General features: G+C 44.4%; 5 protein-coding genes and 1 pseudogene across 25 annotated transcripts; 4 read left to right on the forward strand and 2 right to left on the reverse strand.

The window, feature by feature from the left end:
- The first annotated feature begins 31,581 nt into the window (after positions 1–31,581).
- Positions 31,582–33,862, forward strand: LOC308638743 (E3 ubiquitin-protein ligase TRAF7-like; annotated as a pseudogene). The gene has a single exon. The product of its transcript is annotated as an E3 ubiquitin-protein ligase TRAF7-like (transcript).
- A 700-nt stretch (positions 33,863–34,562) lies between these two features.
- UTP14A (UTP14A small subunit processome component) lies at positions 34,563–55,558 on the forward strand. The gene is made up of 15 exons (XM_081276495.1): positions 34,563–34,694; positions 35,886–35,958; positions 36,536–36,606; positions 36,989–37,059; positions 39,220–39,362; positions 39,860–40,015; positions 45,395–45,514; positions 45,612–45,706; positions 46,422–46,545; positions 46,632–46,709; positions 47,161–47,548; positions 50,127–50,530; positions 51,281–51,474; positions 51,710–51,809; positions 55,160–55,558. The coding sequence occupies exons 1-15, from the start codon at positions 34,669–34,671 to the stop codon at positions 55,430–55,432; spliced, it is 2,316 nt and encodes a 771-aa protein (XP_081132621.1). The 5' UTR covers positions 34,563–34,668; the 3' UTR covers positions 55,433–55,558.
- Positions 55,559–95,899: 40,341 nt separating this feature from the next.
- Positions 95,900–164,995, forward strand: BCORL1 (BCL6 corepressor like 1). Of its 11 annotated transcripts, none has more exons than XM_081276435.1 (16): positions 96,432–96,774; positions 97,316–97,395; positions 104,686–104,826; positions 118,073–118,202; positions 123,626–123,716; positions 124,002–127,262; positions 132,402–132,567; positions 133,685–133,765; positions 135,702–136,091; positions 139,972–140,195; positions 144,781–145,002; positions 147,903–148,069; positions 149,374–149,519; positions 157,175–157,252; positions 158,329–158,482; positions 162,926–164,995. In XM_081276435.1, the coding sequence occupies exons 4-16, from the start codon at positions 118,117–118,119 to the stop codon at positions 163,206–163,208; spliced, it is 5,349 nt and encodes a 1,782-aa protein (XP_081132561.1). In that variant the 5' UTR covers positions 96,432–96,774; positions 97,316–97,395; positions 104,686–104,826; positions 118,073–118,116; the 3' UTR covers positions 163,209–164,995. The 11 variants fall into 11 exon arrangements, with proteins under 11 accessions (XP_081132562.1, XP_081132558.1, XP_081132563.1 ...); XM_081276433.1 differs by lacking the exon at positions 104,686–104,826 and adding an exon at positions 117,634–117,717; XM_081276436.1 differs by lacking the exons at positions 96,432–96,774; positions 104,686–104,826 and adding an exon at positions 95,900–96,039.
- Positions 164,996–168,499: 3,504 nt separating this feature from the next.
- ELF4 (E74 like ETS transcription factor 4) lies at positions 168,500–210,021 on the reverse strand. 7 transcript variants are annotated; one of them, XM_081278076.1, is made up of 11 exons: positions 209,309–210,020; positions 184,611–185,139; positions 184,291–184,386; positions 182,961–183,238; positions 178,513–178,684; positions 178,054–178,146; positions 176,470–176,652; positions 175,387–175,470; positions 175,103–175,295; positions 174,096–174,473; positions 168,500–173,068 (listed from the first exon to the last, which is right to left on the reverse strand). In XM_081278076.1, the coding sequence occupies exons 4-11, from the start codon at positions 183,030–183,032 to the stop codon at positions 172,264–172,266; spliced, it is 1,980 nt and encodes a 659-aa protein (XP_081134202.1). In that variant the 5' UTR covers positions 183,033–183,238; positions 184,291–184,386; positions 184,611–185,139; positions 209,309–210,020; the 3' UTR covers positions 168,500–172,263. The 7 variants fall into 7 exon arrangements, with proteins under 7 accessions (XP_081134202.1, XP_081134200.1, XP_081134201.1 ...); XM_081278074.1 differs by having other exon boundaries at positions 184,601–185,139; XM_081278075.1 differs by lacking the exon at positions 209,309–210,020 and adding an exon at positions 209,001–209,276 and having other exon boundaries at positions 184,601–185,139.
- A 15,616-nt stretch (positions 210,022–225,637) lies between these two features.
- On the reverse strand, positions 225,638–267,831 carry AIFM1 (apoptosis inducing factor mitochondria associated 1). Of its 2 annotated transcripts, none has more exons than XM_081278081.1 (16): positions 267,624–267,831; positions 256,290–256,420; positions 251,730–251,829; positions 250,056–250,180; positions 249,790–249,920; positions 249,092–249,182; positions 237,710–237,794; positions 236,949–237,025; positions 235,326–235,434; positions 234,424–234,531; positions 233,992–234,080; positions 233,124–233,264; positions 230,100–230,242; positions 228,015–228,139; positions 226,244–226,440; positions 225,638–225,906 (listed from the first exon to the last, which is right to left on the reverse strand). In XM_081278081.1, exons 1-16 carry the CDS (start codon positions 267,727–267,729, stop codon positions 225,835–225,837), a joined length of 1,830 nt encoding a protein of 609 aa, XP_081134207.1. In that variant the 5' UTR covers positions 267,730–267,831; the 3' UTR covers positions 225,638–225,834. The 2 variants fall into 2 exon arrangements, with proteins under 2 accessions (XP_081134207.1, XP_081134206.1); XM_081278080.1 differs by lacking the exon at positions 256,290–256,420 and adding an exon at positions 257,811–257,953 and having other exon boundaries at positions 225,642–225,906; positions 267,624–267,830.
- Positions 267,832–272,143: 4,312 nt separating this feature from the next.
- RAB33A (RAB33A, member RAS oncogene family) lies at positions 272,144–283,778 on the forward strand. 3 transcript variants are annotated; one of them, XM_081278082.1, is made up of 3 exons: positions 272,144–272,227; positions 272,866–273,155; positions 283,257–283,778. In XM_081278082.1, the coding sequence occupies exons 2-3, from the start codon at positions 272,898–272,900 to the stop codon at positions 283,710–283,712; spliced, it is 714 nt and encodes a 237-aa protein (XP_081134208.1). In that variant the 5' UTR covers positions 272,144–272,227; positions 272,866–272,897; the 3' UTR covers positions 283,713–283,778. The 3 variants fall into 3 exon arrangements, with proteins under 3 accessions (XP_081134208.1, XP_081134209.1, XP_081134210.1); XM_081278083.1 differs by having other exon boundaries at positions 272,195–272,218; XM_081278084.1 differs by lacking the exon at positions 272,144–272,227 and having other exon boundaries at positions 272,250–273,172; positions 283,257–283,514.
- Positions 283,779–287,608: the final 3,830 nt, after the last annotated feature.

Here is a 287,608-nt window from a genome sequence, read left to right on the forward strand (position 1 = left end):
TATAAGAGGCATATGGAATGTAGAGAGACTGACTTCTGTCCATAGATACTTAAACAAGCCTTCACTATCCATAAATGCAAGTGAATGGTTCATGCCATATCACCTCACTCTCACTTCATAGCCTCTTTCTACTAATCTAACCCATCCCCTTTGCTCTTCACAAATCAACACCAAACACTGCCTTCTTTCTTTTATCCCAAATCCCAAATACAGGCTTTCTCCCAGACCACAAACTCAGGCTGGCAAGCATTTTCTGCATCTTTGAGCCAAGGGTTCACCCTTCTGTCATTTACACGGTACCTCCATGATGAAATCTACTCTAATTCCTTTGAAAAGAGTGAATGATTTCTTAACTGATTTCATTTTATTTATTTACTTATTTGGCAGTGCTGGGATCAAACCCAGGGCCTCATACATGGTGAGTAAGTGATCTACCACTAAGACATATCCTCCATCCCTTACTGATTTCCAACCTGCTAAAAACACAACCACCTCCTTGTCCAACAACCTATCAAAAGCAATTACTTTTTTCCTCATACAATTTTTTCTCTTTTAATTAGTTCTTTTTAGTTATACATGACAGTAGAATTCATTTTGACATAAAAGCATGGAATATATCTTGTTCTAATTCAGTCCCCCAGTACCTCTCCTTCCCCTCTCCTCCTCCCACTCTCTCCTCCTTTCCCTCAATTGATATTTCTGCCATTTACCCATAGTTATTTTTTTAATTAATTTCTTGTGGATGGGGCTGGGGTTGTGGTTCAGTGGTAGACCACTTGCCTAGCATGTGTTAGGCACTGCTATAAATAAATAAAATGAAGGTTCATTGACAACTAAAAAATATATATTTAAAAAAATCTCTTGTGGGGCTGGGGATGTGGCTCAAGTGGTAGCACACTCACCTGGCATGTGTGCAGCCCGGGTTCGATCCTCAGCACCACATACAAACAAAGATGTTGTGTCCGCCGATAACTAAAAAATAAATATTAAAATTCTCTCTCTCTCTCTCTCTCTCTCTCTCTCTCTCTCTCTCTCTCTCTCTCTCTCAAAAAATTCTTGTGGATGTACACAATGGTGCTTTCATATATGAACATAGGAAAGTTAGGTCTGATTCATTCTACTATCTTTCCTATTCCCATCCCTTCTCCCTTCCTTTCATTCCTCTTTGTCTCATCCAATGAACTTCTGTTCTTCCCCTCCCCCTTGTTGTGGATTAGCTTCCAGATATCAGAGAGAACATTCTACATTTGGTTTTTTTAGAATTGGCTTATTTCACTTAGCATGATAGCCTCAAAATCCACTCATTTACCAGCAAATGTCATAAAACATCTACTTTTTCATATATACACTAAGGAAATATTAAATGTCAGGATCTGATAGGTGTATTAGTTGCTGTGTGTTCATGATAAATGGCCATGTTAATGTTTTGCGCAGCTAGAAATGTTTTATACAAATGTCTGGTGACCTGGTCTAGAAATACAGTTTCCAAGGAGGGAATTGAGAAGGATCAAGGGCAGTTACTACTCCACACTACTACTCAGAGCATTCATTTTCACCATGAAGAGCAGCATTTTTACACTCTCAGGTATGGAGGGCTTGCTAGGGAAGGGGAAATATCCTGTTTCAGAACCAGTGCATTGTGGAATATCTGTAAAAGAAGATACATGGAAATAATAACTGTAGTCAACTTCAAGGGAAGAAAATTTGGAGATAAGGAAGAAAGAGAGACATAATTTTCATTGTATATCCTCTCATAATTTTAGGATTTTGTTCCACATGGATACATTAGCTACACAAAAATACTTAATTTTATATCAATATACTGCACAAAACTACAATATTTAGAATATTATGCAAAACCACAATATTTGGATCTTAAACCAAATCTCTATCCACTTACAATTGGATGTAAGAAAATCATTTCTGGCCCTGTGCAGTAGCACACACCTCCGATCCCAGCTACTCCTTACACTGAGGCAAGAAAATCACTTTGAGCTTAGGAGTTCAAGGCAAGTCTTTGGACAACATAGTAAGACCCTATTTCTTAAAAAAAATTTAAAAATATAAAATAATCCTGTTTGTTATAAGATGTATTCAATATATATTTTAGCAATCTATTACATTCTGAATCACACACTGAGAAAAAAGTGAAACGAAATTAATGTCTGCAATGATATGTTCTTTGTTGATAAGATTTTCTTAAAATTACATGAGTATGGGGCTGGGGTGGTAGCTCAGTAGTTGAGTGCTTGCCTCACATGTGTGAGACACTGGGTTCTGTCCTCAGCACCACATGCATACATACATACATACATAAATAAATAAATAAATAAATAAATAAATAAATAAATAAAACAAAGATGTTGCGTCCATCTACAACTTAAAAAATGTTTAAAAATTACATGGATATGGGCAATAAAACAAAGATGTTGTGTCCATCTACAACTTAAAAAATGTTTAAAAAATTACATGGATATGGGCAGAAGAAAATTGACCTAAATGATAATGTCTATATATTTCATTAATGCATCAATTTTAAGGATAATTGGTAGGCCTGAAAAAATTCAATGACAAAATTTTAACTACACCTTAACGTATAATTTTTAATTGATTGAGCAGAAGTTTGTAAACACTCTGTGTTATAGATGATAAGGCCATTCTACCCAAGAATAAATATTTCCCTTCCTTATTTTAATTTGGATAAATAATTATAGAGCTAAATTCCTTAAAGTGAAAGAATGCTTTATTAAGAATTAGTAATTGTACATTTCAAAAAGTTAGAAGAAAGAATTTTGAAAATTTTTGCCATGAGGAAATGATAAAATGTTTGAAGACACAGCTATGTTTAAGTTGATTTAAATATTACATAATGTCAATCCATTAATATGTACAATCTTATGTTTTGATGTATCCATTAGAAATAAATTTAATTTAAAAATTTTTAAAAAATATTTCTTCTTCCTCAAAATTCCCATCTTTCCCCAGTGACTGTAATATTGAATGTCATAATTTTTTTTTAAAAATGGGAATTACTCAGAGCTAAGCATGGTGGTGCATGCCTATAATCCCAGCAACTCAGGAGGCTAAGGCAGGAGAATTGCAAGTTCAAGGACAGCCTCAGCAATTTAGTGAGGCCCTAAGCAATTTAGTGAGACCCTGTCTCAAAATGAAAAATAAAAAGGGCTGGGGATATGGCTCAGTAGTTAAGTGCCTCTGGGTTCAATCCCCAGGAGGAGGATGAGGAAGAGGACTAGGAAGGGGAGAAAAAGAAAAGAAAAATGTAAATTTCTCTTATCCAAACATAGCCTCTAACATGAAGATACAACTCTTCTTCATCTAACCTCTAAGGATATATACCAGACCTCTGGCCATTCAAGGGAAATGGTCCTCACTTTGATGTATCTTCTACAGCAACTCCAGGAAGTTGATTTTCATTCTCATTGATTAGTCTCAGCCTACTGACACCTTCCATCATATCTTGCTCCTAATCTCTGAATTCATTTGCACAAAAGCTAAACCAAAGACTAATTTTCTTTTTTCTTTTTTGGTACTGGGAATTAAACCCATGGGTGATTTACCACTGAGCAACATCCCCAGTCCTATTTATTTATTTATTTATTTAGAGACACAATCTTGCTAAATTGCCCAGGCTGGCCTTGAATTTGCAATCTTCCTTCTTCAACCTCCTGAGAACAGTATTTGGGGTTACAGGCACATGCTACCACCCCAAGCAGGAATATGCACCTTAATCCCTCACTTTTAAAAGGAAAAGGAATCAGGCTAAACTAAATTCCATACAGGGTACCTTCCTACTGGAGCTATTCAGTATTCTGTCTCTGCTCTCTGTGTTTCTCTTCTGGGTTGAATAGATATTCTGGTAGTTATTATACTTATCTGTAGAGATTTAATCTCTGTTATTATAAAATTAAAAACTCATCTCTTCACCCTTACAAAGTCTATCCCTGTCTAACGACAGCTTAATTGGTCGTGCATGTACACTGGCACATTATTCAACTCAGACTACCATAACAAAATACCATAGAATGGGCAGCTAACAACTGAAACTTATTTTCTCACAGTTCTAGAAGGTAGAAATCCCAGATCAAGGTGCCAGACTATTCAGTTCCTGATGAGAGTTCTCTTCCTGACTTGCAGATAGCCACCTTACTGAGTCCTCACATGGCCTTTGTTTTGTGGTGTTCTGAAAGAGAGATCTCAGTGTCTCTTCTTTTTCTTATCAGTGCTATCAGATTAGGATCCCACCCTTATGACCTCACATAACCTTTATTACCTCTTTATAGGCTCAATCCCAAAATATGGTTACATTGTGAGTTAGGACTTCAACATATAAAGGGGGCATAATTCAGTCCATAACAATTGGTTTGACAGTAAAGCAGAACTTTTCATTTGTTCAGTAAATTAGCAGGTTATCTGAAATCTATATGGTGGAGCATGTATCTATCTACATATATACAAATGCTTAGAGCTGGCCAAGAGAAAAAAAAATGAGCAGGTCATTTTGAAATTGGTGGAAATGGTGAATAGATTGCATTTGGGGAAGGAGGAGGAAGGGTGCTAGGAAGGAACAAGAAAAATCATCTGGTGGAACAGGCAAGAAGAAGCAACACTATCGTATACTCATGGTCTTTGAGGCAGTAGGGAGACAATAGAAAGTCTCTCACCAAAATAAACACTTTACACAGGATTGAGTAGGTTTCCTTGAATCCCCACTCCTCATTATATCCACCGGGTCAAAGCTCCGTTTGGCATACTAGAATGTGAACATTCCTTAACCTGTCCCATCATGATTGCAGGCTCACAGGAAAATGGCAACTATGTCCATTTAACTCACTCTCTGCAGTACTGTGGAGCAAAGAAGCATTTAAATACTTTTGATGGTGATGATTATAGAGAAAAATGGAATATAAATGGCTGCTGACAAGTTTCATTGTAACAAGTTTTATAACCCCATTATTAAGGAGATGAATATCTTCATATTCCTAAACAAGAGGTAATCACATGTCTAAAGCCTCTTTGCCCCTCACTTATTTTGTTAAAATTCTATTCTCATTTATTCTCCATCTTTTCCCCCTTGGTGTGCATTAGTTACTATGGAAACACCAGGATACCATAGTTTGAGCATATCAATGTTCTCAAGTTCTGTATGAAGGCAATTTTTATCAAGGTATTGGGGGAGGGAGTTGGTACTGGAGACTACAAATGAATGAAAAAAAATGCATGGCCCTGACAGACAAATGTAGACCTTATTCAGACAGCAGTTAGGGTTCATTTCACATGCCCAATCTATGTACCGAGATTACTACCGTAGTTACCAATGGGATCCACCAAGTAAAGATTATTTCTCTATAACAACACCAGCATGAGTTCTTTCAACTCATAACTTTAGAAGAACAGTTTTAAAAATTAGTCAAGGGTTAACTAATGATACTATGGAATCAGTTACATGCACATTACTGAACAATTGAGTTTATTATGAACAAACACAACACACATGCACACACACACACATCAAATAGTAAGTCCACATTCCAAATACAAAATTGACCAACCTACATGTATCTGTACCTTCTCTTTCTGCCTTTTTTCCTGTTAGAATGCATGAGAATCTCAGAAGAGTTCAACCATCTTCATGATCTCAATTATCAACTATATGATGAAGATTCCCAAATATATATTTTGATCCTTTGCCCACTTGTCTGCAAGAACCTACTATTCAACTTTACTACCAGGTCTCACATAAAATTAAAACTGAACTTACTATCTATATTAATAAAGGTTCTCCAGGGCTCCCTAGAGAAATTATATATGTATATATGTGTATGAAAATTTATTATAAGGATTTGGCTCACATAATTATAGAGGCTGAGAAGTCCCATGGTGCGCCATCTATAAGCTAGAGACTCAGGAGTGCCTGTAATATCATTTTAGTTGAAGTCCAAAAGCCTGAGAACCAGGAGAACCAAATGTATAATTTCCAGTCCAAGTGTAGAAGACCAGTGTTCCAGGTTCAAAATAAGAAGAGAAAAAACAAGTCTCTCTTGTCCTGCCTTTTGTTTTATTAAGGCCTCCAATAAATTGGAAGCAACCCACCCTCACTGATGAAGGCAATCTCTTTTACTCAATCTATCATTTCAAATGTTAATCTCACTCAGAATAATGTTCAGTCAAACATCTGGGCACCTCTGTTCCAGCCAAGTTGACACATGAAATTAACCATCATATCATCTTCCCTCCTGAACTGGATACCATTCCATGTTCTTTATCTCAGTTGTGATACCACATCCACCCACTTACTCAAACTAGAAACCTAAAAATCACCTCTGCCTTCTCCCCCTCTTATTCACTATATTAAATCAATAACAAAGCCCTGCAAATTTTACCTCCAAATAAATTCCTCAAATTTGTTCCCTCTCCTATATTTCTTTTTTACATTATCTATTAAATAATGCTATGAAATATGATGATTAAGCCCTCTTCTACTACTCTTGACCCCCAATGCAGTTATATAGTTATAACATTATTTTTATTTCCTTAATTATCTTTTTACTTTAAATAATATGCATAAACTTATATTTTCTGTTTGATTGACCATAACTTGTATCTCTTAACTGCCTATTTTCAAAATATAGTAATTAGTGTCCTATGTTTCCCTACATCTCTTCTCACTCCATCTTCCAACCTATATCCATTTCTCCAATCTTTGTTTCACCCTTTTCTAAGCCATCATCTTAATAAGTCTCATAGCTGGTCTGCCTCTATTTTTCCCCCTTTTAAATCTACACACAATAGCCAGAGTGATCTTTCATGAACATAAATCAATTTCTTCTCCAATCAATGGTAGACTAATTTGTTTCAGATTAACCATCGCAAGGAGAATAATTATAAAAACTGAATGGCACGTAAAAATTGTTTGGTCAACTTTTTCAATAAAAAATTACATTTGAGGGCTGGGGATGTGGCTCAAGCGGTAGCGCGCTCGCCTGGCATGCGTGCGGCCCAGGCTCGATCCTCAGCACCACATACCAACAAAGATGTTGTGTCCGCCAACTAAAAAAAAATAATAAATAAATAAATATTAAAAATTCTCTCTCTCTCTCTCCTCTCTCACTCTCTCTTTAAAAAAAAATACATTTGAGGGGCTGGGGATGTGGCTCAAGTGGTAGCGCGCTCGCCTGGCATGCATGTGGCCCGGGTTCGACTCTCTCTCTCTCTCTCTCTCTCTCTCTCTCTCACATTTCATCTCTCTCTTTTTAAAAAAAAGTTACATTTGATACGTTGCAGGGCAACCAAGATAGCAAGGAATTGAGACGTCAAGATTCTGGCAAGGAGGAAACCTAGAGAAGAGAGATTAATGAGATATCTGGTTGCATTTTTGCTTTTAAGTAATTTGCCAATTTATAATCTGTGGGTGAAAAGTTAAGAATCTGAGCAAAAGGGTAGGAAGTTATGAGTCCATACTGCTGATATGAATGTATTAATGAGAAGGCTGATGAATATGAGAAGTCTGATGAGTTTGATGATTATTTTATACAACACATATATATATGTGTTGTGTGTGTGTGTGTATGTGTGTATATATATATATTCCAGATCCTCATCAGATATAGGCAAATAGAGATAGAAAAATAAATGACAGGGCTGGGATTGTGGCTCAGTGGTTGAGCGCTTGACTAGCACAGATGGGACCTGGGTTCAATTCTCAGCACCACATAAAAAATAAAAAAATAAAGGCATTGTGTTGTGTCCATCTACAAAAAAGATTGATTCTCTCTTTGTCTCTCTCTCTCTCTCTTTCCCTCTTTAAAAAAAATAGATGACAGACAGATAAATACAAAGTTTCTCTCCACAACATACTTAATAACTATAAAAACAAAAAGAATAACATATCAGGCATAATCACACATACCTGTAATCCCAGCTACTCAGGAGACTGAGGCAGGAAAATTGCACAAATTTGAGGCCAATTTGAGAAACATAGCAAAACCTGATTCAAATTAAAAGTTAAAAGGGCTGGGGATATAACTCAGTGAAGAGCACTTACCTAGAATTTTTGAGGCCCTGAGTTTAATCCCTAGTCCTGGGGATGGGGGGGGCGGGAGACAGAGATAGAAAAAAATAACTTTCTAGTAGAGAATTTCAGAAGACATCCGTTAATCCAATGAACAAAGAGAACATCATCAATAATAGAACACAATGAAATCATCTACTCCCTGGCAAGATGCAATAAAAGAACAAAGCATAATTTCTTTTGTGTTCCTGCCAAAAATTCATAACCAGATTATAATCATGAGGAAACATCAGATAAACCCAAGTTATGGGACATTTTACAAAGTAACTAGATTGTAATCTTCAGGTCATGTGATATGGTTTGGGTCTGTAATTTCCCCCCAAAAAAATGTTCTAAAAGCTTAATTACCAGGGCTGGGGATGTGGCTCAAGCGGTAGCGCACTCGCCTGGCATGCGTGCGGCCCGGGTTCGATCCTCAGCACCACATACCAACAAAGATGTTGTGTCCACCGAAAACTAAAAACTAAATATTAAAATTCTCTCTCTCTCTCTCTCTCTCTCTCTCTCTCTCTCTCTCTCTCTCTCTCTCTCTCTCCTCTCTCACTCTCTCTTTAAAAAATAAAAATAAAAAAATAAAAGCTTAATTACCAGCCTGTAGCACTATTGGGTGGTGAAAACTTTGGTAAAACTCAACTATAAATGATGCTTACATGGACTATGCTTTAATGGCTAGGGCTCAGTGATAGAGTACTTGCCTAGCATGTATGAGTCCTGGGTTCAATCCCTATCACCACCATAAAAATAAACATATGCTTTAAATATGAATGTAAATAGGTTGAAAGTAAAAGGATAAAAAGATATCCCATGCAAACAGTAAGCATATCAAAGATAGTGTGGCTTGGCACAATGATCACGCACACTCGTAATCCCAGCAGCTTGAGAGGCTGAGGAAGGAAGATTGCAAGTTCAAAGGCAGCAGCAGCAGCAGCGAGGTGCTAAGCAACTCAGTGAGACCCTGTCTCTAAATAAAATACAAAATAGGGCTGGGAATGTGGTTCAGTGGTCGAGTGCCCCTGAGTTCAATCCCAAGTACCCCCCCAAAAAAAAGATGGTGTGGCTACATTAACATAACTCACAGGCACAATACACTTCAAGACAAGAAGTATTACCAAAGATCAGAAATAAAAAAGGATCATTTCATAATGATAAAGGAGCCAAATCATCAAGAAAACAATCCAAAATACAAGTGAACTTAATAAAAAAAAGTTTTAAAATACATGAGCAAAAATTGAAATTAGAGAGATAAATGAATATACAATCACAGGTGGAGATTTTAACATTCCTCCCTCAATATTCATATTAGTGCACAAAAAAATATCTGTAAAGCTTTATGGAGGATTTGAACAACCATATCAACTAATTTCACCTAATTGAAATACTGTAGAATGCTGTACCAAACAACTGCAGAATGCATACTCTTTTCTAAAACATGAAACATTAACCAAGATAGACTATAACTGGGTTATAAAACTCAATAAATTTAAAAGGCTTAAAATCTCAGAGTGTTCTCTAATGACAATGGAATTCATTTAGAAATCAGTCACAAAAAGACAACTAGAAAATTCCCCCAAACTGTTTTTTTTTTTTTTCTGTTTCTGGACAAAGTGGATTGAAAGGTATTGGATTGACCCTTCTACCTGAAGCAAATAAGGAACATAGAAAATATTCATGAAATGGTTTTCAAGACACTGGACATCAGACAACAAAGGGCAATGATCCATGAGAAATGGGGACAAAATGAGAGTATACCTATAATTACTCTAGCATATTATCTGGAGAGTTTCAAGGCTTAAGCACAGAAAAGAAGAACCAAGGCTTATGCCAGCAGGCTCCCTAAGTTGACATGGAGCTGAGAGTTCAGGGCAATACTGTGATTAAAGTTCTCAGAATGGAGTACCAGACAGAAGAGAGCTGCACAGAAAGAGAACTTCAGAGATCTTGAGAGTGTCCTTAAGGATACCTCTGAGTAGTAACTACTACATGTGTGTGAAGAACTCACACAAGGTTGGGAAAGAACCACCCAGAAGGATTAGAGATAACATTGCCTGGCACTCTCATAAGTCAGGGAAATTGCCAGTTTATGCCACATCAAAAAACTCAAGATTTGGCTGTGGATTTAGCTCAGTGGTAGAGCACTTGCTTAGCATGAATGAGGCCCTGGGTTCAATCCCCAGTACTGCAAAAAAAGAAAAAGAAATGCTCAAGATTCACAGAGCATTGAGTAGAGTACACAGAAAGGTCTTGCCTCAGTAGTGAGAATTAATTAGCACTAGACTAAGCACTACTCCACTCCTACATAACAAATGTTAGGCAGGGGATGTAGCTCAGTGGTAGAGTGCTTGCCTAACAGGCACAAAGCCCTGGGCTCAATCCTCAGCACCACAAAAAATAAATAAATAAATAAATGCAAAACAAATCTTAAACACAAGACTTAGAAGAATCAATCTATTTCTGAGTAACTTAACCACATCCCAAAACAAACAAACAAAAAAAGAGAGATTTGGGGCTGGGGCTCAGTGGTAGAGTGCTTGCCTAGCACATGTGAGGTGCTGGGTTCAATTCTCAGCACCACATAAAAATAAATAAATAAATAAATAAAGGTATTGTGTCCAACTACAACTTAAAAAAATGTTTAAACAAAGGGATATTTATAGGAATTCAGAAACACACAGTTCTCAACAAGGTAAAATTAAAAAATACCTATTATCTGATCTACCAAAGTTATTAGGCAACTGAACTTGGTGGAGCATGCTTGTAATCCCAGCTATTCAGGAGGCTGAGGCAGGAAGATTACAGGTTGAGGCCAGCCTGAACAACTGAGGAAGACTCTGTATCAAAATAAAATTTAAAATGACTGGGAATACAGCTCTGTAATAGAGCATTTGCCTAACATTCTTGTGGCCTGGATTCAATCTCCAATACTGAAAAAAATTTACTAAGCATGTTCTGAAATTAGATTGTGTTGATGGTTGCACAATCCTATGAAAAAAATTTTTTAAAGAAATTTTTTTTAAAGAGAGAGAATTTTAATATTTATTTTTCAGTTCTCGGCGGATACAACATCTTTGTTTGTATGTGGTGCTGAGGATTGAACCCGGGCCTCACGCATGCCAGGCGAGCGTGCTTCCACTTGAGCCACATCCCCCCCCCATGAAAAAATTTTAATGAGTGAATTAAATGAATTATACCTCCCAAAGCCGGTAAATCAGGAAACACCAATATCATAATTGCCTACAGATGTAACACTGACCAGAATACAATATACTAGTGAAAAATTTAAAAGGAGAGCTGGAAAGTGAGACAGTCAAAAGGGGCTTTGATAAACTCCTGTATCTTCTAGTGGATCGGAAGTTTGTGTGTGTACACAGATGTGGGGAGCCATTCTGACACGTGATTGGGTGACTCCTGTTAAGGGCCTGAGGCGCTTTGGCTCTGTCGAAGCTCTGTCAATGGGTTACAGAAGACATAAAGGAGGAAATCAAAAAATTCTTAGAGATAAATGAAAATACAGACACAACATATCGGAATCTATGGGACACAATGAAAGCAGTTTTAAGAGGAAAATTCATCGCCTGGTGGCCATTCCTCAAAAAAAGAAAAAACCAACAAATAAATGAGCTCACACTTCATCTCAAAGCCCTAGAAAAGGAAGAGAAAAACAACAGCAAATGTAGCAGAAGGCAAGAAATAATTAAAATCAGAGCGGAAATCAATTAAATTGAAACAAAAGAAACTATTGAAAAAATTAACAAAACTAAAAGTTGGTTCTTTGAAAAAATAAATAAGATCGACAGACCTTTAGCCATGCTAACGAAAAGAAGAAGAGAGAGAACTCAAATTACTAACATACAGGATGAAAAAGGCAATATCACAACAGATGCTACAGAAATACAGAAGACAATTAGAAATTATTTTGAAAACCTATATTCCAATAAAATAGAAGATAGTGAAGACATCGATAAATTTCTTAAGTCATATGATTTGCCCAGACTGAGTCATGAGGATACACACAATTTGAACAGACCAATATCAATGGATGAAATTGAAGAAGCCATCAAAAGACTACCAACCAAGAAAAGCCCAGGACCGAATGGGTATACAGCTGAGTTTTACAAAACCTTTAAACAAGAATTAATACCAATACTTTTCAAGTTATTTCAGGAAATAGAAAAAGAGGGAGCTCTTCCAAATTCATTCTATGAGGCCAACATCACCCTGATTCCGAAACCAGACAAAGACACCTCAAAGAAAGAAAACTACAGACCAATATCTCTAATGAACCTAGATGCAAAAATCCTCAATAAAATTCTGGCGAATCGAATACAAAAACACATCAAAAAAATTGTGCACCATGATCAAGTTGGATTCATCTCTGGGATGCAAGGATGGTTCAATATACGGAAATCAATAAATGTTATTCACCACATCAATAGACTTAAAGATAAGAACCATATGATCATCTCGATAGACGCAGAGAAAGCATTCGACAAAGTACAGCATCCCTTTATGTTCAAAACATTAGAAAAACTAGGGATAACAGGAACTTACCTTGACATTGTAAAAACTATCTATGCCAAGCCTCAGGCTAGCATCATTCTGAATGGACAAAAGTTAAAGGCATTCCCTCTAAAATCTGGAACAAGACAGGGATGCCCTCTATCACCACTTCTATTCAATATAGTTCTCGAAACACTGGCCAGAGCAATTAGACAGACGAAAGAAATTAAAGGCATAAAAATAGGAAAAGAAGAACTTAAATTATCACTATTTGCAGATGCCATGATTCTATACCTAGAAGACCCAAAAGGGTCTACAAAGAAACTACTAGAACTAATAAATGAATTCAGCAAAGTGGCAGGATATAAAATCAACACGCATAAATCAAAGGCATTTCTGTATATCAGCGACAAAACTTCTGAAACGGAAATGAGGAAAAACACTCCATTCACAATATCCTCAAAAAAAAAATAAAATACTTGGGAATCAACCTAACAAAAGAGGTGAAAGATTTATACACTGAAAACTACAGAACCCTAAAGAGAGAAGTAGAAGAAGATCTTAGAAGATGGAAAAATATACCCTGTTCATGGATAGGCAGAACTAACATCATCAAAATGGCGATATTACCAAAAGTTCTCTATAGGTTTAATGCAATGCCAATCAAAATCCCAACGGCATTTCTTGTAGAAATAGATAAAGCAATCATGAAATTCATATGGAAAAATAAAAGACCCAGAATAGCAAAAGCAATTCTAAACTGGAAGTGTGAATCAGGCGCTATAGCGATACCAGATTTCAAACTATATTACAGAGCAATAGTGACAAAAACAGCATGGTACTGGTACCAAAACAGGCGGGTGGACCAATGGTATAGAATAGAGGACACAGAGACTAATCCACAAAGTTACAACTATCTTATATTTGATAAAGGGGCTAAAAGCATGAAATGGAGGAAGGATGGCATCTTCAACAAATGGTGTTGGGAAAACTGGAAATCCATATGCAACAAAATGAAACTGAATCCCTTTCTCTCACCATGCACAAAAGTTAACTCAAAATGGATCAAGGAGCTTGATATCAAATCAGAGACTCTGTGTCTGATAGAAGAAAAAGTTGGCTCCGATCTACATATTGTGGGGTCGGGCTCCAAATTCCTTAATAGGACACCCATAGCACAAGAGTTAATAACAAGAATCAACAAATGGGACTTACTTAAACTAAAAAGTTTTTTCTCAGCAAGAGAAACAATAACAGAGGTAAATAGGGAGCCTACATCCTGGGAACAAATTTTTACTCCTCACACTTCAGATAGAGCCCTAATATCCAGAGTATACAAAGAACTCAAAAAATTAGACAATAAGATAACAAATAACCCAATCAACAAATGGGCCAAGGACCTGAACAGACACTTCTCAGAGGAGGATATACAATCAATCAACAAGTATATGAAAAAATGCTCACCATCTCTAGCAGTCAGAGAAATGCAAATCAAAACCACCCTAAGATACCATCTCACTCCAGTAAGATTGGCAGCCACTATAAAGTCAAACAACAACAAGTGCTGGCAAGGATGTGGAGAAAAGGGTACACTTGTACATTGTTGGTGGGACTGCAAATTAGTGCGGCCAATTTGGAAAGCAGTTTGGAGATTCCTGGGAAAGATGGGAATGGAACCGCCATTTGACCCTGCTATTGCCCTTCTCGGACTATTCCCTGAAGACCTTAAAAGAGCATGCTACAGGGATACTGCCACATCGATGTTCATAGCAGCACAATTCACAATAGCTAGACTGTGGAACCAACCCAGATGCCCTTCAATAGATGAATGGATAAAAAATGTGGCATCTATACACAATGGAGTACTATGCAGCAATAAAAAATGACAAAATCACAGAATTTGCAGGGAAATGGATGGCACTAGAGCAGATTATGCTTAGTGAAGCTAGCCAAACCCTAAAAAACGAATACCAAATGTCTTCTTTGATATAATGAGAGCAACTATGAACAGAGCAGGGAGGAAGAGCAGGAAGAAAAGAGTAACATTAAACAGAGACATGAGATGGGAGGGAAAGAGAGAGAAAAGGGAAATTGCATGGAAATGAAGAGAGACCCTCATTGCTATACAAAATTACATATAAGAGGTTGTGAGGGGAATGGGAAAATAAACAAGGAGAGAAATGAATTACAGTAGATGGGGTAGAGAGAGAAGATGGGAGGGGAGGGGAGGGGGGAATAGTGGGGGATAGGAAAGGCTACAGAATACAACAATTACTAATAGGGCATTATGTAAAATTGTGGATGTATAACCGACGTGATTCTGCAATCTGCATTTGGGGTAAAATTGGGGGTTCATAACCCACTTCAATCTAATGTATGAAATATGATATGTCAAGGGCTTTGTAATGTTGTGAACAACCAATAAAAAAAAATTTAAAAAAAAGAAGGGATTAAAGATCTAAAGCTGGACCTGGGGATATAGCTCAGTTGGTAGTAGTGCTTGCCTCATATGCATAAGGCCCTGGGTTCAAAAATCTGAAGATCACTAATTTTAGAATACTGTTTGTTCTTCTGATCTCATTCTGCCTGCAAAGCTTATGGCCATATTTCTTAATTATTGTATTTATTAAATATTAAATTTTAAATTTTAAAAATAAATAAATAAATAAATAAATAAAATAAAGTGAGAATTTTTTTAAAAGGATCTCAAAGACCTGTGAGACACCATCAAATGTACCAGATATGTGAGGCTGGGGCTGGAGCTCAGTGGTAAAGTGCTTTCCTTGCATATGTGAGGCACTGGGTTCAATCCTCAGCACCACATAAAAATAAATAAAGATACTGTATGTATCTACAACTAAATAAATATTTTAAAAAAAAATCTAGAGACTTGGGGCTGGGATTGTGGCTCAGCGGTAGAGCGCTCACCTAGCACGGGCGGGGACCCGGGTTCAATCCTCAGCACCACATAAAAATAAAGGCATTATGTTGTGTCCATCTTCACCTAAAAAATAAAAATTTTTTTAAAATCTAGAGACTAGTATCAACATTATTTTTAAAAATGTACCAGATATGTAAAATAGCAGTCTCAGAAGAGAAGAGGACAAAAGAAACATTAAAAATATTAGAAGAGGGCTAAGATTGTGGCTTAGCGGTAGAGCACTGACCTAGCATGTTCAGGGCCCTGAGTTCAATCCTTAGCACCACATAAAAATAAATGAATGTATTAAAGGTATTGTGTCCAACTACAACTAAGAAATAAATATTTAAAAAAAAAGAAAAAAATGTTAGAAGAAATAATGGGTTAAAACTTCTCAAGTTGAATGAAAAAAACTAATCTGGCCCATCAAGAAGCTCAATGAATTGCAAATACAACAAACTCAGATATTTACACTCAAACAGATCATTGTATTTTTCTTTTCTTCTCATAACTGATTTTATTTTTTTAATATTTGAGTTTTTTTAGTTGTAGTTAGACACAATACCTTTATTCTATTTATTTATATGTGGTGCTGTGGATCGAACCTAGGGCCTTGCATGTGCTAGGCAAACACTCTACCACTGAGCCACAACCCCAGCCCCTCATAACTAATTTTAAAGACACCTGTATAAAATTATAATTGTTAAAATATTTTTGGGTTTCAAATATATAAAGATGAAAATAAAAGCATAAAGGAGAGGAGAGGAAAAGAAGCTGTATTGGAGCAGTTTCTGTATACTACTGAAAATGAGTTATCATTAATGTCAAGTATATTTTTAAATTAATATATATTGTAAGCTCCAGATAAACCACTAAGAAAATAATTCAAAATATAAAGTAAAAAGAATTAAAGTGATACTCTAGAAAATATCTATTTAATGCAAAAGTAATCAGTAAGGGAGAAATAGTGGCATATGAGACAAAGAAAATAGCAAAAGCTAGCTATAAATAATTACATTATTTATATTACAATCAATATTATATTAAATGTAAATGAAACAAACATTCTGATACAAAGAAAAGAATTAGCAGATTGGATTTTAAAACAAGACCTAACTATATGTTGTCTAGAGCAGACACACATTTTTATTAGTTCATTTTAGTTATACATAATATTAGGGTTCATTTTTAAAAATTTTAAATGTTGATGGATCTTTTTTTATTCATTTATTTATATGCGGTGCTCAGAATCAAACCCACTGCCTCACACATGCTAGGCAAGTGCACTACCACTGAGCCACAACCCCAGCCCCTCATTTGGACATAATTATACATGCATGGAATATAATTTTCTCAAATTCAATCTCAAGTACTTTCCCTTTCCCTCCCCTCATCTCTCACCCTGTTCCCTTCCCTTTATTCTACTGATCTTCTATTTATTTATAGTATTTTTTTCAATTAGTGCCTCATGGATATACATGAAGGTGAGATTCACTATAGTACATATATGTACATAGGAAAGTTAGATCAAATTATTCCATGGTTCTTCCTTTTTCCCATCCCCCCTCCCTTCCCCTCAATCCCCTTCCTCTACTCCACAGATCTCTTCTATTTTCATGGAATTCACCCTCACCTTTTCTTATTAGATTCAATACACAAATAGGTTGAAAGCATGGAAAATTATATACCATGAAAACAATACCCACAAGAGCTATTGTGGCTGGACCAGAATTTTAGATTTCTATTGTTGTATCATAAATTACCACAGATATAGCAGCTTAAAACAATACCATTTCTTAGCTCACAGTTCTGTAGGTTATAAGACCAGTCTCTACCTAGTGCCTAGAAAAAACAAAACCAATGTGTTGACCAGGCTGAGCTCTTTTCTGGAGGAACCCACTTCCAAACAACAATAACAACGTATCAACGTCCGAGTTCATTCAGGTTGTTGACAGTGTTTAGTTCCTTGTACCTACAAAACTGAGTTTTCCATTTTCTTGATACAAGGTCCTTACTACCATCAAGTAAACCATATATAACCAAATCTTTTTTGTGCTTTGAATCTCTGATGACTTCTTCTTACATTAGCCAGAAAACTCAGTATTTAAGGGCTCACCTCACTGGGTCAGGCCCATAATCTCTGTATAATAAGTCTATCTGACTGGTAACTTTAATTATATCTGGAAAATTAATTCCTTTATAGCAGTACCAATATTAATATTTCAATTAATTTGTTTTTAATTGATAAATACAAATTGTACATATTCATGCCATATAGTTGATATTTTAATGAGTATATACTGTGAAATGATTAAATCAAGCTGATTAACATATATTTGTGTGTATATATATATATATCACCTCACCTTCATATCATTTGTTTGTGATGAGAATACCATTAGCAGGCTGGGGTTGTAGATCAGTGGTAGAGCACTTGCCTAGCACATGTGAGGAACTGGGTTCAGTCCTCAGCACCTCAGCACTACATAAAAATAAACAAAATAAAATTATTGTGTCCATTTATAACTAAAAAAATAATCAACTAAAAATTTAAAAAAAAACAATTGTCCTAGTAGTATTTGTTGAAAAGACTGTCACTTCCATATTGAATTGCCTCAGTAACTGTCAGAAATCAATTTACCATAATATAAGGGTTCATTTATGAACTCTATTTTGTCCCATCAATTTATATTTCTGTCCTTATGTTAGTATCATATTATCATCATATTACCTTGATTACTGTGACTTTATAGTAAGTTTCAAAATATGGAAGTTGTTTAGTTATTGTGGACCTTTGCACTTCCATATACAATTTAGGGAATTAATACAATTAGATTGCCAATTTCTTTTTTTTTAACCAGCTAGAATTTTAATAGTGAATTCATTTAATTTATGCATCAATTTGGTAAGAATTTCCATCTTTGCATTGTTGTTTTTCAATTCATGATCATGGAATTTATTTCCATTGATGTAGATCTTTTTGAATTTCCCTTAGCAATGTTTCATAGTTTTTGTGTAGTAAGTCTAATTTTTGGCTAAATTTGTTCCTAAATACATTATTCCTTTTAATGTTATTGTGAATAGAATTGTCTTTCTAAATTCATTTTTACTTTTTTAACTGCTACTATAGATATAATTCATTTTTATATTTATCTTTTATCTTACATCCCAAACTCACTTATCAACCTAGTAGTTTTTTTGTAGATTACATCTGACTTCTTACATTAATGACTGTCATTACAAAATAATCTTGGTTTTACTTCTTTCTTTCCAATTTAAATGGTTTTCTTTTTCTTTCCTGGTTGTACTGGCTTAAAATCTCTAGTACAGTGTTTAATACTAGTGATGAGAGTAAACATATTCTACTTGTTTCCAATCAGAGCAAAGTGTTCACTCTTTCACCATTGATGCTCTTATGATGTAAGCTCTAGAGTTTTCTTGTGCCCTTTATCACTTTGAGAAACTCACCTTCTATTCTAGCTTTGTTGAGTTTTTTTTTTTTTTTTTTTTTTTTTGGTACTGGGGATTGAATTCAGGGGCACTTAACACACTGAGCCACATCCCCAGCCCTTTTCATATTTTATTTAGAGACAGGGTCTGGCTGAGTTGCTTAAGGCCTCCCTAAGTAGCTGAGGATGGCTTTGGACTCACAAACCTCCTGCCTCAGCCTCCTGAGTCACTCGGATTACAGGTGTGTACCACTGTGCCTAGCTAAAACCATATAACATGAATAGCTCTCTATCTGTTAAAGAATTAAATATGTTACCAAAAATAATTTTACAAAGAAAACTTAAGTGGCTTCTCTAGTGAATTTTACCAAACATTTATTGAAGAAGTAACTCATATCCACTGGAATCAAAGTTACAGACAATAAGAAGTTTTGACAAGGATGTGGAAAAATTGGAAGCCTTAGGATGGTGATATAGCTCAGTAGTAAAGTACTTGCCTAACATGCACAAGGTTCAATCTCTAGCACCAAAGATGGACAGGTAGAGAAATTAAAAGCCTCATACACTGCTGGTGGGAATAGAAAATGGTGTAGCCACATTGGAAAACATTTTGTCAGTTCAGTATTAATTGACCATTATAATATACCATAATAGTCAAAAAGTGGAAACAATCCAAATGTCCATCAACTGATGAATAAATAAATAAAAGTTGGTTTATCTATACAACAGAACATTATTCTAAAATAAAAAGATATGAAGTACTGATACATACTACAACATAGTTAACCTTGAAAGTATTATACTAACTGAAAGAAGTCATTCCTAAAGTACTACTTATTGTAATTCCACTCATGAAATGTTCACAAAAGGCAAATCTATAAAGACAAGTGGTTATTTATGACTGGGGGCAAGAGACAGGGAATGACCGCTAATTGCAGAGCTTCTTTAAGAGGGGACAAAATGTTTGAGAATTGATTGTGGTAATTATTGTACAACCATGTGAATATACAAAAACATTGCATTGTGCATTTGCAATTGGATGATTTGAGATCATATTTCAACAAAGCCATTAAAAATTCTAAACAACCAGTGAAATTCCACATCATGTACAACTGCAAGAATGGAATCCTAATTAGAATAAGTTATAGTCCATGTTTGTATAATATGTCAAACACACTCTGCTGTCATGTATATCTAAAAAGAAGAAATAAAATCAAATTCAACAGTGTGTGTGTGTGTGTGTGTGTGTGTGTGTGTGTGTGTGTAGATTGCAGGAAGCCTGGCTTGGTGGCACATGCCTGTAACCCCAGCAATGCAGGAGGTTATGGCAGGAGGATACCAAGTTGGAAGTAGCTGGCCTCAGCAACATAAAGAGACTCTGACTCAAAACGCAAAATAAAAAGTACTGGAGATGTAGGTCAGTGGTAACGTGCCCCTTTGTTCAATCACCAGTACCATAAATAAATATTTTAAAAGGAGAATACTTGGGGCTGGGGTTGTGGCTTAGTGGTAGAGCGCTCACCTAGCACGTGCAAGGCCCTGGGTTCAATCTTCAGCACCACATAAGAATAAATTAATAAAATAAAGGTATTGTGTCCAACTACAACTAAAAAATATTTTTTTAAAAAAAAGGGAGAACACATGATGACCAAGTGGGATTTCCCCCAGGAACAGAAACAGTATACCATTAGAAACCAAAGCAATGTAATTGACCATATTAAACTAAAATAGAAAAAACATGTTACAATCTCCATAGATGTAAAAAAAATCAATTGACAATCCAAATTCATTCCTAATAATTACTATTAGTAACCTAGGAACAGAAAAGAATGTTCCTCAGCCTGATAAAGGAGAGATAAAAAAAACTATGATAAATCACACTTAATAATGAAAGAACAAATGCTTTCCCTAAGATCAGCAGCAAGACAAAGATGTCTACTGCTACTCCTTTCTTCGACATTGTACTATATGTCCTAGCCAATACAATAAGATAAAGAAAAATAAATGAATGACATGAAAATTGAAAAGGAAGAAGTAAACCTATATTTTTTTTTGCAGGTGATACAATTACACAGAAAAGTGGTTGGAATCTACAAACCAAAGGTATTATGACTAATAAGTGGCCTGGGAAAGATTATAGATTAAGAGATCAATATACAAATATCAATTTTATTTCTATATACTAATTTCCAGTGAACTACTGGAAATTGAAATTTAAAAAGTAATACCATTTTGAGTAGCACAAAAGTAATAAAATCCTTACAAATAAATCTGGCAAAATATGTGCAAAACTTATATGCTGAAAACTACGAAACAGTAATGAGTGAAATTTAAAAAGATCTAAATAAATGAAAAGACAAGCCTGTCGATGGTTCAGATGGTAATTTTGCCCAAATTGATCTATATATTCAACAGAATTTTAATTAAAATCACAACAAGCTTTAAAAAAAAGCAACTGATGACTTGATTCTAAAATTTATGGAAATACAAAAAGCCTAAATACCAACAAAATAATTGAAAAAGAACCAAAAGCAGAATATGTAGCCTGGATTCTAATACCCTTCGTTAATAAAAAGAGCCAGTCTGCCTTAGAAAAATGGCCAATTCCAAGACTGGGACAAAAAAATACGTAGGAAGAGCCTATAGCATTTTGTAGTGCCAGAAAGTAAGGAAGTCCTGAAGCAAAACAAAACAAAGCAAAATCTCTTTGATGAGTGTATGTCAAAGGAAAATAGGAAACAACATAAGATTTCCCAGTGATCAAAGTTGTAGTAATTGCAATAACAAAATAAAGTAGTACTGGATTATAAACCAAAGTATAAAATAAATATTCACATGCTCATGCTGGTATAAATAAGTGACTGAATATTAAAAGATGAGATAGAGGAGCTTGGGTTATGGCTCAGCGGCAGAGCACTCGCCTCGCACATACAAGACCCTGGGTTCAATCCTCAGCTGCACATAAAAAAAAAATAAAATAAACAAGTGAAATAAAGGTGTTGTGTCCAACTACAACTAAAAAATAAGTATTTTTTTAAAAGATAGGATAGAAGAAGCAAATCTCAAGTGCAGAAGAATCCCACATAATTTATGTAGACACTCAGCCCTCAAGGAAGGGGAGCAAAACTCTCCATTTGTTGAGCTGTACATACCAAATTCCTTCCAAAAAGTACACTATGAAAAACAAGAGGAAGGAAGAAAGAGTTACTTTCCAATGGAAATACCTGACAAACACTATGTCAGCCAGTGATCAAGGATCCCATCAACAGCGAAAAGGCATATATATGATAATATGATATGATGTGATGAAATAACACTCTGTCTCTGTGGTCTTCTTCCCTTTACCAGTCTGTGCATGAGGAAAATAACAGATAAATCCCAACAGAGGGAATTCTACAAAATATCTGACCAGTACTCCTCAAAATCATCAAAGTTATTGATAACAAAGAAAGTCTGAGAATTCTCACACCACCAAGGGGAGCCTAAGGAGACTTAAGGACTAAATATAACGTGATATCCTGGATGGGATTCATTCTAGAAAAAGGTCATTAGGTAAAAAGTAAGGATATCTGAATAAAGTATAGATTTTAGTTAATAATACTATATCATACATTATTATAATGTTAGGAAATCAATTCCATAAATATGTAAAAAGAATGACCACGTAAGGTATATCCCCAAAATGTTAGTCAATATTAAAAAAAATCAATGAGCCAAGTACAGTAGTGCACACCTGTAACCTGTAATCCCAGTGAGTTGTGAGACTGAGGCAGGAGGATTGACGCCAGCCTCAGCAACTTAGTGAGGTCCTAAGTAACCAGCAAGATCCTGTCTTAAATAAAATACAAAAAGGGACTGGGGATGTGACTCAGTGGTTGAGCATCCCTAGGTTCAATCCTTGGTACAAAAAAAAAAAAAAATCAATAGCCAAATGTGATGGTGCACACCTGTGATTCCAGCAACTCAGAAGGCTGAAGCAGAATTATAAAGTTGAGGCCAGCCTCAGCAGTTGAGTGAGACCTATCTCAAAACAAAAAATAAAAAGGGCTGGAGACATAGCTCTGGGGACAAGTGCCCCTGAGTTCAATCCCCAGGACTGCAAAAAAGGAAGAAAAAAAAAAGCAGTCAGTTGTGCCATAGTTGAAGCTCAGTGGTACAGTGCTTACCTAACGTGCATGATGCCCTGGGTTCCATCCTCAGAACTGTGCACGTGTATACACACACACACACACACACACACACACACACACACAATGTAATTGACCACTTTAACAATAAAGTAAAAAACTATATATTCATTTTATTAAATGCAGAAAAAAAGGTTAAAAATCCATGCCCACTGATTTTTTTAAAAATTTCAACAAGGTAGGAGGTTTTTTTTTTAAACAAACTTCCTCAATCTGATAATAATAATCTATAAAAATATAATATTTATGGTGAAATATGAAAAAGCTAACATATTTCATGGAGAAATATTGAGGCTATCCCCATGAGAATGGAAACAAGGCAAGGATGTTTGCTTCCACTATTTCAGTTCAACATTGACCTGGAAATCCTAACTAGTGCAATAAGGCAAGGAAAAGAAATGAAAGCCATCCGGATTGGAAAGGAGGGAATAAAACTGTCTTTACTTATAGATGGCATGATTGTTTACAAGGAAAATCCTCAAGAGAATTGAAAAACCAAACACCAGAACTAATTAGTGAATATAGTGATACCACAGAATACAAAGTCAATATGCAAAAATTAAGTGTATCTCTATACACAAGACAGTGGAAATTAAATTTTACAAAATTCCACTTATAACATCAAAAAACATAAAATCCTTAAGGAGAAATATTCCATGTTTGTATAATTATGTCAAAATGAACCACAATATTATGTGTAATATAATGCACTAATAAAAAAATAAATCCTTAAAGAAAAGTTAAATAAAATGTGCATTACATTGGATTCTACAAAACATTTTAGAAAGAAACTAAAGAAGATTTAAATAAGCAAAGAACTATACTGTGTTTATGGGTTGGAAGATGGTAATTCTCTTTAAATTTATTTATAGAGTTAATTAATTCCAATCAAAGCCCCAGCAGATTTTTTTATAGAAATCGACAACCTGGTTTTAAAATTTATATGGAATAGAAAAATATCCACAGTAGCCAGAAATTTTTTGAAAAATAAGAATAAAGCTGCCAGGGGGCTGGGGTTGTGGCTCAAGCAGTAGCGCGCTCACCTGGCGTGTGTGCGGCCTAGGTTCGATCCTCAGCACCACATACAAATAAACATGTTGTGTCCGCCGAAAACTAAAAAACAAATATTAAAAAATTCATTCTCTCTTTCTCTCTCTCTCTCTCAAAAAAAAATAATAAAATAAAACTGCCAGGCATGGTGGTGCATGCCCTTAATCCCAGCTACTCAGGAGACTGAGGCAGGAGGATCCCAAGTTCAAGGCCAGCCTGGGCAATGTAGTGAGACCCTGTCTCAAAATAAATGAGAAAAAAAATGGCTGGGAACATAGCTCAGTAGTAAAGCATCCCTGCATTTGATTCCCAGTACCCCACACACACATACACACACACACACACACACACACACATACACACACACACACACACAAATGTATATGTAGTACATATAGCAGCAGTACAGTATAAAGATTTGATGGATGGGGCTGTGGTTGTGGTTCAGCGGTAGACTGCTCGCCTAGCATGTGCAAGGCCCTGGGTTCAATCCTCAGCACCACATAAAAATAAATAAATAAATAAAACAAAGGTACTGTGTTCAACTAAAAGAAATAAATATTTTTAAAAAGATTTGATGGAGGATGATACTTCTAAATTTACTGATGCTATTAAATCTGGGAATATGAAGATTTTTTTTCCTTGAGTTTAGGAACTGAATAGAATAGAATCCTGAATAGAATGTGAGTACTTTGATTGGAAATAATTGTGGAAAATCTGTTTTAGTTGGCTTCTTCACTGCTGTGACCGAAAGACCCATCAAAAACAATTTTAAAGGAGGAAAAGTTTATTTGGTGCTCATGGGTTCAGTCCATAGATGGCCAGCTCAATTGCCCTGGGCATGAGGTGAGAAAGAGCATTGTTTTAATCAGCTTTTTCACTGCTATGACTAAAGAACTCAGCTAGCACAATTATAGAGGAGGAAGAGCTTATTTGTGGGTTCACAGTTTCAGAGGTGTTAGTCCATAGAAGGCCAGCTCCATTCCTCTGGTCTCCATGTCAGGCTGAACATTATGGCAGGAGAGTGTGTGGAGGGAAGCAGCTCACACCACAGTGATCAAGCGGCAGAGAGAGAGACTCCACTTTCTAAATACAAATATATACCCCCCAAGCTATGTCCTAATTCCCACCTCCAGCCACACCCTACCACTTCAGTTTCCTTTCACCAGGTCAATTCACTGACTGGATTAAGGCTCTCAGGACCCAATCATTTCTCCTGTGAAACTTCTTGCATTGTCTTGCAGTGAGCTTTTGAGGGATACCTCACATTCAAATCATAACAAGAATCATGGTGGAAGGTCATGCATGGCAGTAGAAAGCAGTGCAGGGCATGGCCACCAGTAAGCAGAGACACTAAACTCAGCTCACAAAATATATACCCCAAAGGCATGCCCCCAGTGTCCTACCTCTTGCAGTCACACCTGCCTACAGTTACCACCCAGTTAATCTGTATTAAAAGATTAATGCACTGATATGGTTAAGGCTCTCATAATCCAATCATTTCACCTCTAAACTTTCTTTCATTGTCTCACATATGAGCTTTTGGGGGACACCTCATATCTAAACTATAACATAATCTTTTGATGATCTTTTGTTGTCTAGGTAAGAACTGATAAAAATCAAATATTTCTTTACTATACCATAATGTTGATAATTATTTTGAGCAGAAGTTTTAATTTTATAACTTAGGTTAATGCTTTTCAACTTGATATTTGATTATAATCATTCATTTTTCCTATCTTTGTCATCTTAACAATTTAATCATGTAAAAGCAATTCTGAAGTCACTGTGGGGAGGGACTATATGTCTACCTTATCCCCAAAAGCCCTCATTGAAAGTTGTTGATCAATACATTGATCCCTTGTATTTCTAAATACTGTTGTATGTTAACTATTATTAACTTCCATTGCTCTCAGTGAACATAGGATGTATCCGTTTAGCCAAAGTTGTATGAATTACATAGATAACCACCATTTCACAGCTCAAACAACATTTAAAATCATTTCTTCTAAGCAGTGTTGTACTGACAAATGGTTAAAGGCTTAGAGTTAGTGCTATTGTTTGGATCTAGAATTTCCCCCAAAGGCCCATGTGTTAAACATTTGGTCCCCAGTTTGGCATTATTATAAAGGAAGTAGTGGAACATTTAAGAGATTGGACCTATTGGAAGGTCTTAGGTCCTTGGAGGAATGCCCTCAAAGGGTATAATAGGAATATGCCTCCTTCCTCTCTCTATTTCACTTACCAGCCACAGTGAAGTGAGCTGCTTGCTCCACCACACATACTCCTGCCATGATGTACTTACCACAGGCCCAAACCAACAGGGTCAACTAACCATGGGCTATACCCTCCTAAACTGTGAGCCAAAAATAAGTCTTTCCCTCTTTTTAAGTTGATTGCCTCAGGTATTTCATTACAGTAACGGACAGCTGACTAATGCAGGAGGTAATGCTGATTTTTAGCATGCTGGTTTCCATAGTGCAAATACTCCCACCAGGGCCAATTTCAAATTACCGCATGAAATCAACCAGCTCATGAAGTTCCTGAAATTTTCATAATTTTTTTGAACTGATGTGAACCAACTGCAGCACAGTGCTGACTCTAACCCCCTTGCTTAACATTTTCTTAAGATTTTGGGTGACAGAGGTATAAAAAGAAATGAAAATCATACAGATTATTTAGCTTGAATCAGCTGTCATGCAAAAGAAAACACACTGAAGTCAGAATCAGAAGTTAAGCATTCAAGTCTGTTTGGACCTGCTGCTTACTAGCTATGCTACCTTGGACAAATTTTCCTCTCTTGACTTCAGTTTCCTCATTGATAAAATAAGTATAATGATTCTTGCCATACTCACTTTACAGTAAAAATTAAACATGAAAAGATATGTCCACACAAAAACTTCTACATGAATATTCATAGCAGCATTACTTATAGCAGCTAAAAAGTGGAAATAATCCAATGTCTGTCAACCAATGAATAGATAAAGAAAATGTGGTCATTGGAAGATTATTCAGTAATAAATAATGAAGTGCTAAAATATGATATAACATAGATTAACCTTGAAAATTATACAAAGCAGTCAGTCACAAAATACTACAAAATGTATGATTTCATTCATATGAAACGTCCAGAGTAGAAATCTATAGAGAGAAAATAGATGAGTGGTTGCCTAGAGCTATGACAGAGCAGGGTTTGGGGTTATGGCTAAAGGGTAAAGTTTCTTTATTTATTGGTACCTATTAATTATACAGGGTGGTAAGTTATATTATGGCATATGCATACATGCACATAACATAATTTGATCAGTGTGGCTCCCATTACCTCCCCTTGATCTCCCTTCTTCCCTCCTACTTATCTTCTTTCTCTACCCCAATAGTCTCTCTTCTGCTTTCATGACATCTCTTTTTTTTTCTTTTCTCTCTAGCTTTCACATGTTGTAGTCAGATTTTCATTGCTGTGACTAAAAGATCTGACAAGAACAACTGACAGGAAGAAAAGTTTATTTTAACTTACAGCTTTAGAGGTTCAGTCCATGGTCAGTCAGACAATTTCATAGCTCTGGGCCCCAGGGCGAGGCAGCACATCATGGCAGAAGGGCATGGCAAAGGGACCTGCCCAGTTCAAGATAGCCAGGAAGCAGAAAGAGAGAGGGAACACAAAGTGCCAATGGTACAATATAAACCCCAAAGGCACAACCCCAGTGACCTACTTCCTACAGCCACATTTTGCCTGGTTACAGGGTACAGCTCTCATAATCTAATCATTTCATCTCTGAACATTTTTGCGTGGTCTCACACATATCCAAACACATTTCATCTCTGAACATTTTTGCGTGGTCTCACACATATCCAAACACGAGTACTACATCTGACAGAAAACATATGACACTTGTCTTTCTGACACTGGCTTATTTTCACTTAACACAATGCTGTCTAGATTCATCCATTTTCCTGAAAATGGCATAACTTTATTATTCTTTATGGTTGAATAAAACTTCATTGTGCATCAATACCATATCTTATCCATTCATTTGTTTATGGACATCTTGGCTGATTCCATAACTTGGCTATTATGAATTGTGCTGCAATAAAGTATGCTGACTTTAATTCTTTTGACTAAATACAGAGGAGTGGTATAGCTGGGTCATACAGTAGTTTGAGTTTTAGCCTTTTTTGGAACATCCATACTGATTTCCATAGTGGCTGTATTAATTTATATTCCCACCAACAGTGTACAAGGGTTCACAAGGTTTCTTTTTAGGATGGTGAAAATATTCTATAATTTACCATAATTGTAGTAGTGCAACTCTATGAGTGTGCAAAAAAATGTAAGCTTAAAACAAAAAAAGACACAATGAAACATTAACACACAAAATAACCTGAATAAATTGCCAGTGGGGGGAAAAACTCTTATCACAAGAACATTCTTGAAGTGATAAAATTATTAGAAATGGAGAACAGATTAGTGGTTGCCAAGAGTTAAGAAGGAGGCAGGGGTGGTAGGGATAAAGGCGTGCTACCAAAAAGCAACATGACTGATCCTTGTAGTGATGAAAGTTTTCTGTATCTTAACTGTGTTAGAATTAATATTCCTCTTGTAATATGTATTAGAGTTTTTAATACCTTTATTATTTTTTAAAATTTTTATGTGTTACTTAGGATCAAACCCAGAGCCTTGCATGTGCTAGGAGTACCGTGTACCACTAAGCCCCAGTCCTGTATTAGAGTTTTACAAAATGTTAACTTTAGCAGAAACTGGTAAAGGATACATAATATCTCTGAATTGTTGCTTATAGTTGTACATGAATCTACAAATGTCTCAAAATAAAAATGCTAATAAAAAGGAATTAATGAGAGTCTGGCATGGTGATACACCCCTGTAATACCAATGATGTTGAGGCAGGAGGATCACAAGTTTGAGACCAGCCTGGGCAGTTTAGCAAGACACTGTCTCAAAATAAAATTTTTTTTAAAGGCTGTGGGTATATCTCAGTGGTAGTGTGCCTCTGGGCTCAATCCTCAGTACCACAAAAAAAAATGGCATAATAATGTAAAAACACTCTAAATTAGAAAATTGTGTACATAATTATTATTATGAATCTTTTATGAGAATGAATAACATGGAACTATTGGGACTTTATTTACTCGGCAATTCAAAAAGCATTTATTGAGTCTCTAGTAATGTTCAAGGACTAAGTTAGATGCTGTGGGACATACAAAGTTATGAATTTATTATATAATCACAATTGTTATGTTGCAAATTTTGGCTAAGCATGGGTTCTTTATGTGAAACATAAATCAGGTGAAATAGAAACATACTTGTAGGTGGGGATATATAATTTTCATTTACTTGTAATCACTAATAGTTCTAGTCAAGATCAAGAGTTCTTAACTAATTATGTATTTTTTACAATTCCTATCCCCAACTAGATACCTGACCTCTTCAATTGGGTATTTCAGTCTCAAACCTCAAAAGTACAAAACTGAACTTTTGGGTCTCACTCCCAAAATCTGCCCCCTCCACTAGTGTTTTCTCCATCTCAGTAAACAGTCTACCACTCACTTGTTCAAGCCAGCAATTTAGGCATAATCTTTCTCTTTCCTTTATCTTCCACATTCCTCTGATGGGAGCATCAATGACTGTTTCTCTATATAGCCACCATCTTATTCCAGGCCATCAGCGTCTCTTGTTGAACTATACAAAAGCTTCCTGATTGGTCTCTCCACTTCCATTCTTGCCCAACTCCAATCCATTCTCCACACAACAGCCAAAGTGATATTAATAAAACTTAGATTGTCATTCTCCTACATAATCCTTTTCTTTGGGTGCATTTTACTTAGAGTAAAATTCAAATTCTACCCTGGCCTTTTAGGCCCTACATGATCTGAACCCTACTATTTCTCATCTTTAACTGTTATTTTCTTTCTTATTCGTCATAGGCTATACTGTCCTTTCCACTTCTAAAACATCACAAAATCTTCTCAACCATGAGGGTCTATGTGCAGATTGTTTCCTTTGCCCTGAACACTCTTCCCCAGTTCTTTGCAAAGCTGGTTCCTTCTCATCCTTTAGGTCTCAGTTGAGATATTTCATTGACTATCCCATAATTTTACATAAGAGAGAAATGGGGCAGCAATCTGGTTAAAGCTGTGAAGGAGGAGTTCCTTGAGGATCTGCCTCAGAGCTGCATCTGCATAGCAAACACACTGCCCTTACTTAGATTAAGTATAGATCAATAAAAAATCAATGTCTTCTAAAATGCTCTTATTCATACTTTATATAAGAAAACATCATCTCTCTATAAAAATATAATTTGGAGTGCCTTGAAGGAAGTGACAAGTGAATCAAAGAGGATGGAGAGGCTAACTGAAGAGTTTTTTTTTTTTTTTATTTTATCCTAGTGGTAAGAGTCTATTTACATCTTTTAAGTAGGGGCATAATAGGGCCGGGGATATGGCTCAAGCAGTAGCGCGCTCGCCTGGCATGCGTGCCGCCCGGGTTCGATCCTCAGCACCACACACCAACAAAGATGTTGTGTCCGCCGAGAACTAAAAAATAAATATTAAAAATTCTCTCTCTCTCTCTCTCCCCTCTCACTCTCTCTTTAAAAAAAAAAAGTAGGGGCATAATATGGTCCAATTACAAGATTGGATGAAGACATACTAAAGACTTAAAGATCAGTTTTAAACTTATTATTTTTGCTAACATTTATTGAGCATTTGATGTGTGACAGCTAGTATTCTAAGGGTTTTCCACTTGTTCTGCTGATATATATATATATATATATATATATATATATATATATATCATATAGTATATATCATATAGTATATATTATATGATATATATTAATTTAGTCCTCACAACTATCCATTGTATTATTATCATTCTCAACTTAAAAATGAGGAAACTGGGGCTGGGGATGTGGCTCAAGCAGTAGCGCGCTCGTCTGGCATGCGTGGGGGGTGCGTTGGGTTCGATCCTCAGCACCGCATACAAATAAAATAAAGATGTTGTATCAAAAACAAAAAATGATGTTGTGTCCACCAAAAACTAAAAAATAAATATTAAAAAATTCTCTCTCTTTAAAAAAAATGAGGAAACAAAGAAAGAAAAAGTTAAGTGATTCACTCAAAATTACAAAGCCAGTAAGTGATAAAGCCAAGAAAGAGTCAAACCCAGAGATTCTAGCTTCAAAACCTGTGCTATTGTCATTACTTTATTACTTTAAGATACTGTAGATAAGATAAGATTACTTTAAGATACTGTAGAACCCTTGCCCAGCAGGTGTCAGGTCCTGGGTTTGATCCCCAGCACTGAAAAAAAAAAAAATCTTAGAAGTTTATGGGACCCTTTCCAGGCCGGCGGCTGCGGGGGCACGATGGCGCTGCCGCTCCCGGGCAGCCGTGGGCGGGGAATGCTGCCCAAGTACCCTGGATGCCTCTCTAGAGCTTGAGCTCAGGCAAGAGCGCCCGCTACAACCGCTTCTCTGGGAGGCCTGCCAATCTTCTCTCCCCAGACCTCAGCACTGGGACCAGAATGGAAACAACCTTTGGACCCGCAGTTTCGGCTGTCACCACCATCAGGAAAGCCAATGGGACCAGTACTTACAAGCAGCACCGCAGAACACCTTCCTCTTCCAGCACCCTCGCCTACTCCCCACGGGATGAGGAGGACAGCATGCCCCCCATCAGCACCCCTCGTCGCTCTGATTCGGCCATCTCCGTCCGCTCCCTGCAGTCTGAGTCCAGCATGTCCTTGCGCTCCACGTTTTCGCTGCCTGAGGAAGAAAAGGAGCCAGAGCCACTGGTATTTGCTGAGTAGCCCTCGGTGAAGTTGTGCTGCCAACTCTGCTGTGGTGTATTCAAGGACTCTGTGATCACCACCTGTGGGCACACGTTCTGTAGAAGATGCGCCTTGAAGTCAAAGAAGTGTCGTGGACAATGCCAAGCTGACAGTGGTGGTGAACAACATCGCAGTGGCCCAACAGATTGGGGCGCTCTTCATCCACTGCAGGCACGGCTGCAGGGAAGCCCAGTGTCTTCGAGGTGGACCCCCCGGGGTGCCCCTTCACCATTAAGCTTAGTGCCGGAAAGGATCATGAGGGCAGCTGCGACTACAGGCCTGTGTGCTGCCCCCAATAATCCTAGCTGCCCACCCCTCCTCAAGAGGAACCTGGAAGCCCACCTCAAAGAATGGGAGCACATCAAGTGTCCTCACTCCAAGTACGGGTGCACCTTCATCGGGAACCAGGACACCTATGAGACACATCTAGAGACATGCAGGTTTGAAGGCCTGAAGGAGTTCTTGATCCCTTCCATGAGATGCATGTGGCCCTGGCACAAAAGGACCAGGAGATAGCCTTCCTGCGCTCCATACTGGGAAAGTTCTGTGAGAATATTGACCAGCTAGAGAAGAGCCTCGAGCTCAAGTTTGATGTCCTGGATGAAAATCAGAGCAAACTCAGCGAGGACCTCATGGAGTTCTGGAGGGATACATCCATGTTGAATGATGAGCTGTACCACATCAATGCAAGGCTGAACATGGGCATCCTAGGATCCTATGACCCTCAGCATATCTTCAAGTGCAAAGGGACCTTTGTGGGCCACCAGGGCCCTGTCTGGTGTCTCTGGGTCTACTCCATGGGTGACCTGCTCTTCAGTGGTTCCTCTGACAAGACCATCAAGGTATGGGACACTTGTACCACCTACAAGTGCCAGAAGTCACTAGAGGGCCATGACGGCATTGTGCTAGCTCTCTGCATCCAGGGTGCAAGCTCTATAGTGGCTCTGCAGATTGCACTATCATTGTGTGGGACATCCAGAACCTGCAGAAGGTGAACACCATCTGGGCCCATGACAACCCTGTGTGCACACTTGTGTCCTCTCACAACATGCTCTTCAGTGGCTCGCTGAAGCCATTAAGCCATCTCCACAGGTCTGGGACATCATGGGTACTGAACTAAAGTTGAAGAAGGAGCTCACAGGTCTCAACCACTGGGTGTGGGCCCTGGTGGCAGCCCAGAGCTACTTGTACAGTGGCTCCTACCAGACAATCAAGATCTGGGACATCCAGACCCTGGACCCTCAACTGCATCCACGTCCTACAGACGTCTGGTGGCAGTGTCTACTCCATCACTGTGACGAATCACCACATTCATTGTCTGTGGCACCCATGAGAACCTCATCCATGTATGGGACATCAAGTCCAAGGAGCAGGTGCGGATCCTAACAGGCCATGTGGAAACCGTCTATGCCCTGGCAGTCATCTCAACACCAGACCAGACCAAAGTCTTCAGTGCATGCTACGACTGGTCCCTCAGGGTCTGGAGTATGGATAACATGATCTGCACCCAGACCCTACTGCACCACCAGGGTAGTGTGACTGCACTGGCTGTGTCCCGGGGCCGGCTCTTCTCAGGAGCTGTGGATAGCACTGTGAAGGTTTGGACATGCTAACAGAATTCAGGCCAGACCTTTACTCCCCGTGGGCCTGTCTGAGCCAAGCTGGCAACACGGGGTGGCCCTGGAGCTTCTTCTTGCCCTGTAGGAGCAGACAGACAGAGTCATGTGGCCAGGCAGTGCCCTCCCTGCCCTCACTCCGTGAACCTCCCTCTACTCAACTCGGCCCTGTCTCATTGCGGTTAAGGCAATGCCCAGGCTCTTCTCTGGGTGCAGGTTTGTCGCTTGCCCAGCCGACCCTTTGTCCCCACCTCAACTGGACTATGGGCCTTTTTACTTGCCTTTTCTACTGTTTTTAGACTGTATATAGATTTATTTGAATACTTCCTGATTGAAATAAAAGTTGCACAGACTGTGAAAAAAAAGTTTATGGGAGATGCAGAAGTATGGCCACTTTTTTGGATGAAACTATTTCATAGGAAGAGAAACACAAAGCTGAGATCACAAGGGGCCCGGGATCAAAAGGAGTTTTTCCTCCAGATGGGAGGAAATTTGCTTTGTTCGCCGTCTAGTCGCCTGGACCTGTCCCGCAGGATGCTGATCATTTTGCCCGCGTTCACTAAAGCCTTGGGCTGGCCAGTGATGGGCTTTGGGTTTGTGCAACTCTGTCGGAAACCGGAATCTGCTTTTAGATTAGGCAGAGAAAACTAAGGATGGGGCTCCAGCCCTGACAGAACAGCAGCCTCGCCCTCAGCTGGCCCACCTTGGGCAGCGTAGAAATATGAATCCTGAAAGGACCAATGCCGGCCAGCTGAAGATCTATAAGATAGGTGGGGAAAGCAAAGCCCCGCCCACTGACAGGCCTTTTATCCCCACCCCCCACCCCAACCCCAACCCCAGCCACCCAGGGTTCCGCAGGCTCCTCCCAAAGCGACTCTTAACTCGCGGAGCACGGAGCGGAAATTACGTATCTAGTCGCGCGATCGGCGGAAACAGAAATTGCTTTGCGGCCGGCACGGAAATTGCTGTCCTTTGGCTTCCGCTCTTGGCCCATGTGAGAAGGAGGCTGCTGGGATGAAGGCGATCCGGGCTGCGGAGAGGTAAGGAGTGGAAAAAAAAGGAGGGTTTAGCGTCTCTGGAAGCCGAGTTCCCCGGCTTTTAGGAAGCGGGACCGGCATTTTAACAAACAGGAGTTGTTCCCCTCCTAAGACCCAGGCACTAGTTGCTGTTCCGCGATCCATCCTTTAAAGTTCTTCTAATTTGATTTAGTTTGCTTCTTCTGCCCTTGGGCATTTTGTCCTCCTGTTGGGCCTAACAGGCTCTTCCTCTGCTACTAAGTTACAATGTTTTACTTTCATCGTCACGTGACCCGCCTTTCTGCCTCGGCGGCCCACTTAAGCCCTGGCGGTGTAGGAGTTACATTGAAGTTACATGTGTTCCCCCCACACACATATAGAAAGACCAAATGACAGTTTGGTAATGTTGGATTTGCAAATACCGATGTATGATTAGATATTGGTAGACTGGTTTGCTTCTGGGTACCCATCTCCTTAGTTAAGCATTTATTTGGCGGAGCAAGCCCCAGGAAAAATGGCTTACTCCGCTGATTTCAATCAGTCCTATTTTTCCATTCCTAAGGACGAATGATCAAGATGACACTCCTGGCTACGTTACACCTAGCAAGATATCTAATGTGTGGGCTGATGTATATAAACATTGTGAAACTGGCTTCTCTTGAGGGGCCAGGACCAGTGTCTTGTACCACCTTACCTTAGGTCATTACACCTTCCCAGAGATCAGTGGGAAATGCAGTGCTAATCACAGAAGAATGTTAGACATTTCCATGCAGTTTGTGTGGATATTACCAAACACTGCTTACGTGGAGGTGATGCCTGACTTCCATCTAAATTGACTTTCTTGAAAATTTCCAAAGGCATCCACACTGCTTTGTTTATCTCTTCCAAGGAAACAAACATAGGACCTCATGCACACTGAGCAAGTACTCTACCACTAAGCTACATCCCCAGCCCAAGAGACTGTTTTAATAGAATAAAAGTTATTTTATACCTGGTGCATTGGTGCAGGTGTGTAATCTCAGAGACATGGGATACTGGAGCAGGAGGATCACAAGTTCAAGGCCAGTTTGAGCAACTTAACTAGACCTTGACTCAAAAAGACTGAGGATGGGACTGTAGCTCAATGGTTGAGCATCCCTAGGTTCAGTGCCCACTACTGCAAAACAAAAAACTTATTTCAAATGTCAATATTTCTCTGTTGGTTTTTATTAACAGTCTACTGACTTTGAGCCAGCAGGATGAACTGGTGGATTTACCAAACTACCCCTTGAGTGCCAGTGAAGATGAGGTAAGTGACAGTTGCTGAACTGCCCTCAAAATTATGGTATGCAGCACCACTTCTGGAAAGGAAAGCATTGGCAACATACATGTTCTGGTTCTCTTAAAATAATTACATATACTTTATATTTTATTTATAAAATACCTTAGAGAGTTCCCTGAGAGTTGTAAGACCAAGTAGGTTACAATCACTATCTTCAAGTTGCTTAATTGTAGTTTATAAGACCAAAACACATGGTCCTCATTACACAGTTTCCCAAGTCTGAGTTTCTGTAGTGTTATTTAATTATCTAATTGAAATATATTTCTAAGCTGAATCTCCAATAGATGATACAGGAGTTTAAAAAAAAGTTAGGATAGAGGCATAACATTACCTCCCAAGTTACTAAGGATCTATGTTCCTTAGAAGAGAATTTGGATTTTGAAGCAGTTCTTTCATCTTGAACTGGAATGCTTACACATGAAACCTCATCTGAATCCCCAGTTCTCCGGTGATCAGAGGAACCATAGATTTTATATGGGCCTTATTTCCACATTGTCTTTTCCCTCCCCTTATCATTCTCATGGTTTTCCTTTACTGTGTGTAGGGGGACAATGATGGAGAAAGAAAACATGAAAAACTTCTGGAAGCAATCAATTCCCTTGATGGAAAGAATAGGTAAGATTTTTTTGTCAGGTTATAACTAGCTGATTCCATGAGACTTCTCTGCAACTAACATTTTCCAAGTGTCTAATGTAAAGATCTTAACACCAGTGCCTAACATAGTAAATATGTAATGGTTGTTAGCTATTATTATCATATCACTATTATTGAGTTAGGTTTTCCCACATTGGAATCCTTAATTAAATAACACATAATCTTTTGAAGTATGGAGTAGACATTCCTTATCCCCATTAGAGAAGTTATTTACTGTCTGTTTTGTGAATAAAGCTAACCCTAGAAGAAAAATCATGAAACCAAAACTTTCTTTGAAGAAGAAAAATATTTATTCCCCCCAAAATGTATCTATTTCTGATTTCTATTATATTGTTTTGCATAGTTTCAGGTATAAATTGGCTGAGAGATCTGAGGCTAGTCTGAAGGTGTCCGAGTTCAATGTCAGTTCTGAAGGTAAGTTGAACAAAGGAAGACACCTGTGCATGGAGCTTGTAGGATTCCAAAAGCATGATGGTCACCTCACCCTCCAGGAACTGTTTTTTATATGATTAATGTATCATACCATAAATGCTTGCTTGTGAGTGGGCTAAGAGTGATGGTCATATACCCTTTCGTTTCTTCCATTTCTAGAAAAAAGCCTAGAAGTCTAGGGTCAAGATCTTCTGTGAAATTTGATGGGGTAAAGGGACATGAATGAAGACAGCTGTCTCTTACTAACTTGGTCATACTTCCTGTTTGTGTAGCTCTTTAATGGTCACAATTCATTTTTATTTTAGATCTTCCTTAACACTTTGAGGAGGTCAAAGAAGTTAAGTTAGGTACCCAAGAGCCTAGGGATTAAACACAGGGGCATTTTACTTCTGCATTCCATAATCAACCATTTTTTAATTTGGGATAGGGTTGCATTAAGTTGCTGAGGCTGACCTTGAACTTGAGATTCTCCTGCCTCAGGCTCCCAAGTCTCTGGGATTACAGGTGTGGGCCACCATGCCCACTTCAACTTTTTTTCTTTATTGCTCCCCTGAGGAGCCTTTTAGGCTTTTTTTTTTTTTTTAACCTTACTGACTCCTACTCTGTGAAATCAAATAGTAAGGAATATGATTTTGTGCACACAATTGAGCCTTGGAGAAACATGAAACTTTGTAATATCTTACATGCCCTCCAACCAGTTTCTCCCCCTGGATGGGAATAAGGAACAATAATATCCCTTTTGAAAGTATATGAATGGCTGGGGTTGTAACTCAGTGGTAGAGTGCTTGCCTCAAATGTGTGAGGCATGGCATTCGATCCTTTGTACCACATAAAAATAAATAAATAAAATAAAGGCATTGTGCCCATCTACAACTAAAAGTATTAAAAGAAAGTACATGAATTAGTAAGTTCCAGAATTGGAATTTTGACCTTGTATTGAGTCTGAGTTTTACATTTGTAGTAACCACCAGTGTAATGTCAGATCAAGTAACAATGTATTCCAAGTTGATCCATTCAGCAGATATTTATTGCATTACATATTGATTGTAGTTGCAGTTGTAGATACTACTGCTACAGTGAAGAATAAGGCATGATCACAGCCTTACGTTTTATTGGGAGGGGGGAGAGAATGAGAAAACAGTATGATGGAATCAGTGATGAGGTGTACACCTTAGACTGGCTAGTCATGAAAGGTCCTTCAAGAAATAAAATCAAAGCTGAGATCTGAATGACAAGAAAAGTCAACCATGCAAAATGGGAGAAAGCCATTCCAGGCGAGGGAACAGCTGATGGAAAGACTTTAAGGAAGAAACACATACAGCATGTTGGAAGACTAGGAAGAAGGATGGTATGACTAGAGCATAGTGGTGTGACATGAGGCTGAAGAGGCAGATGGGACCAAATTCCAATATCCTTTAGATTGATAAGATTTGAAGTATAATGGAGAGCCATTGAAGATTTTTGGCAAGATCGTGACATGTAACATACTTGGGGGGGGGGTATTGAATATTTCACCTAGAGGTGGTTTACCATTGAGCTACATCCCCAGCCCTTTGTATTTTTTGAGACAGGGTCTTGCTTAGGACCTTGCTAAATTGCTGAGGCAGGCATGTGCCACCATGCCCAAAGTAACATTCCTTTTTCAAAAGATAACTTTGGCAACTATGCAAGGAAGCAGGAAGTCCAAGAGACAAACAAATGAAGGTTTTTGTTGTTGTTATCATCGTTTATTTGTTTGTTTTTTGGTATTGGGGATTGCACCCAGAGGTGCTTAACCACACTGAGCCATATCTCCAGCCCTTTTTATTTTTTATTTAGAGACAGGGTCTTGGTAAATTGCTGAGTCTGGCCTTGAACTGGTAATCCTCCTGCCTCAGCCTCCCAAGTCACTGAGATTATAGGCATGCACTGATGTACCTGGTAAAATGACTATTTTTTGATTAAATGTTTTTCTTCTCTCTTTCACCCTCCAACATGTTTAGAAATATGGGAGAGTGGTGGTGTCAGTATATAGGAATAAGGGGTTGATTTAAAAGAATTATCCCTGCTTTCCTGCACGTTTTCCACAAAGGCCACACCCTATATTATAGTAAGATTTTGGCTCACTTCTCAGTCTGACCAGAAAGTTTGGTCTTTCCACAGGATCAGGAGAAAAGCTGGTCCTTGCAGATCTGCTTGAGCCTGTTAAAACTTCATCCTCATTGACTACTGTGAAAAAGCAATTGAAAAGAGTCAAATCAAAGAAGACTCTGGAATTACCCCTTAACAAAGAAGAGGTTGAACAGGTAAGTTACAGAAAATGTGATCCATTTATAGGAAGAAATTGAATTGTTAAGGGAAAATGAGGCAATAAAAGGAAGAGAAGGGACTGAAAATGGGAGGAAAGGAATTGTGATTTCCTTACCATGGACAAGATTAAAAATAAGCTAGGGGCTGGACATGGTGGGACACACCTATAATCTCAGAGACTCAGGAGACTAAGGCAGGAGGGTCACAAGTTCAAAGACAGCCTCAGCAATTTAGTGAGGCCCTGTCTCAAAAAATAAAAGACTGGGGATATAGTTCAGTGGTAAAGCATCCCTGGGTTTAGTTCTTGATACCCAAACAAATAAGCAAGTAAGCTAGGGGCAGTTGAAATCCTGAGAAATAAATAAGAGTTAATCTCTAGCGTCCTGATTTTTTCCTTGGGCTAAGAAACATTGCCTCCTGATTTCCTTTTAGCTCTAAGAGTTTGATGCATAATCTTGTGGCTCTTTCCTTTTGTGTATTTTGCCTGTTTCAGATCCACAGAGAAGTAGCATTTAACAAAACCTCACAAACCCTCTCCAAATGGGATCCTATCGTTCTGAAGAACCGGCAAGCAGAGCAGCTTGTTTTTCCCCTAGAGAAGGAGCAGTCGGCCTTTGTTCCCATTGAACATGTGTTCAGTAGCTGGAAGGTGAGTAAGACAAGATGAACCTTAATCTTGAGAGGTGAGATTACATGGATTGGAAATTTCCATGTCTGTGACTATTTTGAATGAAATGTTAAGCCTAAATGCCAGTTTGAGTCATTTTAATTTAATGGTCAGAAAGGGAGAAAGGAGGTGGCATATCTTATTGTCAGTTATGCAATAGCCAATCACACAACATCTCTGTAGTCATTTTTCATTAGCTTATAGTATATAGCACTTGGTTATTTCTGTTTTTGTATTGAAACATCTTAATTGCCAAGAAAAAGGAAACATACTGATTCTTTCTCATCCCCTAGTTTCTTTGTTTTATTGCAGTGGCAGGGATCAAACCCAGGGTCTCACACATGCTAGGCAAATGCTCCACCACAGAGATACACCCCAGCCCTCTTATCCACTGGTTCTTAAAAAAGAACTTAAGCCGGGCATGGTGGCACATGCCTGTAATCCCAGCAATGGTGAGGTGCTAAGCAACTCAGTGAGACCTTGTCCCCAAATGAAATACAAAAAAGGGCTGGGGCTGGGGCTCAGTGGAAGCGCATTTGTCTGGCATGCGTGAGGCACTGGGTTCATTCTCAGCACCACATATAAATAGGTAAAGGTCTATCAACAACTAAAACAATTTTTTAAAAATACAAAAAAGACCACTGGCTCAGTGGTCGAGTGCCCCCTGAGTTTAATCCCCAATACAACCCCCTCCCAAAAAAAAAAAAAAAAAGAATTTAGAACCACATTTTGATCCTAGGGAAATCAGGAACTTAGTAGCATTAACAATGCCTTAGGATATATGAACAAATGAACCTAAAATTTGCATATAAAGAAATAGCACATTATAATATAATTATATTATAATATAAACTTTATAATGTAAAGTTTATATTATAATATAAACTTTAGCAAGTAATCATTATGGCTCTGAACTGTGTCAGAGGAAAAAGATATTTTAGAGCTGAGCTTCCCAAACACTGAACCCTGACAGTTTTTATCCATCTGAAGCAAGAGGATAATCATGAGCACGTGTGTGTGATTGGGTGTGAGGTTGCCAGCTCTTCTTTATTATGAGGTTATTCAATGGTGTTGAAAATGTCTTTTTTTTTTTTAATGAAATGATGGTTGCAGTAAGTGATGGGGTGGAATGGTAGTTATGCTCTTGGCAAAATTATAACTTAGTAATCCTATGTTGGTCCCTAAAGTCTCCATTTTTAGTCTATGAACAACTGCTTTAAAACAGCTAGCCTAGTTTTCTGGTACACCATTGGTGTGGAGTCTATAAAGGGATGATCTGTCCTAAAGAAAAATACTCAAAAACAGAGTGTCTGAACCATGAATAGATACCTTTTTATGCTTCTCCTCTATGCTTTCTAAAAATCCAGGAATGATAATGTCTTAGGTGTTGGGAAGTCGAGCCAATTAAAGCTAATCAAAATAAACATTACTTGCCACAATTGCTAAGAATTCAGCAAATAGTTGCTTATTAAGGGGATAAGCTCTGTTTTCTTATGTTGTTTTTGAAGTCACTACCATTCTCTTTCTAGGATGCTTCCTTTTCCACATGAAAAAGAGATCAGGTATAAAGTGTGGCTGCAGAATGAAGGGAAACTTTAGGTAAAATATGTTATAAGAGGTAATACAATTTGTAGGATTCAAAAATTAAGAAGTATAGAGGATATATAATAATGAGCCTGAGTTCACTTCATCCCCCATCTACTCAGTTTTACTCCCATGCCCAACCAGAAGTAATCACTTTCATAAGTTTTTATTGCTGTTGTTGACTTAGAGTTTTATTTATATATTCATGTTTATCTCCTTTTTAATCAGAAAAGTAGTAGTATGCTACTACACATTCTTCTGCACTTGCTTTTTCCAAATGACAGTGTAATCTTAGAGGTAGCAGAAAAATGCCAAGTTGATTATTAAAGACAAGATGGCGGTTCAGGAGAATGGCACAATCTCTTTAAGATGGAGTGGGGCCCAGAGGCTATATTTTGAGTATACTATGCCATTCATTCACTCTAAAATTTGTTTTTGAGAAATTATGCCAGTGTGGTACAGAGAGAGAAGGAAATGCTTAGTTCAGCATTTTGGCTAACAATTCCAATCTTTCCTTACCTCAGAGTGCAAAGTACCAACAAGTGGTATATACTAGGTTTCCAGAGATTGAGAAACAAAAAGTCTGCACTATAGTTTGGGTCCAGTTTCCTAAAGTTTTGTTTAACTCTAGCTGAGAAGAGTTAAATGGAATAATGCATGAGTAAGCATTTGTAAACTGCTAAGTGCTTCCACATTCTCTTTCCTTCCCTACACTATCAGTCAACACCAGCACTTCCCAGAGTATCTAAAAATCTTAGTCTTTCAATATGCCCTCAAAGCAGGAGATACTGGGGAGGGAGGGTCCATTATTAGAAAATGGCACATGCCCCAATTAGAGAATGCAGATTCATGGAATACACCAGCACCTTAACACACTATAAACAGATAATGAAGACACCTGTTAGACTTAATCTAAACCAGAGTATACAAACTGAGGCCCTAGGTTCAATCTCCAGTGCCCCCCCCAAAAAATTAAATTTTCAGCTTTCTTTTTTTTGTACCAGAGATTGAACCAAGGGTGCTTAACCACTGAGCCACAACCTTTTTATTTTGAGACAGGGTTCATGCTAAGTTGCTGATGCAGGCCTCAAATTTGCCATCTTCCTGCCTCAGCTTACTAAATCACTGGGATTACAGGCATGTGCCACCATGCCCAGCTGAATTTTCAGCTTTTAAAAAGTGAAGTAAATCTCAATATCTTATGAAGAATGTGCTTTGGGAAGAGCTGATCTCCACTGCTGGGTCTATTCTCTCACTTGCTTCTCCTACTGAAACCTTTCTCAAAGGACATTAGTGGGCTGGGGGTATGGCTCAATGATATCACACTTGCCTAGCGAGGCCCTGGGTTCAGTTCCCAATGCTATAAAAAAAAGGCCTTAGTGACAGGCCTCCAAATTGCTACATGTCCTCTTAATTGTCAGCCTAACTGACAACACCTTTGGCACATCGTGTTCTTAAAATCTCCCCTCCCTTGGCTTTTGTGTCATACCTGTGGTACTTTTTATTTCTCTAACTTTTCTTAAGGCTTTTTGTCCCCCACCAATCTCCCCTCCCCTATACTAGGAATTGAACCCAGGGCCTCAAACATGCTTGGTAAGCACTCTACCAGTGAGCTAAATCCCCAGCCCTTGCCTTTTTGTTCTTGCTATCTGCACTCCATGACTTTTGGCTGTCAGTCTTGCTCCTTTCTAAGCTCCAGTTTCATAGTCCATATGGCAAATAAAACATCACCTGGGTCTCCCACAAAGTGAGCTTCACATTTTCTTTCCCCAGACTCCTTAAACATTTAGCACCACCTTCATCCTATAACTCAGTTCAAAGCTTAACCCCGCTACCATGGGCACTTGGGGTTGAAAATCTTGGTTATCTGATTCCTACTTGTCCGCTTAACTGTCTCCTGCTCCACCCATACAGTGCAGTGTGCTAGTCCTGTAAATTCTGCCTGTTGTGGCAACCAGATCCCTGCTTTCTTTTTTTTTTTTTTTTTTTTTAATTTTCACTACCCTAACTAATACCTTCTCTCTTTTCATTTGAAACTTTACCACATCTCCTACACAATCATCAGGATTTTTTTTTCTGAAACACAAAACTGGTTGTCACTCTCCTACTTAAAATCCATCAAAGATTTTCCACATGGAGAGCAAAATAAAAGCACCCAACATTTTAGCTACACTGAATGACACATGGTTCTCTTACATACCACTAATTTTCAGATATCCATGTTTTTGTTTATACTCATCTGTGGATTTTCCCCTCCTCCTAAAAGAATTGTTCTTAAACCTCAAAGCCTAACTTAAAGAGTCATTTCCGTTCCCACCCAATCCACCTGCCTCCTAATCAGAAGCAATGGTTTGTTCCTCAATGCTTACCCCTGGAGAGTAACAGGTAACTCATTGTGTTGTTTCTCTGCTCTGAAAGGCTATGAGCTCTATGAGGACAGGAACTATCCTAATCAATTGTATATTCCTGGCACCCCTCACAAGTGCCTGGAATGTTTTTGCTTTGATCGATCAATGTTGGTAAACTGAAGTGAGTTGAAGGGAGAGTATAACATTGTGATATAAATCGCTTCATAGTCCGATTGATCATTACTGCAAATACTGAAAAATGGAAAAACATGTACCTTTACTATTCAGTAGAATAGGTTCATGGTTAAATCAATAGCACCGTATAATGTGTGTTTATGCATTTGCCTAGATATTTACAAATTTATTGCTGACCATGATGTATATGGCCATTGAAGAAAACCACACATAATATATGTGTGAGGTTTGAAACTAGCTCTGTTGCCTAGGGCTATCTTTGTGCCTTGTCAGAGTAGACCATGGCATGACTGGCCTGATTATTTTAGTCATCCTCACAGTATCAGTCAAGCAGCAAATGGAGTCTTTTGTTGACATGCTTACAGCTCACCCGTTTCATATATATATACTGTTTAGCAAAATTAAGTGGAAACTGAGGAATTGGAGCCAGAGTTAGGAAACGAGTTAAATTCGAACTGTCAGGAAGCAGGCTAATTACATGAAGGTCATATTTTTTAAGGTAATGTCCTTTTGTGCTCAGGAAATTGCAACACACAACTTGCCATAAACTAAATTTGTAGAGTATACCAACAAATGCCATGTTTTTCTTGTTTGCTTTCATTGGTAATTAACAATACCAAGAACACATACATACAGGATTTGCAGTGTTTCACTGTGGTTTCAAAATGTTGGGGGTCCCCTCTGAGCCATTATGCAGATGTATTTCCTGGCATACCATTGGTGGCAAATAATGGTTATGATCTAACTTCCTCTCCCCTCTAGAAAATAGCCTTTAAATAAGGCTTATGATAAAAAATCTGAGATTCCTAACTGGTAATAGTTAATGTTTCAAATATATAACATTACAGGGATTATTTTGTTTTTGACAGTCTAAACTGATTTCTCTGTCCTGACTTAAGGGGATCCTACATAGATTCTTAAGGAGATTGAATTCTGATTTACATATATTGATAACCGAACAGAGTGATGCCCCTCAGTAGTGTTAGCGAGTATTAGAAAGCCTCAGATTCCCCTTGCTAAAGTTGTCTTGAAGCAATTTTTTAAAACTCAGAATAAAATAAGGCTTTGCCTACACCACTGAACAGCCAAGATGGAACCTTCTCTTGCTGTAACAGCCAATCCTATCCATTTTGTGATTTCAATTATAGTGTTGTAAATTAGACAGTCTTAGGAATGTAAAGTAAAAGATATAAGAGATGGCTTAAGACTTAGAATGTTTTGTTGTCTCCTTAAGGCAAGAACTCCCCTGGAGCATGAAATTTTTAACCTCCTCCATAAGAACAAGCAGCCAGTGACAGACCCTTTACTGACTCCTATGGAACAAGCCTCTCTGAAAGCCATGAGCCTAGAAGAGGTAAGCATCTTAGGCCCTTTGAACAACCAAGCTTGCTATGCTTCTCCCAACATTTGCCCTCATGTCCAGGAGTCATTGTAAATGTCATTCATTTTAGGCTAAGATGCGACGAGCAGAGCTTCAGAGAGCCCGGGCTCTGCAATCCTACTATGAAGCCAGAGCTCGAAGAGAGAAGAAAATAAAAAGTAAAAAGTAAGGAGGCTTTGGAGCTGGGATTTTAGCTCAGTAGTAGAGTGCTTGTCCAGCATGTTTGTGGCACTGGGTTCAATTCTCAGCACCACATAAAAATGAATAAATAAAAAATAAAGGTCCATCAACAACTAAAATACATAAATAAATAAAGAGTAAAGAGACCTTGGATCCCATGGAATAAAATGACGTAGCCGATCATGAATTCTTTGTAGAGATTCTTGGACGTGGGTCATATAAGAGAGTTCCCAAATAGTAATGACTAGCCTTTTTTTTTTTTTTTCCCCCGAAACAACCTTTCCTCCTCCTTTGGTTTTTATGCATGATTTTGCCAAAGAGAACTGTTAAATAACTTTCTCTCCCTTCCAAGGCATCACAGAGTGGTTCTGCAGAATGAGTTCTGAATTCCATAGCTGGTGAAGCCAGTAGAGCTTCCTTCCTGCCTTTTTACCTCTTTGGAATTTATTCTGTTCCTCCCTTGGGCTATAGAAGCAGAGGGGACTCCACTGTGCAGAAGTCAGCTCCTAGGGGCTGGCTCCAGGGACTAAGAGTCCTGCTAGTCCTCTCAGGTCCCAAACTGGTTCCCTACAGTCAGCTGACTCTGACATCCTTTCTGGTCCCTGCATAGGGAAACCACTTGGATATAGAACATGGGTACTTATGCATGTGACATCAACTAAATCTCTCAGCTCTTCCTCCCAACCCTCTTACCCTATAGATATCACAAAATTGTGAAGAAAGGAAAGGCCAAGAAAGCCCTAAAAGAATTTGAGCAGCTACGGAAGGTCAATCCAACTGCTGCATTGGAAGAACTGGAAAAAATTGAAAAGGCCAGAATGATGGTGAGACTGCCTCTTAACCTTCCCTCTCTTTGAACCCAACTTTCTCTGGAAGGCACTAAAGATCTCCCTCTGTCCTTTCTTTCCAGGAGCGAATGAGCCTTAAGCACCAGAACAGTGGGAAATGGGCCAAGTCAAAGGCAATTATGGCCAAATATGATCTGGAGGTAAGAGACCATCAGGGTGACAGAAGAGATGGAATTGGAGGAAAGAAAGGAAAAAATCAGTCCATAAGGATGCTAGCAGAAGCAGATTTGGGGAAGAGCCATGAGGATGGATGGAAAACCAAGAATCTAAAAAGCCATCAGAAATATCTCTAAGGCAGAGAGGAAAATGACCAGGAACAAGGTGGAAAAGGGAAACAGCATTGAAGGCAAGTCCAGCAAAGGGGAGAGGAGCTTTTTGTAAATTGTGTTACATATTGATTCCCTAGGGACAAATAATTTGTCTTCCATCTTATCCCATAGCTACAAAAACAGTATGTACAGTTTAAACAGTAGATATCAGTAAGAAATACTTACCAAATTAAAAGAATAGACAGCTTTTAAGAAATGAACCAGGAAAGGTGTAATTGTGGTCACTAATGACAAGTCTGTCTCCTGCTGTGACTCCCTCTAGGCTCGACAAGCTATGCAAGAACAGTTGGCTAAGAACAAAGAACTGACACAGAAACTCCAGGTAGTTTCAGAGAGTGAGGAGGAGGGAGGCGCAGAAGATGAAGAAACTCTTGTCCCTGATGTAGTGAATGAAGTACAGATGGATGCAAACGGACCCAATCCCTGGATGCTCAGAAGTTGCAACAGCGATTCAAAAGAGGATGAAAACCAGGTGGACTCTGGACGGCTGCCTGAGCCTGTTGCCCAGGAGTTTTCTGAAAGTGAGGAAGATGAGAGACCAGTGGCAGAGGAAGAAACTTTGTTGAAAGAATTTGAAGAAAGGCGAGCTCTTAGAAAAATATCTGAGCTCAAGCAGGATGCTGAGCCCATGGGCAGACAAGAAACAAAAGGTGAGGTATGATGAAGCAGAAGGGACGACCTCATATTGCTAGGGATGAACTGTAAGGGAAAAAATAAGTGTCCACCCACACGTGCAGTGATTAGGCTCTGGGGACTCTCAAGAGGGAGTGCACTGGGTCCCTGAAGTGAAATTAGATTCATAATAACCATTTTTCTTCAAAGGCATTTAATAAGCATTCCTCTGTATGGCTATGCAATGTGCTTAGGCACATTTTCTGCTCTTGAGGGCTTACAGTCTTCAGAAAGACATAATTAGACCACCCCTTAAATAAAGGGGTGGCTTAGCATTCCTAGTACTTATAAATACAAATCAGAGAGGTACATCTAATGGGATGGTAACTCTGAAAGTCCATTCACACTTATAGGTGGACACAATATCTTTATTTTATATTTATGTGGTGCTGAGGATCGAACCCAGTGCCTCACGCATGTTAGGCAAACACTCTACCTCTGAGCCACAATCCCGGCCCCCATAAGTGGATTTTGAGACATTATTAAATATCTTCAAATTGCTGGAATTTGTATTGTTTGTAAAGTAGGAGTGGCATCTTTAGCACTTCATATAGGCATGAATGGCTCTACAGGCTACATGGCACTTTAGAATTATGATTATGTTCTCAGGTTTTGTTGTTGTTGTAACTAGGGATTGAATCCAGGGGCACTTTACCACTGAGCCCTTCCTATTTTTTATTTTGAGACAGGGTCCCACTACAGCTGAGGCTGGCCAAGAACATGTGATCCTTCTGCCTCAGCCTCTCATTCCTGGGATTACAGGTGTGCACCACCATGCTTGGCTTCAGTTTCTGTGTATACTTTTTCCTATTATTTTGAAGAGATTTTATGTGAACAATGCAACATCCTTGTGGTTGGTCAGAGCCCTCATTCTGGAGATAAATCAGACATCATAAAGCCTGCTTAGGAAACTGCCTACATTGAGAAATCCCCTGGCTGTCTGGACAGATTCTCAGGTCTGATTTGATTTCCTATGGGAATAGTACATTTAGATGACAACAAAAATCTGTTTTTACATGGTAAAATTTTTATTTTAAAAGTGCTTTCATGGGCTGGGGATATAGCTCAGTTGGTAAGAGTGCTTTCCTTGCATGCACAAGGCCCTGGGTTCAATCCCTAGCACCACACACACACACACACCAAAAAAAAAAAAAAAAAAACTGCTTTCATTTAAAATGTGTTGTGAGAACCTTTTACTTAAGGATTCTCAGCTGGAGATTTCTGGGATTAGGTAGTTATAAGTAGTCACTTCTGAGAGGATTTTGGAAAGTGGCACTGCACACTGAAAATGTGGGGTAGTCTCTATATGAACACAAAACACAGCAACATCCCTTGAACCCCTTTAAAAAATTGGTTATTTAGCTGGGCATGGTAGCATGCACCTATAATCTCAGCTACTTGGGAGGCTGGTGTCCAAAGCCACATTTGAGGAGCTGCAGTGGCTTTAAGCCAAAGCAGGATCCACTTGGGATTGGAGACAACTTTGAGTTTTTGCAAAAGGCAGTTTAGAAGTACTCTGTGTTGTCACTCTGTTTTCCTTAGGGCTCTTGAGACTAGAAAGATTTGCTCAGATTTTGTCCCCGACTGGAAAGTGTGAGCGACATCAACTCTAGAAAGTAGCTCCTTCCTCTCTTCTTGACTGGATCATAGCACATTATGAAATACTACTTGAAGATATGGAATGAGGCCGGGCACAGTGACCATGCCTGTAATCCCAGAGGCTCTGGAGGCTGAGACAGGAGGATCACAAGTTCAAAGCCAGCCTCAGCAACAGTGAGGCGCTAAGCAACTCAGTTCGACCCTGTCTCTAAATAAAATACAAAATAGGGTTGGGGATGTGACTCAATGGTTGAGTGCCCCTGAGTTCAATCCCTAGTAGCCACCCCCTCAAAATTTTTTTTTTAAAAAAGATGGAATGAGGCTTTTAGAGTCAAGACAAAACCATCCTGGAAGTTTTTACAAATAGTAAAGCATAAATTACAATGAAGTTGGCTTCAGAGGCCACAGGTTAAAATGGCTCCCTTCTTAAAAATTTTGGAAACTGGGAATATAACCCAATAGTAGAGTACCTGTTTAGCATATGCTAGGCCCTGAGTTGTTAAAAAATGAAGCTTTGAGTAGTCTTCTCAAACAGGATATACCATACAGGGAAGTTAAGCCCCAGTTCTGATGTAGCAGTTGCATGGGAATAGAATCCAGGGTGTCTGCTTCCCAACATGCTGCTTTTTTTTTTCATATTTATTTTTTAGTTGTAGTTGGACACAGTACCTTTATTTATTTTTATATGGTGCTGAGGATTGAACCCAGGGCCTCGCACATGCTAGGCAAGTGCTCTACCGCTGAGCCAGAGCCACAGGCCCCCAACATGCTGCTTTTAACTACAAAATTCTATTACCTCCTGCTTGACATATAGTGATTAGTAAACTCTCCAGGAGATCTAGCATATAGAATCTTCTCTTCTTCCGTTAGTTCTTTTTAGAATGTCATATATGGTACCTAGCAACCATTGACCAGGCAATGTCCAAACCTTTCCTGACAGCTTTCTTTTCCCCCTAGATTCAAGCAGCCAGGAGGTATTATCTGAAGTAAGGGCATTGGTTCAGAGACTCAACAAAGGAAATCTTCAGTCCAGGAAGCGAAGAGTGACTTCAGCAGGGACTGTTCTCCAAGTCCAGACAGAGGAATCTGCTCCAGAAGAGGAGGAGCCCATTTTGCTGCAGAGGCCAGAGCGAGTACAGACTCTGGAAGAACTAGAAGAGCTGAGCAAAGAAGAATGTTCTCAAAAAAGGGAGCTTCCCAGATCTATGTTACAAAGGGAGTGGACAGAGAGGAACCCAAATAATCAACCAGATGCCCCTAAGGGGAAGAAAAAGAAGGAACAAATAATTAATCTACAGAACCTTCTAACTACAAAAACTCCTTCTGTGAAGTCTTTGGAAGTTCCCACAATAGAGGAATTGGTGAGTAGAGCCAGGGTCATTGGCCATTGTGGAGGATTAGAGCTGGTGCAGAAAGTGTCCTTGCTCGTGCAATAAAATCACTGAAGCTTTGTTTTGCTGGCGGCACATTTCAGTAGATAAGAGGTCCAGAATATTATGGGACCAGGCTGGTTCCAGTGGCAGTTTAATAGATGCAAATATAGAAGTAGCTACTTTCTAGAGGAGGCAAATATGTGGGTATTGCTGAGACCCCCACATCCTTTATCCTCAGCCACCAGAACCTCCCTGGGGTACTCTAAAACTGCCCTCAGAGGAAAGAGGGAATTCACCCAAAGTTCTGACCAAATCCCAGGCAAGACAACTCAAAGTGAGTCACTGAGCTGTTGCCACTCAGTGGCATCTAGATGCGTTTAGGGATCCCCGATTAAGCAATTGAAACTGCTCAAGTAAGACACCTGCTTTTTGGGAATGTAAGCCAGAGGAAGCCCACTCTGGCCAGGCCAGTTGGAGCTTCTGCTGCCAGGGCAGACCATTCCTTCTTCCACCCTGCAGCCTCCTTACAGAAAGTTTAAAATTATTTCATATGATAATGAGCTATGGCTGTTTACCCTAGAGAGAAGGAAATTGGCTATTGGTTGGTTTGTATTACAAGACAGTCATTGTTCAGCACTTCCCCCTAGGGGGCGCTAAAATGTCATGACCCAAAATTCAAACTTGCCATAAAACTCAGCTCTTAAGGCAAACTCTAGCTCTTGCTCTGTTTCTTCCCAGGAAGATGAAGAAGAAAGAGTCCAAAAGCAGATGATAAAGGAAGCTTTTGCTGGGGATGATGTCATCAAAGATTTCTTGAAAGAGAAGAGGGAAGCCATGGAGGCAAATAAGCCAAAGGATGTGGACCTAACACTGCCTGGCTGGGGCGAGTGGGGTGGTTTGGGCCTGAAGCCCAGTGCCAAGAAAAGACGGCGGTAAGAATAAAGAAGAAAGGGGCTGGGAACATAATTCAGAGGTAGCACTGCTTGCCTAGCACGAATGAGAGAAGCCCTGGGTTCAATCCCTGGTACTGGGGGATGAGGAAAGGGCAGGCAGTAAGGAAGAAACTCTGTCAGAAAGGCACAAAATTCTCCTGCCTCACCCCTAAGTGTCCTCCCTCCCTTTTAACTAAGTCCTTAATACATGTAGTCCTACTGTTTTGCTTTCCAGGTTTCTTATTAAAGCCCCTGAAGGTCCTCCAAGAAAAGACAAGAATTTGCCAAATGTGATTATCAATGAGAAGCGCAATATCCATGCAGCAGCTCATCAGGTGAGACTTAAAGAGCTCTCTAGTTACTTGCTCTCTTGACTGCCTGGCTCTCTTGCTTTAGAAGAGCATTCTAGTAATCTGTGGTCAAGAGGGATGTGTGAATCTGGATCACAGAATCAAACCTGTTGTTTTCACTGACTGGCTGTGAAATTAATAATTCCATATAGACTGCTGTTCTAATTACTGACTGGGAAGCTTTTGACTGAAAGGAAAATCTTTGAAAGCAATGGAGAAGCTCCCTAAAGTAAGAATTATCATTCTGTAGGTTTATATATATAGTCAAGGTAATGTTTAGAGGCCTTAAGGGTTGAGCCACATGTCAAGAAAAATGAAGGCAGCTGGGCATGGTGGCATACGCCTCTAATCCCAGCAGCTTGGAAGAATGAGGCAGGAGGATCTGCAAGTTCAAAGCCACCTCGGCAACTTAGCAAGGCCCTAAGTAATTTAGCAGGACCCTGTCTCTAAATAAAATACACAAAGGGCTGGAGATGTGGCACCTGTTAGTAGTTAAGCACCCCTAGGTTCTGTCCTCAGTACCAAAAGAAAGAAAGATGGCTGAAGACAAATGCATACCTGTCAAGGACAGTGAAGGGATTCTAAATTGTATCATGATAACAACCAAAGGATATATGTAGGATACAAGAATATGAGTATGATCATAGTCTTGAAGAATATTGGAGGCAAACAGGGAGTGGGGACACACACCTGTACTCCCAGCTACTCTGGAGGCTGAAGCTGGAAGATTGCTTGAGGCCATGTATTCAAGACCAGCATGGCAACATAGACCCTGTCTCGAAAATAAATATAGATGAGAGGCAGAATTCAAGGGGAAACACTGATCCAGAGATAAGATGGGCTGCTCTGGGTGTATGAGCATGTGTAAAGGGGACTTGAATAAGATTGGACTAGATGACCTTTATGTTCTCTTCATTTCTGAGATCTGTTCCCAGACAGTACAATACTGAAATGAGTTACATTTGCCCTTGGGGGGGGGGGGGACTACTTAATAGGTACAGAGGTGAGGAAAATATACATTTTAATAATACTCTATTTGATCCTAGTTTTGTGAACTAATCACTGCAGAAATTTAAGCCACTGTCATCTCAACTGAGGATATATAACTAGAAAATAAGCAGTTGAACAGACAGGGATAAAGGAAGAGGAAAGGGTTCTTCAATGGGACAGGATTATAGGTGACAGGTGACAGACCATTGACCTGAATAAAGATCACCTTCCCTTCCACCAGGGCATGTATTTAGAGACAGGGTCTCACTGAGTTCCCTAGTGCCTCGCTGATGCTGAGGCTTGCTTTGAATTTGCAATCCTCCTGCCTTAGCCTCCCAAGCCACTGGGATTACGGGTGTGTGCCACTGCACCCGGCTCTTACCTATTTTTTTAATACAGTCACAATAGAGTACCAAATAGTTCTTCAAGAATTTCCCTTATATTTTTTATTTTTTATTTTTCTCAGTACTGGGGATTGAGTACGGGTGTGCTGTACCACTGAGCCACATCCCCAGCCCCCTTAAACTTATTTTGGGAGCTTGGGTTGTGGCTCAGTGATAGAGTGCTCGCCTAGCATGTGCAAGGCCCTGGGTTCAATGCTCAGCACCACATAAAATAAATAAATAAAATAAAGGCATTGTATCCAACTACAACTAAAAATTAAATATTAAAAGAAATACATATATAAAAAATATTTTGGGACATGGTCTCACTACGTTGCTGGGGCTGACCTCAAACTTGCCATCTCCCGCCTCAGCCTCCAAGTCAGTGGGATTACAGATGTGTGCCGCCATGACCTTTTAAATAAGCTATGCACTGCAGGTTTCAGTGTATACTTAGAATAAAGTGCTTCAAGGTTGGGAAGCGGAGATTCCTGAGGGTGAATTTTTTCCCTTGCCCTTGGTGATGTGCATAGATCAAGCATCAATCCAAATAAGACATTACCTTAATCTAAGGAGAATCTGTTTGGTTCATTACTACCAGGACCACCAGGTAGTCCTCAGCAGCTAACTACATCCCAGCCCTCCTGTCCCATTTTTGTTTTGTTTTGTTTTGTTTTGTTTTCCTATTTGGGCCATTAGAGGAATATTTACAGATTATTTACATGTCTAAAGATAGCAATATGGTGGAGTGGAGAAGAACACCAGGCAAGGAAACAGGAACCCTAGGTTCTGTTCTCCCACGCTATTCCTCATTTGCCCAGGTAAATCACTTCCCCTATCTAAGCCAAATCTTAAGGCCAATAATCTAGGACCTTCCAGTTCTGCCTTCTATGATGCCAATAGAGGGTGAAGCTGAGCACAACAGTCTGGTAGAGTTCAGGATTCAAAAGTATATCTTTGGGTTCCTTAAAACATCAACCTTAGAAAAAGAGCCAGGGGCAATGATGCATGCTTGTAATCCCAGCAATTCAGGGGGCCAAGACAGGAGAATCACAAGTTCAAGGTCAGACTCAGCAATTTAGTGAAATCCTCAGTAACTTAGTGAGACACTGTCTCAAAAAGTACTGGAGATGTAGCTCAGTATCCCTGGGTTCAATCCTTAATCCCCAACTTTGCATTTCTCAGTCCATCAAAAGGAAAAGGAGGGGTAGAGGTGTAACTCAGTAATAGAATGCTTGCTTGGCCTGTGTGTGGCCCAGAGATCAATCCCCAGCACTACAAAAAAGGAAAGGAAAAGAGCTGGGTGTGGGGCTGGGGATATAGTTCAGTTGGTAGAGTGTGTGCCTTGCATGCACAAGGCCCTGAGTTCAATCCCCAGCACCACAAAAAAAGAGCTGGGTGTGGTGACAAGATGATCACAAGTTCAAGACCAGCCTCAGCAACTTAATGGGGACTCTGTCTCAAAACATGAAAGACTGGGGATAGATCTCAAGAGTTTGTGTAAAGTGCCCTTGTATTCAGCCCCTAGTATCAAATAAGAAAAGAATACCAAGCTTGAGAAGGGTAGAAGGATCCTAAAATCCATGAAGATACACAAATGCTCCAATGTTTCTTGCAGTCACAGTGTTATGTAGTAGCTACTACCCTGGTACAGCAGCCTTGGAAGGATTATAGCTAGACAGGAGCCGTCTCCAGGATTTCTCAATCCCTAAACTGTTGGGTAAATCTTTGAGGGCCAGGGAGGTCCTGACCTACCTTACTCCCCAAGGTAACATCTACTCCCCAATATCCTCAAGCAGATTGGTTCTCCTAAGGTGAGATAGGAACACTGGGATGCCTTGGCCTCTCAGTAGCTTCACTCCCTTGAGGTTGTCACATAGAACTGTGGCCTGTGCCCAAACAGTACCTAATGAGCTACCATTAGAGGCTTGACTCACCAGATCCCTTTTCCTTCCTTACCAGGTACGGGTGCTTCCATATCCATTCACCCACTATCAGCAATTTGAAAGGACCATCCAGACCCCTATAGGATCCACGTGGAACACCCAGAGGGCCTTCCAAAAGCTGACCACTCCCAAGGTTGTCACCAAGCCAGGTCATATCATTAAGCCGATAAAAGCAGAGGATGTAGGCTATCGCTCTTCCTCAAGGTCGGACATCTCTATCGTACAGAGCAATCAAAAACAACTCTCTGGACATCACAAAAAACAGCTGAAGAAACGCTCTATAGATTGAGTTGCCAGAGGAGAAATACCGTGGTACCCAGGACCTTTGGTTGCTCTGCTGCAGGATCAATTCCAAAACCAGCTTTGCATATGTGGGTGTAATATAAGCCACCTGTTAGAAATAAAGGCATTTTTATCTATTAACTAGAATATATTCTGTGTTATCTCCCAGTGGAATTGTTTTCTTCTAGTCTGACACCTTTAGATGCCCCAGCTTCACATTTCTCAAGTTGCACTTGTCAGGGGAACCTCGTTTTCTTATGAAGACATATAGTTGGTCCTATATTAGAGAAAATTTACCCTCGTCTGCGATGTTACATGTCACATGTTATGTACGCTCCACCATAAACACAAGTTTGAAGAGTTGAAGATAGTGATAAACTACTAATCTTTAAATCTAGAAACAAGGTGCATACACTATGCAGTTGAAGTCTGCCCTAGACTAATCCTAAAACCAGGATGGTGCTGAAGTTCCATTTTATCCCAAGTCTAGCTTCCTGCTCATACAGATTACTCTCTAGTAATTTTGTACTCTTTCATCATAAGAAGACTGAGGTTTTATTCTTTACAGATACTGTAGGCGCCATTTCAGAAGTAAACCTCTACTCCCTCTCCTTCCTCAGTTCTCACCAGTGATTCACAGTACATTTTATTCAAGCAGAACTTGGCTACATCATAGTTCCTGTGGGCTTCTCAGCTCAGAGGAACTTGCCTTCCTTTGCATGACAAGAAACAGAAAGAGCCCCTATAGCCAGATGTCTTAACAAGGGATTTGGGAAACTTTCATTTAAAAAGGACATACCATGCTTTACTTCCTTGGAGATAGACCCCCCCACACACACACAAGCCTTTTAAGACACAAATGGCTTAACTTGGGTGTCACAGACCCCCTCAGAATTTGTTGAAAGTTATGAGCCCTCCCCAGAAAACGGTACAAATCCATGTACCATATTATATACAGTTTTAGGAGCTTTAGAGACACATTCTATGGACCTAACACTACATTTCCAAGTTTGCTGCAATTCCTCCTCCCCATAAAGCCCCCTTTGCCAAGCACACCATTCTCCAAATCAGTTCCAAAACTTTTATACCTCAAAGGTAACTAGTCCTAATGCCTTGATTTTATAGGCAAAAGAGTGATGTAGCCAGCATTACACAATGAATTAGCAAGTAGGGTCTAGGACTCAGTAGGCTAACTCTGAAGCCAAAAGCCACATGAATTTCCCAGCTGTGTGGGTCCCTAACGTGCTCATCCTCAGGAACTACCTGGGACTGGCTGGCAAGGGAAATGAATATGTTGAACAGTGTTTAGCCCAAAGGGCATTTTTAAGTTACCCACTGAGATTAGCCATGATCTGCTTGCTGGTTGACTTAAGTTTGTAGCCAGTAGGGAATGGGGACCCTGGCCACTCTAGACTCCGTTTTATACATCTCAATATTCCCTTTCACTCTTGAGTACAAAGCTGTCACCTCCATCCTGCAAACTGAAGTTCCTAGTCAAGTGCCCCCAGTAAATTGCCAATCCACTGTGTACTTTTCAGGGACCCTCTTCAGTTCCATTTGCTCCCCACAGCCCAGAAGTGATGCAAGCGACCCCATTCAAAGGGGAGGGCAGGCGCTAGAAAGTGCTATATACGATGCCCCATCCCAGCCCCCAAACCCCCAAACGGATTCAATTGTTGTTTCGTGGGGCTTTTTTTTTTTCCTTCCTCCGAACCTCCGAAGTGTTCTCCTTTCCCATTGGCCGGAGCTGCCCCTTGACGCCACCCTGGCCTTGCTCGCTGATTGGTCCATTCTGGATGTGCCCAAGCCTTTTTCCCAGGGTGTGGCGCCACCCCCGCCCCCAACAGGGTTCTGACCCCTGGCTCCTCCTCCCCACCAAGCCCCCCTCTCTGTTCCGAATGGTACCGCCCTGGCTCGGCTCCCCCACGGCCCAGGCCGCTGCCCTTAGGGCCCCCGGACGGGGCGGGGCACGCTGGGGACGGGCAGAGGGCGGTGGTGGCGCCTTCCTGCCGAGCTTGAGGCCACCCCCACCACCCTTCTCTAGCCCCAGTAGGTTCCACTTTCCCCTGGACAGTTTTCATCCTGCCTTGGGTAGCCCCGTCCCGTCTGTGCAGCCCCCAACTGTAGTCTTTTGGTCATCCCAAACAGCAGCGCTAAATCCCAGCTCTCAGTGCTCCACACACGCCCATTCGCCTCCACCTTCGGGTTCTCGCAGCACTCCTTTTCCCTGGGTCTGCTCACCCTTCCCCTCCCGAGCCTGGAGCGCCCTCGTTTCTCGAGGACTGTCTATCCCTGGGACCCCACCTCCCCGTGTGTGGCCGGTCCTCCTAGCGGCCTCCCCTTCGCAGCCTAGCCTCCCCTCCCCTTCGTGGCCAGCGTGGTGGAGCACTCCTGCCCCCTCCCTTTTCTCCGTACCCCAGCGCTCCCTTCTTATGTTGTCCCTTCACGTCCCTCTCTAAGCCCCACCCACACCGTGCCCCCCCTACACACACCCCTCCCTTTGAGGCGTCCCCTGGTGCCCCTCCCCTACCCCCGTTTGTCTATGCCCCTCCCACCCTCCCCGTCCTTTTGTCTCCTCTTTGGTCTCTAAGTCCCCCGCCCCTCCCTCACTCCCGCCCTCGCTCCCTGCGAGCACGCTCTTATCTTCCCCAGGTCCTGGCGCCCCGCCCCCTGGCCGCGCCCCGCTGGCCCTCTCCCTCCCGCCGCCCCATCTCCGCCCTCGGCGCTCCGCCCTTCCCCCCCCCCCTCCCGCGGCTCGGCCCGCCAGCCCGACCGACCTCCCTCATTCCCCTCTCGCTCCTCCCGCCGCTGCCGCCGCTGCTCCCCGACCCACCCTTCCCGGGCCGGCAAGCTCGCTCTCCCGCGCGCTCTCCCCACACACGCACTCCCTCCGCCCCGCCTCATTCGCTCGCTTGCCCAGGCTATGCAGCGGCCCGGCCCAGTGCGGCGTGCGGCCCGCCCTCGGGGGAACCTCGCTCCCTGCGGCCGCAGGTACCGCACGGGCAGGCACACGACCCAAGAGCACAAACCCGGGCCCAGCTGGGTCGCTCACGCCCAGCCAGGCCCTCGGAAGGCGCCCGTCGGAAGTGTTTGGGGGACGGGCCGGCCGCAGCTCCTCCCGCAACCCGGGCCTGGCCGGCGCGCCCTGAGGAAACGCCGCGACCGTACCGCCAGGGATGACTACCCGGAGCTTCCTCCGGTCTCCGCCCTGATCACCGCACAGCGCTCTGCTGGGGACTCCGGCCTAGCAGGGGCGAGGTTGAGAGACGGTCCCTAAAATGAGCCTTAAGGGACCTTAGCTTTGGACCGTCATGCTCGGGGTGGCAAGGGCGACACGCCCCGGCCACCCAGAGAGATTGAGCTTATGCCCAGCGCCTAAGTCCCTTGCCTCCCTGCCCGGGATTTTTCACGCCACGCTGTGACTTTGCCTCTGGCTCTTTGTATTACAACGAATGGAGGACCAAAACTAAACCCTCGACCCTGGGTAAGGGAGGTGGCCTAAGTAGGCAGAAAATCCAGCCACATGCCAATAGGCACTTTTTTAAAAAGTACGTTCGGTGATGCCCACGCTGACCGTGTTTCCTCACCTGCACCTTCTCCTTTCCCCAAGTCCTCACTCAGTCTTAACCTATTTACTCTCCAGACTGGAAGTTCTTTGAAGGGGGGCCCTGTTCGTCACCGTGGCTCACTCAATGGACCCCTTGTGGTTGGCGGATAAGTGGATGTATTTGTTAACTACCCGCCTTTGAGATCTGTGTAGTTATTGTGTGACTTAAGGTTGTAAACTCGCGAGGGCCAGGACTGGGTCGAGATTACTAGCTCGTGCCAGGCACAGCATGATGCCCAAGGGGATGGGCCATCAATGCTTTTTGAAACTGATGAAACTAATTATGCAGGAAGCAGATGCCTACCTCTTGGTCCCCAGAACTCCCAGTTCCAGGACTGAACGTCCAGAATGAAGAAGAAACTAAAGAGCTGCCTCAGCTCATCCCCAATTGGAGGCTGACATGCTGGTGCCAGATATGGCTACTGTCACCATCAGAACATAGTGCATGATGTGACTATTCGGTGCTGGGAATGAGTTTGCAGGGTGATATATACTCTGGACTTGAACTCCAGTTTGCAACTGGAACTTGGAGGAAGGAAGTAGCTAGTTTTTTCTTTTTTTTTTTTTTTTTTCAATGTGAAGCTGACTGTCCCATATAAGGATAGAGCCTGTAGCTTTTCATCTGTTTACCCACAGGTCAAGCTGAACCCCAATCTGTCAGAAAAGGGAGGCTGCAAGCAAACCGAACGACTCCATTAGCAGCAATTACCCCTGGAGAGGGGAGACAGTGGAAGGCCTCCTTCCTCATATTTATGGGTGCAAAATTCACCCTGTACTTTGCATAAGTTCTTTTGCAACCTGGTCACTTTAAAGTTAGTTAAACTTTCTGCCCACCTCATATCCCCACTCCCAGCGGTCTTTTCTGTCCTTCTTCAGCCCTACACTGTCTTCACTCAAGCCAGCCTGTTCTAAATGGACATGGTCAATGATCCAAGCAGAAACTGAAACAGTAACAATCAGACAGTGTCAAGAGACTCAGGCAGAGATGCCTCGGAGAGCCCAGCCTCCTCCTCTGCCTTGGCACAGATGTTCTTATTGTCCTGAAAAGAAATACCAAATTCCCTCCCCAAGCATGGAGGGGGGATACTCAAGGGCTCAGCCCCCAAGGTCAGAGTTGCCTGCCCAGCCCAGTACTTCTGCCCCTGATTATTCAGATTGAGACTGTCACCATCAGTCTTCCCCCTGCTAGCCAAGACTTCTCCCCCTCACCAAGGAGATTAAGGGGAGCGGGGCTGAAGTTGTTCGAGAGGATTACTAAACTGTTCTGCAGTTCTCTTTAGGGACTGTTAGCACATCAAAATACATATTTGAAAAATGCTCACAATTAACACTGGGAGAAAAACAGTAAACACAGTGTCACTTTGCCAGGCTCAACAGTTTTGTTTTGTTTTGTTTAAATGCTAATGGCCTCAAATGGGGAGCAGCATCCATCAGTTAAATAAACAAGCCATTAGACTGAGAGTAGAAGTGTCAACACATGACTAATCTACTAATTGGGATAAGACATCGTGTAGTGAGGAACTAGACAGCAAAGCATGCTGGAGGCTGTATAGTGGGCAGGTCAAGCACATAGTATATGGACTTGGAGCTGACAAGACCTGAGTTTGAGTCCTGCTGTACCACTTAGTTGTTATCTGTATAGTCTTCAATGAGTTATTTCATTTCTCTGAGGCTCTGCTTCCCTTTCTGTAAAATGGGGATGATAATGGTACCTACAACATAGGGTTGCTATGGGGATGAGCTAACAAGTAAAGTTTTGGTACTGGGCCTGCCATAATGTATGCATTCTATGTCTTGTTGGCTATTATCAATAATATAAGGTGCCTTGTACATAGTAGACACTCTGAAAGAGATGAAAAAGAATTGACTTATTGTTGCTAGATTATTAGCCATACAAGGTGGACACAGCCCACAGGCACAAATGTCTGGTGTCCCCAGATCCCCCAAATACAATTGGCAAAGGCATGCTTTTGATTGGTTAATTCTAAGTCCTTAAGGCTGTCCTTTTAACCTGGAATTCACTCCAGCCCTTTAAGACCCACTGTTCTGTCTGGGGTTGCTGAATTATAGGATCCTCTCTCTGACACCTGCCTAAGAAGCTTGGGGTAAGCTGGCTTTCCAGGTAGGGACCAGCTATCCTGGGTATCCTTCCCCAGCCAGGCTGGCTCCATCCTGTAGAGAGTGTTGTGGGTTGTTCTTGGTTACCTCCTTCCTCTCATGTGTTATGGTGATCAAGGTAGTGAGAGGAGGCACAGTGTTGTGTTGGAGAGGGGACAGGGAATGGTGTACAGGACTCCTGATGGAAATAACTGGCCTAGATGAATAAGTTGTTGGTCTTTGCTGCCTTGCCCCACCCTCTCCCTTTGGAGTCCACTGTCTGCCCAGTCACCTGCCAAGAAGGCCTGTGCCCAGCCAAAGAGACTAATCCTCTTCATTTACCAGCTGGATGCTCCTTTATGGACATTCCTGTCTTCTCTCCTCTTCTCTTCCTGATCCAGGAGAGTCTGTTCTCTACTTGAAAGGTTGGTAAATTTAGAGGATTCCTCCTGCAAGGCTAAGGAATTAAGCTGATAGTGATCAAACCTGCCACCCTGTCCCCATCCCCAGATGGGTTAGTTGCATACTAGTGTGTGTGTGTGTGTGTGTGTGTGTGTGTGTGTGTGTGTTAGTTACTGGGGATTGAACACAGGGGCATTTGACCTCTGAGCCACATCGGCTGGCCTTTTTTATTTTTTATTTTGAGACAGAGTCTCGCTAAATTGGTTAGGGCCTCACTTAGTTGCTGAGGTTGGCTTTGAAATTTTGATCCTTGGGGCTGGGGGTGTGGCTTAAGTGGTAGTGTGCTGGCCTGGTATGCCCAAGGCACTGGGTTTGATCCTCAGCACCACATAAAAATAAATAAAGATATTGTGTCCACCTAAAACAAAAAAATAAATAAGTAAAAAAAATTTGATCCTCCTGTCTCAGCCTCCCAATCTTCTGAAATTACAGGCGAGACCACTGCACCAAGCCATACTAGCCTTTTCAACTTAAAAACAATCCTTAAGGAGCAGGGTGTGGTAGCCTATAATCCTAGTTGCTTGGGATGCTGAGGTAGTAGAATCCCAGTTCGAGGCCAGCATGAGCAACTTATGTCTAGCATGTGTAAGACCCTAAGTTCCATCCCAGTACTGCAAAAACAGAAAGAAAAAGAAAAAGGTCCTCACCATTCCCAGAAAGGAACAAAACAGATTTTGAGAGGATTTCTGGCCTGAAGGTTGAGATGACATGAACAAGAGAAAGGCTTCAGGACCCATCATGCTTAGTTTTGCCTCCTTGTAAAATTCTGTCCTGAACTCAGAGTCCTGAGCAGACTCCCCACCACTATCAAACATGCATTCTCCTCCCCACCGTCCAGCAACCAGATTACTTCTCAAACTTCATTCTCCTTCAGCTGCACCTTCCAGCTGAATCCTGATACAGGCCCCCTCCTGGCTCTGCACTTCACTGGCAAAAGGTGGTCATCTGATCTCAGAAGACCTCTCCTCAGCGAAAGGGTTAATGTGCTCTCCCTCTGGCCACACCCAACTGAACTGCAGTTCTGTAAGTGCAGGTTTTGTCCCAGAGAAGTTACTTTTGGCAACTGCTGTCCTAGCCTAGACCACTGCAACCACCCTTATCCCCCTCCCCACCTTGTCCTCTGGAAATCAAATTATCCTCAGAGGACCAACTGAATTGACCCTGCCTCCAGGAAGCTGCTCACAGACCTCTACCTGAAGTCAGCTCCCCAACCCTTATGGGTTTATAGGACTATGCATCTTTTGAGGCCCCCCTTTGCACATTCCACTGGAGACATTTTTTTTCTCTCCTGTGAGCTAGATGTAACCTTCTTGAGGACAAGAAGTGCTCCTATTGCTTTTTGTAGTCTGTTTCAAACATGTAAAGTGGATGATACCACCAACCCCCATCACCTAGATTCCACAACTGTCCAGAGGTTTTGCCATATTTGTTTCTGCTTCATGTGTTTGTGCCCCACTTGACCCCACTCTAACCCTAGCAAATAGTGCCTATCACTATCTGCAATAGCACTGAACAAAAAAGCCAGGATTTGATGGAAAATGGAGGGTGTTCAGGCTTGCAGGGTAGGCTCCTGTGGGTGACATGGGATGGGGGAGTGGGGAACTGATTTAAAAAGCTGAGCATACCTCTGTACCTATTATGAGCCAGGTGCTTGACATGTTATCTCATTTCACCCTCACCACAACTTTGAAACAGGTACTGTTATTATATCCATTTTATAGATGAGAAAATGAGGCTCAGAGAGGTGAAGAGATTTATCCAATCAGGCAATAGCAGAGCTGGGATTCCAATCCAAGTCCTATGCCCTTCTCACTGTGCCCTGAAGCCTGCCTCAAAGGGAGCCAAAAAGGCTGCCCCCTGCTCTGTTTCCATTTCACAGCATACAAGACACATTGTGCATGCTCTTGGCAGAATACTATGCACACATATATGAGCATGCATGCCCACACAGTGACCTGCATATTCACAGTACGATTGTAAAATAATTACAACACTGAGTTTTGTCTCCGGGATGGATCTCCTCAGCTCATAAATCACCTCTTAGTCCTGCAAGTGCAGGGGTTGGGAGCTGGAGGCTAGGCCCAGGGTTTGAGGGAAGAAGGAAAGCCTCCAGCATTGTCTCCTAGGTCCCTGTAGTTCTCAGAAGCAATTCAAAGACTCTTTCCTAGCTCCCACAAATACAGTACATTCTCTTCACATCTGTACAATGACCTTGCAACCCCCACCCTCCATTTCACTCTTGGTGGCTACTATCTCCTTGCTCTTTGCATCCCTTGATTTTTTAATACCACCTGGTCCCCTACCATCCCCCCATTCATTAATGATGTTCAGCTTGGAACACCTTCCCTCTCACTCTCTACACCTAAATTCTCCAAGGCAAGGTTCAAGTCTCACCTCCTTCCAGAGAATTCACCAATTGTGAACACTCTTCAACTTTAAAAAAAAAATCTGATTTTTTGAAACCTGAATCTTGATACTCTGCTCTCTTTCCTTGTTCTCCAGTTGTTTCTTACAAGCTGTTTTCTTGACCACACTGTAAGCTCCTTGCACTCACAGTTTCAGCTAGAGAGAAATAAAGGAAAGTCTTTCAGGAAAGACATGTATGTGGTCAGCTTCTTTTTTCTTCCCCTGGTCCTCTTGTTTCCTCATGTTGTCTCATGGGTTTCTAACTTTGCTGCTACTGCTATCTTTTCTACAAAGACCATGAGGTAAAAAGGAGATTCACATATTTCCTTGATCTCTCCTTTTTATTCTTTCATTCGCCCAGGTGGGCAGAGGTCTAACTAGGATTTGAAAAAACCAAAACCACAGAAAATTCACCCTGAAGCTACTCTGAGGTTTTTTGGGTCTTTTTTTTTTCCTAAGCATTTGTGGGAGGGGAAATGAAATCTATTTGGCATGTTAATGCCTGCAATATTACCTCCCTCCTCAATCCCTTTATCTACTTCACCTCCTCTGACCACCCAACTCCCCATCCCCCCCCAAAAAAAACATACACATACACAATTACATTTAGAAAGTGCCCATTTTCTAGATTTCAGAAACTTAAAACCAAGAAGTGTTAGATTGCAATGTTCCAGAGACTCAGAGACAGGGCCATTTCTTTCCACTTGGCAAAAAGCTAAGCACAGAAGAGTCATCTAAATCTTTGAGCAATGAAACCAGGTGTGGTGGCACATGCTTGTAATCTTAGCTACTCGGGAGGCTGAGGCAGGAGGATCCCAAATTTGAGGCCAGCCCCGGCAATTTAGTGAGACCCTATCTAAATAAATAAATAAATAAAGGGCTGGGGAGTGTAGCTCAGTGGAAGAGTGCCCTTAGGTTTAATCCATAATGCTGGGGGGAAATCTTTAGCCATTGTGGTGGTGCCCCATTTCCATGGGGATGCATGCCTGTAATCCCAGCAGCTCTGGAGGCTGAGGCAGAAGGATCATGAGTTCAAAGCCAGCTTCAGCAACTTAGAGAGGCTCTAAGCAACTTAGTGAGACTTGTCTCAAAGTAAAAAATAAATAAAAAGGATTGGGGATGTGGCTCAGTGGTTAAGTGCCCATGGTTCAATCTCTGATACAAAAAAAAAAAAAAAATCATTGAGTAATGACAATAGGGATAGGACTCCCCTACCAGGTCAGGAAGGTTTGAGGGGCAGGGGTTGAAACCCTCCCCCAACCAGGGCCCCTGGAATTTTAAACTGAGGATGGTAGGGAATCGCGTCCAAGCCCTTAAAAAGACCTAGGCCAAATGCCCAGACTTCCAGTGCCTGGCAGTCAAGGATCCAAAATTTAACTCTCTGAATTCTACCTTACCTTCCAGCTGGGGCTGAAACTACAGATGCTTTCAAGCACGTTGTACCCAGATTCTGTCATGTATCCTTACCCCTCGCCTTATCCCCTACTCCAAGACGCAGAAGCAGAAAGACTATTGGGGCTCCATTGTACAGATGGGAGAATTGAGGATCTAAGGGATGCATGAGTGGTCCAATTTCCTAGCTGAAAGGGAACTTCCTTTCCCGTTTTAGGAACCTCCTAACCCTGGAAAGTCCCCTTAAACTCTTCAGTGGTTCCTAGCACTGAGAAGTTCTGACAGAGCTTCTGGGGATGGAGATGAAAATGGGATTGTCCATTCCTTTCTGTCACTCCAGTTCCTTTAAGAGACATCACCGGTTGCATCTTCTTTTCCCAGGATCTCTTCTGGCGCCTGTCCAGCAGCTCTCTCAACACTCCCCGCCCCTGCGCCCCGCCCCTGCTTCCCAAAGGCCTATCTAGAACCGCCCTGAGCTGGGCTGCTCCCTTCCCTCAGCAAACTCAGGGGATCTGGGGAAAGTCCTCTGGGCCTGGCCTTTCTGATCCAGCAGGCTGAGGGCTCTTGATAACCCCATGAACTGATAGGAGAGGTTTTCTCAAGAGAACCCAGACTCTTCTCCAAGTTCCAACGCTGGCTCTGAGCATCATCTGTCCGTGAAAGCTCTGAACTTGCCCTTGTCCTTCTAGTTAAAAGGTACATGTTGGGGGCTGGGGCTGGGACTCAGTCTTAGTGCACTTGCCTGGCATGTGTGAGGGACTGGGTTCGATTCTCAGCACCACGTATAAATAAATAAAAGTGTAACAACAACTAAAAAATATATTTAAAAAAGGTACCATGTCTGCCTATAAGAAAGTGCCACCCTTGACCCATATAGATTTGTACGATGTGGTAAGGGGGTGGAGAATGGGCTCATTGTACAACACAGATCTGGAGACGGATGCTGTCCCACTTTGGAAGATGGGTATCTGTATGGAGTTGAGGGATCCATTATGTCCTGGATTAAGGTGAGGGTTCAGTCCATTGCCAGGATAGAGCCATGATTAGAAGTCAGGGCAGTTGTCCATCTTCGGGGCATCCAATTCAAGATGTCAGTCATAGGGCTGGGGGTGTAACTCCGAAGTGGAATGCTTATCCAAAACTGATGAGACGACCCCCCCAGTTCCCCACCATTGGATCTCAGCAGGAGGGTGCAGGGCTGGGGGGGTCGGTTAGTCATGGTCTCTGACAGGAACTGAGTTTAACTGGGATCCCTTGTTCTATGGGCAGTGAAAGATCCCTGGAGTCAGCCTCAGGGGACTCTAGTCCTGGCTCCCACACTAATTTTGTCTTTGACGTTAAACCAGTCACTTCCCCTCTCTGATCCTTAGTGCCCTCATGTAAATAACAGGAGAATCAGTTTTAACTTCTAAGATCCCATCTGGGTCTGAAAATATACTGTTTGGGGTCCATGAAAATATAGTAAGAGCTGTTCTACAGGTCTTGTAGGGTTAAAAATAAAACAACAAAATAAAAAAGGATCTGGAAACTGGGTGCAGTGGCCCAAGCCTGTAATTCCAATGGTTTGGAAGGCTGAGATGGAAGGATTGCAAGTTCAAGGCCAGCCTCAGAAACTTAGCAAGGCCCTAAGTAATTTAGCAAGAACCTATCTCTAAATAAATAAATAAGGTTGGGGAAGTAGCTCTAGCCCCTTAAACACCAATAATTTACTTTACAATGATTTGCTTTAAAAATAATTCATGTGGGGCTAGGGGTAGTATACAGATAGAGCAAATCATTTTAAAGTAAATTATTTTTGAAGCAAAATCATAATTTTGGCATGTGTATTTTTAACATATATAACCCCACTACATAAAATTTTAGAAAATGCAAACAAAACTACAGTGACAGAAAGCAGATCAATGGTCGTCTGGGGATAGAAGAGTAGGAAGAGATAAACTATCAAGGGACATGAGTTAAGTTTTGAGGGTGATGAATATGTTCCATAACTTGAGTGTGCCAATGGTTTCATGGCTATATATATATATATATATATATATATATATATATACATACACATACTTTAAAACTCATTGGATTATATAATTTACCTGGACTCAGCTGGGCTAGGGTGGTCTGGAGACATGGTTCAGTGATTGAGTGCTTGCCCAGCATGTGCAAGGCCCTAGGTTCAATATCTAGTGCCCATAAGAAAAAAGTAAAATAAGTGAACTCAGCTGCTTATAGTTCAATTATCCCTTAATGAAGTTGATTTTTAAAATATGCTTCTTAAGGGCTGGGATTGTGTCTCAGCGGTAGAGCACTCACCTTTCAAGTGTAGGACCCTGGATTTGATCTTCAGCACCACATAAAAATAAATAAGTGAAATAAAGATATTGTGTCCAACTACAACTAAAAAAATAAATATTAAAAAATACACTTCTTAAACTCTGACACTGTTTCTAAAATAAACAAATAAATACTAATACAATAAAATGTATACATATATTTTCCAAATTATATGATGATAACTCAATATTTGAATTTGCACTTCTTTAGTCATATTGAATATTCTCCCTAGTTTATTGAACATTAGTGTTTCTTATTTTCTTATTTTGTGAATTTAAATTCATGTCCTTTGCTTAGGTGTTTCTGGTTTTTTTTTGTTTTTTTTTTTTTTTTTTTGTACCAGGGATTGAACCCAGAGACGTTTAACCACTGAGCCATAGCCCCAGACCTTTTTTATTTATTTATTTATTTATTTTTGAGACAGGGTCTCACTAAGTTACTTAAGGCCTCACTAAGTAGCTGAGGCTGGCTTTGAACTTGAGATACTCTTGCCTCAGCCTCTGGAGTTGCTGGGATTACATGCATGCACCACCACCCACCATGCCCGGTTGGTGTCATTGTTTTTAAAATAAGAAGTTTTACATTTTTACATAGCCAAATATTTTTCATTCTTTATGTTTTTTTCTTTTACCTTTATTCCTAAAACGACTTTTCCTACTCCTAGGACTGGAAGAATATCCACATATCTTCTTCTAGATTGTTTATGGTTTTACTTTTATCTTGACCACTTTGGAACACAGTGGATAAAAGCAAGCATCAGCTCTGGTCGCATGAAACTGGAACCAATTCCCAGCTCCACCCCTTTCTCGCTGTAAGACCAAAGCCATCTTCAGCTTCTTTGTCTATAGAATGGTGATACAAATAGTTTCCTATACGTAAAGCATTGTTTTAAGGCTTAAATGAAATAACATATGTAGCACAATTAGCCAGGCACCTAGAACACAGCTAACACTCAAGAAACATCAGCAACTGCAATTGATATTTGGGTTTTGATTGCTCAGTATCCAGACACCCTGATGATATGAAGCCAATCCTGAGACCCTTTTCCACTAGCAGCTAAGGAGAGAGGATGGGACCCAAGGTCAGCCAGTCAGATGCTATCTCTCTTTCTCTCGGGACTTTGGGACTTGAGAATTAGAGTACTGCAGAGGATAGCAGCGATTTTTCCTGGAGGTCTCTGCAGCAGGGTGTCCAGAAGTGCAGTGACAAGTGTCTGGAAAGAGGGCGTACCATCATGGCATCATCCTAAGCAAGCTGGGCCTGTGGCACAATCCTGACTGTGCCTGCTTCCCCTGGTTCTTTCCCCTCTCCTGAGGCTGGTTTTTCATGTTTGCAGTCACAGTGAAATCACCAACAGCCTTTCAGCAAAATCTTTTTCTGCTCACACTAGGATTAAATTCTGTAGTTTGCAACTAAGAATCTGGCTGAGTAGCTCAGTGGCAGAGTGAGTGCTTAGTATGCATGAGGCCCTGGGTTCGAACCCCAGCACCAATAAATAAGTAAAAAAAAAAAAAATAAAACCATACTGATTAAGCTACTCTGGGATTTGTTTTGTCCCATGGCATGGGGTGCCTTCTTTCCCCAAATATTTACATATCCCCAAACTATTCACTAAATAATGCATTCTATCCCCACTGATTTCAAATGGGTGACATTTTTCATTGAAATGAGCTTTTGTCCTTGAGACTGTCCCCTTGACTAGAGTCCCATGCCTAGAACCCCAGTGGGTTTTTGTTCTCTTCTCCACAAGGAAAGTCTCGTGTTCTAGAACTCCAGACCTGCCTGATTGATCCTGAACCCTCTGGATATTTAAGGATTTCCCTGTCTTGAAGCTGGAGGGCTGCCTTTTGGAAGCATGACTGCTGAGCTTTTTTTTTTTTTTAACTTTTTTTTTTTCTGTACTGGGGATTGTACTCCAGGGGGGCTTAACCACTCAACAACATGGCTAATACATTTTATTATATTTTACCTTATTTTATGACATGATCTTGCTAAATTTCTTAGGGTCTCACTATTGCTGAGGCTGGCCTTGAACTTGAGATCCTCTTCCTTCAACCTCCCAAATTGCTGGGATTATAGGCATGCACCACCACACCAGCTCTGCTGAGCTTTAGTTCCCCCCACAGAAAGCCAATTATTTGACCATTTTTGCCCCAGTTTGGAGAAACTCAAAGGTATAAGTTTATCTAAGAAACAAGAAGTGGCCCAAGGAAAACACACAATCCCACCGGAGCCCAGGCCTTGACTGGCTCCCCCATTATGTCTTTGTCATTCTCATTCTCACCAGCACCCAGGAGAGACTATCCTGGACACAGGAGCTTGACCTGGCCCTCTTGAAGCCTGCCAATGTCTATTGTGCTCACCTCCTGGTCTACTGTCCTGGTAGCATCAAAACTGAATTTGCAGAGCAGTGGAGGTGCTATCTCTGGCTGAAAAGATGAGACAGGAGTAGCCTCCAAAGACTCTTTGAGGAACCTCCCAGCTCAGGCTCAGAGGGCAGGCTGGGGTCTAGGGAGTGGCAAAATGGCAAGGGGAAGGAAGAGAAGGTCTTCTGAGGCCAGGGATGTGTTTTCACAACAGGTACCATGAAGCCTGAGAATGTTTTAACTGCCACTAACTGCAAGGACAGTCACTTGTAGAAATGCCTAAGTGAAAGTGAGGATCCCAATCAATGTCTTGGGAAATCATTGAATCCGAATGTGGGGGATGGGGAATAGGTGGTTCCTTAATTGTGTTTGGCAAAGACCTGTTGTTAAAGGCATTGCTGGAGTGGTCATGGGTAAAGGACAAAGAAGACAGTAGGCCTGGGAGCTTTTAAAAAGCAACAGGAATCTACACAATGGACTATTATGTGACCACTAAAACGATGTTTACAAAGACCTTTTTTAATAACATGAGGAAATTCTTGTTATAATTTTAAGTAAAAAAAAGTCACAAAATTGTGTGCTGAGTTGAATAACAAGCTATGTGGGGAAACTATGCATTTTTTAAAAAGACTGGAAGGAAATGCACCTATCAAATATCTCTGTAAAATAGCCAGGAGCCATTGAGAACTAGGTTCTCTTCTTGGCAATTTTTTTTACATAAATCATTACCTTGTCTTTGCATAATGACCCTGTAAGGCAACTTACTCCTACTTTATAGGTGAGAAAACTAAGGCTCCCAGAGGCTTCCTAGCTAAATTCCCCACAGCTCAGAAGTAGCATAAATAAAATCATTGATTAAAAATTATTTTTCTGCTTATCTCTATTTTCCAAATTTGTGACAATGAGCATGAGCTTTCTGCTTGGGTTTTGGTTCAGTGGTAGAGTGTTTTCCTGGCAAGTGTGAGGCACTGGGTTGGATCTTCAGCACCACATACAAACAAGTAAATAAAATAAAGATATTCTGTCCATCTACAATTTAAAAAAATTAATAAAATAAGAACAAAGGGAGGCATTATCTCTTGCTCCTTAGAATTTGTGATTTCTTTCTCAGTAGAGTAGAAGCTCCTGGTGGGGAAGGACTCTGTCCCTAGTCCAGAGCATAGCTGGACACACAGTGATGCTGAATAGATGTTTGTGGAATAAAGAAATGAAGGAAGAGTAACAATCACAAAAGGTTGATTGTGATGATATTAATGCCTTATATAGTCAAGGCGTTTGGTTAGGGGATAGCCTTTTCACCAGAATGTTGAGATGGGTACCTTTAGATCTGCAGCCTTTCCTTGGACTTGAGTCTCCTTGTCCTGAGCAAACCATTTCTCAAGTGATATCCCTAACTTCAGGGTTACCATATTCTAGGCCTGCCACCCAAAGTTTGTAGTTGTCCTTCGTTCTACTGAAATACCCACATGTCAGGCCCCACCTTCTAGAGCAGCCAGCCTCACCCAGAAGAGGAAGGAGTCTAAGGTCAGAGGGAAGGGTCTAAGGTCAAGAGAAGCTGGGTTCTCAAGGGCCTTGAGAAGCCCCCTGTGGATAATGGGAAATTGACTGTTGTTTTTTCTTTTTTGCAAACTAAGGGGTAACAGATAAAGCAATTCACATGATTAAGATATCAATAAGAGGGCTGGGGTTGTGGCTCAGTGGTGGAGTGCTTGCCTCGCTGTGTGAGGGACTGGATTCAATCCTCAGCACCACATAAAAGTAAATAAATAAAGGTATTGTGTCCATCTACAACTAAAAATATCTTTTTAAAAAATGTCAATAAGAATAAGGACCAGGATGCCCAAGGAAAACCTGACATGCTCCTAAGGACCTGGAATTTGGATTTAGAGACGCTGCCCTTGCTGTCCAACCCCAGTGACTCCAATGGTGAGGCTGAGTGTGGTGAAAGCAGAGGGCAATGCCAAGGCAAACCTCTCAGTGCCCCTAGGCCATACTCATTGAGTAGGTGGCCACCTCCTATCCATATGGGGCAGGGGGACAGGGGACAGGATGCTGACTTCATTTCCTCCTGGCCCATGCTTCCTCAATGGGAAAAGCAGGCTAAGCAAAGTTTTCATTGAATTGGTAGCACTTTGGAAAATTATAGCCAATTCCCAGTAATCAGCACCAACGAGGGTCCAGCAGTAGGGCCTACAATTAGATAAAGAAAAATAGCAATGTTTACAATCCAATTTGCTTTAAAACGAGAGATTTACCATTATAATTATGAACCAGTGCAGGTTCTGGCTAGATGGAGCTAGCCTTTGCTCCAGCCCTCTGGTTAGAATATCGTTCCACCTGCCCCTACATCCCCTGGACTCCAAAGCTCTCCTCAGCCTGCAAAGCCTTGCTCAAACCCTACTTCCTCCAAGAAGCCTTCCTGTTCATGTCATTTCTCCTTCCTCCATACTCCCTCCAGTCCCGGGTATAGTCCCATTCAATGTTGGCCCTTTCTGAGTCCCTGACCTTTTCTCCCTCTGAATTAAAGCTTCTAGAAAGCAGGCTCAGCTGTTTTGACCATTTTAGCAGGCCTCTGGACCTAGCACAGTGCCTGGCACAGTGAACTCCTAGTCAAAGCCTCATTTATTGTTGACTAACTGGGATGGACTTAGTCTGCCCAGGGTCCCAAGTCCTATCGGACCTGAGTGGGACTCTAAGGTCTGGGAAATTCCAGATTGCAAGGGCAGTGGGAAAGACCTCTGCGGATAACAGGGAACTGCCAATATTTTGCACGCTAAAAAAAGGAGTATTTACAGCCAATTTGTTGTTCCAGGAGTGGGGAAGCGTCAAACCTAGCAGGATGAGATAGCAGGGAATGAAGGCTCATAAGCGAGAGGACAGGCCCTCCTGGCCCTGGCCCCCATTTGGTCTTTGGGCTCTGTAAGTAAGAGACCTAGAGTTGAGGCTGAGGAGAAGGAAAAGGAGGGGGAAGGACCGGGACCAAGCTCTCTTCCTCTCTCCTGCTACTCCTTTCTCTCGCGGTCCACGCCGGCCTCCCTCTTGGGCTCTTTGTCTGTGGGTCTGTCTGTGGGCTTTCTGTCGCGCTGGCTCTACGGCGCTCTTTTCTCTCTTTCCCTCTCTCTCTCTCTCTCTCTCTTTCTCCTCGGTCCACGTGACCGTCTGCTCTCAACGGCTCAGATCACCTCTTCCTGAGGCAGCACCTTTCGGTTGGTAACAGGAGACACTGGGGTGTTGGGGGCAGGATGGGTTTCCTTCCTCCGCTTTTTCCTCCGCGCCTTCTCCAGCAGCTCTGGCCGCTCCTCTGCGCTCGGCCTCGGTCCCCCACCCTCCAGCCTCTCCCAGCCCCCACAGTGCTCGCGCCCTCTCCCCTCCCTTCCCCTCCCCCGCGCTGGCGGTCCCTCCCCCCCCCCCCCGCAGCCAGCCCTCTTTGGGGAGAGGGCTTCCGCGCGGGGGACAAACAAAAGGGCGGACTCGGGGCACCCCTCTGCAGCTCCCCACCACGTGGCCCCTCCCTTCTGCCGCTGCGGGCAGCTCCTGGCTCCCCTCTCTAGCCTGAGGTCTAGGGAGTTCGGGCCCCCAGAGGCATCCTTTCCGGGAGGCATTCGCGCCAATCGCTCTGCCTGGGGTGCTGAGCCTCCGGGCACTTCTGATACCAAGGAATGCACCGGGCACGAATCGGGGAGCCGCTCCCAGAGCGGAGGTGGCTTACTTGGTCCCCATATGGAGAATGGCCAGCCTAAGGGAGGAGACCCTGGCCCCGCCGTCGGAAAGCTTCCAGCTCAGTGGGGTGACGTAGATCTCAAACCTCGGGGAGCCCCGAGTCCGATAGGAGACACCCGTCTCTCTCCACTTTGCAGTCCAAACTCAATAAATAAGGGCGAATCCAAAAGTGAGATGAAAAGTGCCCTGCAAAAGCAGAGCTGGATCTACATATTCGTGAACTCCTGTCAGAACCGGATTATTTCCCTGCCATCTTGCCCGGCACTTAGCCAGCTTCGGGTCCCCATGCTACCAACTCCCTGCCCACCCCCCGCCAAAATTTGGAATAAAAAGTAGACTCCCCACCTTCTGAACCAGAGTGAATGTTCCTAAACAAAGGCCATTGAAGAGCAAAGTTATAAATCAGACAAAATGCTTCCAAAGTTGCCTCTCTAAATTCACTTTAGCTAGTGGTGTGGTGGCTAGAGCCAGGGTACTAACCTGGCCTTAGATTCCATGATTATACATTTTAAAGCCTATAGAGTGACTATTTCCCTGAGACCCCCAGCTGACTGCTTAATACCATTTTGGTTAATAAATCTAAGTCCCCTGGGGGATATTGCCTGTGGCCACAGCCACACTTGCTGCACCTTAAGCTGGCTCTGGCCAATCCAGTAACAAATGACACTAATGTTGGGAGGGAAGGGTTGCCAGAAGGAATTCCATCTCTCCAGGATCTTGGGAGTGGCTTCAGCTAAGTGCCCCAGGCCTGACAGGTACCAGGCAGAAGAGTACTTGTTTGAAACAAAAACTAATAAGAATAGGCACCGTGGCTACTATTTATTGAGCCCTTCCGAAGTGCCAAGGACAGGCTGGGGATGTAGCTCTGTGGTAAAGCAGTTGCCTAACATGTGCAAGGCCCTGGGTTCAATCCCCAGTACTGAAGGGGGCAGGGAAAGGCCTTGCCTGCCAAAGTGTCAAGTACATAGCACACACCATATTGAAACCCAGTAACAGTTAGGTAGATATTATCCCCCTTTCACAATAAGTAAGCTATGGCTCAGAGAAGACAACTTTTTGAAGACGTCACACAGCTGGTCAGTGCTAGAGCTAGGTTTGGAATCCAGAGTGGGCCAATGCCCAAGTCCAGGCCTTGTACCACAATACTATCCCACCTCTTTCCCATATTCAGTGATTCTGAAACTCTCCCAGAAGGAACAATCATGGGCTAGGGCACAATCTTGCTGGAAACTGGCTATTTGTCAGCATGTGGAGGAGTCAACAGGGGCCCAAAGTCATTCTGCTGGCTGGGTAAATGCATCAGACTCCCTAATAAAAGCCCAGACTCCTAGATTCCTAACCTAGAAAGCAAAGGAAACATCCTATCTGCCCAGCCCCACAGAAATCATCCTACTTCCGGTTTCTGTCTCTTCTGGGTAGCAGTAAGGTTAGGAGAATGCCAGGTCTCGGGTGAGCTTCTTGGAGGCAGTGTTGTGGGGGTGGGCTTGATAATGGACCCCCACTGCCCTACCCCCAGTCTTCCCTGGAGGGAGGACAAATAGGCCCATTGATTCAAAACTCTCCCAGAGGGCATTAGAGTAATGACTCTGGACTGTGTGATGCCTACACCCCCTTTGACCTCCTGACTGACCCCTGCCCTGGGAGGTTCCAAAGGCCACAAATCTCTGTTGCTTGTGGGCCATGTGGTTTGTGGCTGTTTGTAGTTTTGTAGGGGAGGGGGAAACAAGGAGTGTAGGGGACACTGCTCCTCACTGTGCTGGGCTTCCCCGGAGAACTAGCAAGTGCGGGCAGGGCCTTTTCCAAACCCTGCCAAGACACACTGCAACTACTGATATGGGCTCCATCATTTATTTTTGAAAGCAGCAGGGCTCTTGGATCATTTGCATAAATGCTTGCACTGCCTGCTATATTTTGGTTTGGGAGAAGGGCACCAGGGCACAGAACATACATAACAGATTTGTAACTGGACAGCTTGATTCTGCCCCTGGCTAGGTGAGCTAACCAGTAAGTCAAATATGGTCCCTCACCCCTGTGTGTGTTTTTGCAAACCCCTCTAAGTGCAAAGCCCAGCACCAGGGTTGTGTGGCAATAGAAAGATCTTGCCCCTAAGGGAGTATGTCTAAGCCAGATGTGTAAGTGGATGGGTAGATAAGGTAGTATTTTGACTTGAAAAAGCCTGGGAGTCTGGATACCTAATTTCTGTCATTTAAGAAAAAAACATGTATTGAGTGTCTTCTATGTGCCAGACACTTTATTAGGCACTGATATATGAAGACCCATTTTCCATCATTTAAGTACTTACAATCTAGCCCAGGCGACAGAAACATAATCAAATAACTATAGTGCCATTCGCCATTGGAGAGAGGATAAAAGAGGATTGCTAAAGTAGTTGGGTGGGGATCTGGAGAGACTTGGTGGGGAATATGGTTGTTAATCTGAGTCTTATACACCAACCCCACTCTCATTCCCAAGCTGTGTTTAACCTCTACCAGTAACTCCCTGAGTGAGCTGAAGTTTCTCATTTTAAAGATGCCCCCATCTTCAAAATGGCCCTTATGTGTCTTATGGCTTCTGTCTCCCACTTTGCCTGGTCCTATATTTAACATCGACCCCCGAGTGAGGGCATAACTAACCATTTTCTTCAAGGTTCAACGCAAACGTGTTGGGGAGTACGGAAAATTGAGAGATGGTAGAAGTGCAAGGGAGATTCAGTCATAAGGATCAAGGGGGTGTGGCCCCAAAGGAAGGTGAGGGTAGAGGTGGGAGTTAAACTTGTATTCTGATTTAGCATCTTTAAGTATCTAATCAGCCTCTTTTCTCCCCTACAATTGAAGCGGGAGCTGAGTAGCAGCAAAGACCCCCTCACCCCATACAGTGCACATCGAGGACCAAGGCACTGCGCGATGGGCTGTCCTTCAGACCTCCGCCCTTCAACCATTGGGATCGCCTCTGGAGTGGAGTATTTCCCTGCATTAAAAAAAAAAAAAAAAAAAAAAAAAAAAAAGTCCCAAACTTGTCCCACCATTGGGTAGGGAGTTACCAGTTGCATTAAGTTTTCTCCTCGCTGAGTGAAGGAGGACTTCTTTTTACTCGTCCTAAACTACCCCTTTAGGGCTTTCTGGGGGCCCGAGAGCTCGGGTCTGCGCCAGGGCCAAGCAGGCTGCGCTGCCCCGCCAGGATTTCCTGCACTCAGCGCGGCGAGGTCGGCTGGAACTTCGGCCTCCGACGAAGGCAACTCCGCTTCCCTTTAAAATGCAGAAACTCCCAGCCCACACCCCCGCCCCTCGGGCTGCCTCCTCCCCTTCCCCCTCCGCCCCCGCCCAGGCTCAGGCTCCTCCCAGAGCCCTTAGCGTGGGGGCCTCCCTGCCACCTGCCCGCTGCCCATCCCACATGCAAAGCGTGACCGCCAGGGAAGGAAGCCCCGCGCGCGCCCACACCGGCCCTGCGCTGGGCGACAGCGAGCAGCTCGCCTACTCCGTCCGTCTGCGCTTACCCAGCATGCACTTCCAGGCCCTGAGCTATCTCGGAGCCGCAGCCCTGGGGTCAGAGCGGCCGGAAGAAACAGGAAGTTTGGGACGGTCCTAGTCGTGGGGCCAGGAGTCCTAAACGGCAGGCCCTTCACTCTGCGCTGCCTCTCCCTTCCCCCGCTCTCTCCCTCTGGCGCACTTCCATGGGGTCCGTTTCGGGGGCTGGCCTGATCTCCAAAAATCCAGATGTGTTTGGGGGTCATTCAAGGCACACTCCCAGGGTTCCCTTCGCTGTAGCATCTCCTGGCTTTAGGGATCTAGGGATGGGAGGAGGAGGGAGTGCTCCAGTCCTAGTTGGGTGGTAGTCCTCGAGGGCTGAGCGGGGGGGGGGGGGGGGGGACGCAGAATTGGGGTGAGGGTGGGGCCTGGAGATTCACCTCTTAAGGCCATTTCTTGGGCGGGTAGGACAATGGTTAGAACCTCGTACTGAGTCCAAACTTACTGTCCCTCCCTACCCTCTGCCAGTTAGCTTCCCTCTAATCTGCCCTCCACACAGACTTGGGATGCCCTATTATCCTCAGCGATCATCTAGCAAACGGTGCACTACTGTTCATCAGGGGCACCAGGAGAGGAGATATCTAATGCAGTCCCATCCCCAGTTTAGAGAACACAAAGGGAATGCCCTGTTGAAGGTGATCTTCATCCTCACACCCTTTGGACAGGCAGGAAGGACTGGATTCTCAGTTCTTCCCTAGCCTTCCTCTCAGTCTCCACCCCTACCTCAGCATTAGCCAAACCAGTGACACAGGCAACTTCCACTGTCCCCACTTGGGCCTCTCCTGGCCTATAGCTGAGAGGGGGCATGGGTCACAGTTGCTCTCAGTGAGCCATTTTGATCCCAGTATACCATTTGGCCACTCCTTTTCTGGTTGTGCAGTGGGCCCTTTGTGAGGACACACTCTTTCCATAACCTTACACTCCCAGCCAGGGACTTTTCTCTCCCTGCTCACTAGGGGTTTCCAAGTTCTCCTTGATGCCTTCCACTTTGCACTCTGCATCTTCCTTGATTTGCTGAGAAGAAGTGTGTGTGTGTGTGTGGGGGGGGTGAAGAACAGATTGAATATTTTGGAAGTAGGAAAAGTGATGGTAAAAACTCATTGGCCAGGGCTGGGGTTGTGGCTCAGTGGTAGAGCGCTTGCCTAGCATGCATGAGGCACTGGGTTAGATCCCTGGCACCATGTAAAAATAAACAAATAAAATAACGGTATTGTGTTCATCTACAACTAAAAAAATTTTTTTTTAAAAACTCATTGGTTGTACAATGATTGTAGAATGAGACTGTGTCAGGGGGCATAGTTTCTATGCCAGACACCCCCAGGCAGAATTAATTGGTATTTCCTCTGTACTCCCATAGCACAGAATTTATTATCATATTGTAATTATTTGTTTCTCTCCCCCATAGAAGGTGAGCTCCTGGAGGGCAGAAACTATGCCTTATTTTCCTCTGCAATTTCCTGCACAGATACAAGGGGCTGTTGAACAAATGAAGTAGAAATGGAAAGAACTAGGGCTGAGGCTGTAGTTCACTGGCAGAGCACTTTCCTAGCATGTTTGAGGCACTGAGTTCAATCCTTAGCACCACACAAAAATGAAACAAATAAAATGAAGACATGCTGTCCATTTACAACTACAAAAAAAAAATGAAATGGAAGGAACCTCCAGGATCTAGTTCCATTCTCATATTCTGTGAAGCAACTTAAACATGCACCCATGGTTGCACTCACAATCATATAAATTCACAGAGCAAATACATAAATACCATCATACCACAGTCCCAATGTCAGCATAAGACCACTTGTTGGAAAGTGAGCAGAAGTTACATGATGCCAAGTAGCAGGCCTTTTGAAAGCTGAATCTCCAAACCTAAACATTTGAAGTGTCTACAGCCAACAGCACAACTGGTCTGGCTGACCCCCACCCCCCAATACTGCCCTGACTTTTTAAATAGCCAGAGCCCTATGTATAGAAACACTGAACATCTGAGCAGAAAGAGCCCTCTAAGATGCTGTTATAAATCTCTTCCTTTTACAGATGAGAAGGTCCCTGGTCCAAAGTCAAGACAGGATCAGAAATGGCAGTCCTGTGTTCTCCATACCTGAAGCATGCACATATGTGACACATTTGTGTACAGACATCTGCCTGGACCTGTACAGATGGTTTCTGACATGCACAGACAAGGGTGCATCCTGAACATGTGCCACCACTACATATGGCACACCTTCCCTCAGTATCCACCGAAGCAAGTGAGGATGGTCCATTCACAAGTAGGAGGAGGCAGGACTCCTGCAGATCAGAGAAGGGAGGGCAGGGGTCAGCCAGGCCAGGCAGCCCCTTGCCAGAATGCAAAGGGGATAAAGAATCCTACAGGTTTGCAGCTGTCATTTAACAAGCTCGGCTCCCCTCGGCTCAGCTCTCCTCTGTCTGCAGAGGGCGAGGAGAGGAGACATTCCCTGCTCATTCTAGCGAGCGCATGCATGCGAGCAAGCGGTGTGCTTCCAGCTGCTGCCTTACACTTCGAGGGCTGACAGGCTACCCCCACCCACAAACAGAACTCATTACCCGCAGCTGGCCTCTTCACATGGGCACGATTAAGGCAACCAGTATGGTGGCAAGCCTTTTCTCAAAAGAAAGAGATTATGATTTTCTCTCCACCTTGCCAGTCAGCCCTTTTCTTGGGAATCTCCTCTTTCAGACCAACCTCCAACTGAAGACTTAACACCCCCCCCCGCCCCTGCCACCTCTGATAGCCCTGTTACAGCGCACTCATGTGACACTCCAGTGGACAGTTCGCACCCTCACCATTAATGCCCACTCGCTGGTGTTTCCCCATTAGGGTCCTGTCTCACTTCCACCCCATCTGCTCTTTGCCTTTGCGTAGTGCTTTACAGCTTTCAAATCGCTTTCCCATACATGTCTTATTTCACCTATACCACAACCTTGTAAGGCAAGGTTCATTTTACCCACCAGGAAACTGAAGCTTAGACATGATAAGGAAGCTGCCCAAGGTCACAGAACTAATACATGGGGTAGGGCAGGGCTGTGGTCTCCATCTTTGACTACAAAGTTCATGCTTTGACCACTCTACCGTAATGCCCAGTTGATATCTTGCTCTCCCAAAGGATGGGGCCATCTGTCTTTCTGCTTTTCTGGTACCTCCCAGGTGCCTGATGGAGGACTAGCTCTGTACACACTGGGTATTTTGAGGCCTGAGTAGCCAGCAGCCAGAGGATACGACCTGCCAGAGAATTCTGGAAACTGCACGAAAGGAGAGGCACTTGTAGACTAATGGTGTTGCATTTCTCCAAAGTCTTTTTAGCATCCCCCACCCCTTATCTTTCTACTCTGCCCTAAATTGCTTAGGGGGACAGCATCGGAGCATAAGCCAGAGAGCAGAGCATCCCTACCTGTAGACCTGAACTCCTCCTTCCTTACCTTCTTCTGGGGTTTAGGGTGTTCAGAGATCATGAATAAAGCTTATATTGGACCTTATCACAGACTAGTAGGAGAGGAACTATGGTCTAGATCCTTCTCTGCGGGAAGGGTTCTGTCAACAGAATGCCTCAGGCCTCTTCAGTGCTGGTGGGCTCAAAATTGAGGGCCCCCCTCCCTTTTATGAGTCTCAGCTGATTTCCCTTGAGGGCTGTCTCTACCAGGCAGCAACCCCCCACCCCCACCCGACTCACTTACTGTACCTGGGCTCCGCCTCGACTGTCCTCAGGGGCGGGGCCAGCCCTAGGGCAAGCTGGGGCAGGAAGTGGTTGCAATTACACACTCCCGGCCCGCACTGGCTGCCACTACCGGAGCGACAATGCTAACTCCGCCAGATCCAAACGCCAGGGCAGGGGCTGGAAGACGACTTGGTTGGGGGTTCCTGGGCTGAAATGAAGCTCCTTTCCTAAAGGAAGGGAATTTCCGAGGCTGCGGGAGGCTGGAAGCTTCAACTGACCATCCAAACTCAATTTCATCTAAGGATGAAGGAAGGGGGTCGTGGGTCTCTGTCCTAGCCCAGCATATCAGTCAGCCACTCGACACTTTTTAACTCATCCTTTTTTAACCTGGTCACTAGCTAAGAGCTAGATTCCTGATATTTGGGTCCTCTGCTCTGAAACTACCAAGACAGACAGCTCTGATTCTTTCTACTAGGAGGGGACAGCCTTTGATCCTCTAGCTACTGCAAACCATCAAGGCACTGTGGGTTTATATATCCCTATTCCTCCCTTTTTCCTTAGGTTTTCCCATCTGGGACTAGCTGTGGGCCAGGTGGATGGTGGGATTGGCTGTGCCACAGCCATGGGCTAGGAACCATGTAGAGGGAGGGATGGCGGGTGGAGTTTGAGAATGTTTGCAACTCTCTGGGGGTGGGCATTCGGTGAAAGCATCTTTAGCACAGAAAACTGGGGCTATGTTAGAGGAATAGAGGTAGAAGACAGCTCAATGGAGAAATTGGACAGTGAAGGGAGATATGAGAGTCTGTGAAGAAATGGGGAAAACTAAATCAAAGTATTTGTTTTTTTTTTTTTTTTTTTTTTGAAAGTCTAGAAGCCCAGTAGGTACAATGGGGACTCCTCTGCCTTTTGGAAGCATCTTCTGTAAGCCTAGATGCCTTGAGTGGGTCTGCACCCTGCAAAGCCTGAGCTTTGCCTCTGCCTCCCCAGCTTCAGAAAGGACTTTCTCCCCCTCCTCCTCCCCCTCCTCCTCCCCCTCCTCCTCCCCCCCTCCTCCTCCCCCTCCTCCTCCCCCCCTCCTCCTTTTTTCTTGTACCAGGGACTGAATCCAGGGACATTTAGCCACTGAGCCACATCCCCAGCTCCTTTTTAAATATATTTTACTTAGAGACAGGCTCTTGCTGAGTTGGTAAGGGCCTCACTAAGTTTCTGAGGCTGACTTTGAACTTGCAATCCTCCTGCCTTAGCCTCCTGAGCTGCTGGGATTACAGGCATGCACCACCACATCAGCCAGAGACTCATTTCTTTCTTCCTTTTCTTTTTGTTTGTTTGTTTCTTTTTTTATAGTTCTTGGGTTTGAACTCGAACCCAAGGCCTTTAGCATTCTAAGCAAGCACTATGGCACTGAGCAATATCCCCAATCCTTTTTTATTTTGAGACAAGTTCTCACTAAATTGCTGAGACTGACCTTCAACTTGTAATCCTCCTGCCTCAGCCTCCCAAGTAGCTGGGATTACAGGCGTGCAGCACTGTACCTGGCCAGAGCCTCATTTCATATGCTCCTAAAAGTTTCAGGGCATGCTCCTTTTCTTGTTCTATTGGAACTGCTCCCTTCTCCCAAACCTGGCCTGCCCAATTTACTGAGGTAAGCTAGGGCTTGCTTTGGAGCTGCCAGAAGACAAGGGTCTTTTCTCTGTTAGCCCCACATCCTGGCAGGAGCCAAGGGCTTTTTATTCAAACTTGGGGGGCTAGCTAGCCAGCAACCTTATTCCATGGGGTTCTAAAGCCCCCAGAGGCTGGGAAGCTGAGTCACAGGTAACTACAAACAGCACAACACAACAAGAGAGAGGCGTGCGCGTGCACATACACACACACACACACACACACACACACACCAAAATAAATAAATAAATAAAAGAAAGAAATTTAAAAAGAAAGAAAAGGATAACAAAGGAAAAAAAACATCCTAATGTCTGTTACCAGAGGCAGGAGGGCCTTTTGGTCCCACCTTAGTCGTGTTTCACTCACAGATGCGGATCGCAATCAGAAGGTTGCCTTTGAATGTGAATGATGACGATAGGACACAAGATCAAATAAGGGAATAGGGATGGAAGTGAGTTGTGAACTCTTAAGTTCTATAAAGATGTGAGGGATTATAAGTATTACTATACATTGCAAACTTTCATTTTGATCCCATAGATCTGGTTTATTCAATACTCTTCTTACTTAGAGGAAAATGACAGAAGCAGGTGAGCTCTGGGAACTTGGGGGCCCTTAGTGAAATAATGTGTATGTATATGCATGTGCAAGAGACAGAAAGTGAGAAAGAAATGGGAGGGAGTGATTGGGTGGAACCCCTTCCCTCCACATTTATCTCCTGGCAAATTAGGATGGTAATGAACAAGAAGGAGAGACTCAAGGGGGAGAAAACCTCACAAATCATACAGCCAGAGGGATCTAGGAGACATGTCTTGTTTGACCTGCAATACCCAGAACAAGCTGGGGCAAAGAGCTTAAGCACTCAAAGTTTGTCAACTGAATAACTGATGGAAAGAAATTGGGAAAGGCCCTGCAATCCTTGGCCTCCTCTGCTGCTACAGTACTGACTTTGTGCAGATGAGCTTTTCTCTCAGCCTTTTTGGCTTCAAGAGTTGGGTACTGGGCTGGGAATATAGCTCAGTTGGGAGAGGGCTTGCCTCATATGCACAAAGCCCTGGGTTCAATCCCTAGCACCACGCACACACACACACACACAAAAAAAAAAATTAAAGAGTTGGGTCCTAAAGCCCAATCCCCCAAGTGCTGCTGTGTCCCTGAAAGTCACCATACATCTGGATGTCTCTTCCACAAGAGGCCTGGTGTTCAGAAGCTCAGCACACAGTCAAGGCCACTCACACTACATATCATTGCTCTTTGATTCTTCATAGGGCCCTTCAGGAGCCTCAGCACCATTCTGATCAATCAACAAACATGGAAGTCATGGATGGGGAAGCATTTTGTGACCTGCAAAGCCACGTATAAATGTAAAAGATTATTGCACTACATTGGAGAGAGAGAGAGAGAGAGAGAGAGAGAGAGAGAGAATTCTGATTTCTGATTTTTGGGGGTTGTTGATTATTTTATTTTGGCAAATAGGAGTTGTTGGTTTTGTTTTTAAATAAAATGTGTATATGTGTGAGTATCTGCCACACATGCATGTGTTTACTATTAAGACCAATGGATAGAATATTGCCTGGTCAAATATATGAGGTATCATTCATTTAGACCACACAAAGCCAATATTGGTTGAGTTAACCAGAACTCCCTGCCATTCTTTTTTTTTTTTTGGTACCAGGGATTGAACTCAGGGTGGCTTAACCACTGAGCCGATCCCCAGACCTTTTTATTTTTTATTTTGAGGCAGGGTCTCTAAGTTGACTAGGGCCTTGCTAAATTGCTAAGGCTGACTTTGAGCTTGTGATCCTCCTGCCTCAGCCTCCTGAGCTGCTGGGATTATAGGCATGCACCACTGCACCTGGCCCCTCTATCTTTTTCAACATGCTTTTATATAGATGCTCTCATTGGATTCTCCCCACAACATGATACCACTGTTAAGTCTCTCTGAGTTGAGTTTAGTAGACTAACATACACAGTGAACTTGGAGGAATCTACTTTTGAAACCTGCAGGCTTTAAGAACTTTGCCTGGGAGAAAATGTCTGTGTAGCTCCTGGCAGGGCCCTCCAGATCCATGCCAATTTCCTTCCATTCTATGCTCCCACAGAGCAGCTCCACAACGCCTCCATAGTGACCTCCAGACCAACAAGAAGGCTCTCTTTCAGTCAGTCATTCAATCAACAAACCTGTATTGAGAACTTTCCCATCAATGCCAAGCCTGCCAGACCTTGGGGCTACAGAGATGAAAAAACCTTTGCCTCTCATTCACATCTCACAGCTTGGGAGACATATTTTGTGGTATCTTTTCTCCTTCAACGCTCTCCTTGATCTTCTTCTCCTTCTCCTTCATAGTGGGGATTGAACTCAGGGGAACTTTACCACTGAGCCTCCCCAGTCCTCTTTATTTTTAATTTTTGAGACAGGGTCTCACTAAGTTACTTAGGGCCTCACTAAGTTGCTGAGGCTGGCCTTGAACTTGTGATCCTCCTACCTCAGCCTCCTGACTAACTGGGATACAGGCATGTACACCTGGGTTGATGTTTAGTTTATTCTGCTGAACAAAGTCAAGGCTATTGGGTTTTTTAAATGAATTTATTTAGTTGTAGATGGACACATTACCTTTATTTTATTTATTATTACATGGTGCTGAGGATCGGACCCAGTGCCTCAGGCATGATAGGTGAGCACTCTACAACTGAGCCCCAGCCCCAGCCCCAAGGCTATTGGTTTTGAATAGAGCTCAATTATTTGGTCTCTGATGGGTTAACAAGGGATCCTCTGAAAAGGACAATACTTAGAACATCAAATGGGGCTCTTAGACCGGAGCCATGGGTACCCCAAACCTCCAGAAAAAATGCAAGCCTCTTGTTGTGTTGTTATTTTGGCCACAACCTTGAGAAGTCAGGAGAAAAATTATGCAATCAGTGTTGTGTTGGTATAGCATTCCCACCTGAACTCCATTGAAGTAGACACTTCAGGTCTGGAAGGCCTATCTGGTAAATCCAGCATAGGCTTTCACCTACCTTTCAACGGGTAGTGAAAGGTCTGACATGGTTGTGAATGCCTATACTACCAGCTACTTGGAAGGCTGAGGCAGGAAGATCACAAGTATGAGGCCGGTCTAGGCAATTTATCAAGACTCTGTCTCAAAATTAAAAAAAAAAAAAAAAGGGTGGGGCCAGGTGCAGTGGTTCATGCCTGTAATCCCAGTAGTTTGGGAGGCTGAGGTAGGAGGATTCAGAGTTCAAAGCCAGCCTCAGCAATTTAACGAAGCCCTAGGCAATTTAGGGAGACCCCATCTCAGAATAAAATGTAAAAAGGGCTGGGAATGTGGCTCAGTGGTAAAGTGCCTCAGGGTTAAATCCTTAGTACAGAAAAAAAAAAAAAAGGTGGGGATGTAGTTCAACAGTAAAGCATTCCTGGGACCAGCACAAAAAAGGGCAGGTGTACTTATTGGCCCCCAGGACATGGCCATGCACACCCTTAATGGTAAAGCTCTAGTTAAAATAGAACACTGGAACAGACTTACTGTATTTTAAAATTTTCTAATTACTGAAGGTTACCCTCTAACACTTTTTTTTTTTTTTTTTGGTGTTGAGGATTGAACCCAGGGGCACCTAATTACTGAGCTACATCCCCAGTGCTTTTTATTTTTTACTTTAAAAATTTTTTTAGTTGTAGATGGACACACAATATCTTTATTTTTTTTATTTTTATGTGGTGCTAAGGATTGAACCCAGTGCTTCACATGTGCAAAGCAAGTGCTCTACCAGTGAGTCACAACCCCAGGCCCCAGTGCTTTTTATTTTTTAATTTGAGACAGGGGCTCTCTAAGTTGCTTAGGGTCTCACTAACTTGTTGAGGCTGGGCTTGAACTCGTGATCCTCCTGCCTCAACCTCCTGAGTCACTGGGATTACAGGCGTGCACCAAAGTGCTCAGATCAACTCTTTTGTTTAGCTACTTGGTATGGAAAATCTAACATGCATGAAACCACTTTCTGGATTGTTAGTGCAGTGTACTGAGCAATTTGATGGAATCTCTCTTCGTTGAGTGGGTATCTTGCAGAGATTTGTGGTCAATGGAACTCAAACTGGGGTCTACAAATTCATAAATATTTCTTGAAGAGTCTATGAAATCTCTCTTATAATTCATTAAGTGAAAAAATAATTGCATAAAATTAATCTGCAACAACATCAAGAGTGTGTGTGTGTGTTTGGGCTGGAATTAAGTAACCTCAATGTGGTAATCCTGGACTGATCTGAAGTTATGACACAGTTTTATATGTATTTGATAAATTTTAAATAACAAATTAATTATTATTTGAAAAATATTCTACTTAAGTAGCTAAATATTTCAAACACAAGGGTTAAGGCCACAGACTCTGAAGTCAGACTGCCTGGATTCAAATCCTGATTTGAAACTTACTGGCTAGGAATAGATAAACTGTGGCCCATCCATACAGTGAAATATTATTCAGCCATGAAAAAGAATAGTGTACTGATATATGCTATAACATCAATGAACCTCAAAAACATTGATAAGTGAAAGAAGACAGATACAAATGGGCACATATTATATAATTAAATTTAAATGAAATATACAGAACAGGTAAATCCATAGAAATAGAAAGCAGGTAGGTGATTGCCAGAGGATGGGAAGAGGGCAATGGGGAACCATTGTTTGGCAGGCATGGGGTTTCTTTCTTTTTTCTTCTGTTATTGGGGATTGAACCCAGGGGTACTCTGCTACTGAAATACATCCACAAGCCTTTTTATTTATTTTTTCTATTTTTTAAAAAATTGAGACAGTATCTCATTAATTTGCTGAGGCTAGTCTTAAATTTATAATCCTCCTTCTTCAACCTCCTGAGTCACTGGGATTACAGCTGTGTGCCACTGTGCCTAGCTAGGTATAGCACTTCATTTTAGGGGTGAGAAAAACATTTTAAAACTAGATGTGGTATTTGCATAGTTAATCTACTAAATGCCACTGACTTGTACACTTTAAAATGGCTAATTTATATTATATGAATTTGACTTTAATTGAAAAAAACTTGTTAGCTGAATGACCTTGGACAAGTCACTAAATTTCTCTGTATTTCAATTTCTTCATCTGTAAGTGGGCGTGGTGGCATGAGCCCATAATCCCAGCACTTGTGAGGTTGAGATGGAGGATCACTTGAGCTCAGGAGGTTGTAACCAGCCTGAATGATATAGTAAGACCCCATCTCAAGAAAAAAAGGTGGGGAAGGATAATAGTATCTACATTATAAGGTTTGTTATGATTACTAAATGAGTTAATATTTTTAAATCCTGCTGGGAATGATGGTGCATGCCTATAATCCCAGTGACTTGGGAGGCTGAGGCAGGAGGATTGCAAGTTTAAAAAGAGCACTGGGGCTGTAGGTCAGTGATAAAACACCCCTTAGTTAAATGCCCTGTACCAAAAATGAATGAGTGAGGGCTGGGGTTGTAGCTCAGTGGAAGAGCCCTTGTCTAGCCTGTGTGAGGCACTGGGTTCGATCCTTAGCACCACATTAAAAAAAAAAAAAAAACTAAACAAAATAAAGGCATGCTGTCCATCTACAACTACAAAAAAAATTTTTTTAAATGAATGAATGAATGAATAAACAAATAAATAAATAAATAAGATTTTTAAAATTTGTAAAATCCTCTGAATTGTGTCTGGCACATACTAAGTGTCAAATAACTGTGAGGGTTTTGTTTTTTAATTTTAAATTTTATTTTTGTGCCAGGGATTGAACCTAGAAGCGCTTAACTACTGAGTCACATCCTCAGCCCTTTATTTTTTATTTTGAGCTAGGCTCTTGCTAAGTTGCTTAGGATCTTGCTAAGTTGGTGAGGCTGCCTTTGAACTTGTGATCCTTCTGATTCAGCCTCCCAAACTGCTGGGATTACAGACCTGAATCACAGCACCTGGCATAACTGTGTTTTAAATGGGGAAAGAAATAATAAACCGTCTGATAGTGAAAAGTTAGAGGATCTCTGGTGAAGATGAAAATGGAAAATGTGTTCAATGTCTTTCAAAGTCTAGTCCAAGAACCTGCTGACTCAGAATTTACTGTAGAGATAGTCAGAAATACAAAGAAAGAGACACTACCCCAGACCCATTTAATAACGCCCTGTGGGGGAGGGTGCCTTGGAATCTGTTTTTTTTGGGGGGTGGGGGGTGGGGGGTGGGGGGATCAAACCCAGGGCTTTAAAAGTGCTGAGCTCATGCTCTACCACTGAGCTACTCTCAACCCTGAATCTGAATTTAAACAACAATCCCCACACCCTGTTGATTCTAATGCATATTAAGGTTTGAGAAAAATTGATATGAGTATAGACTGAATGTGTATTGAGGGCAGAAATTCATTGCATGGATTTTGAAAAAAATCCAAATCATATATATATATATATATATATATATATATATATATATATATATATGGATATATATTTGTGTGTGTGTGTGTGTGTGTGGTTTCTTGCAGCACTGATGATTGAACCCAGGGGTTTGCATATGCTAGATAAGTGTTCTACCACTGAGCTAATTCCACAGCCCTTTTTATTTTATTTTATTTTGTTGTTGTTTTAGTTTTGTTTTTTACAGCACTATAGTACCAGTCTTTTTTATTTTTATTTTGAGACAGGTTCTCCCTAAATTGCTGATGCTGGCCTCAAACTTCCATAGTTACTGGGATTACAGGTGTGTGTCATTGCACCTGGCTTAACTTATTTTTGAATCATCTTCTAATTTTCTTCCCAAGATGGACATTTCCTCCTCTAGAATTCCTTAGTTTACTGAACAAGAGCAGACACATGTGACTACATATAAACACACAGAGACACACACACCCAAAATAAGAATGATATCTTTACTGAGTTATCTATAGCAGCAAAACTATGTGCTTACACAATGCTATTAATGTTGGAAGCTCCAGGCTGGGCCATGTGGAGGACAAGGTAAAACATGGCCCTTGTTGTCCAGATACTTAGAAAATCTAAGAGACAGCTGGGTATGGTGATGCAGGCCTGTTATCCAGCAACTTAGGAGGTTGAGGCAGAAGAATCTCAAGTTCATGGCCTGTCTGGGCAACTTAGTAAGACCTGTCTCAAAATAAAAAAATTAAAAGGGCTAGGGATGCAACCCAGTAATAGAGTTCCTTAGGTTCAATCCCCAGTACCAAAAAAAAAAAAAAAAAAAAAAAAAAAAATCTAAGAACTGGGTGAGGTGGTACATACTTGTAATGCTAGTGACTCAGGAGGCTGAGGCAGGAGGATTACAAAATTTGAGGCCAACCTTAGTAAGTTAGTGAGGCCCTAAGCAACTTATTGAGACTTTAGTTTCAGAATAAAAATTAAAATGGGCTGGGTATGGTGGTGCACACCTGTAATCCCAGTGGCTCAGGAGGCTGAGGCAGAAGGATTGTGAGTTCAAAACCAGTTTCAGCAATTTAGTGAGGTCCTAAGCAACTTAGTAAGACCCTGTCACTAAATAAAATATAAAAAAGAGCTGGAGGTGTGGCACAGTGGTAAAGTGCTCCTGGGTTAAATCTCTAGTACCAAAAAAAAAAAAAATTTTTTCCTAAGAATCAAATGGCTACTGAAAAGACTGGACATCATGCCAGTGGTTGTGTAAGTACAATGTTTGTGGGAACAGAGGGTTGGTTGGGGGCACTGTAGGTGGGACTTGCAAGGACTCATGCCCACATTTCTCCCAAGAACACATACTTGCTGGTCAATCCCAAAGCATTAATGCATTGCTCTCTTCTCTAATGCTGCCAGGCATTGTGGGGAACACTGTTTTCTATGACAAGGTGCCCAGAGGAGTGTTGAACTAAGGCACAGAGCACAGAAAAGCATTAAAGTGCCAAACTGCACTTCTTAGCTATGGGACTAAGAATTCAGAGAAGGGAGGGGTTCTCAGAGGCCAAGCAGTGGGAGAAGCTTCATAGCTATAGGGTTAAAGAATTTAGCCAGGTGTGGGGGCTCACATGTAGGCTTATGGATAGGATCAAGAATAGTGTATGTGATGGGAAAAAAGAGAATGGTAGGGCTGGGGATGTGGCTCAAGCGGTAGCGCGCTCGCCTGGCATGCGTGCGGCCTGGGTTTGATCCTCAGCACCACATACCAACAAAGATGTTGTGTCCGCCGAGAACTAAAAAAAATAAATATTAAAAAATTCTTAAAAAAAAAAAGAGAATGGTATATGTGAGAATATTAGGTGCTGTAGGATTTTTTTTTAATGGCATATTGTGGGTTGACCAGGACACCTCAGTTGTAAGTCTATAAAGAATCATAAATGCACAGAGCCACCACCACACCCAGAGGAATTGCAGTTGCTTCAAATTCAGTGGAATTTGTTGAGCACCCACTAACATGGACTCCTGATCTGGGTGCTATTCTCAATATTCTTTGGGGAAAGAGGTAATCATTTTACTGAAAGGTCTTGTTCAACTTTATTCCATTTCCCTTGCCAAAAATACACCTCTCTTTCTCTTTACATTCAGGTTTATTTATTTTTGTGCTTGAAAGAAGCAGATGCTCTCAAATTCTAAATTCTTTAAAGACTCCACCCACTAAAAACAAACAAACAAACAAACAAAAAACTGCTATGGAGTGTCTACTAGATGCCAGGCACTGTTCTAAGTGCTTCACATACAAGAATCATTTGATCCTTGTTACAGTTTCAGGAGATACTTATCAGCTTCCATTTTATAAATAAGGAAACTGAAGCTCAGAGAATAGTTAAGTGTCCAGGGTGCTATCACCAGGAATTGGCAGAGCCAGGATTTAAATCATGCCTGTTTAACTTCATAGATAGTTTGTGTAAACACTAAATGGGAAGAAAAAGACTAAAGAGACCAAGACTTAAAAATGAATCTTTGAGCTAGGCATGGTGGCACATGCTTGTAATCCCAGCAGCTTGGGAAGCTGAGGCAGGAAGATGGCAAGTTCAAAGCCAGCTTCAGCAACTTAGTGAGGCTCTAAGCAAGTCCCTTTTTCTAAATAAAATACCAAAAAGGGCTGGGGGTATGACTCAGTGGTTAAGTGCCCCTGGGTTCAATCCCTGGTACAAAAAAATTGCCAAAACTGGAAGCCAGATCTGTATCTCAGCTTCCCACTGTAATATCAGGGGAATAGATTGGTACATTGGCTCATTCACTTAAGCATTTGTAGAGGTCCTACTGTGGGGGACCAATGTAGGGTCTGTGGAAGGCAGGAAGGAGATTCATACACAGATGAGAAATACTGAGTCTCTTCATCCAAAGAACTTCAGATCAATTTGGAGAAACAGGCAAAACATAAAAGTACTAACTAAAGGGACAAGCTAAGTACTGTGGGGATACCCCAGAGGAGCGGCTTATTTCTACCAAGAGTATGGAGGCCAGGGAAGGCAGCATGCAATAGGGCTTGATCAGTTGTGTGAGATTTCAATAAACTGGAAAAATGTGTGTCCTGTCCAGGGAATGGCAGGAGGACTGTTCTGGGCAAAATAGTGGGCTTGTGAGTGACATGGAAGGAACCAAGACAGGAACTAGATCAGAGAGGGCCCTAAAAGCAAGATGAAGTTTCATAGACTTGACTTTGTCCACCGTGAGCATCCATGACCAGTTTTTTGAGGCCGATCATTTCCCTTCCACCTCTAAGAATGTGTGTTTGATTTAAAGAAAGAAAACAAAACAAAACAAAACCAACCTTGTGAAGAGCCTAGAAGTCTTAGGAAGAGGGGCATGGCCAGACAGCTGAGGGGCTTGACCTGGTGAGGCCTCTGGGCAATTTTAGCCTCCTTCTTCATTTTGCCCCTTTTGTCTATAAAATCCAGAAAGATTGTTGGTTGTTTACAGAGTTAAGTTTAACCAGACATACTGTTTCCCCATTTAGACTCAGGGCTCTCAGAAGGCATATATTCCTTAGTCGTTTGTTTTTAGGAAGCCAGGTCTTACTACTCCACATGCAGTGGGCTGCCAGAATGCATCTGCAGCAGCAGTTGCAACAGGTTTGGTGTGGTCAAGATTTAGGACTAGCAAATAGGGCCAAGAAATCCTCCCCACCTCCATCTCTGCCCTGGAACATAACTGAAATACTAGAGAGCACAGAGTGTCTCATGTAATCACTTTTTTGGGGGCTTGCAAGGTTCTTTTCATACTCCTCCCTCCCTGCAGCCCCCCACCCCCGTTCCCTTTTAGCTGAGGTGACTTAGAATGAACCCTTCACCTCTCCTGAGATCCTATGTGCCACACCTGACTTCACCTGCAATTGAATGAGGTTCTGAGAATGAAGGGACAACCAGAAGTTCCAAATTTGTTTCATTCTGATAACTTTATAGATTGAAGAATGGGAATTTTTTTGGTCAGAGGGCTATGCTATTTTACTAGTAAGACAAGGCTTCTGATTGCAGAACAAAGCAGTGAATTAAAGTAATTATCCTGTGAATTTAGTCAGAATTTGGTTAGGAACCTAAATTACCTTGGGACCCCCAAATGCCCTGCTTCATCTGGTAAGCTTCAGGAGAGCAGGGCCCAGGCGGTGTTGTCCAAGATTTCTGTGCTACACTTAGGAAGGATGTGGTGCTGATTAGAACTTTTGTATGAGTCCAGTGGTTTATGGTATACAATACTCTTTCCCATCCATACCTCATTTGATGCTCATGGGGTGTTCCTATGAGGAAAGTAGGGCAGGTACATTGATTTCCATATTTTAGAGGAAGGGATGTCAGGTACACATAGTACCTGACATCAGACTGGCACTACTGTTCAATCCAACATTAGGGCGTGCTTGAGGTCCCAATGCTAGCTATTGACAAGATAGCACAAGGATCTGGTCCTTAGAACTCCCCCAAATAATCCTCTTTTAATTGTACCAAGTCGTTTTTCTGAGCATCCTGGCCTGGGTCAGTAGATATTATTGATGAGAGAAATAATGAGGGAAAACAATCTGCTTGAAAGAGGCTATTTTGGCATAAAATGGAGGTGCTATAGCATATTGAAGAACTCTGGATGTAGAGAGGCAGGACTACTGGGCTGATTCCTGGCTCAGGAACTCACTAGTCACGTGACCTTGAGCAAGTCACTCAGAGATGCTCAGAATCTCCGTTTCCTCAAGTATAAAGTTGAGGGTCCTAGTGAGAAACAAATGAAATAACACAAGAGAAAGGGCTTTGTTCACATTCAGATGTTGTATAAAGATATTATTATGGTTATGTTGTGGTTCTACCCTCAAATAAAATAATCATTAATATCTACATTCTTTACTAGGTTTCCCACAGCTCTTCCCACCCTGATCCTTGATTTCCCATCATCTCCTGTAAGGCAGGAAGCCTGGCCCCCAACAGGAAAGGGCTCAGAGAAGCTAGAGCTTCAGCCAGGAAACAACCATCTTGCCCCAACCTTCATTTCACCAGATAAATGATGCAGCCAAATGGTGAGACTATGCAATCTGAGGTGTCCAGAATCCATTTCAAGCTCAAACCAAGGAGCAAAGTAGCCCTAAGTTCCTAAGGCCTTAAGAGATTTAGTAACTATTAGCTTAATTAAAATCAGTGAAGACAGCCAACTTCAATCAGAGCAGAATTGGTGGGGTCTGCATTATCAGGCCCCATGGAGGAAATTTACCCCTTAGTAATGTATTTCGAGTTTATGTTGATTAGCTTAAACATATATTTTCCAAATCTTCACTTTGTCTTGGTGCAATTTAGGCCAAACACTTTTTAACCAGTGTGTGTTATGGCTGTATGGGGGCGGAGTGCATGGGAGGGTGGGCGTGGCCAGTTAGTGAAGCAGTTGCCAAATCAGAATACTATGATCAGGGTATGACCACCTCCTTGGCAACACATTTTGAGGTTGATGAGGACAAGTAAGAGGGTTATAGAATACCAGGCCTCAGGCAACAGCAAAGACACTGCAGCCTTAGTTAGCTTGCTCCCATACTCATGCTTATCCCTCAGACAAGGTGAGGGAAATATACCAGGCAAGTCTCAACTGTCATCTGTAAAGTCCTCCCAAAGGAGAGAAGACACCCCCTAGCTTAGACATGGAACCTCTGGCCTAAGAGAACGTGTGGGGTGGGGCAGGGAGGAGGAGGAGGAGGAAGACATTAATCCGCAGGGCTTCCTTCTAGTGCAAATGACCCTCTGACTTCCTTAGTATAGATAAATACATAACGAATAATATCAATATATTTGTACGTAAAGATTTTCCCCCCAAATTCCTGCTATTCATTTCACATTCCGTTTACAAAGCAATGAATCCGTCAGGAACTGCTGGGCACCTCCCCTAATACCCTCTAGGCTGAGACGATGGCTTTGAAGTCCCCATCACCGACTCAGGGTCGAAACTGCTAAGAAACACCCTAAGTCTGAAAGCAAGCCGGCAGGCAGCTTCAGTTCCTTCGCAAGCTTTCCTCGGAGTTAATGTAAAGTCACCAGAGTTCGAATGTGGACCGCAAGCTTCTGAGACCTTCAGTCCCAGGGATGGCCTGGGACGTAAACACACGCAAGGATTTATTCCTTTGGCCAGGGGGGAATCATTAGGGTAAAGGGTAAGGGTCAAGGGGCTCAGTTTGGTGGTTGAAGAGCCCCACAAAAGCGGACAGAAGCTGAGTCTTCTTTGAGCTGGGTTTTCGCCTCCTAGTCGTGCAGGCTTCCCCGTTTACAGACCTTTCGTCCCCCTCCTCTTCCTTCCTCCCTCGGGTCTCCTGCCACCCCCATGCCTCCACACCCAGACAGGGGCTGCCCACCGAGAGTGGCCAAAGGGGTTTGCAACCGGGAGGTTGCCACGAAGGGTGGGCCGCTCCGGAGTCGCGAGGCAAGGCGGCGAGCCCCAGCGTTTTCCGTCTCCAGCACCTGTCCCACTTCGGCGCCGGGGCTGGGGCTGCGCCCGCGGGCGGCCTCAGTGCTGGAGCGCCAGAACCACGCACCGAGGTCGCACAGGGTGGGGAGGTGGGGGGCCGGGGAAGGGGCGGGGCATCCAGTGGGGGCGTCCACCCCACAGGCAAGACCCCCGCCCTCCCACATAGACTGAGGCAAAACCGGGAGAGAGAGTCACACGTAAACCGTGAGCAAAAACGCTCGCACCCCCCCCCTTTCCGGAGCCAGGGGCTGGCCAGGGAAGGTGCCTCCGTTCTTCCCCGGTGGTCAGTGCGGGGTCTGCGGCTGCCCGGCGAGGTTCCGGCTTCCCCGGGGCTGGCAGGGGGAGCCCCGAGAACTGCAGGCCCGCCCCCCCTTCCTCCTCCTTCTTCCCCTCCTCCCCCACGTGTCCTCCCAGAGCCCAGCGGCCTGATCCCAGCACCCCCTGCCACCTCCCTCCTCCTCTCGCTTCGCCCGCTTCCCAGGCGGCGTGGAGAAGAGCAAAGTTGCGACAGCAGCCAGGGGGCTCTGCCCAGGTGAAGGGGGCGCTGTGAGGCGGGTGGGGGGGAACGGCGTGGCCCTGCGGCGGGGGCGGGGGGAGGATAAAGAAACTTGCTTTACGCGGCCCCCACCTCCCGCGGGTTCGGATCTTGCGTGAACCGAGCCCTCGTGGCGAGACGCGTCAACGCCGTCAGGACCGAGGCCGGCACCCGGATCCGGACCGGGACCGGGACCGCGCGCTCGGGCCGGCTCGGCGGCGTAGGCAGCGGGCCAGGCCGGCACCCAGACAAGGGCGGGGTGGGTGGCCGTACACCGGACCGAACCAGGCACTCCGATGGCGTGGGCGCGGGCCGAACCCAGACCGGGCCGAGTTGGGTGGTGAAGTAGGACGTGGATTCGGGGGCGGGGCGCGGCGGGAGGGGAAACCAGGCCCGGCAGGACTGGCCTGGGCGTGGGGGCGGGGGGCGAGTTCGGGGCACTTGCTGGGCTCTGGACCGAGCGGTAGGGCGGGGCGGCGCTAGGGGCTGGGCCGGACCCGCGGGGAGAGGGCGAGGGGAGGGGGACCCGGGGGTGGAGTAGGGGCGTGGAGTTGCGAGCGGGGTCTGGCCTCGGCCGGGGGCGAAGGTAGATCGGCCGGGCCGCGAGCGGAGGGAGGGAGGCCCGCGGCAGCGCGGCGGCGGCGAAGGCCAGCTTCCGCGGAGTTTGTGCCCGGGCTTCCCGGCCGGGCTCTGGCCGCCCCACGCGCACAAATGGGGCTAGGGGACTGACTGGTAAGCAACTCTGCGTGTTAGACGGTGTTCAGTGTCGATTCCGGGAAAAGCGAGGAAAGACACTGTCTGCAATTATGCCGCACCCCCCACCCACCCTTTAGCATCTGGATTCTGCTCTCTGGGGGCCGGGGACCCTCCTCGCCACAATCCTTTCACTCTCCAGCACTCCCACCGCCTCCTCCGCTTCCTTAGCCATCTGATTCTCCTAGGGGTATGTGTTTAGTGGGTGGACGGCGACGAGAGGGTATACTTTCCCTCCCGTGGGGACAGCCCATTTCGAATCTTATTCCTACAAGGTAGCGTCCTTTCGAGGGGTTGGACATTGGGGTTTAGATAATCCCCCCAAGCTGTTTGATGGCTTTTAAGGAAAAAGGACAGATCACTGGATTTTCATGTCTGGGATGGGGGTTGAGGATTGGGATTCACCCCCAGCTCACTTCCACTACCAACCTCTCTTTACTGTTAGCGGCTTCCATGGGGATCCGAACTTGGAGGGGGAGGGGGGACGGGAGTATTAATGTGCTTTTCTATCTCTACACAGGATCAGCGTGGCGAAGGACAGCTAGTCTCGGAGGGAAAGTAGCCACCAGTCCAACTCGGGTCGCCCTCACTATTACTTCGGTGAGGGGGGCAATGCTAAGGGGTCACTGGTGGGTAGGGACCCAGTTTAGGGGAGGGCGTGGGTAGTCGCCCCCAGACTCTTCCCTCGCGCGGGGAGAGGCTAGCCCTGGCTTCGGAGGAGGGGTTCCGGGGAGGGAGATGGGGGTTGGCGACGACGGGGGGGGGGGGCGGGAAGAATGGGAGAGTCACGCCCTGCGTGCTAGGGGAGCCTCCCTCAGGCCCCTGGGAGAAGGGGACTGAATGCGTCTGCTCTGTGCTGCCAGGCAGGGTAGATCAAGGGTCTTGGGATTTGCACACTAGATCGGGCACCAGTGGCCTAAGAAAGTCAGGTCGGGGCATGAGGTGGGGAGCGTTAGAAGAAAGGGAGAGAAATCCCTGGTCGAAGCGTACTGATGATCTCCCTTCCTCAACCTCCTTCTTGAGGGGCGTCGAGGTGGGGGGGCGTGGGGCTCTTGCAGCCCGGCGGATTTGAGTGCCTCCACCTCTCCCAGGAGTCTAGCTTTTTGCCCGGCTTGCTGCAGCTACCGCTGCCTCCTTCTCCGGAATCCACTCGGTTCTCGCAGCGATCCCCTCCTCCTCCCCTCCCCTCCCAGTGTCACCGGGGCTGCTTGGCTCTGCCCCCTTCGCCGCCGCTTGCTCCCAGCTTTCGTCCCTCCCCTCTCTTGCTCTCTCCCTCCCTTCGCCTCCTCCTCTCCATTCCCCCACCCGCGTAGGCGGCATTCTGGGAGTTGTAGTCCTGTGGAGAGCGGGCTGGCGCCGCCCGCAAACCCGGCCGGACTCCACTTCCCGTCGAGCCCTGCGACCGGCACCCACTTCACCAGGCTTCGCTCGCACACAGACACACACACACACCGCTCTCCCCCTCACTCTTTCGCTCGCCGCGGCTGCTGCCAGTGTGTGGCTCTGTCTCTCCTCCGCTTTGCTGAGCCCTCCCTTCTTCCTCTCAGTTCCTAGAGTCCGACCGCCGCCGCCGCCGCGAGAGAGGAGAAGGAGGTCGGTGGCGATAAGGGGCGGAGGGGGGCATCTGATCGGGGCAGTATTAGGCGGGCGGCGGTTCTGAGGGGGTAAGAGAGAGCCCGGGTGGCGGCCTGAGCTTCCCCGCGGAGCCGACCCGGGAACAGGTGCGTCTTTTTTTTCTCTCCCCCAACCCCTCCACCCCTTTTGACTCCCCGGCTTTTTCGTATTCCCCCACCCGCTTCTTTCTATCTTAAGCCTTTCCCCAACCCTGTCCCTTCTTCGCCCCGCAGCCGCTCTGCTTGCCCCCCGGGGGCGCCGTCCTCTTCGTGTCCCCGGACGTATCGCTCCCTGGAGCTCGCTCTGTCCTCGCCCCTCCCTTCGGGACAGCTCCCCACCACTTCCCACCTTCGTACCCCATCCCTGCCCTGCCCTACCCCCTCCTCGACCCCCTTCTCTCTTAGCCAGGTGAGACTTGTTCGCCAAGATCTGAGAGTCTTCTTCCCGGCTGGGCGGGGGTCTCCATGGAAACGGGGGTCGGTTGATCTTGGGGGGGGAACCATAGGAATTACCCCACTCCTCCTCGGAAAGGGAGGTTGAGGCTACGGTCTTCTTAACTACCTGGCCCCAACCCCCGATCCAAGGATCCGACGATCAGAAGGAAGGCTGGCCAGCAGGGCAGGGCGAGAAAAGGCTGGTTTTTTTTTGGGGGGGGGATGTCCGTAATGAAGTCTTGAAGAGACCAGGAGAAAAACCCCTCCAACCTCAGAGGGGAGGTGCGACGGGTGCTCTTTCAGGGCGGCTTTCTCCTCTGTGCTGGGGTGCGGGAACCGTAGGGTAAGGGGTACCCCTAGGTGGCGGCGGGGCCTGGGTTCGGGAGTGGGAGTGCTGTGATGGGGGCAGGGGCAATTATCCGAGTCCCTAGAAAAAAGGCGGGGGATGACTTCGGAGCGCCCTGGCTCCGTTGCCCTCGCTCCAGGGGCGGGGGCCGCCGGGCCAGGCGCGGCGGGGAGGGGGGCTTAAATTAAAGGAGGATCAGATCGGGGGTAATTCATATTAGCCCCGGCAAGCCAGGGGGGAGATCCGGCGTGCAAGCCCTCCACCAGCTTCGCGCCAGGCCTGGAGGCTAGGGGTCTGAGCGAAGCTCAGGGCTGGAAGGAGGGAGGCTCCGGTTACGGGGCCGGGTTTCGGGATCAGGGGCAATCCCCCGGCCCTAGGAGAAGGAGGGAGAGGGATGGCCGCGAACCCTAGGGCTCCCCCACCCCGGGTCCTAAGGGGCGTGAGGAACGGACAGCAGGCCCAGCGGAGCTGGATTCGAGCAGATCGCGGGCAGGGAGTGGGGGGGCTTCGTGGTGGGCTTGCGGGGGGAGCAGTCCGGCGGCGGGGCGGGCGGGCGGGGCGTGGGGCTCCGGCGGGCGGCGGGGCGGGGCCGGGGCGGCGCTGCTGCCGCGGTCGCCGCCGCTGCCGCCGCCGCTGCTGCTCCTGCTGTGGCCGCCGCAGCCGTTGCCGCCGCCGCTGCCACCGGTTCTGGGCGGGGAACGGAGGCCAAAGAGAGTCCCGTACCGGGGCAGAGGGCGCAGGCGGCGCGCAGTGGGGAGGGGGCCGTCCTGGGGGCGGGGGCAGGCGGGGGGTGGAGCCCCCGACGGGGGGCGGTACGAGCCGGGACGACGACGACAAGGCGCCCCGGGGGCCGGGTGCTTGGAGGACGAGGTGCTGGGAGAAGGAGGGGCGGTGGGTCCCGCGACGGGCCTCGTGGGCTTGGATCTTCGAGGTTCGGCTTCGGGACAGAGCCCTGCAGGGGCGCCCAGAGGCCCGAGAAGAGATAGGGAGGTGAACTGGACGGTGAAGGGGGCCCTCCTCGCATGGGTCCTGCTGAGAGGAGGGCTGGGTCAGAGGGATGTCCGGGGCCAGGCAGGGAGGAGCCGGCCACACCACAGTTGGGGATTTATCGTTATGGAGGTGCGGGAGATTGTTGTAGGAAAAGGTATGATCGAGGGGAAAGACAGGAGGGAAACGCTGCAAACCCAAGAGGCCAAAGGCACAGGCCGATGGGGGTCTTTCTGTTCCGCTTGCAACTCACCCCCCCCCCCCGCCCCGTAGAAGCACTGTTTTTGTTTGTTGGATGGTCGACGTGGTGATACTTACTCCTTCTTGGCATTTCCTAGAGTAGACAGTAAGGGCAGGCATCTCTTGCTGAGCACACGTCTAGCTCAGGGTTTAAGGGGCTCTTTGCATGAGTGTGGCAAGGGGGCCTGTAACTTCGTGTTACAGCTGAATATTCTCAAGGCGATTTGGAGGTCGTCCCTGTGGCACAGAGGTGCAGCACAGTTGCAAAAAGCTTTGGTGAGACTTCTGGGGATGCACTTGTAGGTTACAATGGTTAGCTCCATGCTTCTTTCAACTCAGAAGGTTGTTTCTCCAAAATCACACTGATGAAATGTTTTATGGAGAAGTAAATGGGGGATGCATTGGAGCTGGGAGTGGATTAGGTTGATAATAAAAAAAACCAAGGATGAAAGGAAACTTGAAAGATCCTCTAGTTCTCTGTTTATCTCTCTTGTCCTTGAATGGTGGGATTGAGGGAGCTTTATTATGGGGGAAATAGTATGTGGCACAATGGAGGATATTTGGGGCAATTTAGGGTACTCAAATTGGATGGTGATGTCACTATGTGGTACTGAAGATGACTGTATGTAGGAAAGAAATTCGGAAGATTCCACTTGGGATTAAATGGGATAATCCAATTTTGAGAATCACTCAGAGGCTCCAAATAGAAGTGGAAGGTTGAGGAGGAACCTGTAAAGTTTTGAGGGGAGAAGGAAAATTAGTAGGAAAGACTGGGGGAACTGTGAGGAGCAGGGAGCTTGGTGAGTCAGAGGGACATGGCTATCTTGTATCATGGGGATATTGGTAGTCGGATATCTTTTGATAGGATAACTGAGGTAATTGCCCTTGGGCTGGCTATGGGGGACAAGAGTCACAGGCCTTGAGGCACAGAGTGTTACTAAAATTGACTATAGAAGGACTGCTCCTGCTATCAGTTTTGCAGCAAGAAGTAGACAGGTTTCCTTTTATTCTGACTCTGAAAACATGAAGATTGGATTTATCATTGGTGGAGAAAGGGGCAGGGATGCTGATATTTGAGTTAAGGACTAGTTCTTTAGAGCAATAGGGAAGGGGTGGCTAATTGTTGGGATAGGGTAGAGGAAAGCTAAGGCCCTGGCCAGCTTGGCTGTTGGCATCTGGGTTGGGCAGAGTGGAAAGGAATTCCAGAAGAAATGGTGGCTGTACCAAGGGCACTCATGTGGATCTTGCTGTTTGGATTTGCCAGGAAAGTGTAGGGAGAGGGAGGATCCCTTTTTTAGTGGCCTAGATGTTCAATGTTCTTGGAATGTATAGGGAACCCTGAGGAAGGGGGGGGGTGTCTCTACCTTATTCATGATGTAGTTCATTAAATAGGAAAAAATATTTAGTACAGGTGGGGAAGATCTTCTGGTGTGATGAGTCTGGATTATGAGTTTTAGGGAGGGGCTTCTTTGGGAGAAACAGAATCATGTGAGAAAAGGACCATCAGAAGGAAGGAAAAAAGAGAAGTCAGGAAGAGGGTTGGTTGTCCAGCAAAGGGGGAACAAAGGTGACCATCACTATACCTGTGTGAGTAGCAACTAAGGAAGAGGTAACACCTTGAAACCTTTAGGATAATGTTTTCCAAAAAATAGTTTGAAGAAGCTGGGCACAGTGGTACCCATCTGTAATCTCAATGACTCAGAAGGCTGAGGCAGGAGGATCACAAGTTAGAGGTGAACCTCGGCAATTTAGCCAAACTCTGTCTCAAAATAAAAGGGACTGGGGATGTGGGTTAAATCCCCAGTACCTAAATAAACAAATAAAAGTAAATAAAAAAGGGCTGGGAATGTTCAGTAGAAAGCACCTCTGGGTTCCATTCCCAGTACCCGCCCCCCCTCCAAAAAAAAGTTCAAAGAATGTCTCGGCTCTTTGTACTCTCATGCTGAAATCCCAAAGTTTGGGGCAAGAGAGGAGGAAGATCTTGGACAGAAGTAAGGTTGGGGAGAAACTGGCATATAGGAGGAAATATAAATATAATTACCCATAAGGAAACAGAGAACTTAGAGTATACAAGTGAAAAAATGTACAGTGTAAGAAAAAAGGAATAAAATGTGAAAGACTCAGGTGTCATTTGGAGCTGGTGTTGGAGAATGTGAAAACTTACCTTTGGTAGCCACTTCTCTGGGAAGGCCTAGAAAGGAGAGGAGCTGGGATCCAGGGCTTGTAAGTCTAAGCGTTCATTAGGAAATCTGGACTAAAGAAAGGCTACTGAATGGGGAAAGGGATTCACTATCCTAAATAGAATGGCCTTGAAAGGAAGAGAAAAAGTGGGAATATCAGTTTTTCCAGCCTGCAAGTGGGAGGGATCCTAGATATGAGGAGGTAAGTGATGGAAATTCTAGAGTGAAACAGAATAAAGAACAGGGGCATGAGAACCTTGGGCCAAAATAGGGGAATGAAGTAGAGGCACAGAGGAAAGGCTTAATCAAGCTGGACTAGAAGACATTTGCCAGTTGTTCATTGATTCTAGACTGAACTAAGTTTGGTATGCAGTAGAATGGCCATAGGGAGTAGAGAGCTGCTTTTCTAGGGCTAGGCATCCTGAGATTCTGAGAAAGGAATTCATGGTTGAGTTCAGGTGGGAAAGTGAACACTAGAGGGGAATAGAGAGTGCTAAGGAAAGTGAAAATTTTGAGATAAAATAGGCAGGAAAGGGGAAAAGTCAATGATGATTACATTACAGGGGAGGGAAGAACCCAGACCTTCAAGTTTTCAAGAAGAAAGCTTTCTCCTCCCAAGACACTGGGATTACAGGTGTGCACCACTGTGCCAGGCAAGAAAGGATTTTTTTTTTTTTTTTTTTGGTACTAGGGTTTGAACACAGGGACACTTAACCACATCCCCAGCCTTCTAATTTTTTTTTTATAATTTTTGAGACAGATCTTGCTAAGTTGCTAAGGGCCTCACAAAGTTCCTGAAGTTGGCTTTGAACTTGTGATCCTTCTGCTTTAGCCTCCAAGCCGCTGAGATTACAGGTGTGCACTACCACACCCAGCAAGAAAGGAAATTTCTTAATGCTAAAATTCAAAATTGGTGTGAGTCCATGCTTGCCATAATGTTTAGTGTCAGGACAGTTAAAGAGGGAGGAAATAAGGAATCTACCTTTCTTCCACGAGGATTCTAGGACAGTATTTTTATGTGATCTCACAAACTAGGCTTTATTAATGCCAGTTTTTGAATGGTTGTCCTTAAAATGATGTAGATAGAAACTGTTCTCTTTCTAAATCATAGGATTTCCCACCATTCATAACTTTAAAACAATCTTTTATTATGAAAACTCTTTTGGTGAACTTAAGTTACATTCTGGTCAAGAGGAAAATTTAACTCTGTTTCTGTCATAATTCAAATAAGCTGTTGTAGTTCCCATGTTTGTTTGTTTTTTAAGCAGAATCTACTCTTCATAAAAACATAAAACATTTAAAAATGGATTTTCTTTTGTAGTACTGGAGATTGAACCCAGGGGTTTCTTTACTACTGAGTTATATCCTAGCCCTTTTTATATTTTATTTTGAGATAGGGTCTTGCTGAGTTGCTGGGGCTGGCCTTGAACTTGCTATCCTTTTGCTTCTGCCTTCTGAGTTGCTTGGATTACAGGCCTGTGCCACTGAATGCAACTAAAATTGGATCATTTTTTTTAAAGTAACTGCAGGCTGCATGTCAAGGTCATATTTTTCCTGGTTAATGAATTGTGATGAATTTGAAGAGAGGTGACTTATTATTTGTAAAATGTGGTAATTTTCAGATTTACCCATCAGAGTATGTGAGGCAGGATGCCTTTGTTTGGATTTTAAGAAGGTCTTAAGCTAAGAGTACATGAAGAATTGAGAGTAATAAGCAGGCAGAGCTTTGTGTTTTGGGCTTCCTTATGGACAGTCTGTTAAGAAACAAATTTTGGTTACCTCATTACTAAGGTATGCCTAGAAATCATAATGTTAGTGCCATTTAAGGGTACAGTCAAGTTTTGTTATAACACTGGTGTCCAGAGACAAGAATAAGCACATTTTCATTATTCTAAGTTCTGTGCAGTGTGCAGTATCTTATGATTCTGTGGCAGTTGATGTACTCTATACCTGAGTCCATGAGATGACTAGATAATGTTATAGTGGGCGAGTCTATGTAGTTTTAACTTGGTTCTATTGTGCCTAGGTTAGTGTAGTGTAGTAGTTTTCACTCTTTTTCTTTTTTTCATTATTTTTTGTTTGGTTCTAGGGATTGAACCCAGAGGTGCTTTACCACTAAGCTACATCCCTAGTCCTTTTATTTTTTGAGGCAAGGTCTTGCTAAGTTGCTGAGCCTACCCTTGAACTTGTGATTCTCCTGCCTTAGCCTCCTGAGTTGCTGGAATCGCAGGTATGCACCACTGTGTACAAGAGTGATGGTTCTTGAACTTTAGCCTGCATCTGAATTAACCTAAGGCTTTGGAGACATAACAGCCATAATTTAGAGTCCTTGCTTTTCAAGTTCCTAGCTATGTAGCAGGAAGCAAGTCACTTAATTCCCTTGAGCCTCAGTGTTCTCATCTACACAATGGAGATAGTAATACCAATCTTACAGGGTGGTGAGGGTTATATGAGTTGAGTGTTTATGGTGCCAGGCCCATAGTAGGTGCCCAAGAAATGGGATCTATTATTATAGTATGATCTAATTTTTATTTTTATTTTTTAAGTACCAAAGATTGAACCCAGGGGCACTTAACCACTGAGCTACATCCCCAGCCCTTTTTTTAATATTTGTTTTTTAGTTGTAGTTGGACACAATACCTTTATTTATTTATATGTGATGCTGAGAATTGAACCAAGAGCCTCACACGTGCTAGGTGAGCACTCTACTGCTGAGCCACAATCCCAGCACTCCCAGCCCTTTTTATGTTTAATTTTGAAATTGTCTCACTGAGGTGCAGGGCCTTGCTAAGTTGCTGAAGCTGGCTTTGAACTTGTGACTCACCTGCCTCAGCCTCTGGAGCCACTGGGATTACAGGTGTGCACCACCATGCCCAGCTATAATCTAATTTTTTCTTATTCAGTTGCATCCTATGACATTACTATTGATTGAATGATTGATTGATTGATAGCAGGGATTGAACCCAGGGACACTTAACCACTGAGTCAAATCTCCAGCCCTTTTATATTTTTTATTTTGATACGGGGTGTTGCTAAATTGCTTAGGATTTCAGTAATTTGCTGAGGCTGGCTTTGAACTTAGGACACACCAGGCCTGACTGACATTGCTTTTTTGTTTCTTTGTAGTAAACTTGGTGGTGGAATGAATGCCATCAATAGCTCCGGAGTATCCCCCTTGATTCTCTGTCCTCTTTCTCCATATTCCTGTTGGATTAGTATACATTTAACATTTACAATTTGGTAGGAACAAATAGCTTGACTCATCATTGCATCTACCTCTAAGGTGGAAGTGGCAGCCTCTTTAACAACTGTGCTGTGACACTGCTCAATATTTCAGGGCAGGAACTGAAGAATGTATATCCAGTCAAAACTTTGGGGGACATTTTGGGTCATGGGTGACATTTTAAAAAACTGTTGCTTTCTGAAAAGGGCTGCTGTATCTAATTATGACTGGTTGGGCTTTCCAGCTGTCCCTGACATCTGGAAATTGTACAAAAGCTGGTAGATAGAGCTTGGGCCTGGTATGACTCTATGACAAGGATGTTCATTAATGATTGAGTGGAAGAAAATAATACCCCAAATAGCTCTGGATTTCCCAAACCAAACCTCTGAACAGAGAAAAATGGTGGCCTGTAAAGTAAATCTCCACTCCTGTAGTTGGAGTGGACTTTGGTGCCAACAGTCAACTCTCTGTTAGTTATGCCAGTATAGGAAGAGACTGATGACAGGTCAACTGAAGGTAGTAGATTGCTTGAAATTAGTAATTTCTGTTGGACTTTGGCAATGTATTATTATTCTCTATCCTGCTACCCCCAGCAGATTTACGTGTCTATTAATATTCCATTTAGGCAAATATTTAAATGAGTTGTTCCCTGAGCACACATCTACTGATGGTGGCAGAAGGCAGTCCATAAGTCGGCTGGGTTTAACAATTAGCTGTGGCTAAAGAACACTCAGATAGTTGGAAGTTGATTTTATTATTTTGTCTGGACCAGTTTTATTTTATTTCTGTAACTGTCGTTATCTTGGAAATAAAGAAAAGATGAGAAAGTTATATGAGAGCAAGGGAAGTAAAACGAATTCATAGATCCAGTGCTTTTTACATGGAATATTTGGTCTCTGGATGACATAGAGAGGGATTTGGGTTTTCCCAGTAGTTTAGCAAGTTATTTGTTGAATGCACGTTGTGTGCCTTGTATCATGCTAGACACTATTGGGGGCAGGCTAATAAACCTTTGGACTGGTTGCAGCTTGAGTCAATACTGAGAGTTTGAAATCTTTTCAGTGAATATTGTGTAATGAAAGGGATATAGATATACCTTTGAATGAATAATATATATAAATTAGTTGAATCCATAGTTGAGTTTAGTCTGGGTTGAGATAACAGAAAAAAATAACCTGATGATGGTCTCTTCAAAAATTTAGGTACAAGGTCCAGGAGACTTAAAAAAAAGAAATGAATTAGGCATCACTGTCCTATGTGCATATATGATTACATAACCAATGTAATTCTATATCATGTACAACCAGGAGAATGAGAAATTACACACACACACACACACACACACACACAAAATGTCAAAATACATTCTACTATCATGTGTAACTAAGAACAAATAAAAAAATTAATAAAAAGAAAGCCAGGTGTGGTGGTGCAATCCTGGCGGCTTGGAAAGCTGAGGCAGGAGATCACAAGTTCCAGGCCAGCCTTAGCAACTTCACAAGGCCCTAAGCAACTTAGTGAGACTTTGTCTGGGATGTAACAGTAAAGTACCCCTGAGTACCCCTGAGTTCCATCCCCAGTACCAAAATAAAAGTTGGGGGAGGAGGAATCCCATATGGTGAATGCAGTATACTGAAATGGAGACATTAGAGGGCCACTGTCACAGTCCATGGTAGGCAGGACACAGAAGCATCACAAAAGGGATTCAAGTGTCATATTGCAGTGATGCAACTCTGGAGTGTGAAAACACACTGAATATTCACAGAGTCCCGCTGAAGACCAAGAATGAAGAAAGCCAACTCTTAATATGGTCTAGCAGGAATTAGAAGTGCTCAAAAAAAATGACCCTACTTATTTAGGGTGACATGTTGAGATGTCTTTGCATTTTGAAAAGAGCTGATTAATTTCACAATGTTTGCTAAAGTTTTCTAGATGTCTGTGACCTCCAGAAGTTGAATAAAATCTTGTGGCTAGAGCCCTGGTGTGATATAAAGCTATGATGAGGTATTTTCCTTAAATGGAGTAGAACCATTTTCTTAACAGCAGGAAATGGAAGTGAGTACTATTTGAATAATAGGAAAAAGTATCATGGCAATGGGTAGACAAGCTACAACAATCTGGGGGTATGAAAATGTTAAGTAACTCATCATTATACAAAATACATGTATGAAGATGTGAATTTGGTGTCAACATATCTTATATATAATCAGAGATATGATAAATTATGGTATAATGGTGTATTAAGAATTGGAATGCATAAATAAATAAATAAATAAATAAGAAAATGTTAAGTAAAAGATGAAAACTTTTGTTTTGGCCTACTTCATCATTGGAATAGATTACATCTGGTTCATTTAAGTGCTTTCATGTCAAGCTCAGTTTTAGGTAGGGACTCCTTTATACCCATTTGGCAGATACCCTGGTAAAGAGACATATCAAGATGATCTGAGGTGACTGAGAAGTGGGGACTGGAATCGCCCTCCAAGATTTCTATCAGTTAAGGCTGATGGTCCTGGAGTGTATCACTTTTCAAGGTGCTGTTTGATTAGATAGTTCTGAATGGGTTTTGGATATTACTAAATATCATATCACTTCTGAAAGAATGGGACTCAGTATCTAAGTAGTGAGGAGATTGAAATGATGTGGATGGGTTTGGCTGGCAGTGTTCTCAGGAGCTCTCAGGGAGATTATGAGGCTTGGCCACCCAGTTACTGAGACAAATGTCCAGCCTCTTGAGGTGACTATGTTGGAGGTAACTACATTAATTTGAATGAGTAAGCTCTCATGTGTTTAACAGACAGTTAACATTCCTTTGTATCCAGTCTCATAAATGTTTATAGGCAGGGTTTTTAAACATGGAGGTACCCAAGGAATATATGAAGGTGTCCATGCAGGAATGGTGTGCAGGCAACTACTTAATCTTTGTGGTAAATACAAGAATTAATGTATTTGGGAACAGGATGCAATGTCCCTTTTAAGTCTGATCTTTGGTGTAGACACCAGTGGAAACATGCAAGTAGAAAAAAAAAAACCTGGGGGAACTATAAAGTGCTAGAATGGCTTTAGTCAGACAGAGGATGGATGTACAAAAGCCAGGTGTGGTGGTGCATGCCTGTAATCCCAACGACTCCAGAGGCTAAGGCAAGAGGATTGCAAATTTTGGGACAGCCCTGGCAATTTAGCAAGACCTGTCTCAGAGGTCTCAGGATGTAGCTCAGTGATGAAGTGCCCCTGGGTTCAATCCCCAGTACCCAAAATAAATAAATAAATAAAGTTAAAAGATTAATTACCTTACAAATTATTTGTAATGGATTTTGTGTGTGTGCAGTTGTGTGCAGTGGTAGAGGAACCTGTTTTCTCATGAAGGGAAGGGAAGTGATGGGTGCATGATATGGGACTCTTGAGTTTGAGGGAATGATAATTGGTTAGTGGTGGGGAAAGAGGAGGGGCTTTAGATATGAGAGGAGCCCAAGGAGAACATAAGAATACCAGAGAACTCTTCTATGGGAAGTGATTAAACTAGAAAACAATTTAAGTTGGAGAACTTTATCACTGGGGGGCAGGGGTTGGGACATGTAATGAAGTAGGGAAAATGGGAATGTTATTCTCTTTTTGAATATATATAAAAGGAGGCAGAGTAACGAGGAGGGGGAGATCTGTGCTAAGAGTTCCATATCTAAAGCCTGGTACATTCTCCTTGTTGACTTTGTGCAAACTTTCCCATAGAAAACAATGATTTTGAAAAGTTTTGACTTCTCTTAAAAGCCTTCCAGTGACTGGGTGAAAGTCATGCCCTTTTTTTTTCTTGTTTTATTTCTGAAATCTCATGTCTCTTGGATCTGGTGGTCATTTTTTGTTTGTTTGTTTGTTTGTTTGTTTTGGCACTGAGGATGTAGCCATAGCACTTTACCACTGAGCTACATCCCCAACTCTTTTCAAATTAATTAATTCATTAATTCTTTTCTTCCTTCCTTTCTTCCTTCCTTTCTTTTCACCAGGAATTGAACCCAGAGGTGCTTAACCATCAAGCCATGTCCCCAGCCCATTTTATTTTGAAACAGGATCTTGCTAAGTTGCTTAGGGCCTCACTAAATTACTGAAGTTGGCTTTGAACTTGTGATCCTCCTCCTCAGACTCCTGAGCCATGGGATTATAGACGTACGTCACCCCACCTGGCAAATTAAAAAAAAAAAAAATTGTAGTTGTAGATGGACATCATGCCTCTACTTCATTTGTTCATTTTTATGTGGTGCTAAGAATCAAACCCAGTGCCTCACATATGCCAGGCAAGTGCTCTACCACTGAGCCATATCCCCAGCCCTGCAGTTTGTTTGTTTGTTTTAATTTTGAGGCAGAGTAGCTAAAGTACTGAGGCTGGCCTTGAATTTATAATCCTGTCTCAGCCTCTAGAATTGCTGGGATGACAGGCTTGTACCACTGTGTCTAGCTCTCTGTTGGTCTTGAGGGTATCTTAGATGCTACTTTTCCCAAAGTGGCCTGTCCTTGGTCTCTATGAAGTTTGCCTCTGTCTGTGGCAGCTTTACAGGGAGCTCTGCATTTCTATTGGAGTAGTAGGTCCCAAAGTTGGTTTTCTTTACTCATTAGTCATCACCGACCCAACCCTCCTTCTTAAACTGTCTACTGGCCACGCCTATCCTCTTGAGGACAGATTCAGGGCCAGGCTTCAAGATGAATATTTTCCGGCTCTTTCATTTTTTTTTAAAGTCATAATTGCTTCCAGGTCACCAGGCAGTATGAACCAAAAGGAGCCTGTGAGAGTACTACCAGATTTAGTTAGAACTGAGCCCCTCTTAATCTTGGGTTTCTAATTTGCTGTCTTGATAGTAGAGTCCAACCATGAAGAAAAAGGCAGATTTGTGCTGTGTAAAGAGAGCCTGGTTGTGTCCCATACGTTACCACCTTTGTTCAGCATTAAGGGGTATTTGGCCACAAAGGGAGTTACATTATTCTGGAGCCACCTGTTAACTGGATAAATGCCCTGTCCGGTCATTTTCAAAATTAAAAACTCATTTTTTTTCATTTTTAAAGTATGTTGGTACTGGGGATTGAACTCAGGGGTGCTTAACCACCGAGTTACATCCCTAGCCCTTTTTATTTTGAGACAGGGTCTTGCTAAATTGCTTAGGGCCTCACTGTTCACCTTGAACTTGGTGATCCTCCTTCCTCAGCTTCCTGAATCACTGGGGTTACAGGCATGCACCACTGTATCCAGCAAGGTTAAAAACTTTTAAAGCAAAGTCTACCTTGATATAAAACAATAGTCAGATAGATGCTGTTACCTCCTTTAATGTCCTTCTCTTCCTCGTATGCACAATGATGACCATGGTTTTGCTTGTAGTTATTGTGAAATCTTGCTTGTTTTGGCATCTTCATTTCAAAACAAAACAAGTAATTCTACCCCATCAGTAAAATCTTTGGCTTTTAGTGCTGCCCACCCCCTATTAATAATTCCCCCAACCCAGACTTGGGCTGTAATTTGATGTTGTGCTTCCCCTTTTGAGAATATGTTCTCTCTAAACTTTTTTAAAATGTCTGTCTTTAGTGCTTCCCCACAGTGTTTCAGTTTGGCCCATGATGGTGAAATATTTCAGGTTCCCCTATTTCATTTTTTCCCTTTTGTTTGTTGTATGTCATGGGCTTCTCTTTTATGCCTTTCATACCTGATCTTGCCTTCTAGCAGTTTTTTTCCTCTTGGATTTTTTTTAATACTTCTTTTTCCTTGTTCTTTTTTTTTAAAGAGAGAGTGAGAGAGGAGAGAGTTAGAGAGGAGAGAGAGAGAATTTTTAATATTTATTTTTTAGTTCTCGGCGGACACAACATCTTTGTTGGTATGTGGTGCTGGGGATCGAACCCGGGCCGCACGCATGCCAGGCGAGCGCGCTACGCTTGAGCCACATCCCCAGCCCTCCTCTTGGATTTTTTTAAAAAGATCTCTCTATCATTATGGTTTCTCTTCTACTGTCTGCTCACTCTCAGCTTAGCAGCTATTTTCGCCATTTTAAAGTTATTGCTCTCCCATTAGTCCATTCTCTTGTTGGTTCTCTGTTTCATAGTGTAGTGATTATGTCTAGCTATCTACTTTCTGCTGCCTGCTCGATCATTTCCTTAGATCTTGGTCAGTCCTTTTGCTTCCATATGCATGTGCCTCCCAAATTGAAAGTTTTATTGACATTTTTTCAGTCAAGCTTATTGCTATTTTTTTTTTTTTGTACCAGAACTGAACTCAGGGGCACTTAACCACTGAGCCACATCCCCAGCCCTTTTTATATTTTGTTTAGAGACAGGGTCTCACTAAGTTGCTTAGAGTCTTGCTAAATTGCTGAGGCTGGCCTTGAACTTGCAATCCTCCTGCCTCAGCCTCCGAAGATGCTGGGATTTCAGGCATGTGCCACAGTGCCTGGCCAAGCTTATTGCTTTGTGTTGGTGGAATCATGTGCTCTCCTTTGTCCTTTGGATCTGACTTTTGAGTTACTCCCTGCAAAGTGGGGATAGCTCATGGTGGTCCAGGCAGTGACCATCATTTGATTCTTGGGCCGTTCAGCTGTTCATTTCTTCATTTCTTAACAATTACATGGTGTGACATCAGGTAAAACCCTTTGAGATATTTCATATATTTGTGCCTGTGCTTCCTGGGTCATTTGGGATTATCAAGTTTCTTCCAAGTTCCATTTAGAAGCTTTGCCTTTGATGTGATGGTTCCCATCAGAACAAGCAAGCATGTGAGCTTGTGTACACAAACATGCACACACATGAGTGTGAGAGCTTCAAGTGAAAGCAAGCTGGCATGAAAGTACACCAGCAGAACCTACCAAATGTGGCATGTAGTGTATTTGTAAGGTTTTCCCATTTCGCTCACCTCCCCTGAGTAGTATATGGTTAAGTGGTTAATAACTTGATAGGACATGATGCTGGAAAACAAAACCTTATGTCTACTGAATCAGAATGTCTGGGGCCAAGACCTACAAATTGGTATTTGAAACAAGCCCTTCAGTGATTCTGGCTTGGGAAACATTGGTTTACATTGACCGTCGTGACTCCTCTCTTGCCAATAGGAACATGTTCCCTAGACATTCACTTGGCTTTCTCTCTGGCTAGACCACAAGGATCTTGCCTTCTTATGTAGACCACTTAGCTCAGTGTTCTCTTGCCTGTCTTTCTACCCCTCCCCTCATCCTCAAAAGCTACTGTATTTTTTAGTTTTTGCAGTGCTGGGAATGTAACCCAAGATCTTGTACTTGCTAGGCAAGTGCTCTACCACTGAGCTACACGCCCAAACCAAATCTACTGTTAATTAGTAACAGTGAGCTTTAGATGGGCAGGGATGTTGCTCTGACAAAATAATGTCAAATTTGGGAGGCAAAGATTTAAGAGGATGCTCCATCTTTAAGATCTTGTGAAAATGGAGGGGCATTCAGTATCAATTTTGCTCTCTAGGTAGTCATAAAATGTGCATTGTTGACATGCTTCATTTTAACTTGGTTTTCCTTTTTTATTGGCCTAAAAACTCTATCTATGGTACAGTTTGTATATTGATCTGTTTTCAAATGCTGGGATTCCTCCTCTGAATTCTGTCCCAGACCTTATAAACTACTAATCCTCTTTAAACAGAACAAAAACATACCTGAGAATGAAAATTCTGGGTTACTGACATATTTGCTGCCTACAGATATTTAGGTAGCAGCTAAAACTTGGACTTCTTATCGAAATTCATCTTATGTTGATAATGGCCCATCTATTGCCTGAGATTTCTAATACTTCACAGAGAAAAAAGATGAAAAAGTACCTGGTGTATCAGCCAACAAGCTGAGTTGTTGTTTCTTAATCTGGGGCTATTCCAAGATAGTATAAGAAATAATAACACCTTCATTAATCAGGATGTTCAGGTAATGGGGTCCTGGTTAATTTTTTTCCCTAAAATTTTGCTAACTCTGTCTTAGTAACATTAAAAGACAGTTTTTAGAAAAAGGTAGAAAGTCATGACTCTTATACATATATAAAAATGAAAATGTGTTAAAGATTTTATTTTAATCATTAATCAACAAGGGAACCAGACAGATGTTATAGCCAGTTCAAAGAAAAATTCAAAAAGCACAAATTTATCTGGAGTAAAGGAATGGAATTGCAAATAGAGGCAAAACTGTTTTTTCCACAGTGGAGAAGGAAGTCAATCTAAATTCTATAGGACAAGATAGAGTTTGCATATCCATCAGTTACCTGCAATTTATAGAGATACAAAATAGCTCAAAGATGATGAACAGAGGCAGAAATCAGGCAGCTCCAAAAATGGTGTGCTATAGGTAACTAATAGTTTTTTTTTTTTTTAACAGTAAGCAAGTGGGGCTGGAGTTGTGGTTTTGAGGTAGAGTGCTCACCTAACATACGTGAGGCACTGGGTTCAATCCTCAGCACCTCATAAAAATAAAATAAGATATTGTGTTCACCTATAACAAAAAAGTAAATATTTAAATAAATAAATGTATAGTAAGCAGCATGGTGGATGCTTTTTTTTCCTGGTTGATTTTGTGTCTTATTATTTCTCAGTGTATCACCTCAAATCTCATCCAGAATTCAGTTCCACATAACATGCATTTTATTTTTAAAATATTTTTTAGTTGTAGTTGAACACAATATCTTTATTTTATTTATTTATCTTTATGTGGTTCTGAGGATTGAACCCAGTGCCTCACATGTGCTAGGTGAGCGCTCTACCACTGAGCCACAACCTCAACCCTAATAACGTGCATTTTCTGAGTTCACTTACTATGTACAAGGTATTACAGAGGAACCAAAGACAAGGCAGGATGATATTTCTTACCTTGAGTAGCTGATCATCTGGTGGCGGGGACAGACATGACAGTACCCCCAACTAATCACACTACAGAGGAAAAATGGTGCTGGACTAGAGGTAGGAACTAAATGTTTGAGAAGAACCAGAGAGGAAGGAGTTAACTGATCAGGGGCCTGGGCTGGGGGGACTTCTTAATGACATTTAAGCTAGGCCTAGAGGGATGACAGAGGAAGAGGGGACACAGGGAAAGGCCATTTCAGAGCGAGGAAGCAGTAGAGTCCTGAAATTGGATGGTCATTTTAGGGAAGGGGGTGGCAGGGAAATGGCAGGATGTTGCAGAAGAGAGACTAGAGAGGAGGCTTGAGATCAGATCCTGAGGGCCCCAAAGGCTGTGCAAAGAATGCAGGCTTGATTCTGATGGCTTTTGATGAGGGAGGGGGAAGCCTGATCGAACTGGTGCTTTAGAAGATGAATTGATTGTAGAATCAAGAGATGGGAGGCCAATGGAGCAGTTAAGAGGCTAGTGTAGTATTCCTGGGGAGAGATGATGAGGACTTTCACCAGGGTACTGGCAAGAGGGGTAGAAGAGAGGAGAGAGATAGCATTATCCAGGCTTGACTCCTGATTGGATCTCGCCGGTAGAGAGGGAGTTGAAGAAATTTCCAGGCTTGGGAACAGTGCTATTAACTAAGATAGGAAATGTGATGCACACTGGGCATGGGGGGTGGGGAGCAAGTTTATGGGAACAGATAACGAGTCTGGTTTGAGACCCATTGTGTTTGAGAGGCTCGGTGGACATCCAATTAACGGCGAGCTGCTGGCAGCTGGGAATTCTGCTTTGGGCTTACTGAGAGAGGTCAGGACTAGAGATAGAGATGTGGGAGTCATCAGCACACCCAAGAGTGGCTTGAAACTGGGAGCTTATACCTGAGAGAAGGGGCAAGGTTGACATACACATGTAGGGAGAGAGGTGTTGGGGAAGAGCCAGAAAAAGATAAATGGGAGGAAGGGGGTGGAGACAGATAAGACAGGGAGACTGAAGGCAGAGATATGGAGACAGAGTGGATGAGGGACAGCCAGAGAGGGAGAAAGGGAAGGAGGAGGAAAGACTAAAGGAGAGCCTGAGGGAACTGGGAAGGGGGAGAAAAAACTGGGAAAGGCTGGGAAGAGAGGTAGAAAGGGAGAGAAAATTGGAGGAGAGGGGACTGCCTAGAGAGAAGAGAAAAGGGGGGAGAGAGACAGTAGGAAGATTAATAGAGGGAAGAGGAAGAGGAGGAATTAGAGTGAAATAGGGAGGAGAGATTGTAGAGGGAAGGGAGAAGGAAGACAGAGGAGGAGGTAGAAAGAGAGGAGATGAGCCTTTGAAAGCAGGGAGGTGAAGAAATGGTGGTAAAGGTGAGGAGAGACAGAGAACAAGGTGAGGAATAGACCTCAGTGAATTCCCAGGTTTGGCAGGGGAGTAGCAGGAAAGAAGGACCCTAGAGAAGCCAGCAGGAACAGGACCCTAGAGAAGCCAGGGGAGGGGAAAGTATAAAGAAAAGGGGCAAGGGCAGCAGGGTCCCAAGGTTGGTACAGACATGGGGGTAGGAGGAGGCCCAGGAGGGGAATGAGTGGATATATCTCTCCCATCCTCTCTTCCCATCTCCCTCCCTCAGGTCCAGCCACACTGATCTCCTTAGTTCTTCCTTGACTTTAGCAGGCAGCCTCCTGCCTTAGGGCACTCTTTCCCCTCGATGGGATGCTCTTCCCCCAAATATATACATTGCTTGTTTCTTTACCCCTTTCAGGTTGTTGAAATATTTCCTCAGCAAGGCCTACCCTGATCACCCTATTTCAAATCCCCATTTGCTCATACACATCCTACACTGTCCCCATGCCCTTTAGCCTGTGTTGTAGACTTTCTAACATGCTATGACAGAAAGATATAACATGTTTATTGTTCATCTAGTCCCTCTAGAATGTAAGCACCCCAAGCCAGGCCCAGTGGCATACACTTGTAATTGTAGTGACTTGGGAGGCTTGGGGCAGGAGGATTGTAAGTTCTAGGCCACATGGGTAACTTAGCAAGACCGTTTCTTGCTTCCCTTGTAGCTCACTGATAAAGGCCCATGGGTTAAATCCCCACTATCAGCAAAACAAAACAAAACAAAATAAGCACTCTGCAGGCAGGGATTTTGGTCTGTTTGTTATTTGTTCAGTCCCCAGTACCTATGTCAGTGCTGGCACATGGAGCTCAGTAGCTAATTGTTGAGTGAATAAGTGAATTATCAAAAAAGTATAAATGGAGCAAATCCCTGATGTGACTTCCCTTTACTATAATTTACTTCTTTGGAAAGTGGAAAACAGCAGAGAATTCTGATCACTGTAAGGTTATGTTCAGTTGAACTTTGGTGAATAAGAGTTTTAGCTAATAAGTTGAAGGGTTTCAAGACAAGCTTATTGGATAGAGCTCTGTTTCTTGATACGTCTTTTTTTTCTGGAAGGTGAATTGACTGTGCCATGATTGTCAACAGCAAGAGCTGGACACTGGCTGGTGAAAGGAGTGGTAGGTCATGGGATGGCAGATTAATAGGAAGGGCCAAGGAGAGAAACGGGTTTTTGATGGAACTTTGTTGGTGTGTTTATTTGCTTGTTCATGGTCAGAGTACAAGAAGTATTATACCTGATTTGGAGGGAGCCTTCTGCCACATTAGATAGATGTATCATGCTCAACTTGGAGGCAGAAGAGAATACTTTCAAAGGGGCTTAGAAAGAAAGCATGTAGTTTCTTTGGAAAGCTTAAATTGGCTGCATCCCTCAAATCCTTTAGTATCCATGGTTTAAAAAGAAGATAAGAAAAAGACCCTCAGTCATGGTACTAGAGGTTGAACCCAGGGGTGCTTGACCACTGAGCACATCCCCAGCCCTTTTTAAAATGTTTTATTGGACACAGGGTCTTGCTGAGTTGCTAAGTGCTTTGCTAACATGCTGAGACTGGCTTTGAACTTGTGAACCTCCTGTTTCAGCCTCCCCAGCTGCTGGGATTATAGGCGTGCACCACTGAGCCTGGACCCCAGTCATCTTTCAATATGTTCACTGCTCATATATAGGTATGACTCAATAATTGTAGTTGCTTAGGCTAAGTATATGCAGAAAATATACTGTCATCTCATTTGTCTGCAATAGATTGAATTTCTTCGAACACTCAAGCAGGTATGTCTCTGAAGATAATTTAAAAATCACTCTAGGTGATTAACAATGTCATCATCTCCATCCTGAAACATGGATTCCTGGAAAGCTGGTTTGCTCTTGTCTATCTGGACCTTCATTTTTCATAGCAGGCTGGCTTGCGAAAGACTGCTTTAAAGTTTTGATGCTATAATTACTTAAACGTTTCTGTGTAAAAGGTAAGTAAAGCAGCTGCTCTTGTTCTGAGTTTGACTTTTTGGGATTCTTTTTCCCTAGGGGGAGTGGCCACAGCAGGTCCTATCTGGTGGTGAGTGGCTGTCATGATCTCTACAGCACCGCTCTACAGCGGCGTGCACAACTGGACTAGTTCTGACCGGATTCGCATGTGTGGCATCAACGAGGAGAGGTGAGGAGGCTTCCAAGGTGGCTGCTGCCAGCTTCCAGTGAACAGTACCTGGTCACAGAGAGGTAGCTGCATGTTGTAGGGTCTGGGGAGGAGACTCTTGCTTATTTCTAATTTTACTGAGATGGGTTGGGGTTGGGGCTGTGAGAATGACCTGCTCTGCCAAGCTGTCCTGTTCACATAAAGGTGAGGAGGCCAGCAGATGACTTTTGCCAGCTACTGTTTGTCTACTCATTAAGAACTGTCGATTGTAGAAGTAAGGGGAAGCCCAGGTAATTGCAGTTTTTATTTCCTATGTCAAAGTTTGGTGCTCAAGGATAAGTATAAGGTATTTTCAGTCCTTGACCTAGGACTGGATGAAAGGTGATTTCATTGAGTGGTTTTGTACTAGGAACTGATAGCGGGTGTTCTTGTGGTCAGTGCTTTCCTGCCTCATGAGGCTAACGAAGATTTGCAGTAAGTTCCCTATGAAATATCAAAGGGAGATGAGACTACCAAACAGGATTTTGTTTTCGGGTTTTTTTTGGTACCAGGGATTGAACCTAGGGGCATTTAACCACTGAGCATTTTTTATGTTTCATTTTGAGGCAGGGTCTCACTAAGTTGCTTAGGGCCTCACTAAGTTGCTTGAACTTGCAATCCTCCTGCCTCAGGTTCCAGAGTTGCTGGTATTATAGGCATGTTCCACCATGCCCAGTGAGAATGCTCAACAGTTTTAACACAAAGTTGAATGTTAGTTATCCTGTATATTTTCAGTTTTCTACTCATCAGACACTATTTGGTTGACCAGGATTGGCATGTCCTGATCATGCTCCATACCAAGGGCACCCAAAATGACCTTTAGATTTTATATTGACTTTCTTAACCCTTGGCAAAAAGCTATCTGTGGTAGGTGCAGTGCCTCTCCCATTTTTTGAGAAGGCTTGGCTCCTCCAGAGTTGGTGATGTTTTGCTGCCATTTTCAACCCATTGATGATTTAAATTCAAACCTACCAGAGAAATTACCTAGAACACAGACTTTTCCTGGGATGCAAGATCTGGCATTCGTTGGGTGAATCTAAGAAGTATTGGTGTTCAAGACCATCCTGGGAATATTGGTAATTTTGAGGGGAAAAAGAATGTTTCTGAGAACAGGAGAACTCACCTGTAATTCCAGTGGCTCAGGAGGCTGAGGCAGGAGGATTGTGAATTCTAAGATAGCCCCAGCAACTTAGTGAGGCCCTAAGCAATTCAGTGAGACCCTGTCTCTCAATAAAATATATCTAGGGCTGAGGATGTGGCTCAGAGGTTAAGCACCCCTGTGTTTAATCCCTGATACCAAAAAGAGAAAAAAAAGTCTTTGTTTTTATCTGTTTTTTTTTTTTTTTTTTTTTTTTGTGGTGCTGGGGATGGAACCAAGGGCCTTGGAATGCTAAGCAGGCACTCTACCAACTGAGCTACACCACCATCGCTGTGTTTTTATCTGCTTTTTTCTTCTGTTACTAACTGGAAAAGTGTGAACTTGCCTGTGGTTAAAGTTAGGAGAATAGACATTTTTTTTATTTTCTAAAGTCATCAGTGCCTGATAGCTTAATGTTCTCCATACCAAGGAATAAGTTAGAGATGGACTTAAAAGGAACTTAAATTAGAATCCAAAAGTCAAGACCAAGGAAAATAAGACAGAATTATCCTGGGAGGCAGCAGAAGAAAAGTATTTTTCTTTGCATATGAGGTATGTTATTAGATAATCTGGAGATGATCTGTGGCAAGACAGGGTGGTGGTGTTTATTTCTGTGAGTAGTCACTGGCAAGTTATGTTGATCTTGTTAAAGTAGTTGTGAGTTTGATGCAGAGATGTGGACAGGAGCCTTCAAAGAATCAGTAGAGCCAGGTGTGGGGGTGCATGCCTGTAATCATAGTGATTCTGGCAGCTGAGGCAGGAGGAACACAAGTTTAAGGCCAGCCTGGGAAACATAGACCCCTTTTCAAAACAAAATTTAAAAACGGGGTCTGGGGATATAATTCAGTGTCAGAGCATGCCTGGATTCTATCCCCAGTGCCACTAAAGGATAGTAGACAGTGAAACTTGATTCACCGTCCACTCTATATCCCCACCAAGAAACGAGCAGAAAGTGGACTAAAAATTTGATTATCTCTTCTTACGGACCTTCCTTGGGATGCTGCATTACCAAATATGCCGTCTGGTTAAGATGACCTTTTAAATATTGTCACTTTTGATCTCATCCACCCTTTATTGTCGCTTTCTCACCAATCTAGACTGTGCTACACCTGATTTCCAAAATGTGTTCTCACCTTATTTAAAAACCATCTTTCTCCACCCTTGCCAATGAGTAGAACTTAGAAATTTGGGGTATAAAACCACACCTCAGAGTTTACTCTCAAAGTTATGTTGTAGAAGCCTGTGTGGCTTCACTAGCTGCAGTTGAGAACCTCAGAATAGGGGCATGGGTTTTCTACTAGCCCCCTGTGGCCAACTCTACTCAAACCTCCAGCTAAATCTGTTCGCTTTCTTTCTTTCTAACATTATTTCATTCCTTCATTCAAACATCTATTAAACACAATGAGAGCAAACCAATAGTCATGGTATGTTGATGGCAAGTGCTATAGAGTGGGACATAGAGATCCTAAGGGAGTCTAGATGCAAGAGTGACAAACTTCCTGGGGAATAAGGAAAGGCAGTACCATCTGAACCCAGGCTAGAGGGATGAGTAGGAGTTGGAGGAGAGGGCTGATATTTCCCTGGGACAGTAAGAGAGGGTGGTGTGTTTGGAGAAGGCCCTGGATGGAATGAAGGTGCTCTTCGAGGGGTGGTGGAACTGGAGGCAGGGAAAGTTTGCAGGGGCTGGGTTGTAATGAGCTACGTGCTTGCTGGGTTGTACATTTTTCTTATGAGTAGTTCAGGCCCAACAGAAATTGTTAAAGATTTGGTTTAACAGTGGTGCTATACCCTAATAATTAGGAAAATGGCCCTGAAAGGTCATGGCCATTTCTGCTTTAAGTTCAACAAAGCCTTGAACATACCAGCCTAGCATCTCTGGTGGGAAGAAACAGCAGGATTGATTGTCAGTCCTGACTAAAGGCTGCTTTGACCCTTGCTTCCCACTCACCTGCATCCTCTTAACCTGGCCCAGTTAACCCAGCTCATCCCAGGGCCCCCCTCCCCTACAAACCATTCCTGTCCCAGGTTCTTCTCTTAGTGGAACTATTCAAATGTTTGCTCATCTCTGCACTCCCTTCTCCTCAAGAGGATTAGAACTGTGGCCACACGACATTTTCCCAGAGCCTTGGGGGCCAGCACTCAGGGGTGGGTTTGGCTGGAGTAGCTGGACTGCTGCTTCTGCTGCCATTGCTAGTTTCACAGCTTCTATTCCTGATTATCCAGCTTTTTAGTCCTGGTTTTTCAGTTCTCTGGTGGCTGCTTGCTAGTGAGAGCAGGGTTTCTGCTTTCAAGTATGATTTCAGGCGGGGTGGGAGCCCAGCAAGAGGGGAATGAACATGTAGCTTGCTCCCTTTTGTATGGTCAGGAGGGGAAAGAATGTAAATAAATGGTGCCTTCCCATGTGAGGTTGGTGAAGGGGGGGCTGCTGCTAGTTTCCCCTCACCACCACCACCATCCTCCCCCCAAGTCATCCCTGGCAAGTCTAGTTGGAACATGCTTCCCCCTGGCCCAAGGCTGGTTATAGGTCTTGCTTTTCTGGTCTCTCAGGAGTTGCCATGAAAATATGTTTTCCCTTTCCCTCAGGCCCTCCCTTCCTCCCCTTCCTCAAGACTCCCCTGACTGCCTCAAAAGCCCTTGCCTTACAGTCATTTCTGTTTGTTACCAACAGTCATTTCCAGCAGTGGGACCCTCCTACCTCTGCCAGCCTAGCTGACTTTTAAAGGAGACAAGCCTTTCCCCCTTGATTAGCCCTTTCTGAAGCCCTGAAAAGATGGGGAGAAGCCTGCAGTGATTCCCCCTTGCCTTTTTTGCTTATCTTGCCCCAGGTACAATTTGGGAGCCCCTGTTGCAGTGGATGGGAGGATTTATTAGGAGAACAATCCCCCTTCTCATTGGGGTTGTCTCCAGGCACCCTGACTGCCCTGTGGCTAGGGTATCTGATAAGGTGGTGGCTGACTTCTACAGGGGCTTTCTTGGAGCTCAGGTGAAGCTCCAAAGAAGAAGTGTGAACCAAAATGTGGTTTATTTCCCCAGGTACATGCAGAGCAGTCCTATGCTTTGTCCATCCAGGAAACCCACTGCAATATTTATGTTGGGGCTTTTATTCTTTGACCCAGACCACCCTCTTGGCCATGACCATCCAGGCTTCTGCCCCAGTGGTGTCCTCTCCTAGGGCAGGGTTAGTATGTTCTTGCTATTCTTAACATACCAAACTTTGGGTGTTTGTCCTCTCTTCAACTTTACCTTTCCAGTGTGATCCTTCCCCGACCCTATCGGGATGTACCATTTTCTAGGATTCTTACCTGAACATTGGAGAAAGCTTTAGGAGCAGATGGGGGTACAGTTGCGTTTTCCTCCTTCAGGACCAGCTCTCTGGCCTTGAGCACTTCCCCCTGGAGTCTGCCAATCTGAATTTGGGATCTGTGGCCTTGAGAGCCTCCCCCATTGGGATGGGAAAGAATTATGTTGGTGCTAAGAGTCTGAACAGAGAGTTGAGGGCTGGCAGGGGCTGGCAGTAGGCCAAGGGTAGAATAAGGGTAAAAGTGGAGGGCACTGGCTAGAGCTGGGCAGAACCCTAGAAAGTGGGGAAATATGTCCCTTGGAGGAAAGGAAGTAGTGTCCTTAAAGTGCCTCTCAGCACCCAGTGATCTAGTGGCCTTGAAAGTGTATCATTGCACATGCTGATAAACGTGTATTGGCTCTAGGCAGGTCCATCAGGTGAATAGGTGATGATTCAGATTTAGACTAGACCTGCAAACACAATGGGGGTGGTGATTTGCTTTAGAAAAGGATTACCCATTTGATATCTTCATCCAGCTTCTCTTGTAGTCTTGAAATAAGATCATATTTGAAAGAAAAAGTTTGCATGCCTTTTGAGGCCTGCAGTGACTTACATCCCTCTCCCCCTTTGGGCAATGTCCTGTATATCCTGGATGGTCACCTTGACTTGTAAGCTCTAAGGAAAAGGTGAAGGTGCTAGAGATACTCCACACTCCTGGCAAGAGCCCTAGAAAATAGGATAAGCAGCCCAAAGAGGGGAGCCTAGTCAGTTTGGACTCCTTTGTAGGAACTTGCAAAGTTGAGTGTGGAGACTCTACTTTGCATCCTGGCCCCCACCCCATTACTTACAGTCTCCCTCAAGCCACCATGGGAAGTGAGACAGGAAGGTTTTGTGAGAACTCAGGCAGCCACAGAGCCTTTTGTGTAAGAAGTGGTGGCTCTAAGACTGAGCCTCTTGTCCCTCTCTGATTTTTGTCTCCCATGCTAGAAGAGCACCTCTTTCTGATGAGGAGTCCACGACAGGTGACTGCCAGCACTTTGGGTCTCAGGAGTTTTGTGTCAGCAGCAGTTTTTCCAAGGTAAGAGGCTACGTTGTGCCACATGCTGCCTGACAGAAGGGTGGAACTGAGCTTCCTGGCAATATGCCCAGCTTGCTGTCCCAATGGGGGGGGGCAGAAAGGGACAGGGTATATCCCAGGAGTTGCTATAGGTGGGACAGAGATTGGCCAGCTGCCCTTGGCTGCTGCCAAGACCTATTTGGTCGAGTAGCAGAGAGGACCAGAAGTTGCTTCTCAGGGGCCTCAGGACACTTACACCAGCCATAGGGAGCTTGCTAAGATGGACATGCTGTTCTGTCATTGCAGGTGGAGCTCACAGCAGTTGGAAGTGGCAGCAATGCCCGGGGGGCAGACCCAGATGGCAGTGCGACAGAAAAACTTGGACACAAGTCAGAAGACCAGCCTGATGATCCCCAGCCAAAAATGGACTATGCTGGGAATGCGGCAGAGGCTGAGGGCCTCCTGGTGCCACTGAGCAGCCCCGGAGACGGGCTTAAACTGCCCACTCCTGACGGCACAGAGGCTGGCAATAGCAGGGCCGACTGCTCTTGGACTCCCCTCAGCACCCAAATGAGCAAACAGGTTGACTGTTCACCAGCGGGGGTGAAGGCCTTGGACTCTCGGCATGGTGTTGGAGACAAGAACACTTTCATTTTGGCAACTCTGGGAACTGGAGTCCCTGTGGAGGGGACCCTGCCTCTGGTTACCACTAACTTCAGTCCACTGCCGGCACCTATCTGTCCTGCACCTGGTTCGGCCTCTGTCCCCCCATCTGTTCCAGATCCATTCCAGGTTCCCCTCTCTGTCCCAGCCCCGGTACCCCATTCTGGGCTAGTACCAGTTCAAGTTGCCACTTCAGTTTCCGCTCCTTCCCCTCCCCTAGCACCAGTTCCAGCTCTGGCTCCAGCGCCACCCTCAGTGCCCACTCTCATTTCTGATTCAAACCCTCTTTCTGTCTCGGCCTCAGTCTTGGTGCCTGTACCAGCATCTGCTCCTCCCTCAGGCCCGGTTCCCCTGTCGGCTCCTGCTCCTACTCCTCTCTCGGTCCCAGTTTCAGCAGCACCCTTGGCTCTGATCCAGGCTCCTGTGCCTCCTTCAGCTCCCACCTTGGTCCTTGCTCCTGTCCCCACTCCAGTTCTGGCTCCCATGCCAGCATCCACGCCTCCAGCAGCTCCTGCCCCTCCTTCTGTGCCCATGCCCACCCCAGCCCCATCCTCTGGCCCTCCTTCTACCCCTACTCTCATTCCTGCCTTTGCTCCTACACCGGTGCCTGCACCCACCCCAGCCCCAATCTTTACTCCAGCCCCCACGCCCATGCCGGCTGCCACACCAACTGCCATTCCCACCTCGGCACCCATCCCGGCCTCCTTCAGTTTGAGTCGAGTGTGTTTTCCTGCAGCTCAGGCACCAGCTATGCAAAAAGTCCCCCTGTCCTTTCAGCCAGGGACAGTGCTGACCCCAAGCCAGCCACTGGTATACATCCCACCTCCAAGTTGTGGGCAACCTCTCAGTGTGGCCACACTTCCAACCACCCTGGGGGTCTCATCCACTCTTACACTCCCTGTCCTGCCATCCTACCTGCAGGACAGGTGTCTCCCAGGTGTGCTGGCCTCTCCAGAGCTTCGGTCCTACCCATATGCATTCTCTGTGGCCCGGCCTTTGACTTCAGATTCCAAGCTGGTCTCTCTGGAGGTGAACAGGCTCCCCTGCACTTCCCCTTCTGGCAGTACCACCACCCAGCCTGCGCCTGATGGGGCCCCTGGGCCTTTGGCAGATACCTCCCTTGCCACTGCTTCTGCCAAGGTGCTTCCAACTCCACAGCCTTTGCTGCCAGCCCCCAGTGGGAGCTCAGCCCCACCACACCCTGCCAAGATGCCAGGTGGCACTGAGCAACAAACAGAAGGGACTTCTGTTACCTTCTCTCCCCTCAAGTCGCCTCCACAGCTGGAGCGAGAGATGGCCTCTCCACCCGAGTGCAGTGAGATGCCCCTCGACCTCTCCTCCAAGTCCAACCGTCAGAAGCTTCCATTGCCTAACCAGCGCAAGACACCTCCCATGCCTGTGTTGACCCCTGTGCACACCAGCAGCAAGGCCCTCCTCTCCACAGTCCTGTCTAGGTCTCAGCGCACAACCCAGGCTGCTGGCAGCAATGTCACCTCCTGCTTGGGCTCCACTTCCTCACCCTTTGTCATCTTTCCTGAGATTGTGAGGAATGGTGACCCGAGCACCTGGGTGAAAAACTCAACTGCGCTGATCAGCACCATTCCTGGCACCTACGTGGGAGTGGCCAACCCAGTGCCTGCATCCCTGCTGCTGAACAAAGACCCTAACTTGGGCCTCAATCGAGACCCCCGCCATCTCCCCAAGCAAGAGCCCATCTCCATTATTGATCAAGGAGAGCCCAAGAGCACTGGTGCCACATGTGGCAAGAAGGGCAGCCAGTCTGGTGCTGAGGGACAGCCAAGCACAGTCAAAACACGTTATACCCCAGCCCGCATTGCCCCTGTGCTGCCAGGGTGCCAAACCAAGGAGCTCTCTTTGTGGAAACCTACAGGGCCGGCAAATATTTATCCACGGTGTTCAGTCAATGGGAAACCCACCAGCACTCAGGTCTTGCCTGTTGGCTGGTCACCATACCACCAGGCATCTCTGCTTTCCATTGGCATTTCCAGTGCAGGGCAGCTGACCCCTAGTCAGGGGGTGCCCATCAGGCCCACCAGCGTTGTTTCTGAGTTTTCTGGAGTGCCATCTCTTGGCTCCAGTGAAACTGTGCATGGACTTCCCGAGGGGCAGCCACGGCCTGGGGGTCCTTTTACTTCAGAGCAGGACACTGTAACAAAAAACAAAACTTGCCGGATTGCTGCCAAGCCTTATGAAGAACAAGTCAACCCTGTCCTACTGACTCTCAGCCCTCAGACAGGGACCCTGGCACTGTCTGTTCAGTCTAGTAGTGGGGACATTAGAGTAAATCAGGGGCCTGAGGAATCAGAGAGCCACCTCTGCTCTGATAGCACTCCTAAGATGGAAGGCCCCCAGACAGCTTGTGGTCTGAAGCTGGCAGGAGACACGAAGCCTAAGAACCAAGTGCTGGCCACCTACATGTCCCATGAGCTGGTTCTGGCCACCCCCCAGAACCTGCGCAACATGCCCGAGCTGCCTTTGCTACCTCATGACGGCCACCCCCAGGAACTCATCTTGGATGTGGTACCAGGCAGCAAGAGGGGCTCCAGCACAGAGCTTCCGCAGCTCGGAAGTCAGGTGGATCTAGGGCGGGTGAAAATGGAGAAGGTGGATGGTGATGTGGTCTTCAATTTAGCTACCTGCTTCCGGGCCGATGGCCTTCCGGCACCTCCCCAGAGGGGCCAGGCTGAAGCACGGCCTAAGGCAGGGCAGGCTCGAGTAAAACGGGAAAGTGTTGGGGTCTTTGCTTGCAAGAACAAGTGGCAGCCAGATGAAGTGACAGAATCTCTGCCACCAAAGAAGATGAAGTGTGGCAAAGAGAAGGAAGGCGAGGAGCAGCAGCAGCCACAAGCCAAGCCCACAGTCCGGAGTTCCCTGGGATCCAAGGTAAGTGCCAGTGGCCAGGCTCAGGACAAGGGTGGACCAGGACCCTGCCAGTCTGCTTCACTCTGCACATCTCAACTGCACTGAATTCCTGCCCCCATGGCACAGTGTTCTTGAGTAGCTGTGTGAACTGTGGTGATTGAAACACTTTTGTAAAGGGAATAATGACCTGCTGTCCCCTTTCTAAGTCATGTTCTCTGTATATGGTGTTTTTATCTGGGGCAGGGCGGGCTTGTATTTTGTAGGAGGTAGGAATGATTATATCCCAGGGGCCAGGAAAGCAGTTGTCCCAGATGAGATTGGCAAGCAGAAGAAGGTATTAATGAGGGAGATCAATTACTGACAAGGCTTTTAGAAGAAGACTGGCTACTGGCCTTGAGAACTCGGGGCCCAGAGAGGGAAAGGGCCTTTTACAGGGCTGTTCTTTGCACCCTCCGGGAGCCTGCTTAGGATTTGCTTGGAGTCATGTGGGGTCAGAGCCCATTTGGCTTTCAGGCTAATCCACTAGTTTCCTATCCCTTTCAAGCTTGAGGTGGCAGCTTTGGGTTTTGACATGTTGAGAAGTTAGTTGGTGAGCAAGGCAGATGGACATCTGGGTCTTGGTTCATAATAGGCTCTGGGTAGAGGCAGAGTTCTAAGCAAAAAGATAGGCCAGGAACAATTGACTTAAGTCCATGGGTTCTCTTGAGGCCATCCAGAGGCTACTGTTGATCCAAGGAGATTCTTAAAACAGTTGAGGACAGGTTGCATTCAATATATGGAGCAATTTGAAGTTGTATTAATAAGCTTTCAAATTGGATGTTGATGTACACTAAGGGATAGATTTCTATCCAGGGCACCATGAATTTATTTGTGGCACAAGTTCTTAGTCAATTTTAGACCATAAACTGCTTTGAGAAATTGATGAGAGCAATGGACCTTGTCGCCAGAAATGTGACCTCAGAACTTTGCCAATAATTTCAGGGTGTTCGTAGACCCACCCTCTCCCAAAGGCCATGCATATACTCCAGGTTAAGGACCCCTGGAATAGAGAGATTGGGTGGGTTTTCCTCAGTGACCTCTCACTCACCTCCTCTATGTCAGAGACAAAGTAGAAACAAATCCTAATGTAGTAAAGTGTGTAACACTTGATTAGGCTGACTGAAATCTTCCCTTGTTGGAGATAATAACAAAAATAATAATTTATTGTCATTAATGTTGTTCCTGTTGAACTCCTACTATATACCAAGTGTTTTCTACATATATTACCTATTTTAATCCTTCCAATAACTCTCTGAGGGGAATGCTCACTAAATTTACAAGTAAATTACTACAGCTACTAAATGGCAGAACTAGAACTCAAACTTTGGTCTTTTTAACACTAGAGTCCATGTTCTTCAGCTATGCCACACTATATTCTACTCACTTTATTTGGAACCATTTCACTGAATGTTTAACAAGTGTTTGTTGAATGATTATCATGGCAGTCCTTCCCAAGTAATGGGAATACATCTTCAGGAGGATGCTATAATAGATTGGTGAGGAGTGTACCCTCTGAGGCTAGGCACAGAGCTGGAATTTGAATTTTGGCCTCACCTCTTCCTAGCTATGTGATATTGGTTAAATCTGACCCTCAGTTTCCTTATCTGTGCAATAAGATAATAATATTATTAGGGTTGTTGTGAAAATTCAATGAGATGATGATATGAAATATTCATAATAGACAAATACATAGAGATAGAAAGTAGATTTTTGGTTGCCTAGCACTGGGGGAGGATGTGGAATTTGGGGAGTAACTGATTAATGGATTGGGGTATTCATTCAGGGTGATGAAAAAGTTCTAGAACTAAGTGTAAGTGGTGATGACTATACTGAGAACAATTTAATTATACACTTAAATAAGTGAGTTATATGATGTATCTCAATGAAGCTGTTAAGATTAAATGAGGTGATTACATAAGTGCTTAAAATAGTACCCAGGGGGCTGGGGTTGAAGCTCAGTGGTAGACCACTTGCCTAGCATATATGAGGCTCTGAGTTTGATCCCCAGTCCTGCAATAAAAAATAGTACCTGTAACATAGTAAATGCTCAGTTAGTATTGGCAACTGCTGTTGTTATTTTTAGTATTACAAATGAAATAGACATATTCTCTGCTCTTATATTATGTGTTGCCCATGACTCAATGACAGGCAGTTACCACCCCTTCTTTTTTTTAATATTTATTTTTTAGCTGTAGTTGGACACAACACCTTTATTTCTTTTTTTTTTTAAAGAGAGAGTGAGGAGAGAGAGAGAGAGAGAGAGAGAGTGAGAGAGAGAGAGAGAGAGAGAGAATTTTAATATTTTATTTCTTAGTTTTCAGCAGACACAACATCTTTGTTTGTATGTGGTGCTGAGGATCGAACCCAGGCTGCACGCATGCCAGATGGGCGCGCTACCGCTTGAGCCACATCCCCAGCCCACATCACCTTTATTTCACTTATTTATTTTTGTATGTGATGCTGAGGATCGAACCCAGGGTCTCGCACGTGTGAGGCAAGCCCTCTGCCGCTGAGCCACAACCCCAGCCCCAAACCACCCCTTCTTATATGAGATGAACAGGCAGTTCAGTGGGCCCACTGACAAATGCTGAGGGCAGAGAACAAAGTGACAGCATTGCAGGGTGGCCAGAAAGCAGCCCTTTCCAACTGTCTGTGACCATTTAGTAAATGTATTTTTCAGGAGAGCAACTTTTTTCTTTCTTTTGTTTCATTTTCCTGAGAAAAAAGCCATTGATAAGCAAACTAAGATCAGGTGTTAATTCAAAACAGTTCCTTTCAGGGCATGACCCAGAGGCAGAATAGTCTCCTATGCCTATATCACCTGCCCAACATCTCTCAAATCCTCAGCGGCCTTCCAGATCATCAGCAAAGAAAGTTGTGCTTCATTTGATACTGGGTGTATTTTACTGTCTTCTCATTCATTGGAAAATTCTTTGGAAAATATTTCAAAACTCTGTTAACCAGAAAATTCATCTTATGTGATCTTGCTGTCCTCCTGACTATTTGCCTGAGTTGGAGTGCACAATATATTTTTACTTTCATGGATGCCCTTGCACAAGATACACACAGAAATCCTTTGTAGATGTTCTGTTTTACTTGTTTTAGTCTATCTTAGGAAGTAAAAGTTAATGATCTGTACTTGAAAGAGCCAGCTAAAAATGATATGCAGAAATAAATAGGACATGTTCAAATTTATGTGCGTTTAACTTTATTCCCCGACTTAAAATAGTTTTTCCCGTGGCCATACCTGAAGGTCAGATTTGAAGCAGCTGTTCCCCATCTTTGTCTTTCCTTCCCAGTTCTTCCTTCTCCTAACACTTGGGTTTGTAGGAACTGGCAGCAAGCAAAGAGAAAAACTGAACTTGAATTTCAAGCTCAGCCCTCCTCTGAATTTTAAGAAGGAGGACAAGTTCATGGGATGGGGGAATCCTTGGAATCTGATGGATCCTGGGGGCTTCCTGTGCCTGAAGAATTGAGACACCCCCCAAATACTTTCTCAGTAAGATATCTGCTGTCTCCTTAACTAGAGCTAGATGGTGATAACCTTCTAGAAGGTGAGACAGATCTGTTTAGGGTGAAAACAAGCAGCCTTAACTCTTCTTTTCCTCCTAAAACCTCCTTTCATTGTTCTAATGATTTGCTTATTCTGTACTCCCTACTTGCCCTATTTTCTTTCTTTGTTTTCTTTTCTTCTTTATTTTGGAGAGTACTAGGGATTGAATCCTGAGGTGTCTTACCACTGAGCGACATCCCCAATCCTTTTTATTTTTTTATGTTGAGACAGGGTCTTGCTAAGTTGCCGATGCTGGCCTTGAACTTGTGACCCTTCTGATCTAACCTCCTGAGTAACTAGGATTACAAGTATGTGCCAGTGTGCCTGGTGCCCTATTTCTTGTTTAGTGGCACATAGAAACCTCAGTTTATAAGAATCTGACTATTAGGCTAAGAGTGAAACTGCAGCATGTAAGGACAGCCATGGTACACGTGCAATGTCCCATTAGTAGGTGGGAGTTGGGGCTGAACAAAGGCAGCTGAGGATGTGAGTAGGGAAGGAGAGCATTGAAAGTTGATGTGGGGGGGCTGGGATTGTGGCTCAGTGGTAGAGCGCTCGCCTAGCACATGCAAGGCCCTGGGTTCGATCCTCAGCACCACATAAAGATAAATAAAATAAAGGTATTGTGTGCAACTACAATCGAAAAATAAATGTTAAAAAAAAAAAAGAAAGTTGATGTGGGAGCCCAGAGTCGGGCCAGAAGCTCTGGGTGTCAGTCCCAATGGGTCTTAGTCCCAGCTCCTCATCTTTTTCACTGCAAGCACAACTTAGCCAACTCACAAGGTGGCCTGCTACATGGCAGCCCCTGAGTGAGTATACATTGGGCTGTGTGTTGCCCTGGAAAAGTCATTTAACCTCTAGTCTTGGAGCTATAGTTTCCTCATCTGTTCACTGGGGATAGCTTCTTCTGTCAGTGTCCTTGGGAAGAAAAAAATCCAATAATAGACATGAGAGCCTTTTGCAAAGTTGAAAGTGCTGCAGAGTATAAAGTGGCATTATTAACCAGGCTGGGATCTCTAAACTGTGTTTCTGAAAATATGGGAAGATGGGAATTTCTCCTGTGCCATGTTCTTGCTTTAGTTGAATTTGTTTTCTGATATTAATTTGCGTATGAAAATAGACAGGTTCTTCACTTGGCCCTTATTGAGAATTATTTTCAGTCATTGGTGTCAATACCATTCACAACAATGTTATTTGAACAATGTAGTTGCCCAACTTGCAGAAGAGGCATCTTTGTTTAATACCCATCACTCCATTGGTGTTGGGTATAGAGAATATGGGGCCTGACTTTGCACCTTTTAAAATGACTTTGGGTATGTGTTCAGTGGCTTGTCAGCACAGATTCTGTAGATCTCTTTAAAGTGATGGGGTGTGAATGCCTATGGGGACCAGCAAGGGCACTAGATTCAGTCGAGGAGAGCCTCTGTAGCTCCCTGGAGTCCCTCTCCTCTGCCCGCCCCACCCTGGGCAGCTCATGTTCATGTGTCAGAAATGGGTGCTTGGCTCAATCCTGGGAGAACTTTCTTAAGCAAAACTGATCTCAGACCTGACTTTCTACCTCTCTACAGTGCCGGAAGCCTCCCAGTGACCCCCAGGAACCCACCAAGAAAAGCCCCAGGGGGGCTTCAGATTCAGGAAAAGAGCACAATGGAGTCAGGGGAAAGCACAAGCACCGGAAGCAAACAAAGCCAGAGTCCCAATCTCCAGGAAAACGAGCTGATGGCCATGAGGAAGGTAGGCCCCAGTGGCCCCAGCTTTCTGTGTTGGGCTGCAGAGAGTGTCCTGTGGCATGTTGGTAGGAGAAGAGGGACCCAGAGACTGGAAGAGTGAGCCTTCTTCACTATGGAAGGGAGACATAGTTGCTATCTCTGATGTCAAGGACAAGAGAGGGGAGGTAGCAGGGGCGTATTCTGCCCCTCACATTAAAAAACAGCATACTCCAAAAGCCAAGGAAGTGATTTGCAGACAGACAGATGGCAGTCCTGTAACAGAGTAGCCAGCCCATTTCCCTGCAGTGTGTCTAGGCTTGAGGAAGAAACAGGCTTAGGAAGATTTAGGCAAAATTATTAGAACCCCCGTTAGACAGCAGAATGGAGGTTCATCATGCTGTTTTCTCTACCTTTGAGTATACTGGAAAACGCCCATTCTAAAAATATAAAGAAATCGCTAGCTCTCTAGCTACAAGGGTTTAGAGATATCCTAAACCTTCATTATCATTTATGGGCAAACAGGATGTTTGGGGTGGGGGGAGTATGTACTAGACCTGTGTGTTCTGCCATAGATGGTCCCTGGGTGCCCTCATCAGGGAGAGACTCCCAGGCTTGTCTGACCACAGCAGTCCCTGTTCATGGCCTTGCTCATCTGACATGACCTGCCTCTTCTAGATTGCTCTTATATAACAGTTTTCTTCTTTTGACCACCCCCTGCTCTTGTCTTCCCACCTCACTCAGTACTTTAAGGTTCATGGAGGTTGCCCTTCTCTGGGACTTCTTCCAGCTCAGTTATAACTCAGTGGAGGTACAGAGCCTTCAAGTCATAGGGACAGCTGGGTCTTCTACCTTCTGGTGTGCTATTGAACTGAATCGATTGTGTGCATTGCCTTTTTTGGTGTCAGCAAAAATGACACAACTCCCAGTTTTCAAAAACTACTGGGAAAAGCTCCTTCCCTAAAAGAGATAGGTATGTGATGACAGTATAAGGGGAGCTAGTGGGGATAGCCCTGGATAATCATAAGGTCAGTAAGAACCCCCACCTTGATTTTCCCACCTGAGCCTCTTGAGTGGGTTTTTTAGTTTTTAGATTCTGACTGTGATGTTTCTGCCTTCTGTCCCCAAACCACACATAATTCTAGGTTCCTTGGAAAAGAAAGCAAAGAGCAGTTTCCGTGACTTCATCCCAGTGGTTCTGAGCACACGAACACGCAGTCAGTCTGGTGAGTGAGACCAAGGTTGTGGTCCGTCTTGGCATCTTCTATGAACAGAGAGGTAGACATGTGGTTGAGTGATTTTTGCCATTGACCCAGGTGGAAAGTTGGGAATTTGCTTCACTGGGCTAAAATGCAGATACAAGAGAGCCCTGGGTGGGGTCTAGGAGTGTTGCCCATGGTTTTAGGACTATTTGCTTAGGTTTTCAGAGCAGTGATGACATCTATTATTGGGAGCTGATAAGAGGAAAGGCCTGTGCCACTCAGAAAAGCTAGTTTACTCAGCTTTGGCATCTCATGATTATTGGGGCCCATCTCAGGTACAGACATAACCTTTGGACCTGGGTCTTATTGGCTGATGTGACAGGCATCATCAGAATTGAAAAGGCCATTGAGTTGTCAAGGCCTTCAGATTCACTTTTGACATCCTGAATTTATGTTGGTCAATCCCCAGGGCCTAAAAAAAAAAAAGAGTCCTTTCCAGCCTGTGTTCTCTTTTGCCTGCTCCATGTTGGTACACAGGACTAGAGATGGTTGCCCTGCTTCACCCAGATTTCCATGCAAATTGGATGGAATGGGAAAGCAGGGCACACTGTAAACTCAATGATCTGACATTCTATTAAACAGCACCTCAGCACATGGCGAGCACGGTGGTAATTGGGGCTCATAATGATGGCCTGGAGGTCTCACAAAATCCTGAAGTATCCTCTGAATCATCAGAGAGCGATTACATTACTGCCAGTCCCATTTTCATGTTAAACACATTGTAGTGTATTTGATTCTTTGAAAATTGGTGATCCCTGTGTGATCTCTGTGGTGATGCTGTATTAACCAGAATATTAGATTAACCAGAACACTTCGTTCCCTGCCTGGTCCATATAATGGAAGGTTTACTGGAGAGCTGTTACTTTAAGTGGTCTGACCCACTTGAAACTTGGGTCAAGGGCAGCTCTGTTCCCCTAGAACCATTTCTTTCTGCTACTGACCTCACTGGGGTCCTGGGATTGTCAAGTTAACAGCTGGGCCTTGGGAGAAAGATGGTAGTGTCTCACAGCGGCTTCCCAGGAAGGTGTCAGATCTCCTGTAGTGTGAAACCAAGCCAATTTAAGATTGTACTTTTGTTGTTAGCAGAGGTACAGGAAAGAGTGAGTAGAGAAAATGGCCTCTTGGCAAGGTGGCCCAAAAGGAGCAGAAAGGTGCCATCCATCCTGGGGTGGCTGTGAATGGAGGGGGAAGTGCCTGCCCAGCGGTGAGGAACAGCTGCAGCTGGGTGGGGGGAGGGGCGGGGAGACAGCTCCACCCCTGAACTCTTGGCAGCTTGGTAGGAGGTGGGGTCAGTTTAAGGGAAGACAGCCTGCTGCAATACATTTGGGCCTGACTGAGCCAGGGCCTGTTACAGGAAAGGGACTCCTTGCTTTGCTTTTTTCTGAGACTTTTTTGTGATGGTCTGCTTGTCCAGGGTGGCTCTGTCAGTGAGACAGGTGGGGCCACAGAGTGAGCAGGGGCTCCTCCTTCACCCTCCACTCAGCCCCTGTTTCCCAGTCAGCTGGAGCCTGTAGCTCTCTCTTGCTCTTTGCACAATGCTTGGCACCTTGTAAGCAGGAAGCAAGAGTTTGTGAAGTCGGTTCAAGTGACACAGCACTGTGGATGAATAAAGCTGTGTGTTTTTAATACTTGATAGTTGTATGATACTCTGGGCTCTGTAAAACACCAGTGAAAGATTTCATTCGATCCCCAGAACAGCCCTGTGAGGTCAGCAAAGAGAGAATATTATTCCCTTTTTATAGAGGAACCAGAAGGAACTTTCCCAAAGTATTTAACTAATAAATGGCAGACCTGAACTTGAACCCAGACCTTCAAACTCCAAGTGCAGGGCACTCTTGTCAACATCATTCTTAGTCCTCTGAAGAGATACCTGACTGTCCTCTGTACATCCCATCCACAGGAAGCATCTGTAGCTCCTTTGCTGGTATGGCAGACAATGACATGGGAAGCCAGGAAGTCTTCCCCACAGAAGAAGAGGAGGAGGTGGCCCCCACCCCAGCTAAGCGTCGAAAGGTGAGAAAGACTCAGCGGGACACCCAGTATCGCAGCCATCATGCTCAGGACAAGACTCTGCTGAGCCAGGGCCGCAGGCACCTGTGGCGAGCCCGAGAGATGCCCTGGAGGACAGAGGCCGCCCGGCAAATGTGGGACACCAATGAGGAGGAGGAAGAAGATGAGGAGGAGGGGCTGGTGAAGAGGAAGAAACGGAGACGGCAGAAGAGCCGAAAATATCAGACTGGGGAGTACCTGACCGAGCAAGAAGAAGAGCAGCAGCGGAAAGGGAGAGCAGGTAAGGCTGGCTGGGGGACTACTGTCCCAGCAGCAAGGTTGGTTTCTGAGAACCCTGGGGCATCGCCATGTTCCCACCTCTGTCTGCTCTACACCAGCCCAAGGCCTTGGTACCTATAGAAACCTGGTGCTATGATCTCAGCTGCCAGAGAGGGTCACTCATCTCCAGCCCCAAGAGGTTGAGATTGAATAAGTTCTGACTGACCTACAGGTGAGCTGAGGACATGAAGGCCTAAGCCCTCTGGTTTCCCATAGTTAGCTGAACCTGTGGGCCAGACCACTGTGACATCCTTGGCATGGGCCAACACCATACCAGTGAGTCCTCTGGTTGGCTTAGGGGAGTGGTGTCTGAGGAAGACAGGTTTTCTCTCCTGGAATCTTGGGATCAAGAAAAAAGAGGGCATTGACCATCTTTCCTGAGATACCTCCAGCCCCTAAACTAAACAAAAGTACAGTGGTTCCCTCAGAGGAACAGAAGAACGTCAAGTAGAAATGGGTATAACTTTGCTTTCTCAGTTAAAACCACAAAGATTATTCAGAAGTGAAGATTTGAGGTGACCCAAGGTGGCATCTTTTTTTTGTTGGACATTAGTTGGAAAAGTAGGTAGTCCAAAGAGAAAAACAAGTGTTTTTTTGGCCATGCCAGATGCTAAAAAATATGACCATGAAGGCACAGACTGGCACAAGAAGCTAATATCAGAATGCTCCACTAAATACTATTCAAGCCCATTCCTGTGGTGGATTTTCTTTCTTTCTTTCTTTCTTTTTGGACTGGGGATAGAACCCAGGGGTGCTTTACCTCTGAGCCTGAGCCACATCCCCAATCTTTTTTTTTTTTTTTTGAGACATGTTGCTAAATTTCTCAGACTGGCCTTGAACTTGTAATCTTCCTGCCTCAACATCCTGAAGTAGCTGGGATTACAAGCACACACTGCATGCCTGGCCGTGTAGTGGGTTTTTAATTGAGAAAAAGGTAGATCTCTGTGTTTGATTAAAACATTTCTGTCTCCCCCTTATATTCTCTGACCTCTACCCTTGAAACAACAATTGATTGTCTCCTATGATGTATTCATTCTGAGCTGCTGGTAAACACCTGCAGCTCCCTTATTAGCTAAAAATGGAATGACCTCATATCAAGTGGGTAGTAGATTCTGGGTTTGCAATAATGCAAAGAAAGCTTAGCCTCATTTCTGACTCTATTTAAGTGGACATATATATGATACCTATCCTTGTGCTCAAGAGAGTAATTGAGCTAATTTTCAACTGTATGAGTGAGTGGGGGCAATTTTCCCTTTCTTTTTCCAGAACCATAATGGATTGGTCATGAATGAGTTGTCAAATCATTGGCCTGCGCCAATTATGTTAGGATGAAGAGGAGCTTTGTTGCACCTGATCTTCTCTAATGAGGGGTGGTTTCCTAGCTTGGAAGCTTCCTATGGAGCTGTCAGCTCTTGGAACTAGAACAACCTTCAAGGTTGCCTGGTCCAGTTTACTACCCAGTGCAGAGAGAGCTCTCTGTAGCATTGAACAAGAAGTAACATGGGAGAATACCAGTGATCAGGGCATCCTGCTTGATTTGGGGGCAGCTCCAGTTGTGGAAAATAGGTCATTATCCCTCCATGGATGTATCTAAGTGTTTTGTGTTGAGGCAGCTGGCTTTGGCATATGGTCTGGTTAACTGCCTCCAGATTTAATGATGGCATTTTCATGCAAGAATTGTCTGACATACATGTCTCTCCTCAGGAAATTCTAGTCCCTCCTACTATTACCTGTCTTTCAGATCAATGTCAGACAAGCAGGTCACCCTCCTCCTTTCTGAGCCTTGTGACCTTTCCTTTTATCCTGGGCTTGGCTGTCTCCCTTCTTTACCTGTGGAGAGGGTAGGAAGAGTCATTCTCCTCACACACCTGTTACCTCTACTCTGTTCCTTTATGTACTCTTATAAAGCCCTTGTTCCTCTGCAATTGAATAAACTCCAGAGCCTTCCATGCCCTGGGTAAATGGGGAGGGGGCTGCTTCTTTTTTTGTGGCATTAAATGCTCTAATATGGCTCTTCATGCTTCCTGAGGTCCTCACAAGGCACCATTCTGTTCCTTCCTCTTTTGCCTCAGTCCAAACGTGTTGCATCAAAAGCCCTGGTCTAGATGTTCTGGCTGGAAGTGCCATTAGAGACCATCCAGCATAGAAATTCTTGGACAGTGGGCTAGGGCTAGTTGGGGAAAAGAGGTGGCTTTAGGAGTTGTACATAAGTTACAGACAGTTTGCCATATTGGAACCATGACTCTCATATCTGGGTTTGCCCATGGCAATGTCACACATGAGAGTCCACGTGGCTGGACTTGGATCTCAATGCCTTCATTTCAGGATGTAGAGAAACTGAGGTTATAGTTAATTCCCTTCAAAGACATATTGATCATTTGCCATGTGCTAGGCAAAAAACCAATACTTGTGTTCAGTCCCATGGGGGAGATAAAGAACACACAGGCATGGCCCTACTAAGGAGTTTGCATTTAAATAAGATAGTAATCGTGCCTTACTTTTTATAACACTTTGTAAAGGAGTTTGCATGTATGATCTCACTTAATTCTCCTACCACTACTGGGATGTGGATTATATTCTCCCCATTTATAGGTATGGAAACAGGCTCACAGAGCTTCTGGATTGGTTCTGTCCAGTCACAGATGTTAACAGATGTTAACAACACTGATGTTAAGAGATGAGAGCAAATACGATCTCTCGCCCCTACACATGGAGTTTAGGGCAAACCCTAAGGTTGAGGCTCTTGCTAATGGAGTTCCCAGCAGGCCTTTTTGAAATTAGAATGTACTTTGTTCAGTGGGCCGTGGTTAGAAATAGAGATATGGCCTCGTGTGTTTCAGTGACACCAGTGACTTGATTTCCAACCAAGGAAGGTGGCAGTTTTCTTCCATTGCCCACCAGCTAAGTAGGCCCATGACGCCTTCTAGTCCTGGGGAGTTTCTGTTGCTTTAATCTTTGTGTCCTCAGAGAGTGACAAACAAGACAGTTAGCTGGATAGACCATAAAGGCAGCCTTCTATGTGTAGCCCCCACCTTACTATACTGATACTTCAGTGGAGCCACTAAATTTGTATTTTTGCAGTACTGGGTATTGAACCCAGGGGTGCTCTACCACTGAGGTACATCCCCAGCCCCCGCCTCTTTTTTTGGTACCAGGGATTGAATGCAGGGGCACTCAACTAGATTCCCAGCCCTTTTTAACATTTTAATTTGAGACAGGGTCTCACTAAATTGCTTAGGGCCTTGCTAAGTTTCAGAGCCTGGCTTTGAACTTGTGATCCTCCTGCCTCAGCCTCCCCAGCAGCTGGGATTACAGGCATGTGCCACTGCACCCAGCTTTCCCAGTCCTTTTTATTCTTTGAGACAGGATCTTCTTAATTTGCCAACGCTGGCCTCAAACTTGTGATCCTCCTGCCTTAGCCTCCCAAGTAGCTGGGATCACAGGTGTTTGCCAACACACCTGAATAGATTTGTTTTTATATTGGAGATCAAGACAAAGAGGACAGAGAGAAAGTTGAAAAGAAATTCTGATTTGTTCTGGGCTAGGGAAAATTCTTTAAAATCACCCTCATCTTGGGAATAGCCAGATGAGCTGCCACCCTGCTGGCAGGGCTGGGATCTGTCTCTTGCTTGTGGAGGAGGGACTTTGGTGTTGAACTATACTGTCCATTTGAGAAGCACTGAGTGGAATAGTCAGCACTGCATAATATACCAAGAACTAATAGTTACACAACTTTGCACAGTGATTCGAATCCCCAAAGTCCTCTGATTCATCTTAGAGGATGGCGTTGCTTTTTAGTGTTGCATTTCTCTGATATCTATTCTTTCCTGTTTCTTGCCCAGATTCAAAGAATCGTAAGCAGAAGACTCCCTCCCAAAATTCGGAGCATCGTCTCAGGAACAGGAACCTTCTCTTGCCCAGCAAAGCCCAGGGGATCTCAGATTCACCAAATGGTTTCCTCCCAAATAACCTGGAGGAGCCAGCCTGCCTTGACAATTCAGAAAAGCCATCAGGAAAACGAAAGTGCAAGACCAAGCACATGGCAAACGTCTCAGAAGAGTCAAAGGTGTGTGGCCACCAGGGGAACAGGGCAGGGGACAGGAGTATGTGTGTGGCAGGGGAGCTTTCCACCAAACTCCTCCAGCAGGAATCTTCTTGGGGAGGGCAGGGAGGGAGTGGATGGGAATGATCAAATTAACCCATGTTTATTAAAGAGTTCTAAATTAGTTCTAGAAGGGTTGGGGTGGACTTGAAGAATGGGAACTAAAGTTATAGCCAACTATAGAGTTGGGCCCACCATGACTTTTCCTCTACAATCCTTGGATCTCCTTTGAGTTAAGGAAGAGTTAAAGAATATGGCAGGATGTTAGCCTGAATAGCTTGTTAACATCCAATCAAGAAGCTTTTGTCTGGGCTTAACTCACTGGAAACCAATCATGGAGCTTTCTGAGTCAATCAAGGTAGAAAACAACTTGTAGAAGCAAGGGTTTTGATGTCCAGACAAAGGTTGCTTGAGGGTGGAGCTGAAGGAATTCTATTTGGGTCCAAGTTATAGCTGCCTCCCCCCACCCCCATTCCTTTGACTAAGTGAGTGGGCACTCACCAATCAGCCAGGCACCCCCATTCAAAATTGACATCTCTTTTGGATCTGATGCTCACTGCATTGGTATTGGGTTCTACCCTGTATCCTTAGAAAAAAAAATATTAGTCCTCATCCTGGGCGAGTTTTGCATTTGAAGAAAGTGAAGGTCTAAGGTAAAGTTTGTACCCATAATAAGTATTTGTCATTGACAATCAAAAAACCCAAACAGGCTATAATGGGCTCGCTTTGGTGGTTGTGATTCTTACTGCTCTCTCCAGCTCCTGAGCAGGGATCCCTGAATAGCACTGTCAAAGAGTGGGTGCTTATCTCCCCCTCCTTTCTGCTCCCCCCTCTCCGGAACCCTGTTCCAGCTCAGACAAGGTACTCGAGTCTATTTGCTCATCTTTAAAAATGGAGTTGATACTTCATGCCCTTTCTGTCTCACAAGGGTGCTTGGGGGAACAAAGGAGGCAATGTCTGTGACAGGCTTTGATAACGGTAGAGTACTCTCTGAGGGTTGGTCTGCATCCTTGTGCTTCAGGCAGAGGCACGAATGAGGAGACAGAGGCATGGTGTGGCATCCGTTTCCTCTCACCCCCAGAGTGGTAGAAAGACAGAGAGGGGCTTAAGGGAAGAGCAAGGAATCCCCGGTCTGTGCTAAATGCTTCATTCATGTTATTGCTCTTAATTCTGCTTCATTCATGTTATTGCTCTTAATTCCTGTGGTGGATCTTGGAGACTTAGGTACTTATATTATCTTCATTTTATAGTGAGGAAACTGAGGGAAGGTGAGGGATTCATTTCATGGTCACTTAGTGGTCCAGAGGGCCAGAGTTGGGACTTGGAGCAGGCCTGTCTACCTCTGCAGCCCCAGTGGTTCCATGTGCCTCACAGACTCTGAATGGGTGGCTTCTATCTGTATCCTGGAGACACAGGGGGAGGGGGCTAGCAGGCAGGAAACACTGCAGCCCTGAGCAGCTCTGGCAAAAGGTGGGCGTCCCAGTCTCTTGCTTCCCCCTCCCCTTCCCCTGTTCTGCCCCAGACACTCAGATGGCCCAGTCCCACACAAAGGTAACCAGCCGCACACTCTGATGCTTCTGTCTGGTTGTTCTGCCTGGCAGTGTGTCTGTTGAAATGTTCTCCTGGAGAGGGTTTTGTCCCTCCTCAGGGCCTCCCTTTCTCCCTCCCGCCTTTCTTTTTCTCCCAGTCCCCACCACCTGCTCTGGTTGCCCCCATGGCATGGGCTTTGTAGTGGAAAGCAAGGCGGGGGAGGGAGGGGGACGCTTCTGCAGCACTAAAGCGGGGCATTGGCCAAGGGCTTCTTCCCACAAGGGCTCTGAGCCAGGGGGAAGTGGAGAGGGGGAGGGGTCCCCCTACTTGTTCTTGCTCCTCCCTCTTTCAGGCAGCCTCCCTCCTGCTCTCTGGCAGCTCTGGCCCCCAGAAAGAGAGTCACCCTTTGGCTTCTGGCTTGGCTTAGTGAAAACCTGGTACTTTACCCAGCATCCTCCAGTCCTGCCGTTAAATGCCCCATTCTCCTGGCAATAAAGCAACATTATACCCTCATAGTTGGTGTCTTCCTGCTAGGGATTGTACCTCTGCCCTTTTGGGATGAAGACTAGGCTTCTCGTGATCTTGGGATTTACCAGAGGAAATAAATGCCCTGACCCCTCATCTTCTCTCTGCTACTTCTCCTTTTCTGACTTTGTCTTCCTAGGTTTGGCCACCCAAGGCTCTATACATGGCTCACACAATACCTATCTGTTGGACTCAGGGATAACCCTGAGTTCTGAGTCCAGTGCTTTAAGAAACTAAATAGAAGGTGACAGTATAAACTCTGCCCCCAAGGAGCTTAAGACCTAGCCTGGTAGCTTATTGCAGAGGCTGAGGCAGGAGGATCTCTTAAGCCTAGGAGTTAGAGGCTAGCTTTGGCAACATGGTAAAACCCTGTCTCAAAAAAGTTTTTTTTTTTTTTTAAATCTTAGCAGAGGAAATCAAGACTTACCCATAAAATGCTAAAAACAATGACACCAACCAGTCATGGTGGTGCACACCTGTAATCCCAGGAAATTGGGATGCTGTAGCAGGAGGATTGCAAGTTTGAGACCAGCCTTAGCAATTTAACAAGACCCTCAGTAATTTAGTGAAACCCTATCTGAAAAATTTAAAAAAATATATAAAAGGCTGGGGATGGAGCACCCTGGGTTCAATCCACAGAAACCCCACCACCACCAGCAAAAAACATAAAACATTGGAAAGAAATAAGAAAGTGAGACATCAGACATCAGAGTCTGTGATTCTTTCTCTGCTCCAGATGTGCAGAGAAAGAAGGAGTGGGATCAGAGGTGTTGTAGAATAGTGTAGAGTATATAGGATTTAAGTGAAATCTTAATGCTCTGAGGGATTTGGATAAGTATATATATTAACTCTATTGTGGTGTAACTAATCACTCTAAAATGTAGTGGATTAATACAACAATAAGCATATATTGTCTCATACAGTCTCTGGGGCTTAGGAGATTAAGGGGCAGCTTAACTGGGTCTGGATTGGGGTCTCATGAGGTTGCAGTCAAGGTGTCAGCCAGGGCTATATTCATTTGAAGGCTTGACTTGGACCAGAAGATCTGCTTTTGGGGTAGCTGGCTCACATGGTTGGCAATTTGATTATGGTTGTTGACAGGAGGCCTCCCTTCCATGCTCCATGGGTCTCCCCAAAAGGCTGTTTGAATATTCTCATGATATGGGGCAGCTGGCTTTCTCCACACAGTGAGTGATCCAAAAGAAAACAAGGCAGAAGCCACAATGTCTTTCAGGACCTGGCCTTGGAAGTGATACATGGTCCTTTCTGCAGTCTCCCACTGGTTATATAGGTCAGCCCTATCCATTGGAGGAGGAGGTTACACAAAATAATGAATGTCACGGGGTGGGGAGGATCCTCAAGAGCCATTTTGGAGGGTAGCTGCCACAGTCTTCCCTCTGGCTTTCAATGATTCACATCACTCCCAAGTATATTTACCCTTCCCAAGTCTTATCCAACTATGGCATCAACTCCCAAGTTTAAAATCACACCATCTAACCTAGGTCCAGACAGAAGAGGCTCTTACATCTTATTGCCTAAGTATATAGCTCCTCGAGTTCCTTCTGCTCTAAAGACCCCCTGAATTAAAGAAACAAGTTACTTGCCCCCATAAACCAATGTTCCTACCAGTATGCCATGGTAGGAACATGCATGTGAACTTGCATAGACATTTCAGTTCAAAATAGCGGTGGCAGAGGGGAGGCACCCAGGTGCCTCTTGTGAGGACAGGACTCTACTAACATTTTGTAAATTCCTTCCCTGTTCATTGCGGTGCAGCCTTGGTAGTAGTTCATTATCTCACAGACCCTGCAAGGGCGAAAGGCTCAGAGGGGTTGGACCAGGCCGCAGGTGTTACAGGTAGTGGGTAGCAGAGGCAAGCTTTAAACTCAGCACTGTCCTGTTTCCAAGCCTCAGCTTGGTCCCGCACCTCAGGTGGGCCTGAATATGATCTGGGGGCTAGGTGTGGTGAAAGATGGGAAAAGCCCGTGAGGTGGGAAGTTGGGGGGAGATTTTTGCAATAAGAGTAAAAGCATTAAGAAGTGTGACTATTTAAATGACAGCTGTCTCCGCTTCGCTTTGCCCTCTTTACTTATAGACATGGCTCATGCAGACCACGTGAGGGGACATTGAGGCAGGTAACAAAGGCCTGCAGAGTGCTTGAGAGAAGCTGGGATGCCCTGTACCCCCACTTTCCCAAACCCTTTATCATTCCATGGCTTATGGGGCTGAAGATTTGATTCTCTTCACTCCCCAACCCATGGTGGGAGTGCACAGGAAGCCATGGTGATCTAACAAATGCTCCACATGGCTAGTGTGACCTGCTCAACCTCTAGCCTCAAAGTTGGCAGTGGTCTTATGGCCACTTGGGGTACTTTCAGCAAAGCACCACGTGAAACACTGATGAGGTGAGATGGCCTTGGCAGCCAAGTGGCATGGCCATGATGGATGAGATTGGTTGCCTGACCTGACCCAGGGCTGCACCTCTGCTTTCCAGGGTAAAGGTCGTTGGAGCCAACAGAAGACTCGATCTCCCAAATCTCCCACCCCAGTGAAGCCCACTGAACCATGTACACCCTCTAAGTCCCGAAGTGCCGGCCCAGAGGAGGCCTCAGAGTCACCAACAACTCGGCAGATCCCCCCAGAGGCACGGCGGCTCATTGTGAACAAAAATGCTGGTGAGACCCTCCTGCAGCGGGCAGCACGTCTCGGCTATAAGGTGAGCCAGCTCCCCTGTGGCCACACATGACACTGGCCTGGGCCTCTGTTGAGGGAGTGTCTTGTCACTGGCTCCTCTTCAGCTTGAGTCCCAGCTGGCCTCCCTCTACTGCCCACATAGCCTGTGGGACTGCCTTGCCCCTTGTCTGATCTCAGTGTGTGGGAATGCACGCTTATTTGAATGCCCGTTTGGGATAAATGCAATTGAAATGGTAATACAATATCACCCACTGCATTCCTAGGCCAGGATGGGGATTTTGGGATTTTCACTTCGCCTTGAATTTCCCTCTGTGGTAGCTCCCACCCTCAGAGAGGACCAGGGGTGGTTATTGCTCACTCTTCATCTCCTCTGCACCTTCCCCTAATTTTGGCTTCTGGTAGAAGGGTCAGGAGCATGCTTGAGGGGCAGAGTTGAGCTAACCTCACCTTGTACTACTTCCCCATACACTGGAAAGTAGGCAGGAAAGGCAGCTGGCATTTATTGAACACCCCTTTTGTCATGTTAATAAGAGTTTTGATTATAGTAAGCCTATGGAGATAGACTTTATCATTCCTCATTTTACAGATGAGAAGATCGAAGCTTAGCAATGTTAAATGATGTATTTAAGATCACTTAATACTGTGAATATATATGTCAAAATTCAAACTAAGATCTTTTGATTTCCAAGTGCCAGGGTAGGGTTAGAAGACTGCTTCATTGTCACACATTTCTGTCATTTTCCACTTTTTCTTGATACAAACTCTCTTCACCATGTATTTATTTTTTTAAAATATTTATTTATTTATTTTTAGTTTTCGGTGGACACAACATCTTTTTTTTTTTTAAAGAGAGAGTGAGAGAGGAGAGAGAGAGAGAGAGAGAGAGAGAGAGAGAGAGAATTTTTAATATTTATTCTTTAGTTCTCGGCGGACACAACATCTTTTGTTGGTATGTGGTGCTGAGGATCGAACCCGGGCCGCACGCATGCCAGGCGAGCGCGCTACCGCTTGAGCCACATCCCCAGCCCCTCACCATGTATTTTTGCCCTGATGATTTCCTCAGAATTTTCTCCTAGCAGTAGAGTTGCTGAATTACATAGCATGCCTTTTTTTTTTTTTTTTTTTTGGTACTGGGGATTTAACCCAGGGGCACTTAACCACTGAGCCATGTTCCCAGCCCTTTATTTATTTATTTACATATTTATTTGGTACTGGGATTGAATCCAGGGACATTTAACCACTGAGCCACGTCCTCTCGTGTTTTTATTTTTTCATTTAGAGATAAGATCTCACTTCATTGCTTAGGGCCTTGCAAAATTGCTGAAACTTGCTCTGAACTTGCAATCCTCCTGCCTCAGCCTCCCTAATCACTGGGATTTCAGGCATGTACCAACATGACCAAATAGCATGCCTTCTTTTCAAGTTTCTATTCCTTTCAAGACTGCCACTCCCAGCCAGGCTGGTCAGCACAGGAGAGCTGAGTTGTTATGACTTGATAGTGTCTCCTTCCCATGGCCATCTTTTTTTTTTTTTTGGTACTGGGGATTGAACCCAAGGACACTTTATCACTGAGTATATAACCAGTCCTTTTTCTTTTTTTTATATGAAGACAGGTCTTGCTAAGTTGCTAAGGCTGGCTTTGAACTTGGAATCCTTCTGCCTCAGCAGAAGTTGCCAAGGTTAGCCTGGAATTTGGAATCTTCCTGCCCCAGCCTCCCAAAATGCTGGGGTTTCGGGTATGGTAGCTCACATCTGGCCCTCAAAGTTATTTTCTTGTGTGTGTGTGTGTGTGAGGCAAAACCAGTAAACAGGCCTTCACTGCAGAAGCAGAGGTCAGGGCAGCCTGTCAGGATTAGAAGGAAAGGAATGGTCTGGAAGCGAACATCTGTATGGTAAGGATGGCAGGAGGCCAGTTTCTGAAGACAGGTGGCAGCACCCCCCCTCCCCCGCCAATACAGGCACACGCACATTCACTCTGGCCAGCTAGCCTCTGAGGTATCAGGCAGAAGGGCTAAGATTCCCATCTCCTAGTGCCCCAAAGAGGGCTGATGGCAAGTACCTTGTTCTGAAAGTCAGTCAGTCAGTATCTACTGAGCCCATTACCCAAGGCCTCATCTATCCCAGCTAGGGTGCTTCAAGTTACTGGAGTTCCCCTCTGGTCCTATCTGCTCAGCCCAAGGAAGTTAACCATTAAGGTATAGATGAATGACTGAATTATGCTTGGAAAAATCCTGACTTGAGGGAAGGGCTGGAACTGGCAGAAACATTGTTCCTGCTGAGCCCAGCATCCAAGGATGGTACTTAAAACAATTCTTCCTTCCCAGTTCTTGAATCACCACCAAAAGCTGTGCTCACTACCATGTCTCATCATTTCCCTGGACTGGAGCTGGCTCACAAAGCTCAGGGAGTCCAGGTCTCGGAGTATGAGCTCTGCGTGGGCAGGGGAGCCCCTCTGAGGACCTTACCCCAGTGACAACTACCTAGATGAGTGCTATTTATCATAAGAAAATGCCTCTCTACTGCCAAGGAAATGGCCCAGAGCTGGGGTCTTGGTGACTGGTGGCTCAGGACTGACTTCTCTTTTTTTGGTATTAGGGATTGAATCCAGGGACACTTTACCACTGAGCTACACCCCAAACTCTTTTTATTTTTAATTTTGAGACAGGATCTCACTAAGTTGCTTAGAGCCTCATTCAATTGCTGAGTGAGGCCCTAAGCATAGGCTAACCTTGAACTTGTGATCCTCCTGCCTCAGCCTCCCAAATCACTGGGATTACAGGCATGAACCACCATGCCTGGCTAGAACTGACTTCTTTGAAGAAAGATTTTGAGACATATTGGGGGGGGGGGCTTCAAGTCTAACTGGTATGATTCTGAGAATTTGACCTCTCTTTGTTCATGGAGCTATCCCTATCCCCACAGGACGTTGTTCTGTATTGCCTCCAGAAGGACAGTGAGGATGTCAATCACCGTGATAATGCTGGCTACACAGCCCTGCATGAGGCCTGTTCCCGGGGCTGGACTGACATCCTGAACATCCTGCTGGAGCATGGTGCCAATGTGAATTGTAGTGCACAGGATGGTACAAGGCAAGAAAGTTTCTCCTTCTCTGAGGCCCAGCCCCATCTCCAGCTTAGCCCCTCCATGAAAAGAACTTGCCCCAGCCTGGACATTTGTAGCACACCAAGCAGCGAGTTGCAGAGAGCCCTTTCCAGGAAGCCTTTTGGAAAATTTTTTGTAGACTGAAGAGGGAACCAGTTTAGAGCAGGATGAATTCCTGGATGGCCAGTCCACTCTGTTTACTAAGGGGAGGCTAAGATTTTCCAAGGTTCATCCCATCTCATGCAGTTTTTACCAAGAAGATCACTAAGCCTTCCTTCATTTCATCCTGGTGGGGCCCTGTCTCAGGAAGAATCTGGGGCCTTAGGAACTAATGGGAGGCTGACCTTAGATTAAGATTCTAGATTTGATTTTTCTAATTTGATTTTTTTCTGTGGTTCTGGGAATTGAATGCCAGAGTCTGTACCACTGACCCACACCCCCAGTCCTCCATTTTAATTTTTTAAAAATATTTTTTAGTTGTAGATGGACATAATATCTTTATTTTTATTTATTTATTTATTTTTATGTGGTGCTGAGAATAGAACCCAGGGCCTCATGTGTGCGAGGCAAGCACTTTACCACTGAGCTACAACCCAGCCCTTAAATTTTATTTTGAGACAGGGCCTTGCTAAGTTGCCTAGGCTGGCCTCAAACTTGCAATCCTCCTACCTCAGCCTCCCAAGTTGCTGGGATTACAAGTGTACACCACCAAGCCTGACTATAATTTGCTTCCTACCCACTTTAAAAAAATACATACTTGCTACATCTTAGAGAAACTTACATTCTCCTCTGTTCTACCAGAGGACCTACTTCCTAGGTAAAATAAACCTGAGCTGCATGACAAGCAGGGGGATCCAGACCAAAAGTTGCAGCCTCCATTTGGCCACTGGCTGGTGTGTGGAGCTGCTCTGCCCGTCCCTGCTCTTGGGCGGTCACCTGGGTTCTTCAGGTCTTAACCCCTGTATCTGTTTTAATTTTAACCTTTGTCAGGGACCCATTCTCTTCTGAGCTACTAGTGGCACTTCATTGTGCCCTAGGGACTATCCCAAGATGTGAGGGTGGGGGGCTGAGGTAAAGAGAGTAAGGGGAGGGAAGAGAAAGAAGCACAGAGAAAGAAGGAGGTATGGGGGGGTTGCAGGTCAGAGGTGGTCCCCCTCCCTGGAGCTTAGTCACGTTCCACTGGAGTTATCCTAGGGCCATCTCATTTTTTTCTCTGATGAAGTAGCCTGAAGTTTAAAGCTCATAGTTCCCACTTGGACCCTGTTTTCCTCACCCCATATCACCTCCACAGGCCAGTTCATGATGCAGTGGTCAATGACAACTTGGAAACCATGTGGCTCTTGCTGTCCTATGGGGCTGATCCCACATTGGCCACCTACTCGGGTCAGACAGCCATGAAGCTGGCCAGCAGCGACACCATGAAACGTTTTCTGAGTGGTAAGTGTGGCCGAGATTTGCAGCCAGTATCCTCTGACCTCTGACTCCTGAACCTGTCAGGGGATCTTTTTCATCCTCCTCCATCCCAAACAGCTACCTATGTGGAGCACCTTCCTACTTCACATGTTTTTGTCAGCTTCTTAGAAATCCCTAGCTACTTTAAAATAAAAAGCCACTTGCTGTATGTGTCCACATTTCAACCTCTTTAGGATCCTGGAAGCCCATGGGGGGACCCATTTCACTAGGTATCTGGTGTAGACCTCTTTGAGGGACAGCAGCTCTGCTAGTAGATCTGGTTTGGGGCAAAATGTGTTGATCTTTGCTGTGAATGGGATATCAGTGGCAAAGAAGTGATGCTTAGCATGTTGCTATTGTTTTTGCAATTTCTCTTTGTGATCAAAGTGAAACCCCTGGGACCCTCCCTGAAGCTTTATTCCTCACAGCTCTTACCAGTGGTTACTGTGATGTAATCCCCCTTCTCTTCATTTCATCTCTTCCACCCTCACCTGTCCCTTCTGGAAAAGTGACTTGTGTCCAGGCCCATGGTAAGGACCACAAGCCACCGTGCACTTACTTTCTCCATAGTGGGTAGCAGCTGTTAGTCTGCAGGTAGATAGCTTTACTGAGTTGGGCAGGGGGAAGAGGGGAAAGGTGGAACCTAGCTTATATATGTTCAGTAGGAGTCTCATTAGATTTGATGTTGTAATACAGAACCCCACCTCTTAGTGACATCATAGCTTTGACACTTGGCTGTTACTTCAGACTGCCTGAGTAACAGTGCTGCTGAAAATTTTATCTCTGAACCTGGTTAGAGACTTCAGTGTTTGCAGTAGAAACTCTTGGACCAGGAACCAACTAACCTAAGACCTCTCACCCCTCTCTTACCTGGACTTTGGATCTACTTATTCCCGAACCCCGGCCCCAAACCCTACCTGCCAGAGATACAATTCTGGGTTCCCAATCATGGCCTATTTGTCTATTAAACAGAGGTTAACTCAGTGAACCTGAGCTGAAGTTTCTGATGAAAGGAAAAACAGGTGGGGTGCACTGCCTTCAGACTGGTGGAAGCTGGGGATTAAAGCAAGGGTGATGGAAGACTGCTGATGGAGATTTTGACTTCTGCCTAGCCCCCTCTCCCAGTTAACTGGCCTGAACCTTGGAATCTAGGCCTCAGTCCTCCCAGCCTGACTGAACCTCAGCCCGGGAGGCAAGAGGGCTGCCTTTTCCATTTTTAGTCCCCCTAGCTCTGGCTCCTCAAACCTCTGTTCTTAAGGGATAGAGCAACTTCTGGATTTCCATTCAGCCATTTGTCCTGGGTCAGTGATAACCATCATTCCCTTTAGTCACTAGGGATGTGCTCTTTGTGGCCCCCTCTTACATGCATTCTCTCTCAGATATACATGTGTTATCTGTACTCCACTGGATTCCCAGGAAAATGGGGCACAGATGAACATCCTGAACATCTCAATATGATAAAGGCAGTGTGAAACTCTTTCATAAACTGGCCAATGCAGGGGCCTCTCCAGGCTAGAAATCTCCCTGAGGGTCTCAGGACTCTTTGGGTCTAAGTAAAGCTATCTCTGACCACCTTAGAAAGCAGAGGAACTCTTTTTTTCTAAACCCCCCCAAAGAGTTTGAATGTTGAGATCATTTTAAATACTTTTTAGGTACTTAAAAAAATTAGAAATAAACACCTTTCCCACTCATTTTTTGCTGTACTGGAGCTTGAACCTAGGGCCTTGAACCCAGGGCTGGGCAAGTACTCTACCCACTGAGCTATATCCCCAACCCTTCTTTCCCCCTCTTCCTCTTACTGTCAACTCATACCAACTCCTAATCAGTCTTTTGGCATCTCCTTAAACTAACTCAAATGCCCGTTCATGTTGCAAAATCCAGAGAAGAATTTTGTTTTTTTGCTGGGGGAACAGTACCAGGGATTTAACCCTGAGGTGTTTTCACAGAGCTACATCCTCCACCCTTTTTAATTTGAGGCAGGATCTCTCTAAGTGGCTGAGGCTGGCCTTGAACTTGTGATCCTCCTGCATCAGCCTCCCAGGCCTGAGATTACAAGCATGGGTCACCATGCCTGACTGGGAAGTCTTTTCTTAAAACTGGTACTTCTACCCTATTCAGGCTGAGCACCTTCTTTCAAATGTTAACAACATTTCTCAATTCATAGGCATGAGGTGGCTTAATAATGGAGGTCAGGAGCTATGCAGGTTTAGAGATTAGGTCACCACTTCTCCATGCAAAGATGGAGCTCTATTAGCCTGTTAGGAAAAGTTCTAGCAAGTCAGGTTAGGACCTCAGCCCCAGGGAGGCAAGCACTGGCAGGAGTCAGCAGGCTTCCCCGAGGAAGGGTGGGGGAACTTGGCCCCAAAGGCTATTTGGTAGAGAGAAGGTGAAAGGACAATACTCAGTGGCTTTTTTAAAATATCAGGTGAAATTCACCTAATGTGACCTTTTAAAGTGAATAATTCAGTAGCATTTAGGACATTCATGATGTTGTGCAGCCAACATCAGGGGCTCTTTCAATGCTTTGATCTGAGTATTTTTCGCTTTCTTTTTTCATCTCTGGACTCCTCCCAACCAGTTCTCCAGAAACCACTGGAGTAACTGGATAGTGACTGCGGGAAGCAGTAGGTTGGAGGTTACGGAAGCATTCCTTCCCTGCCCCCCCCCACCTGGATACATTTTCATGGACTTCGTTGTTGTTGTTTTCACCTTGCCTATCTGGCTGAGGTATTTTTGAGGTATTTTAGAAACTATTTTGTTTTGGGGGATTTTTTTTTTCTTTTCATTCCAAGTGTTTGCCTGACCAGACTTTATAGATTATCATCATTCTCCTCCTTGCAATGGAGGTCTCAATGGACAAAAATGAAGGTGAATCCCTGTAGGGCACAAAGGGCTCTATTTTCTGCTAGTGGTCAAGGGGGCCCGAGCATCAGGGTCATGCCTCCTGTACAGCTTCCCTTGCTTTGTGCAAGGACCCTGTTCTGAAAGACTTGTCTGTGACTTAAATCTTCTATGTGTGCAGCAGAATGTCACTATTTACAGGCATCCTGTAATGAATCCTTTCATAAAGCAGAAGATGCTGGTAATTCATCTGGGTTGTAAATGTGGATTTTCTTATATTGGGTTGATTTGAGGTGAGGCTCATTTTCTGTGAGATCATGAAGGACCAAATGGCACTCCCTCCCTGTCCCATTCATATATTGAGCACCTATTAGATTTTGGGTGCTGTGCTGGGTACTAGAAGCCAGACAGTAAACACTATCTACCTAATTTTTGGGCTTGGAGTATCAAGCTTTCCAAACCCCCCAAGAGGCCTTTGGAAGGCTTCCCCCATGAACCAAATTACAGGCAGGCCTGTGACTGATTTACCTTTGACCCTTTGAAGAAAAGAGTAATATCCAAGCGAGCAGAAGGAAAACAGACATGTTTTTTTCCTCCTCTGTGAGAAGGAACGTTGGAGTCAGAGAGAGTTGCCACAGCTTGGTCAGGGCACCCAAGGCAGTGCCAGGACTGCTCTTCCTTCCACTGATGGAAGGGTTAGCAATTTACCACTTGAGGTCACTGAATCACAGGGTTTTGTTTTTCTTTCTAGAGACCTCTGCCGTATGACCCCATGTTGAAGACGGCTTGCTTTTTGTTTTTTCAATCCTTTCATGTCCCTCAGCTGGTGACTTAGCTGGTAGAGAAGGGGAGGGGTTTATGGAACCCTAGGAAACAGAGAAACTCTGCAGGCTGCTGCTCACATGGAGGTGAGAGGGTCTACTCTTGGAATGAAGCTCTGAGGGTGCTTTAAAAAAAAAGCACATCGGGCTGGGGATGTGGCTCAAGCGGTAGCGCGCTCGCCTGGCATGCGCGCGGCCCGGGTTCGATCCTCAGCACCACATACAAACAAAGATGTTGTGTCCGCCGAGAGCTAAAAAAAAATAAATATTAAAAATTCTCTCTCTCTCTCTCTCTCTCTCTCTCTCCTCTCTCACTCTCTCTTTAAAAAAAAAAAGGACATCGAGGTAAAACTCCTTGTAATGTGAAATTAATGATTTAAGTGAACAATCCAGTAGTATTTACTGCATTTAATATATTTTGCCACCACTACCTCTATCTAGTTCCAAAACATTTTTGTTACCCCCAAATGAAGCCCTGTACCCATGAAGTAGTTGCTTTCATTTCCCCTTCCTACCCACCCCTAGCAACCATTAATCTGCTCTCTGTCTCTACAGATTTACCTTTTCTAGAAATTTTGTTATGAATGGAATCATACAATCGGGGGCTTCCATGTCTGGGTTCTTTCTTGAGTACACTGATTTCAAGGTCTCTTCGTGTGTTAGCATGTCTCAGTCCTTTATTCTTTTTATGCTGAGTAATGTTTCACTGCGTGTATATATTCCATTGTGCTTTTCCCTTTATCTACTGGTGGACTTTTCGGCAGTGTACACCTTATTTTTTTTGGTACTAGGGATTGAACCCAGGGGCATTTAAACACTGAGCCACATCCCCAGCCCTTTTTTGTATTTTATTTACAGACAGGGTCTCAGTGAGTTGCTTAGGGCCTTGTTAAGTTTCTGAGGCTGGCTTTGAACTTGTGATCCTCCTGCTTCAACCTTCCGAGCCACTGGGATTATAAGTGTGCACCACCGTGCCCTGCTAGTGTGCACCTTTTTTTTTTAACTATTGTCAACAGTGCTGCTATGATCATGCAGATACAAGTATGTGTTTTACTATCCATTTTCCATATTTTTTGATTATATACATAGGAGAGGGGGACTGCTGGGCCCAGGGAACTTTTTCAAGGAAAGGATAAGAGGAAAGGACTAAGTTGTGCTTTGCAGTAGGAATAGGGAGGATCAAGGAAAAGGAAGTTCACTTCATTCTGATTGTATGTGAACATCTATGGAACGCGTATTGAAGCTGCACCTTTGAGCAGGTCCTGGAGCTCCTCCTGTGTGCCACTCATAGGCCTGTTCCATCTTTGCTTGGGCCAGTTAACTTTTGTCTGTCTCAGAAGGGCAGGTTCACCTGCACAAGACAAAGATTTGCAGGCAGTGCAGAGAATTAGAGGAATGTGCCGGGGGCTCTGAAGACAGTCCCTAGAGAGGAGCCCCAGGAATGTGGTGAGCTTGGGCTGCTCTGATGGAATCCTTGTGTGACCTCTTGTGGGAGGAGGGGGCAACCAGCAGGAGTACATCTGTTTTGGCATGCTGGTTGAGCAAGCACTTTATAGTCTCACCTTATAGTGATTCCCCCCATATTAAGCTCTTATGTGCCAGGAACTGGGCTTAGGTACAGTTTGGGTAATAATGAACAAGACCAATAGACACCCTGTCTTTTTGAGACTTACATTCTCATTCCTTTATCTTCCATGACACCAAGCACAGGGCTAGGCCCAGAGTAGACTCCTACCTACCTGACAGATGCTTCTGGAAGAAACTGCTTCCAATTCTCAAGTGACACAGAGTAAAGAGCACAGAAGCTGACAGTGCAACCTCCAAGTTTTTTTCCTGAAACACCAAAGATCTAATGTTCATGATTGAAGGTTTCCCACTCTGGTTGCTCAACCACTGCTTTGAAAGTTTCTCTCTGGATGCCCTCCTACTGGAGGAACCCCTTTGTTTCTTAGAAGATGCCTAAAAATGGGTAGCAGTTAATAGGATGCTAAGATGACCCAGAAGAAAGGTGCATCTGGTGGTGGAGGTGCTTTCTATGGGGGGAAATGAGTTCCATTCCTTTAAGAATGGTTGCCAACTTCCTCCTGAGATTTGGTTTGCAGGTGACGCCCTCACCTCACCTGTGCCCTTTGGACTCTCTCCTGCCCTGTTGCCCCGGTGTTGCTTGAGGGCTGGTGGCAACTACATATAGCTAAATCAGCTTGCCAGTTGTATTGGTTGCCATATTGATAACTGCGGGGCCATGCATCCACAGATGGCACAGTTGAATTTGTCATAAAAGCTGTGGGCCTGCTTTTTGTTCAGGTGGAACCAAGAGGTGAAACAATTCCACTAGTTGGTGCCTAACCAGGAAACAAGGAGGCTACTAAGAGTGACCTGCATCTGTCTTTAGAGCCTGGAAACAAAAGTGGTTTTAAAAGTTTTTATTGTGGTAAAATACACATAACATAACATTTACTGTTTTAGTCATTTTAAAGTATAAAATCGAATGACAGTAAACACACTCATGATGTTGTACAATCATCACCACTATCTAGTTTCAGAAAATTTTCATTATTCCAAAGGGAAACCCCATCCCCATTAGCAGTCACTGCCCATCTGCCCCTTTCCCCAGCCCCTGGCAACCACCAAACTGCTTTCTATCTCTATGGATTTGCCTATCCTGAACATGTCATATAAGCAGAATCTTATAAATGTGGCCTTTGTGACTGACTTCTTTTACTTATTATCATGTTTTCAAGGTTCATCCAGGTCATAGCATGTATGGATTTTTTTTGTTGTTCCTGTATGAGTTTTCTTTTCTTTTATTTCATGTAGCACCCATCAATACTTATTCCTTTTATGGCTAAATACTGTTCCATTGTATGAATATACTCCATTTTGTTTATCCATCCAGTGGATGGCCATTTGAGCTGCTTCCAAACCTTTTTTTTCTTTCTTTCCTTTCCTTTTTTTTGGTATTGGGGATTGAACCCCTCAAACTTGGAATCCTCCTCTCTCAGCTTCCCATCCACCTTTTTCTATTATGAGTAGAGCTCTTGTGAACATTTGTGGATAAGTTTTTGTTTGAATACCTGTTTTTTTTTTTTTTTTTGTGTGTGTGTGTGTGTGTGTGTGTTGCCGGGGATTAGACCCAGGGCCTTGTGCATGCAAAGCAAGCACTCTGCCAACTGAGCTATATCCCCAGCCTGAACACCTGTTTGTAATTCTTTTCGGTGTATATACTTATGAGTGGAAGCAAAAGGTGTTTTTGAGGATAAATATCGTCTTTTCTCCCATGTATTTCAAAGACAAAAACAGAAGGAATTATGCTCATCTTACTTTTTTATTATTTTTGGAGCTGGCTATGGAACGCAGGGCCTCTCACATGCTAAGCATACGCTTTACTACTGAGCTCTACCCACAGCCACTTACTTTAAAGTGGAGACATCCTGATTGGATATGTTAACATTGGAACCAGCAGGGAAGGAAAATCCTGGGATTGCTGTAGGATTCTGCCTGCAGAGCAATAACCTATACCATTTGAAGCAGGGGTCCCAAAACTACATGCCTTCAGGCTGATGTGTAAAAAAGAGGGAAGAGGCTGGGTGGGGACTGGAGCCCGCACATGTCGCAGCTCCCTCCAGCCAACTGTTGACATGCAGGAATGTGGATGCAGTGTTGCCAGATCCTCTCAATTTTTTTCCACAAAAATTAGAAATCCATATTTTTAATGGAAATTCCCAGTTTTAAGGTGTTAGGGGTTGCATTTTAAATACTAGGCCAAATCTCAGGTGGTCAGTGGGTTAGATTGGAGTCCTGGCTGCTGGTTTGCAATCTCTGACTGGGAACAAGAAGCAGATCGCTGTCTGGTCACTCCTGCCTCTCTTGTGATCCTTCCTTCCTTCCCATTTCCCCAACCCCATATTCATGGACATTCCTCGAGTTGCCTTCTCCAGCCTGTTCTCCTTGTCTCATGGCCTTCTCTTCTTTCATCAGATCACCTCTCAGATCTTCAGGGCCGGGCAGAAGGTGATCCTGGTGTATCCTGGGATTTTTACAGCAGTTCTGTGTTGGGTAAGCTTTAGGTGGAAAGAATTCTACCCTCATCTATGGATCAGAGACGTGGGACTTGGTTTGGGTTTCACTGATTCTTTTCAAAGATGGGAATTGCCATATGGAGGTCCTTCCTCACCTGTTAGTAGCTTACAGTCCATTTCAATCCAGACCATAATCCCTCCACCACTAGACCATGACCTCATTTGCCGGAATGAGAAGATGTGAAACTCATCTGGACAAAGCCATCCTTCCTTGGCCCTCTACTACTCCCCACCCTGAGTACTTTAAAAATTCTCTCTTCCAAGGTCTCTTTCTCCTCCCTTGCTTTGTCTTAACTCTCCCAGAAGCCACCCCCCACCCCTTGTGAGCCTCAACACTTTTTTTGGTATTACTCAACAGGGACCCAAATCCTCATCTGGCAGCTATCATTCCCTCCCTCCCCTCCCCTGATGATGCACTCTAGTTTTTGAGATAGCTGCTGTCTTCTGAGCCTTAGCCTTCTGGCTCAAGCTTTCCTCTCTTGGAAGATCAGCACATCTTTGTGGTGGTCATTTAGCATTTGCCTATTGGGCCAGGGGCTGAAGATTAAGGGAACTGACTATCTCTAAGCTTGAGAGAAGCTGGGCAGGAGAAGATTGGGATGGAATTCAATCAGCCACACCCAAACATGTGGCTGGAAAGGGAACCATCTGAGCCCCCAGGCTTTAGGGATCAGGCAGTAAAGCAGCTTGGGAAAGCTGCAGCCAGAGAAGAGCAGGTGTTTTTAGCCTGCCCTTGACTGTGGATAGCATCTTCAGGCCTCAATCTCCAACAGCTGGGCAGCTCATCCTTCACATCACCTTGCCTTTTCCAATCAGCAGGTGGAGGAATATAATGAATCTCTGCCACAAAATACTTTTTTGGGGGAATAGAACTTTCACGTGGTCTCCCAAGAATGTGAGCCATGGGTTCAATAAACCTTGATCCCAGCCAGGGACCTGTGGCCTTGTCATTTATCTCCTAATCATCCCCTTTATGCCTCTTTGACTGGCTTTTTTTTGTCTTTGGTTTCGTATGTATAGCCAAGTTCTAATTCCCATGTACTCTCCATACAGAGCAAAAAGATGGATTTGCCTGTGACCTCCTGCATAATCCTCCTGGGAGTGCTGATCAAGAAGGAGATGATTTGGAAGAGGATGATTTCATGTTTGAGCTCTCAGACAAGCCTCTTCTCCCTTGCTACAACCTCCAAGTGTCAGTGTCCCGCGGGTAAGTGTCTGAGAGATCTGTAGGGACCAAGTGCCAGGATCCTGGCAACCTCTAGCCTGCCTCTCAGGGAAGGTGGAACTCTCCAGAAGGAGATGAGGACCTGGCAAATGAGCAGTGGAGTGTAGGCAAGATAACATGTGACAAGTGCCCACGTGTACCTCTAGCCCATGTTGAACATAACTTTTATTCAAACTGGAGTACGTGGACCTCTCAGTCTATAGTAGGTCCATTAACCGTGTGAATCTCCAGAACCCCAAATCTGGATTTACTCCCTGAAGCCTTTGGATACTGTTCTGTGTATAAGAGATAATCTGTAGGACTGATGAACTATTAGAATCCCTGGAACATTCTTGTGGTTTCTGGGGACAGCCAGACAGAATATTTGCAATTGAGATTCTTGGAAAAGCAGGGACATATGGTTGCCATAGCTGTGGAGCCACTAGGGTCTTTAAGCAATCCACAGCTTGGTTTCCCATAGCCTTAATGTGGGCAAGGTGATGGCATCAATGCTGCCAGCTCAGATGACTGTGTGTCTGATAATAGAGTACCCATGTTCTGAGACTGTAGCATACCTGACAAAATTGACTCTTTATTTGATGATTCAGAAGGGAGCTCAACCTGCAGGGCTGTGGTTCTCCTTGGGCTTCCCAGCATATCAGTGTGTGAAAGTGCTGGTTGGGAGAATGGGAATGTGGGATCCATTGCCCTTGTGTTCCTAGCCTGCATCATGAAGTAGTCTCCGATTACCTTGGCAAACAATTTTAAGGATAATTTTCCTTGATATCTGTTTTTCAAATATCAGACCCATTTTTTTTTGAGACAGGGTCTCACAAAGTTGCCAAGGCCTGTCTCAAACTTGTGATCTTCTTGCCTGAGCCTCCCAAGTAGCTGGGATTACAGGCGTGCACCACCTTGCCCAGATCAATCAGACCCTATTTGAAAAAAAAAAAAAAAAAAAACAGCAAACTAGTGTGACATGAACAGGTCAGGGAGCCGGATGGATGATGGGTTAGAAATGTGTGAAGTAAGCTTCTCCATTTATGAGGCTCACTAGACCCTGGTTTCTTTGCATCCCTTCCCCCATGGCCTGATAAGAATAAAAATAGCCTATATGATGGCACTAGTAGGGATCAGGTTTCAGGGGCTTTTGGTCCTTATTCTTCTGAGCAGAAGCTGATCCCTGAGGGTGGGGCGGGGCCTCTGGGATATAGTATTGCACAGTGAATTAATTCCTCCAGAGTGTTCAGCACCTCCTTCTCTGAAACAGGATCTTGGACGGTAGGCAGTAAAAGGACCAGGGTAGTCTGCTTTAGGGGTGGACAGAAAATGGGCAATCGAGGGCTGCATGCCACTGCGTGAGCTACTCTGAGAGCTAGGCAGCAGGCGTGTTGTCAGCTGAGAGCTGGCTGTGGGCAAGGCTGCCTTCCTGACGTGACATCCCCCTGTGCTTGTTCTAAAACTGCCCTTCCCCCATAGCTGTAGCACAACATGGAAAGTTCAAGTCTTTAAAAAGTCAGGGGAAGGGGCTGCCATGGCACACACCTGTAATCCCAGCTGCCCATGAGGGCTGAGGCAGGAAGATCACAAGTTTGAGACCCGCCTCAGCAACTTGGTGGAACTCTGTCTCAAAATAAAAATGTAAGAAGCTTGGAAATGTAGCTGAGTGGTGGAACACTTGCCTAGTATGCATGAGGCCCTGGGTTCAATCCCTAGCACCACAAAAATAAATAAGAATTGGGGGTAGGGGCTGGGGATGTGGCTCAAGCGGTAGCGCGCTCGCCTGGCATGCGTGCGGCCCGGGTTCGATCCTCAGCACCACATACCAACAAAGATGTTGTGTCCTCCGAAAACTAAAAAATAAATATTAAAATTCTAAAAAAAAAAAGAATTGGGGGGTACTCTGAAGCTCTGTGGGTTCAGAAGTGCCTTCTGAATTATCAGACTAGATTCTGATTACCAGCAAGTTCTGGAAGGTTTTCCCCATTTTTTGAGAAAGAAGAGCCAAGTGTACGATGTCTGTAGTTCCTTTCTCAACCCATCCTTTCTCAACCTACAACACTCCATTCCCTAATCACATGCAATGACAAGCGTTTGCTGTCATTTGGAAGAAATGTTGTGTTTTAGGGATAAGGATTGTGGATCTGGATAGATATTTTAAGATATAAAGAACATTCAATTTCATAAACATGTCTTAAGCAGCTGCACCAGGTCAAACCTTGAGGACCAGAACACAGCTCTGGGCTTCAAAGAATCCAGTCTAGTGTAGTAGACAGACAAGTATATAATTAACTCTAATAATAAAGACCAAATGTTCTAAGCAGTTTTATTATTATATAAAGCTCAAACAGTTCAGAAGGGTGTCAAGTGAAAACAAAAGTTCCAATCCACCATGAGCTTCTATTCCTGGACCCCAGAGGGGACCACAGTAATGTTGCTTTTGTAGCCTTTCTGCAGTGGGCTCTATTGGAAGTTGTTCTTTTTTCTGTACTGGATGTAGAATCCAGTACCTGGAATTGCCCCCTCAGGGGGCTCATTGGGCTTTCCACAGGCAGCATCTCGTGTCTGCTAGGTGCTCCCATGTACCCTTGAGCTACATCCCCAGCCCTTTTTATTTTTAAATTTTGAGACAGGGTCTCACTAAGTTGCTTAGGGCCTTATTGAGGTGCTGAGGCTGGCTTTGAACTTGCGATCCTACCTCAGCCTCCTGAGCCACTGGGACTAGAGGTGTGTGCCACCATGCTTGGCTTAGAAGTATTCTAATAGAAGTGTGAACCAAGTGCCTTGAGAACCATGGAAGATGGGATGAGCGCTCAGTTAGATTGGGGAAAGATTTCAGAGGTGATAGGCCATCAAAACTGGCCCAGAAAGGAGAGAAAGGCACAGGGCATGACATGAGCAAAAGAACTGAGAACACAAATTCAGGAAGTTCAGAAAGCAGGGATAGATATCAGGTGGCTGGCACTTGGTGGGTGGGGGATACAGTGTGGGGAGGGTTTAGGGGTGGAGGTTAGGCTGAAGAGGTTGAATGGGGTCATCTTTGGAAGGTCTTATTTAATATTATGCTAAAGAATTAGGAGTATTGTCCTGGAGGCACTGGGGATCCACTGAAAGCTGTTCCAGGGAGAAACTGGGTATAGTGGTACATGCCTGTAATCACAGTGACTTCAGAGGCAAGGCAGGAGGATTGCAAGTTCAAAGCCAGCCTCAGCAACTTAGAGACCCTCTCTCAATTTTTTTTAAAATGTAAAAGGGCTTGCAATGTAACTCATTGGTAAAGCAGCCCTGGTTTCAGTCCCCAGTAGTAGGGAGAAAAAAAGGAAGGAAGCTAGGAAGTTGTTCAGGGAGTGAAGGGTCAAAAAAAATTTTTTTAAATATTAAATTGCATTTTTAAAGTTATTTTCCATATATTTATTTTATTTTTATGTGGTGCTGAGGATCAAACCCAGTGCTTCATGCATGCTAGGCAAGTGCTCTTACCTCTGAGCCACAACCCCAGCCCCAAGATTTTTTTTTTTTAAGAAAAAAACTAATTGTAACAAGAGGATCCAGTGAGGGTGGGAAGGGTACAGAAGAATGACTCTTGGCAAAGGGAAACCTATTAGGAGCTGGTGCAGTATAGCCCAGGCCAGAGGTGGCAAGTGCTGGAGCTGGGACAGTGGACTGGCTAGGAGGGAAAGCCAGGTAAACTGGGACTACAACATGAGGATGTAGTGTTTCTTCCTGGTTTGGTCAGTGTAAGCATTTGGCCTGTGACTGGCCTCTTCGCACCCCTCCCAGCTGTCCCCAGGCTGCAGCCCAGTCGGGTGTGCTCAGCAAAGGCAGACTGGCTGTAATGTGAGCCCCAGGCCTGCAGAAACGACGACGGTGCTGCCTGCTGCTGGAGAAAAAACTTGTCTAATGCATTCCAGAGCCAAAGAGAAATGCCTTTTGGATTACCCGCAGTTTAGGCCTTTCTCCACGGCTCCCCCTGTGCTAGGGAAGATCTTGGAGAACAAGAAGGCAGAGGAAGCAGGAGTGAGAACAGGAAAGGGAAACCAGCCAGGGTTGGCAGGGGTAGGGGGCCAGGGAAGGAGTGGTCTCAGCACATGGTAAACCCCAGGTCACGGGGCCACAGGTCACAGGAGTGCAAGCTAAGCCCTGGGGAAGCCTGCTGAGGTTTCAGCTCTTCAAGGCCCATGTCCCTCCTGCTCCCTCTTTTTGGAAGAGCTCAGTCATTAGGGAAGTGTTCAGATGAAAGCTGGGCCAGGCAGTTTCGGGGACAAGAGAAAATATTTGTCTCAGCCTCACCCAAAGAGCCCCTGGTTTAGTGGGAAGTAGCCAGACTGACAGACTTGGGAGAATGAGGAGCTAGGTTTGCCCCCTCGGGGGCTCATTGGGCTTTCCCCCCGGGGGCTCCCCTGCACCCCAAGCCTCCTTCCCTGACTCCTGTCCTTGCCTTTTTAGGCCCTGCAACTGGTTCCTCTTTACGGATGTCCTGAAGCGGCTGAAGCTCTCTTCTAGAATCTTTCAGGCCCGGTTCCCGCACTTTGAAATCACCACCCTGCCCAAGGCCGAGTTCTACCGGCAGGTGGCCTCGAGTCAGCTGCTTACCCCTGAGGAGAGGCCTGGTGGCTTGGACGACAGATCTCCCCCAGGCTCATCTGAGACTGTGGAGCTAGTGCCCTATGAGCCTGAGCTGCTTCGGCTCCTAGGGTCTGAGGTGGAATTCCAGTCTTGGAACAGTTGACGGGAAAACAGCCCCTCCCTGTTCTTTCTCCTTCAAGTTCACCCTTCCCTCACCTCCCATTTCTTCCCCCCACCGAGCACCAGACTGCAGAATGAGGCAATAATACGGACCAACAAGAAGCCGCCTTATCAATGCCAGCATTAGTGACTGGATTTTTTTGTTTTTTGGTTACATTAGTTCTCATCTCCCTGTCATCGTCATTGTTGTTGTGGTTGGTGATGAGGGTGGAAAGTTGAACTCCACGTCTGAAGATGGGAGGTCCCTGGGGGTGGTGGGAAGTGGTGCCAGGGTGCCTTGGACTGGCCTCCTTGTGCATGACCAAGACCAAATGTGGGCCTGGATGGCTGCGGCCTGTCCAAAGGAGAAATCAGAAAAGCCCAAATCTGAGCACCCCCCTCCGTCCCCCTGTGTTCTTCTGTCTTCCATAGTATTTATTTTATTAGTATTTAATTTGTATTGTTTCATTGGTTTCTGATAAGTCTGTATCACTGTGACGATTTGAGACAACTTGTTGTATTGAGGGACTTTCTTTACCTCCTTTCTCTTTCTTTATATCCTTTCTCTTTCTTTCTTGATAAGCTTTGGGGCTGCTCCCTCCCTCTAAGAGTGATTCCCAGGTTGCTTTTCCCCACTGGGGAGGGGGCTGGGTTGGGGGACATCCACTTGTGATTAAGGAAGCTGGCTGCTGCTGCCCAGAGCTGGGGGGCTGGGGGTAAATCCCGAGACTTTGGTGCTCCCCCTCCCCCTGCCAGTTTTTCTCCTCCCATCTTGAGATTCCTGTTTACTGGGGAGAGAATTGTAGGGTGAGGGGTTCATTTGAATTACTCTAATAAAGGGGAGTTAAGGGGTCTGAGGGGTGAGGGTACCCTCTTCCTGCTTTCTTCACAGCTCCCCTCAGAGTGCACAATATGGGTTTGTTCTTGCATCTTTTCCCCTGTACCCCCACCTACACCACCCCATCCTGGCCTCCCCCTCTCAAGATACTGAGCCTCTGATCTCCCAGCCCTCACCCCCTACCTCTACCCCTTCCTAGAATTGCAGCACCCCTTCTGCTCCCTCCTCTGCCATTCTCCTTTGGATTTTGTAGAGGGCTGTGGGACTGACTGCCAGATGTGAAATCAGGCATCAGCTGCTCCCTAGGCAAGGGCAGGAGACCAATCTCCAGCCCAGACTCCACTCCCATTTGGAGCCCTGGGCTGCACATGTGGCCCCACCAGGCCTCCTGTCTGGCCTTGGGGCCCCTGGGCCTCCAGTGCTGGATCTGTTCAGGGAGAAAGAGGGAAGAGTTTGGGTTGCTTCCCTGTCCCCGCCCCCTCTGTGGTGTTGTCTTTCCCACTCTTGTTCTTATTTTTCTACCAATTGCTATTTTTCCGAACAATCCTTGTAGAGAGTATGTACCATCCAAAGGCAGAAGGGCCTTGCTATGGCTGGCTCTGGTTGGAGATGGTACAGTTTTATTGTACAGGTGCTAAACAACAACAACAAAAGAAGAAAATAGAAAAAAAAAGAAAAAAAAAGAAAAAGAGAAAAAAAAAAGCCAGTTTGAGGATGGGACAATCTGTTCTCTGGAGGCTCCTGACCCATTCGGGAGCATTGGTGGTTATTTTCTTTGTATTGTGTTTGTTCTTTGTTCCTGGGGGAATTTCTGGGCCCCCTTTCTGTAGGACTGCTCCCCAGCCCCACCACCCTGCCCAGTTGGTTTTGAACAGTTGTTCTCCCTTTTTAAAAAACAAACAAAAAAAAACACAAAAATATATATATATAAATATATATATATATAAAGTTGAGGGGTTTTGGATTTTAATTTTTTGTTTGTTGGGATTCATGGTATTGTGTGATTTATTTTGTTTTATGTTTGCCTTTACTTTTTTGCATTTGGGTGTGTATTCTGGCTGCTCTTTTATGTTTCATTTTAAACAAAACTGGCTATGGAGTCAAAAACACTTGCATACTGAAAAATCTGTGTCAGGGCCTCTGTCTCCTTTCTCTCTTTACTCTTCTTCCCTTTGAGGCTTTTCAGGGGTTAAGATGGGCATCTAGATTCAGTAAATGGGGAAATCCTGGATCCTCTTTATTGTGGTCCCCAGGGGTGCAGAGGGTGAAGGCAACGTGCACTGGCTCATGAACATTTGGGTCACTGGGTCGTGATCTGAAAAGAAAAGGCAGGAGCAAATCCCAGGGGCTGGGCTGGTGGGGAAAACAGAATATCTGGCTTACCTTGCATTGGTCTGGGAGGCTGTGCCTGAGCATTGTGTTTGCTACGGGAGTATCAGGATGGAGGGGAAGAGCCATCTTTTTAGTAGTGGTGTGGAATGATCCTCCCTATAAAAAGTCACCTGCCTGCTGACTCTCCTTCCAGCTCTGGACCACCCACCTGGCTGCACATCTGATCACACTACCCTGGCCCTTTGGTCAGTGCCTCCCCTGCACCCTGCAGTGTTGGCCTTTTACAGTTCTGGTTTCTAGCTACCCAGATACTCTGAAGGCATGGTTGATTTTACAATTTCCCCTCCCACTTTTTTTTTTTTGTGTGTGTGTGTGTGGGGATATACTGGAAATTGAACCCATGGGTGCTCTACCACTGAGTTACATCATGGATTTTATTTTGAGACACCGTCTCGCTAAGTTGCCTAGGCTGGCCTCAAACTTGAAATCTTCCCAAGTTGCTGGTATTGCAGCTGTGCACCACCACACCCAACTCTCCTTGTTTCTGAAAAATGGGTAAAAAATATGATTTGTTCACTGCAGGCTTTAGAATATGTGGTTACAGTTTGAGGGGGATGTTGGAGAGGCCTGAGCTGAGCCTTTTAAGCTACATTTCTACTTTATTCAAGTATCCTGTAGGCATCACCCCTCCCGTGAAGTCTTTCCCAGCCACTCTCACCCCCTTTTAAGCTCTTGCTGTGGCTCCAGTAGGCTGTGGCTGCAGTTAACAGGTAAGGAGATCTGTGTATCTGGTCTGGTTCAGCCAGAACCAGGAGTGAACTGTGAGCTGCTCTCCTTGCTCAAGCCTCAGAAGCTTTCTTTGACAGGGTCATTCTGCTCAGATAGAGGGGCATCATCCTTTTTGAGCCACAGCATTAATCTTCCTCATAGACCTTCCCTACCCACTTTCTGATCCCACGATCTTCCCAAACAACCCCATAGTGATTCTGATTTCAGGTCCATCCTCTGGAACTTGTGGCTAAGCAGTGAGACATGTCAGTAGAAGAAGCCACGGTGCTTAAGTGTAAAGATTCAATTAGAATGCTATGGGAGCTCAAAGGGATGGGCTAAGGGGATGGGGGTGGCTGGGAAAGACTTTCTGGGAGAGGTGATGCCTAATGGACACTTGAATATTCAAGTAGAAAAGTAGGCATTAGAGGTGGCAGGGGAGAATGTTTGAACTGGGGACAATCTGAACAAAGACTTGGAGACTAAGAAAGGAAGGGAGTTAAAGTGGAACTAAACAGTTTTGTTTTCATACTTTACCTTCCACCTAGAGTTCTACTGCCCTTCTCTGCCAGGTTGTAATGATCAAGGCAGGAGATATACACATCTCCATAGGCGACTTCTTATTAAATGGTCTCCTAATCCTTCCACTGTGGTGTGGGAAAGAGTACCACTACTTACTACCAAGGCCCACTGTGACTGAGGACCTAATCTTCCCAGCCCTTCATTTCTCCTTCTGTCAAATGGTACTCTCCCGACCTCCAGACCAATGAGAATCATACTGAGGACAAAACAGGGCTGTTTAGCTGAAGTTAGTTCCTCCTCAGAGTCAAGGTCGCAAGCCTACAGTTTAATGATGATCTTAGCAGAATGTTCCTCTTTAGGGTTGAGAGGCCCTGAAGTCTGTATTCCTAGAGGACAATATCACTATATGATGTGGGGTAGTGGAGGGATGAATTGGGCAGTACATCCCTGCCTCTTCCATACTCTAATAACCGGGAAATCTGTTAGGTATTAAGTGTCCAGTCTTGACATGTTTTAGGAAGGGTGCGATCTGCCCAAGGGCATCCTGCATCGCTGCTAGTGGGGCACGCAAAATGCACGGGCCTAAGGAACCCAGCAAGGGGGTCGCCCGGGGCTCCACTTATTCCCGTAGAGGTGGGGTTTCCACCACAGAGGGGGTTGGTCACCCCAGCGTCGGGACTCTGGGTGCGGACTCCTCATTTTGGCGCCGGCCCTTCCGGAGCCTGGACTCGCGCCGCAGGCGGTCAGGGCCCTCCGCGGGCAAATGGATGTCATGGGCGCCTCGATCTCTCTGATTTAAAGGTAGAAAGCGGTGATGCGTGAAAAGTGTAGTTAAAAGCAGTCTGGGGCAGGGAGTAGAACAGACGCGGGGCCCTGAAGAGGGGACAGTGGAGATGGCCGAGGGCTCGCTCCAGTGGTCCCAGAGCCTGCGGCGGGCAGCGCGGGAGGCCCGGCTCTCCGCGTGCTCACCTGCTGGTCCGCAAGGCCCGGGGAGGGAGGGCTGGGGGGCGGGACCAGAGCACGACTGGCCAATAGGGGGAAGGCAGTCAATGGACTGCTAAATTCCCCTCGGAAAGTAGAGGGGGCAGAGGCGGAAGGGAAAGTTCGAAGCTCCGGAGCAATGGAGCCTTCGGCTGGAATTGCCCAGGGATAGTTGGGGGCGCGGGGACACAGACGAGGTACGGGAAGGCGCAGGCCGCGGCCGCCTCCTCGAAGAGCGGTAGGCCCCGCCCTGACCGCCCCTCCTTCCTGAGCGGCACTGGGCAGCCCGCCCGCCGTTGCCAGCTCGACAGCGCCACCTGCTGGACATCGGTCCCACGTCCGGGCGCCAGGGCCTAGGCTCTGGGACCCCGGGACGCAAAAGTTGGCTCACCATAGACCTGGGCAGGGGGAGCTTTGGTGCCAGAGCCTCTTTCAGACTACTTGATGGGGTCAGGAGGCTTATGGCCGTCAGAATAAGTGTCCCGTCTTGTCCACCGGGGCCCTGCATTTCCACCACTCAGTCCCACCCAGGCATGAGGAAATAATAGTGAGGCGGTCCCTGGAAAGAGACAGTGGTAAAGGGCAGTTCAAGAGCCTATGGCACTGGGTGATAGGCAGCAAGGCATAGCTGAGAACAGCTCTGGACTACTGTGGACCTTGTTGTGCATGGAATAGCTACAGATGTTGACAAATGAAATAGATGCCTGCAGTGTTATATGATGGGTCAACATGCTGCCATATCTCCTGAGTATGGGTTATCCTTCTGTCTCCTCTTGCATGCCATAGTATAGGGCAGAAGTCACCATAATTGGAATCAGGACTCATCCATCCTTTCAATAAACATTTATTGAGCACCTACTGTGTGCCAGGCACTGTGCTAGGCGCTGGGGGATACATCAGTGACTAACACACAGTCCCTGTCCTTGAGGAGCTCACAGTCTATTGGAGGGGAAACATACATAATAAACACATAATTAAAGAACTACATTGTGCTATGTGCTACAATAAGAGGTATATACAAAGTGCTGTGGGAGCGAGGACTAAGTGGTGACACATCAGCTGCTGGGAGGTGAGGATCATTGCTTGACTCCTGACTCCCTTAAACCATTGCAAAGTCAGGGATGTTGTTGTCCCATGTCTGGTTAAGTGTCATTTGACTGTTTAAAAAGAACCTCTCTCCTGAGGATCTCCTCTAGCCCTTTCCCATAACTATACCAGCACAGATTAGTTTATCAGATTAGCTGTTTTAACACTTTAAGTAGGAAAGAAACTGGACAGGGAAGTTTCTTTAGGGGAAAAGGACTTTCAAAGTAGTAACAAGTCTTGGGTGTTTAGATGGGGGTGTGGTGGGGGTACCATGAGGGCACTGAGCCAGGGAGGGCAGGCCCTGGGCAGTGGAGCACCTGGGGTGAGTGCCTGTGCAGTGGGAAGGTCAGAGGTAACCTACCTCAAAACTTTGCTCCCCATCTCCCACCAGCTCTATCAGTAACCATTTGTTGATGCTTATCTGCTTTGTAGTGTGCCCTGTTCTATGTGTGCTACAGTTTGCCTATCAGGGAATACACTGAATGGGAAGACTAAATAGAATCAGGTCATTGAAGCTTTAAGTAACAGTTTGTGATTGTAATAAAGGAGCTGTCACAGGCTGTTCATGATCAGTTGCCTAAAGAGTGGCAAATGCAGAGTTTAAAAAAAAAGAACTCAATGATAGGCTGGTCTGGGGAGGCGGCTTCCATGAAATTGAGTCTTGAAGACAGACATGTTGGTACTAGGGGATAGGAAGAGCATTTGGATTAAGCAGAACCCAGTAAAGGAAAAGCATGGAGTTGGGAAATTTTGAATGGAGGGATGTTCAAAGACCAACAGATCAATCAACTGGGGCAGAGGAAGGAGCAGTGTAAGTGGACTGGGAAAGTTAGATAGGACCAGATGGTGAAGGGCCAAGGACTTGGGGCTTTGCCCCAAGGTGGGGCTGACACCAGACTTAAAATCCCTCTGGAATTCCTTCTCTGAGCTCTCCAAGTACTCCCACTTTCTTCCCACAGGACCTCTGGACTACCTCATGAGTTAGCAACTAGAGGTTTAATGCTGGGCATCTAGAAAGGATTGGGGACATATTTTAAGTATCACCACTACCTGTGAACCAGGAGGAGTCACTGAAGGTTTTTTAGTGGGGAAAGGATAGGATTGGTGTCCTGATAGATGGGAGGTGGTTAGACAGGTCACACTGAGCAGGGTGTTGATGTTTGGAGTAGGGGGAACTCTGGGTAGTATGACCCATACTGGAGGCTCTGGGAATGTGAAAGGAAGGCAGGCCAGATTTGAGAGGTATTGCAAACCTTCTGGACTTCAGGAGCCAGGATGAGGACAGGGTCAAGTGAAGACAGCCATCAGATAGCTCTGAAATTTGAAGCTTAGAAAGTCATGACATTGGCAAGTCACGATGGCCTTTTGCTTGATTTTGTGTGTGGAAAGAATTTAAAGTTCCACATTTGATAGAGGAGTTGACAGATATTTGGGGAGAAACATTCAGCATATCCCTAGACATGTGAGCCAGGGTCTCAGGAGAAAAAGCAGGCACTGGAGTTCTAGATTTAATTCTCACCCGGAAGAGCCAGGCCGTGAGAATGACGAGACCCTTGGGGGACACCCACATTTGAAGTGTCAGATAAGGAGCCAGCACAGGCATGGAGAAAGGATGTTGGGGGAAGGAGAGCCCAGCTACTGTGACGAGAACTGTGGAGAAGATATTTGATTTCACTATAGGGTACTGAAGACCTTCAGCTGACATGTTTCTATGGAGTGGAGCAGGAGTGGGCAGGTAGAAGCCACATTTCAGTCAGGGGCAGGATCACCCCTAATCCATGCTATGCCTTTGTGCAATTTTTTCTTAAACAATAACCCTTTCTTAAAATGCTTACTATCAACCATCAGGAAATTGTCCATAATAAGCTGATTTTATTAGAAAAAGGCACTTCAATGCCAACTGCTAGAAACATAGTAAATGCACTTGCATGGCCACCTCCCTGGGGAAGAAGCGAGTGGGAGAGAATAAGGACGGGAAAGAGAGAAAAGAGCAGCCAGGGGAGGTAGTTAGATCAAGTGGGTGGTTTTGTGCCGAGGACGGAGCAAAAGTCCTGAGGCACTGATTCACATTAACCAAATTCACCAGAGTTGCTTCCAGGCATTTCTTAGTTTTGCCCCCAAACTTGGCAGGAGTGGTGAGCGGATTCAAAGAAGAAAGAAGGGAAGGGGACCCAAGCCTCAGAAAGAGAAAGGGAGCCATGTGGAGATAATGCATGCCTGCTGGCTCCTGTCTTCTCGGTGAAGAAGGAATCAGCATTAGGTGCAAAAAGTTGGAAATGAAGAGCAGTAGCCCACCGGAGAAGGTCTGTGGTAGGCATTGTGGGAGTGGGCTGCCACACCTCTGAGGTGAGAGGGCAGGACGGGCAGCAGAGACTGCAGAACAGGCACTACACAGCACATGCCCACAGGCAGGAATGGAGGCAGGCCCAGGCTGGGCTGTCTACTGACTAGCCCCAGCAATGCCTGACAACTAGAAAAATCTCAGGGTCAAAAGTAACATAGAAGGAGCCAAGGATGGGGCACCTAGGGCGGTGTGCCAGAGGAGGCTGTTGTCTGGTGGAAGGATGGTGTTACACCAACAGCTCAAGTCCTGGGCACAAACATTCAACCAACCCAGTACTGACCGGGGACCCCGTAGCTGGGTCTGACTCTAGAGGTGTGCTTTTCCCTGACTAATCCTTCAGCAAAGCACTATGAAGTGGCAAGTTTGTGACCTGCCAGCATCGATGACTTTGGCAGGCAATGTGGCAAACTCTAGGAAAAGAGTCTTGGTCTAGCCTGTGGGGGTCACATCCAGTGCTGAGTTCTCTTCTCTTTCTTCATTTGTTGTCCAATCCCACTCAGCCTTCTTGTCCCCTAGGCATGTGTCTTCTGCAACACACAGACCCACTGAAGCTCTCCTACCTGGACCCATCCCAGCTCTGTGACATCTCTCCAGGTTTGGGGGACCCAACCAGTACCCTATAGTCTCAGAGCAACCAAATCTTGGCTTGAACAGGTTATTACAAAATGCTTTTCCTTTAAAAAAAAAACCCATCTCTGTGGTTGACCCATGGAGGAACACACCACCCCTTGAAGACCTCACAGCTACACCCCCATCTTCCCCCCAAAACGGAAGATACAGAACTCCAAGTACACACAAAAACATACAAAGATATTCACATACGGGATAGTAAATTCCCTGCATAGGGAATGTAGACAGTGAGATGCAGTCAGGCCAGACTCTTCTCACAAACCCCCCATGCCCTGGCCCCAAATTTCTCCCTGGCTCAGGGGTTTTCCCTCTATCACCAAGTCAGCCCAATATCCTGCCAAGAGCATATCCCCTAGTGCTCCTGAAGGCCATGGTCTGCTGCCAGGGATGCTCAAAGTGAGCATAGCTTGGCCATGGTGATGCCAGGTAGGGCCGGGGGACTGGGGATCAGGTGTAATGAATCCCACTGAAACGTAAGGGCAAGTACACTACTTAAGTCAGTCTGTGTGAAAATGCTGCTCAGCTTCACCTGATAGGTCACACTGGTGATGCCTTCCTTTACATGTCATGGGGCTCCATCTTAATGAGGGAGGTGGGGTTGAATGGGGAGAAGGAGGCTGGGGTTGGGGATCTAGTCAGCAGGTTCCCAGATGTGGTCACACTAGGCTCAGCCATAAACAGGGACCCTGAGCCTGAGGAGAGCTCAAGTTCAGCCACAGGGGTCAGCCCAACAGTGGGGCGGCTGGGGGAAGAGAAAGTCTGGTTTCCCATAAGGCTCGAATTGTGGGAACCCCTTGAAACCACCTGGGTTGGAAGTGGCTGAAGATGAGCCTGATCTCTCAGAAGCTCCCTCAGGGTCTCTTCAGGAACCAGCAGCCCCTCCATGGGAGCCCCAGTCACCATGCCCTGCACATATGAGGAGGACCTCAGTGGCCCCTCCTTGACCCCAGGGGCTGCTGTGGTGCTAGAAGTCCTGATGAAGGCAGCAATGACAGTCCCAGGGGGCTGAGAGCTGGGCCCTGCTGGTCCAGCACCTGTGGCTGAGGGTGGTGCTGGGTTGGTTGAACGATTGGCCCCAGCCAGCAGTTGGGGGAGGCTACTAAGAATCAGGGGGGTCCCTGGTGCTGCCACCTGGTTCTCTTGGAAACTGGTGTTCAGGGGAAAGGAGGCCTGCAAAGTGAAGGTGTCTTTGAACGTTGACACAGGAGGAACACTCTGGAGAACGAGCTGAGTGGAAGCAGTAGTACTGGCAGGAGACCCATTGGTCAGCACTGTGGTCAACGGGATGGTCTGCAGGGTCACGGCTGAGCCTGACCCCACAGGGGCCACTCCTAGGTGGATGTTGCTGGGCACTGAAGAAGTACTGAGAAGAGACAGAAAATAAAGTTTGTTAAAGCAGGAGGTATCCTGCCACCAGCTACAAAGGAGGGCACAAGAGGGACAGAGTGGCAGGCATTTTGCACATGTGTTGTTGCTCTAGCTAACATTTATTGAGTACTTAGTTCAGGTCAGAGGTCATTCTAAATGATTGGCATGTGGCATTTTTCTCAAGCCTCAAAACAGCCCATGAACTAAGAAGAATCTGATTTTACAGCTTGAGGAAACTGAGACCCAGACAGGTCATGCAACTTGCCCCAATACCACATAGCTGGGATTTGCATCTAGAAGTTGTAGCCCCATAGACCACTCTACTGCCCCTCCCCGTGCCCCCCCCTTTTTTTTTTTCAGTACTGGGGATTGAACACAGGGGTGCTCTACCACTGAGCTACATACCCAGCCCCCTTTTTAAAAATTTGAGACAGGGTCTCACTAAGTTGCCCAGGCTGGCCTTGAATTTGCATCATCCTGTCTCAGCGTCTTGAGTCACTGGGATTACAGGCATGCACCATGGTGCCTGGCCTGCCTCCCTTATTTGAAAGAGCATCCCAGGGACCCAAACCAAAGTAGCAAGAGGTGCAGACATAACTCAAAGTCCAGCCTTTTCAGGGAAGACTGGAGTCCCAGTGACATGGAGAAGAAGTAGTGAGAGCTTTCTAGGGAGGCTTGGAAGGCAGAACAGGTCTATCTGTAATGCTTTCTTACATATGAGTAGAGGCTTGGCAGGATGGGCCCAGGTGTGGAAACCCCTGATGGCTTTTTTTGGTGCACTCTGGTATAACAGGAACAGTCCCCACTGGCAGAAGCCCCCCAGGTCAAGTGTTGCTTTGGGGTTTTTGTGGTGGGTGACCTTGGGCAAGTCACCTTTCCTTTTGACATGTTCCACTGGTTTCCCAGGGGTTCTACGAGAATCCCACAAGACTACAGACAGCGCAGAGCTTTGCAAGAATTTGAAAACTGACCCCCAACACAAGGGACTATGGAAAGACTCATAATTACTTTGGCACCCTCACCTCACGGCTTTGGTGACCTTGGTCTGGCTCTCTGGTGAGGAGATAAGCATGGTGGAGGTAGTGGGGATCTCCTCGTCTAGAGACAGTCCCAATTCCAGACTCGCAGATGGCTGCAGACCTACATGCTGAACCTTTGGCTTCTCCCAGGAAGGGCTGCCCTTGCCCTGGGTGGCAGCTCTGGATGAGACCCTGGAGCTGGCCCTCCGGGTGGTGTTGGTGGAGGAAGTGGAGGAAGTGGAGGCCTGTGGTGGTGCTGCTGGAGCTTCACTTTTCTCATCCTCATCTTCAATCACCACCAGATCCTTGGGCATCTCCTTAAACTGGTATACCAGCCTCTGCCCTTCCACTTTAGCCAGGATGCCTCTTTGGTAGTAATATCTGGGGGACAATGGGCAGGGAGTGGGGAGTTAGGCAGGGACTGAGTGGGGAGAACTTTGCTCTCCATGTCTCCAACACACCACCCTCCAGGGCAGGGCAGGCATGAGGCTGAGGTTGGTCAGGGAGCCAGGTGGGGACTCAGGGGCCAGGAATGGATACACAGAAGGTTTTTATGACATTTCTGAGGTTTCCCTCTGTGGACTCAAAGGTTGTACTAAAAGGATGTTTCAGTGTCAACCCCAGCCTGTTTCATGGCTGACAACATGCAGTGAATGAAGAATAGCAATATGAATGAGGAGATGATAGGGGGCAGGGGACTCAGCAGTCCCCTAGCCTGAGACATTAACTCTGGGGCAACTCAAGGCCATCTCTCTGGGCCTCTGGCTTACAGAATGTGAAGAAATCCCTTCTTGGAATTGGTGGCAGGGGCGGGGGCACTATTCTTCCAGGACAGAGATGCAACAAGGTGATTTTTCCTCCCAGAGGGGGCATGGGGCAAGCAAATGGGAGATTTATGAAACCTGTTTCCTTAAAGGATTGATCAGGCCTCCATTCAAGTGGGAGAGATGCCTTGGGAAGAGCTTGGTGTCTCCCCTAGGGCAGGGAGTCTGTGTCCCAGCAGCTTTTACCTTAGGGCCCGCCCCATTGTCTCATAGTTCATGTCAGGCTTGTTTTTCTGCTTTCCCCACAGCTTGGACACAGCTTTGGAGTCCACCAACTTGAAGATGCCTTTCTCTCGCTGGGTCCACTTGATGTACTTGGGACAGGTGTTTCGGTCTTGTAGAAGCGCCAAGAGAAACTCCCACAGATAGATGGTGCTGCCTGCAGAGGGGTAGGTAGTGAGGGGCGGCTTAGGCTCCCTGGCAGCAGGTTATGGGGCCCCCTTCCCACCTCCCCTGAGTCTCAGCCATACCTTTGCCATCCTTTGATTTCTTCCTGATGGGGATGCTAGGGTCAGTGACAGGTGAGGTACTGCGGTTGCCCTTTGTCTTCCGGACTGTGAGAGGAAAGGTGAAAGAACAGGATGAGGCTAAGGCTATGGTGAGCCGGCCAAGTTGCATGTGATAGGACCAACCAGGAGGAGGCCAGGACACCGAGGCTGGAGGCCAATCATTCTCTACAGCCATAGCCTGTGAGTATCTGTACCCTCATTTTCAGTCCCCTAAGGTAGCTTGGTAACAAGGCTACCGATAGGATGTAGGAAAATGTAATGCTTGCAAATGAGGCACCTTCATAAGAACAGGGTGTGCCTGGCCTAATGTTTGAAGTGGAGAGACAACCCACAAGTGCCACTGTCATGCAGGTCAGTGTGGTGCTGAGGCTTTTTGGTTGCCATGTTGACAGTGAATCTAAGACAATATAAGACAGACAGTATAAGCCAGCCATCACCTTGAGTAAATCAATAACACCAGGGCTTGGGAAAGCCCAAAGTCCTCTCTCATATATGGCTGGGGTTCATCAGCTCCGCAGAAGGGAGATAAGCACATGGCATGACTCACTTTTTATAGGCAGAGGCCCCAGAGGTCCAGGCCAGACCAGGGGTCCAGGCCTGGAGTCTGAACTCTCAGCCTAGGATTCAACCCACTGGAGTTGTTGGCATTTGGGGAGTTTACACATATACTCAGCAGACAAAAGCAGCAGGGGACTGTCAGGCTTCAGGTAGGCCCGCCAATGAGGCCAGGTTTACAGAAGGGAAGCCTTTTAATCCATCTCAGCCAGACCAGAGAAAGGTCCTCTTAATGTATCTGTGAGCCTCAGCTCATTCAGCCCTTAGAGTTTCCCTGGCCCCACTGCCCCCCCCACCCCCCCGGGAACACACATACACCTCTCCTATCCTTACTTCTTCTTTTTAAAAAATATTTATTTTTTAGTTGTAGTTGGACACAAAACTTTATTTCACTTATTTATTTTTATGTGGCGCTGAGGATCGAACCCAGGGTCCCACCCATGTGAGGCAAGCGCTCTACCGCTGAGCCACAACCTCAGCCCTCCTTACTTCTTTTCTTTGATTTTCCAGTCTTCTTAGAACTTTCCTCTCTGGAGACCCTTCCCTCCAGAGAATGATCTTCCTGGTCACCAGCCCCATTCAGGGCATCGGGCTCAGAGGCAGGAAACAGGTAGTTGGGCAGAGTGATGGCTGCAGCAGGGTCTGAGTCTGTAAGCATTTCAGAGGTGCTGACTGCAAGAAGAAAGGCCTGAGGTGGACAGGGCCTAGGCAGGGCTGGACACAGTGGTCTCCCAGCACTGCTGAACCCAAGAATTGAGGGCACCTAGGGAGGGTTGGTGTGCTGTTCCCCACAGCCCTAGACATAGGTCATACCTGAAAATGCCTCAGGAGTATTGTACCACAAAGGGCAGAAACATCTGCAGAGCTGTGAGCATGAGTTGGCCTCAATCACAGCTGCCACATTTATAGCCCACTGCCAGCAGTGGGAAAGTTCCAGGTAGCATCCAGGGTAACAGGCCCCCTTGATTTGATCTTTCACTTATTTGACAACTCAAAGAGACCTTAGAAACCAGTGAGCCCAATTCCTTTGCTTTCCTGATGAGGAAACGAAGACCAATCCAAAGATGGCAAAATTTGTGCTCAAGGTTACAGCAAGTTGCTGCATGGTACATGTGGGCACTTGGTATCCTGGCCGAATATTAGTGAGAGGCAATATCAGATCTCTTACCTTTCAGATCCAGGGCTTTTCTTCCCCTCACTGCATCACAGTACCCCCTAGGGCAAGGGAAGTTGAGGGGGGAACCTTCCTGTGGCAGTAGGGCATTTGCCTGAGAAGGTGCTGGGAGGAATCTGCCTTGGGAACCTCCTGGAGGGCTGGGAGCCAGGGAGGATCAGCAAGCATCTGAGGCCTCTTAGGGTCTAGCCTCCATTAACAGGGGAGGGATGAAGATGTACCAAGCCTCCTACAATTCTCAATAAGCTAGGTCCTGTGTTTCTTAGTCTTCCTGGGAGCCAAGTAAGAGAACAGAAGGGCCCCAAAACCCCCCGGACAACAGTGTTCAGCCTTGAAAAGACTACAACATGGATGGACTTTGAGCACACTATGCTAAGTGAAATAAACGAGTCACAAAAGACCAATACTGTATGATTCCACTTAAATGAGGTATAGAGAGTAGTCAAATTCATAGACCCAGAGAGTAGAACAGTGGTTGCTGTGGGTTGGGGATGGGGGTTAGGGGATGGAAGTCATTTAATGGGGATAGAGTTTCAGGTTTACAAGATGCAAAGAGTTCTGGAGATGGATGGTAGTGATGGTTGCCCAACAATGGGAATGTATTTAACAATGCTGAACTATAAAACTAAAAATGAGTAAGATGGTATATTTAATACATATTTTACCACAACTTAAATATTGGATAAAAACCCAAAAGTCACCCTGGCCATTTTCTCCATGTCTCCAGTGCCCTCATACCCCTGCCTTATGAGTCCCAGCTCAGGCCTGTTCATATGCACATGGGTGGGGTGTTGGCACCTAGGCCTGCCTGCATGTGTGCCTCGGAATCCACTACAGGGACGCAACATTTTCAAAGGCAGCTGTGTTGCCTTGAGTCAAGGCCCTGGGGTCAAACTTACATATCTGCTTCTCATCCAGGATATCATTAGGTGATTCCACATTCAGTAAGACTTCAGTGGTTGACACGGTATGTGAAGTGGCCTCATTGTCATCTGATTCCAGGTTCCATGGGAGGGGGGAGAAGAGTTCTCTTAGGGCACAATACAGCTAGAACCAGGGCCAGCCCAGGTCAACAGAGTAGTAAGTAGAGGAGTCACAGGGACCCTACTGGAAAGCTGGGAGAAGCCGTCTACCTCCTGCCCTAATCCTCCACCCCCTCAGCTAATCTCCACTCCTCCTTGTCCCATCTCATCTACAGTATGTGAATGCATTAAGATGGTTCCTTTTCTATGAAGTGGCACCCCCTTTCATTGGGGGCCTTGCCCATTCTTCTCGGGTTCAGCCTTTGTGGGCTGCTATTCCCTGAAGAGATAACCCCTCTCTCCACCACACCTTCCCTGCCCATAAAGGAAACAGACCTGCCAGCAAAAAACTGCCCTCCAGGATCTGATCCTGTGTCATGCACAAGGTCCCATCTGTTATGACACCATTGTGACCGTCGTCCAGCTCCAGTCCTGAGTACAGGTGCAGTAATTCGGGGTAGGGTACCTGTTCCACGATCACAGCCGGGAACACTGAAGGGTCTTCCAGCTGTAAAGAAGACAGGGATCTGTTTCAAGGCCCAATTACCTCTTTGGGAAGCCCTCCCTATCAGATTTTGGCCTTCTGTGTAATTCCTAATTCTTGGAGCCACCAGGGGCTGAGGATAACATTGCTCTTGATCCATTCTCACTTGTTGATGCTGTGAGTTCTTGACTAATACAGATGGCTTAGCTTGGCACCACCTACATTCAACCAAGGGTAAGCATTTGTGTGTGCCTGGTATCTAGGACCAAACCCAGGGTCTTGTACATGTTAAGCACAGATTCTACCACTGAACTATAGCCCTGGTCCCAGAAAGCAGTTTTAACTGGTTGGATTAATCCACAGCCTGAAGTTAGAGTTCAGGCTATGAGAAGGGTAGGCTCACCAGGCATTATGCTGAATGCCTATAATCCCAGCAGCTCAGGAGGCTGAGGCAGGAAGATTGCAAGTTCAAAGCCAGCCTCAGCAACTTAGTAAGGCCCTGAGCAACTCAGTGAGACCCTGTCTCTATAAATAAAATATTAAAAAAGGGCTGGGGATATTGCTTAGTGGTTAAGCATCCCTGAGTTTGATCCCTGGTACTAAAGGAAAAAAAAAAAAGGTTAGGCTCATTCTGAGGCTGGTGGAAAAGGATTAGTTGATAGCAGGGATGAGGGGTTCAATCTAAAGTCAGGTGAGCCTGGCATAGTGGCCTACATCTGTAATCTCAGTGACTCAGGAGGCTGAGGCTGGAGGATTGCAAGTTTGAGGTCAACTTCAGCAACTTAGTGAGACACTGTTTCAAAATAAAAAAAAAATAATAAAAAGGGAGCTGGGGGTTGTGGCTCAGTGGCACAGTGCTTGCCTAGCATGTGTGAGACACTGAGTTTGATTCTCAGCACCAATATAAATAAACAAAATAAAGGTCCATTGGCAACTAAAAAATACTTTTTAAAAAAGGGTTGGGGATGTGGCTTGGCGGTAAAGCATCCTGGGTTCAATCCCCAGTATGACAAAGAAAAAAGGGAGGATAACAACTGGGATTTATTTATTTATTGCCATAGGGATTGAACCCAGGGCACTTTACCACTGAGATGCATTCCCAGTCCTTTTTTTTTTTTTAATTTGGTACTGGAGATAGAACCAAGGGGTGCCTAACTACTGAGCCACATTCCCAGCCATTTTAACTTTTTTATTTTAAGACATCATCTTGCTAAGTTGCTGAGGCTGGCCTCGAACTTGTGATGCTCCTGCCTCAGCTTCCCCAGTTGTTGGGATTTCAGGTGTGTGCTACTATGTCTAGTTTATTATTTTTGGTGCTACTATGTCTAGTTCATCATTTTTGGTGCTAGGGATGGAAGCCAGGGCCTTGGACATGCTAGACAAGAGCTCTACCACTGAGCTATATTCTGAGCCCTGCTCTTAAAAAAAAAATCTATATAGTGGGCTGGGGAGTTAGCTCAGGAGTAAAGCACTTGCCTCACATGGCCCAGGATGTGGGTTCAATCCCCAGCACCACACTCAAAAAAAAAAAAAAGTTCTCAGGCTAGGGATGTGCCTCAAGCGGTAGCGCGCTCGCCTGGCATGCGTGTGGCCCGAGTTCGATCCTCAGCACCACATACCAACAAAGATGTTGTGTCCGCTGAAAACTAAAAAAAAATAAACATTAAAAAATTCTCTCTCTCTCTTCTCTCTCTTTAAAAAAAAGTTCTATATGGAGAAAATACACCAGAATGGTAATAATAGTTATATTTTGGTTGTGGGACTTAGGGTGGTTTTTCCCTTTTATTTCTACTTTTCTGTATTTTTCAAATTTTCTTTCAATGAGACATTAAAATTTGCTTCATTAAAAAAAGAATGGGAATGGTTCCCTCTGTCAAATATTTCTGGCAGACTCAGAAAAGTGAAAACTTATAAACCATCTTTGGATTTGACCTCTGGGCAGTTTCCCTTGCTGGAGTGGTTTCAGAGCAGTGCTGGAGGGGAGTGTCCCAGGACAGGTTACAAAAGATATGAGGATGAACTCAGGCAGGCATCAGGTGTAGTGACTAAGGCCACAGTGTCTAGAGCTCTGCTGTCCTAGATGAAAGCCACTAGCCAAGGAGGACTTTAAATGTAAATGAAAATTTTAAAAAGATTAAAAATTCATTTCTTCAACTGCTCTAGACACATTTCAAGCGCTCCATAGCCAAATGTGACTAGTGACCCTATACTAGATACCACAAATACAGAACATTCCAGCATTCTTGAAAATTGTATTGGATTGTGCTGATGTAGATCCAGACTACTTAGGTCTGAAACCAGTTCTGGTACTTACTGGCAGTATGACCTTGGGAAAGTTGCCTAACATTTCTGTGTGTGAGTTTCCTCATTTATAAAATTGGGATACTCATGTTATTGATACCTTAGGGTTTTTTTAAAATACATCAGCATACATAGAGCACTCAGAACAGGGCCTGGTACAGAGTAAGTTCTCCTAAGTGTTAGGTATCAGCCGCTTCTAGAAGAGTAATATTTTATTTCTTAACCTGGATAGTGAGAACATATGTGTTCATTTTATAGTCTATCTATGGTTTATGCACTCTTTTGTATTCATGATACATTTCACAACCAAAATTGTTTCCTAAGAAGAATGAAAGGGTGGTAAAGAAAGTAAAAGCAGAGGGTGGAGACTATCTTGGGACTGGGAGAGAAAGGACCTAAGACGGTGGTATTCTGAAGGAAGGGGTTAGAAGGGAGTAAAGGTTTTCTTTTAGGGTTGAGGAGACCTGAAGAATTGAAGAAGAGGATCTGAGGATCTCGGAGGTTGGAAAGACAAGTGGGGACTAGGTGGGAGAGGAAGGGCTGGTGGGCACAGTGGGTGGGGGATAAGGAACAGGAAAAGTGATTGATGGTTTGAGGTTTTGAATAAAGCAAGAAAGAACAGATAAGGTACAGGGGTAGACATTACCCTGGGAAGGAAAAGGGATACATCATTTTGCCAGGTCAGTGAGAAGGAAATAAGAATGGGAAAGTTTTAGATAAAGGTGAGAAGGGAGGGAACTTAAAGGCCTCCTTAGCTTTTGGCTTCTTTATGGACTGGAGAAATTGCTGAGGGTGGAGGTTGGGAGGGCAGAATAACCACTGTGAAGAACAGAAACAGTTGCCAAGCACTCTAGAAAGGGATGAAAGGTGGGAAGTAGCATGGAGAATCCAGTTAAGGACAGATATTTCTTCCTTTCTCATCTGATGCCTTCCACAAGACTAGGCACAGCAGAGTTCAATAAAATTGAACAACCTAGGAAAAGAAGGAACGGGATTGTGGGTGCAATGCACTTGATGCCCATTAGAGGGCAGCCTTTGGTAGGCCGCCAGATATGGGCCGGTTTTCCATCCTTGCAAGGATTTAGGATAGAGCATCAGAGTTAAGCTGGTGTGTCCTGAGAAATAATTCGGCTAGATATCCTCTTGGCAAAGAAGAGGAGATGGCAGCCAGACATGGTAGGGGACATGACTTGGCCAGGTGACACTGTGACCATACTAGGATCAAAACCTAGGGTTCCTGATTCCCCCTCTTCCATTCCTACTACCATACCTGGCTACCTCTTCTTTCTCCACTGTGTGGAAGGTGGAGATGGGGAGAGCACTGATAAGAATTCCAGGATATCATCCAGTGGGGACATCCAAGTGCATGGAAAAATGTGCCCTCTTAGCCCCAGTGCATCACAAGGTATGGAACACAAGGGACCTGAGTGCCTATCCTATCCTATTTCCAACTTCCTTCCACCAAAAGAACACATTTCCAGTTTTTCTGAATCTTCAGGTTGAGGCTGAGAAGACGGTATGGAGAGCCCATCAACTGGGTTGCAGTCATGAGTCTGGAGATGCCAGGACTTGAACTCCACCCTGCAGTTCCAGCTGGCAGTGGCCCCTCTTACTCTGTGGTTGTCCTAGCTATTTCCTTACTGTGACACTGAAGGTGAAAGGTAGTGGCCCCAAACCCACATGATTGTCAGCATACACTTCATGCATTCAGTCCCTGCTGCTGACTGGCTGATAGCTCAGCTGATTGACCTAGCAGCTGCTTGGCTGGTTTGGTGGTTGTATGAGCCCCATGTGGGCAACCAGATCCCTAAATGACTGTCCAGGGATGACTGACTGGCTGTGTGAGTGAACATCTGGTGCACATGCTGACTGGCAAGCAGGCCAAGTGCCCTGAACATAGTAGGTGCTTGATGGATACTTGCAATCTCGCTCACTGGCTACCTGCCTGCCTTCCTGTCCATTCCCTTGGCTGATTGTGCTTTATTCTCTGGGGTCATACCTGGTGGATATCATCCATCCCGTTGCTTGCAAACTCAAAGATCAGGTCACTGGGTTGCAGGGTAATAGCCATACTGTTTTCTCCCAGAGCAGAGCTGACAGCGGGATTTCCCGGGCTCTCTGTAGCTGCAGCACTTTCTTGATAAAGAGATGCTGTTCAGATACCTTGAGGCGAGAGTCTCCGATGAGCCACAGAAGGACACGTAGAAAGTCGGAGTGAGTGGTGGCTTATGCCAAGCTCAAGGCTGCATGCTGGGCTGGGCCAACTGCAGGGGCAACCTAGGGAGAAGGGAGAGATGGAGACTCTGAGTAAGTCACCTGCCTTGAGCTCTGTGGTTGGGACAGCTGGCCAACCTGAGGGTCCCTGCTGTGCCAGCACAGCACAGGCCACAAGGAGAGGGACAGCTAAAAGAGAGGGGGAGGCAATGGGAGAAGAAGAGGGAAGAGGAAACGGCTGAGCCTCAGTGCCTGTCAGCATCTGTCCCTCTAAGTGGGGCAGAAGTGTGAAGAATCCCTGTAACTCCCTTGGTTTGGGAAAGAATTGTGAGGGGGTGTGACAGGACATGGGAACTTGCAGGGTGTTCCTGAGGCTCAGTTTACCTTGGGAGTACAGGCCAGTTAGCTCCAAGAGGCATTCTACAGAGGAAGAAATGTCTCACTGTGCCGGGTTTTGTGGTGTCAAGGCCAGGGGTGGACAGACCCTGCTCTTAGGGAGAAGACTCTCAGACCTGGCTGTGTCTACAGAGCCTGGAGACAGAGGGACAGGTGGGCCACATGCCTTGCGTGCTTGTCAGCATCTCTGCCCCTCCCCCACCAGCCAGAGAGGGTGGCCTCTGTGCTGTGTGTGGGTTTGTTCTTGGTTCAGCTTTGCTTTCAGTTTCAAGACTGAACTATCACCCTGGGAACTTGTGAGGAGAGTCCTGGCTGGGGGGAGGGGCCAGCAGAACCTTCCCCAGCCTCCAGGGCCGGCTCAGGGCCCCTTTTCCAGGAAATCTCTGCTGCAGCCCACACACATCTCTCCTCATCCGAATGTCCCCATGCTCACATGGCATCTGGGCCACTTCCCCTGCCTCCACTCCTCACTTTCAGCACCCTAGCAGCTCCTCCACGCTGGGTTACACCCATGGCCACCTTCAAAAGCCCTCTCCCCACCCCCTACAACCTCCCTCCTGACAGCCTGCTCTGCTGCTTCTCTGCCCCAGAACACTGGGGCGTCTGTACCATCCAGGTAGGAGTATGTCTTTGTGTCTTTGGCCCTTCAGGTTCATTTGGAGTGTGTGATGTTTTCACTGTGTGGATGTGCCCCAACAGCCTGATTAACCCATAAGCACCTGAAGAATTGTGTCTGTGCACCATAGTCAGAATGACACTCTTAATCCCACCTCCTTGACACTCCCTGGGCAGTACCAGGGTGGCAGAACCTTGTCCTGTGTTGGAAAGAAATGAGGAACTTCAGAGAGGGGCAAGGGGGAGGAAAGGGAGGGGGACCATGGGTGACCTCCCTGATGACCGCTCTCCCTCACAGGAGACACCCAGGCCTCTCCCACTTCCTTTCTGTTAGGCCACAGGGCTGGCCCCGCCCTCTCCCCACCCCCACACCTTTCCACCCACCCCAATAAAAAGCCCGAGAAGTCACTCAGCTCATTGCAACCTGTCAGTCTGAGTTTCCCTTTGGATGAATGAGAAATTGAGCCTTCGAGGTCCATCCCCAGCAGGACCCAGGGGAGGCACCTGGAAACAAGGGTCTTGTCTTGGTTCCATCCCCCATACCCTGCCCCACTCCCACCTGGCCTTGCATGTGACCAGGTCTCCCAGTATCCTGCAAGGTCTCACAGGGCCATTTATGCTTGGAAGGTCTGTCTCCCCTAGCCTAAGCACCCCAAGGCCTGCATTCCGCAGCTCCCCACCCTCCCACAGGCTTGTCTGTCTGCCCCCAGGAAACATTCTCATACTAATCAAATGAAAGGTGATCACTTTCACCTAATCCCACTTTGTCTAAACACGAAACTCCTGTCTGCCCCTCCCCCAAGGTCATTCCGCTATGGCCCTTCCTTCCAGGTTGGCTTCTTGCTGGCTTCTCTTCGCAGACCAGAATTTCACTTTTGCAAGTTCACTGCATGTGTTCATCGCCTAGGGAACTCGCATGCACCTTCCTTCATCCCCCGTTGGACAGTGGCTGCCTGTTGGTCATAGAGGAAAATTTAGCATCCTGCCCTGTGCCTGGCAATGAGCAGACACTCAGTTCGTGTTTGCGGAATGAACACAAGAGGGAGGGAACAAAAGAAAGAAATGATGAATGAATGGGACTGGCCAGTTGGCATCTGTGAGGTGTTTTCTGGGTGGTGTATAACTGTGTGTACACGGAGGGCCTGTAGGTACCATGTACTTTTGTCTTACAAGAGAATGGGACAAATGTGCAAACCCCGAGGTGATATTAGTATATTTTGTTTGCATTGTTACATGGCTGCACTACTGTGCTTGCTGTGGGTGTGCAAACACACAGGAGGTATACACATGTGCAGGGTGTGTGCGTGTGTCCCAAGTGTGGGATTTGTGCGTGAGATTGTCAGTAAGTCAAAGGGCTGCCCTGGTCTGGTTGGCAAAGCCGCAAACTCAGTCATCAGTTCTTCCTCCTCTGGGGACCAGTGGCCTCAACTACCTTTGTGAGAATGAGAAGCCCAGGCTATGGCTGGCTCAAAGAGGTTGTGGTGAAGATGGGGGAGGGCTGGGGTTCTGCTGGCTGAAGGGTCACTGTTACTCTGTGCTTCCCAAGAGAATAGCCTCAGAATAGGTATGGGGCCCATGGATCCCTGGGGCAAGTCCCCCACAGTGGTCCACTCTGCTGGGTCGGGGGTGGGGGGGTGGTGCAGCCAGGGCATGCCACTGGATTGGCTGGAACTCTTGGCCATCGAATACAAAGAGGAGAGATTTGAAGTAAAAGAGATTTCAGTGGCACTATTTGTGTGCCCATGTTTAAGTATCTAAATTTGGGGTTTCACTAGTGTAGGTTCTAGTAGCCCACAGTTGTGAGGTCTTGGGAGATGGATTCTTTGGGTCTCATTCTGCCCCGGGGCCTGAAGCTAAGTTCAAGGGGTGTAGGGGGGAAAAGTAGCTGTCCTAGTCTCTTGGCCAAAGGTAAGAAATTTGCCCCCCTCCATGGAACCTTCCAGTCCAGAATGTTTCCCCCTCCCCCTTCAAAGATGTTTGAGGATTTGAAAGTGAGAGGTGGAGAGAGGCATATTTGCATGTTCACTTACTCTCCCCCAGTCCCTCAAAATAACCTCCCTCTCCCAGGAACCTGAAACCAAAAAAGCCACCACCACAGAAGGCCCGCCCTGCTGGAGGCCTGGAGAGGCCCACACCAGGGGCGCCTCTCTCCAGGGTCCTTCCAAGAGCGCTGTGCCTGGGATAGAGCTTCAGTGACCTACAGCATTGGACACTGCTGGCAAGCAGCGGGGTGGGGGTGGGGGTCGGGGAATATACAGACAGGGAATTGAAGTACCAGGGAACCCTTAGTAACTGGTGGTGAATCCCTGCCACCCTGCCCCACTACTGCACAGCTCACAGCTGGCTCCACTCAAAGTCCACCCCCATGGTCTGACCTATTGGGGCTGAAAGTGAAGTCTTTGTGAGACTATATGGCCCCTGGAGGCTGCTGAGTGTACAGTGCAGGAAAGAGCAAATGGCAGAGCACCCCTCTGTCCCCAGCCAGCAAATGCACCTCTAGCTCTCTGTGGTTCTGACTGCATTTCAAAACCAAAGCAAAATAGAAGTGGTGTGAGCTGCTTCTGCATCACCACAACTGGGCCTCCTGCAGAGGTACAGACCCTTCCTGGGGCTGTCACTGGAACATATCAAGCAGTGTCCAGCGCCCACCCATCTGGGCCTCCCCTACAGGAAACAGCCCTGATGTGAAAGCCACGTCCACAGTCTCCATGGAGTAAGTTTAAACCTACACCCGTTGAGCTGAGCCAATGGCTCTCACAGAATTGCTGGTAACACCCGTGGCATTTTCTCACATGCCAGGAAACATGGGGGCCAGATGGTCAGCAGGGCCACAGAGCATAATTCTCCTTCTCCAGTCCCTTGTCCCCTCTGAGCCAACTCTCACTCCTGAAATACCTTGTCCTCCATGAAACCTTTCTGGAATTCTCTGGAAAGGAAGTGACAATTTCCTTCATGCCATTTCCCACTCCCTCAACACCCCTCCCCCACAACCACAAACAAAATGGAAACTACCCCAGGAACAGCTGTACCCTCTCCTTAAAAACAGCCCCTCCTCCAGCTAAGAGTCATCAAGCAGTGAATGTGCATGCTGCACCATGTGACCAGTGGCGTGTATTTAAGAGCCACAGGACCAGAGTCAGAGATCCAGTCTGTAGTCCTGCACAGAGTGGAATTAAGCTATCCACAGGACTCAAACTCACAACGTTAGCCCAGTTAGGACTGGGCTCCAACCAGCCAGCTAATCCCTTTCTTGAGCAAGTGCCCAATTAAGGGGCAGGGGCCACAGCTATTTTGTCAGTCCCTTCTCCTCGATTCCTTTCTTTTCACTGCCCCCTCCATTTGAGATGAAATCAGGAAGAGGGAGGGAAATAAAGAAAGGTTTTGCAACGCTGTTGGTTGGGGTTTCTCTGTGCTTATTTACAAGAAAACCCAGTTTCCTTCTTTGCCCTTCTGCCACTGACTGATTCCAACGTAGGCTTGTCACAACTCCAGTAATGAGGTGGGCCCTCACCATCTGGTGACCCAGAGCTCATCCTCACCTGTCCCCTTCACCCTTCCTCTGCTCTCCTCTTGGTTTTGCCTTCCAAGGCCCCAACCTGCCCAGGAGGAAATGGCAGGCCCCAGGCAAAATGATGTTCTTTCCTCATTCTCCAGGAGACCCATGGCCACTCAGGGTGTGTAGCACCTTCAGACAGGGGAACAGGAGGCAAGTGCTCTCCTGGCTGCATCCCTATAAGCTGTATGACCCTGGAAAAGTGGCCACTTTTCTGGGCCCTGGCTTCTGTCATCCCTCAGGGGAGTGAGAACTGAGGGTAATCAGGGCTTAGCCAGTACTCCCCAGAGAGTCTCAAGTGAATGGAGAGGATGGTGGGAAAGAATTTTGAAAATTAAAAAGCACTCATTTGAAGATGGGGTTTCAGGTGACCTCCCAGAAACACGGTGAGTGTTGGGGGTGATGACAGTCTCTCGTGTCCCCCTTGGCTCCAAAAAGACAGGGTGGAGTTGGAGGGTTATAGTTGTTAGCTGGAAAGGGGCTGACTCCTCATGTGGGTTGGGGGCCATGCAGGACAGAGTGCTCTGCCCCTGTCCCCCTTCCCCCACCCATGTCACTCCCGCCCAGCCCTTTGGGTTGTGGTTATGTAGCAAGAAGAGCACTACAGAAGCCCTAATAGGAGAGGAAGGGGAGGGGGAGGGTTACTAACAAAGGGAAACTATTTCCTCAGTAGCCCTGAGAAAGCCAAATGAGCACCCCCTGGAGGTGCCTGCCAGCCACCATATCCTCATCTTCTGTGCTTCAGGGACAAGGAAGAGGCAGAGGGACACTGAGCCAATGATAGGAGAATGCACTTCAAGAAAAGGGACAAAGCCAAGCTACTAAATCCCAGTACAAAGGGTTGCCAGCTACAGCCTAGGAGGGGCCCCAGGAAGTCCCTGTAGACCAGACCCTAAGAGCATGGGCTTTCTGGCTACAAGGGCCAGCTCTGCCTTGGGACATAGTCAGGTCCTTTTCTCCTTTGCAAAATGGGGATAACCTACCTAACTCAAGGGGCTGTTGTGAAGAGCTGATGGGTTAATGCAGACAGAACTCCCTGTTTTGTCCTGAACATGTTTTTCAATTTCCAGATCTGGTTTGAGACTTTGGGGCCTTGGTTGCTCTGCTAGTTTAGTATTCAGCAGGTCTTTACTTAGATGAAGAGGAAGAAAAGCAAATGGAGATGGTTGGATAAAACTAAGGCTGAGGAACCAATAGCTGTAAAATGAATGGTACAGTGAGGCGCCTATAAATACTCAGGAGGCTGAGATAGGAGAACTGTTTGAGCCCAGAGTTCAAAACCAGTCTGGACAACAATGGAAGAAGCTGTTTCAAAAGAGAGAGAGAGAGAGAGAGAGAGAGAGAGAGAGAGAGAGAGAGAGAGAGAGGAGAGAGAGAGAGAGAAATGAAATAAAATGCATGGTAGAGAAAGAAAAACAGTTTGAATATGAAGAGAAGATTAGTTGGGGAGTTGAATAAATGAATAGGATCCAGACCCATCAAATAGTAGAAATGGTACCTGATTTGGAGAGCAACTAGAAATTACTGCTGATTTTTTAAATTATTTTTTTAAAGAGAGAGAGAGAATTTTTAAATATATATTAGTTTTCGGCGGACACACCATCTTTGTTGGTATGTGGTGCTGAGGATCGAACATGGGCCGCACGCATGCCAGGTGAGTGCGCTACCGCCCAAGCCACATCCCCAGTCCTACTGCTGATTCTTAAGCAAGGGAAGGGCAATTCTTTTTTAATTATTTTTATTTAGTTGTAGATGGACACAATACCTTTATTTTATTTATTTATTTTTATGTGGTGCTGAGGATTGAACCCAGGGCCTCACACATGCAAGGCAAGCACTCTACCATTGAGCCACAACCCGAGCCCTTCTATTTTATTTCAAGACAGTATCTTACACTAAGTAAGATAGGCCTTGCTAAGTTGCTGAGGCTGACTTTGAACTCGTGATATTCCTGCTTCAGCCTCCTGAGCTGCTGGGATTACAAGCATGTGTTACCATGCCAGGCCAAAACCAATTCTTTAGAAAAAGCAATTTGATCTGGGTATGAGAGTGGGTCTATGAGTGTAGGAGATGGAAGGACACCAAGTGGGGCAGTTGGAACCCAGGAGGTGAATCCCCAAAGGAAAAAAGTAGTAGACTATGGGGTAAGATAGTATCTACAGACTCCCAAGATGGGTAGCTTATTCTTTCTAGAAAAATATTAAAAGATGTGAAGTGACTGGAGCAGGATATAGGGCAGGACAAGCAGTTCATCTTGAACATGGTGAAGTGGGGATTAGCTGTGATTATCTTGAAAAACCCAGGATTAGTGGGGGAAAAAGAGGACCCAGGCAGCTTCCATCTTGTCTGGAGTTGGGGCTTCAGGGAAGGAAGGATCTAGACAAGTGTTCAGTGGCCACACAAACCAGCCTGGCCTGGTAAAGAGAGTACAATATAACACAGTGGCAGAGAGTTACATGTGCTGAATGGAAGGTGCTTTAGAATGGTACACCCCATCCCAGCCCCCAGGAAGTCCTGCTTGCTTCCATTGTTAGGGGAGGAAGAAAACAGGAACACTGACCAGAGACTAAATAAATTCATTAGTGGGCTTTTTTTTTTTTTTTTTTTTTTTAAAGAAGCTGGGATAATCTGTGACTAGGTACCAGTAGGACTTTAAGTCAGATAACTTTATGTTGAAGGGAGCATGTTCTTTGTCAGGACCTCTGCCAGAGTGTGTCCTAGAAAGTGAGGCAGAAGTCCTTGCTCAGCTCTGGAACACCCAAGGGAAGGGGCCATGGTGGCATCACTGTGTGCCTGGCACTGGGTGCCCCTCCCAAATGCACTCTTCCCCTAGTTGGTTCTTCCTTCTCTCCTACCACACTATTGAAGTCCCCCCTTGACCAGAGTCCCAGGATATCAAAGTTAAAAAGGGTCTGAAAGATCCATCCCTCTTCTTATCCAACTTCCATACTGAGTCCCCTAGGGAGGGGAAGTGACTTGTTCAAGGTCACACAGCTAGTCACCATGGCTCCCTGGCGACCATTCTTTCTTCCCCTCTTCATTGTCTCCCAGCATCCTCAACAAAGCCAACCCTTTCCTCTGGCAAGAAGGGACAGCAGCCAAAGATTCAGGGCTGGCAAATAACAATGAGGCCACACATGTGCAGAACACATTTAACTTTCACAGTGACTTCCTCCCGCTGCATGCCTTTGTTCACACTGTCCCTTCGGCCTGGTATGCCCCTCCCCAACGTCTGTGGGTCCAATTTCCACACATCCTTCAAGACTTAAAGCAAATGTTACCTTTTCAAAGCCTTACCCACCTGATATACTCTTTCCTCCTCCTCCTGACACCTTAGCTTGACTTAGACCCGAGGAGGGATTGACAAATTGTGGTCCAGGTGCTAAATATGGCCCACTGTCTGTTTTTATATAGCCTATGGGCTAAGAATGGCTTTTGTTTCTTTTTTCATTTTTAAATAATTAGGAGAAAAATCAAAACAAGCATATTTCATGACACATAAAAATTATATGAAATTCAAATTCAGTACTGGTCAACAGTTTTATTGGCACACAGGTATGTCTATGGCTGCTTTTGCCTTATCTATAGTTGTGATAGGCTACTTGCATGAGTCACAACACCTAAAATATTTACTATCTGGTCCTTTACAAAAAACTTTGCTGTGGGGTGTGGTAGCATGTCTGTAATCCTAGTGACTCCGGAAACTGAGGCAGGAGAATTGCAACTTCAAGGCCAGACTCAACAACTTAGCGAGGCCCTCAGCAACTTCGTAAGGCCCTGTCTCAAAATAAAAATAAATAAATAAATAAAAGGGCTGTGGATGTGGCTTAGTGGCAAAGCACCCCTGGGTTCAATCCCTAGTACAAAATAAATTAAAAATTTTTGTTCATCCCTGGACTGAAGGCCTTGTTCCCCTTCAATGAGAATAAATTCAAGTTTATTTCTGAGAAGAATGCCACAGAGCCGTGGAGATGGAGGTGCCTGGGGGAGGTGTGGGACACTAAATACAAACTCAGCAGGTTCTCATCAGAAAGAGTCTCAGTCCAGGATTAGGAGTCCTGACTTCTGACCCTGGCTCTGCCTATGACGTGAACTGAGCAAGTCACTTCTGCTTTGTGTGTCTTGCTTTCTTCATTTGCACAAAGAGGGGGTTGGGCTGGACGATCCAAGGCCCTTTCTTGCTCTATGATCTAGACTTGCTCATTTGTCTTGTTTTGAGCAGGCCTTGTCCTGATCACTTAGTCCTACTCCTGGAACAGGAGTTTACAGAAGGTTCCCTTGCCCAGCTGTGTTTTTTTTAAAACTGCCCCTGCAGGGATGTCCTTCACTCCACACTCACTTGCCCCACCCTGTCCTTCCCTTCTGCTGACCTGTCCCCCTGCTTTCTGAATTCCTCTCACTATGGCACGTCTGAAAGAGCCCTCCCAAAGCCTCCATTTGGGGACAGGAGGGAGGCAGCAAAAGGACTCTCACCTCTTCTCAACCTCCTAAGACCCACAGCAGATAGGCAAGGGGGCAGGAGATAGGGCCTGCTCTCACCGCACCCCTGCTCTGCCAGAGGAAGCAGCCCCTCTCTGCCACTTCCTGTCCCAGGGGTTTCTGCAGTTTCCCCTTCAGGACCTGCTGGCCCTCCCAGCCCCACCCCTGCCCCACACAGGTCAGAGAGTGCACAGAGGGGAGGATCCCTCACAGGAAGGCTGAAAAGACAGCTGTCTACACAAGGGGATGCCCCATCAGCAACTCCATCAACCTGCATCTGGGAAGGAGCAGGATTTATTACCTGGGAGGGAGGCACAAAGGGGTCATCTCCACACACCTTCTCCTGTCACTATAGCCTCCGGGAATTAGCACAGTGGGTTTGGCCTTAAAGAACTGGATAAAGGCCAGTGCCTACTAGGCACTAGTCTAAAGTGGCTTCAGATGGACAGATTGAAGCAAGAAGGGCCTGAATGAGGAGTTAATTCAGATGGGCAGGTGATACTGAAACCAATGTCACTTCATTATTTTGCAGAGGATTTGCCCCTAGCACCAATGGACAGAGACAACAATGGAGAACAAAATACTAGTCTCATGTAGGTCAAGGGTCATGGCCTTTCTGGGTAAAGAAGCAAAGTACTCTCACATTCTGTAATGGCTGCTGATTTGGCGTGGTGAGTTATACTTAAGTACCACCCAGGTATCCTTGCAAGGTGGGGCTCTTACTAGTAGGGCTGGGTACCTGAGAGAGATCTTGAAGACATATGACCTGTTCAGTGAGACCTTCTCAAGGCCATGGGTCAGGACAGCAATAGCAGCCCAATGTCCTGGACCTCTGCCCAGTTGCCAGTCCTCCCAGGAACAGGCCAGAACTGCATAATGATGGCTCTAGAAGCCTTGATGCCTGAGATGAGAGCTTAACAATAGATGAACACAGCCACCTTATTCCCCCCATGGTGATTAAGTATTCCATCAGGTTCAAACTGCAGTGAAAGAAACACAGGGGACTCCTAAGTGAGCTGGTTCTAGATGGGCCAGCAAAAAATGGATGAGGAGATGATCCTGATACCTCTCTTGGCTCTTGGGGTGTTGTCTTCTTGTAACTTTGGCCAAGGGCCTTTCCCAGCAGGCTTTCTGTCAGGAGACCAAGGTCCCACTTTTTATTCTCCAAGCTCCCCAAAGAAACCAGCCTTCCCCCAAGAAGGGGGCCTTACTGTCCCCGAGGGGAGGGCCTACTTCTCCACCCCAGCAAAGTGGAGTGAATACTGTTTCACAGCTGGTTTGGGGGACACCAAGGAAGCCTCAGAGACAACATCTGGATGTGCACCTGGGTTCCTGCCAGCCCCTCCCTACATCATCAGTGTAAGCCCAGGGCTGGGGTTTGGTTACAAGCCGACTCAAAGCTGTTGGCACGTGTTTGTATAGCACATTGAGCCTGGGTGGAGGGGGTGGAAACACTTGAGGTTGGTGTCAGCACAGGGTGAGCACTTGCAGGGTTGGCACCAGAGCAAATGCTGGGCCCAGAGCGAATGCTGGGCCCAGAGTGGTGGGTGTGGCCACTATGGCCTAAGCCATGGCCTGTCGGAGGAGGGGCAGAGGGCCATGGGTTCTTATTTAAATGTGGATGGGATTTTCTCCTACACCATCTGATAGCACTTCAAGTTGCTCCCCCTGCTTCTGGGGAAGGGAGCCAAACAGTAAAAATTAGAGGGTGACAGGATGAGGCTCAGGGAAGGTGGCAGGGGTTTAAAGTTCTGGGGTATAGGCTGTGGGGTTGGTATTATGCCCTATAGATACATTATTTCCTTTCTTTGTTTTTCTTTTCTTTTTTTCTTTTTTACAGTACTGGGGGTTGAACCCAGGGAAACTCTACCACTGAGCCACGTCCCCAGGTCCCCCCTTTCAAACACATTTTTCAGACAAGTTGCCCAGGCTGGCTTCAAACCTGCCATGCTTCTTCCTCAGCCTCCTAAGTAGCTGGGATTACAGATGTGCATCACTACACCCTGCTCTCCATTCTTTTTTTTGAAACCAGTAGTAGAGATTGAACCTAGAGGTGCTCTGAGCCACATTCCTAGCCCTTTTTACTTTTCATTTTGAGACAGTGTCTTGCTAAATTGCTGACGCTTGCCTCCAACTTTCAATCCTCCTGTCTCAGCCTTCTGAGTTGCTGGGATTACACACATGCACCACAGCACCTGGTCTTCTTTCATTCTTACAAAGTAGCTAGCAAGTGGCAGAACTGGAATTTGAACCCAGGTTTATTTCCAACGACTACATACTCTGTGAACTATGTTTCCAGCAAAATCTATTTTGGCAATAATTCTGTTTTAACAGTTCCATTTTAAAAACAGCAGAAGGAAAGCTCAGAAGAGATTAGGCAACATGACCAAGGTCACATAGCCTGTCAGGAATGGAGGCAGAACTCAAACCCAGGCTTTGGTGGCCTTGATCTCAAAGTCCCTGCTTTTCCCTCTGCCTATGCTGGAGATTATCTGCTGCGATCACTAGCACAAGGCTTGCTCGGGACACTCAAATCCAAAGGGTCAGGGCCCCTGTGAGGCTTCTTCAACAGAAGCTTCTCAGATTCTGTGCCCCTTGAGGCCTCAAGCCCAAGCAGAGCTCAGCTTCATAAGTGGATCCTAACTTCCTGAACCAAAATGGTGACAATTTGATTCCACAGTCAGCTGTGGAGGACAGCTTCTAGATCTGCTGATAGGGAGGCTGACTTTACTCCTGTACCCCAGGGAACTACTATTTCCAGAAAGTTCCAAGCTCTATATCTGGAGTCACCATGGTATAGTCCCTGCCCCATAAATACACAGTTACTTGCCACTTACACATAATGTAAGTCTTGGTCTTATCTTGGGGTGTTGGTTCACGTTTATTCAAATATTTATGGAAAGCCAGACCTGAGTACCTCATATGTGCCAGGCCCATGGTCAGGGGCTTGATCACAGGTCCACCCTATTCTTCTAATAAAGCTGGGGTGGGTTTGTTTTGGGTTTTGGGGGGTTCCTTTCTCTTGGTACTGGGGGTTAAACCTAAGGCCTTGGACATTCTAGGCAAGCATTGAGCTGCACCCCCAGTCTTTTTATTTTGAGACAGGGTCTCGCTGTTACCCAGACTATGCTCCAAGTTTCACTCTCCAGCCTCGGCCTCTCGAGTTGCTGGGATTACAGGCATGCACCACTGTGCCTGGCCAGAGCCCCATTTCACATGCTCCTGAAAGATATTTTTTTTAAAACTGAGGCCTGCCAGGCACTGTGGTACACACCTGTAATTCCAGCCATTCAGGAGGCTGACACAGGAGGATTGCAAGTTCAAAGCCAGCCTCAGCAACTTAGTGAGGCCTTCTCTTGAAATAAAAAATAAAAAGGGCTGGGGATGTGGCTCAGTAGTTAAGCACTCCTGGGTTCAATCTCTGGTACCAAAAATAAATAAAAATAATAATTAAAAAAAAATGAGGCCCAGAGAATGGTCATCTAAGGCCACAGGCAAGTGGAAGACTTCTGATATATGACCCTGAGGCTCCTTCCTTCTGCCAGCTCCTCTGTGGCCCTTAGCAAGGTTAAGTGCAGGTTCAGTGAGTGTGTCTAAGGGAAGTGGAGGGATGGGGGGGGCAGACCTCCTACATCAGGGAGAGTGGTGGGAAACACTCCAGAGCAGCAGCTTGAATTTCAGGTCTGCTGTTCACAGGCTGAGTCCCTCCCTCTTTCTGGATCTTGGTTTCCCTATCCATAAAGTGCAGCAGATGAGTTTGTGATCCTTTGCTAAAGGCTCCGCCAGCTCTGACCCTCTGAGATTCTAATTAGAAGGCCCCGCAAACAGAGCAGAATGGAGCGTCAGCCTTGTGGCTCTTCTTTGAGGGCTGCAGGAGTCCTTTGACACAATTGACATGATTCCGTGTTCCAATCAATGTTCCTCACTCACAGAGATGACAATGATCTTCTTGTGATGGTCAAATTCTCTCAGACAGTTCTTCTGCTAAGTCTCTTCATGGGGGGGGGGTAGCTTGGTTCTGATTTTCCCCTTCCCCCTGATAGTGCTAGGTGGTAGAGCAACCCATAACAGAGGCCCATTGATCATGTCCTTTTGAGATGTCAGGAACCAGGTTCTTGGCCTGGCGCCCAGGCAGGCAGCCCCACCTTGTGCTGAGCTTGCCTTCATGGTGGAGGGAATGATTGCTTATGGCCACTGGTCTAGCCCCCGCTGGACAGGATGTTTCCACATCAAGCCCCACTTCCTGCAGCTAGGCCTGGGCTCCGGTTTCCCCCCTCTCCTACCATCTGGTTGCCTGCCCTCTGCCCCCTCCCCTCGCTGGGTGTTTACAGGCTGCCTTATCAGCCTGGGGAATCTGGGCCTCACCCAGCAGGCGCCCCGCCCGCCCAGCCTAGACAGCCTGCTCAGTGCCCTACCTGCACTTTCGTCACTATAGGCACCCACAGCCAGGAGCCCCCTGGCAGGCAAGGGGTGTGGACCAAAGCCTGCTGTTTGGCACAATCCCTCAGTGCCTGGGGCCCTGCCTGCCAGAGAGAAACCGGAATATTCATAGTGCTTTACCCAGCCTGCCCAAGCTGGAGAGGGCATGAGATCTTTTTAAATTGTCATCTTCTCTATCTGCAGGCTAGAGAGAAGAATGAAATGCCTGGATTGCTAGCGAGGCTAATCTTGGCCCAGAGTGCCTTGCTGGTCCTTCTGTCCTTAGTCCCAAGAGATGAGGGAAAGCAGCACCAGGTTAGAAGGTTCTGACAGTCCAAGCAGATTTTTCAAACTGAAGAGCACTAGTAAACTCTAGGCTAAAGGGAGGGTTGAATGAGGGGCTGCAGGCTGAATGTGATAGACAAGGTGAGGCTAAGAAATCCTCAGGCACAATCTTGGCCAATACACACCCAGATTTCAGAGCCTCATAGGTCCCAAACTCTCTATCCCAACCCTGGAATCTGCTCACCTGCCTAAATGCCGGGATGAGGGCAGAGCTAACCACTGAGAAAATTCAAAGACTTTCTCTCAGGGGCTGGGGCTGTAGCTTAGTGGTAGAGCACTTATCTCGCACAAATGAGGCACTAGGTTTGATCCTCAGCACCACATATAAATAAATAAATAAATAAGTAAAAGATTGGAAAAAAAAAACTAATTAAAAAGTGTGTCCTAGAATGTAAGGGCCTAGATTTTCCTCTCAAATATGTTTGAACCAAGGAAGACAGGGTTGGGAATGCCAGGCAAATGAAGATGCTGCAGATGGTGGATTTCCCTTCTAGCACTTGGGCAAAAATCCTGAAAGTTCAAGACCTGATGTGCCCGTAGGCAGACCCACAGGGACAGGGCCTGCTTGCTAAATCTGACCAAGCCCCAGACGAGGGATCAAAGCTACAGTCCAAACCCCACTCATCCTCCAGGCACTTCCATTATGTTCACTGATAAATCATTTAAAATATATTTGGGGCCAGGCATGGTGGTGTAGGTCTGTAAACCCAGCAACTCAGGAGGCTGAGGCAGGAGTATTGCAAGTTGAAAGTCAGCCTCAGCAACTTAGTGAGGCCCTAAAAAACTTAGCAAGACCTGTGTTAAAATAAGAAAAATTAAAAGGACTTGGAATGTGGCCCAGTGGTTAAGTGCCCATGGGTTCAATTCCTGGTACCAAAATAAATAAGTACATAATAAAAAATAAAATATATCTGAGGCAGTAGATTGCAACATTCACACTTAAGATCAAATGCTACACTTCAAAGAAATGTGATGACACTATGTTCTTCTAGGTCTCTAGAATATAATTCAATAGTTTGGGTCACTTGGATGGGAAAGTTTAGGAAAACTCTGCTAAGGCAACTTTGCCATTAATGGGCAATGTAAACCACAGGCATGCCATGTCACATGGCTCTCATAGCCTCAGCCTCAGGCCCAACCACTGGAGATTTCATGTTATCTAGAGCTTCTTACAGGCTTTACTGACCCTAGTGGCTGTCCGGCTCCACAGTTCTTCACTCTATCAAAACTTTCAGGTCACTGTCTCATCCCCCCAGGAATAGAATTTCCTACCATTCAGAAAAATCAAAAGCCATTTAGTGTTAATGTGTTAATAGCTGACATTGGGTTAAAATGTCATCTCTCCCCTTAATACATTTTTCTTCTTTCTTTTTAAGAGTTGGGTTTTCATTCTGTTACCCAGGCCAGTCTCTAATTCCTGAACTCCTGTGATGGAGTGATTCTTTGGTCTCAGCCTCCAAGTAGCTGGGACAACTACAGTCTGAATGTGACAGATGAGGTGAGGCTAAGAAATCCTCAGGCACAATCTTGGCCAATACACACCCAGATTTCAGAGCCTCATAGGTCCCAAACTCTCACCCATTCAGCTCACATTTTCATTTTGAAAGACTATATAGCATGCTTTTACCTAAGGAAGGGCTCCAGGGCAAGCAGTGGGGTCAACCAGTATGTAGGAAAGCTAGAGGGTACTTCTTGGTGGTGCTGTCACCAGTCACACAATATGCCATGGAACGAGCCATCCTTCATCAAGGAGGGAATGTGTAAAGCTCACTATGCCTGTGGCCTCTGTTAGAAAGATACAGGGAGTGAATGTTAATGTCCTTTGGAAATATAAGACCTAGGCCTAAACCAGACATAGTGGCGTATGCTTGTAATCCCAGTGACTGGGGAGGCTGAGGCAGAATTTCTAATTTGAGGCCAGCCTCAGCAACTTAGTGAAGCCCTAAACAACTTAGTGAGACCCTGTCTGAAAACAAAACCAAAAAAAAAGTTTTTAAAAAGGGCTGGGAATGTAGCTCAGTGGTAAAATGCCCCTGGGTTAAATCCCCAGTACCAAAATAAATAAATAATAAAAATAAAACCTAGGCCTGGTGCAACACAAGGCCCACTTGATTGGGAGCAAGAAAGATCAAGTTCCAATCCTAGCCTTGCCTCCACTTAACTCCTCCCTCAGTCTTGGAGCTGGTTCCAAGTTTTACTCCAGGACATGCATTCAGATCTGTGGCTGTGACCACACCAGCCAGACTCTGCAGAGCTGTAGAGTCCAAACTCATCTGCTCAGTTTCCAAAGGTCCTTCAGAGTGTGACTCCACCCTACCTACTCAGCCCTGTTTCCCATGATTTCCCAACTCAAGCTGGGCTTCAAGCCCAGTGGTCTCCTCATGGTCCCCTGGGGGAACATTCCAGCCTCTTTCATGGAGTTTCTCAGGCCTGTCATACCCTTGCTGCTCCTTTTGGCTAATCAAATAGTACCCATCCAGCAAGGTCCTGACCCAAGTCCATCAAATTCACGGAGCAGGTTATGCCCTGGTGACTACAGCCCACATCCATGGAGCCCTCTTCTTTGAACTCCCATAACCTTTAAGTTCTATTGCAAGCTCTCTTAAGCCCACATGGTCTTGAATTATTCTTTATTTCATATGAACCTCTCATTTCCCCAACAGGTGGTCAAATCTATGGGGTCAAGGCCTGTTTCATCTTCTGATGCTAACACAGGTCTAAGTATTCATGAATTAAGTCCTTAGTATCAACCCACAGATATTAATAGATTTTAGGGCTACAGTTTAGCAGGGGGGATGGTATAGTCAGGCGACAAAGGTTTCCAGGGCTTCATTACTTTTTCTCTCTTACTCTAAGCCTCTGCTAGGGGCAATGTGTCTGAGCTAGAATCACTCATTCCAAGTTGCACTGGAAGGGAGTTGATGATCATCAAAGGATTTCCTTTTGTAAACCATAGTGCTTCTACCCTGGGAATATTGGGTGCTGGTCTGAGTCATTAAACTCTCAGGAAAAGAGTTCATGATACTGGATCAGGTTTATAAGCTAAAATGATTCCAGAGAGTAGGATGTAAGGAGAACTGTATGAGGACAAATTGTTTTAAGAGGACTTTTGTTCACACCTATAACTGTAGGGATACAGGAGGCTGAGGCAAGAAGATCACAAGTTCAAGGCTAGCCTCAGCAATTTAGTGAGTCTCTGTCTCAAAATAAAAAAATAAAGAGGGCTGGGGATGTGGCTCAGTGGTTGAGTGTCTCTGGGTTCAATCCCTGGTACAAAAAAAAAATGCTGAAACTAACTTTGAGAAAGAACAAAGTTGGGCTGGACATAATGGTACACAGCTGTAATCCCAGCAACCTGTAATCCTAGCAACTCAGGAGGCTAAGGCAGAAGGATCCCAAGTCCAGGATCAGTTTCAGTAATTTAGTAAGGCCTAAGCAAGTTACAGGGACCCTGTCTCTCTAAAATAAAAAAATAAAAAGGGCTGGGGATGTGGCTCAATGTTTAGGCACTCCTGGGTTCAAACCCCAGTACAAAAAACAAACAGACAAAAAACAAAGTTGAAGGGCTAATACTACCTGACTCCAAGAATGATTATAAAACTAAAGTAATCAAAGTAGTTGGTACTAGCATAAACATAACCGAATAGATCACTCAGCAGAACAGAATGTGGACTTCGGAAATAAGCCCACCTACACAAAAACAATAGAAATAGATTGACAATAGCTTTTTCAATGACGGTGCTAGAATAAATGGTTATCTATATGTAAAAAAGAGAAAAAAATTAAATTTGGATTCATATCTTTTACCATACAGAAAAAATAACTCAAAATGGATCACCAAAGCTTGGGTGTGGTGCCACATGCTTTTAAACCCTGTGATTTGGGAGGCCAAGGAAGGAGGATTGCAAGTTGGAGGCCAGCCTGAGCAACTTAGCAAGACCCTGTCTCAAAATAAAACATAAAAAGGGCTGGGGATATGGTTCAGCAGTTATGCACCCCTGGGTTCAATCCTTATTCAAAAAAAAAAAAAAAAAAAACCAGACCAAAATGTAAAATCTAAACTTACATGACAAAACATAAGATAAAATATCTGTGACTTAAGCCTAGATGAGGATTGCTTAGATAGAACACTAAAAGCACAATCCATAAAAGAAAAAATGATCAGTTGCATTTTGTTGAAATTAAAAACTTCTACAAAGAGAATGAAAGGGCTGGGGTTGTGGCTCAGCGGTAGAGCGCTCGCCTAGAATGTGCGAGGCCGTGGGTTTGATCATCAGCACCACATAAATAAATAAATGAGTAAAATAAAGGTATTGTGTCCAACTAAGAGAATGAAAACACAAGCTAAAGCATGTATCTGATAAAGTTCTTGTATCCAGAATCTATAAGAACTCTCAAACCTTAACTACCAGAAAACAAACAACTCAATTTAAAAGTGGCCACTTGTAATCCCAGTGACTTGGGAAGCTGAAGCAGGAGGATTGCAAGTTCAAGACCAGGCTCAGCAACTTAGTAAAACCCTGTCTGAAAATTTAAAAATAAATAAAAACGCAAAAGATTTGTACAGACGCTTTGCTAAAGAAGATAAATGGATGACAAATAAGTACATGACAAAATGTTCGCCTATATTCCTAGTGACTCAGGAGGTTGAGGCAGAAGGTTTGAAAGTTTGAGGCCAGCCTCTGCAACTTAACAAGACCCTGAGCAACTTAGCAAGACCTTGTTTCTAAGTAAAAATGGCTAGGGATGTAGTTCAGTGGTAAGGTACCCCTGGATTCAATCTCCAGTACCAAAAGAAAAAGAAAACCAAAAAATGTTCATCATCAACAGTCATTAGGGAAATGCAAATTAAAGCTACTGCATACTTATCAGAATGGCTAAAAATAAAAAGGCCACCCATACCCAGTGTTGGTGAGAATGAAGAACAGAACAATTGGGAACTTCCATCTCCTGCTGTTGGGTAAGTAGAGTGGTACAGCTGGATAACAAGGAGAACAACTGGATAGTTTCTTAGAAAGTTAAACCTTCACTAATGTATGATCTAGTTTTTCTACTCCTAGGTAATTATCCAAGAGCAAAAAAAAAAATATACAGCCATAAGAAAGATTTGGACACAGATGTTCATAGCAGCTTTGTTTGTAAGAGCTAAAAACTGGAAGAAAAAAAAACCTACCAACTGTCCATCAGCTGATGAATGGATAAACAATGTATGCTCTAGCCATACAATGGAATGCTACTTTGCAATAAAAAGGAATGAAATACTGATATACACAAGAGGAATGAATCTTAAAATAAATATGCAGAGTGAGAGAAGCCAGAACAAAAAAGACTACGCGCTATATGATTCCAATTATATAAAACTTTAGAAAATGCAGAGTAATCTATAGTGACAGAAAACAGAGCCATGGTTGCCTCAGGATGGGAGGGGGAAATCACAAGGGGCACAGGGAAACTTTCCAGGACTGATGCATGTGTTTGCTGTCTTGATTGTGGTGATGGTTTCACGGGTATATACACATGTCAAATATTATCAAATTGTACACTTGGAAATATGTGCAGTTTATTGTATGTCAATATGACTTCAATAAAGCTGTTCAATTAAAAGAAAGAAGGCTGGCGATGTAGCCCAGTGGTAGTGTGTTTGCCTAGCATGCAAGAGGCCCTGGGTTCCATCCCTAGCACCACTAAATAAACAGAATAGAATGAAATGAAATAAAATAAAATGAAAGAAAAAGGACCCCAGGTTGGACAAAATAACAGCCACCATGACAACCCTTCTTATATGATTTTATGATATGACATTGCCATGCCAACTTTACAATGTAACAATGTAACATGTATCACTTTGTAACAGCAGACAAGACAAAAGAAGCAAGAATTCCTGTGCTCTCTTAGAAAACACATTCCTTGGTGTAACCAATAGAGTCTGATTCTGAACCTTGGGACTTATCGAGTGTGCTGATTGTCATGGGCTTATGGCATTTTATCTCTTGCTCACTCCCATGCCAGTGTTATCGTCTCATGGAGGCTGGAATGCCAGCGGAACCCAGCCAATGGTCCCCCTTTCCTCTTTTGAAAGGTCGTCTTCTCTTTGACCTCCAGGAAGCCTTCCCCAAAGCAGCAGGGGAAGACGACTGATCTTTCGCTAGACAAGCCTCAGGATGGATCATCACTCAGTCTACAAACAGTATGTGCCACAGGCCGGTTGGCACACTGGCTCCCACCTGCTGTGGGGCTAAGTACGCGTGTGCCACTACTGTTCTAGAACGGGGTTTAGAGCCTTCTAGCAGGGAATTGGGCCTGTTGCATTTTTTTTCAGAATCAGTGTGGTGTCGACAAAGTGATCACCACGTGAGGCAGGTAGGTGTTTTCTGTGCATGGATTCTCACAGATTCAGCAAAGCTGAACTAGCCTCTGTTATCCTCAGGGGACATTATGAGAGAAAGACAAATTATCTCTTCAGTCTACATGTACTAAGTACCTCCTTGTTATCAGGTCATCAGGAATGGGGAGGTTAAGACTAATTGCCCACTGTCTGTTCCCCAAGGCCTAGCTGTCCTAACCTAATGGGTGGGACGGAGGGACTCAGTGGAATACTCTACTCAGGGGTGGTCCATGTGCAGTCTAGTTGATCCGAGCCTCCTGTCCCTGCAAGCAATCACAGGCTCCTCAAGCAAACACAAGCTGGTTGATAGTAGGTGGAACCTCCAAGTTACCTTCTGAAAGGTCTTTAGAAAATGGGAATGGCCTCGAGCCCCCAAGGATGCTTCTGGGCAAGGGCAGTGTGCCAGCCCCAACCCAAGGCCTCCGGGAACTGGCATAGAAGGCAACCATCATCCATGTGAGGGAAAAGGGTCAGCCAGCTGGCTCCCAGAATTCAACACTCAGGAGGACAATTACAACAAACTGATGACTGCAAAATTGTCCCCAGGGGTAAAACATTAGGCCTTCTCTTGAAGGAGCTAACATTCCCTGATTTTCTGCATTAAATGATACTCAAGATGAAAATGGTGAAGGGAGAAAGATGGCAATGTTAACACAAATATGGAAGACTTGAGTTTCACTCTTCACTATAGCACTGCCTACCACTCACAAAGATTACACACACACACACACACACATACACACACACACACACCTGCTTTCACATCCCCTCCTTATCCTGTATGATGGCAGACTTAACAAAAAGCAGAAAAATGGGGCTGGGGTGGAGTAGTAATGCACTTGCCTCACATGTGTGAGGCACTGAGTTGGATCCTCAGCACCACATAAAAATAAATAAATAAAGATATTGTGTCCATCTACAACTGAAAAAAAAAAGGCAGAAAAACGTGGAAAATCTCCCTGTTGCTTTCAGGAATGGGCGTGGTGTACCCTCCCAGCACTGTCAGAGAGGTGGTTGATTCCAGGAGCCTGGCAAAGTCAAGTGTGTGTAGAGGGGAAATGATAACGACAACAACAATATTAGCCACAGGAAATGATAATAACAGCACAGAATATTTACTGGGTGGTTTACTATGTGCCAGGCACTATGCTGAGAGCTTCGAGTGCATTTATCTCCTTTAATCCTCACTCTGACCCTGTGAAGTTGGCCCTGAGACGCAGAGAAGTTAAGTTACTAGCTCACAGTCACACAGCCAGTAAGTGGCAGACCTGGGATATACTTGTGTTCTTTCTCCTCTAGACAATAATGCTTCTGGAGAAGAATATTGGGTCAAACTAGAAGGGGAAGGCTGCTTCAGGAAAGGCAGATGGACAGAGAGGCGGGAAGTGCCAGTGTTGGGATGACAAAATGGCCCATCTAGAAAGTGGTAACCCACCACAAAGCTTGCTTAACCTGGGCAAGCTGCTTAACCTCTTGTTTCTTGCTGGCTTCTTTGAAACATATTCCAGCACTTTCCCTTGCAGACCCTCCTGTGTGAAACACCCTTCCCTGCTGTCTGAGCCGCCTCCTCGCCCCAAGAGCAGACTGGGATCTCTCTGCCAAGAAACTCACTGTAGGACACAATCTCCCAGCCCAGAAGTCAGGGCCCCTTCAGTGTTTGAAATGTGCTGGGGAGGGAGCAAAACAAGAGGGTACTGAGAGGAAAAATAATGAATGTGGGTGTGGGGGTATGTCCGGGTGTTTTTATCTAATTAAACACAACAAGATCCAAGGCCCCCTTTACACCCAGCCAGGGAAGACACAAAAGCAGCAGAACAAATATGTAGCTAATCCTTGGTGGTCTGGACCCTTCAGTTCCCAGCTGGCTGTGTGTGGAGAGGGGCAATTATGAAAATCTCTGTCCTCCACTTGAACCTCTGGGCTTCCAGAGACATCTCAAAACCCTGGCAAAAGGTAGGACCCGACCAGCCTGTCTGTGGTGAACACTTGTGGCATGTCACTTCGGTGTCCCCTACCTCTTTCCTCTCTCCCTACCCCCCAGGGCCTGTATGTGTTGGGGGGTGGTGGGGATCAGAATGAAATCCCCTCAGCTTGGGTGGCAGGAAAGCCTGGCCACCCTTTGTGTTGTATCAATACACACTGGGCTCACTGTCTGGGCAGACCACTTTGTATCTCCTAAAGTGGAGATCAGAGTTTGCACCAAGCCACCCACACTCGCTGACCTGGTCTTTTATGTGACATGCATTTACTAAACAATTATCCAGGCTCTGAAGGTCAGTCGGTGGCCAGGGAATAGAGAGAAAGGCGTCTTTTCTCCCTTTTCTGCTGAGCCAAGTCTCCCCCTCGCTGCCCCGCCCCCTTCAAGGTCTAGCTCATGCCCGCATCCCTCACAAAGCCTTCCCTCCCTCCTCCAGCTGCTGCTGACCTCAGAGTCCTGGCCGTGCTGGCCTCTGCTCCAAGGAGCACAATTAGCACCTGACCAGCCACTGGCCTGGCTGCTTGTCCTCGCCTCTGATTGTTTCAGTGTCTTAGTCATCTCTACCCTGCCACCTCCTTCCCTTCACTCCCCACAGCTCCTAGCACAGGTTGGGCACACAGTAGGTGTTAATAAAGGTCTGTTGAATTGAAACTCAGCAGCCCCTATGAGGTCAGAACCCTCATAAGCACCCCGACCAGCAGTTTCTTGGCAACCAGCACTGGGGCCCGAGCTACAGGGCATTAGCAGCTCGGCCGCTATTACAGGGCACACAAGGCTCAGCGGTCAGAGATTTGCAGGCAGGTTGGTGTTGATGAGAAAAGCCCCTGACCCCTAGGAAAGCGCCCATGGGATTCTGGGTACCTCGCATGAGTTTCCTCTCTCCCCTGCAGAACTAGTTTTCAGTTTGTGAACCACAAAGGGAATAAATTGGCAGTGAAGCCAGAAACCTCTTTGCAGCTTAGAAACCCAGGAGTGATAACCAAGGCCAGGTTGGGGTCAGGCCCAGGCTGAAGAGAGAAGGCTACCCAAGGCCCTTCCTAACTCAGCAGAGGGCACCAGAAAGACACAGGAGGCATATCAGGCACGAGTCCTGCCACTTGGGGAAATTTTGTGGGTGTTTGAGAGTGGTCCCAAGTGATGCCATCCTGCCCTGACACCCAGCAAATCACTTCCTCAGTGCTTACCACCTACAGTGCATCCAGGGACCAGAACTCCTTCACCCAAACCTTCAGGCAGGCTTGGGGAGCAGGAAGGATCCAGACCAGCCAGGGTCTCCAGACAAGGAGAAGCTTCCAAGTCTGGGGTGCCTGGCTCAGGGGTTCAAGCCTGGCTTATTTAATATCCCAGCCCCTCCCTTCCCACACCCCCACCACCACCCTGGTCCACATAAGAAGATACACACAATCCTGGAAGGCAGGAGGTGTCTCCATATTTTCCTCACTGCCCAGTACTGGGATCTACTCCTGGCAAATATTTGCTGAGTTGAATCTGAGTTTTAGGCACTACATTAAAAAATATCATAATGCCAGTTCATGCCTCCTGTGTGCCACACACTGTTCTAATAAGTAACTTCTATGTTTTTACACATTTGGTCCTTATCACAACCTTACAAGATAGGTCTCATTTGCCATATAAGGAAACTGAGGCATAGGATTGACTGGGAGCACACATGGAGTAAGTGACAAAGCTGGGGTTTCAACCCACCCAGACAGGCTGGCTCTAGAGGTTAGAGGTAAAATGAGAAAACTGGGTGTGGTGCTGGGAGGGAGAAAACCCAGGACAGGCTCAGGAGCAGTTTCCCTGGAAAAGCAATACCCTCAACTGGTAGCTGACTGGGCCTTCGTGGGACAAAAGCCCTGAATTTTGCAGAATTAGGGGCATTTTGAACATGCTATCCATCAGGTCCATGGCAGAAGGACCAGAATACCCTCATTTTTAGATAACAGTAAATGGCAGAGGAGATGGAAGCCACTGTGCCACCACTTAGGACCAGGCGAGGGAAGGTGGATGGATTTGGGGCCCCCAGTTTGTCCAGGGGTGGGCGCCAGTTCCTGAGTAACCACGAGCAAACACAGCGCAGCAGAGGGAGGAATGCCAGACATAGTTGCAAACAAGCCACTCCTTCGGCTCCCAGCAAGAGGCTGGGTGAGGGTGGCAACGTGGAGCCTGTTTCATGGTCCCCTGCAACAAGAGGTTCTAGGCTTTGAACCCAGCCCCTGAGACAACCGCATGCAAGGCAGCAGTTGTCCACACCATCTTCCAGGATCTCCCTGATCATCCTCATTACTTCAGATAACTCCTGCTAGATGGTTTCTGCATTGGGTGCGCTGAATTAATGGTTGAGGAAGCACTTTATAACTAGGAAAACCCTGTGTAACCGACTACAAGGAGGGATTGGCATTCTTACAGGGCATACATATTCCCTGGGCATTTTCAGTGCCAAAGTGCCCTGTCCCTCCAAAGGGGAGAGCGAGCATAGGTTCCCTTCACCTCTCCCCAACCTGGCATTGAGGCCAGGGGTCAGTGCACAGGGGTTGAGTCCCCAATGGGCGTGCCCACCAGCTGTTGGGGCCAGCAGTGGTGGCTCAGGCCCTGGGATGGTGACCTCACTTCCGTTCCTACCTCCCCACCTCCCTAGCACTCCTCCCATTTGAGGCCCCACCAGGCCAAAATCGAGAAGTCCAAGGTTAACTGTTCCTCCCCACTTTAAGAGCTAATTAAAATGATTAGCCACAATGAACTGTCAAACATTAACCAGAAGAAGCTGCAGGACCAGACAGGCCTCTATCTCGGGCAGAGGGATGAGGGACAGGAATCAAAGGGCCATCAAATCCCTCACCTGGGGTGTGGTGTTGCTGGGGGCACCCTGGAGAACCTCTCTGAGCCAAGGTGCCAAGGGGTCAGGAGGTGGCTCCGGTCAGGAAGCCTATGTGGCAGGCATAGTCACGAGGAAAGGATAACAGGGTTAAGGTGCCATGGAGGGGCCAGGAATTCACAAAGTCGCTGCCAACCCAGAAGTCCCCCAAACCTCCAAAGCAAGGCTCTGGCATCAGGGGATTCTTCGCCCTGCGTCTGCTGAGTTCCCTTGGTGGTAGCAGGGGAGGGAACAGATAGGCGGGAGAAGCTGGGAGAGCGGGAACGCAGGAGCGGGAAGGCTGGCGTCTGGCTCACACGGAAACTCCAGCCTCTGCCAAGAGGTCTCTATTTTGGCGATTCAATACTCCAAGCCATAGGTTTATGTACGTGCATCTGTGTGACCCTAAAGCACCTGGCCCCAGGACCTCTAAGGGCCGGCTCAATCAATCTAGCAGCCTGGCCACAGTCCACCAACATCCTGCCCTCGGGCGTTGGGCTTTTGGGGGCCCCCAGCTATCACAAACGGCCCTATCACGGAACTAGGTGGAGCGGGCAACAGGAAAACTTGCCCCCGACCCGACTCAGGAAATCGATTCCATTTCTACTCCGGTATCAGAAGCCCGGGTTCCCCACTATGCACGCGGCTGCGCGAGGCAAGCGCGGCACTCCACGCGCCACGGCTCTCCCACCCTTTCCAGGGCCCCCAACCCCACTCTGGGGCCCCGCGGCCCTCGCTACCGCCCTCAAGCAAACTTTTCGAGGTCTCCGAAGGCTCAAAGAACCGGCGCCATCGACGTACCTTAATCTGAGTGGCTTATGGGCCAGGCTTGGTCGCCGGGCCAGGGTCGGAAGCCGTGGTCCCCTCCCCGTTGCAGGGGCCGAGATGTGGGTCTCCAGCCCCGCCAACCCTGCCAGCGCGCCTTTACCCCTCGGAAGCCGGGCCGGGCAAGAGGCGCCGGGGGCTCGGCGCCAGCGAAAGGAGAAGTGGAAGTCGAGCGCGGCGCCCGCTCCGTCCCCGCGGCCGCCGGGGCCGCCGTCCCCCTCCCTGCTTCCCTCCCTCTTTCTTCCCTGCCCGCCTGCCCCCGCCGCCCCGCGCCCGTGACTCACCTCGGCGCCAGGGCAGGCTGGTCCGGGCGGGCGAGGCGCAGGGCTCTCCCACACGTCGCGCCACCAATGGCAAGTTGGAGGGCGAGATGCAAATACCAGGTGAGACGGCGGCGCCCCTGATAAAAACGAGTCGGGGGGCGGAGTGGAACACCGCGGGAAATGGTACACGAAGGGGAGGGCCGGCCCGGGCGAGGGAGGGGGCGGAGGGGGCGCCCGGGGAGGGGGCGCCAGCCAGCGGAGACCTGCACTGAGACAACCGAACGAAAGGGGAAATTGCAGTAGAGACACACACGTCCCCGCAGGCGGCGGCTGGGGCGGGCGCGAAGAAGGCTGGGCGGGAGGGAGGGAAGAGCCGGAGGGAGGGACCGACGGGAGGGACCGCGGGCGGGCGGGGTGGAGGAGGGAGCGAGGGAGGGACAAGGCATCTTGGTGGAAACAGCGCCCCTCCACCCCCGGCCCGCCGCGGTCGCCAGCACGGCAGGAGGAGCCATGCCAGGGGCCCGCGCGGCCTCTCCTTTCCCTCGCGGCTAGCTCGCCCCGGGGAACAGCTGGGGCAGGGCTCCCGCAAAGTCCACGTCGCGTGACGCTGCCCTGGTCAGCCCCCCCTTCATTCCGTTCACTGTGGGCGGGCCCCGGGGCCCTCAACCCTAACCAGGGCCCTTGCGGGGCGGGAACACCCCCCCACACACACACACAGTTCCGCGGAGTAACCTATTCCCAATGGACTCCAACCACCCAATGGACTCCAACCACCCAATGCGTCCAACCACCTCGGCCTGTGCACTCCACTCGTTTGACACCTTTGCCTCTGGCCCTGTAAGGAACACTATCAAGCGCCTGCTGTGTGCAAACCGCACGGGCCCAGCGGGGGGTGATACCCAGAGGCTCTAAGTTGGAAACTTAGACAACCCCCGCGGAATCCCTGGTCAAATGCATGTTGAAGTTTGTGTGACAGGAGAGTTTCCGGGACTCCTAGGGAAGTCCAACCCAAGGCTCCTGCGGAGGAAGGCAGGGAGGATAGGAATCAGGAAAGGGGCCTGAGGGAATGTGGCCAACAAGGCAGGTGCAAAGGCAACCAGAGTCGTGGTGCTGGGAGAAAGCTCCTGCCCACCCTTCTTCTCCAGTCCAAAGCCAATCTGCTCTACTTGAAGTGCCCATGTGAACCGGTCTCCCATTCTATCTCCCCTTTGCCCCTCCTCTGAACCGCCTCCACACCCATGCCAGCTCCCACCTGGTTCAGCAGCAATGAAGTTCCCGGGAAGGAGTTTGCTGGAAATTGTCACTCCTTATGGCTCTGCATGATCTGGAGGAGCGATCCAGCCAGGCCTTGACCTTGGCAGAAAGCAGCTGAAGGGACCTCAGAGGAGGAGTGCCCTCGGAGGCATAAGGGTGGCCAAAGGGCCTGCAGTTCAAGGACTTACCCAGCCACTAGCATCTGTCTGGCTCCTCAGCCTTGGAAAAGATGATCCCTGGCACAGGGATAGGGACAGGGGTGGTGGTGGCAGATGATGGTAGCAAAGGTGGCTGTAGATTACAGGTTGCCAAGGAAAGATGTAGTGACTGGACTGGGACAATGGCCCCTAACACCTCCTGGATACCCATAGCCAAGTCCCTTAAACAAGGACTAAGAACAACTTTCCACTTATTTTTTAAGGGATTCTGGAGACACACAGTTCTCTGCTGGCTCTTGCTTATAAGACTTGTTTGCAGTAGGTCTCAACTGTCTCTAAACCCTATTACCTTGATCTTGAAATTCACTAATGGACACACACAAACATATTTACCCTTTGCTAAGAGTTTAGTGGTCTCTGTGTGTTGGGTGGCAGGGGTCAAACCCAGAACCTTGCACATGCTAGGCAAGCACACTACCACCGAGCTATATCTGCAGTCTGAGTTCAGTGGTTTGTAACATCAGACAGACCTCTGTCTATTCCAGCGGCACCATTAGTTTGTTATTGGTTTTTTTCTTTTTTCCTTTTTTGGTACTGGGGATTGAAACCAGGGGTGCTTAACCACTGAGACACAGTCCTTTATGTTTTTTTTATTTTGAAACAGTGTCTCACTAAGTTGCTGAGGCTGGCCTTGAACTTACAATCTTCCTGCCTTAGCTTTCAAAGTCACTGGGATTGTACACATTGTCATTATGCCCAGCTAGCTGCACCACTATTAAGGCCAGTCATTTAAACTCTCTGAGCCTCACTTTTTCTTTTTTTGTTTTGTTTTTGGTACTGGGGACTGAACTCAGGGACACAGTACTTCTGAACTATATCCCCAGCCATTTTTATTTTTATTTTAGTGAGACAGGATCTCATTAAGTTGCTGAGGCTGGCCTCAAACTTGCCATCTTCCTGCCTCTGCCTCCGGAGTTGCTGGGACGGATTGCAGGCATGCATCACATCACTTGGCTTCACTTTCCTTATTTAAAAATTGGGAATCATAAGCCTACCTCACAAGGTCTGATGAGGACTGAATGAGATAATCTATATCTCTGGCAGTGCCTGGTGTGTAGTAAATGTTGACTGTCTTCAGCATCATCTTTATCCTCATTTTGCTTCCTCAACCCAGGTCTTGGTAGAAAATGCGCCAGGACCAGGGCAGATGCTGCTAGGGAGTAATAGTGGATCCCTCCTGTGAGTGTATATGGATTCAACCAGGGCAGAAGCCTCAAGGTGGAGCACAAGGCAAGGTCTCCCTTTTGGAAGAGCAGGGAAAGTGTTCAGCATTGTGGAGCAGCTCATGGTGACTGGCCCTAATGCCTGCCAGGGACCTGCTGACCAGGGCTTATAGGAATCCCTTAAACTCCCACGTTCCTCAGCCACTTGGAACTAATGGCTGCCCCATGATATGGGGGTTGTAGCCAAAGCAAATCCCCCCTCCCACCTTGAAGAAAATCTTGTGTCTGCCTCACCTTGGGGATCCATGAGCCACCCAAATGCCCTTCTCCATGACCTTCATGTTCCACAGCCTGTCAGCGCTTCCCCACCTGGCTCCCCACTTAGGTGTTGGGTGAGCCCCAGCCAGGTGGGGCCAGCCAGGCTGAGATCACCATTCTCCTGATGACAGCCACACTGTCTCTGCCAATGGCTCATTCCCTGAGTTGGCAGGAATTCCCCTTCTCGGGTTGTCTGAGTTGCCCATGGATGCCTAGGCTGTACCATCTAGCAGTGGACTTGAAGTCTCTCTCCTTCTTCCCTGTTCCCCCCACTCTCCAACCATGACTGGTTGCTGTCAGGGCCTCAGAACCTGGATCCTGGCAGGAACTGAGGGCCCTCCCAGCTGCCCACAGCTTGTGGGCAAACTTCTCACTTGTTCATTCACTTGCCCTCCACCTTGACAACATTTCAAGTCCCTCTTTGTGTCTCTTTTTTCAAGTGGTGCCCAATGGCCTCGTGTTTTTCTGCAAATCATCACCTCCCCAGGTTCTTTGGAGACAAGATGCCTGGTTGCTTCTCTCTTCATTTAACCCCTTGGCCTCAACAAACTTTAGTCAAACTTGTGACCAGAACAAAACACCACAATGCCACCACTTTTGTAGCCCTTGCTTTCTAGACCACAGGTACATGCTAGGAAAGTTGTCAATCAGTCCATCATATCTTTGAAGGAAAAACATATTCAAAAACTAGAGAGAAGTTATGGTTTCAAAGGAGCCTAGAGAATCCTTCTATAATTCTTTCTGTAAAGCCAGTTGTCATACTTCTGTTGTGTTCAGTAACCCCAGGTTTGCTTTTATTGTGTTTACATGAAAAGGTCCTCACTGGGTGCAGTGGCACACGTCTGTGATCAGGAGGCTGAGGCAGGAGGATGGCAAGTTCAAGGCCAGCCTTTGCAATTTAGTGAGACACTCTCCCAAAATTTTTTAAAAATATTAAAGGACTGGAGGTGTAGCTCAGTGGTAGAGCAACCCTGGGTTCAATCTCTAGTACAGATAAAGCTTGTCGAGTAGCTGCAAAATAGAGTTCCTTCCCTGGCTAGATTATACCAAAGTTTTTCTGGGATAACAGGATAACTGCCTGCTGTTCTGGCCTGTGATAGGGGTTGGGGTGCTGTGCCCAAGCTATAATGCAGGCAGATAAGGGGATGGAATTGGTAGCAATTTCCCAGATCATGATTTTTCATCTGTCTTGCCAACTTCCTTGGTCAGGGACAATGCCCGACTGGAGCTCACAGAAAACCACTCAGCCCCACTCAGTTTTCAGTGATTAAAATAGAGAGTTCTACATTTGCCCTTTAAACAGGCCCTGGCACCATGAGAACCCCTAAAACACATCAGATAACAGTGGGTCTCACTTCTTGGGGGATTATAGAACAGTACGGGGGACTGCCTGAATTGAAATGACTCCCAACAGGAGGTGCAGTGCCCCAGATCTGGCACTCAGCATGTTAACCCTGGGCACGGTAGCTGCTTGTAAGTACCCACAGCCAGTAGCAGGGCTGGTGTTTAGGAAACAGATTTAGTGCCCTTCCATTGTCCCTCTGGGATGGCAGCATATTTGGGAGGTGGGAAGGGAGAGGGACCCAAGACTGTGGTTCATTTGAAAAGAACAAGGAAGAAGTGACCTCTCACAAAGTTCTGCAAATGACTGCAAGCCCCCAGGAGTCTCTAGTCTCATGGGTCCACAGCCCCTATCTTGGAGCAAGAGGACTGTCTGGAAAAGTTCCTGGGGCCAGGGCTGAGGTGCAGGCACCTGCTGTGAGCACATACCAGAGACAATACAGCATTCAAGGATTTGGGGCCACTGCCCAGTGGAGCCACAGTTAGTCCTCGGCCCTCAACATCTGCTAGCCCAATACCTATCTTGTGTCATCTTTTTGATATCTGATGTGTCCTCAGAGTGAAACTGGGGAGGCCCTGGCCTTGGCTCACTGCCCACATCCCCGTGCAGATGGGCCAGAATATCAACAAATGGAAATGTTGCCCCAGGGGCACTGAGTGATTTCTGCAGACCCTTGAGTGTCTTAGGAACAGGGACACTAAACAGCCATCATGCTGACAGTCCCTCCTAAGATGGAGAAGAGATCTGGGAGAAGGGAGGGGGTTCTGGTCCCATATGGGACTCTACATATTTTATAAAATGAATGGTGCCCCTGGAATTGTGGAAAGAGTTGGCAGTAAGTACAGATCTGGGAGAGTCAGAGAGGGTGCTTGAATAGGAGAGATCAGAAAGGGCTCAAACTAACTTGCTATGGTGGTGCTCACTTGTAATCCCAGTCATTTGGGAGGCTGAGGCAGAAGGATTGCAAGTTCAAGGCAAGCCTCAGCAATTTAGTGAGTCCCTAAACAACTCAGTGAGACCCCGTCTCAAAATAAAAAAAATAAATAAAAAGGGCTGTGAATGTAGCTCAGTGGTAAAGCACCTGTGGTTCTAATCCCCAGGAAAGGGGGGGGGAGAGACAGAGAAGGAAGGGAGGGAGGGAGGGATGGAAAGGAGAGAGAGAGAGAGAGAGAGAGAGAGAGAGAGAGAAAGAAAGAAAGAAAGATGGGGACTGGGGCTGTAACTCAGTGGTAGAGCGCTTGCCTAGCACATGTAAGGCACTGAGTTTGATCCTCAGAACCACGTGAAAATAAACAAATAAAATAAAGGCATGATGTCCATCTACAACGAAAAAAACAATAAAAAGAAAGAAAGAGAGAGAGAAAGAGAGAAAGGGGATGGGGAAGGGCTCAGACTGAGATGACCAGTTGAGGGCATAGGGTCCTGACCCCCAACATCTGGTTCTGGGGATGAGGGGGTGTGATAAGAGGCTGTGATAGGGGCTCATTAGACCCCACTTTACATCCTGCTAAAGGGCAGGATCAGGCTGATGGTTGTACCAGAAGTTAGTTGGTCCTGTTTTTTGAGGATTGCCCCATCCCACAGGGAAGCAAGGTCAAGCCAGAGACATTTGCTAGACAGAGGGTAGCACAGGCCCAAAGGGAAGGCAGCCACACATCAGTTTCCCCACCCTGCCCACATGTCACGGGTTGAGGTTGTTGTTTAATGCAGAAAAATACAACATTTAATGTCTATAAAGGTGCAGTGTGAGTCATTTCGCGGAATGTCTAGGCCCCTTTGCTGGCAGCAAATAAACTTTCCAGCCCTCTTTTGAGGAAGCCATCCAACTGGCCTGCTGCTGCAACTCTGTGTGTGAGAGAGTGCGTGAGTTTGCCTGAGGGTCTTTGCTAGGGCCTTGCCTGCCTATGCGTGTATCTGTGTGGGTCTCACAGATGTGATTGAGGGTGTAATTGTGTTCGGGGATTGTGTGTGTGTTTGTGGGCCCAGTTTTGGATATCAGTGTCCAGTCCCCTCATGTGTGTTTGTGTGTTTGGTGGGGGGGGCATGTGCATGTGTGTATCTGCAAGGCGGTATGGTATGTGAGCCTGTGTGTCTGAGGGTGTCTACGTGTACATTTTTTTTCCTCTTTGCTGCCAAATTATCTTCCCATCTCTCCCCTCATGAAGCAAAGGGCTGACTGAGGGAAGCTAGCAGTCCAAAAGGGAGGTAGCAGGGGAGGGGAGAGGGGCTGGAGAGAAACCAAAGCTATTCCACTAGTTGGAGGAAAGTGTCAGCCAAGGATGAAACTGAAACTGGAGTAGCAGCTCGAACTAAAGCACCAGCACCCTGGGATCATCCCTGGGCTCTGGTTCCTCCCCCACCCCCTCCCGCCAGCAAAGGAGATTAGTCAGCCTGAAATTCCCATCCCTGCAGCCTGGACTTGGGGTTGAGGCTGTGAGGCTGGGCTAGAACGTGGCTGGTGGTTAGCATGTGACCCCGTCAGTGCCCATTATCACATTAACACAAATTTGTAAATCAGATCTTCATCCCAATCACCTCTTAGGGCACAGATCCAGGCTGGAGGGAGGGCTCTCAACTCAGGTCCTGCTCTGAGTGAAGCTGGCAAGGTGGCATCAGAGGAAGGCATAGGCTCAGGACTGAGGATCATGATGGGGGCAGAGAGAAGGGGCAAAAGAGGGGACATGAGGCATTGAATTTTGCCAATTTGATCCTTTCCCTCTGTTGTGCTCTGGGAGGAGACACCTTGGGGAGGGGGCTAATAGAAAGGAGGGGGTTTCCAGGAATAGCTGGGCACCACCCTGTAGGAAGGAGGCCCGGGCTCTGAGGTCTGGGCGGGAGACAGACAGTATTTCTCCTGGCACACAGTGAAACCTGGGAATGTTTAGGATCCTTTGGGTTTTTCCCCTCTTTCCTCCTTATGGAAAATCTTTAGATAACTTTCTCAGATGGGTTTGGACACCCTGAAAGCAGGAGAGCTGGATGGACTGAGGGGGAGAAGAGTCACCCAGAACACTAGGACAGGGTGTATCTTTTATTTCTTGGCACAGAAAAAAAGAGGGACTCACTCTACCCATATATTTTGTTGCAAAGTTGTATCATGGAAATGGCCACTCTAGTCTCTAGGAAGGATGGGTTAGAGTCCCTAGCTGTTTTTCCCCCTCAGCTGGGAGGTGTCTGGCCACAGAGTTTTTTTTTTTTTTTTGTCCTGATATTCTCAATTTGTTAACTAAACAGTCACCGCATAACCATGAACCATAGGTCATAGCCATGGGAGGTCCAGCACAGCATAGTGACTTCCAGAGCTCGGGGCCTGTGATTAGTTAGGACACAAAACTCTAACTACAGAGACTGAGGTTTTGAGTTAGAGCCCCAGATGGGCCTCTTAGCATTTTTTTTTTCTTATGTAGCTGCAGAAGACCCGATCGACAAGCATGGATCTCTAAAGCTCGCTGGAGATCCTGTCTCAGGCTGAGCCCAGTCCTGGTCCCAGACTGAGCCCTAGCCCTGGCCACAGTCTATAACCCTGTGCTGGAGATGCATTCTCAGTCTCAAGGGAACCAGGCTAGCGAGTGGTTGTTCAGGGAAACCCACCCCCAGCTCTGGAGACGCGACTCAAAGTTTCCATTCTACTGCCCGCGGATCAAGCGCACCATCTCCGGGTTGCAAAGACGGCCCTGAAACCACAATCCCTTTGCTGAAGTTAAGAGCCGCCCCGAGCTCTGCGGGGCCTGGGAGGTGGCCCAAAGGACTATGAAGAAGCGTCGCAGGAGCCAGCCCTTCGCCTGGGGCGCTGGCGCCGCAGGGCGGCTCTTTTGAGTCCTGGGTGACAGCGCAGCCTTCTCTTGAGTCCCAGCGTCATACCTGAGGAGCAGCAAAAGCTCTCCTGGTCCCTTATGTCTTTTCCTTGCCACCCTCCTTCTCCCCTTGCTCATCCCCCAACCCCGGGTTCCCCGATGGGGCTGAGCTCTCCACCCTCCCTTCAGCGTGAGCAGGGCGCCTCTGTAGCGCCACCTACAGGCAGGACGTGCGCGGCGCGGCGACTCGGGCTGTAGCGGAGGCGGCGGGAACTGGCGTCCCAGAAGGAAGGTCGGCTCCTCTGCCCCCTACGTTCCCAGCTGGTGCAAGGCCTCCCCTCACCACCCCAGCCCCAAACGGCCTGGCCACAGTCGCTCAGCCCCGTGCACTGCAGAGCGCAGGCCGCCGGTGCTCCGACCTTTCACTCCTGCTCCTGCACTCTGAGCGGCCTTCTGCCCTGGGCGCCTCTTCTCGGGAAGCAGTGAAGTCACACTGGGCCCGATCCGCTGACTCATGAGAATGAGAATCCTCCCCGCTGCCCGGCACACCCCTTGAAACTTCCCCTCAATCTCTTCTTTCCTGCTCCCGCCCCCCTTCCTCCCGTCCCGGCAGGCGAACAAGGACGGCTCAGGGCTCCCAAGGAAGGCTTTGGCAAGGCAGCTGGGAGGGAAGTATCCGTCCGGGTCCCGTGGAGACCGCCAAGCTTCTGTTCCAGCCTCGCCACTCTACACTGTTCTGGGGCGCATGGAAATTGTCGGGAGGGGATGGGAATTCATGTTTGCAACTTTGGGCAAAGCTCCCACTAAGGTATCCTTTTGCAATTAGCCACCTCATACAGGAAGCGCCTGCTGAGGGGAAGGCAGCTGGGCACCCTCTTCCTTCCACAGGCCTGAGGGCAGACTAGGGAGTTCACCTGAAGCTGAGTTCTCTTCTTTAGCACCACCTATTCCAGTGAATAGACTAGCACAAGTGTTTGGTTGGGGTCGGGTAGGGGCTCAGAAGGGCTTGTGCTACCAGAATGACAACTGTGCTATGAGCTTTGAACTGTCTTGGCATTTCATCCAGCTATGGCCTGACAGGTCACTGTGGCTTTTCTTCCTGGAACTTGTCACTAGAACAATTTCAGATTGGGATAGTGGTGACTTTGAGGCAGTTTTAACCCCATTCCTTCATGCCCCTAGTTTGAGGACAGTGGAAGGATCATAGGATTGGTGTGTCTCATCACTGGAGTGGGAGACCAGAATCCCACACTAGTTGCTTGGAACAGTAATTTCAACATGGTGGTGGAGGGCCTCAGGCCCAGGCTAGAGAAGGCTTCAAACTGGAGCTCTGCTGGCCTCAGAAATACCTAAAGCTCCCTTTTCTTTCTGGAGGGGCATGGTCCTTAAGCATCGTTTCCCACCCAGCAAATCATGAAATGGATTGTCATTCTTGCTGTGAGTGTCATTTCCTTTGTCTGAATGGTAACAGCATGGCGCTAAAGTTTTCAAGCTTCCTGACTCACTTGTCAGTGTAATTCAGGGCACAGTTCTACCACCGACATGGACAAAGAGCAAGGAGGGGGAGGTATAAGGCTAAACTTGGAGCTTATGTGGTCTGAGGGATGTTGATCTTACTGTTGTTTTTGCAATGCTGGGCATCAAACCTGAGCTCCTATCTTGGCATCAACTTGAGAACTGCCCTGGATTATGGTACCTGTCCACCTACCAGCTCTTTGAGGTGTGTTTGCTGGGAATTGGGAAATATTAAATGGCTGGGTAGGAATACATGTGGTAGGATCTTCGCTGAGAACAGTCACACTATAAAGCCTTCCTGAAGAAATCCTGTTTGAAGCCAAACTTTAGGGGCTAAAGGCTGCTGTGTTTCATGGAACCCAGTTTTGAGGCTGTCAGACTCTCCATGGAGGTGAAATAAGGCAAGGTGAAATCTCTAGGAGTCCTAGGTCCAGATGTAACTTGCTAGTTCAAAGAAGCTGCAAGCTGAAAAATAAAAAACAAACCAACAAACTTGTGAAACTAGTTGAGGCAAAGAGGCAGCAGAGCCATGGTGGGGAGATACTTGCCCAAGGCTTCAGGTTCCATTGGCATCTAGGGATGTCAGATGACTGAAGCCATGAACTCATGAAGCACCAAGAGACTTTTCCATGCACAGGTTAGGGCTGAAGGTAGAAAGATGATCTAGTCTGTTCCCCTCCTTGTACAGATGAGGAAACTGAGGCCTAGGAAAGTAGCTGCTGGAGGCCATGTGTGTAGTAGGTGGCAGAAACAAGTCTCAAACCCACAAGAATGCTATTTCCATTGAGGTCTACTACTTCAGAGAAAAAATGTGGGCAGGGAGCACTTATTGGAACCTGAAGAAGAGAGAAGGAAAATTGAAGTCAGGGGTGGGGAAGGGGGCTGCCAAGGTTCTAAGAGGAAGGAGGGATAATAAAAGGCTTGAGGAAAAGTGAAGACAGATGTCTAATCTCTTTGGGCAAAAAGACTGTCAACTCCATCCTCTATCCAGCATTGGACTCTCCATGTTCTGTTCTTAGGTTCCATTGGCATACAACCAGAAAATGGGGAATAACCATGGTTTGGTCAGTGAAAGAAAAGAAAAGCCTGGAGTAGACAGAAGCAGGACGATAAGACAATTTGAGGGACACTACAGTTCTAACTGGAACTTACTCATCATTCTCCCAGCACTGATAGTCCCCGTTGGCTTGTCTGTCATTAGGTTATAAAGCTATTGAAGGTTGGGACTATATATTACTTATTTCTTTATCTCTAGGGCCTTGCATAGTACCATGGCATGCAGTAGTTGTCAGAAAATTATTTGGTAGCAACGTGACATCAGTGAATACATTTTTGTGTGTATTTCTAAGCCCAGTACATGTTAGGTGATTCCCAAGAAGCATCTCTGGGTTGTATTGCAAATGCCAAGACATCCTAGGTGGGAACCTCCCTGGGAGGCCAGCCACTGTCTGCCAAAATGAGAAGGGACTCCTGGGATTTTCCCAACTGAGACGACAGACTGCAGACCTGGGAGGCTCCACTGGGACTAGATGAGGTCTTCAAGAAGGAATAGGACTAGCAAAATTCCTAGGGTCTCCATCTGGCAATGGGCCTCCAGAACAGATTTTGGCTGTTTGTCTCCCAACTGTCAATGCCTTTCTGCCAAAGGTCTCCAGGAATGCTTGGTGGTTGAGCAAGTTGCACTTATTGTTCATTGCAGCAAGGGAGAAGGCTCACCATAGGGGATCACAGGGAGTCTCAGGAAGCGGGTCCTAGAATGGACTTATTATAGGATTCCAGTTGGGTTGGGGGGTTTGGGGGAAGGGTTTAAGGAAGCTGGACTCACTCTGGATTGGATACTGTCAAGAAACAGAGATAGGACTGGGGTTGTGGCTCAGCGATAGAATGCTCGCCTACCATGCATGAGGCACTGGGTTCGATCCTCAGAACCACATAAAAATAAAATGTTATAACTAAAAATAAATATTAAAAAAAGAAGCAGGGATAATCCTCTAATTGGATAGGAGGGCAGGCTAGACCACTACCAAAGCTATAACGAAGCAGCAGTCACTCAGATTAGCCAAACTGGGGGGATCATTTTTGTGGTCTGGGCAATGTTGATGTTTTTGTTTGCATTCACACGATTGTGGAGTGGTCTCTTTTTTTGTGTGTTGGTGCATCACGGTCACACAGTGACCTTGTATGATGCCAATGTCCTGTGAATCCATGTTCAACAAAACACCCAGACCCAGATATAAGTGCCAAGCCAATTGGCAGCCACACCAAGGCCTTGCCAGCAATACCAGGCCAGCTTCCGAATATCAGGGACTGCTTTCCTTTCTCAAAATGTCCATTTTGAGGTGATCCCGCACTTCCAACCAGGGCTTGGCAATTCAATATCTAAATATTTAGGCCCTCCCTGTACTCTGACCCAGTCACACCCATATGTAGAACCAGCCAGGCAGGGGGACGTCATCACTGGCTTGGGCTGCATGTATCTGTGTGTGGTTTTGTGTACGTGTGTCTGTGCCCGCCAGAAATTCCCTGATAAGATGGGAAAGAAGCCAGAGGCAGTCCTACTTCTCCTCTGGGCCTAGCAGGACTTCCCCTTTGCCCAGAGAGCAAGGCACTGGGATTGAGTCCCAACAATCTCTAGGCAGCAAGGGTACTCTGTTTTAGGTGGAGTCAGGGAAGGAGGGACAGAAGGGATATTGCAGCAGCCAAACTTGAGAGGAACGGGAAGGGAAGGGGTAGTAGTGGAAGGGAGGGGAGAGTTCCTTTGTATAAATGGGTCTCTAGAGAAGCTGCTGGTTTTCCTTCAAGGAAGCAGCCTGTAGTAGGTCACTGTGTATTCCCACCCCCATCCCTTTCTGTTCTAAGCCTCTTGTCTCCAAAACAGGCCTCGTTGATTAGAAACAACAAAAAATCACATATGTTGACCTCATCGTTCACTCAGAGGTTTAATCTGACCCCTTTCCAATCACACAAACTTTCTTCCCTAAGTTCTATCTCTTCAGCTTTAAAATATTAGGACATCTCTTGCTGTTCCTTATAGGTGGCCAGGCAAAGGCTACTATCATCCCTAAGTGGTACCAAGGTGCCATCTGAGATCATTTGTAAAATGGCAAAGGAAAGGAGCGTGAAATCAAGTGGGAGAGCTCAAAATGCTTGGTATTTTGGCAAAGCCCCAACTCTTCTTCCCAGGGCGTGACTTGCCCTGTCCTGCACTGTGGTGTGGCCTAGCTAATCACAGAGCTGCTATCAAGGGCCAAACCTCAATTGCCACTGCTAGTCTGTGGAGTCAGAATTCAGACCCTGTGATCTTTGGTGGCCTATGCAAATTAAATGTATCCTGGGTAAGTGGCAAGTTGTGGCAGGGGGTGACATGATGAGGATCTGAATGTTCTCCCATAAACAATCTGAATTACAGAGATCAGAGGCTACAAGACAGGATTGTTTTCTACAGTCAACCCTGTTATCTAGCATCATCCAACCAACCAATCAAGGACTGTTCAGCACTTTGTCAGGGTTTTGTGGGTGTGGCATGTGGTCCCCATCTTGAGGAAATAAAAAGTCCCTAGTCTGGGATAGCTTACAATTCCTTTAGAATGACTTAGAGAATAATAGACATGTGCTGGAGGTAAAGCCCAATGGTAGAGCAGCACATGCTCTGGATTCCATTCCAGCACCGCCAAGGATCTCTGACCTTAACACTACCCAATGTATACATGCATCAAAACATCACAATGGTAACTCCCCAACTATGTACAATTTTTGTGCTGGGGATTGAACCTGGGGCCTTGCACAGGCTAGGCAAGTGCCCTACCACTGAGCTATATACATCCCAGCCCCAACTTTTGTTTTATGTATCAGTTATGAAAGAAAACTTAAATTTGACTTTCAGAGATCAGATAAATCATGCATGGACACTACTCTACTTGGCATCATACCATCAAGGCAAGACTTGGTTTGGGCCTTGAAAGACCAGCATGATTTCGATAGATAAAAGAGAAGAAGAATGGCATTCCAGATCTATGTGTGAGTCATAGGAAAGGTGGCTGGACACACAGAGTGGGCCGAGATCATGATGTATGCTACTGGAGACTTTAGATTTGATGAATTGGTGACAGGAATTCACTGTACATTCTTTTTTTTTTTAAAGAGAGAGTGAGAGACAGAGAGAGAGACAGAGAGAGAGGGAGAATTTTTCACTCTTTACCTTTTAGTATTTGGCGGACACAACATCTTTGTTTGTATGTGGTGCTGAGGATCGAACCCGGGCCGCACACATGCCAGGCAAGCGTGCTACCACTTGAGCCACATCCCCAGCCCCCTCACTGTACATTCTTAACAGGGAGGGGACAAAGATCAAGCAGTACTTTAGTAAGTAACCTAGCAGCAGTTGTTGGCTAAGGATGATATTTTCATTGAGCTCTATTCTTGGCATGTCCATAGTACTTTGTCTTTCTATGGACACATCTCATTATATTGTACTTGTGCATTACTCACTGACACCAGGAGTTTGTGAACTCAGGGGGCTTTACCACTAAGCTGCAGCCCCAGCTCTTACTATTTTTTTTTTGAGACAGTGTCTCATTAAGTTGTTCAAGTTGGCCTTGACCTTGAGATCCTCCTGCCTCAGCCACCTGAGTAGCTAGGGTTTCAGGTATGTGCCACTATGTTCAGCAGTGGCAACATTTTATCCATCTTCCAATTATGACATTTACCTGGCTCATAGTAGGCAATGAACACTGATTAGATGAATAGATCATTTAATTTGAATTAACTGAATTACAATGACATACCACACAAGGATAATAACTCGAAGAATTAGGCTGAATTGTACATATCACTGAAACAAGGTAGATCACAATTTGATCTTTTCTTTATGATCTTATCTTTGTAAGCAGTAATTATTTTTTTAAATATATTTTTTATTTGTTGATAGATCTTTTATTTTTTTAAATTTATCTATACATGGTGCTGAGAATCGACAATGCCTCACACATACCAGGCAAGTATGCTACCACTGAGCCACAGCCCAGCCCCTGTAACCAGTAATTATTGATGCCAGATGAGTTTTCTACATAGGAGTTTGGGTACATCATATGTCAGATCATATACCACTTGACTTGTGTCCACCAGAGTAAGAACCTGTTTTAGTGCAGCTAATTGTTACAATGGCGTTCTGGCCCGTTTTCCTAGTGTTCAGAAGGGATTTGGTTGTAGCTTCAATTCTCTAAAGCAAGTATTTTTTTTTAATTCAGGCCAGCAATAATTTTCTCTTTATGGAAAGACTCATAAGACTCTTACAAGTAGTAAGCATTTACTCTCAATTGAAATGAGTTGACTTTTATTTTTTATTTTATTTTTTATTTTTAAAAGGGGCAGGACACCCCCACTTCTTTTTTTTTTAAATATTTATTTATTTATTTATTTTTTTAGTTCTCAGCGGACACAACATCTTTGTTTGTATGTGGTGCTGAGGATCGAACCTGGGCCGCACGCATGCCAGGCGAGCGCGCTACTGCTTGAGCCACATCCCCAGCCCCGACTTTTATTTTTTAAATTTTAGTTTTTTTGGTACTGCGGATGGAATCCAGGGTCTTGTGCATGCTATGCATGTGCTGTACCACACTGAGCTCTGTACCCTCAGTTCAGGTTTAATTTTTAAAAGTTAAGTAATTTAAGCCAGGTGTGGTGGCACATGCCTATAATCCTAGATGCTCAGGAGGCTGAGGCAGGAGGAACACAAGTTCAAGGCCAGCTTTAGCAATTTAGTGAGGCCCTAAGCAACTTAGTGAGAACTTGTCTCAAAATAAAACATTAAAAGAACTGGGGATATAGCTCAGTGGTAAAGCACCCCTGGGTTAAATTCCCAGTATGCCCTCCAAAAAGTAAATTTAAAATGCCAAAAATGAGTTGACTTATGAAACTTTGATTTGTATTCCCTGATCATCTATAAATTCTAGAGAAAAGGTGTTGAGAAGGGCGGGTTTCTGGTTTGGGGAACAATAGGCAGATGAGTCAAGAGATCATGAACTTATCTAAGGAGTCCATCTCTAAGTTTAGCCATGAAGCACCTGGTTTTTGAACACTTCTTTGTATCTGTAAGATGGGTCCTTCTGCCCACTCAGGAGTTATTCCAGGTAAAACTGAGTGTATTGTTTGTTCACTCATTCAACAATAATTTATTTTTAAAAATATTTTTCAATTGTAGTTGGATACAATACCTTTATTTTATTTATTTATTTTTATGTGGTGCTGAGGATCGAACCAAGGGCCTCGCACGTGCTAGGTGAGTGCTCTACCACTGAGCCACAACCTCAGCCCCAACAGTGATTTATAAAGCACCTACTATGAGCCAGAATCTGTGCTATGTTCTGGAGATATAACTGTAAGCAAGATGTTAATGCCTTGCATGGTTCCTGTTCCAAGAAGCCATGAGTGAGCACCTAAGACACAAAAACAAGGATCAGCCTTGGAAGGGTCAGGAAAGTCTTCATTGAGATAGCAAATTTCCCTGGAGGAAAGGACAGGGTCAAGTGCTGTAGACAGAGGGGTCTGGAAGGAGGAGAGAAGTTTAGGGAATGATAGGATTTTGAGTGTGGAGTAGGGAATACTGGTATCCGCTCTCTGAGCGGATACCAGTCCCTGTGGACAATCCTGCAAGCACACACACAAATAAATCCACACTTCAGCAGTGCCTGCTGTCTGATATGCACAGCTTTTCTCCCTCCCTCATCCACCCACCCCCTTTAAAAGAACAGAATTTAATTTAGAAGAATCAGATTTTATTTCATGATGTGAACATTTAAGAATTTGCCTACTGGTTGAAAATATTCACAAAGGTCTCGATCATTCGCTCACATATACACAAAGTCTGCTGAATAAAAAATGTTCCTTTACCCATCCAACCCATTGTTAGGGACTGAGAAGTTCTTGCCTATTCCACTGTGGCAGTTCAATCTTCATGAATATTGAAGAGTTTGGCTACTTCATTGAGATCTTCATGCTGCTCACCATCCTTAATGATCTGAGAGAGAGAGAGTAACAATAGGTCTCTAACTCACTCCATGTGCATCCAGGCCTGGCCCACACAATAGGGCTTCCTGGGCTAGGCCCCAGCAAACACTGGGCAGGAGTTGTGGGAACAGCTATCTGCTAACCCCAAATGAACAGCTTACTAACTCCCAGGCTACCCCGCCAAGTCCCAAGTGAAAAAGAAATGTTCCCGAGCCAAAGCTATACCTTTGTTCTGCTTTAGGCACAATGTGAACTGGGCAGACAATGCATCTCAGGGCACCGGATGAAGTCAGTAAAATACGACCCACACTTCCCACCTTCCTTTAAGAACTCTGAGAGACACCTACCTTTCTTGCTATTGGCATTCGATTAAAGATGTTCCACAACACGATCCCCACTACCACTTTGTCCCTGAGATAGAAGATGACACCTTTGCCGTAGTCCTCTCCTTGGACAGGGGCCTGTGGGACCGCAGCGGTGGTGGGAGGAACGGCGATTTCAGATGCCTCTGCCTCTGTCTCACTCTCTGAGCGGATACCAGTCCCTGTGGACAATCAATCCCCCAAACACACACACAAATAAATCCACACTTCAGTTATTACGAGCTTGGGAAATTCTAGAAGGCAACTGTCTTTCGAGACTTGTTTCAGGCCATTTTTAGATGATTTGCTTTTCTACGTTCCTCAGTGCACTCTGGCCTTCTTCAGCCTCTCTATTGGCAAAACCAAGGGAAGTTCTTCCTTGCCAGCTGCCAGACACTGGTCAGTCTGACCCTGAACTTCCCTCACTATCTCATTTTAAATTTATGCTATGGATATTTCCTGGTATCTGGATTCCTTCAATCTGCAGAAGACTTGCTCTTGTACTGTGAGAAATATTCTAGAGCTGCATGGTCCAGTTCAGTGGCCACTAGCCACATGAAGCTATTTAAATGAAAATTATGTCAAATCCGATAAAATGCAGAATTCTGTTCCTTGTTTGCACATACCACATTTCTTCTTTAAAATAATTTTTTGTGGTCTTGGGATGAAACCTAAGGGCCTTGCACGAGCTGGGCAAGTGCACTACTACTGAGCTATACCAGTCCTTACGTGCTATATTTTTAAGTATTCAACAGCCACATGTGGCTAGTGGCGAATGGCCTGGACAAAGCAGAGATGGAACACTGCCATCACAGCAAAAGTTCTACTGAAAAGAGATGCTAGAGAAACAGTTTAGCCAAAGCAGAAGCGACTTCCATATGGAAAACCACAGTGGAGGTATGGGAATGAAACAGAATTACAGCACAGGAAAGGGCTACTTTGTCTTCTGAGAAGCACCAGGCTTCAGATAATACTGTTCAATGGACGGAGCTCTGACCTAGAGTTGATAAGTATTTGGGTCTCTCTCCTGTATCCACTTACCAGGAGAGATCAGAATTAAGGAGTATGGAATACACTTGAATTACTCAGGAAAAGGACCTACATATCCATAAAATGTCTTACTTTCTCCTTCTTCAAAAGCATGTTGCCCTTGAAACACCTCTGGCAAAAAGACACAGAGCCAAGGTCACGGAACAATGCCGAGGAGTTAATGAATGAGACCTGTGTGGGAGGGAAGTCCAATCCAAGAGAGGTGCCTCCTGCCTGAAGCAAACCTGGCATTCAGATCTGACAACTGGAACTGGAACTAGTTCAAGAACTACTCACCCCAGTGCCTCATTGCCTAGGGCCCATGGGAGACAAAAAGTCCTAAGTTAGGGTTCTCAGGCCTGGTTCTTAAAATTAGTATGAAGAATTTTTTTTTTGAAAAACAAAAGGGAAAAAAATTCCAAACCTAAAAATTTCAGGTTTATTTCATCATTGAGGTCTTCTCATCCCCTCTAGACAAACTAAACAACAGAGGTGTTGAGTCAGTTGCTAGCCACTGTCTAGGACAGATATAATATTTGAGTCTATGCTTTGCCAGAACCCAGACCACTGAAGAGTAAGGACTTTGGGTTTGGTTTCTTTTAAAGCACAACATGAAGAGAAACTTTTGCTGCCGTTCCCTCTGACCAATACAGAATCCCCTTGTTCAGGAAAACTCAGGCCACTACTTATGAACACTCTTCTAAGAGAAGGGGCTGGGTTTCCTTACCTGACTGCTCAGTGGCAGATTTTGGGTTGTCTTGTGCAGTTGCTTTTGCAAAAACACCAACTGTGGGCAAACTACTATCCACAAGACCAATAGCTTCATAGCCAACATCAGGGCCCAAGTCACTCCTATGGAAGGATATAGAAGAGGGTGTTCTGTCAAGGGACTGTAAGGAATGATATGATAGCACATATGTTTCACAATGCTGCACTCTCATATGTCAAAAAGAACTTAGGATGGGTAACAATAAGAGAAATGCCAAACTTATCTACTGCCACTAGTACATCTGGGGACAACCATGAAAAATCAGGATTATCCCAAACATTATTTTTCCTTAAGAAGGAAATACATGTCACATACTCATACAATGATTTTTCTGAAATTTATTTATGCTTTTAACATTTGCCACATTTGGGAAGGGATACTTTCACTATTCACTCCCTTCCTTTAACTTGTCCTAAAATGTTTTTTTATTTGTTTGGTTTTGGGTATTGGGGATTGAACCCAGGGGCTCTCTACCTCTCAGCTACATCCCTGGCCCTTTTACAGACAGGGTCTTGCTAAGTTCCTGAAGCTGGCTCAAACTTGTAATCCTTTTGCCTCAGCCTCCTGCATCACTGGGATTACAGGATGCACCATGGCGCCTGGCCTGAAATTATCTGTTTTTGTTTGTTTTGGTACCAGGGATTGAATGGTACCAAAACAAACAAAAGAGGCACTTAACCACTGAGCCACATCCACAGTCCTTTTTATTTTTTGAGACAGGGTCTCGCTGAGTTTTAGGGCCTCGCTATATTGCTGAGGCTGATCTCACACTTGCTATCCTCCTGCCTAGCTTCCCAAGTCACTGAGATTATAGGCATATTCCACTGTGCCTGGTAAAAATGCCTTTTTAAAGCTTAGAAGAGTATTTCATTTTTGTGTAACTTGGAATTTGAGATGTTTTATGCTTTCATTAGGTGTTTTATTTACCTTTCACCTTCATTTTTAGAGACTGGAATACCTTCTGTAAAGAGGCCCTGTTTATCCAGTTGGACATTTTATTTTAATTGTTCTTCTTAAAAACTTTTCCTATCATCATCATGCCCTTAATATGCTAGGAACTTCTCAGAATATTTGAGGCACAGACACATCATCACTATGGTTTTGGGTGATAATCTAGGATACTCTGTTTTGTTTCTGCACTCTACATTTTATCTTCTTGGCCACAGTAGCTCACTGGACTAATATGTTCAGGGAAGAGTCTCCAATGCCTCCTTGGAATCTGTTCTTAGGCCCTAACCGATAACTGTAATTTTCTTAACTGCAGTATCTTATATGTGTTGAACCTAAAATTCATCTGTTAATTTTTGCTGCTCACTCATAGAACTGTGACTGTCCTCAAATGTGCTTCCATCAGCTGAGAATATCCCCAATAGCAACCACTGAGAGGCTTCTGAAACCCTGAAGTTTTCTATGTACTCCATCTTTTAAAGCAGTAAGATGAAAGTGTATTTAAAAAGGCTAGCTCTGGGATTCAGGACTATCCAGAGCTAACCTTTATCCAAAGAACTGCCCTATCTGCCTTTAAATCGCTGATTGTGGGGCTGGGGATGTGGCTCAAGCGGTAGCGCGCTCGCCTGGCATGCGTGTGGCCCGGGTTCGATCCTCAGCACCACATACAAACAAAGATGTTGTGTCCGCCGAAAACTAAAAAATAAATAAATAAATATTTTAAAAAAAATTGCTGATTGTAAGGGTTACATATGAGTGGGCTGTCTTTTTTCTTCCTGTATGTTGGGCTGATTAGAGTTCCAGTAAAGAAAAAATAAAACATACTGTTGTCTATTCCTAATACTGTACTTTTGTATCACCAACTATAGTTCAAATTCTGAGCTCTTTTGCCAGAAGTGCTGGTGACATCTCCATCCATTCACCTCATCTAATTTATGCCAAACAGGACTCTTTTACCAGAAGGCTAACAGAATGGATGGATATGAAATGGACTCCTCCTGCCATCTATATGAAGCTAACTGGCCCACAAGGAAACTAAACCATAACTCTGTGTTATGACCTTATTAATATCAAGTTCTAAGCAATGGAGCTTACCAGAACATTGACTGATGCCAGTACGGCTTAGCAGCTCCAGTCATATTTTCTCCAGCCAATCTTCCACTCACAACAGCATGATCATGGTGTTCTACTCGCCTTCTACCCAACTTTATATCATAGAAGCACGCAGCATCTCCTGCCTTTGGAAAAAATGTACAACATAGACACATGATCTTTAAAAAAATCAAATTAAAGGTATAATATAAACTTTAGGGGCTTGCAGGACCCTTTCAAAATTAACTGATTCATGTTTTCCATCTTCAGGTTAAAATCCTACCTAAAATATTAAAAATAGTTGAGATTTAATTTTCTCCCAGTACTAAGGCTTGAACCCAGGGCTACTCTACCACTGAGCTATATCCTCATTCATTCATTCACTGCAGTACTAGGGGTTGAACCCATGGGGCACTGTCTCACTGAGCTATACCCCCAGCCCCTTTCATTTTGAGAAAGGGTACTGCTAAATTGCCCAGGCTAGCTTCAAACTTTCGAGCCTCCTGCATCAGCCTTCCATACTGGGATTACAACTTATCATGCCCAGCAAGATTCCATTTTTTTTTAAAAGAAACGCTAGTCTATGCTTTCAAAAAGCTAACCTAAATCTCCTTTGCTTCAGTTTATGTATGTCTGTTTCTTCTCATTCTGTCTTTAGCACACAGGCTCTTTAATAACCATAATTTGCAGAATATTCTTTTCAATATGCAGAAACCAGTTTTTAGATGTGACTGCCTCATCAAGAAATACTTTCTAAGATAGGGATTTTTTTTTCATTATTCAGTATTCATTCATTCCTTCAACAAATATTTATGGAGTGCTTATTATGTACAAAAGCATTATGCTGTCTGGGTTGCTGAGATGAAACTGACATGGACTTTGCCTATGAGGAGTATATACCCTACCTAGTACAGGAAAATGCAGTACTATTCATGACTACAGGGAAATGTAAACAAGTAAAGTTCCTCCAACAGGTAGAGACTCAATGAGCTAAGTGTGTCAGTCAGAGGGAGAGACGACCCAGCTGGGGGTGAACAGGGCCAGCTTCATGCAGGATGTGGTATTTGCGTCTTCTAACCCTTGTTCATCTTTATGGCTATTTAGCCTTCCCCAAAGCAACCTAAAAATCCAACAAGTGAGCAATGGCAAAGTAAACTATGAAATCCACTTAATGGAATATTACATAGTCATTAAAGTGTTTACAGAGTCTGAAGCAACATGGAAAATGCTTACATTTATGATATTAAGTAAAAACACAGCACAATACAAATTTTATATATGGTATGCTCACCATGACTATGTAAAACAAAGAAAAAACTTATGTGTAAAGAAACAAAGGGGGGCTGGGGATGTGGCTCAAGCGGTAGCATGCTCGCCTGGCATGCGTGCGGCCTGGGTTCGATCCTCAGCACCACATACCAACAAAGATGTTGTGTCCGCCGAGAACTAAAAAATAAATATTAAAAAATTATTTCTCTCCTCTCTCACTCTCTCTTTAAAAAAAAAGAAAGAAACAAAGGGAAGAAACACACTAAAACATTCATGGTTGCTGCAGGTGATTATCCATCCCCCTTTCTTCTTGTCTGTGTCTTCCACACTGAACATGTATCACATTTATTACAGGTTAAAAAAAACCCAGTATATTTTTTGCAGTTCTGGGGACAGAACCCTGGGGCACTTTACCTCTGAGTTGCATTCTCAGTCCCTCCCCATTTTTTAGTACTGAACACAGAACCCAGGAGCACTTTACCAGTGAGCCATATCCACAGTACTTTTTAAATTTTTTTTATCTTGAGACAGGGTCTTGCTCAGTGGCTTAGGGCCTAAGTTGCTGAGGCTGGCCTTGAACTTGTGATCCTCTTATCGCAGCCTCCTATGTTGTTGGGATTATAGGCATGTGCTACTGTTCCTGGATCCCCATACCTTTTTTTTTTTCTTTATTTATTTTTATGTGGTGCTGCAGATCAAACCCAGTACCTCACAAGTGCAAGGCAAGCACTCTACCACTGAGCCACAACCCCAGTCCTCTGGCCCCTCCCCAGCCATTTTTATTTTTATTTTTGGTACTGGGGATTGAACTCAGGGGCATTAACTACTGAACCACATCCCTAACCCTTTTTTGTATTTTATTTAGAGACAGGATCTCACTGAGTTGCTCAGCACCTCGCTAAATTGCCGAGGCTGGCTTTGAACTCAAGATCCTCTTGTCTCAGCTTCCCAAGCTGCTGGGATTACAGGCGTGTACCACAACACCTAGCCACTTTTTTTTCTTCCAATTTTGATACAGGGTCTTGCTGAGTTGCTGAGGCTGGCCATGAACTTGCAATCCTCCTCCCTCAGCCTCCCAAGTTGCTCAGAACATAGATGTATGCCACCACCCCTGGTAAAATCCAGTGCATTTCATCTAAAAAAAAAAAGCAGTCTTTGAAGGGAAAAATCCTTTCAAGGCTCCCATGTCCTCAGTTGTAGAGTCCATAATCAAACACAATACACTTGTAATGATTTAGCAAAGGGGAAATTACCTCATGGTTCCTACACACACTAGAGTCTTGTTTGTGTCATAATAGGTTTCTAAAAACAGCTAAATATAGTACTCAAAGAAAATGAAAACAGAGTGATTTTCCTTTCCAGGGAACATGTAGAAAATTGCTTCATCTTCCATTCCCTAGTCTCACGTTTGAACTATGGGAACAGCAGATCCATCTGTGTTGTGCATGTGCTTGCCAGGGGTTATGCCACGGTTATTGCCAACAAGTAGAACTCGAAGAATTCTATTCCAGTAGGTACATACACTATTCTGATCTTTTACTAGCTTGCAGATAAGTCCATAGTTCATCTTCTGTTTTTTTTAAAATTTCTTGATCTTCTAAATCAAGCAGTTCACAAGTTTCTATTCTATCCCTTTGGCCTCGAAACTCTTCAACCCTATTTGTTTAAGCTGTCAGTGAGCTTTAGCACACCACCTGGAGGACTTGCCCACAGACTGGAGACAATGACTCGTGCCTGGTCATACTATAGCACACTTACCACCCAGATGTTAGAGCGTGCTTGTAGCTCTGCATTTACCCGGAAGCCACCAAAATCTGAGTCTATTTCTAGGCCACCAGTTTTGGCCAACTCAACATTGGGCTCCAGGCCTACAGCTGCCACTATGTGGTCAGTTTCCACCTGAGGCAAAAAAAGAAAATTCAATTACCACAGTTGCCACTTACGCCTGTTCACATAACAGCTACAATCATGCATCTAAGAATAGGGACTTTAAAAAATCGTGGGTTAACTTACCTCTGGTACATAGATCTTAAGTTCCATTTCATAAGCACCCCCCTTAGCCTGACACACATACCATACATCATCTGAATGGAAATCTGCCACCCTAGCAAGGACTCAAATGATACAGATAGGACACGGGTAAGGGAAAGTGTTTCACAAGTGCCTACTCTGGCTTTCATCATTCATTGTGTGTGTGTGTGTTGCTGAGGATAGAACCAAGGGCCTTTTGCAAGCTAGAAAATTTCTCTACTGCTGAGCTATACAGTTTTCATCATCTGTTTTAATGAAGGGACAATTATGACAGTTAATGGTGGCTGCCGAGAAAACGAAATCTAGTGGTGTCAAATGAAGGAGTTAGAATGAGGAAAGGGCAACCCACAAGGCTGTGGTACGAGGATCCCAAGTTCAAGGTCAGCCTCAGCAATTTAGTGAGACCCTCAGCAATTTAGAGAGAGCCTGTCTCAAACTAAAAAATGAAAAGGACTGAGAATGTGGCTCAGTGGTAATGCATGCCTGGGTTCAATCCCCAGTACCAAAAGAAGAGCGGATGAGGGAGAGAGAATGAATGAGGAAAGGGGAGGAGAGGGTTAGAAGACTTTCTAATGGTTTGTTTTCCCCTCCTTACCTTCCTGCCATCTTTCAGCTTGATAAGTAACTTGCCACCACTGACTCCAACTGATTGCACAATCGCATTGGGCATCACCTTTACCCCCTCTGTAGAAGCAAATGAAACATAAGGTTGAGTCCAAGGCATATCACCTTTATGAAAAGTGGGGAAGTTAACTATAGGTCTCCCCTGTAATCAAATCAGTCATTGTAAGTATGCAGGCAGCCTTGGAGAGCCATAAAAACCTCTATCCAAAGTCTGTTTCTAGCATTTCTGGGTATCTTGTGCATCAGATTCAGAATCCTGGGTGAACTTGGTTGACTGGGGAATGATAAAACATTGCATCTGCCAGGTGATAGGCCTTATGTCAAGGAGTTCTCAAAAAAGCTAACTTCCCGCTTGGCTACTCTCAAAGGAAATGGAATGGCAGCATATGGAAACAGTCTCTACCTCGTCTGACTTTTTCCATGGTCCAGTTGCTGAGGTATTCAGGGAGGACTTTTCCCATATTTCCTTTCTCAGGGAAGAGCTGAATCACTTCTGTGCCCAAGGCTCGAGCTGGGAAGAAGAAAGGGAGTAGTTATAGCAGGAGGCAAAAGCCAATCCCAAGAAAATAGGAAGGGAAATATAGGAGCAGCAGGTACCTCTTACTAGATACAGAGCAAAATTGCCCACCAGGCCAGAGCCCCTGCCTATGAGACACTGTGCCATGAGGGCCTTGGTGCTTCAGTTCATCCATAAAGCAAGAACAACAGGTGCCAGAACTGCTGTCCCTGGATGAAGCTACCAACTGAAAACTCAGTACATTTCCACCCCTGCAGTCACCTGAGGTTTGCACAAGTGCTTTGCGAATTCTGAACAGGAAGTACCCTCCTGAGAAGTACCTGAGCTCAAATAGCTGAAAAATAATATTAAGAAAAATAGGTGCAATGAAACAAACATTCAAACTGGAATTCAGAGACCTGTCAAACTGGGAACCATCATGTGTGTGAAGGAAGTATGTGGCTTTTTACAGGGGAAGCCTTTCAAATATACACAGTTCTATAGTCTGCACTGCCCTTGTCATCATAATAACTGACTTCTCTTAATATTTTATTTTTAAGGTATTGTGGTATAGAGAATTGAGGAAAGGAAAGGAAGCACTGCTGGGAAGTTGCTCAGATGACAGCTTTTTGGTCACCCTTCATCTTCACTGGGACTAATTGCAGTGCTTAATTTTTCACTCTACAAACCTTAATCAAATGCTTTCTATTCCTCCTGGTAAATACATCTCTGAAATTTGTGACAGTCTACCAAGATATATGGGATGTAAAACTAGAGAAAGAAAATCAAGGTCACTCCCCAGTACTCACCCTTTCTGCCAAGAGCACAGGCCAGTTCGCTACCAAGGAAACCCCCACCGATAATTGTAATTGACTTGACTTCCCGTGAGATCTTCTCCAAGGCTCTGAAGTCTCCAACCTGCAGGATCACACCAGCTTAGTCCACTGATTTCCCAAAGGGGCACAGAATAATAGTCCAAGGAAATATTTTCCTCTAAATCTTTCACAACAATAATTTGCACATAAAATCTCCTTGTATAAAGTGGTTCAATTATAGCTCTGTTATTAATGCAAATTCCTTTTTTACTTTGTAACATGCCTTCTAGTAACAGTGGTTCTCAACTGGTGGGGTTTGCTCTCTCTTCTCCAGGGGGGAACATTTGGCAGTTTCTGCAGATATTTTTGGTTGTCAGGAGAGGGAAGTACTCTCAGCATCTATTGGATAAACAGGGATGCTGCCAACATCCTACAATGCACAGGACACCCCCACACCCCACACAATTATCCAGTACAATGTGTCAACAGTGCTAAGTCTGACAAACCTTTTTCTTTCAAGAACTTAAAGGACAGTACAAACTTTATCAAATATCCCAAAGTAAACCACCCACTTCCTCTTTACTTGGGCATTCCTTTTGTGGATTTTTTTGTTGTTACTAGGGATTGAACCCAGGGTACTTTACCACTTAGCTATATCTCCAGCCCCTGTTCTTCAATTTTTTTAAAAAAAATTTTGGTACCTGGGATTGAACCCAGGAGAACTGAAGCAGTGAGCCATATCCCAGTCCTTTTTATGTTTTATTTTGTGACAGGGTCTTGCTAAGTTGCTTAAGACCTTGCTAAGTTGCTGAGGCTGGCTTTGAACTTGGTGATCCTCCTATCTCAGCCTTCCAAGATACTTGGACTACAGGTGTGCACCACTGCACCTGGAGATTTATTTTATTTTATTTTTTTAAAGAGAGAGTGAGAGAGGAGAGAGAGAGAGAGAGAGAGAGAGAGAGAGAGAGAGAGAGAGAGAGAGAGAGAGAGAGAATTTTTTTTTAATATTTATTTTCTAGTTCTCGGCGGACACAACATCTTTGTTGGTATGTGGTGCTGAGGATCGAACCCGGGCCGCACGCATGCCAGACGAGCACACTACCGCCTGAGCCACATCCCCAGCCCTGGAGATTTATTTTAAATTTTGAGACAAGGTCTTGTTAAATTGCCCAGGCTGGCCTTGAACTTTCAATCCTCCTGCCTCAGCCTCCTGTTTGCTGGGATTACAAACATGCGCTGCCATGCCTGGCTATGTGAGTAGTCTGCATATTTCTATTCAAAGTCTCCACACAGCACTTGCAATGAAAAATGCCAAGAGGATATAAGGAGTTCCAATGAATCAAATCCATCCCGAAAAACCAACTAAAGACGAGCAGTACAAAGGAACTATAGCAAACAATAAAAACACTGACTGTATTTTCTTCTAGGATCTAAAAATCCTTGAGTGAGGTATTTGAGGTTCAGAGAGGAAGTGACTTGCTCAAGGCAAGATAACAAGTCTGAAGAAGAGGGACACACAGAACTCAGATCTACCAATTCTAAGGTGGGCACTTGGGGACTACAAGATTGTATTACCTCTTCAAAATAACACAATGAAAAAGTGAGGCAGACAATTACCTTTCTAAAAAGTGTCGTTCTGCTCTTTACTTCTGCTCCAGCCCTATCAATGGCAGATAGATTCCTTGGAGTACCTCCTGGAAATAAGAAGAGGAAAACCCTTTTAGTGCAACAAGCAGGACTTAGCCCAAACAACCCCCTAGGTACAGCTCTCTTCCTTTAGGACTGTGGCATGAGTGTGCTCCCTGTTAGTACCATGTCAGCCACTACAAGATAAGGTGGCTTTGTGTTCTTTCAACTCTCCTCACAGCAGGCTTTTTGATCAATTTCCTTTGAGAAGCAGATCTGAGTGTCTTTTTTAGCCACCCCCCCACCCCACCCCCACCATAGCAGGCTCAAGAGCCTCCCTCTATATCAACGTCCTCTTCTAGCTTCTTAGGCATGCTTACCCACTGTCAAAGCTACAATGCTCTCAGCTGCTGCTTTGGTCTCCTTTTGATTTCTGATTAGAAAGCTGGCAATGATGCCATATGGCTACATTACTTTCAGGGTATGGGGTGAATGCCAGGAAGGGAGGCAGGAAAGGGCAACTTCTTCATGCCTTTACCAGAAGGAAAGGCAAGGACAATCTAGAAGGGCCAACCATCTAGGATACATGGGACTTAGCCGGGTTTGGCATCAAGAGAAGACATCTACTTTAGGGATGCTAGGTTTTAGTTTTCTTAACATTAAGTGGAAATGTCTTCTATGGGGAAGGCCAAATTCTAAAAATTGAATGAGCTACTATAGCTGAGAAGACAGACATCTCCAAAAATACTCACCTGTTGCAATCAAGCACTTTTCATAGGTTATCTGAGAGCCATCATTAAGTTTCACCATGTTGCCTCTCACGTCCAGGTGTACCACCTGGTATAGTCATACACAGAAAAGAGGTAGAGATGGAATTAGCTTTGAAAAGCATTTTATTGAGATGATATTTACATAACATTAAATTCATCTTTTTAAAAAATTATTTATTTATTCATTTTTATGTGGTGCTGAGGATTGAACTCAGGGCCTCACACATGCTAAGTGAACACTCTACCACGAGCCACAACCCCCAACCCCATCATTTTAAAGTATATAAATCAGTGGCTTTTAGTATATTCACAAGGTTGGACAATCATCACCACTATCTAATTCCCTAAATCTCCCCAACCCCCCAAAACCCTGGCCCTATTAGCTAGTTGGCCCAGTGAGGATTAGTTCTAAACCTAAAATTATGCTTAAAAAACATTTCTCAGGCCCAGGCACAGTGGCACACACCTATTGTAATCCCAGCAGCCTGGGAGGCAGAGGCAGTAGGATTGACAATTTTGAGGCTAGCCTCAGCAACTTAGTGAGGCCCTAAGCAACTCAGCAAGACTCTGTCTCAAAAAAAAAAAAAAAAAAAGAGCTGGGGATGTGACTCAGCGGTTAAGTGCTCCTGGGTTTAATCCCCAGTACCAAAAAAAAAAAAAAAAAAAAAAAAAAAAAAAAAAAAAAAAACACAAACAAAACAAACAAACAAACAAACAAAAAAAAACAACTCAGTATTTAATAGAACCATAGTTTCTAGTGCCCAGTTTCTCAAGTGGTCATAAGTTCCTAAGCAGCCAACAATAGGGCCAGTGAGTGCTCAAGATTCTAACCTGATTTGTGGAAGTGGAGAACAGGGACAACCTTTTCTACTTGGCTATCTGGAAGTCTTACTTCTTTGTTAACAACTCCCCTTCATCCTTGAGGGAGAGCTGAGTTTCAGTGGAGAAAGCATTCTATAAGGATGAACCCAGGGGTGCATAACCACTGAGCCACATTCCCAGCCCTTTTTATATTTAATTTTGAGACACGGCCTCACTAACTTGCTGAGGCTGGCTTTGAACTTGCAATCCTCCTGCCTCAGCCTCCTGAGCTGCTGGGAGTACAGGTGTGTGCCATAGCTCCTGGCTCATTTAAACTTTTTTTTAGTATTTTTTTTTTTAGTTTTAGGTTGACATAATATCTTTTTTTAAAATTTTTTTTTATTGGTTGTTCACAACATTACAAAGCTCTTGACATATCATATTTCATACATTAGATTGAAGTGGGTTATGAACCCCCAATTTTACCCCAAATGCAGATTGCAGAGTCACATCGGTTACACTTCCACAATTTTACATAATGCCCTATTAGTAATTGTTGTATTCTGCTACCTTTCCTATCCCCTACTATCCCCCGTCCCCTCCCCTCCCATCTTCTCTCTCTACCCCATCTACTGTAATTCATTTCTCTCCTTGTTTATTTTCCCATTCCCCTCACAACCTCTTATATGTAATTTTGTATAGCAATGAGGGTCTCCCTTCATTTCCATGCAATTTCCCTTTTCTCTCCCTTCTCATGTTTCTGTTTAATGTTAATCTTTTCTTCCTGCTCTTCCTCCCTGCTCTGTTGATAGTTGCTCTCATTATATCAAAGAAGACATTTGGTATTTGTTTTTTAGGGATTGGCTAGCTTCACTAAGCATAATCTGCTCTAGTGCCATCCATTTCCCTGCAAATTCTATGATTTTGTTATTTTTTATTGCTGCATAGTACTCCATTGTATATAGATGCCACTTTTTTTTATCCATTCATCTATTGAAGGGCATCTGGGTTGGTTCCACAGTCTAGCTATTGTGAATTTTGCTGCTATGAACATCGATGTGGCAGTATCCCTGTAGCATGCTCTTTTAAGGTCTTCAGGGAATAGTCCGAGAAGGGCAATAGCAGGGTCAAATGGTGGTTCCATTCCCATCTTTCCCAGGAATCTCCATACTGCTTTCCAAATTGGCCGCACCAATTTGCAGTTCCACCAGCAATGTACAAGTGTACCCTTTTCCCCACATCCTCGCCAGCACTTGTTGTTGTTTGACTTCATAGTGGCTGCCAATCTTACTGGAGTGAGATGGTATCTTAGGGTGGTTTTGATTTGCATTTCTCTGACTGCTAGAGATGGTGAGCATTTTTTCATGTACTTGTTGATTGATTGTATATCCTCCTCTGAGAAGTGTCTGTTCAGGTCCTTGGCCCATTTGTTGATTGGGTTATTTGTTATCTTATTGTCTAATTTTTTGAGTTCTTTGTATACTCTGGATATTAGGGCTCTATCTGAAGTGTGAGGAGTAAAAATTTGTTCCCAGGATGTAGGCTCCCTATTTACCTCTCTTATTGTTTCTCTTGCTGAGAAAAAACTTTTTAGTTTAAGTAAGTCCCATTTGTTGATTCTTGTTATTAACTCTTGTGCTATGGGTGTCCTATTAAGGAATTTGGAGCCCGACCCCACAATATGTAGATCGGAGCCAACTTTTTCTTCTATCAGACGCAGTCTCTGATTTGATATCAAGCTCCTTGATCCATTTTGAGTTAACTTTTGTGCATGGCGAGAGAAAGGGATTCAGTTTCATTTTGTTGCATATGGATTTCCAGTTTTCCCAGCACCATTTGTTGAAGATGCTATCCTTCCTCCATTGCATGCTTTTAGCCCCTTTATCAAATATAAGATAGTTGTAACTTTGTGGATTAGTCTCTGTGTCCTCTATTCTATACCACTGGTCCACCCGCCTGTTTTGGTACCAGTACCATGCTGTTTTTGTCACTATTGCTCTGTAATATAGTTTGAAATCTGGTATCGCTATACCGCCTGATTCACACTTCCTGCTTAGAATTGCTTTTGCTATTCTGGGTCTTTTATTTTTCCATATGAATTTCATGATTGCTTTATCTATTTCTACAAGAAATGCCGTTGGGATTTTGATTGGCATTGCATTAAACCTAGAGAACTTTTGGTAATATCGCCATTTTGATGATGTTAGTTCTGCCTATCCATGAACAGGGTATATTTTTCCATCTTCTAAGATCTTCTTCTACTTCTCTCTTTAGGGTTCTGTAGTTTTCATTGTATAAATCTTTCACCTCTTTTGTTAGGTTGATTCCCAAGTATTTTATTTTTTTTCAGGATATTGTGAATGGAATGTTTTTCCTCATTTCCATTTCAGAAGTTTTGTCGCTGATATACAGAAGTGCCTTTGATTTATGCGTGTTGATTTTATATCCTGCCACTTTGCTGAATTCATTTATTAGTTCTAGTAGTTTCTTTGTAGACCCTTTTGGGTCTTCTAGGTATAGAATCATGGCATCTGCAAATAGTGATAATTTAAGTTCTTCTTTTCCTATTTTTATGCCTTTAATTTCTTTCGTCTGTCTAATTGCTCTGGCCAGTGTTTCGAGAACTATATTGAATAGAAGTGGTAATAGAGGGCATCCCTGTCTTGTTCCAGATTTTAGAGGGAATGCCTTTAACTTTTGTCCATTCAGAATGATGCTAGCCTGAGGCTTAGCATAGATAGCTTTTACAATGTCAAGGTAAGTTCCTGTTATCCCTAGTTTTTCTAATGTTTTGAACATAAAGGGATGCTGTACTTTGTCAAATGCTTTCTCTGTGCCTATCGAGATGATCATATGGTTCTTATCTTTAAGTCTATTGATGTGAATAACATTTATTGATTTCCGTATATTGAACCATCCTTGCATCCCAGGGATGAATCCTACTTGATCATGGTGCACAATTTTTTTGATGTGTTTTTGTATTTGATTCGCCAGAATTTTATTGAGGATTTTTGCATCTAGGTTCATTAGAGATATTGGTCTGTAGTTTTCTTTCTTTGAGGTGTCTTTGTCTGGTTTCGGAATCAGGGTGATGTTGGCCTCATAGAATGAATTTGGAAGAGCTCCCTCTTTTTCTATTTCCTGAAATAACTTGAAAAGTATTGGTATTAATTCTTCTTTAAAGGTTTTGTAAAACTCCGCTGTATACACATCTGGTCCTGGGCTTTTCTTGGTTGGTAGTCTTTTGATGGCTTCTTCAATTTCATCCATTGATATTGGTCTGTTCAAATTGTGTGTATCCTCCTGACTCAGTCTGGGCAAATCATATGACTTAAGAAATTTATCGATGTCTTCACTATCTTCTATTTTAGTGGAATATAGGTTTTCAAAATAATTTCTAATTGTCTTCTGTATTTCTGTAGCATCTGTTGTGATATTGCCTTTTTCATCCTGTATGTTAGTAATTTGAGTTCTCTCTCTTCTTCACTTCGTTAGCATGGCTAAAGGTCTGTTGATCTTACTTATTTTTTCGAGGAACCAACTTTTACTTTTGTTAATTTTTTCAATAGTTTCTTTTGTTTCAATTTCCTTGATTTCCGCTCTGATTTTAATTATTTCTTGCCTTCTGCTACATTTGCTGTTGTTTTGCTCTTCCTTTTCTAGGGCTTTGAGATGAAGTGTGAGCTCATTTATTTGTTGGTTTTTTCTTTTTTTGAGGAATGACCACCAGGCGATGAATTTTCCTCTTAAAACTGCTTTCATTGTGTCCCATAGATTCCGATATGTTGTGTCTGTATTTTCATTTATCTCTAAGAATTTTTTGATTTCCTCCTTTATGTCTTCTGTAACCCATTGATCATTCAGTAACATATTGTTCATTTTCCATGTGATGTAGGATTTTTCCTTCCTTCTTTTATCATTGATTTCCAGTTTCATTCCATTATGATCAGATAAAATGCAAGGTATTATCTCCACCCCTTTATATTTACTGAGGGTTGCCCTATGGCATAATATATGGTCTATTTTTGAGAAGGATCCATGTGATGCTGAGAAAAACGTATATCCATTTGATGATGGTTGATATATTCTATATATGTCAGTTAAGTCTAGGTTATTGATTGTGATATTGAGTTCTATAGTTTCTTTTTTCAACTTTTGTTTGGAGGATCTGTCCAATGGTGAGAGAGGTGTGTTGAAGTCACCCATAATTATTGTGTTTTGGTCTATTTGATTCTTGAACTTGAGGAGAATTTGTTTTATGAATGTCGCAGCACCATTATTTGGTGCATAAATATTGATAATTGTTATGTCTTGTTGGTGAATTGTTCCTTTTCACAGTATATAATGTCCTTCTTTATCCCTTTTGATTAACTTAGTCTTGAAGTCGATTTTATTCGATATGAGAATGGCCACCCCTGCTTGCTTACGAGGACCGTGTGCATGGTATATTTTTTCCCATCCTTTCACCTTCAGCCTGTGTATGTCTTTTCCAATCAGATGTGTCTCCTGGAGGCAGCATATTGTTGGATTTTTTTTTTAATCCATGATACCAGCCTATGTCACTTTATTGGAGAGTTTAAGCCATTAATATTCAGAGTTACTATTGATATATGGTTTGTACTTTCTTCCATGTTTGATTATTTATCCTTTTTTAAAAAAATTTAGTTTGTTTCTCCATGATAATCTTTCCCCTCGCCCTCTGTCTTTACCGAGGCACTTCCTACTAATGGTTTTGGTTATTGTTTTTCCTTTCTTCCTCGTGTAGTGTTTTGCTCAAAATGCTTTGCAATGCTGGTTTTGTGGCTGCAAATTCTTTTAACTTTTGTTTATCATGAAAGATTTTTATTTCGTTGTCATACCTGAAGCTTAATTTTGCTGGATACAGAATTCTTGGTTGGCATCCATTGTCTTTCAGTGTTTGAAATACATTGTTCCATGACCTTCTTGCTTTCAGTGTCTGTGATGAAAAATCCGTTGTTAACCTTATTGGTTTACCCCTGAATGTAATCTGTCTCCTTTCTCTTGTAGCTTTTAATATTTTCTCTTTGTTCTGTATATTGGATATCTTCATAACAATGTGTCTTGGCATTGGTCTACTGTGATTTTGTGTGCTCGGTGTCCTGTATGCATCTTCAATTTGTATATCTGTTTCCTTTTTTATTTCTGGAAAGTTTTCTGTAATTATTTCATTCAGCAGGTTACTCATTCCCTTGGTTTGAATCTCTGTACCTTCTTCTATCCCGATGACTCGTAAGTTTGGTTTTTTTATGTTATCCCATAACTCTTGGATGTATTTCTCATGATTTTTTTACCAGCCTTTCTGAGTTGGCTAGACTGTTTTCAAGATGATATATTTTGTCTTCATTATCTGATGTTCTGGCTTCTACTTGCTCCACTCTGTTAGTGATACTCTCAATTGAGTTTTTAATTTGGTTTATCGTTTCCTTCATTTCTAGAATTATTGTTTGATTATTTTTTATAATCTCTATCTCCTGATAAAGATGCTTAACTTCTTCTTTTATCTGTTTATGTAATTCATTCTCAATGTGTTCTTTCGCTGCTTGAATTTGCTGTCTTGTATCCTCTTTAAGGTTCCATTCCATCTGTCTAAGGTGTTCCTTGAGTTCTTTATATGACCATTTTTCTGATGACTCTAAGTCCTCCTGAATATTTAGGCTGTCCTGCATTGTTTGTACTCCTTTTCTTCCTTGCTTTTTGAAGCTGCTCATGTTACTTCTTGTTCTGTTTGACTGATGAGTTTCTGTTTACTCCTATAAATTTATTAGATGCTTGGGAGGAAAGGTATTAGAAGGGAAGGGAAGAAGTCACTAAAGAGAATGAGAGTAAGCAGGTAGAATTCAAGGAAGGGGGGATAAGATAATTGAAAAGAAATGAAAAGACAAAAGAAGAAAAAAAATAGGAAATAAAAAAAGAAAAAAAATTTTTAAAAAATAATAAAAAAATTAAAATTAAAATTAGAAGAAAAAAAATTAAAGAAAATTGTAAAAAAAATTTTTAAAAACAAGAAAGAAAAATGAAAATGAAAGAAAAACCCAAATAAAAAAAAAGAGAAAAGAACAACAACAACAAAAAACTAATAAATGCAGTCTTAGAATTTGATTAACTTCTCTTCCAGTAGGTGGCGCTGTGCCCACCAGGCCAAGTTTCTCCTGTCAATACGCGGGAACCAATCAGTGTGCAGCAGCTCCTCCCAGACTGGGCCAGTCTCCAATCCTGAGTGCCTAAGGCCTCCTCTTGTGTCTAGTCACTTCCCACTTTTCCTCTAGCCAGGCACCTCTCACGGGTGCCGCTCACCACAATACTGGCTACACGCCAGGTCTGCTGTTCCCGGGAGCCCTGTTTTCATGAACGACTGGGCACACTCTCCCAGTTTGCCATTCCCTCAGACCCTAAGTTTGTAGAGCTTGGGGCTGAGAATCCTCAGCGAATTTTACTTGCCCTCCGGTAGCCACGCCCCCGGTAGCTGGTGCAAGAGACCTTAGCTGTCAGCACTGGTGGGAGCGGTAGTTCCGTGCCGTGGGTCCCGCGCCACCTCTGATTCCCTGGGTCTGGCTATCGTGCTCACGGGAGAGCTGGGAGGGGCCCTTACGGGAGAGCTGGGAGGGGCCCTTAAGGTTTCCCCGATGTGTGGAGAGGGAACGCTAGGGAATTACACACCTGTAGCCGCAGGTTTCAATCAAGTTATCTCCTCTGCCGCCGACATAATATCTTTATTTTATATTTATAAGGTGCTGAGGATCAAACCCAGTGCCTCCATGCATACAAGGCAAGCACTCTACCACTGAGCCACAACCCTAGCCCCTCATTTAATCTTTTTAAAATAGTAGTTTAGCCTCATTTCTAACTTCACAATGGTATCTAAACTGCCAAATTGAATGGGGCATTTTAGAATCCGTATCTTTTTTGGTGCTGGGGATTGAATCCTGGGCCTTGTGAACACTAAGCTACTAAGCCCTACCACTGAGCTATATCCCCAGAACCAATTCTTTTCTTACTAAGTTCCTTAGTCATGTAACATACTGGATCACATCTTCCTTCTTGCAACTCCCTATATTCTTGGTTCTGGTCCTGGATTGTCCCTATACTCCTCTGGAACTCTGTCCTTGACTCCTTTGTGGATTCTCCTTCTTAAGCCTGTCTTCTAAACTATGAGATTCTCCAGGGCCTTCTTTTTTTGCCCCACTTTCTCAAAAGGTAAATTCCTTCCTGGGAGGCCTCACAAACTCTCAAGGTTTCAACTTCTATACCTAACTCAGATGATTTCCAAATCTCGAGGTTTTTTTTTTTTTTTTTTTTGGTACTAGGGATTGAACCCAGAGGCACTTTACCACTGAGCTACATCCCCAGCACTTTTTTAATATTTTATTTTGAGACAGTGTCTCACTAAGTTGCTTAGGGCCTCACTACATTGTTAAGGCTGGCCTTGAACTTGCAAACCTCCTGTCTTGGCCTCCAGAGTCCCTGGGACCTGAGGTTACTAGTGTGTACCACAGCACCCAGCTGATTTCTGAATCTCTGAGCCCAGGCCTCCCCAAGTGTTATACTCACATAACTGCCCAGAAGACACATTTCGATATTCCAGATCATACTTAGTAATCCAAAACTTAAATTTGTCTTCTTCCCTTAAACTAGCTCTTCCTTTTTTTAAAAATTTTTTAGAACTGGGGCTTGAACCCAAGGACATTTTACCACTGAGATAAGTCCCCAAATCTTTTTGAGACAGGTTCTCACTAAGTTGCTTAGGGCCTCATTAAGTTGCTGAGGCTGGCCTTGAACTTGCCATCCTCCTGCTTAAACCTATTTAGTTGCTGTGAGTTCAAACATGGGCCACCATGCTTGGCTAACTCTTCCTCTTGTAATGTCTTTCTCAGTTGGGGGTCCACCACCATCCATTCAGACACACAAGCTAGAATTCAGAAAGTCATTTTTGTCACTTCTCCCTCCTTCAATGTCCACCTTCAACCAACCTCAAGTCTTTGTTAAGTTTAACTCCTAGGCATGCTACAAGTCTGTTTCCCATATTCGTCACCATTCTTTTATTCCTAGTACTAGGGATTGAACCTAGGTTCTTGCAGATCATCAGCTTTGTATCAGGAAGTAATACAGCATTGAGAACTTGATCTCTGGAATCAGGAAGTCTGAGTTCCAATTCTGTAGTCAGACAGACCTGTTCTCATATTCACTTTTTTTTTTCCTTTTCTTTTCAGTACTGGTGATTGAAACCAAGGGTGCTCTACCACTGAGTTATATCCCCAGCCCTTTTTACTTTTTGAGACAGAGCCTCACTAAGTAGCTGTGTCTGGCCTCAAACTTGTGATCCTCGTGCCTCAGCTTTCCGAGTTGCTGGGATTACAGGTGTGGACCACTGCACCTGCCTTCAAATTCTGTTTTTGTTTCTTTGGGGTAATGAGAATCAAATCCATGGATACTTTAGTACTAAGGTAAGTTTCCAGACATTTTAATTTTTATTTTGCAACAGGGTCTCACTAAGTCACTGAGGCTGGCCTCAAACTTGCAATCCTCCTGCCTCAGCCTCAAATCACTGGGATTACAGGTATGCAGATGTATGAAATGCTGCACCCAGCTTCAAATTCAGTTGTTGTTTGGGTACCTGGGATTTAACTAAGGGGCACTTGTCCAGCGAGCTGCATTCCTAGTCCTATTTCGTATTTTATTTTTAGATAGGGTCTCACTGAGTTGCTTAATGCTTTGCTTTTGTTGAGGCTGGGCTTTGAACTTGTAATTCTCCTATCTCAGCCTTCCAGCCGCTGGGATTACAGGAATGCACTACCATACCTGGCCAAATTCTGGGTTTTTTTGTTTGTTTGTTTGTTTGTTTCTGGGAATTATATCCAGAGTTGCTTAACCACTAAGCCATATCCCCAGCCCTTTCCCCCAGCTCAAATTCTGTTTCTGTCACTTATTACCTGCGTGAATTTAAGCAAATTGTTTAACATGTATTTAGTAATGCACTCAATTGCTTTTTCTATAAAAGGAAATAATACCTACACAGCATAAGATTATTGTGAGAATAAGAGGAGATAATGCACATTTAAAAGCTGTGCTTACAAGATCACAATAAATACTATATAAATGTTCTGGGGCTGGGGTTGTGGCTCAGTGGTAGAGTGCTTGCTTAGGACATGTGAGGCACTGGGTTCGATCCTCAGCACCACATAAAAATAAATAAAATAAAGGTTAAATTCTGAAAATAAATAAATAAATAAATGTTCTTATTTTCTTTTTCTTCTTCATCATCATCATCATTACTATCCTATTTTGGGCCTGAACCATCTCTTATCTGGATTATTGTAATAATCTTCAAAATGATCTATTTCTAGTCTTATTTCTCTGAAATCCATCCTTGTCATAGCCAATAGTGATCATTGAAAATCCAGTGCAAGTGTTTTATATCCTTGCCTAAACTTGATCGCTCACTACCACAGATAAAGCTCAAGCTCCTTCACACAGCAAACAAAGCCCTTAACAACCAGGGCTCTGTGTAACTTCTGTTTCATCTCTTACAACTCCCTAACTTGAATTTTCTGCTCTTTTAGTACCTAGTAACTTGTTTTTTTCTTGTAGCAAATATGCTTTTCCATACTCTTCACTCTTTATGTTATTCATTTTTTAAAATTTTTTATACAGTTGTAGCTGGACAGCATGCCTTTATGTATTTATTTATTTATTTATTTTTATGTGGTGCTGAGGATTGAACCCAGTGCTTCACATATGCTAGGCAAGTGTTCTGCCACTGAGCTAAAGCCCCAGCCCTATGCTATTCATTTTTATTTTAATGTTTTTTTTTTTACTTGAAAGCTCTTTGTTCTTCTCTACTTTATATCTCTTCATTCCCTAAGACTTCCCATTCTATAAGAGTTCCTCTTCTAGGAAACTTTTCCTGATCCATTGCTGTGCTTACTCTTCCCTGTAATTCCCATGACATACTGCATCACTCTTATACACATCTATGTGTTATGATCTGTTCCTGCCTGTTACCATTATCCCCTAGTGGGCAGGGCCTATGTGTCATTTATACATGGGGAACACTTAACATATAATGTCTCATTATCAGTTTATCCACAAACCTATATCCACCTTTTCTGCATTATGCCCCTTAAAGAGAAGTCAGGCTGTCCTTGTCAAAGATCAAACCCCCATTTATGCTCTGGATTCCACCCACTGAGCTTTGTACCTTCAGCAAAATATTGTCATCAATAATCCCAGAGAGATGTTAGTATGAAAAATAGGAAGGAGGAGGAAGGGCAGAAAAGCAAATACGATTAGAAACAACTTTTAGAAATATGGTTCTCAAAAATAGAACTTCCTTAAGAAAGTTTAGCCAGCCCAGTTTCCTAGGCTTCGAAACTAGTTTACCCTCAGACAGATACACTAAGTAATATTAATCCTAAAATGACTTGGTCCTTCTTTGATGAACTACAATGGCAGGGCAGACATCAATGATAGTGGAAATACACATCACCATACTTGCTGGTTGGCACCTACACAGAACCTGACAAAGGAAGCAGCCTACCAGCTCACCTTCTTCCCAGTGAGGACAGCCACACCACCATTCTCAATATGAGGCAGGTCCTGAGCAGAGACATAGAAAGAAGGTGGCTGGAAATATATGCTGTATGGAAAAGAGGCAGAAAAATGTTATAAGCACCTGGACTGGTAGATCTGTAAAACTTAGTTCAGTATCAAAGGGATCACTTAATGAGAAAGAATTGAAACCCAAAGAATATAGTGCTGGAATCAAGAGATCTTCTAAGGAGTCCTTTGTAAGGGGAAAGGCTTCTGGACTTGTAGCTCCAAGTCTCTTAAGCAAACATTCCGATAAAGGCCTCTTTACTGTCTTCCCACCCTATTACTGAAATTCTGAATGCAGGCTAGGGTGTCAGAGAAAAGGCCATTAAACAGTTTCTTTTCCTTTTATGGAACATTACCAGGCAAGCGTGAAGGAGTGGCCAAGTGCATCGTCACCTGAGAAATCTATCCTAAAGGTACCAGAAATAGGAACCTTAGTATTTCAGAGGCTAACATTTACTACCAATTGTTGGTAGATCTGGTAACAGAATCCAGAATGTTCTTTGTAGCCTGTTGCTTCTAAACTGTAGGGTATTCCAGCGTATAGCCAATTCATCCTTCCTATTTGTTGCACACATGGCAAAATCCTAACCTGCTCCTATACTCAGTTGAAGTTGATAGTTAGGCCCATTTTACATAAACAAACAAACCTTCTTTCCTTTCCATTCCACTGCTTGAATCGCAGTGTCTTTGTGACATTTGGATCATCTGAAAACCACAGTTCTTTTGAAAGAGGAGGTCGCATGTATGGCAGCTCAGGATCTTCAGAAACGATCAGTACCTTTAGATACAAAAATAGCAATAAAAAAGTATCAGAGCCAAGTCATTTAAAAAGAGGCAAATGTCAAAGTGTTCACATAGGCTGAGTGCTACCAGACTATATCCTCTGTGCCAAACAAAATAACATGCAACTTACCCTGGCCCCAGGATCCCGAGCCCGGATGGATCTGGCTGCAGCAAAAGCAGCAGTGCCTCCACCGATTAGTAGGAAAGGAACATGACTTGGTATTCTGACCTGAGGAACCGGCTCGCCTTCTGGAGCTTTAAGCAATAGACCAAACAGGGTGAATCTTTTTGTTGTTGTTGTTACTGGGTATTGAACCCAAGGGTGCTTTACAACTGAGCCACCTCCCCAGTGCTTTTGTTTTTTTGAAACAGGGTCTTTCCAAGTTGCTTAGGGCCTAAGTTACTGAGGCTGACCTCAAACTTGCAATCCTCCTGCCTCAGCCTCCTGAGCCACTGAGATTCCAGGCATTTGCCACTGTGCCAACCCAGAGTGAATCTTACAGACTCAGATGACTCTTTGTTATTATTAAAAAAATCAACTTGCACATGGTCTCAATCTTTTACATAAAGGTAGTAAAACAGATGGGTGCAGTGGCACATGCCTGTAATCCTAGCAGCTCAGGAGGCTGAGGCAGGAGGATCACAAGTTCAAAGTCAGCTTCAGCAACTTAGCAAGGCCTATCTCAAAATAAAATATAAAAAGGGCTGGGGATGTGACTCAGTGGTTAAGCACCCCTGGGTTCAACCCCCAGTACCAAAAAATAAACTTGCTAGGGTGTGGCTGAAGCACTTGCCTAGCATGCTTGAGCCCCTAGGTTCAATCCCCAGCAATGTTAAACAAACAAACAAACAAACAAACAAAAATAACAACCTTCACAGAATCCTAGTAGGAGAGGTAAAGCAAGTATTCCTTTCACTTCACAAGTGAAAAAATACCAAAAAAGGTGAATTATTTGGCCCATGTCATTTATTCATTAGCTCTGTAGTGAATAAGGTCCTAGCTTAAATATTTAGTTATTTCTAAAATATATTAGAAAGTATATATTAGTAGGCTTGTACCCTGCCCATTAATTTCCTACTGACCACCAAGATAATATCAAGTTCAGTTTTACCTTTTGTTAGCAATAAAGGGAGAACACCCAGGAAGTCAATTGGGGATTATTATACAACGATCAAGAATAAGAAGGCTATCAAAGAAAGCAAGGCAAACCACCCACCCATATCTGAGGGGCTTATTAAAGGATTAAAACAATTCCTCTCTGAAAAACCAAGTCTCAAAAGGGGAACATAACAAATTTTTTTTTTGCTCATTGAAAAAATGGCTTTTATCTCTTTTCCAGTAATTTTCCTCACCAACCTTGTATTTTAAGAATCTAATATATCAAGCACAGTGGCATATGCCTATAATGCCAGCCATTCAGGAGGCTGACACAGGAGGACTGCAAATTTGAGGCCAGCCTTGGTCACTTAGTGAGACCCTGCCTCAAAATTTTAAAAAATTAAATTAGCTGGGGATGTGGCTTAGGGTATAGTGCCCCTGGGTTCAACCCCCAATACCCTTCCCCAAAACAATCCAATATGAAGAAAAAAGGAATCATAATCACCACTCATTTTATCATCAAGCCCAAATGCTAGCCAAACATTTTAACAAATTGTTCCTGGTTTGGGGGTTACACCATGATTTACAATCTTACACTATCATCACTTCTATAAGATAATTTACAAACCATGGCACCCAAACCACTTAAAACTTTCTCTTCATGAGTTTCAAATTACACATAGTGAGAGCTCAGGGCATACTCACCAGATGATGTGGCCCTTCTCTGTTTCTCTTCTGGTGTCATCCCTAACTCTGATATTCTTTCATTATATCTTTTTTGGTCATCTTTTATCGTTTTGTAGGCCTGCAGATCCAAACACAGAAAAAGATTATTTCAGCATACAGCTAACTCAAACCACAAGGAATATCAGGAATATCATCTTTCAATTAAATGAGAAGCTTTTGTCTACATGAGGCTAGTTCCTCTATATTAATATTACTGAGGCAAAATTCTTTAAAAATATGGATATACACACACTTGGTGTATTCAAAATTAAATGAAGACTATTCAAAAATTAAATCAAGACTATTCAAAATCAAATGGAAATACACCAGTTTCAGATTTTCTGAGGCTCTCTGTAAAAAAACTCTCATGATATTTAATTCTGAAGGTACAGATAAAGAAAAAAATAATTCATACTAGTAAGTGCTAGAAAGGGCTAATGTTTATATCAGTATAGAATAGGGCTCCAGGCTATTGCTGGACACTGGCTATGAAGTCAATCTACATGGTCTCAAGCAGAAGTTGGGAAATAAAAATTTCTTGGTAGACCTATTCCAGGTTTTGCTAAGGTACTCAGATAATTGCTTGGATATGTGACCACCTGTGTCCTATTCTTATAGAGTAACTCATCTTTCCCTCAACAGCCTGTCCTTTTCCTAAACTGATGAGGCAAGACTACACACATATATTATGAAGGTTCAAACACCTTGCCTAAATACTTGTATCAAACATACTATGTTTTCTACCCTTTCATACTGAAGAAGGATATCTTGGTATTATGATTAGGTTTTGTTATTATTGGTTGTTCATTTTATGACACACAACACCTATTAGTGACTTTTTGTTTATTTTTAAAATTTTAATATATATATTGGTACTGAGGATTAAACCTGGAGCCCTGCACACACTAGGTAAGCATTCTATGACTAAAGTACATATCCCAGCTCTAATAGTGACTTTTTAAAAAGTGGTAGGCAAGAACAGGAATTTAAATGACCACATGTCAAAAGAAACCCCAGATTAATTAATTAATTACTTCTGTAATTAATTAGAGCGAGCAGAGCAGCCCATTAAGTGACATATTCCATCTGGGGAATTTGGACCCTAAGAGTTCAGTTTAACATTCATCAATCTGAAACAAATTAACATGAGACAGATGGAGTAGAAACTACTATATGTTAAAAGACAATGGGTATTCTTTCAATTTACCACTAAATTCATCAAATAAGTGAACTGAATTCAATTAACATTAATTTCACGAAGGAAGAGTTTTTTTTTTTTTAAATCTTGGCATCAGGTTACTATGTATATACAAGTCCAGTATTTATCCATATTTAATTTTTTTTTCTATTTAGGAAAGAGGCTTTTGGGCCAGGGATGTAGTTTAGAGGTAGAACACATACTTAGTATGAACAAGCCAAGAGTTCAATTCACAGCATCAAAAAAAAAAAAAAAAGACTTTTACCAAAAGATGGTTTAATCTAGTCAACATGAATAAATGGATAAATAAACTAGGGCCATGTTCATATTGGGAACGACAGCAGAAAATGGCCTAAGCCTGGCTCATACCTCCCTTCACACATGAAGGGAAGAGCAGAGCAAGAAACAGAAATTTAGTAGGGAAAGGGCAAGAATGAGGTTATATGTGCACGTATATCAGCTTTTAAGGTAAACGTATAAGAATATAAATAAGCTTACAGGCATACCAAATAAAAATTTACCTTTCCCCCAAGGGTTTCTATAGTCCCACTTTGCACAGATTTCTAATTAGTGACATAAATACATGTTGGGTTAAGAAATACTATAAATTTGTGAAAAGTATTAGTGGGGAAAACCTTTCTAAAAAGATGAATATGGTGCTGTTTGTCTTAAGCAGATTTGGAACCAAACAGGTCATTTTTTGGATGAGGCAATGTGCTCCTGTCAGTTGAATAATGGCAAAGGCCCAAATACTCAATTTCATTAAATATTCTAAATGCCATTTTGGCTATAGCTGACTGAGACTAGGGGATCTACCTGTGGTCCTAGAGAAAGTCACCAGCAAGAGGAAGAAATGCTCTCATGTGGATGCCAATCAGAAGCTCATGTTTACATCTAGGCAGCAGAAATGCTGTTCAAAACCAAAGTTTCTCAGATTGTGTGGTTGCAACCCATTAGTGGGCTGTTAAATCAGTCTATAGGTTACCACCAGCCAGCATTAGGGAAAACATCAGAGCATATCACATCTAGTAAAAGTATCATTGCTCGAAACTTTCAGTTTTATGTATTTGTAGCTATATAGGTTGAGCTGTAAGACAAAAATGCATTTTTTACTGTGGAACATGGTGAAAGTTTTTAAAAAGCTCCCTTCTGTATGTGTGTGTGTGGGTAAAGTGGAAAGATAGTAAAGAGCTTTTGATAAAGGAATTGCTAAAGTAGTGATTATATTCAAATTAGGAACATTTCCTCAAATGAGAAAAAACAGTTATGAAGGAATAGTTAAGTACTGGAAGTTTGTGTCCTCTCCCCAATTCACACTCTGAAGTGCTAACCTCCAATGTGACAGTATGTAGACATGGGGCTTTTGGGAAATGATGGAGGTTAAATGAAGCCATAAGAGTGGGCCCTAATCCTTTAGGGCTGGTGCCTTTATAAGAAGAGAAGAGCCCTGCATAAGCCTCTGATCTTAGTGACTAGTGAGGCTGACGGAGGAGGATTGCCAAGTTCAAGGCCAGCCCCAGGAAATCAGCAAGACCCTGCCTCAAAATAAAAAGAGCTGGGGATGTAGCTCAGTTAGAGTGCCCCTGGATTCAATCCTAGTATGGTGTGTGGGGGGGATGGGGGAGAGAACACAGACACAACAAAACTACCTAACTTGCTTTCCACCATGTAAGGACACAGCAAAAAGGTGGCTGTCTGCAATCCATGGAGAGAGCCCTTACCAGAAACTGAACCCTGACTGACCAGGATCTTGCACTTTCCAGTCTTCAGAACTATGAGAAAATAAACTTCTGTTGTTTAAGCCATGCAGTCTGTGGTGTTTTGTTATGGTAGTCTGAGAATCTAATACAAACACTAAACAACTTACAGCCACATCTCACCAAATCCAGGCTCTAATTTTAAGTTAACATTTCTCTTGAGACTAATAACAATTTCAGAGAAGAAAATCCAAGTCACCTCACATCAAGGTTTCAACACATTTAAAAGCTAAAATGCTGGGGCTGGGGTTGTGGCTCAGTGGCAGAGCACTTGTCTCGTACATGTGAGGCACTGGGTTCGATCCTCAGCACCACATAAAAATAAATTAACAAAATGAAGATTTTTTTAAAAAAAGCTAAAATACCAATTACTCAGGAAGCTGAAGCAGGAGAATCACAAGTTTGAGGCCAGCCTCAGCAACTGGTGAGACCCTGTCTCAAAATAAAATAAAAAGAGCTGGAGGTATAGCACCCCTGGGTTAAATCCCCAGTATTGGATTAAAAAAAAATTAAACAACAGTGTACAAAGTAGTTTGATAACAGCTGTAGGTAGACAAGAGCTTATCATTTAACCTGGATCTACTATAATATCATAGTTTTATTACCACCAGTGTTGGATAAACAGAGGGAGATGAGGCATTTAACTGAATGGCTTGAGAGGAACTCATGTTTCTTTGCTATTTCTAAGACAGGAAAAAGCAACAGTGATGACCCTGTCTCATGGCTTGACAGCAAGAAAATTTGCATGGTCAACTCTGTGGAGGCATCCAACTCTGGTAAGGCAACAAACCAAAAGTTTAATGGGTTTAAATTATTATAAACACACACATCTGTTGCAAACACTTCAAATCTATTTTTGAATGAATGGGGTTGAACCAATGGGAAAAGCTGAGAGAGACGTGAAATGGAAAAGTAAAGGCTCAGACAGAGGGTAGTATCTGAATGATGAACAAGAGGCATTTAGGAAAGCAGTCTACATGAATATGTTAGCGTGTATCACTTTAGCCACTAGTTTGACCAAATTAGAGATTACAAAAGGGACACTGCCAAATGCATTTACTTGGAAGTAGAAGCTGTGGATGGGTGGGGAGAATACTGCAATTTCTTTGGCTTTTTGGCCCTCCTCAGAAGCATTCAATAAAATGCCTTTTCAGTCAAGTTGATCATTTTCCACAAACCACAAAAATTACATTTTACCTAAAATAATCCAAAAAGGATGGTTCTCAAGTTAACTTTATTTGCTTATTAACATTTACTCTTCATGACTCTTGTTACACATGCAGCACTAAAGCACAATATAATTTAGTGATAAAAATAGGTATGAAATTGGAAAAAGTTTCAAACAAAGTGTTGATGATGAGGATTTGGCTTTAAATTGATGGTTTTAGATCTATATAGGAGGACTTCAACAGTTTAAAAAATGTAATTTGAAGACTCTCTAGTGACTGACAATGTCCCTTTAATAAATGCCTAGAGAAAGCACATGCTGTGAATATTTTACTATAGTCTAATGAATCAAGTTTTCATTAGTGCCATGGTCTCACCCACCATACCCCCAAATATATTTTAGTGTAAGCATCTTACATAATAAACTCCTGCCCCAGTGACTGTTGCTCCTACAATTAAGAAGTATACTAGGCTGCTGCCATCTTTCCCAGAAGCACCTGCAGACGCTAGTGATCTAGAAGGGGATCCTAGGTGATGACACTGCACAACTGTAGGTAAAGATAAGGCCAGGAAAGAAACAAAAGGAAATAGAAAAGGCACTAAGTATTAATGAAGAAATATTCAGTACAAAGGCAGGGAAGCATTTTTTGATTATTCTGTGCTAAAAAGGAAAAAATTTAAAAATGCTGTACCAGGATTGGAGGAGAATATTATCTTTCATCAAAACATTATATCAGACAGATCTCACCTATTTCTTACTGATTTGACTCACAACTGGCAGGGCTGGCTACTCTTCTTGTGCATTTGGGAGTCAGGTCAGATAGGAGGACAAACGCAACTTCAAATAATTTTCATGTCCCCTTCCTTTTTTATTTTGGTGCCCGGGATTGAACCCAGAGGTGCTTTACCACTGAGTCACATCCTCAGTCCCTCTCCTTTTTATTTTTGAGACAGGGCCTTACTAAGTTGCTGAGGCTGGCCTTGAACTTGTGATCCTCCCGCTTCAGCCTTCCAAGTTGCTGAGATTGTGCCACTGTACCCAGCTGTCCCTTTTTTTAAAATTAGTGACCAAGGAACAAAGATAAGTTTGCTATCTTGCCAATGAGAAAGAACTAATATGGCAATGGTTTCCAACCATTCACTCATAGTAAAACAAACAGCTCTCTTCAATCAAGTGTGTTAGTGGGTGATACCTGAATTGGTTCACTCAACCTTACAGGATCCAACTTTAGACTGATCTGCTTAGTCACAGTAAACCCTGCCAAGTTTAAAAAAAAAAAAACACCCACAGAATAATTCCTTTGTGACCCACTAAGCTGATTAGAGTTCATTTAAGGAGATATAATTGTGCTAATACTACATAGCAATTAAACACCATATTTCTCATCTCACACAAACTCCGCTCTAAAATTGAAGATACTAGGCCTGCTTCTAAAATTTAGTCTTTGGGGAAGATTCAGGGATAGTTTTCTTTTTAGTAATGCATATTTTTGATTGAAGGCTGTTGCTGTTTTTTTTTTAAAGTGTCAATCGCAAAGTGAGGAAAAATAAAATATTTGATAAATGGATCAAAATCATATATTGTGCTAAGGAGCTGCAATGAATTTTTGCTTTATTCATAGGTTAGTATGTTATATCCAAGAGAACAGGTACAATTTTCAGGTTAGTCAAACCTAAGAAAACAGTGGCTTTCAAATAAAGAGTAAAAAGACAAGTGAAAAGAATGAAGATCATCAATCAACATGAAATAAAATTTCAGTCATTTCCACATTGGCTCAATAGGATATTAGACAGTAGGCACTTTAAAGAAGGCTTTTTGAAAAATTTTCCAAAAGGAGAAAGGAGAATTAGTTGCAAAAGTTTTAAAGCAGAGTAGTACTGAATCTATAAATGGGAGCTGTTTGGCAGCTTTTCTACACAAGCTGCTTTTCTACTTACATATGCACCAGCTCCTATTGTTGATAAGCCCACAATAAGGACTAACACAGAATTATCGATTTTGCCCCCTGATGCACCAGAGCTAGCCATTTGTCTTGTCATCTGGAGTTCTAGTGGAACATGCCATCGCTGGATCAAGTTGCCTAAAGGAACACAATTTATTAAGAAACACATACACACACACAAAAATAAAACAGTTAATACATGTTTATGATTTGATTAAATGTCAATGCATTGTAGATGTAAAGACTTACTACACATTGCACTGCATGGTGTTTAATGTTCAATGACAAAAAAAAACCAATTAAAAATGTACACATAAGTACTACAGATATCTGAAATGTACATTCTTAAGTTGTTGAAGTTTTTAAAATACCATTATTTATTTATTTTTATGTGGTAGTGAGGATCGAACTGAGTGCCTCATATGTGCTAGGCAAGCGCTCTACCACTGAGCCACAACTCCAGCCCTCAAGTTGTTGGAGTTTTTGAGAGACAATTTAATGCTGCCCAATGAGGAAATTGATAGCTTCCAGAAAAGTTCATTAAAAACATATAAGCAGTTCATCAAATACTTCTCCCTTTACATATTCACCATAAATGAAGAAAACACACAGAGATGACTGATTGGGTAGATATACTCATCTCTTGGTATCTATAGGAGAAGAGGATTGGTTCCAGGACCCCTGGAAGATACAAAAATCTGTGGATGCTCAAGTCCCTTATATAGAATGATATGGTGTTTGCATATAACCTATATACATCCCCTTTTATACTTTAAATCATCTCCAGATTACTAATAAAACTTAATGTAAATAGTTGTTATAATTTAAAATGTCCACCAATGATCTGGCTCCTGCTCCTCCAAAATAATACAAGGTTATTCTGATGTAGTACATAGAGCTATGTAATGATCTGATGATCATCATAACACTCACACATGGAAATGTAAGACTTTCATAGATTTCTTTTTTTTTTTTTGAGAGAGGGGGGGGGGAGAATTTTAGTATTTATTTTTTAGTTTTCGGCGGACACAACATCTTTGGTTGTATGTGGTGCTGAGGATCCAACCCGGGCCGCACGCATGCCAGGCGAGCGTGCTACCGCTTGAGCCACATCTCCAGCCCCATAGATTTCTTTCTCCAGGGGGATGCTGACATTTTCAGATGAAGGAAGGTCTCAGTACCTTCTTTGTTTGTGCCATCCCTCATGGCTGCTGACTATTGACCTAGAGCAGCATTTTTTTTTTCTGTAAGGACCAAATAGTAAATGTTTTCAGCTTTGTGGGCTGTTTCGTCTCTGCTATAACTATTTAATTTTGCTGATGATGCATAAAAGCAGCCATGAACAACACATAAAAGAATGGCATGACTGTATTCCAATAAAATTTTATTTATGAACATTAAAAGTTGAATTTTACATAATTTTATGTGCCACAAAATAGTATTTCATATTTTTTGGTCATTTTAAAAATGTTAAAACCATTTTTAGCTTGTGAGGCATACAAAAAGCAGGAGGCCATAGACCAAGTTTGGCCTATAATTGTAGTTTGCAAACTTTAATCTAGAATAATGCTTCTCAAACTTCAAAGTGTGTTAGAATCCCCTAGAAGGTTTGTTAAAAAGTAGTTGGAGCCGGGTGCAGTGGCACACACCTGTAATTCCAGTGGCTTGGGAGGAGGCCGAGACAGAAGGATCGTGAGTTCAAATCTAGCCTCAGCAACTTAGTAAAGCACTAAGCAACTCAGGGCTGGGGTTGTGGCTCACTGGTCAAGTGCCCCTGTGTTCAATTCCTGGTATCTCCCCCCAACTCCCGCCAAAAATAGTAGCTGGTCAGGCACTACTCCCAGTATTTCTAATTCTAGGTGTGGGATGGGCCTAAAGAATTTGCATTTCTAAGGCTGGAAATGGAGAATATTATGCTAAGTGAAATAAGCCAGTCCCAAAAAACCAAAGGCAGAAATGTTCTCTGATATGTACATGCTAATCCATAATAAAGGAGGGTAGGGAGGGGAAGTATAGAAGTTCAGTGGAGTAGACAAAGGGGAATGAAGGGAAGGGATGGGGAGGGGGCTAGGAAAGACAGTGGAATGTATTGGATATAACTTTCCTATGTTCATATATGAATAATGGACCAGTGTAACTCCACATCATGTACGGCCAAAAGAATGGGGAGTTATACTCCACGTATGTATGATATGTCAAAATATACTCTACTGTCATGTATAACTAAAAAGAAATAAAAAAAAGAAAGGCAAACAAATTTTATTTAGAATTCTAGGACAAAGAATTTATGTTTAACTGCATGCATAATTTGGGAATAACAGAAGAGTACACCCTAAAAATAAAGGAATTTGCCTTCTTACAAATTCCTAGATGAATATATCTGATGACCCTGGGTGGGTGACACCACGGCTTGAAACTACTAGAAGCTGGTGGATACACTCCAGTCCTGACTAGGTTCTTTAATTCTGACCCCGGCACCTCTCTTCCTCCTTCTCTTTCCCCATCCCTCTATGATATTTCTGCCATTTACTTATATTTTTTAAAATTAATTTCTTGTGGATATACACAATGTAGAGTCACTGTGGTGTATCCATATATGAACACAGGAGAATTATGTCAGTTTTATTCCACTGTCTTTCTTTTTCCTATTCCCTATCCTTTTCCTTCATTCCCCTTTGTCTACTTCACTAAACTTGTATTTCTCCCTGCTTATGCTTATTGTGGGTTAGCTTCCACATATCAGAGAAAACATTCATAAAGACAAACAGAATGGGCCCTGGTAGTGGCATTTCACCTGTACTTGCAGAGATTAAAAATAAGGTGTTTTCCCCCCAGCGGCTCAGGAGGCTGAGACAGGAGGATCACGAGTTCAAAGCCAGCCTCAGCAATGGCTAGGTGCTAAGCAATTCAGTGAGATCCTGTCTCTAAATAAAATACAAAATAGGGCTGGGGCTGGGGCTGGGGCTCAGTGGTTCAGTTGAGTGCCCCTGAGTTCAATCCCCAGTTTTTCTTCTTCTTCATCACCATCATCATCATCATCATAATGCACTTTCCCTCTTGGTTTCACAGTGCCAGGATGGGGGGGGGGTGTAAAAACCAGTCCAATACAGATTTGCAGTCTCTCATCTAAAATACTTGGGCAGTCAAAATTGGTCTTAAGTATATAACGCACTTATCACGTAGTGACACCTGGCACAGTAAGAGGCAGCTAACTAGAGTCAAGCACATTAATATTTCTATGACCAACTACACTACATGGGGATTTAAAAAATTATAAGTAGGGCTGGAGACATAGCTCAATTGGTAAAGTGCTTGCCTCATATGCACAAGGCCTTGGGTTCAATCCCCAGCAACACACACACACACACACACACACACACACACACACACACACACACAATTATAGTAGCCTCTCTCCAATTCAGGTCAAGTTTTATACTGACCTGCAAATGAGTTACAAAACCCCGACAGTTCTATTGGTATTTCTGAATTACAGATAGAGACACTGGATCTACACTCTTAGAAAAGGAAATGTATTTTTCTTTACTCTTCTTATTTCTTACCTGCTTTAGAAACTTTCATCACAACATGAAATAAATGGTTAATATTTGGAAATAACAATAAATCATGAAAATAAAAATGTGAAAGGGGGAGAAGCTTATCTTTTTTTTTTTAAAGAGAGAGCGAAAGAGATAGAGAGAATTTTTTTTTTATATTTTATTTTTTAGTTATCGGCGGACACAACATCTTTGTATGTGGTGCTGAGGATCGAACCCAGGCCGCACACATGCCAGGCGAGCGCGCTACTGCTTGAGCCACATCCCCAGCCCCGAGAAGCTTATCTTAATCTGGGCAAGTTTTTGATTTTCAGATGTCCATAAAAATGATAAAGATTTAGAAGTAGAAATGAATAACTGGGTAGAAAATGAAACTGGCAAGAAAAAGTTTCATGTGATTAAGCTTGGTTCCCATCTTTAGCCCAGAACATAAATGTTCTTTTAAAAAATTCTGTTTATCCTTCTAGAAGATACTAAATACAAATACTATAACAACTTGAATGTAACACTGCTGTGTTTATTCTGTTTTTTTTTTTTTTTTTGCTTGCTTTTCATGGACTGATAAAACAAAGCATAAATTGAGGAAAGTTCCAGTTTTGCTTCAATCTACTCTGAAAAGAAGATATGTAAAAGTAAATTGACTTTGGGACCAGGTTTATGGCTCAGTGGTAGAGTGCTTGTCTAGCATGTGTGAGGTACTGGGTTCGATCCCTGGCAAATTATGTCTATCTACAACTAAAAAAATATTTTAAAAAAAGTAAATTGGGGCTGAGGATGTGGCTCAAGAGGTAGCGCACTCGCCTGGCATGCATGCAGCCCGGGTTCGATCCTCAGCACCACATACAAACAAAGATGTTGTGTCCGCCGATAACTAAAAAAATAAATATTAAAATTCTCTCTCTCTCTCTCTCTCTCTCTCTCTCTCAAAAAAGTAAATTGGCTTTAAAAAAGCTAACATTTAAGCTACTTCTTGAAAAGAAATATAATACACTACTATCATTAAAAGAACTTTTTACATAACTACAAATTACTTTAATTTTGTAAAAGGTACCAAGGTAAGTATTATATGGATGTTTATATTCTTCTCTGATTTTCTTTTACCCATGAAAGTACTGCTATACCACTCTCCCCAGAGTTTCAAAACTTTAGAAAAATTTCCATCATGACTGAAAGATGCTTTTTCACTTATCTTACCAAAGTGGGAAAAGTGGAGTTACTTCTTGACTTCTCATTATTGCACTAGTTTGCTTGTTTGGAATTTTCTGCAGTCAAGCTAGGTGTGGTTACATAAACCTGTAATCCCAGTGACTATAGCCCCCAGGCTGAGGCAGGTGGCAATTTAGTAAGACCTCCAGCAACTTAATGAGACCCTGTCTCAAAATAAAAAATAAAAGGACTGGGAATGTAGCTCAGTGGTAAAGCATCCCTGGGAACAATCCCCAGTATCAAAAAGAGAAAATGAAGAAGAAAAACTGCAGTTAGACTGCACATATACAGGTTGAGCTTTCTTCTGCACACTTAGTGTTTGATTTCCAATAAGCCAATTTGTTCTGTGTAACAGTGCATGATACATAGCATGTGTTTCCTCAATGTTTGTTGAATGAATAAATGAAGGAAGGAGATAGAAATTGATGTTGACTTAACATTTAAAAATTATTTGCAATGTTCTTTTAACCAGATCCCATTTACTTTCATGTTGTTTAATAAATTAGCAAAAATTTAAAAAAAAATTAAACACCACAGATTAGCATCAGAACAGTACCTAAACCAGCAAACTCATTTCTGTAGGTTTCATAATCCATTTTTCCATACTCCCTGAAGGCCTGTTCCAGAAACATATCTACACACTGAGGCACCTAGGAATCCCAAATGGTTAAGAGGTCTATATATGCTCTTGAGACCTGATTCCTGAGTGTCAAACTGATTTTTCTAACATGAATAAAACAGAGGGCAGGACAAGCCTACAGAGAGAGCCTATTTATTTATTTATTTGTTGGTACCATGGATAGACCCCAGGGGTGCTTTACCAATGAGCCAAATCCCCAGCACTTTTTGAGACAGGGTCTCGCTAAACTGCTTAGGGCCCTTCTAAATTGCTGAGAGTGGCCTCAAACTTGAGTATGACAACTATTTGTTTATTGATCCTTTTTTTTTTGGTACAGGAATTAAACTTACACTGAGCTACATCCCCAGCCCTTTTCATTTTTTTGAGACATGATCTTGCTAAGTTGCTAAGGTTGGCCTTGAACTTGTACTTCTACTGCCTCAGACTCCCAAGTTACTATGATTATGGGATGAGGCACGTGACTATCAGCCTTTTAAAGTATCGACTTTGCTAGAATTTCAGAAAAATCAGAGTGGTAATAACTATAGTATAGTATGAACCACTCTGATGAAAGGCACAAAAGGAAAAATTATTTCAATGACAAAGAAAGACATTTAACTCTATTCTGCAAAGTCTTCCACAGAACTAGCATTTAGCTATGGAGAATTTACCCTGTGCCAGAGACTGTATAAGACACCGAGGGCACAAGAATAGATAGGACATAATCCTCTTCAGGTAGTGTTTATTTTTTTTTTTAAAAGAGAGGGTGAGAGAGGGGGGAGAGAGAGAGAGAGAGAGAGAATTTTTTTAATATTTATTTTTTAGTTCTCGGCGGACACAACATCTTTGTTGGTATGTGGTGCTGAGGATCGAACCCGGGCGCACGCATGCCAGGCGAGCGCGCTACCGCTTGAGCCACATCCCCAGCCCCAGGTAGTGTTTAGTTTAGGAGGAAAAATGACTCTGAATCTGAGAAAATGAGCTTGACACAAATCATCAGAGTTGCTCAGTTTGGTTTTATAAACCTTGGGGCGGTGGAGTAGAATGGAAAGAGTCACTGCTCATGCAAAACAGTACTCCCCAAACTTTTCTGATCATATGAACTATATCTAGGACTCTATCCTGGAGATATCCATTCATTCTCATTCCCAGGAGTCTCTCCTGGAGTAGGTTTGGGTTCTGTCCTCCAATCAATTCATATGACCCAGAAACTTTTGGAAACATGATCTAGAAGAATGTTAAGACATGCAGCTACTCCCTTAAAAAGTTACAAACATTTTAGAAAATCTAACTTATTAACTGGTTATAGAAAAAGCTTACTTGCAAAAGATTTTCTTCTGAAAAGTCCTGTCTAAGCAAAAAAGAGTGAAGGAAGACTCATCTCCTAGGCTTTAAAAAGTATCATTTGGCAATGTCCATAATGCTAAGATCCTAGCCCACAAAGAATTCAAGTTTCCTCTTTAAAGAGGTGAGAAGGATTCCAAATAGAGAAAAATATTAAACATTTGAACTTAGGGTCAGGGAGTCGGTGAGCAGTTTGATCACATGGGCAGCACAATGTTTGGTTATCAGATAAAATGTTACAGAAAAGAAAAAAATATCTGTTATCTAACCCATCTGCTTCTCAGGGCTGAATGCAGACATAGACTTGTGACTATTAATTACCTTTAATCATTTCTGGAAGGAGGCAGCACATCCAAAAAATAGCACACAGTAGCTTACTACTGTTCGTTTATTCATTCATTCATTCATTTATTTATTTTTGGTACCAGGGATTGAACTCAGGGGCACTCGACCAATGAGCCACTACCGCAGTCCTATTTTTATATTTTATTTAGAGACAAGGTCTCACTGAGTTGCTTAGCGCCAGGGATTGAACTCAGGGGCACTCGACCAATGAGCCACTACCGCAGTACTATTTTTATATTTTATTTAGAGACAAGGTCTCACTGAGTTGCTTAGCGCCTCACCATTGCTGAGGCTGGCTATGAACTCACAATCCTCCTGCCTCAGCCTCCCAGACTGCTGGAGTTACAGGCATGTGCATGGCACTACTACTGTGGTTTTAAGGTGAAAGGCAATGGATATGGAGATGAACCCGGCAATGGTATATGTAGATGAGATAGTTTCAAGGCAGGCTTAAAGTTTGCTGACACAAGAAACATAGAATCAAAAAGAAAAAGAAGAAAATTTGCTAACAACCTGGCAAAGAACTAGGTGAGGGGCAGAGAAGAGGGGAAAGTGGTGTATAAACCTTGCCTACCTCTGAAAAACATATAGCAAATGCTACTATGTGAAAAAGAAATCAGATTAAAAGCAGTTGGTAATCAAGCCACAAAACAGACTTAATTCCTAAAATGAGAATATCATAATTTCTTTTTGAAATTGTAACCTTAGCCCCATCCATTTTTTAAAGGCAAGTTATATCATGCTCTGGTGCATGGCCAAAGGACAAAGAATAAGTATGTACAATTAGATAGATGAATATGTCAGGAACTCAGAATTTTCCTACAGTAGACTGCCTTCAAATGAAGCCATGAAATGGAAAAAAACATTTGAGTCTATATTTATCAGCAGTTCTAAATATTGTCAACCCCTTAAAATATCTTTAATAAAACAATTGAACTTTGCAAATGCAAATCCTTCTGGTTAGACTTCAGAATGCTGGTAAAGGCTGAGATTCTTTTGTTTGTGTGTGTGTCATGCTGGGAATTGAACCTAGGTCTTTCATCATGAAAATGCTCTACAACTGGGCTATTACCTCAGCCCCTTTAATTTTATTTATTTATTTATTTTTGTGGCAAGTTTCCCTAAATTGTTCAGGCTGGCCTCAAACTTGTGATTTTCTTACCCCGGGCTTCCCAGGGATTGGGATTACAGGCATGCCCCAATATGCATGGCTAAAGCTGTGAGTTTTAGCAAAATAAATTCACATTAGAAAGGCCAAATAAATTCACACTGGAAAGGCTAGTGTTGATGAAAATCTTTACCTTATCTTTACCTTTCTGTGTGAAATTTACATAGAATACCAACGTTCTGATGCACACAACCCCTGCAAAAGACACCCATGGTCAGAGCATTAGTTTAAAAGGAAGGCAGGTTCCAAAAGCAATATGCCCTGGGACATAATGCCCGATACACCTATCAGGAAATGTCTGACTCCCAGTAACTGGAAAAACCATTCAAATGCAGATTTGTAAAGACTTTAAAAATCTGAGGGAAATAGCTTCCATGTTTTAAATTTTAAATCATCCAGAAGGGGCCTGGGGATATAGCTCAATGGTAGAAGCCTTATAGCATGTGCAATGCCCAGCACCACCACCAAAAAAAAAAAAAAAAAAAAAAAAAATCAACCAAAAGGTGTTTCCACAATATAAAAGCCTCCATGATAAATTCTGATTTTGTCAATGCAAATGCCCTGGGATTATCATTCAAATATTATTGATTAAAAATGCACCTTATTATCTCCATGAGATTGTATAAGCAGACAGATGTAAACCATGCTCTGGTAAATTAATGGATATTGGAATCACAATGGACTAATTAATGCGAAAGGAACCAAATTCATTCTTAACTTTTTGTAACCTCAGAAAGGGAAGAAGAGTAGGACTGTAGAGGATTAGGGGCCTAGAGACTGGCAAATTATCCTTAGCTCTACCTATTAATTATGTGACCTTGGGCAAGTAATTTCACCTCTGTGCCTCAATTTATTATCCATAAAATGAGTAGGTTGAATGTTACCACAAAAAAAAAAAAAAAAAACAAAAACCTTCCAGCTCTAAAAGTTTGATGATCCAACTTCATGGAGGACAAACACAATGTGTTCTGCAAACTCTCTTTGAAGCATTAATGACCACCAAGAATTACACTGACCAGGCATCTCAAATTAATTTTGAGCCAATTCTCTTGGTGTCTGGTGCACAACAGATTGACATCTTGCATTAGACCGTTTCTGTTTCACAGGGCATTCAAATCTATAGATCTCATCTGGGTTGGAAGGTAGAGCAGGTATTAACCCCATTTACAGAAAACTTGTGCATATGACTTTAATGTCCTGCTGAAAGTCTCACCATTAGTAAATGACACAGTATACTTGACCTCATTGCTTTAAAAAGGCGAGGAGAGGGTGGCAGGAAGGCAGCGGTGGACAACGAGATGCCCAGTTTTTCGGTAATCCCTAAACAGCAAACCCTCCCCAGAAAAGGCCTCAAGCCAACTACTGGGGTTCAAATCTCTTGAAGGTCAGGTCGGCAAGGCTATGCTCCTTGCAAACTCAGGGTTTGTATCCCTCGAATTCGGAGTCCATGCGAGAGTGAGTGTAAGATTTTCGAGGGGTGGGGGAACATTGTGAGGAATGGGTAGCCAAGCCTATGACACCCAGGCCCTTGGACGTCGAGGTGGGGTTTGCCCGGGATGGGTCAGTCACCTGGGAGCCGGTTCCTCTGTCTGGGGCTTCGGACGCACACTGTCCGCACCAAGGGCACCAATTTCTGCTTGAAAGCACCCGCCGCAAGGCCTCCACACCGGAACATTTCGGCAACCGCTACTCCAGACCTCCTCCTTCCTTTTCCTCTCACTCACCGACCAACGGGTCAAACACCACGGGCCCGAGCCCCCTCCCCCCTCCTCTCACACGCACACTACGCAGGCTCCTCCCCACAGATACCAGTGGACATTGGACAGTGAAGCCCGCCTGCCGGAGCCAGGAACTGGGAACTGCGACCAGAGGCCTACTGCGCAGGCGCAGCACTCACCGTCGCAGTGCGATTGGTCCGCAAGGTAATAGGATTTGCGCATGTGTTTATGTGCTCGTAAGCTTTGCAAAGACCCGGGTTCTAGCTCGGCTTAGCAAGTTTCTTCGAGTTGGTGGCAATGAGTTGGGGTGAGCGAATTTGGAGAACTGTTTAAGGAGCTACCGGTGGAGCCATTTGACTGGCGGCTGTGGCTGGTATTGCCGCTCTGTCGGTGATGGGAACTGATAACAGTACCCCACAAAGTGTGACCCCTGAACCGCATTGTTTTTCCGTTTTAGGCCACAAGCTACTAGGTACTTAAGCCTTCCGGATTCTCTTGCTGTGGTCCACTTCCAGTCTTTCCATGGGTCCGAATCTGGACCCCTGACTTCCCAGATCTGGAACGTACTTCCGTCTTTTACAAGTTTCTGGCACTTTTCAACCCAGCCTGTTTCCGGGACTAGTAATCGTTATGCGCGCTCTGTCCCCTTACCACTTTTATACTGTGCATTTTTATGTTCTAGGCACTGAGTAGGAGCAGTGGATAGTCTCTTACTATGATGGCTTCTGCGCTTGAGAGCAGGATGCTGGTAAAAGAGTCGGTGCTTTCCTAAATCCTAAGGAGGAGTTTTGAGTTGTGGGAGGAGTAGTGAGGGGCTGATTTTAAGTAGGTATTTTGACTCTGCTAAGTGTAAGCTAAACCGTAAATAACTTTTTTGGCTGTATCCAGAAAATATATCCCTTTTTCAAGGATTTGGGCTACATATTAATTTAACATGTTCCTTGAGCACTTGCCTCTTGGACTGAACTATGAAAGTGACTCTTAAGTGGAAAAAAAAAGTATTGAAAATGGTAACTGTCTAGTTGGGGAAATGACATATACTGGTCATTTAAGTAATAATCCTATTTGGTGCAGTGCCAGAGCAACGAAGATCTTGTGATGGAATCTCTAAGGAAAAAAGTCATGCGAAAGTGTTATTTGAGCTGTATCTTTAAGGAAGAATAGCAACTTTCAAATAGTGGAGGGAGAGAAATGATATTTCAGGTGGTGAATATGTTGGGACCAAAGGTAACATTGTTTATTGGCTAAGCGTGTTAACTTTGGATCCATAGGGACCCAGGTTGAATCCTGGCTGGTTCACTTGGGCAAATCACTTAATGACTTCACTTTCCTCATATACCAATCTCACCGGGGTGTTAGGAATACTAAATGAACCAATATTTGTAAAGTGTCTTAGAGCAAGCACCAAGCTATTTAACAGGCCTTGAGGTATGAAAAACAAAATCAGCATATGTGTGTGTGTGTGTGTGTGTGTGTGTATATATATATATATATATATATATATATATATAGAGAGAGAGAGAGAGAGAGAGAGAGAGAGAGAGAATTTTTGTAGTTGGACATTTATTTATTTTTATGTGATGCTGAGGATGGAACCCAGTGCTTCACATGTGCTAGGCAAGCGCTCTACCATTGAGCCACAACCCCAGCCCCCAGCACACTTTTGTGAGACAATGACAGTACATACTGCATTAGGGAGTTGTGATAAAGACAGGTAAGTATGGTGGGGTGAGATTTGAACTGGCAAAAGAGTTTCCGAATTTTGGAGGTGATGAAGTTAAATTTTTAGTGGAATGAGAATAGGAAGTGAAATTACAGGTATTGTTTTAAGAAGTTTTTAACCCTGGAAGCAATCTTTATTGGATGAAATGATCCTGAGTTTCCTTAGCCATTCAGCAAGAGTAGATCATTGTTGAGAAGTACAGTCAATGGGTGACATTTTACCTAGTGATGCTTCAGGGAATAAATATTGAAAACATCAACTGCAGAATAAGGAAATTATTTATAGTTATTTAATATTTTAAAGGGCTTACAGGAGGGCTGGAAAGGCCTTGGGTTCAATCCCCAGCGCTGCCAAAAAGAAAAAGAGAAAAAAACCCTTACAGACATTGTTGCATATTGATATTTCTAATACCTATAATATACCTAGGAGGCTAAGGCAGGAAGATAGCTTGAGCCCAGGAATTTAGGGGCAGCCTGGACAATGAGATCCCCATCTCTTAACAGCAACAAAATAATAATAAAAATGATAATAAATTGATTGAGTTGATCACATCTGTTGGTAAAAAAGGTGGAAACACTGTGAAATCATGACAATCAGGGTCTCATGAAACAACCACATATATTTAAAAGAATTTAATGATCCAAAGTTAAAACAAAAAGCATTTGTAAAGCACATTTGTTTTTGCAATGAGGTAGTTTTCTTATCTTTTTAATTAAAAACTATATTTTACGTTATAAAATAGCAAAATGCCCATCAAACTGATTCCAAAAATATTATGTGAAATCCCCCCAAGACTTGTCCCACACAAGTAACATACACTTTTTATTAGGACAAGAAGCCCATTTTGTTTTGTTTTTGCAGTACTAGGGACAGAACCAAGGAGCACTCTATCAGTGAGCACAACCCATCCCCTTTTATTTTTTATTTTGATATAGGGTCTCACTAAGTTTCCCAGGCTGGCCTTCCAAGTTGTTGGGATTATTGCCACCTTGCCTGGCTATAGAACCCATTTTGAAATACCATATTCCCAGAAATCAAAATTTCTTACAGAGGTAGACTCAGTGACAAGTTTTTGCTAGAAGCATATATCTAAATAATCTTATATGGTTATAATGCTTATTTTTATATTTCTTAGGAAGTTAGCATTAACTCTAGGTATGAGTTGGCAAAGACTCTTTCCACCATATGTATATGATGTTCCCAATTAATAGTTATCTCTCCCTTACTGTTTACAGCTATTCTTTTATAGGTAAAGAACACTAGGGGCATTAGCTTTTAATACAGATGAGAATGTTCCACAAACTATTATCTGGACATCAGGCAATAAAAAAAACAAAATACTGTGCAATGATGATTGATATGCTGTAGCATGGTAATTGGTATTCATGATGATGACCTTGGATTAGCCAACTAAGATTAATTCCTTCTCTGGATTGTTTTAATGTTGAATAATATGATCTAGGGTTTTAGAAATGGGTGACCCACATATATGATAGAGGTTAGCTATAAATATATCTGCTAACTCAGTTAATACACTTAATAACTAGAAGACCCCATTTTGAGTAACTTGAACATAACTGAGTAGTCACTTCCACTTTGCTCACAGACATATCACTGATACTGAATTGTTTTTCCTCTTGGTGGGAATGGATATAGTCATATTTGTCTCTTCCTGCAGCTCAGATTCACAAATAAGATGTCAGCTCATGTGTGCAGCTTGAATCCCTGACTTTGATGGCATTATCAATATCTTATATCTTGGTGCTATTGGCATATGTCACTGTCACCTTAGCCTATGAAATACAGGGAGGAGTATTCTTTAAAGCAAATATAAAATGGGTGCACTTTATTGTATGTAAATTGTTCCTCAGTAAAGTTGATTTCAAACAAATTCTGAACCAGCAGATCACTTTCGGAAGAGGGAATATGGGTCTTGACCAAAACGTATGATGATTAATAAGCTTTCGGAAGCTGCCCTCTAATACCGTAAGAAAGTTGTGTTCATTTATCATCTTCCAAGCATAATCTAGGCTTCTGGCAAATTAGACCCAACCACTTTGTTCTACATTCAGTTGCAGAGGGGGTGGTGAACCCTCCTAGGGATTTGCAATTCTCCTTGAAACTCTGCCATCCTGAAGGTTTAATGGTTATATGGAAGGCTCACGAATGCAAGGCACTGTGGAATTTATGCCATGTCCTAAGATCCCTCACCTGGGCCTGTAATGGCTAACTCCAGAAACAAAATCCCCTTTTTCTGGAGCGGCCACCACCAACTCCCCCTTCTCCTATCCTCCATGTGTCCCACTCCCGTGGCGGACCTTCCCTATTGGCCAGCCAAACACAACCGACTGCGGCAGCCAATGGGAAACGCTCTCCTGAACATTCAGAGGATGGGTGCTTGTGGTGTGATGAGGGGAGGTTGGCGCCTGGTACGCGCCCCCCTACATTTGGCAAGTCTGTGACAGAAACTGTAACACCCCCTACACACGCACACCCGCGCCCCCTGTCTCCCTTCTTTCAGTTGCGCTCCCCCCCCCCACCCCACACACACAGCCCACTGCGTGTCTTGGCAGCGCCCTCCCTGGCTCCTTGGTCTCTGCCAGAGCACCTGCTTACTCAATAAGACAGAGCATCCCTTCATTCCAAGGCTTGGTGTTGGTGTTGGTGTTGGGGGAGAGATAGTGGACCAAGAAGGAGCGGTGCAGCTGCCTGCTGCTCAGGAGGTAAAAGAGGTATCTCTGACCCCCACCCCCCACCCCTACCTTTGAGTTAATCGCACTGAAGCCAAAGTGCTCTAGTGATGCCTTAGTGTGCAGCTCTCTTTGTCCTCCCCAGCTGTGCTCCCTGCCTACTGACTTTGTGCGCTCCGGCCAAGGGGGGAGGGGGAGAAGGGTGGGGAGCTTAAAACCTATAAGACAAATAGGAAAAGGGAGAGAGGAAGACTATCCCAGGGTGGTGTAAGTACTCTCCCACCCCTTTCCTTTCCTGGGCAGTCGTCCTCCCTCCAGTGAGTCCCTGGGGTCCAGACAGGGGAGGGTTTAGGCAAAGGCACGGGAACAGGATCACATGCCCTAGCGTCCGGTCCTAGGGCACACACTGGCAGAAGGCGGCTCGCGGTTTGTCCACTCTCCTCCATCTCTCCTCTCCTTGGCTTTTGTGTTGGTGCCTCGGAGCTGCAAGGAGGGTGCGCTGGAGGAGGAGGGGGCCTAGGGTGAGAGGCACCCCCTTCACACGCGCGCGCGTGCGCACACACACGTTGCCGGCGCACGCACACACGGGCGGACACACACAGACACGCGCACACACACGCACAAAGCTCGCTCGTCTCGAGCGCACTAACGTGGCACTTTCTTTGTGTGGAGCCCTCGAGGGGGGTTGGGGCCCCAGTCCGGTCCCAGGGAGATGGCGCAGCCCATCCTGGGCCATGGGAACCTGCAGCCCGCTTCAGCTGCTGGCCTAGCATCCTTGGAGCTCGACTCATCGCTGGACCAGTACGTGCAGATTCGCATCTTCAAAATCATCGTGATTGGGGACTCCAACGTGGGCAAGACCTGCCTGACCTTCCGTTTCTGTGGGGGAACCTTCCCGGACAAGACTGAAGCCACCATCGGTGTGGATTTCAGGGAGAAAACCGTGGAAATCGAGGGCGAGAAGATCAAGGTGATCCAGCTGGTCAGATCTGGGAAGGGAGGGAGCTGGGAAGGGGCTTCGCCTGAGGGATAGCTCTAGTGTTTGCAAATGCCCAGCATTGGCTGAATAGAAGCTTGCTGAGCCCCAAGACCCTCCACACTTCCTCATCCCTTTTCTTCTCTCTCACGGAACCTGGTCCCCACCTCACCCATTTTTTTTAGTGCAAGTGGGAGTGGTTGCATTCTTACCTTTTGCCCTGCCTGACAGTTTGTGCCAGGAAAAGCATGTTTGATTTCAACTTTGACCCTGACCTACTGAGCAGGAGCAGCGGCACTAGAGGGCAGAGGGAGGCGGGAGGCATCCCTTGGTTCTAGTCTGTGGAATGGATCCCAAAGCACTTTACACAATCTTGAAGTCTCTTATACCTCTTGAGTGCCAATAGGCTGAAAAAAAAAAAAAAACACTTTTGCTAAGCCAGGTGGCATCAGAGGGAAGGAAAGCATGGAAATCCACAGAGAATGAAAGCTGCTTATTTTAAATTGCACTTTATTAGTTAAGATTAGGACTGAGTTGGAATTGGGGTGGAGTAGGGTGTTTATGCACAAAGCCATGAACCCTTTTAAGGATTGAGACTGGATCACCTGGTGGACCTTTCTAATAGACAAAACTTGTTCTTGGGGAACAGTCTTTCTCAAATGATATTTTCTTTACTTGTCTGGGGGTACCTAATGAATGAACTGCCCATAACTCATTCTGTTGGTATTGTTCAGAAGGCCTTTGTAAAAGCTGCTGAGCACCTTAACCAAGGGCCAAAGAAAGTGCCTTGTTCCCCCATTAGTTTATCAAATAGGCTAAGTACAAAATATTCTTGTCTGATCATTTGTACTCACATTTAGTTCAGAAAAGGCAGAAACTTGATAGGACAGAAATATGTCAATGTGCAAAGGGTGGCAGGAGGGAGGACATGGCAAGGGCAACTTGCCATGGGAGGAGAACGGGGCAGGATGATGGGAAAAGAAGCTCCTGAAAAGCACTAGGGGGTGCTGGGGATATAGCTTACTTGATAGAGTGCTTGCTTCACATGCACAAGGCCCTGGGTTCAATCCCCACCAAAAAAAAAAAAAAAAAAAGAAAGAAAGACAGAAAGAAAGAGGCACTAGGGACACTGGAGACCCTCTGGACTCACAGTTGGCCTTTCCCTGAGCCTATGGTCAAACAGCCAAAGAAACTGCAAGGCCACTGTTCTTAGTGAAGTGGAGAGAAAGACTGAGCAACTGGGGAGACTGATGAAATACTCCCAAATATGCAAGACTCCTTGATTATTAAAATAAATGTGGGTTTTTTTTTTTGTACCAGGGATTAAACCCATAGGTGCTTAACCACTGAGCAACATCCCCAGCCCTTTTTATTTTATATTTTAAGACAAGGTCTTGCTAAGTTGCTTAATGCTTTCCGAAATTGCTGAGGGTGACCTCGAACTGCAATCCTATAGCTTCCAGAATCATTGGGATTACAGGTATTTGCCACCATGCCCAGCTAAAATGAATGTGTTTAAAATGGCTTCAGAGGGGCTGGGGATGTGGCTCAAGTGGTAGCGCGCTCGCCTGGCATGCGTGCGGCCCGGGTTCGATCCTCAGCACCACATACCAACAAAGATGTTGTGTCCGCCGAGAACTAAAAAATAAATATTAAAAATTCTCTCTCTCTCCTCTCTCACTCTCTCTTTTAAAAAAATAAAATAAAATAAAATGGCTTCAGAAACCAGGCCAAGGCACTAGATGTCAGGAAGATGAGCAGTTCAATATTGATAAGGCAGAGTACTAGGGTCTATATTTTGAGTTGTAGATGGACACAGTACCTTTAATTTATTTATTTATCTTTATGTGGTGCTGAGGATAGAACCCAGTTCCTCACAGGTGCAAAGCAAGCACTCTACCACTGAGCTACAACCCCAGTCCAGGAAGATAGAGCATTCTTTTGAAATTGTGATCTTTTTTCTTCTTGCATTTTTTTCAGGGGGGGGGATTGCTACACACCCTTTTAAAGTCAAGGTAGTTAATTATCCCTATATTTTCCTGGGACTCTCATTTTGATGTTTGCATCATGTTTGATGTTCCTCTAATATGTCTAGCTTCTTTAATGTAAGGCTGTAAGATTCTGTAATGTCTAAAATATGCTTTTTTCCCCCAAAGTGGAAATATATGGATGGGCTCTTAAACTCTCAAAACTCCTTAAATGTTGATACCCTGGATTTAAAAGTGGGGAATTAAATTCATTTGAAATTTGGGTGGAGGATAAAGGAAGTATTGGGGAGTCTAGGGAAGGGGAAAAGAGGAGAGGAGAGAAAGAAGTATGAAAGTGAGGAATGGGAGGTGAAGAATGGACCCTGCTTGCTACCCAATGGCCTTGGGGAGATTTTTTAAAAATGTTCTTCCCTTCCAATACCCTTGTGCTTAGCCCAACTAGGTTTCACAGCCTCTGCCAAAGATTCCAGACTTTTTCCCAGAGGGCAGAGCCTGTGACAGTGTGACTCACTAGAAACAGAGCTCAGCACACCACCACGTGCAGATAAGTGCTTAATACGGGCTTTTTTGGGAAGATGATATTTTCAAGAGGACAAAGCCTTGTGACACTGCTCAAGGAGGAGCCCCTCTGAGGGAAGATTCTATAGGAACTCTAAGTAGAGTATGGGAATGGGGAGATGGGAACCTGCTTCTTGTAAAGCTGCTTCAACATCAAGGCCAGAGCCAGCAGTCAAGAGACCAGCATGCCTGTGGGAAGATGGAAGAGCCTGGCAGCTGGCACATGATCTAAATAGGAGAAGATTTTGCTTCATCAGCTGGCTGACCTGGAGTTTCTCAAGGAACAAGTGCCAAAACCATGCTAGGAGATGGCTGCCAAAGGGCTTCCCCCTTCAGGGGAGGGAGAAAAGTCCAGTGTGACAAGTGGAGATAGCCCTAGACCACAGCCAGCAGCAATACAAGGCTGTCAGGACATAAAATCCCAGTCCTGGCAGGAGAATGCTAGAGAAGTCATAGGGAGCTCTTGTCCTGTGCCCAAGGGTAGGGTGTGGTCTCTCATGGACTGCCTCCCTGTGTCCCAGAATAGGACATAAGACAGTGCCTACTGGGAAATGACTGATTTGTTGTAGTTGAAGCTACACTCTTAATCACCAGGGCCATCCCTAGGGGATTGAAGCCCCATTTGGTCTCTCCTCTCACTATGACCCCCACCCCCACATCATCACAACATTTACAAAACAGTGTTTCCTGGTGAAAATGACCTCAAGAAGAGCAATACTAGTAAACAACTTTGGTTTACTGAATTAACAAGGAGCCCAGGCTAGGCACTTTACATACATTGTCTTATTTGATACTCACAGCAACCCTAGGAAATTAGGACTGTAATCATCCCCATTGTACAGATAAGGAGATTAAAGTTGGAAAAGAAATAACTTGCCCAATGACACATGGATCTGAGCTTCTGTCTTTGACTCTCACTCTCAAGCACTTTCCCCCTCTTTCTATCTTGCTTTCCTTTTAACAGGGTCAGGATTTCAACCCAGATTCAGAACCCATGCTCTTTACCTCTGTGCTATGCTCTAGGTGGAAATATCCAGTCTCTAGATTGGGAAGTGTGCTCAGGGGGAGGCAGCCAGTCTTGCCATCCCAAAGATGTATCCCAAGGACCCAGGAGCCTTCAAGATGTCTCCTTCGGGGCTGGGCTTGTAGCTCAGTTAAAGAGCAAGGATGAGGCTCTGGTTTCCATCTTCAGCACTGGAGAAAAATAACTCAGAGCATTTAGAGTCCATGGGTTTTGCTTTTTGCACCTTGGGCATGAGAATTAGAACATATTCCGAGATAGAAGAGAACTTAGAGATTCTCTAATCCAATGTAATAATTTTATAGATAGAAAATTGAGGCTCAGAGAGAGAGAAACATGCCCAAGATCAAACAGGAGCAGGCCTGCAACTCAAGTCTAATTCCCTTTCTTGTGCTATTTTCATGCATCATGCTTTGAAGAGCATATAAATCACCACTAGTCCATCCAACCTACAAGGTTACCTGGAACAACACACAGAGGGACATCATATGGGAAAGCTGACAGCTTTTCCTGATATCAGTCTAAGAAGGGTGGAGGCATTGCATAACCCTGAAAGGTAGGATGGAACTTCCCTATGTGTCTGTCACAGGTTTAACTAAACCATATTGAGTCTGCCTCAGTCTAAAAGCACTGGAAAGGGCTGGGGATGTAGTGGTAGATCACTTACTTAACATGAGTGAGGCCCTGGATTCCATCCACAGCACCACAAAAGAAGAAAGAAGAAAAGAAAGAAAGAAAGGAAAATGAGGAAAAGCCTCAGAAAACAATGAATAGGGTTTGGGGGGTAAGAAGTAGAAGGGACACTCAGAAACTAATTTTTCAGCCATTATTGATAAATTCTCATGGAAGAAGCCCTCCTGTTTAGTTTGTTTCCTTCACCAGGCTGGGTACCCTTTCTGTCCCAGCCCTCACAGCCAGTCAAACTGCAGGTCAGTTGTGGCTGTGGCAGGTGCAGCCTAGGACTGTGGATTTCTCTTCCTCTGCTGATCACTGAGAACAAAACACTGTCTTGGGTTACTATAGCGAATGGATGGAGGCTGAGCTCAGTGTTCCTCAGAAGCTGCCTGCAGTCAGAATGACATCATGTCTTCCTTAGGGCTTCTGAGCTTCCTCCCATCCTCTGCCAGTTAGCTTAATGGTTAATTATCCATCAGTGTGTGTGTGTGTCTGTCTCCCTGGCTGCTGCTTTTTCTCTGTGTGTTTCTCTTTGTGTCTCTGTCCTCCTTTGCCATTCTGTATCAGCTTTGTGTGTGTATCTTAGATGCAGATGGACAATCCAGCTAGTTGAAAAAGGATTTCTTTTAAACTTTTCCCATCACCCACTGGGGTGTCCCCCAAAGGTTAGAAATGTATTTGTCTCCCTTTTTTTCACTTTTACCCTCCCCCATCAGCCTCCAACAAAAGGACATTCATGCCTCATCTGTAGAAAGATATGTTCCCTAGAGAAAAGAAATACCCATGTCAGCTAGGAGCATGTGCAGGGGATGCAAGGCTTGCTAAATCTTGCATAGGCAGGGATAGCCCCAGGAAAATGGTTAAAACTGTTCAATTGATCTTTGGCAGTTCCCCATGCTGTGCCCTGCAATCCTATTCTGGCACTCACCTGCCTCCAGCCCCCCATGGCATGTTGACCACATTCCTCTCTGTCTCCCCACAGGATTGCCCTTGCCTTGGCTATATTTCAGTTTGGAGAAGCCAAGCTTTCTGTGCTTTCCAGGATGAAACCCAAAAGATCCAAGGAGCAAGACTAATGGGGAGGGCTGCTGAGCTTTCAGAGAATAACAACTAATATTTACAGAGAAGTTTACATTTTGCAGAAGCTCTTTCTCATATTATTTCACTGGCTCATCCCAGCCACCATGAGAGAATGAGTTCCCAATGTGCAGAGGAAGAAAGTGTGGCTCAGTTGAGGGTGGTTAAATTACTTTCTTAGTCTTTTACTCAGATACTAAGGAGAAGAGCTGGAATGATGCCTTTCCAATAGCATCCAATCAGTTGTCCATCCAGATTCAGTGGTGGGGTTTCTGGGCTTCTCAGACAGTTGGTCCTCTATATCCATGGGTTCCACATGTAAGGATCCAACTAACCAAGGGGCAAAATTATTCGAAAAATTGCATCTGCAGCTGGGGCTGTAGCTCAGTGGTGGAGTGCTTGCCTAGCATGTGTGAGGCATTGAGTTCGATCCTTAACACCACATAAAATAAATAAGTAAAATAAAGGTATTTTGCCTATCTACAACTACAAAAAAATCTTTTTTTTTTTTTTTTTTCAGCTGGGTGTGGTGGTGCATGCCTGTAATCCCAGCAGCTTGGGAGGCTGAGGCAGGAGGATCACAAGTTCAAAGCCAGTCTCAGCAACTTCGAGGCACTAAGCAACTCAGTGAGACCCTGTCTCTAAATAAAATACAAAATAGGGCTGGGGATGTGGCTCAGTGGTTGACTGCTTCTGAGTTCAATCCATGGCATGAACCCCCCTTGGCATTTAAAAAAAAACATGCATCTGTACTGAACATGTGCAAACATTTTTATCATTCTCCCCTAAATAATACATTATAACAACCATTTTTTTAGCATTTACTTTGTATTAGGTATTATAAATAATATAAACATGATTTAAATAATATGGGAGGATGAGTATAGGTTATATACAAATATAACAGCATTTTGCATAGTGGACTTGAACTTCCATGATTTGGGCATCCTCCAAGGATTCTAGAACCAAGCTGCTGGGGATACTGAGGGCTGACTATATTTAGTCATAATGTCATGTACTTACAAGGAATGTTAATGCTCACATGATAGCTACTGTTATCTTCATTTATGCAGATAAGGACACTGAAGATAGGGAAATTAACTTTCCTAAGGACACCCAACAATTACATAATTTGGGCCATGAAATGCAGACACGTTGATTTGACTCCACTATGCCCCACTGGCCCTCTGAGAGAAATGAGGATCTGGGGTGTGTGTGTGTCTAAGAGGTTGTGGTCATCCCTGCACACAGGGTAGAGGTGATATTTATGAAAAGGACATGGGCCAGGGGTTATAAAAATGGCGAGAAGAACAGAACACTGAACCCCAAAACACAAAGAGATCATTTCCCATATCTGGTGAACCTAACAGCTATTGCTCCTTTTCTGAGGGCTCTGAGACTGCACTGCTGGGAGCAGCCTGCTTCCAGGCTTACCTCTCACCACAGACAGGGGTGCAAATAACTTAGATTAGGTTTTTAAAGAGCTGGATTGGGAGCAATGCCTACTGTTGAAATTCTGAGCCTCCAAATAAAAGCTTCCAGAAGGAGGCTCTTGATAGCAATACCCTTGGAAAGGCAGAGGAGGTCTCCAGCAGAGAGGGCCCTCCCTGCAGTTCTGGCAACTTGGGTGGTATACACAATTAGGAAGCCAAAGAAAAGCCAAACAGCCAACCTTACTCAGCCTCAAACACCTCACACACTCCCACCCGTGTTCCTGCTAGTGGCAGGTATTTTTAGAATCCTGAGCTCGTGGTGTTAAAGCATCTGCCACATGCCTGAGGGCTGATAGGGATTCAGTCTTACTCAGAGGCAGGAGGGAGAGTTAAGACTACTGGGGGGCAGGGTGGGAAGTGGAGATCAGGAGCCAAGTGGTAATGATATTCCTGGGCTAGACCTGCTCCCTTCCTCATGACCTCCAGTCCTCTCTCAGCCTACTTCCCCTTTCATCCTGTTCAGAGCATCAGAGAGGTGGAAGAAATGAAAATCTTTTGTCTTTGCAGAAGCAAATCCATGTTCAAGGACATAGGTTTTTCTATGTAACAAAAGTCATATATTCTCTCTGAAATGGCCCTGGCAGATACCTAGACTGCCAGACTGTTTGTAGTTTTGGTGGCTCAGGCCAATAGTGCTTTTGATGATAATGAAAACCTTGATGGTAAGTGATCTGATGTAGAAAAAGACTGCTTACAGTCTAGCTGGAGAGGTGCCAAGAGCACTGAGGAGACAATCAGAGAACACAAATATATTCTAAATGGTATGATACAGACTCAAAATGCAAAAGAAATTCCTAAGGAAAAAAAATTGTATAGAAAGTGGGGAAAGTAGCCAGGTGCAGTAGCACATGCCTATAATCCCAGTGGCTCAGGAGGCAAGTGGATCACAAGTTCAAGGCCATCCTCAGCAACTCAGCAAGACTCTAAGCAACTTAGCAAGACCCTGTCTCAAGATAAAACATAAAAAGGGCTGGAGATGTGACTCAGTTGTTAAGTGCCCCTAGGTTCAATCCCTGGTACAAGGGGGGGGGGAGAGAGAGATAGATAGATAGATTTAGAAAGTTTGAGGAAGAAGAAAGAAGATGGAGATATGAGCTTAGCCTTCAAGAATGGGTGGGATTTGGATAGGGCAAAGAGGGGGCAAGCAAATCTACAGTAGAAGGGTGGACTAGCAGGATCAAATGAACCAGGTGTAGCTACCTGAATAGTTTGAATCCAGGTTGGGAGAGTCAACTTATGGCAGACAGAAAATTTTCCATTTGAAGTCACACACAGTAGAGGGCCACTATAATTTCCTGAAGTATAAGATGACATTCAGATACAAGTGGGGATTTGGGAAGGCTAGTTTGAAAGTAGCATTCAGAAGACAGTGGAGTGGATATATCCAGAAATCAAAAGAATACTGTAGTCCAGGAGCAAGGAGGCGAAGGTCTGTCCAAGGGACATGAAAACTGAAATAGAAGAGGGGGTTATGCTGGAGACATTTGAAGCCATGTCAGTAGAGGATGATGAAGGAGAGCCAGGACAATGAAAACTGATGTTCAGAATGATGACTCTGGGGCCCTGTAAGATCTTCACTCAGCAGAGTGATTCAATTATATTTACTAGATTATATTTATGGACCACTAACTCCAAACAAAGGCTATACATCGTTTTAAAAGCCATAGTAATCAATTAGTGGCCATAATCAAATTTTATAGATAGCCGAGAATTGTATAGGGCATTGGGACCATCACTCTGAGCATGCATGTCTCTTGTCCAAGATGTTGGATGTATAAAGGGCAAAAGGATTGGGCTTGAGTGTGTGTGTTCCCTGGGTGTTCTCTTTGTGCATGTTAGTGATGCCAGCTTTTTTTCCTTTATAAATTGTTCTTATCAAAAAAAGCCAGCCAGGCACAGTGGCACATGCCTATAATCCCAGTGACTTGGAAGGCTAAGGCAGGAGGATCACAAGTTTGAGGCCAGCCTCAGCCACTTAGGCCCCAAGAAACTTACTGAGACCCTGTCTCAAAAAAATAAAAAGGGCTGGGGACGTGGCTCAGTGGCTAAGCACCCCTGGATTCAATCCCCAGTATAAAAAAAATAAAAAAAGGTCAAAGTGCAGAAGAAAATTCAGTGACTTAAATAAATTCAGCTGAAGGGTGAGATTTTAACACTAACTTTTCTTTCTTTAAAAAGTAATGTAATATGGCTGGGGATGTAGTTCTGTGCCAGCCTAGCATGAAAAAAGGCACAGGGTTCAATCCCCAGCACTGAAAAAAGGAAAAGAAAAAGAAAAAAATTTCCAAATAAAGAAATGCATATTTATGGTAGAAAACTTGGAAAATACAAAAAAAGTCACCTATAGTCCTGCTGCCCATAAATATATATAACCATTAATGTTCTATATACACTTCCATTCTTTCCTATACACATGTTTATGTTTAGTGTTTTATTAAAAATCAAGACAATAGCATATGAATTTTTTTGGTGGTGTTGGGGATTGAACCCAGGTTTTCTACCACTGAGTTATACCTCCAATCCTGAAAAAATATTGTATCTATTCTTTTGTTTTTCACTTCCTTGTACTTTGTGAGCATTTCTCTTATCATTTATTCTTTGGAAACATTATTTTTAATGGCTGCATAATAGCCCATTGAATAGCTATACACTTTTGCTTCCTAGTGAGCATTTAGATTGTTTCCTGTTTTTAGAAGAGTATAAATAATACCATGGTTAAGATCTTTGTGCAGAATTTTGAGCACATCTCTATTACGTCTTTTGTATAGATTTCTGGAAGTGGGATTACAAATTCCAAAATTTGTGAGTATTTCTTGGATAATATTGCCAAAGTTCCCTCCAGAAAATTTGACCAATTTATGCCCCAGTGTTTAAACTAAAAGCCTTCAGATTTTCAACTCTATTTGCAACTAATAATCTTAAGAAAAACTTGACAAACCCTAAAATTTCTGTCTGTACTTTGATAAGTCCATTCTGCTTACCTGTCAAGAACCACTTCCTATGTCGGGGCTTGTAACCACATTTTCTTTTTTTTTTCTTTTTGTTTTTTAGTTGTAGATGGACACAATACCTTTAATTAATTAATTAATTAATTAATTAATTAATTAATTTTATGTGGTGCTGAGGATTGAATCCAGTGCCTCACACATTAGGCAAGCGCTCTACCACTGAGCCACAATGCCAGCCCCTGTAACCTCATTTTCTTATGCTACAAGACCATATTTTCTTTTGTCTGTTTATGTTTCCTTTTCTGACTCCACATATGGATTTTTGTATCTTCCAGGTTCAGGTGTGGGACACAGCAGGTCAGGAACGCTTTCGTAAAAGCATGGTTGAGCATTACTACCGCAATGTGCATGCAGTGGTCTTTGTCTATGATGTCACCAAGATGACCTCCTTCACCAACCTCAAAATGTGGATCCAAGAATGCAATGGGCATGCTGTGCCCCCACTAGTTCCGAAGGTGCTTGTGGGCAACAAGTGTGACTTGAGGGAACAGATTCAGGTGCCCTCCAACCTAGCCCTGAAATTTGCTGATGCCCACAACATGCTCTTGTTTGAGACATCAGCCAAGGACCCCAAAGAGAGCCAGAACGTGGAGTCAATTTTCATGTGCCTGGCTTGCCGATTGAAGGCCCAGAAATCTCTGCTGTATCGAGATGCTGAGAGGCAGCAGGGGAAGGTGCAGAAACTGGAGTTCCCACAGGAAGCTAACAGTAAAGCTTCCTGTCCTTGTTGAAACCAAATGTTGTAAATACAAATTATCACTGGAGTTTTTTCTTTCCCTTTTTCTGTGCCTGCATAATGCTGACACCTGCTTGTTTCCATACAAATTGATATCAAAATAAAATTTGTATAGATTATCACATAGCTTTATGTTTTGCTTTCCTCCTAGAAGACATTTTTTTTTCTTTCTTTTTGCACTACTGTGGTTTGAATTTGGAGCCCTGGTGCATGCTAAGTAAATGCTCTACCACTAAGCTACACCTTCAGCCCCAAGAAGACATTCCAGATTGTAATGAGCTTTCCCTACTATAGTGAAATACTCATGCAAATGCACACTCCCTACCAGACTTTCATGCTACCTGAAATACCCATTGAATCATTTCATTGGGACTAATTCATTCTCTTGCTCAGTGTCATCAGTGGGTAGAAGAAACACCCAGTGGGGATGACACATAGGCCAGATGTTTTTCTAGAAAGACAATGCAGGTGGTCAGGTAGAAAAGTTTTGAAAGGAGATGGACACAGTATTTCCTAGGAGTGTGCCTTTGGATGTACAGATAGACTGTTCTCTTCTTATTTCCTAAAGTTTAAAAATAAAAAGTATACAGTAATTAGATCCTGTTTCCCGTTTTTTACCAAGATGGCTTGGACACCAAAGGTGTCACCCTGTCCTCCCTTTTCCTTTCTTGGATGGGACAGGGCTGAAGCTAGCAAATAGCTATTATGCTCCCAGATTTTTTTTTTTTTTTGGTACTATGGATTGAATCCAGGGGCACTAATCACTGAGACACAAGGGATATCCCCAGTCCTTTTTTATATTTTATGTAGAGATTGGGTCTTGCTGAGTTGCTTAGGGCCTCGCTAAGTTGCTGAGATGGACTTTGAAATCATGATCCTCCTGCCTTAGGCTCTCAAGCTGCTGAGATTACAGGTGTGCACCACTGCACCTGGCTGCCCCCAGAACTTTGTTGGATGGTATGACAAGAGACATGTCCCCTATGTTCAAAGGCCCTATAATCTAGTCACAGGGACAATGTACAACACTAACTACCTGAGAACAAGAATTAGACAACATCAAGTCCAAGGTTGTACTATGGGGATTGAAAATACTATGTACTTGGGGCTGGGATTGTGGCTCAGTGGTAGAGTGCTCACCTGTGTGAGGCTCTGGGTTCCATCCTCAGCACCACATAAAATGAATAAATAAATAAAATGAAGGTATTATGTCCAACTACCACTAAAAAATAAATACTAAAAAAGAGAAAATACTATGTACTCAACATCAGGGCAGGCTTGCAGAAAACCAAATGGAGTTATTGTGTCTATTGAATATAGTGCAATTTTTGATTGGTAAATAGGAGGGTACTGGGCAAAAGTAAGGAGGTAGGAATGTCTTTGGGGTTGGATGGGAGGACACCTGGGAGTCTGGCCCAAGAAGAACCCTGGTGGAGAGCTGAGTTTAGAAAGGATCTGTGCATCAGGGAGAACTATTTGCACCTGGTTTTTGAGACAATGGGAGCTTTGGGTGGTCCTTATAAAAACTGGCTAGTAAAGGCATATCTGCAACAGCCCCAAGAAGATGGGGGAGGGGGGGCTCCTTTGGGGCCCCTCTTCTTGGAATCCCACTGTGAGCAGGTCCTGGGATGACAGCTCCTGAGCTGTTTCCTGTTAGGAGTATGCAGTTCTGCTCCCAGACAGCAAAGGGTAATGCACACCAGATGTGCTTCCCACCCAAACAAAGAGCCTGTCTGGTCCTGCCTGGCTCATCCCTGCAGCACTCTCCCATGCTCATTTAGCCTCAGGCTCAGCTCAGTCCCAGGTCTGGTTCTCATCTCTGCCTGGTTCTGACTTCCGCCTGGATTGTCTTTGGAACCTACTTAATATCTGGATTAGAGCTGGTCTTATCAGTTGTCCCCACACAATTCATTGCCCCTGAATGTCACCCAAACAGGAGGAGGGGTCCTGTTGACTGTTGATATGCTGATGGGTTAAACTCTAGTTACTATGCTTCTTCTGGAGGGGAAACCTCATGACCTTGTCTCATACTCTAGGTGCTCCAAGCCCAGGACACAACCTGCTGTTTTGGCACTTTTTGAACCAGCTGCAAAGGTGAGCCACCTCTGAGTGACTTCTCTAATGGGCACATTTTGATCTGGTTCCTGGTTCCACTTGGTCAGGACCTCTTTCTGCTGTAGCAGGGCCAGGTTGACAACATTCCAAGTCCTCTAACCAGGACTGCCTCTTCTTCGACCTTGATTAACTCCAACACCTTCCAGGCAGCTAACAAAAATTTACCAAGCACCTATGTGTCACTATTCTAAGCCCCAGAGACACAAATGAGTAAAATATACATACAAAATGAAATCCTGTTGTCAGAGAGAGACACTAAACAAGAATGAGATATATAAGAAAGATCATTTGAGAGAGTGACAAGGACTCAAGGCCATAAGACAGGGTAAACTCAGAGAGAGAAACATATTAGATAGCAAGGTCACAAAAGGTTTCTTTGAAGAGAGAACATTTGAGCTGAGAATTGAATGAGAAAAAACAAACATCTGTGAGATCATGGGGACAAGAACCCCAATCAGGGGAAACAGCAAATACCAAGACCCTAAGACAGGAATGAAGCTGATATGTTTGAGGGACAGAAAGGGGACTAGTATGGCTGGAATAGAGCAAGCAAGGGAGACAGTAGTGGGAGATGAATTAGAGAAGTAGGGGCTTTGTAGGCTTTGACTGGGATTTGTGTGTGTGTGTGTGTGTGTGTGTGTGTGTGTGTGTGTGTATGTAGTTGTCAATGGACCTTTGTTTAATTTACTTTGATGTGGTGCTGAGGATCAAACCCAGGCCTCACACATGCTAGGCAAGCACTCTACCACTGAGCCACAACCCCAGCCCTTGATGTTATTTTAATTTTATTTTTGGTGCCAGGGAATGAACCCACAGGCATTTAACCACTGTGCCACATCCCCAGTCCTTTTTATCATTTTTTATTTTGAGACAGGGTCTTACCAAGTTTCTCAGGGCCCCATTAAATTGCCGAGGCTGGCTTTGAACTTGTGATTCTCCTGCCTCAGCCTCCTGAGCCACTGGGATTACTGGTATGCATCACCATGCCCAGTAGGATTTGGGCTTTTTAAGTGCAATAAGGAGCCAGTGGATTTTAGCACCATCCAGACTCAGTAACCTTCAGAAAGATTCAGCAGGCTGGCTGAATGCAAGAAGGAAAAGTCTTCTCTTTCAGCTCCTCTGAGATTGATAGACACCCCTTTCTGGGTGATTCCTGAGTGTGTGCCTCAAGGATGCCACTTCCATGCCTGGGTCCCACCCTAAAAACCAGGCTCTGAAAACTTCCCCTAGACTGTCAAGGCTCTTGTCATTGTGCTGTGAACAGCAGACATTCACTGACCTGCTTATTATATCTTCTGTGCCTCACCTACCTGATCTTACCCCTCCCCACAGTATGAGATTGTTCTCCCCCAGTCACCTGGCAACACTCAAAAAGTTCTGGGGCTCACCATGTGTTTCCAGGAAACCTGAGAACCTCCAGAATCCACCCAGACCTTCTTCCAGTCCATTGGCAGGGTCCCTAGGTCCCTTTCCACAGGGTAAGATGCAGGGGAAGATGGGACCCTAGTTCTAGTAAGGTCCCTTTCCAGGTCCCAGCACTGACTCATGGTAACAGAAGGTGGCATGATGGTGCTCAGGCATCCCTTGTGTTGAGAGAAAGGATTTGGAAACAGGCTGAACCCAAAGCATACCTAATGGAAACCCAGAAGGCTAGAGAACCTTGTTGCTGTGAGGATGGAGAGGAATGGAGGCATTCAAAGGAAGTTGGTGTTTCCAGGTTCCTCATTTGATATCACCGAGTTTCTGGAATTAATTATGATGACCACTGCCTCTCCTCTA

This window comes from Spermophilus citellus (assembly GCF_964194105.1).
Source record: "Spermophilus citellus genome assembly, chromosome: X".
Classification (NCBI taxonomy): domain Eukaryota; kingdom Metazoa; phylum Chordata; class Mammalia; order Rodentia; family Sciuridae; genus Spermophilus; species Spermophilus citellus.

Excerpts from the sequence above, each read along its gene's own strand:
- UTP14A (XM_081276495.1), top strand. The coding sequence starts at position 34,669 with ATGAAGGCGATCCGGGCTGCGGAGAG. Across the intron at positions 34,695-35,885 it reads GCGATCCGGGCTGCGGAGAG|TCTACTGACTTTGAGCCAGC; the intron begins GTAAGGAGTGGA and ends TTTTATTAACAG. Across the intron at positions 51,475-51,709 it reads AGTGCCAAGAAAAGACGGCG|GTTTCTTATTAAAGCCCCTG; the intron begins GTAAGAATAAAG and ends TTTGCTTTCCAG.
- BCORL1 (XM_081276436.1), top strand. The coding sequence starts at position 118,117 with ATGATCTCTACAGCACCGCTCTACAGCGGCGTGCACAACTGGACTAGT. Across the intron at positions 140,196-144,780 it reads ACGTCTCAGAAGAGTCAAAG|GGTAAAGGTCGTTGGAGCCA; the intron begins GTGTGTGGCCAC and ends TCTGCTTTCCAG. Across the intron at positions 149,520-157,174 it reads CATGAAACGTTTTCTGAGTG|ATCACCTCTCAGATCTTCAG; the intron begins GTAAGTGTGGCC and ends TTCTTTCATCAG.
- ELF4 (XM_081278073.1), bottom strand. The coding sequence starts at position 183,032 with ATGGCTATTACCCTGCAACCCAGTGACCTGATCTTTGAGTTTGCAAGC. Across the intron at positions 178,147-178,512 it reads GGGCAGTTTTTTGCTGGCAG|ATGACAATGAGGCCACTTCA; the intron begins GTCTGTTTCCTT and ends ACCTGGAATCAG. Across the intron at positions 173,069-174,095 it reads AAGGTCACCAAAGCCGTGAG|TACTTCTTCAGTGCCCAGCA; the intron begins GTGAGGGTGCCA and ends GTCTCTTCTCAG.
- AIFM1 (XM_081278080.1), bottom strand. The coding sequence starts at position 267,729 with ATGTTCCGGTGTGGAGGCCTTGCGGCGGGTGCTTTCAAGCAGAAATTG. Across the intron at positions 249,921-250,055 it reads CTCGGGATCCTGGGGCCAGG|GTACTGATCGTTTCTGAAGA; the intron begins GTAAGTTGCATG and ends TTGTATCTAAAG. Across the intron at positions 230,243-233,123 it reads CACGCTCTAACATCTGGGTG|GCAGGAGATGCTGCGTGCTT; the intron begins GTAAGTGTGCTA and ends TTTTTTCCAAAG.
- RAB33A (XM_081278082.1), top strand. The coding sequence starts at position 272,898 with ATGGCGCAGCCCATCCTGGGCCATGGGAACCTGCAGCCCGCTTCAGCT. Across the intron at positions 273,156-283,256 it reads TCGAGGGCGAGAAGATCAAG|GTTCAGGTGTGGGACACAGC; the intron begins GTGATCCAGCTG and ends TGTATCTTCCAG.